Source organism: Malus sylvestris, chromosome 17 (genome assembly GCF_916048215.2).
Source record: "Malus sylvestris chromosome 17, drMalSylv7.2, whole genome shotgun sequence".
Taxonomy (NCBI): Eukaryota; Viridiplantae; Streptophyta; class Magnoliopsida; order Rosales; family Rosaceae; genus Malus; species Malus sylvestris.
The window spans coordinates 32,180,035-32,465,960 of NC_062276.1; the positions used below are offsets into that span (position 1 = coordinate 32,180,035).

General features: G+C 37.9%; 24 protein-coding genes, 3 long non-coding RNA genes and 3 pseudogenes across 45 annotated transcripts; 20 read left to right on the top strand and 10 right to left on the bottom strand.

Annotated features, from left to right (window-relative positions):
• Positions 1–11,737: 11,737 nt before the first annotated feature.
• Positions 11,738–24,128, top strand: LOC126612225 (serine/threonine-protein kinase EDR1-like). Of its 7 annotated transcripts, none has more exons than XM_050280588.1 (18): positions 11,738–12,286; positions 12,388–12,621; positions 14,447–14,839; positions 15,405–15,608; positions 16,110–16,298; positions 16,492–16,751; positions 16,881–17,000; positions 17,184–17,273; positions 18,430–18,525; positions 19,217–19,309; positions 19,928–20,015; positions 21,234–21,462; positions 22,011–22,134; positions 22,256–22,275; positions 22,405–22,561; positions 23,216–23,504; positions 23,624–23,696; positions 23,796–24,128. In XM_050280588.1, exons 3-18 carry the CDS (start codon positions 14,591–14,593, stop codon positions 23,876–23,878), a joined length of 2,364 nt encoding a protein of 787 aa, XP_050136545.1. In that variant the 5' UTR covers positions 11,738–12,286; positions 12,388–12,621; positions 14,447–14,590; the 3' UTR covers positions 23,879–24,128. The 7 variants fall into 7 exon arrangements, with proteins under 7 accessions (XP_050136545.1, XP_050136546.1, XP_050136548.1 ...); XM_050280589.1 differs by having other exon boundaries at positions 12,425–12,621; XM_050280591.1 differs by having other exon boundaries at positions 11,738–12,283; positions 12,425–12,621.
• A 47-nt stretch (positions 24,129–24,175) lies between these two features.
• LOC126612228 (F-box/LRR-repeat MAX2 homolog A-like) lies at positions 24,176–26,759 on the bottom strand. The gene has a single exon (XM_050280596.1). The coding sequence runs from the start codon at positions 26,474–26,476 to the stop codon at positions 24,311–24,313; it is 2,166 nt and encodes a 721-aa protein (XP_050136553.1). The 5' UTR covers positions 26,477–26,759; the 3' UTR covers positions 24,176–24,310.
• Positions 26,760–33,100: 6,341 nt separating this feature from the next.
• LOC126612232 (uncharacterized) lies at positions 33,101–36,320 on the top strand. The gene is made up of 7 exons (XM_050280612.1): positions 33,101–33,314; positions 34,696–34,795; positions 34,933–34,995; positions 35,097–35,144; positions 35,246–35,299; positions 35,946–36,003; positions 36,136–36,320. Exons 2-7 carry the CDS (start codon positions 34,736–34,738, stop codon positions 36,177–36,179), a joined length of 327 nt encoding a protein of 108 aa, XP_050136569.1. The 5' UTR covers positions 33,101–33,314; positions 34,696–34,735; the 3' UTR covers positions 36,180–36,320.
• A 3,719-nt stretch (positions 36,321–40,039) lies between these two features.
• On the bottom strand, positions 40,040–41,937 carry LOC126612229 (probable fructokinase-5). The gene is made up of 5 exons (XM_050280597.1): positions 41,668–41,937; positions 41,146–41,556; positions 40,696–40,830; positions 40,437–40,553; positions 40,040–40,321 (listed from the first exon to the last, which is right to left on the bottom strand). The coding sequence occupies exons 1-5, from the start codon at positions 41,848–41,850 to the stop codon at positions 40,184–40,186; spliced, it is 984 nt and encodes a 327-aa protein (XP_050136554.1). The 5' UTR covers positions 41,851–41,937; the 3' UTR covers positions 40,040–40,183.
• A 1,232-nt stretch (positions 41,938–43,169) lies between these two features.
• LOC126611272 (nicastrin) lies at positions 43,170–53,657 on the bottom strand. The gene is made up of 16 exons (XM_050279481.1): positions 53,455–53,657; positions 51,795–51,908; positions 51,568–51,682; positions 50,430–50,512; positions 50,126–50,223; positions 49,698–49,775; positions 48,180–48,251; positions 47,984–48,057; positions 47,181–47,313; positions 47,033–47,104; positions 46,477–46,596; positions 45,991–46,062; positions 45,276–45,416; positions 44,676–44,760; positions 44,128–44,569; positions 43,170–43,767 (listed from the first exon to the last, which is right to left on the bottom strand). The coding sequence occupies exons 1-16, from the start codon at positions 53,516–53,518 to the stop codon at positions 43,500–43,502; spliced, it is 2,031 nt and encodes a 676-aa protein (XP_050135438.1). The 5' UTR covers positions 53,519–53,657; the 3' UTR covers positions 43,170–43,499.
• A 496-nt stretch (positions 53,658–54,153) lies between these two features.
• LOC126610833 (NADH dehydrogenase [ubiquinone] iron-sulfur protein 1, mitochondrial-like) lies at positions 54,154–59,399 on the top strand. Its single transcript, XM_050278975.1, has 5 exons — positions 54,154–54,686; positions 55,144–55,390; positions 56,630–56,924; positions 57,740–58,114; positions 58,287–59,399. Exons 1-5 carry the CDS (start codon positions 54,254–54,256, stop codon positions 59,184–59,186), a joined length of 2,250 nt encoding a protein of 749 aa, XP_050134932.1. The 5' UTR covers positions 54,154–54,253; the 3' UTR covers positions 59,187–59,399.
• A 1,215-nt stretch (positions 59,400–60,614) lies between these two features.
• LOC126610662 (uncharacterized) lies at positions 60,615–80,927 on the bottom strand. 3 transcript variants are annotated; one of them, XM_050278767.1, is made up of 3 exons: positions 80,677–80,927; positions 61,672–61,920; positions 60,615–60,951 (listed from the first exon to the last, which is right to left on the bottom strand). In XM_050278767.1, exons 1-3 carry the CDS (start codon positions 80,790–80,792, stop codon positions 60,873–60,875), a joined length of 444 nt encoding a protein of 147 aa, XP_050134724.1. In that variant the 5' UTR covers positions 80,793–80,927; the 3' UTR covers positions 60,615–60,872. The 3 variants fall into 3 exon arrangements, with proteins under 3 accessions (XP_050134724.1, XP_050134726.1, XP_050134723.1); XM_050278769.1 differs by lacking the exons at positions 60,615–60,951; positions 61,672–61,920 and adding exons at positions 61,287–61,610; positions 79,770–80,079 and having other exon boundaries at positions 80,677–80,880; XM_050278766.1 differs by lacking the exons at positions 60,615–60,951; positions 61,672–61,920 and adding exons at positions 78,599–78,953; positions 79,831–80,079 and having other exon boundaries at positions 80,677–80,875.
• On the bottom strand, positions 64,573–64,941 carry LOC126610664 (uncharacterized). Its single transcript, XM_050278771.1, has one exon. The coding sequence runs from the start codon at positions 64,939–64,941 to the stop codon at positions 64,573–64,575; it is 369 nt and encodes a 122-aa protein (XP_050134728.1).
• Positions 65,142–72,181, top strand: LOC126610665 (uncharacterized). Of its 3 annotated transcripts, none has more exons than XR_007618602.1 (5): positions 65,142–65,334; positions 65,418–65,581; positions 65,683–65,751; positions 65,853–66,166; positions 71,958–72,181. It is a non-coding gene; the product is annotated as an uncharacterized LOC126610665 (long non-coding RNA). The 3 variants fall into 3 exon arrangements; XR_007618601.1 differs by lacking the exon at positions 71,958–72,181 and having other exon boundaries at positions 65,146–65,334; positions 65,853–65,966; positions 66,100–66,676; XR_007618600.1 differs by lacking the exon at positions 71,958–72,181 and having other exon boundaries at positions 65,148–65,334; positions 65,853–66,676.
• LOC126610661 (uncharacterized) lies at positions 72,425–78,339 on the top strand. Its single transcript, XM_050278765.1, has 2 exons — positions 72,425–73,799; positions 77,950–78,339. Exon 1 carries the CDS (start codon positions 72,425–72,427, stop codon positions 73,499–73,501), a length of 1,077 nt encoding a protein of 358 aa, XP_050134722.1. The 3' UTR covers positions 73,502–73,799; positions 77,950–78,339.
• Positions 80,928–82,923: 1,996 nt separating the features above from the next.
• On the bottom strand, positions 82,924–83,642 carry LOC126610663 (uncharacterized). The gene has a single exon (XM_050278770.1). The coding sequence runs from the start codon at positions 83,640–83,642 to the stop codon at positions 83,274–83,276; it is 369 nt and encodes a 122-aa protein (XP_050134727.1). The 3' UTR covers positions 82,924–83,273.
• A 444-nt stretch (positions 83,643–84,086) lies between these two features.
• On the top strand, positions 84,087–89,295 carry LOC126610659 (serine hydroxymethyltransferase 3, chloroplastic-like). Of its 2 annotated transcripts, none has more exons than XM_050278763.1 (12): positions 84,087–84,250; positions 85,537–85,797; positions 86,271–86,466; positions 86,562–86,736; positions 86,810–86,927; positions 87,038–87,150; positions 87,280–87,402; positions 87,580–87,684; positions 87,817–87,903; positions 87,980–88,087; positions 88,341–88,413; positions 88,819–89,295. In XM_050278763.1, the coding sequence occupies exons 2-12, from the start codon at positions 85,578–85,580 to the stop codon at positions 89,091–89,093; spliced, it is 1,593 nt and encodes a 530-aa protein (XP_050134720.1). In that variant the 5' UTR covers positions 84,087–84,250; positions 85,537–85,577; the 3' UTR covers positions 89,094–89,295. The 2 variants fall into 2 exon arrangements, with proteins under 2 accessions (XP_050134720.1, XP_050134721.1); XM_050278764.1 differs by having other exon boundaries at positions 85,537–85,794.
• Positions 89,296–96,085: 6,790 nt separating this feature from the next.
• On the top strand, positions 96,086–100,387 carry LOC126609962 (putative disease resistance protein At1g50180; annotated as a pseudogene).
• Positions 100,388–104,451: 4,064 nt separating this feature from the next.
• LOC126611487 (aspartic proteinase PCS1-like) lies at positions 104,452–106,319 on the top strand. Its single transcript, XM_050279782.1, has one exon. The coding sequence runs from the start codon at positions 104,569–104,571 to the stop codon at positions 105,982–105,984; it is 1,416 nt and encodes a 471-aa protein (XP_050135739.1). The 5' UTR covers positions 104,452–104,568; the 3' UTR covers positions 105,985–106,319.
• Positions 106,320–112,883: 6,564 nt separating this feature from the next.
• On the top strand, positions 112,884–115,858 carry LOC126611271 (uncharacterized). Its single transcript, XR_007618757.1, has 2 exons — positions 112,884–114,206; positions 115,232–115,858. It is a non-coding gene; the product is annotated as an uncharacterized LOC126611271 (long non-coding RNA).
• Positions 115,859–116,918: 1,060 nt separating this feature from the next.
• On the top strand, positions 116,919–118,979 carry LOC126611269 (uncharacterized). Its single transcript, XM_050279480.1, has 3 exons — positions 116,919–117,200; positions 118,348–118,452; positions 118,560–118,979. The coding sequence occupies exons 1-3, from the start codon at positions 117,156–117,158 to the stop codon at positions 118,671–118,673; spliced, it is 264 nt and encodes an 87-aa protein (XP_050135437.1). The 5' UTR covers positions 116,919–117,155; the 3' UTR covers positions 118,674–118,979.
• Positions 118,980–119,304: 325 nt separating this feature from the next.
• On the bottom strand, positions 119,305–120,559 carry LOC126611268 (increased DNA methylation 3-like). Its single transcript, XM_050279479.1, has 3 exons — positions 120,369–120,559; positions 119,945–120,121; positions 119,305–119,786 (listed from the first exon to the last, which is right to left on the bottom strand). The coding sequence occupies exons 2-3, from the start codon at positions 120,111–120,113 to the stop codon at positions 119,536–119,538; spliced, it is 420 nt and encodes a 139-aa protein (XP_050135436.1). The 5' UTR covers positions 120,114–120,121; positions 120,369–120,559; the 3' UTR covers positions 119,305–119,535.
• An 8,238-nt stretch (positions 120,560–128,797) lies between these two features.
• LOC126610797 (putative pentatricopeptide repeat-containing protein At1g09680) lies at positions 128,798–131,226 on the bottom strand. Its single transcript, XM_050278927.1, has one exon. It carries the CDS (start codon positions 131,224–131,226, stop codon positions 129,403–129,405), a length of 1,824 nt encoding a protein of 607 aa, XP_050134884.1. The 3' UTR covers positions 128,798–129,402.
• On the top strand, positions 131,217–140,708 carry LOC126610798 (uncharacterized). 6 transcript variants are annotated; one of them, XM_050278930.1, is made up of 19 exons: positions 131,217–131,565; positions 131,659–131,757; positions 132,526–132,710; positions 132,817–132,921; positions 133,138–133,238; positions 134,421–134,499; positions 134,808–134,819; positions 134,909–134,974; positions 135,425–135,493; positions 135,577–135,633; positions 136,105–136,182; positions 136,382–136,479; positions 136,559–136,604; positions 137,360–137,487; positions 138,557–138,650; positions 138,913–138,975; positions 139,060–139,128; positions 139,912–140,155; positions 140,307–140,708. In XM_050278930.1, the coding sequence occupies exons 1-18, from the start codon at positions 131,457–131,459 to the stop codon at positions 140,110–140,112; spliced, it is 1,659 nt and encodes a 552-aa protein (XP_050134887.1). In that variant the 5' UTR covers positions 131,217–131,456; the 3' UTR covers positions 140,113–140,155; positions 140,307–140,708. The 6 variants fall into 6 exon arrangements, with proteins under 6 accessions (XP_050134887.1, XP_050134886.1, XP_050134885.1 ...); XM_050278929.1 differs by having other exon boundaries at positions 140,356–140,708; XM_050278928.1 differs by having other exon boundaries at positions 140,388–140,708.
• A 2,006-nt stretch (positions 140,709–142,714) lies between these two features.
• Positions 142,715–143,619, top strand: LOC126610342 (uncharacterized). The gene has a single exon (XM_050278391.1). It carries the CDS (start codon positions 142,798–142,800, stop codon positions 143,422–143,424), a length of 627 nt encoding a protein of 208 aa, XP_050134348.1. The 5' UTR covers positions 142,715–142,797; the 3' UTR covers positions 143,425–143,619.
• Positions 143,620–144,430: 811 nt separating this feature from the next.
• On the bottom strand, positions 144,431–147,781 carry LOC126610341 (glutamine synthetase cytosolic isozyme). Its single transcript, XM_050278390.1, has 9 exons — positions 147,606–147,781; positions 146,798–146,837; positions 146,345–146,448; positions 146,184–146,232; positions 145,859–146,053; positions 145,527–145,655; positions 145,350–145,424; positions 145,174–145,265; positions 144,431–145,064 (listed from the first exon to the last, which is right to left on the bottom strand). Exons 1-9 carry the CDS (start codon positions 147,677–147,679, stop codon positions 144,752–144,754), a joined length of 1,071 nt encoding a protein of 356 aa, XP_050134347.1. The 5' UTR covers positions 147,680–147,781; the 3' UTR covers positions 144,431–144,751.
• A 41,930-nt stretch (positions 147,782–189,711) lies between these two features.
• On the top strand, positions 189,712–196,746 carry LOC126612443 (uncharacterized). 2 transcript variants are annotated; one of them, XM_050280848.1, is made up of 12 exons: positions 189,712–190,190; positions 190,612–190,815; positions 191,206–191,351; positions 191,684–191,952; positions 193,255–193,352; positions 193,597–193,744; positions 193,822–194,261; positions 194,575–195,089; positions 195,201–195,261; positions 195,353–195,616; positions 195,752–196,013; positions 196,218–196,746. In XM_050280848.1, the coding sequence occupies exons 1-12, from the start codon at positions 189,816–189,818 to the stop codon at positions 196,538–196,540; spliced, it is 3,105 nt and encodes a 1,034-aa protein (XP_050136805.1). In that variant the 5' UTR covers positions 189,712–189,815; the 3' UTR covers positions 196,541–196,746. The 2 variants fall into 2 exon arrangements, with proteins under 2 accessions (XP_050136805.1, XP_050136806.1); XM_050280849.1 differs by having other exon boundaries at positions 193,264–193,352.
• A 21,360-nt stretch (positions 196,747–218,106) lies between these two features.
• On the top strand, positions 218,107–219,723 carry LOC126612491 (nudix hydrolase 18, mitochondrial-like). Its single transcript, XM_050280917.1, has 5 exons — positions 218,107–218,319; positions 218,532–218,646; positions 218,741–218,824; positions 219,091–219,219; positions 219,320–219,723. The coding sequence occupies exons 1-5, from the start codon at positions 218,219–218,221 to the stop codon at positions 219,467–219,469; spliced, it is 579 nt and encodes a 192-aa protein (XP_050136874.1). The 5' UTR covers positions 218,107–218,218; the 3' UTR covers positions 219,470–219,723.
• An 87-nt stretch (positions 219,724–219,810) lies between these two features.
• On the bottom strand, positions 219,811–220,224 carry LOC126612492 (uncharacterized). The gene is made up of 2 exons (XR_007619135.1): positions 220,065–220,224; positions 219,811–219,984 (listed from the first exon to the last, which is right to left on the bottom strand). It is a non-coding gene; the product is annotated as an uncharacterized LOC126612492 (long non-coding RNA).
• A 4,705-nt stretch (positions 220,225–224,929) lies between these two features.
• LOC126612493 (plasmodesmata-located protein 7) lies at positions 224,930–227,180 on the top strand. The gene is made up of 3 exons (XM_050280918.1): positions 224,930–225,786; positions 226,450–226,563; positions 226,741–227,180. Exons 1-3 carry the CDS (start codon positions 225,054–225,056, stop codon positions 226,746–226,748), a joined length of 855 nt encoding a protein of 284 aa, XP_050136875.1. The 5' UTR covers positions 224,930–225,053; the 3' UTR covers positions 226,749–227,180.
• Positions 227,181–236,735: 9,555 nt separating this feature from the next.
• On the top strand, positions 236,736–237,711 carry LOC126612494 (15.7 kDa heat shock protein, peroxisomal-like). The gene is made up of 2 exons (XM_050280919.1): positions 236,736–236,841; positions 237,425–237,711. Exons 1-2 carry the CDS (start codon positions 236,790–236,792, stop codon positions 237,709–237,711), a joined length of 339 nt encoding a protein of 112 aa, XP_050136876.1. The 5' UTR covers positions 236,736–236,789.
• Positions 237,712–240,090: 2,379 nt separating this feature from the next.
• On the top strand, positions 240,091–243,672 carry LOC126612495 (probable inactive receptor kinase At1g48480; annotated as a pseudogene).
• Positions 243,673–244,993: 1,321 nt separating this feature from the next.
• On the top strand, positions 244,994–249,697 carry LOC126612497 (ADP-ribosylation factor-like protein 8c). 2 transcript variants are annotated; one of them, XM_050280922.1, is made up of 7 exons: positions 244,996–245,107; positions 245,189–245,238; positions 248,084–248,165; positions 248,252–248,284; positions 248,419–248,540; positions 249,022–249,183; positions 249,277–249,697. In XM_050280922.1, the coding sequence occupies exons 2-7, from the start codon at positions 245,201–245,203 to the stop codon at positions 249,392–249,394; spliced, it is 555 nt and encodes a 184-aa protein (XP_050136879.1). In that variant the 5' UTR covers positions 244,996–245,107; positions 245,189–245,200; the 3' UTR covers positions 249,395–249,697. The 2 variants fall into 2 exon arrangements, with proteins under 2 accessions (XP_050136878.1, XP_050136879.1); XM_050280921.1 differs by having other exon boundaries at positions 244,994–245,238; positions 249,277–249,621.
• Positions 249,698–273,230: 23,533 nt separating this feature from the next.
• On the top strand, positions 273,231–274,494 carry LOC126611978 (uncharacterized; annotated as a pseudogene).
• Positions 274,495–278,087: 3,593 nt separating this feature from the next.
• Positions 278,088–280,755, top strand: LOC126612496 (transcription factor MYB20-like). The gene is made up of 3 exons (XM_050280920.1): positions 278,088–278,451; positions 278,943–279,072; positions 280,069–280,755. The coding sequence occupies exons 1-3, from the start codon at positions 278,319–278,321 to the stop codon at positions 280,631–280,633; spliced, it is 828 nt and encodes a 275-aa protein (XP_050136877.1). The 5' UTR covers positions 278,088–278,318; the 3' UTR covers positions 280,634–280,755.
• The last annotated feature ends 5,171 nt before the right edge of the window (positions 280,756–285,926 follow it).

Sequence of the window (285,926 nt, forward strand, 5' to 3'; positions counted from 1 at the left end):
AAAGTGAGACCAAAATGATGAGTTTGGTTAATTTCAGGGATCATTGGTGATAAAAACCCATGATATTTTTGTCCTAGTTTTATAATGTTGTTCCATAATCTAAAAAATCTCTATTTAAGGATCATCCTAAATGGCTAGTGACATTGTAACTATTACTGCGATCTAATGATATTACATAAAAGAGAGTAGTTTGATATTCCACTTTAATAAATAACGAGGTAAATACTATATTATTATACCATATATATTGTATGGATTAACTTTAATTGACAATAAATTCCTAATTTATGTATAAAATCAATGTGAAGAAAATTAAAATCAAATTATTTCTTTTTGTAGAAATTAAAATATATTCAACTCGTACGAATATCGAGTCAAATAATCCATAGTTTTGGAGTTATAAAGTTTAAGATAATAGCTTTTCTCTTTCGCCAATTAATTCAGAGGTTCACATTATCCTTTTAGTCTTAAAGTTAACTTTCGAAAAGGTAGTAGGTGTTCATCGTGCGTAGGGACCTAGTGTCTAGGCATCTAGGTAGGGGTTTAGGCTGTTTTTTTAATTTTAATTAAATTATTACATAAAATATAAATAAATGTCTAATTATACTTTTAAAAAAATTACATAATTTTGTATTGGAATATGTAAATTACAAAATAAAATGACATATAAATTATAATGTATTAGAGTATATTGAAAACATAAGAAACAAGCATATAATAAGTTTTCAGGTAATGATTTAACAAATCTCTTACAATTTATTTGAAAAAAAATAAATGCAAATGAAAGTTATTAATTTTATGTCTAAGTGAAAGTAGGCAACCTAGGCGGGTCTAGGCATGCGCCTATGTCTAAGCAGGTTTAAGCGTTATTTTTTAATTTTCAAATGCTTAAGGATTAATCAGAACAGTTGTTAGCCGCCTAGTGCCTAAGTGGGGCCTAGACAGCATTAGACGGAGACTTCTAGAACAGTAACTATGATAAAATGACCATCAATTATTTTCTATTAAGCTTGATAATCAAATGAAAATATGTTCATGCAACCGACGACTTAAATTTAATTCTACGTTTCCTTAAATGTTGTATTATACATATTACTCATCACACCAGATGGAGCATACACTTTAGAAAGACTTTTGATCTGACCATAAAATAGTTCATAAGAAACTAACAAGTGTTAATTTAAACTTGTAAATTAATAAAAGTGAACAAAAGATTGTAGTCTACTTTTTATTTGTTGGATTTGTTTATGGGTCACTTGGCCTTGGATCGTGTGACGACAACCAATATATTAAATAAAATAAAGACAGTAAAGTCATCTTTCCATGACGACCTACTAAAAAAAAACTCTCACAAACAAGAGCAACTTGTAAGAAATAAGTTCACCTTAACATAACATTCCGATCTAACAACAACGTTATATAAAAAATTGACGCTTAGAGTGGGAATTATACCCTATGAGAACTAATCTCTTGTCATTCTTCAGTCGATCAGTGATAAAGAGGTAAGTTGTTAACTGATTGGTTATAGGTTCGAATCTACTTGAAGATTAATCCATTTTGATAAAAAATTCGGTATGAAAGAGTTCGCTTTGCCCTCTAAAAGTAGATAATTTGTTCATTATGTCTTTGTTTCTATTAGATTCTATCTCATCGTATCCCATTATGTTTTGGTATTATTGAAAACAAATGTACAATAACGAGGAGTACATTTCAAATAAGTTACTCTCTAAGAGCAAGTCCACGAGAGGTGGAATAGCCCAGCACAAAGTACAAAAATCAGGCTGGGAGCCAGTTAATCCACTCCAGCCCACCCTTTTGCCTGGGACGCAGCCCAAGCTGGTCTCCAGGCCAGCCCAAATTTGACTGAGCAAGGAACCGGACAATTGGGCTGGCGCGTGCCTTTCACGCGGCCTTTATGGCGAGTAGCCGACAAACGTTCAAAGGTTGGGCCCGCCTAGCAGGCGCACTCACACCCCACCCCTGGGTGGGCGACGTGGCGAAATGTATGCCGTTGGATTTCCAACGGCTAGTTTTTATAGACTGTTGGATTTCCAACGGTAAAAAAAAATTAAATTTGACTTTTAAAATGGACCGTCCGATCACAGATCAATGGTTCACATTTTTTTCCCCAAAAAATTAAGAATTTCACTTTTTAAAAATACAGAAATTTTTTAATAAATTTAGATATTATTATTATTATTATTATTATTATTTTATGTTTTATAAATTCAGAAATTAAAAATAAATTATTATTTTATAATAAAAAATAATAATATTTTAATAAAATGGACTAGGCTATTTTTTGTTAGGGATGGAGATGTTTTGATCTATTATTGTTTACTGGGATCTAATACTATTCACTTAAATAAATAAATGCGCTGAATGCTGGTATAAAGTTCTTAAGGATAGATTTGCTCTAAAAGATATTTTACTCGTTCAATTATTTATGATGTTGATGGGATTGAGAATGCGTGAACAACTGAGAAAAAGTTGAACGGAGGTCCCGAGGTCATCCTCTTCCCTATTTTATTGATTTAAATTATTTTCTCTTTTGAATCTTTATGTGGTCCTTTGCCTTTATCAATTATTGATGGTATGATACTATGACATGTGAAAATAATAATATTTCTTTTTGTTGGAATATAGAATATGAAATATCTACTTTGCAACTAGCTTTGTCATCCAAACGTATGATTCTGTGCCATTGTCATATATGGGAGGATTTGTGTTTTGGCCCGTCTTGATGCTCAAAATTTGCAGGTTAATAAATCAGAATAATTAATTATGGTGCGCTTGGAATTGAAATCAAAATAAAATGAACTCAGAATTTAAGTGGCTCACTCTTTCAAACTTGGTTACATTCATAGTTCAATGTGTAGATTATATTGATTTCAAAAGTTACAAATAGCACTCAACTAAAGACTAAAATTATATCTCCCTTTAGTCATCTAAACCCATTATAAGAGGTTCCCACCCCTTCCCATAAACCTTTCATGAACCCAGAAAGCTTTGGACTCACATAATCTTACTTTTCTAGCATTTAATGCATCACTTACATCGACTAGCGTATTGACAACTTTTTGAATCATCACTTGATATTCTGCTGCGAAGTGACATTTGCTCATTGGGATTGCACACCCTTCTAGATCGGTATGTGCCGAGCAACATACTCACCCTTGATGAGTCAACGACGCCACTTCGAGTAGCATCCGACCACTTTTACGTCATGTCCTAAACTTCTGCTTTTGATTGATGATTGATACGTGACATGATTGATGCCTAAGTATGTTTGCTACAAGCCTTGTGTCATAAAGTTGTCAATCTTTGCACGTGTCTTTGGTGGTCAAAAAGTACTTTATGTTGAACCAGGCTGGTGAGCGATCATCTCTAGCACTCGGAAGTGCACCCTTTTAATTCCATTGGGCATTAGGCTTCTTATTCTTCTTTGGGCTTTAACTTTTATTGGGCATTTCGTAGTTTTTTTTTTCTTCCAGGCGGCCCTATTTTGAGGGTCGAAAGGGACCCTGCATCAACATCAACAAAATTGACAATATTTCCATCTAAATATCCGAAAAATCAAGAATTGATATGGAAAGCGGATGTGAAATGCAAACTTCAACCCATATTGGCAAGTATTGAAAAATTCATGAATATCAACGATATTTACCGATTTACTATGGAAATTTTGCCAAAACACATTGCAAATTTCGAACTTTTGAGTTTTTTTTTTTTTTATGGACATTTTTCTATAATTTTGACTAAATATAAATGCGTTGATATACCCACCCTAAATTAGAGCTTTCCATCTTCAATTGGCAATTGAGCTCTCCATTTTCAAGTACGTAAGCAAGTATCCTTTGTCCTTACCCTCCATCTTAGAAGGTATCTGTATTAGCGGAGCGACCCATAATTTCAAATTAGCGACCCATATAATTTCAAATATTTTAATACTTTTATTTATTTATTTAATATCTTAACTGTTATCTTCTATTATATTAGGATTATGTTAAATAATCACCTAATTAAATGTGTGGATTGGATTTTTGATTGTTCTCGCCTGATTTAAGTTATGTATTTGAAGATCATTTGAATTGTAGATTAATGGTATAAGATTCAATAAAAGAAAAAAGATTAGTGGGATATCGACGCTGCAGAGTCTCTTATCTACGTAAACGGATGACATGTTATATAGTGTTTAATAAAGGGAGTCTTAACGAAACATTTATGGTAATATTCACTTTTAACGTTAAAAACATTTATACTCTAAAAAGTCACTCATAGTACTATTCACTTACAACCCGTTTTGTCATTTTGGTTAAAACTCAAAGTTTTCAAGTCATTTTTCATTAGTTTTTATTTTAATTAAATTGGGCCTTATTTTCTCATAAAAAAAGAAAGAAAGAAAGAAATAAAGTGTTATTTCCTTACTTTGAGAAACCCTAAGTACGTGGTCTCAAGCAAAGGATTTGGTGTCAAGGCATTAAACTTTCTTCTTCTTCTTTTTTCTTGTGCAATTGCAGATTTCTAGTGCTCTCTCTCTCCTTGTCAGATTGCATCGAATTGAAGAATCGTCGTGCTTCTGATGAGACCGCTTAGACCGCCAACTATCAACACCTAGACCGCCTAGACAACGTCTAACGGCCGACTAACTTCCTACCTAATTTTAATGAATGATTTGGCCTAAATTCCTTAGCACTCTACCGCCTGGGCTAATTTTCAGAAGGGTAAAAGACTGTTTACTACCCTCATGTTTCATGGTTTTCAACATTTAGTACATCAAGTTTTTTTTGTCTCAGAGTCATACCTAAAGTGTAAATTTTGGGACAGTCTCATACATCCGTTAGTCAAACTGTTAAATGTGCCGTTAATTGTGACGTGGCACCCATGTAGACAATGACTGGGCGCCACGTGTCAGCCACATTTTTTTTCCTTCTTCTTCTTCTTCTTCTTCTCTGCAACTTTTTTTTTTCTTCCTCCTTCTCCTTCTTCCTTTTCCCTTCTCCTTCTTCTTCTTCCTCCGAATTTGGGGAAGTTTTTTTTTTCTTTTTTTTTTCTTCTTCCTCCTCCTTCCTCCTTCTTCCTTCTTCCTTCTTCCTTCTTCCTTCTCCTTCCTCCTTCTTCCTTCCTCTTCTTCTTCTTCCCCCGAATTTGCCCAGATTCGGTTTTTTTTTTTTTCTTCCTTCTTCTTATCCTTCTTCCTTCCTCCTTCCTCCTTCCTTCTTCCTTCTTCCTTCCCCTTCTTCTCCTTCTTCCTTCTTCTTCCTCCGAATCTGGGGAAGATGAAGGTTTTTTTTTTTTTTTTTTTTTTTTTGAGGAAGATGAAGAAGAAGGAAGAAGGAAGAAGGAAGAAGGAAGAAGGAGAAGAAGGAGAAGAAGGTGAAGGAAGAAGGAGAAGAAGAAGGAGGAAGAAGAAGAAAAAAAAAAAGAAGAAGAAGAAAAAAAGAAAAAAGAAAAAAGAAAAAAAAATTCTTCTTCTTCTTCTTCTTCTCTGCAACTTTTTCCTTCTTCTTCCTTCTCCTTTTTCCTTCTTCTTCCTTCTCCCTTCTCCTTCTCCTTCTTCTTCTTCCGAATTTGGGGAAGTTTTGTTTTTTTTCTATTTTTTTTTCCTTCTTCCTCCTCCTTCCTCCTTCCTCCTTCTTCCTTCTTCCTTCTTCCTTCTCCTTCCTCCTTCTTCCTTCCTCTTCTTCTTCTTCTTCTTCTTCCCCCGAATCTACCCAGATTCAGTTTTTTTTTTCCTTCCTTCTTCTTATCCTTCTTCCTTCCTCCTTCCTTCTTCCTTCTTCCTTCCCCTTCTTCTCCTTCTTCCTTTTTCTTCCTCCGAATCTGGGGAAGATGAAGGTTTTTTTTTTTTTTTTTTTTTTGAGGAAGATGAAGAAGAAGAAGAAGGTGAAGGAAGAAGAAGAAGGTGAAGGAAGAAGGAAGAAGAAGAAGAAGGTGAAGGAAGAAGGAGAAGAAGAAGGAAGAAGAAGAAAAAAAAAGTTGCAGTCGGAGTAAGAAGAAGAAGAAGAAAAAAAAAAGAAAAAAAAAAAGCCGAATCTGGGCAGATTCGGAGGAAGAAGAAGAAGAAGAAGAAGATGAAGAGGAGGGAAGAAGAGGGAAGGAGAAAGAAGGAGGAAGAAGGAGGAAAAAAAAAACCGAATCTGGGCAGATTCGAAGGAAGGAAGAAGGAGAAGGAGGAAGAAAAAAAAAATTGCAGAGAAGAAGAAGAAGAAGAAGAAGAAGGAAGGAAGGAAGAAGAAGAATGAGGAAGAAAAAAAGAAATTGCAGAGAAGAAGAAGAAGAAGAAGAAAGAAAAAAGAAGAAGAAACAAAAAAAAACGTGGTTGACACGTGGCGCCCAGTCATTGTCCACATGGGCACCACGTCACAATTAACGGCACATTTAACAGTTTGACTAACGGATGTATGAGACTGTCCCAAAATTTACACTTTAGGTATGACTCTTAGACGAAAAAAACTTGATGTACTAAATGTTGAAAACCATGAAACATGAAGGTAGTAAACAGTCTTTTACCCTTTTCAGAATTGTATATTTATGCCCTTAAGTGCATAAGTGTAACATCTCACATCACTTAGAGAAGTGATCCTTAAATGTATATTCACATCTCTATCTAGCATGAGGCATTTTGGGAGCTCAATGGCTTCGGAGTTCATCGGAACTCGGAAGCTAAGCGAGTAGTACGCGAGAGCAATCCCAAGATGGGTGACCCACTGGGAAGTTCTTGTCTGAGTTCCCAGAAACAAAACCGTAAGGGCGTGGTCGAGTCCCAAAGCGGACAATATCGTGCTACGGTGGTGGAGCGAGCCCGGGACGTGGTGGACCCCGGGCTGGGATGTGACAATTTGGTATCATAGCCTAACCCTGGCCGTGGTGTGCCGACAAAGACGTCGGGCCCCTAAGAGGGGTGGATTGTAACATCATACATCGCCTAGGGGAGTGATCCTTAAATGTATATTCTCATGTCTACCTAGCACGAGGCTTTTTGGGAGCTCACTGTCTTCAGAGTTCATCGGAACTCGGTAGTTAAGCGAGCAGCGCGCGAGAGCAATCCCATGATTGGTGACTCACTGTGAATTTCTCGTGTGAGTTTTCAGAAACAAAACCATGAGGGCGTGGTCGGGGCCAAAAGCGGACAATATCGTGCTACGATGGTGGAGCGAGCCCGAGACGTGGTGGACCCCGGGCTGGGATGTGACAATAAGAGATTGATTTTGCCTGAAAGAGACTAAATGACACCAGTCTTTGAAGAGCCAAAATTTTAGTTATGTCAAGCCAAAATCTTATCATGTGTAACATATTCACTCACTTGACACGTCTTAGAGGTGGTTTGAGAGTGAGGTGCTTAAAAAAAAGCACCCATGAAAAAAAGCTGTGAGGGTTTTAGGTATTTGGTAAACTAAAAAAAAGGGCTTATTTTGGAAGCTGCTGTGATAATAAGCTGAAATCAAAGGAAAAAGCTGAAGCTGCTATTTGCAGCTTTGGAAAAATGGTTTTTTTTCAAAGCACATGGAGCTACAATGCTCCTTTAATGAAAAGACCCACTATCAGACTGCTTTTTTTTTTCCAAAAGCACTTTTACAAAAAAGTTTACCAAACACTCTGCTGATTTATTTCACAGCTGCTTATTTTCACAGCACATCCGCTTATTCTCACAACAGCTTTTTTTCAAAGCACATCAATACAAAACCAGCCCTTAATAATATTGAAAACCCTATTTATCAAATTTGAGTTGCCACATAATAACCGACTAAACTACAAATGATGTATATACGCTAGACTATGTTTGGTATGCGGGAAATGGGGCTTGAAAAAAATTGTAATTAGTGGTGGGAAATGAGGGCATTTCCTGTACTTTATTGCGCACTTACAACATTAATTACATTTTTTAAGACAAAATTATCCTCGTTACATATTGAAAAACCAATTATGCTAACAATAACTCTTCGTACTCAAATTTAGTTTTTTCATATTTTTTGCTAATAATAATCCTAGTAAGAAATAAAAATACAATTTTATCCCTAAATTTCATATATTACTTTCCTATCTTTATAATACGAAAAGGAAAATTTCATTTAAACTCATTTAACCTCTTTCTACACCTAACTTAAATTTTAAATGTTAATTGTCTATTTTATCCTATTGCATAATTAGTATTAAGTACAAAATGAAATTAATAATAAAAATGAAATTTATCAATAGACCCACATACTATAATTAAACTCTATCATCACTCTTTGTTTATCTTACGTTCATTCGGACTAAAACAATAATAGCTCTGATAGAGAAAAACAAGCTTTTCTATTTGATGGATGGTGATTTTGAAGTTTTTAATCCTCCAACTAAGGTATAACTCGATTTATAGATATTTTGTTTGTTTGCTTCTTCTTTGGATTAAATTTCATACTTTTTATATTATATTGTATTTGTTTTTCTCTGCAATCTGTATGCGCCCCAAAACACCATTGCAAGGACTTTTGATTAGTACTGCAAAGACTTAAAACTTGATTCTTGGTGCAAATAAAGATCGCTCAACCTTAACCACGAACTAGCTGGTGGAATGTCTTGCACCTTTTTTATTCGAAATAGCTCCAATTTGTTTATTTGTTTATTAACATAGCAGCAAAACACCCAGTCCTATCCTATGTCACCTCAAAGTTTCTTAAAAAGTACATGAAAATGCTCGATTTAAAAAAGATTGAACTGGAGCTTGTATAATATACTCTTGGCAAATTCAAGTCTATGGAATGATCTCTTGGATCCCAAGTCCATGGAAGGGTTGTGGTAGCAGAAAGAAAAAAAGCAGCCATGGAAATGCTAGTCCTATACGGCATATGCAATTATAGAGGGGTCAAGGACGCCTCTTTGAAAGAAAAAACATTCAATTAGAGATGTTATTTTATAAAGGGAATTAGTGTAAAGATAATTTTACATTTTGAATTGGGTTTGAGAGGGTAGTTTAGGTAATAAATTTGAGTTTAAAGAGATATTAATTCTTTAATAAAAATAGTATGGGTGAATAAAGTAAGTTGGGTGTAGAAAGAGGTTAGATGAGTTCAAATAAAATTTCTCATAGAAAAATGTGTTTCCTGTCCCTAAAAAAAGACATGAAAAATTATTTCACATTCCATTCCGCATACCAAACACACCCTAAATGAGTGAGGAATAAATTATTTAACCCTAAGAAACTACTAAACCAATCTTTAAACCTTATTTAATATAGCAATAGATATTCAATCAATATGAAAAGAATGCAATAAAACCAAAAATGATCATCACATCCACCCCATAATTACTAAAACTTGACTAATTCATGTACGAAATTCTCAATCTACAGTTAAGAGCTCCACTATAGATTATTTTCTTACAAGCTTTTATGACTTATGAGTCCCATTATTGATTCTCTTTGTATATACATTTACGGTTAATAGTCACTCACACGACATCATACATAAAAAATGAGCACGCAATGCACGCATGAATGCATATCAGCAATTAGTAACGTCTTGACCGAGGCAAGACTCATGACATATGCCTTGGTTAACTCAAAATATACCTAGTCAATGAAATATTTTTTAGTGTGTACCCAGAATACAAGCATATACGTCATATTTCATTATACAAGCGGATAGTCACTTAAAAAAAAAATTCCTCCACTTATATTATAACGTACCGTTTTGTATTTCAAACACATTAGAAAAATCTCTCCTGGTCAATAGAATTGTTAAACGAGTGAAGGGCTAGATTTGGGGATACAAATTGTAAGACAAGGAGCCTAATATAGTTGAATAATAGCATATCAACAACTTGACACCTAATTGAAAAAGGGCACGTGCTGAATACGTAGAGGTTGCAGGTTTGAAATCACTTGCTCCGCTAAAGCATTGACTGATTTGGTCCACCAAAACTGTACCCGTTGGGACGCTAAATTACAGGTGGTGGTAGAAGACAGGTAGTCTTTGGTTGTGGTTGGTTGTTGTTTGGCCAACTTACATCTTCTATTACTTTTCACCCTTCTAACTTTTTAGACCATCTCCAACCCTTGGGCTAAAACCTAAATTTTTTAGCTCGGAGAATTTGGCTTTTAGCCCAAAAACATCTTTTCTACTCTAACCCTTCTGCCCTAAAATTTTAGCCCATAATTATTAAAGAATGAACTTAGGCTAATTTTTTTCTTAAATCAATTTAAAAAAAATAAATAAATATGTAGATTATTGTAAATTAATTTTATGAACATTTTAATCTAAAAAAATTTAAATTCCGATAAACATTTGGCATTTAGCCCGGGGGGAAAGCTGGGGGGAATTTGGCCCAGAAATAACATTTGGCATTTAGCCTAAAATTTTAGCATGGGTTGGAGAGTGTTTAGGGGGTAATTTGGCTTTTAGCCTAGGTTTGGAGATGGTCTTATAGTGTCATGTACACACTTCTTTTTAGTTTTAAGATACATTTATTTTTATTTTTTACACATTTTTCTTAATTTCTGATCGTCGAACTGAATATATTGAAGAATATCAAATGACATAAATTAATAAATGTGTGTAGAAAATAAAAATAACGTGTAGGGAACATCGTCCTATTCATCAAGTATCATAATACAGATGGTTAATTTTTTTTTCTTCAAATATTCTACTATTTGTATTATGACAGTTAAGGTACTTGACTATATTTTCGACAGAATAAAAAATCTCTCATGAAAGAAGACTTCATCTTTTTTTTTTTAATTGAACGATAGATTTGTTATAGTAAATATTAAATTAAAAAGCTGACGTAATTCAAACTTACACCCTAATATAAAGTTTAAACTCCTTTTTTATTATTGTGATAGAGCGCAGACGTCTTTTTCTCTTTGAGTCGATAATGCCATATTGGTCTTGTTGGCCGTTATTAATATTGAGTAATGTAATATGAAAAGAAAGGTTTGTAAAGAAAAGGTGTTTCACGGTGATGATGGTGCGAACGTTGGTGAGCCCACCCTCGCTCTGCACGTGACTTACCCCCTCGCTCTCCCTCCTCTCTCCCTCCAAAACCCCCATCGCTTTCCTCTCTCTCCTTCGTTTCGTCCTCGTTTGCAGCGAGGTTTCTCCTCAATTGGGATCGTTTGGGTTTCCCAGTTCTACTTTTCTGGAGAATGGATTCGGAATACTAACCCCTCCCTCACAACCCAGAACCAAACGTAAATTAAATCGAATTACAAACCACATATGAATCTAATTTGGACAAGGAATTCAGAAACTGATATATATATATATATATATATGTAACACATGGTAGTTTACCCCAAAAGAAAAATGATGTAACGCATAGTATTTAAAAAAAGAAAAATTAATGAAAAGAGATAAAAAATTTTGAACGTTAGCAATAAGAATAAAATAAAGGTAAAATGAATAGTATCATGATCTTTTAAGATAAAAATATGATTTTTTGTTAAAATAAACAATACTGAGAGTTTTTCATTAAAATTACCTTTAAAATATTGGTATAAATATGTAAATTTGTGAATATCAACTGATATACTGAGATCATATCGACTACTTTAGATAAAAATGACAGTAAAATGAAATTTGAAAAGATATTTAACATCTAATTTAAATGAAATATAATTTTTTTTTTTAATATTTAATCGGTAGAGCGAGAATATTCACTAAATCTATTGACGTCAGCCGAAAATAATTATTTTTAGCTGAAATTTAAGAGTTTCGGTTCATAAAACAAAACTCTAAACCCATTCCAATCACTATCCATTGAGATTTCACCTTTGGATCTGTAAAAAAAAGAAAAGAAAAAAAAGACCCAAATATCTGAACCCCTTCGAACCGGAACCCAGTTGGTATTACCTCCGGAATTTGAATTCCTTTGCTTTCTCGATCGGGTCGATTGAAACTGCGACCGGCTTTTCATCGACGAGAGTCTTCTGTTCACAAGGAAGAGGATCCTTGAACAGATCGGGCCAATGAGATCGTTTAGTCCCAGCCGCACGATCTAATTTAAAGAGATCGGAGGGCTCCCCGCATCATCCCCATCTTTTGCTAACATGGGGATCCCTCATCTCCCCATCCCACCTCTTCGAGAGCCTATATATATCCAGAGAGGTTTCTCTTGAATCCTTGATTTCGCTCACATCACTCTCTACGTATTCGTCGTCTACACAGGTACACAAATTTGGTTTCTGCTTCTGGAATCTGTGAGGGTTTGACGTCGGGGACGATACGAGATGAGGAGGAATTGAGATTCAAATGCTACTGCATCAAAGAGGGGATTGGGATTCAAATGCTCGGATCTGCTGGTGGTAAATTCTTGCTTTCTTTTCAATTTTGTTTTGTTGCGATTCGTCTTGGTTTCTTGATCCTGCATTGTTTCTGTGAAAATTGTGAAATGGTTGAATTTCAGTGTTACTGAGATGTCGAATCGTGTGTTGGTGGATTAGTGGGAGCTAGATTTGGATTTTGTGTGGAAAAAATGCGGGCTTTGAGTGTAGCCGAATTTGCGATTTGGAGTGACTGAGGAGGAGCATTGTGTAATTAGGTCTCTTTGAAGTAATTGGAATTTGAAGTACATGTTTGAGATTGTGGACATGGTGGTTATCAGAGACCTCTTCACCTAATGGAGATTGGTCTGGTCCAGGTGAGAAAATCCAACTGTTTGTGTGCTGAGGGTTTGTTTGTGAGTTTGAATGCAAGACGAAAACTGATTTTGAGTAGGAAATATAGGTTATGACACGGTTTCTCTTGAAATGGTGTTTTTGGAGCGGTACTTCCGCCCCCAATAGGCACTTGTTTGGTGCCAATGCGTGCGACCTGAGGGATAGGATACTGAGAAACAAAGCATCGCCGTGCTATAGATGTCTAAAATTGAGGGGTTTAACCTTTTTTAATTGATGCATCATTGAGAGTGTATTACTTGTGCGACTTGGTAAAGTATTTAGTGTTATTGCTAATTGCGTTCAATTTCATTTGAGGCATAACCCTAGAAGGTATATTTGGACGCACAGCAGATGGCTGGCTATATATGTTGGTTGCTTTCACTCGTGTATACATTGCTGTTGGTGTGGCTTGGGAAAGTGTTTAGGTTTCCTGATTGCTTCCAATATTTCTCTTCATCTTCTACGCATGTTAAAGTTTGAGGTGATAAATAGTTAGTTGATTAGGAAGTTGATTGATCTAGATGTTGAGTTGGACAAAAATGGGCAGAAATTGTAGCAGAAGATGCAGGCTTTTTGGATGATTTTTGAAGTGTGTGAAGGATGATTTTGAAGTGTTATGCTGATTTTTAGTTGTATGTTATACTAGTTTAGTAGCGATTATGGAGTAATAGTATTATTTACCACAAAAAATTTACTAAAGAGCTTGAAGAAAATTGCAAGTGTATGTTAGTTTATTCTGAAATTTTAACTAGCTTATGTAGTATCATGACTATGGAATTTTAATAATTGTAATATGAGTTCAATAAATAGTGTAAAGATGAGTTCCTCAAATGGCTGGTTGTCGAAGTATTTGAATGTTCATAAATATTGTAAAGAAGTATTGAAACTTAAAAAACAAAACCCAGATACTCTGCCTATTTATAGCAAATTTGTCAACTTTGTGAATCCATCTAGCTTGTCAGCATTCTACTACCTTCCCATGTTATCCCACTCCATTAGCTCTCCCCACCTATCAACACTTCTCTGATGTAAACAACTACCTTCATTTCTTATTATGGCAATCTTTTGTTATTTTTTCTTTTTGGGTTGATGTGTATAAGGTGTGTGAGCAGCAAGTACATGTAAAGTAGAGCTCATATTATGTCCCAGTCAAAGACGACACATGAAGCTTGAAAAAAGAAAACAGGATTGCGAAATATATCAAATTTAAGATGAATGTTTTACTTACTAACATAGAACTTAGGTTGGGGGCACATGTAAAGTCTTGTGCCCGACACCAGATATCCTTACTCCACTAAATAGTGACTTGTGATCTTTTCGCTATGCTAAAACTAACATCAAATACTTTACATTTTATTTTATTTTAATTGTACAAATTTTTGTAATTAATTTGAAAAAAAAAATCCATTATTTCTTTGGATTGGTGGTCAGAAAATATAAATATCAAGAAACATAATTTAAGAAAGTTGAACTAGTTGTTTACTTTCTCAATTTTCTTTCAACAAGTGAGATCAGTAACTAGAGATGTTTAATATCTGTTTTGGTTCACATACTATAGTGATGTAACAGGGTGAGACTGAGCGGTGGACTTGAAAAGTACATATCCGTGCTTTTTTTACTTTTGCAATTTTACATGGTTTTGACAAACTCTTACTTGAACGAGATTTCATTTTTCTTGTATATTCTGCTAGACTTTTGATGTTTCCTTCTGAAGAGTGTCATGCCTTTCTATAGTGATCTCTGATATTTTACTTTTAAATTGCCTTTTCTCTGATGGCAAATTTTGTCCCTTCATGTATTTTGCAGGTCTTATGACCTCCAGCTTGAAGAAGTCATTCCAATTGAATTTTGGAACTCGTTCTTTTGTAAGGAATGCTGTTAGGTTAAAGACATCTTTTATGGGGTAGGAAGTGGGGGCGAAATGGTTTTAAACTTCAGATATTTAAAGACATGGAGGAGACACGAGATGATAGAGGGCTAGCAGAGCAAGGGCCTCCAAATGCATCATGGTGGCCTTCAGATTTCGTGGACAAATTTGGATCTGTTTCTTTGGGATCCCAAGAAGAATCACTGAGTAATACTGAATCACCTAGAAGTTCGGACCAATATGTGTTGTCATCTCAGAAGGCATCACAAGTATTATGGCAAACTGGAATGCTCTTAGAACCGATTCCCAATGGTTTCTATTCTGTCATTCCGGTGAGAATTAATTGTTGGTTATACTTAATTGTTATTTTATTTTTGTTGAATTATTGATAAAAAAATTGCCGTTCTTATTCTTGCTTCCCCGTTACATCTTGTCTGATTGATGTTGGAACCGGGATTGATGTGACTGTAAACAAAATGCCATGTCCTTTTTATTTTTTTTATATTGTACTTTAAATATCTCTACAATCGGATTTTTTTTGGGCTTAAGGGTAGGTTCGCTTTGACAGAATAAAAATTTGGAAGTTTTAGGTGCAGTGGTACATGTGTTGTCTGTTCATGTGCACACTTTTAAACTACTTCAAAGAAACATTCTGATTAATTTTTCCTTCCCTTCAAAATGACAAGAAATCTTAAATACGTCACTCGCTTATTCAAAGAGTAGATGTACAAATGCAGATAAGTAAAACATTATCAACGTACTGCTAATTTAGTGTTGTTGAGATGGTGTAGTATTCACTTGTAATTTTCATTGGCTTTGTTTATTTTGATTCGTTTTCACTTGTCCACTGTAGTTGAGATTTGATCGTTTCAATTGACCCAATCTGACAATATACAGGAGAAAAGGCTCAAGGAGATCTTTGGTGATATTCCTACTCTTGATGAGCTTCATGCTCTTGAAGCAGAGGGTTTGAGAGCCGATGTCATTCTTGTAGATACTACAAAAGACAAAAAGGTGTCCATGCTGAAGCAACTGATTGTGACTCTGGTGAAAGGATTGAACACAAATCCAGCTCGAATGATAAAAAAGATTGCTGGATTGGTGAGTAATTTATTTGTTTTCCTGGATCTATATTGAAGTTGCCTTGAGTACACACTCTCTCTCCATTTTGATCTTATTTTGTCTGTTAGATTATTTCTTGTATGCCTTACATCCAATGTTTTCAACTGTCAAAGACTGCCACTTACATGTTTTACTATTACTATTCATATCCTTATGATCATAATATGAATAACAATGCCATGTAGATATGCTACCTGGTTCTAGACTTATGCTACGATTTCTTTGCCTATTCCACACAACTTCTTCAGTTACACATAAAGTAAACATCCATGAGATATGAATCATAGAACCTGTGTTATCTAAACCTGATGTTAGATTAACTATTCTGCTGCTATACTGATATATTCCATATGCTGCTTATCAGGCACTTACTGGGTCAAGTTTTTCATAAGCACTGCTTGTGATTTCTTTGATTGATAACTTAGGACATGTTAACATCATTAGGATGATGCTTTAACTTCGTCTGCCATGCCTACACAGGTTTCAGATTTTTATAAGCGGCCAAATGCAGAAAGTCCAGCAAAAGCTGCACTTGAAGAAACCTCCCACATGTTTGAGAATCGAGGAGTCCAACTTTTGGGGCAAATAAAACATGGTTCATGCCGTCCTAGAGCAATCTTATTCAAAGTTCTAGCAGACACTATAGGTCTTGAAAGTAGGCTAATGGTGGTAAGCTTATCATTTATTTGATGGTGTTTAACTGTTCTAGTTGATTGATATTTTCCCATGGATATTATACGGTTCCATCCAAATGATAAAAAAATTGTCAAATATATGATATAAGTTCTTACTATTCTCAATCATGATTAGCGCTGAAATCTGAAATGCTGCCTTTTGCTCCTTGTGTTTCTTTTTGTATCAGGGTTTGCCTATTGATGGAGCCGTTGAGTGTGTAGATTCATACAAGCATATGTCTGTGGTAGTTGTGTTGAACTCTGTTGAACTACTGGTCGACCTGATGCGGTTTCCTGGGCAGCTGTTACCCCGATCAACCAAAGCAATATTTATGACCCATATTTCTGCTGCTGGGGAGAGTGATAGTGCAGAGAACGACTCGTGTGATTCACCACTAGAACCAAACAGTCCTCTATATGGATTTTCAGAGAGAATGGATCCTGACAGGTTAGCTGATGCGGTTTGTAAAATCCTAAATTTTAGAATTAGAAATTTGGAACCTGTAATGATTGATGATTTTGTAGCAAGCATGCGCTACAAAGAAAACTTAGATGTTTCATATTTTTTCCGTTGCAGTGCTGAAAAAGATGATAGTCCTCAGTTCCGAGGTAGATTTGATGTGCCCTCAAATGCACAAGGTCCCTCATTACAAAATATAATGTTGCGACCTATTACCTCCGTTGAAAGAAAACTGAGGTGATTTACGTTTCCTGTCTTGACAAGTAAAACTCTAGTCTCAAATGAATTTTTGCTATGACCATCCCATTGCATGCTTTTTTTTCTCTTCTCATTAAGTTTATCCTTTTGCTTGATTATTAAACTCTCAAATGCATGGGACTATGAGTTGTTTGTTATTGAGTTACTTTTTTAATCCCTCAGTTTTTCACATAGTGAACCCAACATTGCAACTACATTTTGGCGGCGTAGTCGGAGGAAGGCCATTGCTGAACAGCGGACTGCTAGTTCAAGGTTTTCTTCATCCTAACGTGTTTTTTTCAAGATTTCAAGTTTAATTTTGTTAGTTTTAAAGATTCAAAACTCCCATAGTTCATGATGATAAATCATGTTGGTAAGGATCTAGGATCATAGCAGCTCCATTTTTTATTTTTATTTTTGCATTGTGTGATGATTTCACCAGTAGGAACTTGACTCTACTGAGTTGTCTTATGCAAGGGACGAGAGAAAAATGACACTATACAAGCTACTTTTGACAATAAACTCACACTGGTTCCCCAGTAATTCTTCTGTAGAATTTATGTACTGATAAGTAAACTGATAAACTTTTGTTCCGGATGCCAAAACTTGATTTTTTTTTTTTTTTTCAGAAGATACCATTGTGATACCTCTCTCTCTCATAAAGTTGTCCTATCTTTAGCATAATATAGTCTGCTCCACTTGTGGTTTTAGTTGTATTTCAATGCATCTTAGTCTGTCCTCTTGTTTACAGATGGCTTATTGTAAGACCTTGGCATACTGTACATAAAATGCTTCTTAACAATGTTGAAGTTAGAGAGACCTGGAGCTAGAGATGGAATTTTCATGTTACTTGTGTCAGATGGTTTTTGTGATGTGTGTATCTGTGTTGCATATGTGCGGCACTCTTCTGGGTGCTTTTCTCTGGAAAGATGGCAACAATACTAACATCATGTATACCATTATCTCTATGGCTATCTTGACCCAAACCACAATATTTTGAGACAAAAAGAATAAGAAAAAGTTGACCGTGAATTTCCCTTTCATTCGAGTAGTTTTGATAGTTTAATCTCCCAATAATGCCAATAAGGTACCGACTTCTTGATGGACTACATGGTCTATATCAATGGTGACAGTTTCCATTTTTCCAGTTATATTTAGGATGGATAATGTTCTTGTGAATCAAGATTTAGCTTTTCGGTACCATTGCAATATTAATAGAATGCTCATAGAAATGCTTGCACAACATCAATTTTCAGGTCAGATACTTTTTTGGTTCTCTTTAGCCAGTCTTATGATTTTCCATGATATTGTGTTTTATTTACTAGCCCATGTCTAAAGTTGGTCTAGACTCACCTTTTACTCTTTAAGCAATATCATTGCATATAGTTGTCGTTGTAGTTATTCCTTTTGTTTCTTTCTGGTTTTTCAGTCCAGAGCATCCTTCGTTCCGAGCACGTGGGCGGTCCATGCTCAGTGGTGATGGGAAATCTTTTAGAGATTATGCTGATGACATGCCTACCTCAAGGTTTTATTTATATGTGTTGATCCCATTTTACCCCTTTGTATAAACTAAATCTTTTGATGGATGGTTTAGTGAATAATCCACAAGTTTATTATGCGCTGAGGCAGTGGATATTAATTGAGGTCTTATTTATAACAAACGAACAGTATTGATTGCCTTATTATTTTCATGTTTACAAGATTGGGTGGGGAATGGTTGGAATGGAATTGTATCCTACAAATGACAATGCGGTGGGTGCAATTTATTGGGTCAAACTAGGCTTCTGACCTTTGGCCATATATTTCTTATAGACATTACATAATCACTAAACCCAAACCAAGCTTGGGGCCAAAAAGCTATCCCTGTTTATTCGGTTAGGCCAGAAAAAGTTAGTATACAAAATTGATCCCTCCTTGAAGTTAATGCTTCCATTCCCATAATGTCATTAATCATTTTTGTTAAATTGTCCGTTATATTCCACTCATCGTCTCTTCTGCTCTATACTATCGGACTTTAATCTTCACCAACTGTACTTGGTCATTTGGAGATAACTTATTGATGTTACATTGTCTGCTGAAATTAGTATTGGTTAATTTTGTGTGTGATTATTTTTAGTTTTAGCTTGTATACGATGTTTCTTTCACAGCTCAATCTTCACATCTTAAAAGAAATATATATGTGTGCTCTTAAACTTGTCTTCAATTCTTGATTGTAGGTACAGGTCAGACGGTGCATCAACATCAGAAGCTCGCAGATTAAGAAGAAGAAGCATGAGTATTACTCCAGAGATTGGCGATGATATCGTAAGGTTGATGTTTATTTCATTGTTTTCAAAAGAGGTCTTTGCTTCCTATAGTTTGTCAATTTCACAGAACTACTCACCTTGTGGGTAAACTGATATTTTTCCCTTTGTAGAAATATTTTGGCAGAAGGCCAAGTGAACATGTAATTTTTTTAGTTCCAGCATCACAGAAATGATGACTAACATTGTACAGTACCTGGAGCTGATACAGTAGTCCATCATGCCTTATACATGATTTCTCACTTTCTTCATTATTCTCATTTCCTATCAATAAAAAAAGTTCACTGTGCAGGTTATTTAGAAAATCTTTAAGTGATGTGATAGAAAATTTTTGCTTGAATGATCAAATAAAATTAGTACACATAGTTCTGCTTTAACTAATATGGAGAAGTCTGTGGCCAGTTTTTGTTCTTAAGCCAAGTTCCTTGTAAATATTATCTCTGGCCAGGTTATGAAAATTTGTTTGATGTGAATATTTGGCATCTAGTATATTGTTTATGTGGAGGCACTCATAGTTCTAACTTGAGAATTATGTCCAAATCAGATGGACCATAAAGAGAATGTTATTTTATCTGATTTTGGATGTTTATAATTAATAAACTATGAATCTAATGAACTATTTAGGGCTGTACGAGCAATGAATGAAACATTGAAGCAGAATCGTCTTTTGAGAGAGCAAGGTGATGATCATAGATCCGGTCTTCAGAAAAATGTACGTTTCTTCATTGCAGTAACGGAAAATATGTTTTCTATTTGGAAATCAATTGTTTAATGGTTGTGTTCTGAAGGTAGGATGGTCAACTGGATGACCGCACTTTTTGTTTGTTTTTTGATTTTGAGTGTTTACTTAGTTTCATTATTTTGGGGCTTTGAGTCTGATCACCTGGCCGGTGGATGTATATAAGCTTGTTATTTTGGTGTAACATCTTTGTCAGTAGTTTAAAATTCTGGAGATATGGTAAATTCTGAAACCCTGCAATATGGATTGTATAGATCTAATATATTTATGTGTGACTCTGTGTGCTTATATATACATATTAGAATGAAGTCTTGTTTCCCAGTAATCAGGTGCATGAAATTTTGGACTGACTTTGTTCTTACATCTAACAATCCAGTTGCATTGTGATCTCCTCTACCCATTTATAACCTCCTCGTGAACTCTTTGCATTGCTTCCACATCCAATGTACAGCTACTCCTGTATCTTTATTCCATAATGTTGTAAATAACCCCTTTTCTGATTAGTGCTCTAGTCTTGCTGATCGCCTTACATTGAATCTGCCTGTTACTTCATATAGTAATATAATGACTAATGAGCATAGCGTAAACGCTATAAAGCCTAAAGATAACAAAATTTATACATTCCTAATCAATCTTACGAGGGAAAGTGATTTTTAGTTTACAACTGGTGTAACCTTAATGTCAATGTAATGTTGGTGATGGGATTAAAATAAATAATAATAATGAATATAATCCATAAAAGAATATGAAGTGGACTGTAACTCTAAATAAGAAATATCTACAAACAACTTTTCTTGACTACTCTCCCACTCCTAGGTGAATGAAAGAGATGTATTCGATAGGCAACACAAGTTAATTAAATTCCGGTTTCATAAGAAATTCTAATTTTGACTCTAAAATTTCCATTATCATTGGTCTTGTTTCTCATGTGTACGTTGCATATTGGGTAGATGTGGATGATTTCCAAGCGTCAAATACTAACAACTTTAGTGCTCATATTTTAATTATCATTATACTCTGTAAGATTTAAGAATATTGCTAGTTTTGGGCTTTAAAGTTTTCAAGAATTTATTATGAAGCAATTAATGTTGTTTTGGGCTTTAAATTTTTGTTACATCAGGTTTTAAAGTTTTCTTTAGATGATTGTCGTGAATTTTCTGATTGAAGATTGCTTTACGTTTGCTTCACCAGGACCAAATCAGTTCTCAAAAAGCAATTTCATTACCTTCATCTCCACATCAGTATAGGAGTCAAACATCTGATAGAATTGGACCGTCAGAGTTTGCAACAAATGATGAATTGGTTTTAACATGGAACAGAATTCTTGAATCCGCCACATTTGATAATAAGCCTCTATTGCCTTACCAGGAATGGAATATTGATTTCACAGAATTGACTGTTGGAACTCGTGTTGGAATAGGTAAGTATCGCTTGTGTAACATACAGTACTTCACTATGCTGTTGGCTTGATAAGTGTGAACCCATCTCCCATCTCCCATCTATTTCCTGAGGTGAAAGAAATATGAGTTTTTTTTTTTTGAACAAACAATATTATCTATACTAAGGGGTAGGGGAGTGGGCTAAAGCCTCACAATGGGCTAGCAAAGAAATATGAGTTTGTTGTTAAAGAAATTAGTGTTTGTCAGCAATCTTGTTTCTATTTTATTTTTTAATGTCAAAGAATACTTTTTACTTTTTACACAAATCATCAAGTCATCATTAGATAAAAATGATATAATAGGGGGATGAAATATCCATTTTCCCTGATTGTTTTCCAAAACATAATTGGATTTTGGTCCTTCTGTGGAAAAGTATGTTCCTTAATACCAAAGTAAGTCCCTGAGAAAGCTTCTGAATTTCAGGCTGTGAAGCTCCTCTTTCCTTGGAAAAGCATCTAAGTTTTCCATTCTGAAAAATTAAAAATACAGTTCTAATTGATTGAGCTTTTTCGGTTGCTTCTACATTTAGGGTTCTTTGGAGAAGTCTTTCGAGGTGTTTGGAATGGAACAGATGTTGCAATAAAGGTTTTCTTAGAGCAAGACCTAACTGCTGAAAACATGGAAGACTTCTGCAATGAGATATCAATTCTTAGGTATTTCTCACAGATACCTTGATTATTGTTTTGTTTTTATTGTCTTTCTGCTGCAGGTTTTACTTTTTTATCCTATATTTTTCTAATGTGTTCTACATTTCTTTTGCACGTGGGTATCCAGTCGTCTTCGGCATCCTAATGGTACTTTCTGTTCTGATTATACTTTCCATTTTTCCTTTGTCTATGGTTTTATACGTTGGAGATATAGTAGATAGTACACATTTTCTTTATTTTATACTGCTGTGGAATTTACCGTGATGTTTTCTGCAGTTATTCTATTTTTGGGTGCATGCACGAAGCCTCCACGCTTATCAATGGTTACAGAATACATGGAGATGGGATCTTTGTATTATTTGATTCATTTGAGTGGCCAGAAGAAGAAGCTTAGCTGGCGAAGGAGACTAAGGATGTTGCGTGACATATGCAGGTCTGTTCACTCCATCCATGATCTATGAAATATTTTTCACTCCACACGTTTTTCAGTAGGGCATAAATTTGTTGGTTCATGTTCTTTATATTTATTTGAACCCTAAAGAGAACTGACATGTGTTTCCACCATCTATGGCTTTTGGTTCGTAAATTTAGAATTACTAGCTGCTAATAGATGAACTCCTTTAGCTCTGAAACTGACAGTATTGTAGACAGTCTGACAAGACTATCAACATGTTATCGTTCTGTTTAAGGCGGTTAGGTCCTATATGTTGGCAAATGCTTGAAATGTTTCTGTCCTTTGTTTTTTGGAGGTTTGAAATTCCTTATGTCTGTCTCCAAACTTTTGACACTGCAATACAAAACCAATTTGATCTTATGTCATCTCAGTTTGCATGACTTCTTAGTATATGTGTAAGATAGAAGATTCTGTAAGCTAGGTATAATTCAAGGTCGTAATAGGATGAACTCGGAATTTGGCATTTCGTGAGAGTTCCGTGTAATGTAACTTAATCTGCATATAGGATCATTATCATTATCCAGACACCTCAGCACCGCCTGTACATTCAAGTGAAAGAATTTGATAAATTTGCTGAATTTTATGTTTTAGTATTGATAAGTAGTGACTGGAATCTTTTGTTTGCAATTGAAGGGGGTTGATGTGCATGCACCGGATGAAGATAGTTCATCGTGATCTAAAAAGTGCAAATTGTCTAGTGAATAAGCACTGGACTGTCAAGCTTTGTGACTTTGGACTCTCAAGAATAATGTCTGAGACAAACATGAAGGACTCATCGTCTGCAGGAACTCCGGAATGGATGGCACCTGAGCTTATTCGAAATGAACCCTTCACCGAAAAATGTGATATTTTCAGCCTTGGGGTGTTAATGTGGGAGCTCTGCACTCTAAATAGACCGTGGGAAGGTGTTCCACCAGAGAGGGTCAGTAAGATATACTATTTTCGTTCTTGTTCCAAACATGTAGCTAGTACAATCCAACCATCTAGTATTTTGAGAAAGCTAGAAACTTTTGAGGTGAACTTTAGCTTTCTTCTATTCAGGTAGTTTACGCTGTTGCAAATGAAGGTTCCCGATTGGAGATCCCTGATGGTCCGCTAGGCAGGCTTATTTCGGGTAATCAATTGCCTAACCTTAATGAAAAAAATGTCCAGAGCTTTATACATTTTTCGTGCGTAATCGGGCTTCCGAGCTGACACTTGCATTTTTGTACAGATTGTTGGACGGAACCACAGGATCGACCGAGCTGCGAGGACATACTCTCCCGCTTGTTAGACTGCGAATACTCACTTTGCTGATACAATCTTGTTTCTTGTGTATAGAAAACATGGTAGAGGTTTTCACTTTGTATTCTCGGCTTTAAGGTGTATGCTGTTGTCAATTTCTCATCTTTTGCTTTTAGTTTTGCATCCTCCGATGTTTTGCTGCGACTCAGCCTTTTTATTGGACTTCCCACTTCCGAAAATACTTTCGACTACTTACATGTAAGGGGTCATTCCTTCTTGCGGACGACGGATTAGTAAGCAGTTGTTCCTTGTTACAGACTAATTACATTATGACACGTGTGCAAAAACTTTGTTCATGTTAGTAAACAGTTTGGCAAAAGGATGACAGGATATTATTCGATGGGGAATTGAAAACGACAAAAGTGAGGCATGAACAAGGAAGTTCAGAACTCCTTACATTCTTCCTCTCCGATTTCATAAACTATGTCGCGTTAGTTTTATTTTTCAATCGAGGATCGGGCGCCTGTTAAGTGCATCTTCGAATCGACAACACGAATCCACTCTCATCTCCGTACTCATTTCGTTTTCGGGTGCCGGATAGTAGTCCTCTCTCAGCTGCACATCCCTCAAGTTGAGATTGTTATTTCTCACAAGGAACATCATGAAATGCTCGTGAGCCGTGCCGTGGATGAAGAGCTTCCGCAATGTGTCACATTCCGCCAGCAACCCGGCAGCCGGAAGCGAGAGACTCCTCTGGTTTACATCTCGGTCTTGCGGGGGCCAGTAGTCGAGTTCACTGAGGGACAAACTTCCAATCCCATTCAGGAAGAACCTCTCCCAGACGTTAAGGTCCATCTGTCCCGCCGGGGCAGTCAGTGCATAACCCACTGTATCACCACAATCCAACTTCATCTTGGACAGGCGAAGATAGCCTGCGAGGCAGCTCAACCCGAATTCTCGCTGTGTGGGTCTGTGGTTAAACCTGCAATCCCCTTCAACCCGAATGTGAATCTCCTCCAGATTGGGACAATCATTGAGACCCACCGACGGCAATGGAGTCAGCAGCTCACCGACCCCAACCCAAAGCGAAAGATAATGCAGCCTCTCCCATGTCTCATCATACCAAAACCCGTTTCCACTTCCATTGCCGTCACCATAGCCATGGCCATTGCTTGGTGGCATATAGGAACACTCCCCATCCATCCCCAACTTGCATTTCTTGCTACTTCTGATTTCGTACTCAGCCGCCCAATTCAAGTCCATGTAATCACCGTCATCATCACCATTCCGATTCAACGCAATAACGCCATGGGCATTCACCTGACCAAGATCATCAAAGCCATGAGAATCGTCCTTTTCCCATACGCAATCAATGTGCAGGCGCTGAATCCGATCACGAATGGGCTCCAGCGCCCGCAGCGAGGCCGCGGCATCCAAGTTCTTGCAACAAGAGATCCCGACATCCACTAAAGTCTTCCTCAACAAACAAGCCATCGTCCTCAACCCTTTAACCGTAATTCTCTTGCATCCAATGACCTCAAACTTGGCCAATCTACAACACCCTCTCGCAATCTCAATCAGCCCCATGTCCGTCAAATCGGCCGAGTTCTTAATCGACAGCGACTCCAGCCCTGCACACAACGCAATGCCGTCGAGCTCGGACCCAATAGCCGAGCAAATCCCATGGAACTGGCCCAGCTTGAGCAATCTCAGCCTGGGGCACTTGGACCCGAGCACTTCCAGCGCCAACCCACTGTCTCTCACGTTGTTACACACATCCAGCACCAACTCTTCCAGCAGCGGAAGCCCCGAGAAGAAGTCGACTAACGCCGCGCGCCCGACTCGCGCGTCTTCCGCGGTGAACCCATTGTCGTTTGGGTCGCCGCGGGCGTTGGCCAGCGACGTTGTATCGACCAAATGAACGACTCTGAGCTCCGGACAGTTGGCGGAGATCGATAAGAGAGCCTCCTCGCTGACGAAGCCTATGTATCTCGGATCGAACATACACGCCACTAGGAGATGTTGCAGTTTCGGACACGCCGCCGTGATGGATTTGATCTCGTTGGCCTTGAACCCCTCGGTAAACGACTTCGTCAAGAGATTGAGCTTGGTGAGAGATCGAGCCACGCCGGGATGGGCTTCCAGAGCCGGCGGGAGGTCCTCCGTCCAGTAGTAGAATTCAGACAAGTCGAGCTCCAAGAGGGATTGACACTCCCTGAACAGAGGATCGAAGTCGGCGCCGAGGGGCGAGTGGGGCCGTTGATGCCAGCGGACGAGCTTGAACCGGCGCAATCCCGGCCACAGACGGGAGACGATCTGGACAGTGGAGGGAGATCGGGAGTAGACAGTGAGTGAGGTGACGGATGGGAAGGCGTCACGGAGGCGCTGGGCGAGGAGAGGGTCGGTGTTGGCAGCGGAGGGGGAGAGCAGTGAGTGGCCCCACGGGGATAAGAGTGATAGGTCGAGCTGGTCCACCGCTGTGAAGCAAATCGGGATCCGGTGGAGGTCGCGCGCGTTGCCCCGGAGCTTGAGAGAAGCGCGCGTGGCCCTCTCCATGCTCCGGAACTTCTTGCACACGAGGGAGAGCGAGTTCCGGGTCCGGGTGTCGGAAACTAAGGTGATGATGGCGGATAGTATAACCTCCGGCAGGTCGTTGATGGTGGTGGCCATGGCGGTAGGTTTTCCCCAACGCGCTTGCCGGTGGCCCGCTCTTGCTTCGGAGGGAGGGAAAGAGAGAAGGATGGGAGGGAGGAGTTATTGCTATGTGGCGGGGTTAAGACAGTAGGAGAGTAGAGCACGCGCTGTGCGAGCGCGTGGATAAAGAAGGAGTGTTTGTCGTAGTCATATGGTGGTGGTTTTGGATATGGATGGATTATGGATACGGAACATCTGTGTGATTGTGTACTCCGCTTTTGCAGCTATCTGATTCCGCCTTTTTCGTCCATGATATGAGCCTTCACGTAGCATTCCAAGCAAATATTTTTGCTCCTCATCACTAAACTGACGGTGATGCGCATTATATTTTTGCTCGTAATCAAATGTGATAGTGATGCTTATCATTCTATTTATTATCGTTAGTAAATAAATTTCCTACTCGGTAAAATAGAATACGAGTCGTCATAATCTTTCTCTATTTCAAGAACCTTTTAATTTCTCCTTAATTTATGTGATTTTTTTTTCAAAATTATGTTCCATAGGGCTTGACTTTCAGTTGTTTGTTGCCGAGATCATCTAAACTACGTATTAACGCAAGTCTGTTTGTCAACTAAAAGAATGCGAAAAAATAATTTAATTTTCTATCATAAAAATACAATAATGGACCTTAATTTAATTTAGCACCGATCAATTTTTATATTTTATAAAGCTTCATCTACGTGTGATCCTAGTTCTGATATTCCCCACTTTCATGCTCTCTCTCTCTCTCCCTCTCTCCTTCCCATTCTGAAAACTTAAAAAAATGTTAGTGTGTGGTGTGGGCATTAATCTTTATGCCCAAATGAATGGTCGTGGTTGCTCATTTTTTCCAATTGAAAATTGATACCCAATTATATACATGCAGACCTAAACCCTTAACTGCGTTGTCGGGAGCTATTTTGTGGATGTGGTGGTGCCGCGATGGTTGGCGACAGAGGCAAGGCGCTAGATGTTAGTTCGACGTGGTTTTGTGGGCGTTGGTACATTGAGATGGGGTTTTGGGGGTGGTGGTGCGGTTGGGCTGAGTATTTGGGGCGGTTGGTGGATGCTTGGCTGGGGTTTATGGGGCTAGTGCGACTGTTCTGGGAATTTTGAGGGGATGAGACTGATGGTGATATTTGGGAGCTGCAGGTTAATTTTGTTAAAGCAAGGAAAAATTGAAGAAGAAATATGTAGGGCTATTTTAAGTATAATGGTGGGTGGGAAAGACTTTTTGTTGAACTTTTTTATGGAGGGTAGGTATATAAGACTATTTTAAGTATAATGGTGGGTGGGAACGACTTTTATTTTACTTTTTATGAAGGTAAGGAATATAATGTAGTTCTAGGGTCAATGTATTGAAAACATAGTCTGGTTCACCAAATGTCATAATACAATTGGTTAAAAAAAATTCTTCAAATGTCCAACCAATTGTATTATGAAAACTTTAACGAAAAGCTCCTGATATTGTTCACTTTAACGAAAAACCATATTTTTACACCAAAAAGTCAATCATGGTACCATTCAATTTACTCTTTATTTTGTCCTTATCGTTAAAACTCAAAGCTTTCAAGCCATTTTAATTAGTTTTTCTTTGTATTATTACTTTTGGTATATCGGACCGTATTCCCATCACACTGAAAAATATCTCGTTGGAGTGGGCATTACACTACTCTTGATAGATTGAGCACTAAAAGTTCCATGGTAATTCACACAATTCTATTTTGAAAAATTTTATTTGAACTCATATAATCTCATCCACACTCAACTTAAGTTTTAAATATGAATTGTCTCCTTTATCCTATTATACAATTACTGTTAGGACAAGATGCAATTAAAACTAAAATTAAAATTTAGGGTAAATCTCAGTTTACTACTCTCAAGTTTCATGGTTTTCAACATTTGGTACATGAAGTTTTTTTCGTCATAGAGTCATACCTAAAGTGTTAATTTTAGGACAATCTCATACATCTGTTAGTTTGGCTATTAAGTATTCTATTAACTGATGATGTGGCGCATATGTGGACAATGACTGGGCGCCATGTGTCATTAAGGGGTCCACTTGGAAATTAAAAATTCGAAAGAAAAAAAACACACCTGTCTTCTAACTCCCCCCAACCCTTCCCTCCCATTCTTTCTTCTGGAACCCCTATCCTCTGCACACCCCATATCGCTCCTCTCCACTATCTTCTCCACTAGAAACACCACCGATATCGCCTTCAGCACGAACTTCACCGGATCTCTAGAACCTCAGAGCCTCCAATTCCTTCATCATCACTCTTACGAACCTCCAGAATCCATCATCAATCACAACGACTTGAGATTCATCAGCAATCCCTCGTTGTCGTCTACCTCTCCGTACTTGTCATTGTTGTGGGCTCTCTTCAACATCTTGAGTGCTGCCTCCTTGCTCTTCTCGATCTTGCCAATCGCGACTTCGAAGATGTTCTTGATCGAGACCTTGTGCTACTCGAGCGAGGCCTTGGTCTCATGCTCCAGGGTCTGGATTTTGAGCTTGATGGCCTCAAATTTCTTCAGGAAGTTCTGCCGTTAGAACTCGCCCAAGCTCGGTGAAGTCGTCGCTCGAACTCGTCAAAATTTTGCGGAGTCTACTCAGTCAACTTGCCAGGATCAGAGATCGACCCCATGATCGTCGTACGCTGCAGTTAGCGGCCAAAGCGGAATAAGATATGGCAGAGAGAGAAAGGAGAAACCCTAGAATTCGAAGGTAGATGATGGTTAGATAGAGAAAGTAGATATTAATGGCTTTAAGGGTTTGGGAGAGGGAATTGAGGGTGGGTGTGCGAAGAGGGTGTGCATAAGGGGGGAGGGGTTGGGGGGAGGTAGAAGACGGATGTGTGTGTGTGTGTGTGTTTTTTTTTTTTTTTGAATTTTTAATTTCCAAATGGACCCCTTAATGACACGTGGCGCACAATCATTGTCCACATAGACGTCACGTCATCAGTTAACAGAAGATTTAACAGCCAGACTAACAGATGTATGAGATTGTCCCAAAATTAACACTTTAGGTATAACTCTGGGATGAAAAAAAATTCATGTACCAAATGTTGAAAACTACGAAACTTGATGGTAGTAAATTGAGATTTACCCTAAAATTTATCTATAAACCCATATCTACGAACCAATAATCAAATTCTCAAAATCACGCAACTTTTTCTCCTACATTCTATTACGACTAAGCTCGTTTGACTATGCTTTTAAAATGATTGAAAGTGGCTTTTAGAGAAAATGTTTTTAAGTTCAAAAAACATTTTAAGTGCTTTCTACAAGAAGCATTAGTTATGTGTTTATTCCATGAAGTACTTTAAATGCTTTTTCAAGATTTATTAACATTTTTACTAAGGATTGTTTCCTAAAATATTTACACCAAAAGTGATTTCAATCATTTTAAAAACATATCCAAACAAGCTCTAAAATCCTTACTCAGTGTACCCCCTCATATAATAATCAAACTCTAATACGCTTTATAGAAAGAAAAAAACATGCCTGCGTTGTTTGACCATTTTTGCCTAACTTTGACAACAGGACATCCACCAGATTCCAGTTCGTGGCTTCCAGTCAAAGAAGTGTACTCTCATCATCTTTTCCATTTTTCTCCTTTATTCCCTTTGTGCAGATAAGTTTCGTCGTATCATGCAAGGAAATATCAAGGGATATACTATTGCACCAGTTGTAAACTTTGTTAAACCACAATGGGCTTGAATCATTTTAAAGAGATTGAAATATCTGCTCCTCAACCTAGTCTAGGTGCTTCTTAGAAGAATGTTATTTCACTCTAAATTTATCATAATTTCCTTGTAATTTTCCCAATATTTCTAATGAATAATTTTTTAATGAGGATTTCGCGGCATTTGTGATATGGGAACATCATGTTTAACTTCATTTCATTTGTGTTTCTCTCTTTTCAAGTTGAAAGGCTTGCAGTGTCACATCCCAGTCCGAGCCCCCACCACATTTCGGGCTCGACTCCACCGTAACACGATATTGTCCATTTTGGGCTCCGACCACACCCTCACGGTTTTATTTTTAGGAACTCACACGAGAACTTCCTAGTGGGTCACCCATCCCGGGATTGCTCTCATGCGAACTCACTTAACTTCGGAGTTCCGATGGAACCCGAAGCCAGTGAGCTCCCAAAAAGCATCGTGCTAGGTAGAGATGAGAATATACATATAAGGCTTACATGATCCTCATCCATGGACGATGTGGGATATTACATGCAATATCTTAATTTAAATCTAATAGTGCAAAAGTTCATACATCTTTAGCCAAAAAAAATAAAATGAAAGAATGTCTCTTAACAAGTCCAAATTTTATAATTAAACATTGTATGTTGCGCTTAGCACATTGTAACTATAACAATGTCTTTATGCGTGAGCGAATGTAAAAAGAAAAAATGATTCTAGATGTTGCACGTGGCGGCACGTCATGATGTAAAAAAGGCTAATGATAAAAGATTACATTTGAGACTGGTCACGTGACGACCTTTGAGTGGATTGTAATGCCACTCAACGAAATCTAATGGCAAGCCAAGCCCCTCATAAATTTTTCCCCACTCTCACATTATATTTCCCCGTCTTTTTCTCCTTTTAAAAACAAAAAGAAAAATGTTCACACAACCCTTAACTGAGTTGTCAAGAACTGTTTTTTGAACGTGGCGGTGCTGCGATGGTTGGCGACCGAGGTGGGGCGCTGGATAGTGGTGCGACGTGGTTTTGAGGGTGTTGATGCGGTTGAGATGGGGCTTTTGGTACGGGTGGGCTAAGGATTTGGGTGTCGGTGGTGGGTTGGCTGGGGTTTATGGGGCTAGTGACTGTTCCGGGATTTTGAGGGGAGGAGTTGATAGTGACATTGGGAGTTGCGGGGTAATTTTGTTAAAGCCTGGAAAAATTGAAGAAGAATTTTTACTTTTTTTTTGTTTCTACGTTTTATGAAGGGTTGGAGGGTAGGAGTATAAGATGGTTGGAGTGGGCGTAACATCACTCTTGATAAATTGAAATGTACATATACATCCTTTATATACCATGAAGTTTGTGTGTTATCTAATTGAATCCCATCAAATCCTAGCGCAAACGAGGTTTTACAATTTTATTATTGGTCGCAAATAAATGCAAGTTTGTTGCCTATTTTGAAACTAGGAAATAATAGGTGTTTTTATTTTTTTATTTTTAAAGGAAAGAATTTTATTAGATTCGAATTGAAATGTTTACGTTAGAAGTCAAAGTGTTAAATAACCACTTTGTCTCGAAATAGTCCTCCTATCCATAAGAGCCTCTCTCATATAAGGCAAAAGCTGCTAAGGGTGGGTTGAAAAAACCAAAAACCGAAAAAATCCGAACCGAAAAAAAAAAACGAACTGAAGTACGAAAACTAACCAAACCGAAAGGTATTGGTTCGATTTCGATTTCAGTGATTAAAAAACCAAACCAAATTGAACTGAACCGAATTAAATATAATTAAGTTTATTTATTTATTTAATATTTGAGTGTTTATATTCCAAGCCCAATTTAAGTTTAGACCCAAGTTTTAAGCTTTTGTTTTAGACCAACCATTAACCCATAATCCAAGTCATTTTTCTTCTCCCCACCCAACCCTCTTCTTTCTTCCATTTTTTCTCCCCATTCGACCCTCTGCTTTCTTCCTGGTTTTTTCTCCCCACCCAACCCTCCATTCATCTTCTTTCTCTTTCTCTCTTTTTTATTCCTTTACTTTCTTTGAAATGGAAAAACTGTAAGCAAAGTTGTAGAGCATAGACCAATTTTCAAATTAAAAAAAAAAAGGTTTTACAAAAAACTGAACCAAACTGAAACCGAGCCAAAAAAATTGAACCGAATAAAAACCGAAAAAACCAACTGAATAATAAAAAAAATTGAACCAAACCGAAGTTTTGGTTTGGTTTCGGTTTTGACAAAAAACTGAACCGATTGAAACCGAACCGAAATTTTAGTTTGGTTTCGGCTTTGACAAAAAACTGAACCGATTGAAACCGAACCCACCCCTATGTGTTGCCATATTACAAATACGAGGAGCAAAAATGACATCCACTAACCCCAACCGCTACTTCACATATTGAATATCAAGAAGGAGTGCTTCAATTGCAACATTTGGTTGAATCTTGCCGTTAATCATATCCACAAGTCCTATAGAATCTCATTCAATCTGAACCACATCAAACCCATATCAATACAAGCCAACAAAGCCGCCCATACCAATTCCGCCTTTGCCATTAGACTAGATTCGCATGGGAAATTTCCCACTCCCCCGCCCCTGAAAAATACTTGCGAAATTCCGTACCACCCATCCATACCCTTTTCGTCCGGATTCCTTTAACCACGTAAAAAATAAGTGTACCATCCACACATTTAAAAAAAATAAATTTATACATACATTTTGTTTATTTTTATCTTTTAATCATCTTCAACTCATTTAATTCGATTGTCGAAAATTAAAAAAATATACGAAAGATAAAAAAGTAATATGTAGATAAGCACTGTCCAAAGAATAAGTTAAAGAAATTATAACAAGTTTGCTGGTTGTTTGGGAGAGAAATGAAGGAAAAGAAAACGCGTTAAGTTGAGTGAGTAACCAGAAAATGACAGTGACTAAAACAATGGATGGGGAGATAACAATCAGATTCATCGCTACCACCCAATGCAGAAACAGCCCTCGCACCACGTGACGACATTTCCTCCTTCCCTCTTCCCCCCACCACCCCTCTTACCATTTTAAACCCTAAACTCCTCCTCCCTCCCTCTCTCTCTAAGATTCGCCTTCTTCTCTCTCTAGATTTTTCATCCATCTAGATCGCTTTCAGGTACGAATTCTTGAGTTTTTTTTTTTTTTGAATTCTTTTTCTTAGAATTTGAATTGCATTACTGACTTGCTGCTTGTAATTCTCAAAAGTTTTGATGATGGATATAACCAAATTACAACTACATTTGATCTGGATATGATAACAAATGTGAAATTAAATAAAATTAGGTTAAAATTTTTTAATTTTCAACATCGTTTGTTTATTTTTTTGTGGAAGAATTTTCACCTAATCTCGTTTATTTGATTGTTCAATGTTTTATCAGCTTGGACGAAATTTCTGTAGTATATCATATTCTGCGGTCGAAATTCAGAAAATTAATAGTTTTTTTTTAAGGTTTATTTTTAGCTACGCTCTGGAATTCGATTTTATTAATTGAAAAGTCGACCACTTTATTCCTTGAAACTTAAAATTTGTTCCAGTTTAACTTGTAAACTCTCTCTCTTCCTGAAACTCAAAAGTAGCCTCTGACATGTGCCAATGAATTTGATTATAAATCTTCACTAACATTCAACAATAAAAAATATATTAAGTTTAAAAGAAGAAATTAAGAATTGGATTTTTTTTTTTTTGGGATGCGGTGCTTGAGTTGCTGAAATGGAAAAAAAATAAAAATAAATTGATTAGCCTAGTGCATTCAAATCAAACTCACGTAATGGAATTCACAAAATTAAGGCGATGTGGAGAAAATTTTGAGTTTTATAGAGTAAAATGACGATTTTTGAGTTTTAGAGGGCAAAATAGCATCAAAATCGAGTTCTAGGGGCAAAGTGGAGTGGATTTTGAGTTTCAGGGAGGGGAAGTAAAGTAGTGGGTTTTGAGTTACAAGGCAAAGTGAGATTAAAATCGAGTTCCAAGCGGTGTAGCTAAAGTAAAGCCTTTTTAATATAGTTTGACTATTATTATCAACACTTCTGTTTAACTTTTTGAGGAAATTGAGGTGAATATTAAATGATATGTATACGGCATACCCAATAATTGTAATAGCTAGTTTTAGCTTATTGAGCTGTCTTACAAAGAACTATGGACCTATTTGAGAACTGAATTGAATATATCACCATGTAAATGTTAAGACGATTGCTACGAATGAGTTTGGGAGATCATAGCATACTTGTTTGTGCCAACAATATAGTCTACAACCTTTCCGGTTCACCGTTCTTTTACCTAAATAATTGATTGTCACTGTATTTATGGGAGTATTAATGCTAGGATGTATTTGTTTTTGTTCTGAAAGACTGAAACGCTGTCTCAGATTAAACTGAGTCTATTTCTCTTGTTTGATTCGGTTGCAATGTGCAGATATATAGTAGATGCATTGTGATTTGTGAGTTAGTTTCATTGCGTATTGGTTGATGACTTGAAAATAACTAGTATGCTGCTGCAGCTTGTATTTGCAGGGTGGTGTGAAAGACGTTATTTTGGGGATGGAGGACGGGAAAGAGCAACGGGTGGATGATGGGTCTGAAAAATCTTCCCCAGAGGAGGTTGTGATTATACTTTGGTTTCCCAAGATGCTTAATACTTGTTATTGTAAAGAACCTTATGGAGAAATACGTACAAAATTGTTTGTATCAAAATCTTTGTGCTGCTATAGAGGATTGACCCAAGTTTGTTTTTCTAGGAGGAAGTTATAAAGAAAAAGTATGGTGGAATCATTCCAAAAAAACCACCACTAATTTCAAAGGTGATATTTGAATTTGATAATGCTCAGATCTTACGTCCTGTTGTTCGAATTATATGCTAGCTGTACTATTTTTAGTCTAAGACTTTTTCTATTGATCTCAGGACCATGAACGCGCTTATTTTGATTCTGCTGACTGGGCACTAGGAAAGGTAGCCTTCCCAACACTAACAATACCCGCCAGTTGCAACAGTAGGAAACAATTATTTTGTTAATGATTTCATATCATTTGATGATTTTTGGATGATAACAGCAAGGTGTTGAAAAGCCAAAAGGACCACTTGAAGCCCTTCGGCCAAAATTACAGGTATTTCCCATTTTCTGTCTTGGTTGTGTCCACCTTATCATTCGGATTTGGCTTTCGAGAGTTTTTGGACCTGTTGAACCATGTTTTGTGGTATGTTAAAAACTCTGTATTTAATAATCTACATGCTGTGATGTCAACTAGTTGACGGCTATTTACTGATTTTGGCACGAGAAGCAGATGAAGTTACTTTAGTATTATTGGTAGTTAGGTAGCTTTGGTTGAATACAATGTTGTTCGGAAGTCTTGATTAGGCCACAGTATCAGGCTTTTAGATGAGATGGCAAACTTGTATGCGCTCACCACAAGACAACGATGTTCTAAAATTCATGATATATTGTTTGGAGTGTGATGTAGCAGAAGAATACCATTCTCTTTGATAAGTATTGCATATAAATGGCACCATGCCAAGTAGTTGCATCTTAAGTATAATCTTGCTGGAGCATGATGCTAGAGTTGAAACAAATCCTTTATGTTTTCGGATTAGATACATCAATATTCATATTTTTCTATTCGTGTCAATCTGCTCTCCTCCTCACCTCCTACCCTCTTATGCATTAGCGGTTTCAAGGACATAATTTAGACATTCCATGGTTCTCCTTAGTTATTTAATTGCTGCTTTAATACTCTTTTTTGTTTCGTGCTTCAGCCCACACAGCAGCAAACACGATACAGAAAGTCTCCTTGTGCTCCAGCAGATGGTGAAGGTATGCTAAACATTAGAATTCCATAAAGCCATTTCCGTTAATGAATTGTTCTTTCCAAATTGTTTCTCCGAATATTTAAAAAGGAAAGAAAGAAAAGAAAAGCCATTTACGTTGTTATACTACTTTACGTAGATGGAGGAAGTCCGGCTTCTGAGGATACAGCTGCCAACGAATGAAGGAGCTTTTGGTGTTTTGATCTTGTAAGAACCTCAGACTGTTATTGTGATACCTAATATTGTGCTGGGTAATATTCTGTTCCTGACAACAAACTTGGTGAAGATGATGTGATCATATCTATAAAACATGCATTGCTCCAACGTTACTGCCTTTGAAACTAAACTGTAACTTCTGGCGTTCCAAGTTTTGATGCGGGACGTTATTGCTTTTCTTATTAACAATGATAGAGCTACTTACAAAATTAAAAAAACCTAAATGGTTATTCACTCTTTTCAGCATCTTATTTCTGGTTTACATACGATTCTTGAGTGTCACCAGTTTCGTACAACCATCTCTCTCTCTCTCTCTCTCTCTCTCTCTCTCGTCATATGATTGTATACAACTGGTGATTTAAGGCAGGTTATATTTCCATATATGCATTTTTGTTGTGAAGTGATTTTTACACCACTTTTACCCTCTAGCACTCCCTTTCTTCTAGCTTGAGTATTGAGTTGACCGAAGCAGAATTAACGGACATAACTAAACAGAAGAGTGCAAGAGGACAAAAGGGAAGCGAAGGTCACTTCCGATTTATTGTTTTTGTTTTTGTTTTTCACTAACTTGGTAGTTTCATAGGTCTCAACAAATCAACTCCTGTATAATTTTCATAGCTCTAAGCATGTGGACAAGGGGTTAGGCAAATATGGATAGGGGCAAATTCCTCTTTTCCCAATTGAAATTGGCTGCTGGGTGAATATAAAACATACCTCTTATTAAAAAAAATTAGGATTTTTATCACAAATGATATTTGAAATTAACCCTTACAAGATGGTCCAAGAAATTAAAAATCAATTAATATAGTTCTTGAAAATAGGTGTTGCAAATCAATGTAGTCTTTCCATCACAATTTTAAAAATTCCGATAAGTGTTGATGTGACACATAAATGTGGTCTATCTGTCACAATTCTATAAAAAAATTTGTTATGTGTTGATGTGGGTTCAATAATTAATAAAAAAGGTTGTCTAAATACCTTTTTGCACAATGGATTTTATTTTTATTTTTTATAGTAGGGCCTATTTCGAAAAGATATCACTTCCATAAATTCTCCAAAGGCACAAGACTTAACCAAAGCCTAAGAGAGGGTGTGGAAATAGTTTTCAACCAACAATAGATGCACCTCGTTTATAACCTCATTATCTCAAGGCAGACCTTGCCATTCTTTGCATCACCAGACCACCAAGGAAGCACCGAACAAGTTCTCCAAGATTAAGGTTGTGAGGATGTTGATTGCCTAAATATTAATTGTGATATCTCAGAAGTCGTTGCCAATCGGCCAAGCCGTCACTAAAGGTGATCTCGATCCAGGTTTAATTCGGTGAAGGTGTCGAAGTGTGTAAAGATGGGTGTATTGAGAATTTTTTAGAGAATAGAAAGCGAAGGAGGTAGAAAAATGTGGACTGAGATCAGCGTTGATTGCAAGATTGGGTTTTTGGGTTGACATTTTTCTTATTAACTATTAAATTATTAAGCATATTTGTAATTTTTTTAAAATTTAATTAGACTTCTGTGACGTGACTCATTTATGTGTCACATTAGCACAGAACATAATTTTTGACAGAATTATGACGAAATGACTACATTGATTTGAGATACTTTTGCGAGACTACATTGATCCATTTTTAATTTCAATGACTATTTTGAATTCATGGGTTAATTTCGGGGACTATTTTGATGTCACGAGTCAATTTTAAGGACCATTTGTAAGAAAAAAAATATATGGGGCCCATTTATGTGCTACATCAACACTTAACAGAATTTTTAACAAAATTGTGACGGAAGTACCACATCGATTTGCGACACCTATTTTCAAGGACTACATTGATTGATTTTTAATTTTAGAGACCATCTTGATGGTGATGATTAATTTCAATGATCATTTGTGATAAAAACCAAAAAAATTATTTATGACTTGTCCGACCATACATTTAAACTTTTTAATCAAACAAAAAAAGAAAGAAAAAAAAATGATTCAAGTAGGTAATAGGTCTCTACATATTGAGAGATTTGCCAGCGTGCAGAGCACGGTTTGGTACATTGAGTATACAATTGGCTGGAATTTGAAAAAAAAAAGGTTTATAACCAACTGTATTATACTATTGTGACACTTGGCGTAATAACACTTTGCATATCACGTTGTGTTTCTAGCATATTAAAAATTTATTCTATGTATTGGCCCCACTACAAAGGACTTGAATTGTCTGCCCTCCCCATTCCATACCTTTCTCATCCCTTTCTATTTCTGTGATCATGATTAAGCTACGTCAACATTTTATATTGATTTTTTTTATAGAAATAATAAGATAAAAAATAATAGGAATATAAAAGGTTGACGTGGCTTAACCATAACCACAGAAATAAAAGGGCATGAGAAGGGTATGAAATGTGGGAGGGCAGACAATCAAGGTTCCAAACAAATTCATAGTCATACCAGGCTATCATGTCCAACATCACACCCATCTACATCATATCTTAATTATCCTTTGGGATTTTCAGATTTTAAGTTATATGGCCAGTCGGGTCCATTGTCGGGAGGATGAATGTCTTGTCAAAAGAAAGGGCAGGATGAATACGAATGCTTTCTAATTTCTTGACTTTCCTGCCATTTTCTCTTTGATGAAATTTGAAATTTCAGAGCTCCATCGTTGATGAATGCCCAATAAAATGCAGTAAGTATGTAAAGAAGATTACGAGGAGTAATTTTTGTAATTAAGTCAACCGGAAAATTGAGCAAAACGTCAAGAAATTAGCTGTCCTTGAGAAATTCAGAATAGAACTCTCTCTCTTTCTATTCTCATCATCTTTTCTTCCCCTCTCTCACCATGTATATTACTTTTTGTCTTATTGTCTCTATAAAAAGAGATCAATATAAGATGTTGATGTCGTTTAACCATAACCATTCAAATAAAAGGAGAGAAAAATGAAGAAAGATTAGGAGATGAGAGAATCCGTTGAAGAATTCTAGGGTGCAAAAGAATAAAAAGTACGAAAGGTAAAGTATAACAAAAGAAGTAGGGATGGAAGGAAGGGGTCCGGGATCCCTTCCTCTTATTCCATCAAATTAGAGAATCTGTGCCATTGAAATTTGATCTAACGGTTACAAACAAGGGTCCGCTTTAAAAGTTATAATAACGTCAGCCGTTGGATCGAATTTCAATGGCACAGATTCCCTGATTTGGTGGATTAGGAGGAAGTGATCCGGAGAGGATCCCCTTTCGGGATGGCAAGCAAAATATAAAAAATGAAAATTGGGTAAACTGTTCTAATTTAGAAAGTGCATGTTTTAGAGTTCGTTTAGAAATGTTTTTAAAATGACTGAAAGCGCTTCTAGCAAATTTTTTATTGGAATTAATCCTTAATAAAAATGCAAGTGAATCTTGTAAAAGTAATTAAAGAGCTTCCTTCAAGAATCACTAGTTATGTGATTCTTACATAAAACATTTGCTTTTAGAACCTAAAAACTTGTTTTCAGTCATTTTAAAAGCGTTTTCAGTCACTTTCAAACGAGCTATTGGTCAGTGTGGTTATGACAAAACCTATTTTGGTCGAAGTACTACTACAATTATCACATTCTTTTATCACATTTGTACTACCTCTCTAATAGGTAGAGTCCATTAATACATATGGTTTCATCCCTATTAGAGAAGTGATACAAGTGTGATATGGAAAATATGTTTAAAAAAAAGTAAAGTTTTTGTCCTTGTAGTGGTATTTTCAAATTAAAGAATTGGAATAACGTGTTCTACAATAATAAAATAAAAAGTGCACAACAGATTAACAGAATATGAATAGCTAGAGCGAGAGGAGAGGCTTAGCATAAAATATAGAGAAATTAACAAATTTGAAATATTATTACTCATTATCCTCAAAAACTAGGCTAACCAGAAAATAAACAATTAATTAAAAAGGGTTTGGATGTGGTGCTAAACAAATTAAAGATGGAAATCAAAACATGGATAGATGGATCTATTTGGCTTTGGACTTGGAAATGAGCTCACGGGCATCAGACTGGGTTGGAAGAGCTGGAATTGCACCCTTTTGAGTTGTACAGATAGCTCCACAAGCATTTGCAAAACTCAGAGCCTCCTTCAATTTTGCTTCGTCCTATATATATATATATATATATGTGCACGAATAATTAAGTTAATTAAAAGTTTAAAACCCAGAAAATAGAAACCAAAAAGTAAGAAGTGTCTAGATTGGGACTGAATGTAATCACCTCAAAGATGGACATATCATTGGCCATGGAAAGCAAAAATGAACCAACAAAAGAATCACCGGCGCCGGTTGTGTCCACGGCTTTAACTGAGAAGCCGGCCACCTTTCCTTTGAATTTCTGCACATATAGTATCATGACATGATCATTAATTTACATTTTCTGTCATATATACATTTATATTGTATAATCGTTATCTGCAAGTGTGTGTATACATGTTGTGAAAGATATGAGAAGAAGTAGGTTTAGGGTACGAACGTACCTTAGTGTAATATCTGCAGCCCTTCTCACCATCAGTGACCACGAGCAGTTTGAGGTTGTCATGCCACAGGGACAGAACCACATCTTCTTTATCAGAATCTCCTTGCGTCAAGAAGTTCACCTCATCGTCGCTCACCTATATACATATCCATATAGGAATATACTAATTAATCATCAAAAACGCAAACAACTACGTATATTCATACGTATCTAGCTACCAATATATTTAGTTTTAGAAGAACATAGATCGGATCAGATACATACATACATACATACATATATATATCATCATCATAGTGTATTAATCTTATACAGAAAGAAATCGATATGAGTATATATAACATAGATCGGATCAGATACATACATACATATATAAATATATATCATCATAGTGTATTAATCTTATACAGAAAGAAATCGATATGAGTATCTATGTGTTAAGTGTTGGTACCTTGATGAAATCAGCCTGATTCCATATGCTCTTGATCTCCTGCCTAGCAGCATCAGCAGAGGGCCAGAGGGGCAACCTGACGTTGGGATCGTAGGAAAGCAAAACGCCAGCTTCCTTAGCGGCTTTCATGGCTGCCATATGAGCCGATCTGCATGGCTCGGCTATGAGGCTTATGGATCCGTAGTGGAATATCTTAGCCTGCTTGATAAGACCCATGTTTAGCTCCGAATCCTTGAGCAACATATCAGCACTTGGGTTCCGGTAAAACATGAACTCCCTTTCACCGTCGTTCTTCAAGGTCACGAACGCCAAAGCTGTTCTGGCATGCTTATCCACGCACACTCCCTCTGCGTTCACCCCGTTCTTCTTCAATATGTTGATCAGCATGTGTCCGAACTCGTCATCTCCAACCTAGATGAATTATGAATCAAGAAATTAAAACAAAACTAATTAATTGATTGATTTCTAAATCATAAAATTAAATAAAATATCAGATGGACGGGTCGGTCTAGTTTCTATTACCTTGCCAACGAAAGCCGATTTACCACCAAGCTTGGTGATGGCACAAGCCACATTGGCAGGTGCACCGCCGGCGGCCTTGAGGAACCCCGTGGACTCGGCCAACGAAACTCCGGCCGTGTCTGGCACAAAGTCGATGAGCATCTCCCCGAACGCTACAATTAGTGGACTCACTGAATTCGCCATCTTCAACTCACTTTCTCTTACTCTTGCAATGGAGATCACTTTATCGATCTATAAAACGCTGCTTCTGTGAAACAGATCAAATTAATTATTAAATGGTCAATGTCCAACCCTTTATATAGAGTTCAATTAGCGTCTGTCAACCATCCATATTCCGATATAACTCTAACTGACATCAGTTTGTTGGGTATCCGAAACCGAAACAAAGTTGGCAAACTAATTTATGCATATGTTAGTACGTATAAATTCTAGCTAATATCAAACGGCTAATATTAATGAAAGGTTGCCATACTCACTACTGTCCGTCCGATTGCCAAAACAGATATATATTATCGGATGCTAAAGCATTGATAAGTTGATTTGAATTTTGAAAGACTAATCTAATTGAGATGTGATGTATTGTTCTTTCAGGACAAGATAAGTTGATCTTATCGTCTGTAGTTTATCCAATTATTCCCTACTTCACAATTTTCTTTTTTTTAAATTTATTATTACTTAGGGAAGGGAAGGGTTCGAATACAATAATTTAAGAGATGAGGGCTTTTCAAACTTAGGACACATGAGTAAAAACTCAATATCTTATCCACTAGAGTATTGGACAAACACCCTAAACCCTTAACTAGTTGAATAGATATTATATTTTGACCTAGAAGGAGTGGATAACCGTGACTTACCACCAGTTGTACCCATTTTTTTATTAAAAAAAAAGAAGAAAAGATGTTTTATGTTTGACTAGGGAACCACTAAAGACAATCTCCGTGAGGTATTGGATTGTACCATCTGTAATCAATTTCCTATGGCCTTTGAGTAACTGTGAAATCCTATCAGTACCCGCACTAGGGAATTGAACTAGAAGGAGATTAGAGAATCATACGAGATTGAGTATTAATCCAATTCATTTTCCCCTTATTAAGAGAAACAATCAGAAGAGGCCTGGTTCTCTCCCGCACATCTCAATCGTTTTTTATTGTCTTTTGATGCGTACAAGAGCGAAGCTCCTCCAAAGAGATCCCCAATACTTTTTACTTGTATTAGTTAGTTTTATTTTTATTTGACATATAGTGTCACGTTCCTAATTTGGGCTTGTTGGAAAATACCCCTGCGTCCGAACAGTAATTGTTGCCACGTCCCGAATTAATGGTAATACCGAAATGGTTTCGAAGTTGTGTTATTATACTTAAAAGATAAGCCATGCTTAGTTGAAACGAGAAAGGGGTTGCGGTTGCAGGAGAAGGGAAGTTTGATGCCCTATGCCACCTTTATGAGTTCGCAGGGTGTGGCGATAAAATGTGTGTCAAGTGCTTTATGAATGACTAAAAACGTTTTTGATGAAAATATTTTTAAAATTAATTTATAGTAAAACTGTAAGTGAATACTAGAAAAACACTTGGAAGTGTTTTCTACAAGAAATACATGACTGATGCTTCTTCTAAAATACACTTCAAGGGCTCTTAGAATCCACAATACTTTCAGCAAAAGTACCATCAGCCGTCTTAAAAGCACTTTTAATGAGCACAGACTTTTTCAAAAGCGAAGATATCAAGATCTTAAGAGACATTGAACAGTATTACAGCAACGGCAATGCTCTAGTATTTCCATGTATGCAACTGTAACAACAAAACAAAACACTGATCTACACAATTTCAACTTTATCAATCGCGTTTTAAAGCCTTCGTCACGCAGCCCTTGAAAATCACTATTGCAAAGTAAGCCAAGACTGTAACGGCAATGCTCCCGAGTAAGACGAGACGATCGAAAGAAGAATTTTGGACAGTGTAGACCCGAAGCCCGATCACATCCCAGTTGCTCTCTGTCCAAACAGCGTCCAACAGCCCCATGGGGTCAGAGTTATTCGGAGGCAACACAGTCCACGTTCCACCAGATTCAAATTTCAACCGTGTTGAGTATGCCGGAACATATCTGCATGATCAAAGCACAAGCATTAAAAAAATTATACAGATTGGCAACTTTTATTTGACTTTAAACCCTACTACACCTCGCTAGACAGTTGCAAAGGCCCGAAAACATGCACATGCTAGTTAGGCTGGCAGAGTAGGAAATAAAAACATTGGCCTCGACCTACAGTCGACAAATATAAGGTTGGCCTGAACAAAAGCAGGATTTTGGGATGGAAGTTTCAACCAATATGACCTGGCAAGCAGGTCAGACCCCTCAACCAGGATGATGAGGTGCGGTTTATTCCATTGAAAACGTCATACTCTAAACACAATTTGATTAAGCATGCTTGTTATAATGGGTCTGCAATTTCTAGTTACGTACCTGGTTGTGGAGACAACACAGACACCCTTTCCCTCTGTTTCTGCTCTAATACATACTTCACCATCATTACTGCAGTCTTGAGTACAAACAGAGCTCGCATTTTCCTTCGGAATAGAAGTTCTTTCGGCCAGGAAGTTCCAAACGAACCTTGAAATGTCACCAACGTATTCCAGATCAGGTGTGGAGGAAGGTTCATCAAGGATAACGCCAACATAATGGCTCGGGCAGGTATTGGCTGGTGATATATAGCTTTTCACCAGATCACAAGAAAGACCTGGTTCACAGTCCACCAGGCAACCCACTAGTTCTTCAACTAGTGAAGCATTCACGTTGATAGACGTCAGAGCAGAACTGCTTAGATTTTTGGTGTCACTCGCAAGAATGTAAAGGGCACGTGCTACAAGGGAAGCAGCTGCCGCAATGGATGATGAGTTGATATTTGCTGCAGTGAAGGTTCAAAGTATGAATGAAACAAATGAGATTTTGGATCACCATGTAGCATCAAGATGATTAATCAAGAAAGAACAAAAGAATACATATAAACTTACATAAATCATCAAGGTGACTGTGGTAGAACTTGTTGGTGAAGACATTATCAAAATCTTCTAACACAACCCCAGAGGTTAGAGAGTTCTGTTAAGAGTAAAAGAGCTGTTGAGAGTTCCATGAAATCAACAATGAAAAACAATTTCTATATTCTTGAGCATTCAATATCTACAAACAGAACAAAAAGCTAAATAAAGGAAAAAAAATGCATAAATATACGGCCCAGGAACAACATAAGCTACCAAAAAAAAAAAAAAAAATTTAATCCTTCCTGAGTTCAAGGTTGTGTGGATTCAATAAAATAAAACTTCCACATGGAATGAGACATCCAATATCTCCGGATGATGAATGCTCTAGGGATAAATTCAAGGGGACATTGAACAAGAGTAGTTTATGTTGCTATCAAACCAAAGTTCTCTTTTAAATCACAAATTCATCATTTTTTTAATGAATTATGCACTTACTTTTTACGGGAGAGGTGTGGCTATCAAACCCTAGGCCAGCTACAACATTACATGCTCTTTGTTGATGTAATCATGTAGATGAAGGGAGTCAGAATTAAAAATTAACTGAAAAGAGTAAGGGACTGTACTGTGACATACCTTTCTCAGAAAAGTCATCAAGGAGGATGGAGGTATCCCAGGATTTGAAGCATTTGCAGACGAGATCGTAATGTTTTCAGACTTGACTGAATCTTGGGCACGCCTCACAGCATCCAATGTCTCATTTGTGGAAGATGAAACCTACAAATAACACCTTGAGAAATATGACCATACTGAATGGAGGGGCACTTTATTATAATAAAGATGAGAGTCTCAATGTGATCTTCCTAACAGTTTCTTCTACTGTAGGTTTCACAGAAGGTAAATTTGGAATAAATGTAACCACACCAAATGTGAAGGCACTTAATGATAATAAAGAAGAGAGATCTTTCTGTTATCTTCCCAAGAGCTTCTTCTAATGTAGGTTTCATAGAGGGAAAATTCAGAATTTGCATATTATTGCACGCATCAATTATCTAGTCAATCGTGAATGATTGGAGATCAGACGTGGAAAGGGTAAACCATCATCGACCAATGACGAGAACAAAAAGTTCATGTATTTCTATTATGATATAGAGAATGAATTTTAGACATGCACAGGGAAAACCGTATGGAATCTTATCACCCAACTTCTTCCACAAGCATACATAACTTATATTTCACTTGTGCCAGATATGAAAGCAGTTATATTATGCAAGATACAATTCCAAGGCAGAGTTGCAGAAGTTACTAGTATGTGCGTAAAATTTGAATTGCAGGGAACAAGTTTTCTCACCCCAGTTGTATGAATGAAAAAGTTCTTGGCTCCTTGATTGAGGCCCTTTCCGACAGATCCAATTTCCACAACCTACAGACAAGCATCCAATTACCATTTAGTGGGCTCCTCAAAAGGAATACTGATGTATTATGCAGAAGATCCAACTAAATTACAAGAAAATCAACCACATAACCCAACATAATACTCAAATTTACACAACACGAAGCACAGTATGTTTCAGTACAATGTGAGAGAAAAAGGGGAGGGATCTTTAACATGACACAAAAAAGAATTCTCCCTGAACAGAAAGGGAGGAATGGAAATTTATATCTCCCTATAACTGATGCATTTGAAGATTCTGGTCAGGAGGATCACGTAAGTTGTAAATTTGCAATGCTTAGGCGACTGGCTGGGTATAGCATTTAACTGATTGAGTATATTTACAATAACAGACCTTTGAGATTATAATAGTTTACTTCCATAACATCTTGAGCAGAAGTGTACCTTCTCAATCAATGAGTAATTAAGACCACTAACAGCATTAGACTGCAGATCAAGTTCAAGCAAAAATCTCCTGCTACCAAGATAGCCCCAGGCCTCTCCAGTGAAAACAGCGAAAACAAGCTGCATTGAAAATTTAAAAATTAGGATCGTCAAATAATACATATCTACATGCACCGAAGTCAGAAGCAGTACATTGTCATTGATCACCAAAATTTAAGAACATTTTTTTAGGATGAATAAAGTGAACCCACAAAAAATACATCTCAAGAACTTAAAATGCAATGCATAAAAAACATGATATGAAAAGGAGGGGACAGGCCAAGTATAGAGGTAGTATACAAGGGAAGACCACCAAGACAACATGCTTCTACATATAAACATATACATATAGCTTGGTACAGAGATGCAAGACGATCAGGCATGCTAGAATGGTCTCAAAACTCAATCTGAGAGAAAATTCATAAATAAAAAGCCCATCTAACAAACCAACATGGTTTTCAATATGAGCAAACTGACAACATTGTATTACACATAGATTATCCATCTTATAGCCCACCTGTTTATTGAAGCCATCCAGATCATCCGCACGAGAAAGTGCATCAACTGCGGCCAGCAATGAAATCAGCCCCTAAAAATGTTGCAAGTATGATTGAGTATTTCATACAAGGCAGCATAAACAATAGAAAGAAATAAAACGAACTCACAGATATAGGAGAGTCGGCACCGAGTGCTTTATCACGGAAAAAAGAAGCTGAATCCATTGACGCCAGTACAAGTATAATGGGCTTGGAGTGTTCTGGTGATGAAATGTTGATTGGGGGAAGTGATGACCAAACACTGCCCTTCATAATCAAGATGCAAAAATTACAATTCACACAAAATTAAGAAAAGAAAAGAAAATCGAATTTGCTTTTACCAGGTAAACGTGACTACATATAGTTTCAGGGCCCTCAGGACTATATATAGTCATCTAATAGAAGACACACACAAGATCCAAATCTATTTGCCTTGCTGTGATTTATGCCTTATTGTAAGAATTTTGGTAAAAGTCATAATTTATAAATTGACATGCACCAATTCCCTTGTTTGGATTCATAAACATAGAAATTTAGAATTTCCGCGTGGAAAAAAAACTTGGAATTTGGGACCTCCAATTCCCAAGTTCAAATTCCATGTAAATAGGTGTCATTTCCCAATTTCTATGATTGAGAGTTTAAAAATAACAAATTCCGTATTCAATTCCATTGTTCTTTTAGGTTAACCAAACAAGAAAATTTACAAATTCTAGAAAATAAAATCTTGTCATTTCAATTTCCGTCATTTTAAAATTCCTTAGTAATCTTAAATTTCTTCATCCAAACATAGTGTTAGATCAAAGGTTAAGTTGGTTGAATACCAACACTTGACCAGTTTCCAAACCAAAATACCCCAGCATCACATCTATATAAATTGCAAACGAACAGGATCATAACTTGAGTTTATTCATTATGAGAATAGGAAAACTCACCTGTATCCACCTAAGGGAAGGCAAGTGTTTTCCTTTAGACAAGATTCGGAATCATGAGTCCCAGATTTCATTGTCTGATCCAAGCTAAACGTGTTATAAAAGGCCATTTAATGATATTAAGTTAAGCAAACACTCACACGATAAAATCATCGAAATGTGGCAGGAAAAAAAACTATGCTGAAATAACAGATTATACCTGCATTACCAGATCAAACTCAGCCACATCATCAGTATAAGATTTCTTGCTCTTCTGATTCTTTATGGCAGCCTAGTCATAAGTGACAACACAACTAACTATATCAATCAGAAATTTAATGACCCTACATAATCAAAATGTCAAGTGCACACAGCATTGAGAACACTAAAGTCATGGCAATAGCTTGGATGTAGGGAAATATTAGTATGGGTGACAATCAAATGGAAAAAGAAAAAAAAAAGTTAAAACCTGGAAATTGTGGAATTGTAATACTTGAATCATTTTACTTACTGAAGTAAACCTAATTTAATTAAATAACACTCATTAACACCTGATATAGATCGTTTTATATTTAGTTAAAAAACACTACATAGCACGTGGTATAACAACTTTCACATTAGTAAATTTAAATCAAATTAATTGAACTTACCTTACATTAGATACACTTACAGCCCAAATTTTACCAACATAGCCACTTCACTTATTGCACAGAGAGTTTTAGAAAAAAGAAAAAAAAAATTACAAATTCATTACATTTTGATTAAATGGTAAAACTTTTTGCAATTGCACTCTGACTGCAGCAGCAACAATAGGCAGCTGCAGAAAGTTGCATTGGCAGCTTGTTTCACATTTGTGTTGTGCCGGATATTGCAAAAAACTGGGGAAAAAAACCTTCAGACCTTACTAACTTCCCATAGTTTCTATAGGGTGGAAGTGTACACCCTGGTTTCAGCCGACATCTCTTCCATTTGTGGCTCAGAGTTACAAACATAAAATAAAAATAAAGGCTTAACTATCAAAATGCCCCCTGAACTATCAGGGAATTATCACTTTGCAATTACTTTCCAACCTGGACTTTCACTCCTGTTAAATTTTGCTTATCGACATGATATCTGGATGACATATTGATGAAATATCGAGTATCTGACAATTGAAAGTTAACGAGTCAATGGACAAAGTTGACGAACAGGGGTAATGTGAGGCACAACAAAGTAAAACTCCTAGGAGAAAGTGATTCAACTGCAAAAGCAGGGGGTAAAGTGAAATCTAGGGTATTGTTCAGGAGGCATTTTTGATTAATAACATAACTAACCAGATGTCATCCTTTTAATTCATAAAGGATGCAAGAAGCACCCCTTTTATTGGGTAAATAATATCCAAGAGGCATTTAGCAAATTGGGACAATATCTACTATGGCATTCTAATTATATTTTTCACACCATTATATCTTTTAATGAGAAGATGAAGCACTCCTTCAGATTAGAGATGTAAAAGGCCATGAGGTCAAACAGTAATTCCTCTTATGATTTAACAGGGATTAAAAGATTATCTAGGTCAAACAATAGTACAACTTGTGATATTATGAAAAGTAACAAAGTAACGATAACAACCATAAGCAATTATGTCTATTGGACTCAACATTTTAGCCTGTTAAGCCATCTCACATATCAAAGTAAATAGTATGACATTTAGCCAGGGCCACATATGGTACTGTAAACTTTTAAGAACTTGCATTACCTCCTGCATGGTCAATGTGCTAGTCTGCGAGAGTAAGAATACAGGAAAGTTATATGGGTTCCACATTATACCAGAGCCCTGCAAATTTGAAACATTGGTGCCTCAATTTATCAGGGGAAAAAAAACAAGTCAAAATTTACATCCTCTGATTATAATTTTATCAACTCTAATCTCGAGACTCTAGTCGACACATAAAGTAAATCTTTAAATGCTAAGTTAGTACGTGGTCTCCTTAAATGGTATATTTTATCTTTGGAATTGATCATCAACTAGCATCTTGCATTTTAAAGAAAATCAAGCACTTGCTTGGGTACAATATATTATCCGTTGTCAAATTATTGATCCATTAAGACATGTTTTTAGCAGCAAGCATTCAATTATTAGCAGCGTATATAAAGGTAAATAATAAAGACTATAAAAGAACTTACAGTTGGGTTCCATTCATAGTTGATGCTAGTGTAAGGAGCAAATTCAGATTGTGGGAACTTTTGAGCTGGAGAGAATCCTACACGCAAGACCAGAAGCACTGTCAACAATGCCATAAAGAATGCCTATGGTTAACACTTAACCTATTAGCTTTCTTGAAAGAGAAAAAAAACAGACAATGACAAGTAGATGATTGCACCTTTACATTTTTTAACATTTCGGTACTCAAGTCCTGATTCAATGAAAATTCTAGGAACGCTACTATGAAAATAAAAAAGAATGACTAGCAGATAAATGCATCTTTACCTTTCAACTGATTTTGCAACTCAGGTCTGGATTCAACCAAGACACCGGCAACATTTTTAGCAAAATTTGAATCATTCAACATTCTGCAACGTAGATAACTTACAAGTAAGCAATTCTTCATGGTCAAAGAATTAAATTAGAAACAAAAAATAGATTACTACAAGCATCATCCTCAAATTAACCATCAAATCCTAGGCTGTTACGCAATCCAAACATTTGGTTATATATTACACATTGAAAACCTTCTACTTATATAATCCACCAAGTCCAAAACATAGTAATACATGTTGAACCATGGACATCATCAGAAAAGCACTAAATCCTAGTATTATTACCAAATGAAACACTAATTCAGCAATAGACCTAGCAGAAAAAAAATTACTAATTTCTATCACAAATTCACAATTGAAACTGAAACAGATTACTATAGTTCGGATAAAATTAACTTACTTCAATCTGTTAGAACACCAGACAATATTAGATTTGGAATTATAGAAATGACTTTTTGAAATTGATGTGAGCCTATTTGGTAGCCCTTTGATATGGGCCTGTTTGTTAACCATTTTGACATGGGCCTGTTTTTTATAATTAAGGAAAGAGAGGATAGAGAAAGAAGTGAAGATAGATGAAAGACTTGATGGCAAAAAGGGAAATATTTCATAAATCTCAGTTGAAAATATGAACTAAAAACAATTTTACATAGTTTTTAATTTTTTTAGTTTTGTACAGTAGCTACAGCTTGGATAGAAAAGAACTATAACCTTTGGAAGCAACAGAAATCATTGGACCAACTCTAAAACTAAAGGCTTTTGCGTCTAGAGGGAAATGACCAAATGACCATGGTGTGTGAACTTTGCTTATTTCTTTTGTTTGAGGATCGACGAATCAAATGACTTTTTTTTTCCCAATTTTTGTCTCTTCTTCTCCCGCTGAATCAAACTTTTTCTTGATGTTGCCATCTTGTTTCTTAAAATAATATATTTTTCTTCAATAATCATCACTAGTTATTAGATACACTACCGCGTAACATTGTTCAAAGCATACAATATCAGAGCCCTAACAAAGCGCAGAATATACAAATAACACACAAAAAAAGTTAGATGAATGCATATATGAAATTGAAAGCTTATAGGCATACCTGGCAAGAAAACTTTGAATTTCATCCACTGACAACAGAACTGCAGATAACTGAGACAACTCAGTAGCATTGGTCAATCTTATAATCGGAGCGACAACCTTCTCTCTTCCAGGATCTTGGAGTGCAATAAAAAGAGAAGAGAATTCACCGACAGTTAATTATAAGGATGGTCGGTTACATATAAAATCATACAGATAAGCTATACAAAAGACTACTGTAGCACTTACTTGAACAACCAATCTCCCCAGAGAGATTGAGTAGCCGTACACAAGGATATCCATCAAGTGTCATATACATTGAACTCTGAAGATCAGGAACTGACTCCATCTTGCTTGTATGTCCTAAAATTTCAAAAGATAATAAAGTTATAACTCAAGCCAACCAAATTAGCAATATAAAGTTGCACAGCAAAAAAAGAAATCAAAATAAAATAGATTATAAAGGTATCCCAAGAAAGGAAAAGGTAAGACAGAATTTGCAAACAAAGTATTATTCACATGAGAAGGTTTCCATAATGATGACTCGGAGAATCAGCATTTCTAAATGCTAAACAAGGCCTTAATATCATTTACACTTATGTCTACTATTTTAGCGAAGGAAGATGTTTGAAATGCTGTTTTACAACTACTTGCCATGCACAATGTAAAAGACATTTATGTAATACATATTTTCTAGCCCAAAAACTTTGGTAGTATCCTTGCCCCTAGTAAAATCATTTTTCCAAATTATGGCACGCAAAAGAAATGCAGATTGTTGACAAAGAAGAGAGAGAGAGACTCTCACAATAAATTAAAAACAATTCAGTACGTGGAAGTGGAACCGGTTAAAAACAAGACAGCATATGAGCACTCAGATTCTTGAATGCAACGATGTCAAAAACTCCATTCAAATAGTTATATTCAATCAGTAAATGGTCAGAGACAGATAAGTTTCGTGTTTTCTTCAAGTAGAAGGGTAGAGGGGGTGTTATCCATGTCCAGCAGCACAGCCAACTACCCTATCCTTTTGTATACACAAAAATGAAGGGTAAGATTCATAATTAGCAATCCTTGCAGCTATAAAACATATCCACTCTGGTCAAAACCTTCCCATCCACCTTTCTCGAATTATGTGTCTATTCTCATGGGGAGTGTTTAAACATCCTGAAGAGCACTAGTTTTCTTCCTTGTCCTCTCTATTTCCAATCCCAAAACAAGGCTTTCTCTAGCCAATAAGACTTCAAAACCCTAATTTCAAGTCTTAAAGTCCCCACATACATAAATCCTATAGCGTAGCTTGTCAATACAGAAACCCATCATTGAACTCTGTCAGTGAATTTGGAGTGTTTCAGGTAACTGACAGACCGACAGTGTATATTCAACAATAACTGTAGCACACTTTCAAATAGCATTCTTAGCTTTTAATCCATTACGAGAATTCATCCATTACTAATGATAGTTATTGCATTATGAGCGCATTGAATTCAGTAATAACTATAACTACATTATGCAAATTTCGAAAGTAGAATATACCGATAATACGACCATTTCTATTGTTTGAGAATTGAGAGACATCCAAATTTTCATATCACTCAATCTCATTCTCCTTCTAATTCTTAAACTGAAAATAAGAACCACCTCATGACATGCCTGTAATTGTACTCGTACGATGCTATCACTATCCTCAAGGATAACACAATGAATCAGATCAGAAACTCAATGACTCGAAAACCGCAGTGGCAATCCAGATGAGAATTAAGTTAAAAGTTACCATTTTTACTCCTTGTGATTCTAAGCAACCAAACATAGTGTAACTAAAATCGTAGACATCGAAAAGCTAGCGTAAATTTGAAAGAGATTGAAGTAGTTGCACAGAGAGAGAAAGGGAATTGGAAGAAAGAACGCTCACCAGAGAACGAGAGACGAAGCTGAAAGCTGAGCAAGAAAAGCAGCTGAGGGAATTTCATGGCCATGGTGCTTCCGCAGCTAGCTGAGCTACTGCTCTTGCTCACCGAAACCCTAGACCATCGTCGACTGCAAGCAACCAAATTTGGGGACTGACCTAAAGATTGCCTCCAAATTTGGGACTCTTTCTTTGGGAATGTCTATAATTTTGAATTTTCATAGGACAAATAACAATTTCACACCATTACAACAATTAATTTCAAAATCAGCCACGATGTTTCCATTTTCTCAAAATACACCCCAAAATTTTGAAATATATTCAATTCGCACCTTTCGTTGAATTGACTATCTGAAGTCTGACCGTCAGGTGTTCTATCCACCTTCATCGCACGTGCCTGTGCTTCTTCTCCTCAAAACCGGAAAAAAAAAAAAAATTAATAAAAAGATCTTGAAAATTTTGAGCATTAACGATAAGTACAAAATAAATAGTAAAATGAATAATATCAAGATTAACTTTTTAGTATAAAAATGTAGTTTTTTGTTAAAATGAACAATACCGATAATTTTTCGTTAAAGTTCCGAAAAAAAAAAATGATGTGTCACCGTGCTGGGCCCACCCCAAACTTGAGTCTCCCTTGGGCTATAGAATACAAATGGGCCTTAAATGGGCCTCTTCTTTCTTCCATTTTTTTGGGAAGAGCTATCACTTGCAAGGTCACAACGCAACCTTCTCTCTCACTCTTCGTGGCTCACAGAGCTTCTGAAAACAACAAAATCGAAAGCGAGAGGTATCATCGACAACAATGGGGTTGGGATCGCTTGCTTCGAGGGCCATGAGGCCCACAGCGTCAAGGCTCCTCAGCTCCCAGAACCCTAGACCCTTCTTCTCCTTCCACAGAGTGGTCTCAACCACGCCGGAGCTCCAGAACGCCGATCAATCAGCGTCGGCGCCCCAGCCGGACCCCCCCGCAGATCTCTCTCCTCGGACCCCTGTGGGCGGGGCCCGTGTCCACTTCCCGAATCCCGAAGATGCCATCGAAGTCTTCGTCGATGGATACCCCGTCAAAATCCCCAAGGGATTTACTGTATTGCAGGCCTGTGAGGTCGCCGGCGTTGATATCCCTAGATTCTGCTACCACAGCCGGTTGTCGATCGCCGGTAATTGCCGTATGTGCCTTGTTGAGGTTGAGAAGTCGCCGAAGCCCGTAGCCTCCTGCGCCATGCCTGCCATGCCTGGTTAGGTTCCCCTCTATCCTCCATTTTCGGCTTCTATTAGCTGTTTGTAGCTTCAAAGTTCCGACTTTGGGACTCTTCTTTTTGGGTTTTGGCTCTACTATTTGGGCATGTTTCGAATATCTTGGGGTATGATTAAGGCCCATAATTTGTAGCTTATGATTTGTCTAACCTTAATTTTGAATATTGGGACGATGCATATGTATAATAGTTTTTTGTTGGACGTAGATTCCGTTCCGTTTTCCTTTGGTAAAAGTATGAATTATGATGCTTTCCTTCTTTTTCAGCCCAGGATTTTTTGTAATGCTCAATAACATTTTGATTTTGATATGATATTTTGTTAATTGAGCAATGCATTGTTTGTCTATGACATGTTTTGGTTTTGGTTACAGTGGAATTTAATTTTGTTTTATCTTTTTGTGCAAAAAGTTGTGATCTTTTGACAAAAGCTTCTTCTTAGGCATGAAAATTAAGACTGATACTCCAATAGCAAAGAAGGCTCGAGAAGGGGTGATGGAGTTTTTGCTGATGAATCATCCCTTGGATTGTCCAATTTGCGATCAGGGAGGAGAATGTGATCTGCAGGATCAGTCTATGGCATTTGGATCTGACCGCGGCCGTTTCACTGAGGTTAAGAGATCTGTAGTTGATAAGAATCTTGGACCTTTGGTGAAGACTGTAATGACTCGGTGTATTCAATGTACAAGGTTAGAATCCAGCATTACCTCTTCTTATACACCACATATTCACTACAGTTCTAGTGAATTGTATAATGTTTTGGTAAAACTTTCTTCTAGTATAATCATTTTATGGTAAAAAAATCACTTATATTATTCTTTCATGCCTTGGTTAAAAGCATGAGTTATTGAATGATTGATTTTGTTGTTGTTGTCAGTGTTAGTGGAATTTAGTGATGCAAAGTATTGTTGCATTTTAACCTCTAAAGTGCACAACCTCTAGGAGTTGTTAGTCCATCCCTAGTGTTTTGTGTAGTCCATGATGTGTCCTCTAGGTGTGGTAGAGTAAGTTTTCAAATTAACAACCATACATCACATATTTGATACGCTTTAAGTTTAGTCACCTGATTATAAATATTTACTTGGTTTGGCTGTTGTGAAACAGGTGAAAATGAATTCCCTCAATTGAATTATCTATAGTTTACTAATTGAAAATAATTTTATATTTGATAAAGTGTGTGAGTGAGATACTTGTAGCCCTCTGCATCTCAATCACCACATGTTTAAATTGATAACTTTCTTTGTTTGAGAAAATTTATCCAACATAGTTTTTTCCTTAACTAAAAGATGTGGAGTCCTCCCCATTTTCTTCACATCAACTGTTCTAGAAACCATGAGGACATAATTGGTCTCAAGCATATTCGAGTTCTCTTTTTTGTATTCTATATGCTAGTTAGCATTTGAAACAGAAAACTGGGGCTTTGTCGATTTCTGCTTCTTCTTTTTTCCTGGTAAGAAAAATAATTTTGAAATGTGGCTTTGTCTTATCAGAATATTTATTTAGTTCATTTGGAGATATTTTTTTTTTTTTTACTTGTGTTTTTCATGGTGCTGCTTTTTAGAAAGCCCGTTGAGCCAAGTTTGGACCATATCCATGATCATGTGTTATCAAGTTAACAACCTAATAATACAATTTCTTAGCACCTTACTTCTATTATCATGCATGGAGTACTAAGTTACCTTTCTAAGTCTGATGGGAGTGGTTCGGGTTGTATGTTTTTACTTCTTTGTTATCATGTGGTTACTGCTTCAAGTACACTTTTCTCTAGTAATAATACTAGGGTTTTGATATTTGACAATTGAAAATGTAGGCATTGAGTTTTTGATGTATCAGAAAACAGTTACATCATTCACCTTGGCTTGGATGGCACTCATCTTTTTAATTGTAGTTACAAGCTTCTGATGTATAGAGCTCTTTTGATTGAACAGGTGTGTCAGATTTGCAACAGAGGTTGCTGGGGTTCAGGACCTTGGCATGTTAGGTCGTGGCAGCGGAGAGGAAATTGGGACTTATGTTGAAAAACTTATGACAAGTGAGCTTTCTGGAAATGTGATAGATATCTGTCCTGTGGGAGCCCTAACCTCAAAACCGTTTGCATTTAAAGCCCGAAATTGGGAATTAAAGGGAACAGAGACCATTGATGTTACTGATGCCGTTGGATCCAACATTCGAATTGATAGCCGAGGTCCAGAGGTCTTGCGCATTGTCCCACGATTAAATGAGGTAGTTTTTGTTAGACTACTGCTGATGATTGTTATCCCTGAGACTAGCTTTCTTTTCCGCAATACTAATATATGCCAAAGATGCTTTAACATAACTTCGAAACTTACATACACTAACATTTTTAGCATACAATGCAAGGGCTGATAGTACTCATTTTTAATTTCTCCAATACGTGTTTCTTCAAATAAAAAATGTATAATAAGTAAAGTTGTCCCAAGTGTTTCTGTTAAAACAAAAGTTTTTTGAGGGACTTTTTATGGTTATTCAGGATACAAATTGTTTGATACAACTAAATTGCTACAAGTTACTTGATGGACCGTGCATACCTAAATTGTTCAACCATAAATGCAAGAACACTATCCATAACATTTTAATTGCAACCTAATCTTAAGTCCTGATAATTCAATAGAGCTACCTTTGGACTACCCAAAACATTTTAATTGCAACCCAACCTTAAGTCCGAGTGAAGAAATTTATCCTAGTTTGGTCTTAGTGTTAACCTTGAATGCCTGCACCTGTCATGTTTCAATCTGGTCTCGGTTATTTAAATCTATCTCCACTATCTTGAGTCCATATATTTTGTTTTAATTTTGCCTTCTGCTAATAAATCTGCAAGTCGCCCATATTTTTAAATTCTTCTTTAACACCAATTGAGGTATCAAATTACATGCACGTCATAAAATTTGCCAATCTACTTGAGTGCACTAGCACCTCTTATGAATAGACACTGAAGTTTAAAATGTGTGGGTGTTGTCCTCCACCCTTTTATAGTAATCCTTCCTTTGTATACTATATTTGCTTACCACCACTTGCAGGACATAAATGAAGAATGGATATCAGACAAGACTCGATTCTGTTATGATGGTTTGAAGAGGCAGAGGTTAAATGACCCTATGATTCGTGGTGCTGATGGGCGCTTTAAGCCTGTGAGCTGGCGTGATGCCCTTGCTGTAGTTGCCGAGATGGCTCATCAAGTTAAACCAGAGGAGATCGTTGGGGTTGCTGGTCAGCTATCTGATGCTGAGTCTATGATGGCACTGAAAGACTTCTTAAATAAAATGGGGTCAAACAATGTCTGGTGTGAAGCAAATGGTTCGAACCATGATGCTGATCTTCGATCCGGATATATTCTGAATAGTACCATTGCTGGTCTTGAGAAAGCAGATGCTTTTCTGTTGGTTGGTACCCAGGTATGTTTCTAGCCATCTAATCTTAGTTTCTGCAGTCCTGTGCAAGTGATTTGCACCTGTCTCTTACATGTTTGTATGACATGCTAAAGATTTGTGGATGCGTGAGTGGATTAATTGTGTTTTTAAGTATATTCGCGTAGAGCAATTCATACTTTCATTTTATGTTTACCAGCCAAGGGTAGAAGCTGCTATTGTAAATGCTAGAATCCGGAAGACGGTGCAAGCTAACCACGCCAAGGTTGGGTACGTTGGCCCTCCAGCTGATTTCAACTACGATCACGAGCATCTAGGCACAGGCCCTCAGACACTTCTAGAAATTGCTGAACGTCGTCACCCATTTTCCTCAGTCCTCGCAAATGCTAAAAACCCTGCCATCATTGTTGGTGCTGGGGTCTTTGAGAGAAAAGACAAGGATGCAATTTTTTCTGCTGTTGAAGCCATTGGAAAATACGCTAATGTTGTAAGGCCTGATTGGAATGGATTCAATGTACTGCTTCTCAAAGCCGCCCAGGCTGCAGCACTTGACCTTGGGCTTGTGCCAGAATCTGAAAACAGCATCGAGTCTGCAAAGTTTGTTTACCTGATGGGCGCTGATGATACCAACTTGGAGAAGGTTCCAAGTGATGCATTTGTGGTTTATCAAGGGCATCATGGGGACCGAGGTGTGTATCGTGCTAACGTCATCCTTCCTGCTGCAGCATTCAGTGAAAAGGAAGGAACATACGTAAACACTGAAGGGTGCTCACAGCAAACAGTACCTGCAGTTCCGACTGTCGGTGATGCCAGGGATGACTGGAAGATAATTCGGGCTCTATCTGAGGTGGCAGGCGTGCGGCTGCCATATGATACGCTTGGGGCAATCCGATCCCGGATCAGGACAGTGGCACCAAACATTTTGCAAGTAGACGAGAGAGAGCCAGCTACCTTTTCATTATCGATTAAGCCCGAATCCACTCAAAAAGTGGATACCACTCCATTTGGGACTGCAGTTGAGAATTTCTACATGACCGATTCGATCACCAGGGCTTCGAAGATAATGGCACAATGCAGTTCATTGCTCCTGAAGAAGTGATGAGTGGATTTTTGTTATTTGAATAAAGTCGCAGATTCACATATTTTTCTCCTAATATGTTTATTGGGTGGTTGTAAGGCCCTGTTTAGCCAGAGTTGGAAGTACTTCCAATAAACTACTTTTAGGCTTTTGTTTCATTGTAATTCAAATGAGATGTAATAGCATTTTCTCTGTACAACTGTTTGCATATATAATTTGGGATTTTTCATTCCATTTTTGTTTCATGTTTATTGAATATACGCAACTGAAATTCCTCACCACCTTCACCGGCTCAAAGTTGAAGAATAAACAAAAACTATGCCAGCTAAACTCAAAAGTTTTTGATGCGGCTAAGTTGGCTAAAACAGTGTGCTCCGTAGAGAGTTTCAGCTATTGCTATGGAGGCTGTCGAAGAGATAGAACAAATGATCTCTTGCAGTTCTATCTATATAGGTGAAGATCAGTTTGGTCACCAAAATCACACCTTTCCGAAACCAATTTTTGATGCAATTGAAAAGGAAGTTCTCAATTGAAAGAAAGAAAAATTGATTTCCCCCTTACAATGATTAAAACAATGAATGAATCTGAATAGGTTGAAACAGGATTGCACACTTGTCGTGGGATTGTAACTCAAATGACTAATATCACGTACGTAACTCCGTGACAATGCGTACGCACATGATTGCTCGATTGTCGATGACATGGACCTAGGAACTCACCCCTTAGGTTCATAGATTAGTAGTTATGTAAAACCGCCTAGGTTAAGAAAAAAAGAGTAATGCTAGGTAGGCCAACTTTTAAGATCAAATTTGTAAACCATGTGATATATCACCAAATTCCCATTTATTCTTTCCCGACCGCTTAGGGTTATAGAGTTTGGCACCAATTGTGCTTGGATCAAATCGTATACGAGACTACTGACAGATCCGCATAGGAGCCAATATATGCAATTGCCCCCCTCACCACTTGTTTCTGGTTCTGGCCTGCTGGCCATGCCTTGATTTGGTCTTGTATGTTAGTGATTGTCTCTCTTAATAAATTTAATAAATTTGGTCATTCATAAGGACACCACAGAAGAGACCAATTGGGCTTGATGGTCGTGAATTTTTAGATTGGCCATGTTACAAACTATTGACAAGATCATGTTATAAACTATTCTTGCTTATTAGAGAGGCCGACTCGAACTCAACTGCAAATAGTAAACAGTGGAAATATTCTTCTGACTAAACGCTCGTTTGAAAGTGTTTATTAAATAATGTGAAACACTCTTGGTGAAATTGTCTTTGGCCTCCAAAAGCGTTATGTAGGAATCACTTTAATTATTTTTCCAATATCTACTTGCTTTTTTTAGTAAAGATCAATTCCAAAAACACTTTCTTCAAAAGTGATTTCGATCATTTTAAAAATACTTCCAAACGAGTCATAACTGACATAAAATTAACCTGATGATTAACCATATGAAAATCATGTAACTCATATATCTTAAACAATTACATACATAAAACATCAAAAGTAGGCCTACAAATCGCAACAGACACACTCCGTCCCTCCTATCTCTTGCACTTTATTACTTATTCAAAAGTCAACACTATAAACAAAGGGAAAACTGCAATACCTGTTAGCAGCGCATATGAAACAGCAATAGTAAGCAAGCAAGCCCTCCCCCCGCATAAGAGTATGAGATGAGAGTTTCGTTCAGCTTTTTCTTTATCCTCGAAGAAGAAGACTGACCCCAAACGAAATTGTGCACCCTATAAGCCCGAATATAGCCAAGAACCCGTATTTCCTATCATTTTACAATAACAATGTGTAAATTAAGTGTGATATGTTATGGTGCTGGTCACATAATAAAAATTTGTATTTTTGATAAATGAAATCTTATTGATCTGAATATATTATCGGTCAATATTTACAATCTAATAACATAAAATATCATGCGAGATAGATATTATCAAAAGAATATGGCTTAAAATTGCGCATATATATATATATATATATATATATATATGCTAAACAAACCCTAAGGCCTCATTTAGTGAGAGGATGTACATTGTAGGATTATTCACACTAAAATGACAAACTTTTCTTTACAAGTAACTTTAAATTTGGACAAAACGAAAAAAATTGTCATCTACTTCTTCATTCAAAATACATTCAATATAGTAAATCATTCCAAAATAAATCCCTTTTTAACAGACGAGGACTAATAGTTCATCTACACTCCCATCTCAAATTTCTCGATACCTCCATTTCTCTATTATGAAAATGAGGTGAGTGCATAATGAGTACCAATTAAAATCCATTTAGTTTGATTTCACCTTACAACATTATTATCACTACGAATCGCACCCCTTTATCATGATGCTTTTATATTAAATGGTTTTTTTTTTTTCTATTTTGTTGAGTTCCAAATTAAACGGATCTTTACCGATATCCAATAGCAACCTAATAAATTGATTTACCACATCTACATACGACTATTCTAAAATACGAATGACAAATATACCCGATGGCGAGGCGGTTTATGGGGTCACCGGTGGCGTAGCCCTTGAAGTAGAAATAGCGAGTGAAAGTGAAGAGGAAACCAAGCGCGGCGGAGATGCAAGGATGCTTAAGACCTCCCAACACCAGAAGCACAAACAACATAGGCATCATTTCGAGAGAGTTCTGATGGCCTCTCTGCACACAGTTGAACACTTTTGCATCTTTGTTCTCCGATTCCGACGCATACATGGTCGGATACGGCACCTTGTACCTGCGGCGGTGGTGACCATTTCCAATTAATTGACGATAAACGATAATCAATTTGACAAACGATAATGGTAATTATGCTGACGAGAGAGAGATTCGAACGTAGCTACAAAGGCTACAAAGGTGAATCACTCCTCTAACCAACTCGATTAACTCGATTCCAAACAAATAAAGATGGAATAATTACGCTAAATTCATTTACACTGTAGGAGAGATATTCAAACATAGCTACACAGGTAGATCACACAACTTTAGCCAACTCAACTAACTCAATTTCAAAAAACTAACAATAGATGATAATAAATTTGACTAAATAGGATAATTATGCTAAATTTAAGTACACTCCGAGAGAGAGAGAAAGATTCGAACTCAGCTACAAATGCAGATCACACGGTTTTAACCAACTCACTAACTCAATTCCAAATAGTTAACAATAAATTTGACAAACGATATAATAACTACGCTAAATTCATCTGAAATACGACAAAAGAGTTTCAAATTAAACACAAAACTCAAACTAAAATCGTGCTAATTTAGTCAACTCGACTAAATTGAGGAAAGGAAGAAAAGATTTATGCATTCCTTTTTCTGGCCCTGCCAACTTTGGCGGCCATGCAGAAATTGAGAAAAGTGTAGAGAACGACGGCGAGGACTACATAGCCGTATTCTTTGGGCAGCAATTCGACTGCAGAAGCCATTTTTTCTTCTTCTCTTCTTCACATGGGTTTAATTTGGACATTGGGGTATCCACCTTTACCAGTCTTATACTTGTTTGCCGACTTTTTCTCCAAGACAACTCTAGAGTTTAATATTTCTACAGTCTAATACAGAGGGCTACTTTGCTCACTGCTGATGCTCACTTTCATTGATGTTGTTAGATTCGTTTGATATAATTGTTTTAACAAAATTGTTATTTTTCCTTAAAAAAATATCATCATTTATTATTATTTTTTCATGAGACCGTATATGTTGGTGAGTTCTACTTTTATTAGAGAGATGATACACATAATAGTACAAATAGAAGTGTAGCACTACTCTTAATTTAATACACAAAACTTAAGATCTAAACTAGAGATTTAACGGTGGTGCATTTTTGCTCATCACCTTAAAGAATGGTAGTGCTCATCACCTATTTAGATGAATATAAATTTTGACTTCTGTTTATTTACTGTACAAATATCAAAATTTAAATTTATCTAACGATAATAAATATGGTGCTGAACATCACCATCACTTGAATTAGTGAGCAAAAATATTCCCATAAGGGTTGAGGAAAAATGCACTCACCAAGTGGGTTGACCCAAAACAACAAAATAAAAAGATAAAAATACATGCTTGTGTAACAAGTACATTAATTTTTTAGAGTAGGAGTGGTTGGTTTTCGTGATCGACTTTTCCTCCATGCCATCCCTTTATCTTTGACATTTTTTTTTTCAATCTTTATCTTTGACATTAACTCCAATCAATTTTCCAAAGAGTAATATTTTATGCAACTCTAAAACGGCCACACACGTGCCTTTCACGTGCTAATTCCATTGAAAAAGTAGCAGAACTACATTATTGATTGTCTTCAAATTCTAACAATTTCTAAATTACATGATTTAATGACTCATTTGAAGTATTTTTAAAATAATTGAAAATATTATAAAGACATGATTTTTAAGTTCCAAAAGTTAAAATGCATCATGTAAGAAACATCGGTTATGTGTTTATTTCACAAAACAATTTAAGTATTTTTCTAGAACTTACATACATTTTTATTAAAGATTGATTATAAAAAGATTTTCACAAATCCAAATGGGCTCTAAATTGCAACAATTGTAACTACAAGGACGAAAGTAGACGTTTTCTACAAGTTCCAAAATCATACATTTGGCCAAAACAAAAGGAACAAGAGAACAAAACAAAAGGGGAGACGAAAACAACACAAGAAAGTAGCCATTACATACAAAGATACAAGCCATAACATTCCACATAAACATTGTAAAATCCCTAGAGGCAGAGGGCCTAAGAGCAACTCTACCGTTGCAAAGGCCCTCTAGGGCAAGTCACTATTGAATAGCCTATAATGAACAGTAACTGTCTTAATGAACAGTAACTGTCTTTTGCATCTCCACCCCTTCACTGAATAGCCCTGACAATAGGCAATAAAATATTAGTATTTTTTTATTTTATAAAATAATACAAAATAATTTTATTTGTAATTTCGGGTATGATTTTTAATAGGTCTCGTTGTACCACGTGTCATTAAATAAAAAATTACAACCCAAAGTATTTAAGAAAATATAAAATTACGGTGTAAGTTGGAAGATAATGATAACATACTTATAGAAAATTAAATCAATTTTTTTTTTTGGATTTTTTTAATTAAAATTTTACTTTTTTTTTATTAATTTTTTATATTGTGGCTGACATCACCATGACATTAGCCTTGCATCACATGGCCTTTGGGCTGGCAACTCGTGTCGGGCCTCTCCCTCTAGCCTGCTCGCCAGCACATGCTAGATCAAGTTGCTCGGGCTTTCTGGTCCTGTTTGAGAGCCAGTCCATCGGGCTATTGCCCACGGTGAAACTGCTCTAAACGTACGATGACGACTTAGCCTATGTTTTGCAGAGTTTGCACTTCTGACTGCGACGCAATTCCTGATTGATTGTGTTAGACTTCCCAATTTTTCCCGTCGAAATACTTAATCTCAACGCAAGTGAGTGTTCCAGGATCAACACACCTAAACGTGATTGTGACCCCATCAGGGTTCTCGCGTTGATAATAGAATGAAGTTATCCCACAAACTTTACAGAACATGTGCTTTGCAGTATGAGTACCGAAGGTGTTGGTTGTAAGAAACTGCTCAGAATCACCACAAAGTTTAAATCTTTCAACAGGGACAACGAAAGCGATGGTACCCCTTATAGAGCAATTCGAGCAGTTGCAACTCGTAGCCACAACACTGCTAGGTGCCTTCACTCGCCATCTTACATTCTTGCAGTGGCACCCGCCTTCATGTACTACCATTGTAGAGTCCATGTGTGACAGCCCGTCCCTTATTATCATTTTCGAAAGTGTGAAATTACTAAATACCCTTAAACGTTTTAAAGAATTAGAACTTTAGGGTTTGTTTAATTACCCTAGTTTTTAAGCGTGGATAATTTTTGTACGTTTTGTTTGCTCGTGTTTGAAAGATTGTGGCTTGTGGACCACATACACTCATGGGATACACAGAAACCATCCCTTTTTCTTCTTCTTTCCCGTGATTCCCTCAAACACTCACTCTCACTCTCTCTCTCCCTTCGAACACTCTCTCTCTCTCTCTCTTCATACGGACCATCATCAAAGTTCATCAAAACTTCACAGATCGAAGAAACAAAGATCACCATCGTCTTCGTCTCATCGATACGAGTTCATCCATACCCATTTCAGGTAAGAACTTCAACGTTTTCACGTCCAACCACTCACCTCCGAGTTTGACACTATTCATCAACTTTGTATTGGTTGATTTTTAGGAGTTTTCAAGCTTGTAGGAAGCTTCTGGAGGTCCTTAGGAGGCTCGGCGTAGTTCGTTGGAGGTTTTTGGACGTAAGAATATCGAGATCGAAAAGTTCAAGTTTGACCCGTGCCTTTCGAGTCGTTTTCCGGCCAAACCACGGAGAGTTAGACGTCGTGCGAGGTACCATTATCTTCGTCTCTTCGAGAAATACAACTTTCGTTTTTGTTTCACCCAATTTCGTTGAGTATTAAAGAAGTTATACTCATTTAAATCTTACCCAGTTTCCGGCGAGTCCGACGGCTTTCGAGGCTTTTTCCGGTGAATTACCGGCTAGTTAAGGGTCGAGAAGGGTATATATATGTTCGTCTCGTCAATATATTCAGTTTGATATAAAGTACGTTGAAAATGGTGAAGAAATGACAAAGTTATGGCAATTTGAAAAACTGCCCAGAAACCGGCGAAACCAGTCCGGCGAGCCGAGGAAGAAGACGCGCGTGGGCGCGCGTGGACCGCCACTTTGGGCGGCGCGTGGGGGCGCGTCCGGCATCCGACCGGCGCGTGGTTGGTACGTACGCGTTCGTGTCGTCGAGTAGATCGATTTCATATATTTATACCCTAGGTTTGAGCAAATTATGAGCATTTTATTTAGGTTTCCGTTATGTGCTTTAATTAATGTTATTTAGTTATTTCACATATAGGGGAAACTTATTCCGAGGATTTTCGAGGCCAAGCTAGGCTCGGGGGCTACGACCCAACGACGTACTTGTGAGTGGGTAGTTGTTTATACCTATATATATTTATAGTTTCCATAAATGCGTATTTACTTCATTTTTACGCCTATATTGCCTAGTATCATTATTGTGATATAAATTGTGATAAATGCTGCTATATGGTTGTGATATTACTGTCATGGCATTCATACATACTTGTGTACATGCTCATCTTGCTGCACCCGGTGTTAGTACTCGCCCCAGGGCCAGAGTCAGTCCTTCACGTGTATGTTCACATCCGCACCGTTCGCTCACCTTGGATCCAAGTTTAGGTGCCAGTCTTGTCGGGTAGATTGCATTAGGCGATCTGACTTGTATGTGATGTGCTTTTGCACCAGTTTTCACGTGATCGTAGTACTAGAGCATATTGATTACACCCAGTCCTGTTCGTGTCAGAAACCATCTGTCCGAACTTGTGTGTCAGCTTAGATGGATGAGCACTTAGTTGTATTGATTATCACTTGATTATTATTGTGGCATATGATACATCATTGACTTGGCATAATTCTGGTTATATGGTTTATATATATTGGATTTCATACTTACGTAGTATGTTTTGAGGAAACTATACTTATTTTACGGCGAGGGGTTAGTATATTCAAAGATAAAGGTTTTCTTATAAGCATTGTTTTACTGACCCACTCAATTTTGTTTTGCGCCCCTCCATGTATAAGATAACAGAGCTTTGGTGGCCACGAGGAATCTAACGATGTTCTGACAGAATTCATAAAAGTAGGACTCACCCTCGGGTGTTTCATCTTAGTAATTGTATTCTTTAAAGTTTTTGAAATGTGTAAATGGTTACGTCACTCTCACGTGACGACCAGCATGCCCTCCTTCGGGATGGGGTGTGCCACCATGCCTCACGATTTTAAGTCTTCAACAGCGCTAATGAACATGATTATTTCTTCGAATTTCTAAATGCACACTGACACACCCCGATCTTAAAATCAAGGCGTGATGGCCGTAACGTGAGCGTGACGTAGCCAAAAGTGCGACACGGAAGCAAGAGATAATAGAAATATGAAGGAATTTAAACCAACCACTAGCAGTAATAACCTACTAGCATAAAAGAGTGAGTTCTAAAGTAAAACACACGAATTCAGGGCGTAGGTATCAAGTGCAGTCTCGTAGGACTATAATTAAAAGTACAACACCTGCAGGTGAGTCCTACATGCAGAACGTCTGTCAGAACGCCGAAAAAGACCTCGTGAGCAACCAACTGCTAACTAGAACCTGGAAGGGCCCAAAACAAAGATGAGTGGGTCAGTAAAATCAAAGATTTTCCAAAACATTTCCTTTAAAACATTTCTAACCCCTCACCGTAAAACCTATATACTTTTCCAGAAATTTATTATAAAACATATATACATATATCATCAAACTCAGCTCACAATCTTTCAACGCTTTTCAGAAAGAATATGCCATGCCATGCCATGCCAAAATATAATATGAATGCATCGATATAAATCAGGTGAAATAATAAATCAACCGGAGACTCTACAATGGTCCTGTACGGCTGATTCTATAGCTCAATATCCCACTCAACCGGAGTCACCACAATGACCTATACGGCCCTACTCTGCACGTCACTCGGAACTACGTAAGGTAGTCTGTACGATGAAAGGTGTAAGAATACGCTCTAGTGCTTCTCTCATCAATCATCGGCGCGCATAACTAAGGTCACCCACTAGTCGGAATCACATCTAGTGATTTATATGACTAGCATGTCGAAACCCTCACATGGTCTGTACGACATTCACCTACTTGGATTCAAGGCGAGTGTGCGGTGTGGTGAATAATATAAGCACTAACACCTAGGGTGCATGTTATGAGCTTTCAATGCAATTCACATAAATAAATCGTATGAATAATGTAAAAACTCACATGTGCGTCCACAGCGTCAATTCATATATATATGCATCAATTATCAATTCAAATATCTCATCAATTGCATGCATGGCATTTTAAAACATATTTTCATATAAATGCATTTTCTGGGAAAAACAGTAGTATATAGGTAATACGAAAACAAAACCGCCCACTCACTGGTAAGTCGATGGGTCGTAACCCCCATGACGTCCCTGGATGCGCTCGTCCTCGGGATAGGTGTCACCTATATGCGAAACAATTATAAAAACGTTAATTAAAACACATAACCAATAATTTGAAATAACTTTTCATACGGTGCTCAATTTGGGTATGTGAATATACCACAACAACCTACTCGACGTCACGGACGTCGAGGAATTTTTAGAAAATTTTTTGGAAGCCCCACGCGCCGGCCAAGGCACGGCCAGACGCGCAGGCCACGCGTCGCGCGTGTTGTCTCCTACCCTGGGCTCGCCGGACTGGTTTTTCCGGTGGCCGGATTCCGACGAATTTTGTAATTGCTTGTTCTCCTTCGTTTCTCAACCGTTTTCTTCGAATTTTATATCAATTTGAAGCCCTCAACATGTAGAATCACGATGGACTAGTTTCAAGGTCTAAAATTCACTAGATTTTACCTGGGGAAGCACGATAATTCAAAAATTTTGAGAAACTTCGTTCTCGGTCCTTCGACGTCTAAATGTTACCAATGAAGTACCCCGAAGCTCGTGAGGATGTCCTTAAGCTCACTGTGAGCTTGAAATTCCCTGAAATGTAAGATTTCACGTGTGCATGAACAGTGCACATTTTCGGGGTTAGGGTTCCATGACGATTCCGAGGGTTTCACTTCCTAAAACTAGTACCATTCAACTCAGAATATCAAAAGGATGAAGAATCATACCTTATTTGCTTCGATCCGCGAAGTTTTGAAGGGTTTTGGTCTTGTCCGTACTATTTCGAGAGGGAGAGAGTGAGAGAGAGTCGTGAGGGAAGAGAGAGAGAAGGCATAGGGGAAGGGAAAGAGAGCAGAGAGTGCGTGTGTGTGTTTGTGTGGTCCAACGCAAATCCACATCATTAATTTCTCATCCTAGCTCCCTAACCACACACAAAAAAATATCCCACATAAGCAAAGTCCAAGGTTAAGAATTTAAGTCTAAATAATGCCACACACACATACCTTAATACCCGTCAAGGGTAATTCTGTCATTTCACGTCCTCGATATAAAAATCCCGGGACTGGCTGTGACAATCTCCCCTCTTTATAGAATTTCGTCCCCGAAATTCCCACAACCAAATAAACCACTTAATACCCATAGAATAACCTTGGGTACATCTCTCTCATTCGATCTTCTGTCTCCCAGGTAGCTTCTTCTACAGAATGGTTCCTCCACAACACCTTCACCAAGCTCATCGTCTTATTCCTTAGAACCTTATCTTTCCAATCCAAGATAGTCAATGGTTCCTCATCATATGTCAAATCCGGATTAATCTCTAGCGGTTGAGGAGGGATCACATGTGAAGGATCAGAAATATAATGTCGAAGCATAGAGACATGAAACACATTATGAACCTTAGATAACTCCGGAGGCAACTCCAACCTGTAAGCAACTTCACCAATCCTCTCAGTGATCTCGTAAGGTCCTATATATCTCAGAATTAGCTTGCCTCTCTTTCCAAACCGTACCACACCTCTCCAAGGTGACAATTTCAAAAATACCTAATCACCCACATCATACACTCGATCAGTAACATGTATATCCACTAAGCTCTTCTGTCGATCCTGGGCTGCTTTCAGGTTAGACTTAATCACCTGAATATTTTGAGTAGTCTCATCCACAATCTCTGGGCCTTCTAACACTCTTTCACCAACCTCAGACCAACACAATGGCGTACGACACGCCCTACCATAAAGTGCCTCAAATGGTGACATACCAATGCTCGAATGAAAACTATTATTGTAGGCAAATTCCATCAAGTCCAGTCGATCATGCCAGGAATCACCAAATTGTAACACTGAAGATCTCAACATATCCTCCAACGTCTGAATAGTCCTATCTGATTGCCCATCAGTTTGAGGATGATAAGCAGTGTTGTAAAGCAATTTCGTACCAAGAGCTTCCTGAAAAGCTACCCAAAATTTAGAAGTAAATCTTGGGTCTCGATCAGAAATAATATTCACTGGAACTCCATGATACTTCACAATCTTCGTGATGAACAACTTAGCCAATTTATTCAGATGATACTTTTCCCTCACTGGAATGAAGTGCGCTGACTTGGTAAGTCGATCTACAATCACCCAAACACCATCGAATCCATTTCGTGTACGAGGAAGCTTATACACGAAATCCATAGTTATATTTTCCCATTTCCACCGGGGAACGGGAAGTGGCTGCATTCGCCCAAAAGGCTTCTTTCTTTCTGCTTTGACTTGCTGGCAAATAATACATCTACTTACATAATCTGCAATTTCCCTTTTCATACCTGGCCACTAATAAAATGGTCGAATGGTATGATACATCTTAGTTCCTCCTGGGTGCATCGCATAAGCTGAACAATGCGCTTCATCCAAAATTTCCTTCTTTAATTCCTCATTATTCGGTACATACATTTTGTTCTCCTGCATAAGCATGCCATCTGATTCTCGAATCCTGAGGTCTTTCTTTTTCCCTTCATTTCTTAATTGAACCATTTCTTGAATTTCCTCATCCACCATCTGAGCTTCGAGTATAAGATCCACCAAAACTGGCCTGACTTGAAAACTAGCGAGAAAAGCTTCGCTTCGATCTTCCAACTCCAACTTTACTCCAGTAGCTCTCAGTTCGGCAAGAAGAGGAACACGACAAGCATATAAAGCATTGAGTCGACCTTGAGGTTTCCTACTCAGTGCATCAACTACCACATTAGCACGACCCGGATGATACTCAATAGTGCAGTCATAATCACTTAGCAATTCCATCCACCTTCGCTGACGAAGATTAAGATCATGTTGAGTAAATAGATACTGGAGACTCTTGTGATCAGTGAAGATCTTACACTTCTCACCATATAGATAATGCCTCCAAATATTCAAAGCAAAAACAATGGCTGCCAATTCAAGATCGTGAGTAGGATAATTCCTTTCATGAATCTTCAACTGATAATAACCAGATCTCAAATCAATCTTAGAGAATACACACGCACCTTTCAGCTGATCAAACAAATCATCGATGCGAGGCAATGAATAACGGTTTTTAATCGTTACCCGGTTCAATTGCCTATAATCAATGCATAATCTTAGAGTTCCATCTTTCTTTCTTACAAACAATACTGGAGCTCCCCAAGGTGACGAACTAGGTTGAATAAAACCTTTATCAAGTAATTCTTGTAACTGAATTTTCAATTCTCTCAACTCAGTTGGAGCCATTCTATAAGGAGTTAGAGATATAGGATAAGTACCTGGAAGGAAATCGATAGAGAATTCCACATCTCTGTCTGGCGGCAATCCCGGCAAATCATCAGGAAATACATCAGGATAATGTCTGACCACACCAACTTTTTCTACACTGCTAGGAAAAACATCATTTAACACCACATGTGCTAAATATCCTTGGCAACCCTTCGATAATAACTTCCTTGCTCTTATGGCAGAAATAACACCATGTCTCACCCCACTTCTTTCGCCCATAAAAGTAACCTCGGGTAGTCCAGGGCGATAAAAAGTAACTGATTTCCCATAACAATCAATATGGGCACGATTATAATGCAACCAATCAGCCCCTAGAATCACATCAAAATCCACAATATCTAACGGAATAAGATCAGCTAGCATAACTACGCCTTCTACCATCACTGGACACCCAAGATACACACTATCAACATAACATTTATCTCCTCTTTGATTTTACTGACCCACTCATCTTTGTTTTGCGCCCCTCCAGGTTCTAGTTAGCAGTTGGTGGCTCACGAGGTCTTTTTCGGCGTTCTGACAGACGTTCTGCATGTAGGACTCACCTGCGGGTGTTGTACTTTTAATTATAGTCCTACTAGACTGCACTTGATACCTACGCTTTGAATTCGTGTGTTTTACTTTAGAACTCACTCTTTTATGCTAGTAGGTTATTACTGCTAGTGGTTGGTTTAAATTCCTTCATATTTCTATTATCTCTTGCTTCCGTGTCGATCTTTTGGCTACGTCACGCTCACGTGACGGCCAACACGCCTTGATTCTAGGATCGGGGTGTGTCAGTTTGGTATGAAAGCCTAGGTTGCAGTCCTGTATAATTGTTAATGCTCTAATGATCTTTTGATGTTTTCTGTCAGAATTATGCCGCCTCGTAGGGAACGTAGGGAATCCCGTCGTACTTCTGAACCTAATTTCCCTAATATCACTCAGTTAGGGGAAGCAATGGCCCAGGCTTTTCAGAATGCAATTGGTCCTCCTCCCCCTCCTCAGATGACACCCCTGGAGACTATGTACAATTTGAAATTGGATCGTTTTATGGGTAATGAGGGTCACGAAGGGGCAGAGAAATGGCTAGACCATATTGAGAAGACGTTTCAGGTGATGCAAAGTCAGGGGAACTTTCCTGCTGATAGGTGGGTTGAGACCACTACCTGGTTTTTGGGTCGAGAGCCGGCAGGTTGGTGGAGGAATCAAACTCAGTTTATGTCCCCAGAAATGGCAGTTGATTGGGAAGTATTTAAAGAGAATTTCAAGAAAAGATTTGTCCCTCCAGAGTACATCGATCGCAAGAAACAGGAGTTTACTCGTTTGAAGCAAAGGAATATGTCAGCGCACGAGTACTACAGAAAGTTTACTGATTTGTCTCGTTATGACCCTGATACAGCTGGTAATCAGGTAGAGATGCTTCGACGTTTCAAGTTGGGAACTAAGAGAAAATGGCGGACTTTTGCCAGTGCACTTCCCTGCGCTGATTATCATGAGTTTTTCGAAATTTTGGTTCGGATGGAGGACTCCGACAATCTTTCTAGTGACAGTGAGGATGACGAGGACAAGAATGATGGTCAGAAGAAGGATGATAAAGGTAAGGGTATCTCCATTCCGGGACCTCGTAAGACGCAGAATTTTAAGAAGAGTGAAGCGAGTTCGAGTTCTTCTAGTGAAGGATATAGTATTACTGGCCCGAGGAGAGGTGGTGGAAGATTTTCTGGTGGACCCAGATTTCAGAAGCAGAGGGATTCCGGTGGTGCTGGTGGTTCTGGTGCTCCGTGGTGCCGCCGTTGTAATTTTCGTCATCATGGTGAGTGCAAGAAAGGTGGTGGTGCTTGTTATACTTGTGGACAAATGGGACATCGGGCTTCTCAGTGTCCCCAGGGTCAACAGAGACCTCAGCAGACCACTATGCCACCTCCAGCGTCGATTCAGCAGAGCTTTGGACCAGGCAGTTATGGCCAGTCGAGTCGTGGTGGTGCTTACCACTACCAGGGTGATGCTGCTCCTTATGCTTCCGGACCGTATTAGTATCCCCAGGATCCTTATTCTCAGACTGGGTATTCCCAAGACCTTGGGGGTTATTCTTCTTATTCTTCCATGCCAGCTGGTGGATCTCAGTGGCATCAGGGATGTCAGCCCCGTTAGGGGGAAGTTGCTGCTAGTGGTGTAGGATCATCTAGGTAGTCTAGTCAGTCAGGCCAGGGACGTACTTCTCAAGGGCGAGGTAATCAAGGCAACAGAGGTCGTGGTGGACGACAGCAAGCTCAGGGACGTGTTAATCACATCTCACTGCAAGATGCTCAGAACCATCCAGATTTGATCATGGGTACGTTAAATGTTCTTGGTCATTTTGCTAGAGTTTTGATTGATTGTGGTGCTACGCATTCTGTGATTTCTCATACGTTTGCTCAAATGACTCAACCTCACCCTTCACCTCTAGGATTTGATTTAGAGTTTGCCATGCCTAAAGGAGATAAATGTTATGTTGATAGTGTGTATCTTGGGTGTCCAGTGATGGTAGAGGGCGTAGTGGTCTGCTGAGGTCTCTGCTGACCCTGGGGACACTGAGAAGCCCGATGTCCCATTTGTCCACAAGTATAACAAGCACTACCACCTCTCCTGCACTCACCATGATGACGAAAATTACAACGGCGGCACCACAGAGCACCAAAACCACCAGCACCACCGGAATCCCTCTGCCTCTGAAATCTGGGTCCACCAGAAAATCTTCCACCACCTCTCCTCGAGCCAGTAATACTATATCCTCCACTAGAAGAACTCGAACTCGCTCAATTCTTCTTAAAATTCTGCGTCTTACGAGGTCCCGGAATGGAGATACCCTTACCTTTATCATCCTTCTTCTGACCATCATTCTTGTCCTCGTCATCCTCACTGTCACTAGGAAGATTGTCGGAGTCCTCCATCCGAACCAAAATTTCAAAAAACTCATGATAATCGGCGCAGGGAAGTGCACTGGCAAAAGTCCGCCATTTTCTCTTAGTTCCCAACTTGAAACGTCGAAGCATCTCTACCTGATTACCAGCTGTATCAGGGTCATAACGAGACAAATCAGTAAACTTTCTGTAGTACTCGTGCGCTGACATATTCCTTTGCTTCAAACGAGTAAACTCCTGTTTCTTGCGATCGATGTACTCTGGAGGGACAAATCTTTTCTTGAAATTCTCTTTAAATACTTCCCAATCAGCTGCCATTTCTGGGGACATAAACTGAGTTTGATTCATCCACCAACCTGCCGGCTCTCGACCCAAAAACCAGGTAGTGGTCTCAACCCACCTATCAGCAGGAAAGTTCCCCTGACTTTGCATCACCTGAAACGTCTTCTCAATATGGTCTAGCCATTTCTCTGCCCCTTTGTGACCCTCATTACCCATAAAACGATCCAATTTCAAATTGTACATAGTCTCCAGGGGTGTCATCTGAGGAGGGGGAGGAGGACGAATTGCATTCTGAAAAGCCTGGGCCATTGCTTCCCCTAACTGAGTGATATCAGGGAAATTAGGTTCAGAAGTACGGCGGGATTCCCTACGTTCCCTACGAGACGGCATAATTCTGACAGAAAACATCAAAAGATCATTAGAGCATTAACAATTATACAGGATTGCAACCTAGGCTCTGATACCAAACTGACACACCCCGATCCTAGAATCAAGGTGTGTTGGCCGTCACGTGAGCGTGACGTAGCCAAAAGTGCGACACGGAAGCAAGAGATAATAGAAATATGAAGGAATTTAAACCAACCACTAGCAGTAATAACCTACTGGCATAAAAGAGTGAGTTCTAAAGTAAAACACACGAATTCAGGGCGTAGGTATCAAGTGCAGTCTAGTAGGACTATAATTAAAAGTACAACACCCGCAGGTGAGTCCTACATGCAGAACGTCTTTCAGAACGCCGAAAAAGACCTTGTGAGCCACCAACTGCTAACTAGAACCTGGAGGGGCGCAAAACAAAGATGAGTGGGTCAGTAAAATCAAAGATTTTCCAAAACATTTCCTTTAAAACATTTCTAACCCCTCACCGTAAAACCTGTATACTTTCCCAGAAATTTATTATAAAACATATATACATATATCATCAAACTCAGCTCACAATCTTTCAACGCTTTTCAGAAAGAATATACCATGCCATGCCATGCCAAAATATAATATGAATGCATCGATATAAATCAGGTGAAATAATAAATCAACCGGAGACCCTACAATGGTCATGACGGCTGATTTTATAGCTCAATATCCCACTCAGCCGGAGTCACCACAGTGACCTATACGGCCATACTCTGCACGTCACTCGGAACTACGTAAGGTAGTCTGTACGATGAAAGGTGTAAGAATACGCTCTAGTGCTTCTCTCATCAATCATCGGCGCGCATAACTAAGGTCACCCACTAATCGGAATCACATCTAGTGATCTATACGACTAGCATGTCGAAACCCTCACATGGTCTGTACGACATTCACCTACTTGGATCCAAGGCGAGCGTGCGGTGTGGTGAATAATATAAGCACTAACACCTAGGGTGCAGGTTATGAGCTTTCAATGCAATTCACATAAATAAATCGTATGAATAATGTAAAAACTCACTTGTGCGTCCACAGCGTCAATTCATATATATATGCATCAATTATCAATTCAAATATCTCATCAATTGCATGCATGGCATTTTAAAACATATTTTCATATAAATGCATTTTCTGGGAAAAACAGTAGTATATAGGTAATACGAAAACAAAGCTGCCCACTCACTGGTAAGTCGATGGGTCGTAACCCCCGTGACGTCCCTAGATGCGCTCGTCTTCGGGATAGGTGTCACCTATATGCGAAACAATTATAAAAACGTTAATTAAAACAAATAACCAATAATTCAAAATAACTTTTCATACGGTGCTCAATTTGGGTATGTGAATATACCACAACAACCTACTCGACGTCACGGACGTCGAGGAATTTTTAGAAAATTTTTTGGAAGCCCCACGCGCCGTCATGCGCCGGCCAAGGCACGGCCAGACGCGCGGTTACGCGCAGGCCACGTGTCGCGCGTGTTGTCTCCTACCCTGGGCTCGCCGGACTGGTTTTTCCGGTGGCTAGATTCCGGCGAATTTTGTAATTGCTTGTTCTCATTCGTTTCTCAACCATTTTCTTCGAATTTTATATCAATTTGAAGCCCTCAACATGTAGAATCACGATGGACTAGTTTCAAGGTCTAAAATTCACTAGATTTTACCTGGGGAAGCACGATAATTCGAAAATTTTGAGAAACTCCGTTCTCGGTCCTCCGACGTCCAAATGTTACCAACGAAGTACCCCGAAGCTCGTGAGGATGTCCTTAAGCTCACTGTGAGCTTGAAATTCCCTGAAATGTAAGATTTCACGTGTGCATGAACAGTGCACATTTTCGGGGTTAGGGTTCCACGACGATTCCGAGGGTTTCACTTCCTAAAACTAGTACCATTCAACTCAGAATATCAAAAGGATGAAGAATCATACCTTATTTGCTTCGATCCGCGAAGTTTTGAAGGGTTTTGGTCTTGTCCGTACTATTTCGAGAGGGAGAGAGTGAGAGAGAGTCGTGAGGGAAGAGAGAGAGAAGGCACGGGGGAAGGGAGAGAGAGCAGGGAGTGCGTGTGTGTGTTTGTGTGGTCCAACGCAAATCCACATCATCAATTTCTCATCCTAGCTCCCTAACCACACACAAAAAAATATCCCACATAAGCAAAGTCCAAGGTTAAGAATTTAAGTCTAAATAATGCCACACACACATACCTTAATACCCGTCAAGGGTAATTCCGTCATTTCACGTCCCCGATATAAAAATCCCGGGACGGGCTGTGACACACACGCTCTGACCTGTCAATAAACAGCACATCATAACAATTTGTTGTAGTAAATGAAACCCAAATATACAATTGCAATTCCAGTTCGTTCAAGTCGATCCTATTCTAGTTTAATGGTAAGTCAGTGCGGAACCGAGATTTAGATTACAACCTCACCAAAATACAAACCTACACTTAAGCAGAATAAAATACAAGAAATAAAGACACCGAGAAATTTACGAGATTCGACAAAATTATGCTTACGACCTTAGAGAGATACTGCTCTTCACTATTAGGATAACGAGTACAAGATACACTTGAGTTAAATCGACTTAACCCATTAGGTTCACAAATGATTAGTTATGTAAAATCGCCTTGGTTAAGAAAAAGAATAATGCTTAGACCAACTTTTAAGACTAAATTTACAAATCATGTGACATGTCACCAAATTCCCATTTATTCTTTCACGACCGCTTAGGGTTATAGAGTTTGGCACCAATTTTGCTTGGATCAAATTGTATACGAGCCTACTGATGGATCCACATAGGAGCCAATATATGCAATTGCCCCCCTCACCACTTTTCCTACACATGAAATTGACAAAAATTCATTTGTTATTCTTCTTGAACCCAAATACCATTCAAGCATGATGCCTGACAAAATATCTCAAATGACTCAAAGAGGCTGAAGCATGGTTGGTAGCAAGGGGCAACTTGCCAAAGTGGTGTGCGGGTTTCATCTCGGCCTCGGAAGAAAGAGAATCTTCCATTCCCCACTAATTTGTAATTATTGTGTTCCTTTAACTTCTACCAAATTCTTTCTATGCTCGTCTCTTTTAATTCTTGTTTCTGGTTCTGGCCTGCTGGCCATTGCCTTGCTTTGGTCTTGTATGTTAATGTTTGTCTCTCTTAACAAATTTGGTCTTTCATAAAGATACCAGAAAGAAACCAATTGGACTTGATGGTCGTGAATTTTTGGATTGGCCATGTTACAAACTATTGACAATATCATGTTATAAACTATTCTTGCTTGTTAGAGAGGCCGACTCGAACTCAACTGCAAACAGTAAACAATGAATATATTCTTCTGACTAAGCGCTCGTTTGAAAGTGTTTTTAAAATAACTTGAAACACTCTTGGTGAAATTGTTTTTGGCCTCCAAAAGCATTATGTAGGAAGCACATGTGTTTTTCTAAGATTCACTTGCATTTTTAGTAAGGATTAGTTCCATAAAAAAACTTTCATCAAAATGATTTCGGTTATTTTAAAAGTACACTTTCCAAACGAGTCCTAACTGGCATAAAATTAACCTGATGTTTAACCATATGAAAATCATGTATCTTAAACAATTATATGCATAAAACATCAAAAGTAGGCCTACAAAGCGCAACAGACACACTCCGTCCTTCCTATATCTTGCACTTTCTTTCTTATTCAAAAGCCAACACTACAAACAAAAGGAAAACTGCAGGACCTTTGCAGCAGCGCATATGAGACAGCAATAGTAAGCAAGCAAGCAAGCCCTCCCCCGCCATAAGAGTCTGAGATGAGAGCTTCGTTCAGCTTTTTCTTTATCCTAGAAGAAGAAGACTGACCCCAAACGAAATTGTGCACCCTATAAGCCCGATTATAGCCAAGAACCCGTATTTCCTGTCATTTTACAATAACGAAGTGTAAATTAAGTCTGACATGTTATGGTGCTTGTCACATAAAAATTTGTATCATTGATAAGTGAAATCTTATTGATCTGAATATATTATCGGTCAATATTTACAGTCTTATAACATAAGAATATGGCTTAAAATTGCATATAAGAATATGGTGTTGGTCGCATAACATATCATGCGAGATAGATATTAACAAAAGAATATGGCTTAAAATTGCATATATAGAAAAGAGATCCTATTCGGATCTCTTCCTCCAAAACCACCAAATCAAGTGATCTGGGCCCTTGAAATTTAATTCAATGGCTAAAAACAGAGAAGTTAGTAAAAACTTTTAAAAGTTGTAATAATTTTTAACCGTTAGATCAAATTTCAAAGGTCCGGATTACTTGATTTGATGGCTTTAGAGGAAAAAGATCCGGATCTCTTTCCGCATATATATATAAACAAAACCCTAATGCCTCGTTTATTGAGAGCATGTACTTTGTAGGATTATTCACACTAAAAAAGACAACTTTTAAACTTAGACAAAAGAAAAAAAATTGTCATCCATTTCTTCATTCAAAATGACTTCAATATGGTAAATAATTCCAAATAAATCCCTTCTAACAGACGAGGACTAATAGTTCATCTACACTCCCATCTCAAATTTCTTGATATCTCCATTTCTCTATTATGAAAATGAGGCGAATGCATAATGGGTATCAATTAAAATTCATTTAGTTTAATTTCATCTTACAATATTATTATCACTACTAATTGCACCCTTATATCATGATCTTTACCGATATCCAATAGCAACCTAATAAATTGATTTACCACATCTACATATGACTATTCTAAAATTCGAATGACAAATATACCCGATGGCAAGGCGGTTCATGGGGTCACCGGTGGCGTAGCCTTTGAAGTAGAAATAGCGAGTGAAAGTGAAGAGGAAACCAAGGGTGGCGGAGATGCAAGGATGCTTAAGACCTCCCAATACCAGAAGCACAAAGAACATTGGCATCATTTCGAGAGAGTTCTGATGCCCTCTCTGCACACAGTTGAACACTTTTGCATCTTTGTTCTCCGATTCCGACGCATACATGGTCGGATATGGCACCTTGTACCTGCGGCGGTGGTGACCATTTCCAATTAATTGACGATAAACGATAATCAATTTGACAAACGATAACGGTAATTGTGCTGAAACTACGAGAGAGAGAGAGAGAGATTCAAACTTAGCTACAAAGGTTACAAAGGTGAATCATACAACTATAACCAACTCGACTAACTCAATTCCAAACAAACAAAGATCATATAATTACACTAAATTCATTTACAATGTAGGAAAGAGATTTGAACATAGCTACAGAGGTAGATCACACAGCTCTAGCCAACTCAACTAACTCAATTTCAAACAATTAACAATAGATGACAATAAATTTGACGATCGATATGATAATTGCGCTAAATTTATGTACACTACGAGAGAGAGATTCGAACTTAGCTACAGATGCAAATCACATGACTCTGGCCAACTCACTAACTCAATTCCAAATAATTAACAATAAATTTGACAAACGATATATATGATAACTATGCTAAATTCATCTGAAATATGACGAAGGAGTTTCAAATTAAACACAAAACTCAAACTAAACTCGCGCTGATTTAGTCAACTCGACTAAACTCAGATAGGAAAGGAAGAAAAGATTTATGCATACCTTTTTCTGGCCCTGCCAACTTGGGCGGCCATCCAGAAATTGAGAAAAGTGTAGAGAACGACGGTGAGGACTACATAGCCGTATTCTTTGGGCAGCAATTCGACTGCAGAAGTCATTTTCTCTTCTTCTCTTCTTTACGTGGGTTTAATCTGGGCATTGGGGTATCGACCTTTACTAGTCTTATACTTGTTTCCCGACTTTTTCTCCAAGACAACTCTAGAGTTTAATATTTCAACTGTCATGTACAGACGGCCAATTTGCTCACTGCTGATGCTCACCTTCATTGATTACTGTTTTTTTTTATTTTTTTATTTTTTTTATTTTATTATTTTTTTAACAAACGATATTATTTATATTAAGAAATAGAAATGAACTTAGTCTCATAATAAATTAAACAATAATGTAGTTCAAGCTCGTCCTTGGCAAGAATCGAATCTAAGACCTCTTACTTACAAGTGAAGAGGAATACATTCGTTTGATATAATTGTTTTAACAAAATTGTTATTTTTATGAGTAATGTTAAGGATGCTAAATTTTTTAAACCAAATTTGCAAACTAAATGATGTGGTTGTAGATGATTTGATTATTAATTAAGTATCAATTAACGTGTTTGTTTCTTATTGATGACACATAATTTGATTTGCAATTTGGTTTAAAAAATTTAATTTCTCTAACATTACCCTATTTTTATTATCTATTTATATCATCATTTATTATTATTTTCTCACGAGACCGTATGTGTTGGTGGGTCCTATTTGTATTAGAGAGATGATACACATGATATTACAAATAGATGATAAGTGCAGAACTACTATTTTTTTTTTTTTTTGAAACGCACTACTCTTGATTTAATACATTAACGGTGGTGCATTTTTGCTCATTAACTAAAGGGTGATAGTGCTCACCACCTATTTAGATGAGTATATATTTTAAAATTTGTGTCTATCCACTACACAAATATCTAAATTTAAATTTATATAATGATAATAAATAAGATGATTAGCATCATCATCACTTGAGTTGATGAGCAAAAATATTTTACATAGGGGTTAAGGAAAAATGCACTCATCAATACGTTGACCCAAAACAACAAAATAAAAAGATAAAAATACATGTTTGCGTAACAAGTACATTAATTTTTTAGAGTAGGAGTGGTTGGTTTTCGTGATCGACTTTTACTCCATGCAATGCATCCCTTTATCTTTGACATTTTTTTTTTCAATCTTTATCTTTGACATTAACTCCAATCAATTTTCCAAAGATAATATTTTGGGAAATTTTATTCAAATCCATTTATCTTATTTTTACACCTAATTTTAATTTTTAATCTTAAAATTTCGAATCTGCCTAACAATATTATTTCTACACATCATAATTAAAAAGAACAAAAAAATAAAATATAAAATTCCAACACTAGAAAACCCGGGCCATGCTATCACTCCAAACCCTAACCACCCCCAATTTATACCCCTCCCCAACCCCCAACCGCTATCTTTTTATCACCCACAATGAAATCCCCAAAGATCTCAGTCATCAATGTCCCTTTCCCGACCTTTCGCCGGCCACACAATAACTCTCTCTTCCATACAGTTCTTCTAACATGTCCGAATTATGCCGAAATTGTCGACGTGTCAAATCTAATTGTGTTTGGACCATATGTTAATAATACCATTAATTTTTCCAAAATAAAAAATAAAAAAAATATTGACATGTTTCTTTTGGGTTTTTTAATCGTGGGTTGTTGGAAATAATGTTCTAATTTCCAAATTGTTGTGGGTAGTAAGAGAGGTGGCAGTGGGGAGTTGGGGAGGTCAAAAATTGGGTGGTTGAGGTTTGAAGAGATAAGATGGTTGCCTATTGCTAAATTATTATTATTTTCTTTTTGTGCATGTTGGGTGTAGAAAGAGAATTATTTGGCACGTTTGAAATTTCAAAATAAAAAATAATAAATTGAATATAGAAAGAGGATAAATGAGTCTAAATAAAATGTCCCTAATATTTTATGCAACTCTAAAACGGCCACACACGTGCCTTTCACATGCTAATTCCATTGAAAAAGTAGCAGAACTACATTATTGATTGTCCTCAAACTCCAACAATTCTTAAACTACATGAGTTAATGGCTCATTCGGAGTATTTTAAAATAACCGAAATATTATAAAGACATGCTTTTGAGTTTCAAAAGCAATTGAAATGTTTCAGGTAAGAAGCATGGTTATGTGTTTATTTCACGAAGCAATTTCAGTGTTTTCCCAAAACTTACATACATTTTTACTAAAGATTAATTAGAAAACGATTTTCACACATCCAAACGGACTCTAAATTGCAACAATTGTAACTACAAGGACAAAAGTGGACGTTTTCTACAAGTACCAAAATCATACATTTGGCCAAAACAAAAGGAACACGAGAACAAAACATAAGGGGAGACGAAAACAACACAAGAAAGTAGCCATTACATACAATGATACAAGCCATAACATTCCACATAAACATTTTAAAATCCCCAGAGGACCTAAACGCACGACGACGACGACTTAGCCTATATTTTGCAGAGTTTGCACTTCTGACTGCGACACAATGCCTGATTGACTGTGTCAAACTTCCCAATTTTTCCCGTCGAAATACTTAATCTCAACGCAGGTGAGTGTTCCAGGATCAACACACCTAAACGTGATTGCGACCCCATCAGGGTTCTCGCGTTGATAGTAGAAGGAAGTTATCCCACAAACTTTACAGAACGTGTGCTTTGCCGTATGAGTACCGAAGGTGTAAGTTGTAATAAACTGCTCAGAATCACCCAAAAGTTCAAATCTTTCGGCAGGGACAACGAAAGCGGTGGTACCCCTCATAGAGCAATTCGAGCAGTTGCAACTCGTAGCCACGACACTGCTAGGCGCCTTCACTCGCCATCTTACCTTCTTGCAGTGGCACCCGCCTTCATGGACTACCATCTCAGAGTCCATGCCTCACGATTCTAAGTCTTCAACAGTACCGCTAATGAACAGGATTTTTTCCTTCAAGTCGATCTAGTGCGGAATCAAGATTTAGATTAACACCCACTTACAGAATTTCCCGAGCGCTCATTCTACCCCCAAGAGTTTCTCACTCTGACTTCTATTTTCTCTCCTCTGTATTCTCCTTCAAATGCACTTACAGTTCATGAATATTGTCTTCCCTTATAACCATACACTAGCAACTATGCCAACAACCACGACCAGAAAGTCTCAAGTTCACATATTCGACACCTAGCCTATCCAGTCGACAACTTGCAATATTTTCCTCCACCAAGCCGAAAGCATTGAAGAAGGATTTGGAGAACATAATACTAAATAGGCAGCTGCTGGCGGCGGCGGCTTCGGTGGGGGGGGGCTCTTTAAGGGACGGGCCAGCCCACGGCTGAAGTAGCAGGCCCCCATTCGCAGGCCACTTATAGCCCATACTTCATTTTAGGGTCAAATAAAAAAAAAGAAAAAGAAACTTTACTGAATCAGCCAAAACAGTCCCGACATCCCTACCTTCGCAGCAGTCCAGCCTCCACCTTCTCCTCCTCCTCCTCCTCTGCTCTCACTCTGTAAGTCCTTCTTCTTATTGTTCCTTAAAATTAGGGGCTGAGTTAATTTCCTAATTATGTTTTAGGGAGCCGATTAACTTAGGAGCTAATGAATTGTTTCAGTTAATACTCTGTGTATGTATAGTTTCATATTTCAGGAGCTTCCAGTTTCAGTGGCCTAACAGGATAGATAAAATGACTTGTTTAATTTTCATAATTTTTTGTTTGACTGACTGACATGGTTGTTGTGATTTGTTGCTTTAGTAAACTACAACTTAAACTAGTTTTATATTATTTTTCAATTACATGGATGTTTGTTGTTGATGTTTTTTTGTTTTTCTTTTAAGTTTTTGCTAATAGGCCCGTTTAAAGTATCTACGAGATTGTCGATACTTTAGTCGAAATATTCGAAAAATCAAGAATGAATATTGAAATTGGGTGAAATGTAAACTCCACTGTATTTCGGCAAGATATAGGAAAATCAATGAATATCAAGGATGCTTTCACCACATAAATTTTGCCGGAGCTCATTGCAGATTTCGAACTTTTGATTTTTTTTTTTTGAGAATTTTTTCTTTAATTTTGACTAAATCTGAATGAGTTGATATACCCACCCATTGCAAATTTCCATAATTTCCGTTGAAGGCAACCAATATCAATATATCCATCGATATTTCAATAAATTTGCATATTGATATTTTAAGCACTGTATAAGTATGCATTTTGAGGTGTAAGGCTCATTACACTCCCTAGAGGAGGCGTATCTTTCTTAAATTTATTGTTTCCTGCTTGTCAATGAAATTCACTCGTGCGTGTTATAATACCGTTGGATTTCTATCGGGGAAATGATTAACGAAATAGTCTTGTTCATGTCCCATGTGGCAAGTAAATTATTATGAATATGATGGACAATGATCAATGAGACGATCTTATTTGTTGCCCTTGTGGAAGCTTTAAAAGTAACAATTATCAACGAGTTATGAGTGTTTCATCAGCATCGGGAAACACTTCCCTTTTGAATTGGCAGTAGCCATCATGTGTGAAAATAAGTTTTGAGTAGTGAAGTACTGTATGTTGGGTGATTTATCCATTACGTTTACTACTTTACGAAAACAATTTATAACTTTCTCTAATGACAAATTTGGAACTCTTGTATATGCTTTTTCTTCATAAGAATATAGTGGTCTTTACTATGTGGATATGCATGTATATAATATATATATATATATATATATGTGTGTGTGTGTGTGTGCGCATTCATATCATTTGTATGTTAAACTTGTGCTGACTGCCAAGAGTTTCTGTAGAATCTGTAGGAAGCTTTTAAGGTATAGATTTGGAAGTAAAGATGCAGGCTTGTGGTGGAGCTGCAGTGATGGGTTCTCTTCAACAACCCGCTTGGACCAAAGGAACAATTTTTTCAAACAAGGGGCTTACTGGCAGTGGATTTTCCCATCAACTAAAGCTCAAATGTGTGAAGCCCGTTAGATCCTCTTCTTACATAGAAGGAAGCTTGGTTACTGGAAGGCCATCCTCTTCTGTCACTGTACCTTTGCCTGAAATTGGTGGTAATTCTACTCCAACCTGTGAACTGATATCGATAATTTCTATTTACTTTTGGTTCTATTTGTAAATTTTATTAAAATGCATGTCAAATTTTTGTTCTGAGATTTCTACAGCAGGAATAGTTCTGGTTTTTCAAATTTTATGGTGTTATAATATAATTTTGATTTCAGTTTCTCTTAAGAAATACAAAAATCGAAACAACCATCAATTTGCTCAGCATCTGCCAGAATGGTATTCTATTATATTGCTTGGATTTGATGCTCTGTGTATTTATTTTCTTAATATCTACTTAGCATAACTACAGAATTTCATTACTCAATTCTATGACGAAACCATCCTTATGAATAAACATCTTTAATAGAACCATATGTTCTGGCTGTATTTTCCCAACTTCTGATGTAGTATGAAAGGAATCATTGGTTAATAGCAGGAGTTATGTCTGACTTGTTCATGAATTGTATAATTTGGTTTACAGGTAATGGAAGCAGTTTTGTAGACAACGGATTAAGTGAGGCTGACCCTGAGGTGCGTGCTATTATTGATATGGAGAAGCAGCGACAGTTCAAGAGTCTTGAGCTTATTGCCTCAGAAAATTTTACTTATAGAGCAGTGATGGAGGCAGTTGGCTCATGTCTAACGAACAAGTATTCAGAAGGTTTACCAGGTAAAAGGTACAGATACAGACTCGGAGTAATGTGAGTTCAATATGGACCTTCCATTAAAATTATTTTTCTTGTTTAGCACATCATTTGATTGTACATTTCAGGTACTATGGTGGCAATGAGCATATTGATGAGCTTGAAACACTTTGCCAAAAGAGGGCTCTCGATGCGTTTCACTTAGATGGAAAGAAGTGGGGTGTTAATGTTCAACCATTATCTGGTTCTCCTGCTAATTTCGAGGTTTATACCGCAATTCTTAAACCTCATGATCGTCTCATGGTAAGTTTTCCTCCTGGATTTGGTTTACTCTTTATTGGTGGCTACTAGCTACTAACATGTGCATGCAACTCAGGGTTTGGACTTGTCTCACGGAGGACATTTGTCTCATGGTTTCATGACTCCTAAAAGACGGGTGTCAGGCACGTCCATTTATTTTGAGTCCATGTCATATCGACTCAATGAATCCACAGGTGCTGCATTTGTTTCCGGATAAGACTATGCTGCCTTTCAGATTTATTAAGGGTGTAATTGTTATTCTTTGGAATGATGTTGGTTATTTCGTAACAAAAACAAAATGCAGGTCTGGTTGATTACGACAAGCTTGAGGAAATGGCTGACCGATTTAAACCAAAACTCATTATTGCCGGGGCTAGTGCTTATCCTCGAGATTTTGACTATCCTCGCATGAGGAAGGTTAGTATTTATGTATTCATTCCATATAAATAAATTTAATTCGCGTAATGGATATGGAATTCATTATCATTTATAAACAGTGTGTTTTTCCTTGGCAACTAATGAATTACATCTAATTTGTATTGGAAGATTGCGGATTCGGTCGGTGCTTTTCTTATGATGGATATGGCTCACATAAGTGGGCTTGTTGCTGCTTCTGTGCTTGCAAATCCCTTTGACTACTGCGACATTGTGACAACAACAACACACAAGGTATTGTTCAAACTCATATATTTATATTTTACTAAATTTTTCCAAATTAAAACATTTCACTTGAATGGACTCTAAGACATGCTAAAACGCAAATACTTCATCAGTAGCCTCATCACGTGCTTCCTTGTTGTAATCCACATTTGGATGATCTCACAAATTTAAGACACTTCTTTTCAGTCTTTAAGAGGTCCAAGAGGTGGGATGATCTTCTTCAAGAAAGAGACGGTTCTCGGGGTTGATTTAGAAACTGCCATCAACAATGCTGTTTTCCCAGGTTTACAGGTTAGTTGTACTTGTTTCATGATAACAAATCTCATCGATGCAATGCCTAATTATTTATTTATTCTTCTATAAATTAAACATTTATTTTGAATTTTGATGTACAAAGGATAAAGGCTTGAGTTCTTTATGCAGGGTGGTCCTCATAACCACACTATTGGGGGCCTTGCAGTTTGCTTGAAGTATGCACAGTCCCCAGAATTTAAGGCTTACCAGAACCAGGTACTGCAATATTTTGTCCTCATGTAAAAATGGTCAAAGACATGCCCTAAGTTAGTGTGGATACTCTACCTTGTAGGTGGTGTCTAATTGCAGGGCTCTTGCTAGCCGATTAACTGAACTTGGATACAAACTAGTTTCTGGTGGAAGTGATAACCATCTGGTTCTTGTGGATCTCCGGCCTTTAGTAAGTTCCTAGTCCTAGATTGTTAATTAATTTACTTGTTTGGATTGATACTAATTTCTAATTGCTGCTTATATGAGAACTTGTCCTGAGATGTGGACGTTTAAATGGCTATTTTTTTTTTTTGCGTTTTCTCATTTGTGAATGAAATTATAGGATATTAGTTAGGGATTAAAGTTATTATTTGGTCCTGTGCATTAGGTTATATACCCAAATCTAATTTTCCAATGTTATTGGTCATTTCCTTTATCGACAGGGTATCGATGGAGCTCGAGTGGAGAAAATTCTTGACATGGCTTCTATCACCCTTAACAAGAACTCAGTACCTGGTGAGTGTACAGGTCAATTTAGTTGAAAAATTTGAAGAGAACTTTTGGATTTCAGAATAAGGCTAATTTAGTTCTTGAATGCTATGAAGTTTTACATGATCCGTATTTGAAATAGTTATATGCAAGTAATCATACGAAATAGACGTGTTTTCTTTAGTTCAAATGTAGGAAGATATGTATATCCTGATAGTTTAATCAAGCCGTTCACATAATTTCACCCGATAAGCTAAGGGTTCCAGATCTTTACTTCTGGTTTCAGCGCTATTTGGCCCTACTGGGTACTTGCCTAGTTTTGAAGGTCTTTATCTTTGAGCTATTTTGTTTGTGTAGTTCTGGTTTTTATTTGTCTCTGAGCTATATTTTGTTTTCCTCTTGATCTTACACCTGCGATGTTTGATGAAATAGGTGATAAAAGTGCTGTAGTGCCCGGTGGCATTCGCATTGGATCACCTGCCATGACGACAAGAGGATTCACCGAGAAAGAATTTGTAGCTGTTGCAGACTACATTCATGAGGGTGTGCAGATAACGATTGATGCTAAACGCGCAGCCTCAGGATCAAAGCTCCAAGATTTTATGAAGTTTGTAGCTTCCCCTGAATTCTCCCTAAAGGACCGAGTGTCAGATCTGCAGAGAAGAGTTGAGGCCCTTACCACCCAGTTCCCATTGCCTGGAGTATAACTCAGTGGTTAATGTTAATCATAAGGAAATACAAGGTTATTACTTCTGTTGTAACTTAAGTTAGCATGCTCTTTTCGGTGGATACTAGATATTCATGTTCGGTTTTGTTCCTGTGCGAAGGTGAGGAAACGAGAGCTAAATGATTTGCGTACGTGAACCGTTTGAACTTACTATATCAATGGCAAGTGATAGGTTACTCAGAGTTGATGCTCGTTTGGTAAATATAGAGTAAAGCCTACGGTTGCAAATTCTGCAGAACATGAAATGGCCAAGAGAGAAAGCCGTGTATATCAACCAATGTATTAAAAGCGTGAGGCGTGAGTGGGGCGTATAAGGGATAGCCTAGCCTAGGCGGCACGGATCTAAATTTTTTAATATATACATTGAGCGTACACATATATTATATTAAAAAATGGAATATTAATCAATTGGAGTGTGCTATCCACACATTCTATTTTACTTCTCACACACCCCTTAATAATTTCTGTCCATTGATATTCTTCAATTCATCCGATCCGACAGTCGAAAATTAAAAAGGTGTGTGAGAAGTAAAATAGGGTATGTGGATATCACACCCCTAATTAATTATCACCATGAGCACACACATACATTATGAATATATATATATATATATATACACACATACACACATATATATATATATATATACATATATTATATTATATTATATAATATATGTATATATATATGTGTATGTGTGTATATATATATATATAATAGATGATGAAAAGCACAATGAGCACACATATAACAATGCACGCAGATAGCAAATACATCCATTATATCAAATAAAAAAAATCAGAAAAAAGGCAGAGAAACGATAGTGCAAGGAAGAGGTATGAGGAGTTAAAACCCTACCCAAATTTTGGGTTTGGGAGTATAAAAATAAAAAAATAAAAAAAAGAATCCCCAAAAGGTGCGCCTAGGCGGCTCTAGCGGCGTCTTCCGCCGCCTTCCGCCCACTCCCTCAAAAAGAGGCGGCAACCTTCAAACCCAGCCTCACAGGCGTTTATGCAAGCCTTTTAAAACATTGTTATCAACACACGCACTCGTGGTGGCAGAGGCGGCAGAGAAACCAACGCTAACCAGCTCTGGCTGGCGGCAGCACATTCCTCAGATCGACTATGTATGAAAGACTACAATCTCCGGCGTTGTGGACCGGATTTTTAACACAAGTTAGCAAAACGCATAAGTTTTGGGTGGTGGGAGTTGTAGCTTACCCATGCATTTGCTACAGATCCTTTTTTATACTGCTTTTCAATGTGACATTGGCTACTGAGGCAATGGAATTGGCATTGATCCCTACATGATTAAGGCCCCGTTTGGAATTGAGGTGATTTTAAAAAAAGCCACTGTGAAAAAAAGCTGAGGGTCATTTTTGTGTTTGGTAAACTGAAAAAAAATGGCTTATTTTGGAAGCTGCTGTGAGAATAAGCTGAAAATCAAAGGAAAAGCTGAAGCTGCTATTTGCTGCTTTGAAAAAAAGCCAGTTTTTTCAAAGCACACGGAGTTACAGTGCTCCTTTAATGAAAAGACATACTATCATCCTGATTTTTTTTCCAAAAGCACTTTCACAAAAAAGTTTACCAAACACTCTACTGGCTTTATTTCACAGCCGCTTATTCTCACAGCACAGCCGCTTATTCTCACAGCAGCTTTTTTTCAAAGCACAGCAATACCAAACCAGCCCTAAGACTCGGATCCCACATGTTTTTATAACTGTCGAACTCGACGGTGAGGAACTTGTTTCCAGAGGGTGTGAAAAGCCGAATCAGAGCTAAATAAACGAAAGTACCCGGGGATGTTTGACGACGGAGGATATGCCATCACTGGCTTACGCATCATTCAGGGCTTTCACGACGACGGAGAAATGGGTTGTAAAGTCGGTGAGCCTCTCCATGCCGGCATCCCAAAGGCTCTGCCAACACTTCTAGGAGGGGGAGGACCATCAACTTGATTCGTAGTCCCCCAGAAGGGAGTGCATCACCTTGGAAGGTCATTTTCTTTCAACAGTTCTGAGTCTAATGTTAAATCACACAATAACATGTTAACAAGCTTGATCAAGTTAATATACTCAGAAAATATGATTTCTCACTGCGTTGATGTTATCGAAAGCTAAAGGTAGCTGTCTTCTTTTCATTTGGATAGTGAATTTCGAACATTGATTTTCTCGCCTTTCACATTTTTGCTATAGTAAAACCTCTATACGGTGATAATCTTAGGACAAAATGAATTTTATTACTATAGGAAGGTTATTTTTTAACTTGGTTATTCTTAAGAAAAGTTGTATGGACACAAAAAAACTACATTAGTAGAAGTATCACTATAGAGAGATTGTACTGTAATTTATATCATCTCACAGTAGTTGTCTTTCTTTTCATTTGCGGGATCATTCGATTAATGGGTCCCCTATTGGGCCTATTATGAAGATGCGAAAGTTTTTATGTCGAAGATCACTGCAATTATTTCAGCCTATGTTCGTCGTCAAACAAACGAGATGAGCAAACTGTTCATTTTCCCAGGCCTTTGTAAATACATTTGCCAACTGGAAACGAGTAGGAGTATGCAATGGACTAATTATTCCAGCTTGCAGTTTTTCGCAAACTATGGGACTGTCAATTTTAATGTGTTTTGTATGTTCGTGAAAAACAAGATTCGTTGCAATGTACAAAACAACTTGATTATCACAATACAATGGTGTGGGAGCTGTTGAATGAAATTTTTTGTGATGTTTCATCTGCTAGGTTTGGAAGGCTAGGTAATCAGGCATCGATGCTCCAAAACCACTTCTAATTAGTAATTTCCGACAATGAAATGTAAAATGCCAGCCAACATCTGTATTTTTTGTTAGTAATTTCCGACAATGAAAAACACTTCTAATTAGGTTTGGAAGAAAATGGTTTGAGGCGATCACGGGTCATATAGCCCTTGTTAGGCGCTTCTTAAAAAAGTACTTCGATTTTTAATGAAAATTTTGGGCTCGTTAGAAGTGATGTTAAAATGTGTTTATACCATATTTAGGGCCTCGTATTTAGACCTCGTATAAATACTCGGGGGACTTAAATGTAATTATGTGATAAATGAATGGGCAAATATGTAATAAGTGATGAGTCATTATTCTATAAAAGGACCCCTCACCCTCACAATTAGGGGAGGCCAATTCCTAAGGCTCCTCACCCTCTCAACGCTCTCACTCTCAGAGCTCTCTCTCTCTCTCTCTCCCTCACTTCTCAGAGAAATACAATACAATTAGTGTGGACGTAGCCCAAACCTTGGGGTGAACCACGATACATCTTGTGTTATTTACATTTCATGCAGATTCACGGTCGGATTTACGTTGTTCCAAGACCTCCGGTTTTGTGCATCAACATTTGGTGCCATCTGTGGGAAACGACACAAAAAGCTATGTCGGTTCTCTTTCATTTTTTCATCTCACCACCGTGAGATCTCACAACTGTCCACTGTAAATCTGCAAAACCCGTTTCAAATCTCCAAACACCACTCAACACAACTCAAGAAAACCTCAACTCATCGTGGTTTATTTCACAATGAGCTTCTCTGCTACTTCAATCTCTGTTGTCCATCGCGACATCATCACGGTAATAAACACCAAAACCCAACTTGTGGAGCTCAAAAAACCGTCATTTACCATTTTCTAGCAAATGGGTTATTTTCTGTAGCAAATGAGTGAGAAACACAATAATATTACGGAGGACATGAAGCAAGGTATTCTCCTCATCACGATCAGCCTCTCAATAACGGCAATCACCTCAACCCCTCAGCGACGCCACTTCCGTCACAACCGAGAGAATGTTTGGAAGCGTTCCAAGTCTGATCCTCCTCTGAAAACAACAATGAAAACAATGGAGAAAATCGTGGCTGGCGTTTTCAGCGGGCCCCACGACTTTGTGTCATTTCCGAGGTTGTTGTACAACACGATCATGCTGAGCGGGTTACTGGATTTAAGGATCAGCGGATCGAGAGACGACATCGTCTCGTTTACCAGGTGGGTGTCGTTGGCGTACTTGAAAGCTCCAGCAGTCGTACTGGTAGAGCAACGCGGCGCTCATGGAGGCACATGCGTTTTAGATCAGCCCTTGCTGCCCAACCGAATCTTTGAATGTAACCTATACTGCCACAATCCCGAAGTGCTTGCTGAAAATATGAGAAATATGGGATCGCGATGGAAGTCGCCCAAACAGGGCAGCTAGGGATGGATATTGGAAGGCGACTGGAGCTGACAAGGAAGTGAAGTCATCTAATTGAGCTGTTGTTAGATGGAGAAAGGCTCTGGTTTTCTATAAGGGCAAACCCCCAAAGGGTGACAAGACAGCTCAGCCCTAGAGTTATTCTTGTCTTTATTTCAAGAAAAGTTCACAAGCAATGGCTCAACCCGATACAGTGTTTACCCACAACCCTAGAGCTATCATTATTTTAATCTGGTGAGTCTGAAGGCTTTAATCAACTACCCACATAGAAGAGCTAGCTATGGATGTGTTTGCTATAAAGCAAGCATGCAAAATCTGCAAAGGAGCATGCTTTGAAAAAATGTACCAGAAGATGCTTGGTGAGACTTTCATCATCACAACCTCAACCTGATAATAATGGAGAAATGGCTTTTTTATAAAAGCCACAAGAAAAGCCGCGGGAAGCCAAGGGTGTCGACCACCAAAGCAGAAGATGCCATCAACTTTTGAAAAAGAAAACTTTCATCATGCATGTTCCCATTTTTCTGAAGAAGCCACTGGAATGCGCACATGGAAAAAAATCTGCAACAACCCGGTACACACCAACGATCTGCAACTGTCGAAACATTTGTTTTTTAATGATGTAATTTATTATTCGTATCTTTCGGAGATATCTGTATAAACCCCATCAGAGGGTAATAATAGTACACAAAAAAAAGCCCAAAATAATGGGCTGACATGTTGTGGAGAGCAAAGGCCCATAAGCCCAAAATAGCACCAACAAAGTCATCAAAAGTACGCCCAGTACTCCACAATTATTCGGCAACCCGCCGCTATTACCACCAACCAGGTGACCAAAAGTACGCCCAGTACTCCAAAATTATTCGGCAACCCGCCGCTATTACCACCAACCAGGTGATAAAATGCACAACCCGTACTCTAATATCATTTGGCAACTAGCCATTCATGCCACCAACCAGGTGATCAAAAGTACGCCCAGTACTTCATATTATACATAAGCATTACTCATATCAATCATACATAAACATTCATGAGCATCACTCATGTCAACATTCATGAGCATCACTCATGTTAACATCCATGAGCATTACTCATGTTAATCAAACATTCATGAGCATCACTCATGTCAATCAAACGTTTATGAGCATCACTCATGTCAATCAGCTTCAAAAGCTTCATTTACAAAAGCTCTAGCTTCAAAAGCTTCATTTATAGAGCTACAGCTTCAAAAGCTTCATTTACAAAAGCTCTAGCTTTAAAAGCTTCATTTACAGAGCTCCAGCTTCAAAGCTTCACTTACAAAGCTTTAGTGCAGGGTATACAAATACCGCCTCCGAACAACCGTCATTTCGGCCCATACATGGATTCAAATTGAAGTCTCCAGCCAACAGACTCTATTGACCGAAGACTTAGGGGACTACATTATACATCATATAGTGGACCTCAACTTGGCCTCATGAAAAATACTTGAGGTACTCTAGCCCATTATTTATGTATTGAGGAGCGAGCCCTTATTCTATAAAAGGGACTCCCTCACCACCATTAGAGAGCATCAACTCTAGCCCATATTTATGTATTGAGGAGCGAGCCCTTATTCTATAAAAGGGACTCCCTCACCACCATTAGAGAGCATCGCCGCCTACTGAGCAACCGCTTTGCCGCCAGCATCAACTCTAGCCCATCATTTATGTATTGAGGAACGAGCCTTTATTCTATAAAATGGACTTCCTCACCATCATTAGATAGCATCAACTCTAGCCCATCATTCATGTATTGAGGAGCGAGCCCTTATTCTATAAAAGGGACTCCCTCACTTTCAAACGCCGCAAGCCGAGCCAACCAAGGCAACATAAGCCACGAGCCGAGCAACCTTGCAGCGTGTGCTACTTCTAGTTGAGCGTTATTTCAGATTGAGCACTGCCTCATATCGAGCATCAGTTCAAGACAGTATCTAGTTACTTCGGCCCACATATGGACTGAATTTCAAGTCTCCAGCCAAAAGACTCTCTTGACTGAAGACTTGGGAGACAACTGTTTATACCATATTTAGGGCCTCATATTTAGACCTCGTATAAATACTCAGGGGACTTAAATGTAATTATGTGATAAAGGAATGGGCAAATATGTAATAAGTGAGAAGTCCTTATTCTATAAAAGGACCCCTCACCCTCACAATTAGGGGAGGCCAATTCCTAAGGCTCCTCACCTTCTCAACGCTCTCACTCTCAGAGCTCTCTCTCTCTCTCTCTCTCTCTCACTTCTCAGAGAAATACAATACAATTAGTGTGGACGTAGCCCAAACCTTGGGGTGAACTACGATACATCTTGTGTTATTTACATTTCATGCAGATTCACGGTCGGATTTACGTTGTTCCAAGACCTTCGGTTTTGTGCATCAACAAAATGATTGAAAGCACTTTTGGTAAAATTGTTTTTGGGTTTTCAAAGTAGTTGAACTATTTTATTTAAGAAGCACCAGTTTTGTGTTTCTTGTAGAAAACACTTCAAGTGATTTTCTAGGATTTACACTTGAAGTGTTTCGGTCATTTTGAATAAATTTCCAAATAAGCCCTTTGGCATGTTTATTTTAAACATAACTCACTCACTCTTTCCAATTTTGAAATAAAATTCCCAAGTTGGGTACCCATCTAATTGATAAAAAATGACTGGATAATAAAACTATATATGCAACCAAGGTCGTTTGAAATCGTGTCTGCAATTATTTATATTGGGATTGTTTCCTGTGCAAGTTATTGAAATATCAAACAACTAATTAATTAAAGTGATCAGACAATGGCAATTTGTTTATTTTTTTTGTGTGGATGATCTCCATTGATAAGGTTGAACCAACATACAAAAAAGAAAAGAGAGGAGCTGGTTTATATTAGTTGTTTTCCTTTTGGCCAGAGACATCACCAATATGGCTGAGGCTGTTGTTTCGTTTGTGGCTGTAAGGCTCGGATACTTCATTCAAGAAGCCAAATTCTTGTATGGAGTCGGGGATATCGTTGACCGTGCACAAACCGAGCTACAGTTTATGAGGAGCTTTCTGAAAAATGCAGATAAAAGACAAGAGCATGATGAAACACTACGTATCTGGATTGCTAAAATTGTAGATGCTGCTTATGATCTCGAGGATGTCGTTGAAGCTTATACGTTGAAAGCGGTTTTAAAGAGGAGAGGGGGTATTACGACTACTCTGAAAAGGTTTTCTTGCATCTTGAAAGAAGGAGTTGACCTTCACAAGATTGGTACAGAAATTGAGAACATTACCACCAGAATTTCAAATTTGCGGTCGAGTTTGGAAACTTTCAACCTAAGAGAAATAAGGGAGGACGGAGGTGCCGCTTCCTTGCAATTGTACGAGAGGCAACAACTACTGAGGCGAAGTTACTCTCATGTTATTGAACCCGATATCGTTGGGTTGGAGGACAGTGCGAAGGAAGTGATTATGCAATTGATGAAAGAAGACAAATGCCTTGTTGTTTCGATTTGGGGCATGGCCGGCTTGGGAAAGACCACTCTTGCGAAACATGTCTATCATCATAGTGAAGTTCGGCACCACTTTGTTGGTTTCGCTTGGGTGTGCATATCTCAAAGATGTCAAGTTAGAAATGTTTGGGAAGCAATTTTATTTAAACTCATGTCTCCTACCACTGAGGAAAGAGAAGCAATTGCAAAATGGAGGGATGATGAAATAGCCCAAAAGATTTGTCTTACGCTTCAAGATTCGAGATGTTTGGTGGTCCTTGATGACATTTGGAGCATCGAGGCGTGGGAGTCTTTAAAAGCTGCATTTCCACGCGGGGGAACAAAGAGCAGGATATTACTCACCACGCGCAAAAAAGCAGTGGCTTTGTGTGCTGATAGAAATGGTTTCCTCTACCAACCCCGACCACTAAATGAGAACGAAAGTTGGGAACTGCTCAGTAAGATAGCAATTGCTGGAAAGGATGATACAAGTATTTCCTCACCAAACTCTTCTATGACTTTTTATTATTATCATTTTAGTTATCGCAAGAACTAATTTCAGAAAATATTAGCTTCTTTAGCGAGAATTCGAACTCAAAACTTCGCGTGTGAGGATTGATCATAGCTCAGGAAATGAAAATTGAACTTTAGAAAACAAGATGCATTTGACATTCAGTTTTGTTAAAGATATCAATTGATACCGATTTTATTCTATTTAACTACTGTTAGATTGATTGTTTGATTGTTTATAATTAGACTAATTGCTTGCAGTAAGCTATTATTTAATTTATTCCTAGTTTTTCACATTTACTTGTACAAATTTCTCCAAGAAAATGCTATAAGAACTCTCCTGATTCTAACTTTTTCTTGTCTCCTCTTTTGTGACCTGCTTCCTCGATCTGTATAACTTATAATAAGATCCAGAAAACAAAGTTCATAATGTATTGTCATTTGTCAAAATATTGATAATTGTTTACACTTTTTGTTTTTGTTTTTCTACAATTAATTACCGATTTTCTAAGTGTTGTTAATTCAGTTTTTTATTTTTTCAGACTCTAGAAGCTATGCTAAGAAGAAAGAATTAGGAAAGAAGATGCTTCATCACTGTGGAGGTCTCCCATTAGCCATCACTGTGCTTGCAGGACTACTAGTTAGAAAAGACACGGAGAATGAATGGGATATGATGTTAAAAAATGCTGAAGAATACATAAGAAGAGGTGAAGGTCACGAAGAGGAATACGCTGGTTCACTGTGGATCTTGAAATTGAGTTATGATGATTTACCGTATTACTTGAAACTATGCTTTCTATATTTGGCTCATTTTCCTGAGGATTCATCCATACCAGTGAAAAGACTAACTCAGTTATGGATGGCAGAAGGTCTTGTACCTTTCACACAGCTAAGACCTGCAGGTTCATTGGAAACAATGGAGATGTATCATACAGCTGCTTCAATGAATTGGTGGAAAGGTGTATGGTTCAAGTTGGAGATCAAGGTTCGATTAGAAAGATCAAAACTTGCCACCTTCATGATCTTTTGCGAGACTTGTGCTTGTTAAAGGCAGGTGAGGAAAACTTTCTCCAGATTGTGAATTTTTCGCACAGAAATGAGGCAATGTATCTTTTTTCTTCTTCCACGGTAACCAAAGTAGCATCAACGGGTAAAGTTAGAAGACTTGCAATCTATTTGGAGGGGAGTGCTGATAAACTGGTTCCATCAAGAGATGAAAGTAATGTTCACATCAGGTCTTTGTCATACTTTACCCCGGTTGACTGGACACCAAGAAATATAAAGTTACTACGGCCAATTTTCAAGGACTTCAAACTGCTTAGAGTTTTAAAATTGGAAAACATGAAAAGAGTAGTAGAGCTATCGAGGGATATTGGGAGCCTAATCCACTTAAGGTTTTTAAGTTTATTCAACAGTGATATAAGACGGTTGCCATCATCCATAGGTAATCTGTTATGTTTGCAAACTCTAGATTTACGCTTATATGGCTCAACAGTTATCCCAAATGTTATATGGAAGATGGACCAACTGAGACACTTATATTTACCCTTAAACTACAGTATAAGTGATAATGATAAACTAAGATTGGCTCCTCTCCGCAATTTGCAGACGTTACAATATGTTTCAACTCGCTATTCTGATTTGAATGAACTTGCTGATTTGATAAGTCTGAGGAAACTGTTTATAGATGTGTACGAATGTGATTTGAGAAATCTGGAGAAAATCTTCAAGTCCACAAGCCTCAAATTCAACCTTCTTCAGTCCTTATCTGTGCGTAACTTGCGTGTGCAGGACTCGAGAGTTATATCAATGATAGTGTCAAGTTGTCGTCAGATATGCAAGTTGTGTCTGCAAGGGCTAACCACAGAGCTACCAAATGACCTCCAGTACTATCCAAACCTCATCAAGTTATCATTAATTAGTACTGATCTCAAGGAAGACCAGATTACAATTCTGGAGAGGCTGAAAAACTTAAGAGTTCTACACCTTAGCTGGAGTGCTTTTGAGAAGAACTCAAAGACATTGAAATTCTCTGCTGGAGGCTTTCCTCGTCTTGAATTTCTTTCACTTTCCTGCATGGACGAAATAGAGGAGTGGATGGTGGATGAAGGAGCCATGCCTTGTCTTCGCCAATTGTATATTGAGCACTGTGGAGGCATGAAGACACTTCCCGATTGGCTGAGGTACATTACAACCCTCAGGGAATTAGCCATCACTGGGATGTCAAAAGCATTCTACAGTAGACTTGAGAAAGGAGGAGCAGACTTCTACAAAATCCAACATGTGCCTTCCCTTGATTTTGGGCCAGCCATTGAGGAGTTTCTCTCATCACGTACGTGGAATGTATCATAACCAAGCCAACTTCTTCAATTAATTCATTTTTGTTCTTTATGTTTCAACATGACAGTACACTAGTTGATTTCTTTTGTCGTACAAATATATAGATCACTAATCTCAATGTACAGATAAAAAAATTCCGGTGAAGGGAAGCATGAATTTCAATTGTTGACACACGCCATGATGATAAGGTAATTAGAAGCCCAAGCAAATTTTTCATGTTCCACTCACGTCAACGTTGTTTGCTGATTCTATTGCGAATGGAAGAGTAAAGTTGATGCACTAGTACTTGTGATGTATGCTTTTTTTTCCTAAACATTTAGTTGGCCAAACCAATATGTCCACTTCGATTAATTTTTTCCATGGTTTGTGCTTTAGCTTATTGAGTTTACTGGATAGTTTTGTTACTGTCTTGCAGGAAAAATTGAACGAGGAAAAGCTCTGACCAAACCGCTTAGTGCTGAAAGCCTGAAGCTCTCAGAACCTGCATTGCTTGCTGCTCAAATCTGGTTAAAATTGTTGAAGGCTTGAACCTTGAAGTATGTTTTATATTTTACTTATCAAGTAAAAGTACTTCAGTTAAAGACATCATCTTCACGTTGAGTAATTTCTTCTGCATTAATTGACTCTGCATTTATAGCTTCTCAATTGGATAGCAAAAAACATTTATTTTTTAAGACTCTTTTGTTAAAAAGTATTTAGGTTTTGAACAAGAACATTCATGAAATGGACTGTTATTATACTCGACATGCGGTTACTCTCTCAAAGTGGGACTCTATACGAACTCTTCGTCATCTCATGTTTTATGCACAATGTTTTATAATGTTGGCATGAAAGTTGTGCCAAAGACATAAAGTTGTGGAGAGTCCATGGATATATAGTCCTACTCTTGAGACTTTTTTTTAATTCCTATAGTTTGTCAAATATTTGATTCTTGGAATGGAGTGTTTCTCAGTAACTTTAGTAACCAGGAGACTAGCTACGCTATAAATTTAACTTCGTTAAGCAGCATATGTACGTTCCTGTTTAACTAGCTACAGTTTGTCATATGTACGTTCCTGTTTAACCTTATCTAGTATAAATAATATCTGAATGAAAAACTTATCCAAATTTAAATGAACGTTATATTGTGATGTGATTTAGGGAACAAAATTTGATACGTAAGTTTGACGAGTGTAGTAATGTTGTGTGAAGAAATTTAAAAGTAACGGATAATTGAGTATCACCTTTGTTGCAGGTATGTTGTAAACTTGTAAACGATGGATGTTATTGTGAACCCACCATGAAGCTAATAAAGAGTTACCATCGGAAGTCTTTGAATAACTAGTTCTTGAGTACACCAGAATTTTAAAGATATCCCAAAAGTTGTATTTGATTAAGGGTAATGTTAGAGAGACCAAGTTTTTAAACAAAATTATGTAAGCCAAATGATATATTTGTTGATGATTGAATTATTACTGAAGTGTTGATTAACGTGTTTATTTCTTTTGATGATTCATCATATGAGATTTGCAAATTTGGTTTAAAAATTAGTGTGCCTAGCATTATCCTTTGATTAATTCTTGAGTGATGATTACGATGAAACAACCAATGATTTAAATAAACAGATTACAACTTCCTAGAACAACTCAAAGGACTATGGTAATTAAAACGACATTAATGAAAATTCATCCAACGAAATTTGAAAGATTTAATTATTACTATATAAATTAAACTGCATTTTGGAGGCTAAAATGACCTCATATGGCTAAAAATCATCTTATGTCACAACAAAGTAGTAAGTTTGAATCGTGGCGTTATTCCCTATTCGAAAAGGTATCAACAACCTAAATCTGAGCTCGGACGCGAAATCTGTAAATTCCCACTGCTTCTTTTTGTCTTTCTACGGTCCATTTTCTCTTCAATCTATTCAACCATTTGTTTTACATCATATTGGTGAACTATACTACATCAGCCCTAAGTATCAAATTGATGCAAAGAGCACAATTTTAATGATGATAGAGCAAATAGTTTATTAGGTATTGGTATGATGCCTAATCATGCACAATACTAACCAAATTGTTAAGGCGTTGCATTCGCCGTTCTATCATCTATTTGTTTATTCTTAATCAGTGCTTTGGCTTGCCGGTTGCCCCATATGTATACATTTTCTTTTCTCCAACATTATTGTTGATTGCATCATAGAACTACTATATATTAACATATGGTATTAATATGGCACTATTGCGTTTAACAAGATAAGGCACATTGCTTAAACAAATATAGCCTCTAATATTCGATTTGACTTGACAATTGACACAGGTTAAGTAGACGCAAGGTTTTTCTATAATATACACCAGCAGTGGCGGCTTCAAAATTCAAACATTTGGGGTCTTAATGTTAAAGGTCTAAATTTTTTAATAGAAACAGAGTGCGAAGTGTATAAAAAAATTTCAATTTATTCACTGAGACATTTTGTCGAACACTTAATCTACTTTTTATTGTTAGTCAAATTATGTTGCGCACATATCAACAAATATTGACATTTGCCGAAGCAATTTTATGAGTACTATCGAGAGAATTTGTCGAGTGCTATCAACGCAATCTGTCAAGTGTTGTCGAGATATGATTATTAGGCATTACATCAAACGCTTAGTGGGTACAAAAGGGACTCATACCAAACATTGGAAAATTCTTGAAAAATCTTCACATGTAGATCTCCCAAATTCTGGGAGTTCATGGAAACACTTTGGTCCCACTGTACATCTGCTTCAATGCACTAGCATGTGGGATGCACAAGTGCTTGAGCTGGTTGATTATAATTGTCAAAATTCAACTATGTAAATTTAACCGTCCAATGCACCAATGCATCTCATACACCGATGCATTGTAGAATTTTGCATTTTTAGAGGCAGTAGATGAAATCTTATTCTATTTTTTAGGGTAGCTAGATGCAACATTATTATTAGCTCTCAGGTAAGCATATTTCTGTCTCTTAATTTCTTAAACCAATCTAATCCTACACGCATAACCCCTGAGTCATGTAGTAATCTTGTTCCAGGAGTTAGATATGTTGAGATCCGACACCTACCATGCAACATTTTATTTTCTAATGGTTCAATAGTAGGTTGATTAGTCATATGACAACGCCACGGCACCAGGTATTCTCATTCCCCTAGTAAACACAAATTAAATAATCGTCCTTCTGAGCTAGTTCAGTGTCCATCTATGATACATGGACACAATGGTATCTTCTCGTATTTTCATGTCGTGTCGTATTTTCTTATGGTCATATAATAATTCTTTTTGTTAATTTAATGTTATTCGTGTTGTGTTGTTTTTCGTGTCCGTGTTGTATCCCCTTGTGATCATATTTAAACCAATAATGATCTTAATATTATGTTTTAGAAGATAAACCCTTTTTTTAGAAGATAAACCCAATTAAGAGACATATTTAACCCAATAATGTTCTTAATACTCTGTTTTAGAAGACAAAACGATATGAGTAATGATTTGTTCTTTCATTCAAATTCCTGACCTCTTAACTGCTTGAGACAAACACTTTGTCCTTCAAAAGTTACAAAAAATTAAAATTAAAAAAAAAATTGTTGGGTTCACAGTTGCATCTTTAATTTTTTCGAGATCTTAAGGAAAACAGAAAAATATATTGAGGTGACTAGTTGATCTCATGTACTTACCTCGTTATGACTAAACAAGTGATAAGATTGAACCTATGTGAGCCACCCGGACAATCCAAGGGTATTTAACCATATACCTATAAGAAAGTTTTACTTGGTCCAAAGCATATGTTTCCATGGACACACACTTTTTTTAAATAAAAAACGGTGTTGCTAGTTCTCACTCATCGTCATATTGTCTAAAATGATAATGTTAGAGAGATCATATTTAGATAATGAGGTTAATATCGGCTCAGAAGTTGATTGGTGATGGCTTAATTTTCATTCCCAAAACTCCACGTATCTTCTGCCTCTGATCACATCTCTCCACACATTAGCAAATACATGGGAGTGGTGCAAATAAAGGGAGAAAAAAAAAAAGACCTACTGTCACCACGTTATCATCCAAATTACTCCCCAAAGTAGTTAGAAAAAACGTTAACTAGTCATCCAAATAATAGGATGTCCAGTAAAACCAAACGGTCACAAGTGGTAAATGCTTTGGTAATTAGGAGAAATTTTTTAGTGTGATGGGAATACGGTTTGATACATCAAGTGTCATACTACAAGTGGTTGAATATTTGAAATCCAATAACTTGTATTCTGACACTTGATGTACCAGGCCGTGTTTCCAACACACTAAAAATCTCTCGGTAATTAGGGTTTTCTTCGTGGTTTTCTAGATTCATACATTTCACTCTCCATATAATGTAAATTATTGTAGAATATCGATTGTAATCCAGTAAAACCAACCCTCCCTCTGTCTCTTTCTCTAGTGTCACCAACGCGTGGTGCACCGGCCATTTGCATTGGTGGATGCATTGGTCATCCGGCAAACGTTGTCATCCAATATATCTAATATATATAAACAAGACAAAAAGCCCATATTTATGTACTGTAATTTCTGTGCAATACGTAAATGTGTGGACATCTGGACACTTCCATCGATCGTTCCCCACTCACCATCACCCATGCCCCATTCAATTTTATACATCAAACAGTGGAATATGATCCCTACTCTTAACTACTCTATTGACAAAAACGCGTTATCTTCTACGCTTTTGGCTTCTCCTATCTTTTGCTTGTTCCTTTACTTTTTTCCTTGCGTTTTTTTTCACTTTCCACCCTATAATTCCGATGGTATAAATACTACCCCACCTCCACAACCTCACTGTACCTAGAAACCCACCCACCCATCCTCATTTCTCTCTTCTTTCTGTGTGTGCTTTTGTAAATCAATCACTAAGTAGCCTAGCTTGCTAGCTTGTAATAATGTATCTCTCTCCCAAAACCATGTTCTTAAATCTTCTCATCTTCTTCTTTCTCGTCTCTCCTTCTCTTTCGGTTTCGATTCCGAAAGATCAGAACAAGCTCCAAAACAAGTTGAAGAACGACACTAGTGCCTTTTCTCTCTCTTTCCCTCTTACTACTTCTCCACTTTCTCTCTCTGCAAATCCAAACACGTCCAAAACTTTCTCTGTCGTTTCAAACTACAAGCAAAACCCTAGATCAAGACCTACTACTACTGCTGCTACTGCTGGTGGTGCTACAACAAAAACACCATCGTACAACTACAAGCTTTCGTTCAAGTATTCGATGGCTCTCATCGTTTCTCTCCCCATCGGAACTCCTCCGCAGATCCAACAGATGGTTTTGGACACCGGAAGCCAACTCTCATGGATACAGTGCCACAGCCCCAAACCACGCCCACCACCTCCTCCCATGGCATCGTTTGACCCTTCTCTCTCTTCCACCTTCTCTGTTTTGCCTTGCACTCACCCTATTTGCAAACCCCGGGTTCCCGATTTCACCCTCCCGACCTCTTGTGACCAAAACAGCCTCTGCCACTACTCCTACTTCTATGCCGACGGTACTCTCGCTGAGGGCAATCTCGTCCGAGAAAAATTTACCTTTTCTCGTTCCATTAGTACCCCTCCCTTGACTCTTGGTTGCGCTAAGGACACCAGTGACACCAAGGGTATTTTGGGTATGAATCTTGGAAGGCTATCATTTGCTTCCCAAGCTAAAATTACCAAGTTCTCCTATTGCGTACCTAATCGACCGGCTCAAACCGGGTCCAATATGCCGACCGGCAGTTTTTACTTAGGCCATAACCCGAGCTCCGCGGGATTCCAATATGTTGACCTTTTGACTTTTAGTCAAAGTCAGCGCATGCCGAATCTGGACCCCCTTGCCTATACAGTTGTAATGGTAGGGATAAGAGTTGGAGGGAAAATGTTGAAAATTCAACCCTCTGTGTTCCGACCCGATGCGAGCGGGGCGGGTCAGACCATGATTGATTCAGGGTCCGAGTTCACTTATTTTGTGGACGAGGCGTATAGTAAGGTGAGGGAAGAGATTGTGAGATTGGCGGGACCAAAGTTAAAGAAGGGCTACATGTACGCAGGTGTGTCCGACATGTGTTTTGATGGCGATGGTGTGGAGATCGGACGATTGATAGGGGACATGGCGTTTGTGTTTGATAAAGGTGTGGAGATTGTGACGCCGAAAGAACAAATTCTTGCCGATGTAGGCGGCGGAGTCCGGTGCGTGGCAATCGGACAGTCCAACATGCTTGGTGCCGCGAGCAATATAATCGGGAATTTTCATCAGAGGAATCAATGGGTTGAGTTTGATCTGGCAAATCGTAGAGTTGGGTTCGGTAGGGCTGATTGTAGTAGATCATGAGTCTGGATATATAGCGACGATATATATGATATGGTGGCTGCTGAGCAAGTTACTGCAAGGGTGTTTTAACACGTTAGAGGACAAAGAGGTCATTTACATGACGATGACCTAATACCAGAATCTAAACGAGTGAAGAGATGAACTAGTTGCAACTTGCCATGCAGTGGTCAGTGGTATCAATGTCTGGAGGGTTCGCAGTCTCTTGTATGTATATTATTGCATGTACTATATATAAATATAGGATACTGGTAGAGAAACTATCAGTTTAAATTTATATTTTGTAAATTATATGATGCGGTTGTTGATGATTGAATTATTACTTAAGTATTTATTAACATGCTTATTTCTTATTAGTTACACATCACATAATTTACAAATGTGGTCTACCAAATTGATTTACCTAAAATTACTCAAATATGTATATGGTGAGACCAACGTATACACGGGATGTGAAATAAATAATCCAGGCGCATCGCACTTCGGCTCTAGTCAAGGTTGCCACTCGGACCTAAGACGGATCAAAGAAGAGTGGGCAACCTCTCTCACTCTGGTAAAATGATCATCATCTCGCTTTGTTTTCCGGTTGGGATTAAACTCTGGACCTAACCTAATCCTAATTATTTTACTCCGCTTTTGTTCGTCACCTAAGCTAACAAGTGTTTGATGATAACTTTGCTCGGCTCACACTCTCTCTCTAATAATATTGTGTCCAAATCTAATGAAACAGTACTATAATCTTGAAAGGAAAACATGGAAATGTGTCCCCCATCCCCATCAACAATAATGGAGTTGTTATAAGATATGAAGATTAGTTAAATGAATTCGAACTTTGAAGAATCTGGTTTGTTTTTTTTCCTTCTAAAATTAATCAATTACATTGAACATGGACATGCACCCTTTTAATCTAATAATTAATCCAACAAAGGAAGGAAGGGTCGAACCTCGGGTGTGTAAACTCCGAATCTCACTCATTACATAGTAATAGCCTTCTTTTTCATCATTTTGGGTGAGAGAAATTCGAACTCAAAATCTTTTTAAATACATAAAAGAGAAATTTAAACTCAAAATCTTTCTAAATATGTAAAAGATAAATATGTACCACCGAACCAGTATGCTTCATTTCATTTTTTACGTTTGGTTGATCATTTTTTGTAATACAAACGATATTACTACTTTAATTTGTACTAAAGGAGGGGGTTGAACTCAAGACGATGCAGTGAGTTAAAAAGAATTAACCTGGCGAATCCACCTCTTGTTTGTATTTGATCATTAAAAAGAAGGAAAAAGAAGAAGATGCTCCATTCCATTCATGCCACTCAAACATTATCAACGTTTGAAATTTTTTTAATACGGTCAATGTTTTAAACACTAGACATCATGAACCTGAATTAGAAAAATGGTGAATGGCATTGCATTACCACATAGGTCTAAAAGAAAGAAAGAAAAACAAATCTATCTACACGTAAAGCTTTTTGTGTATATCGATTCTTTGTTGACAAGATATCAGGTGTAACCAGTGTGAGCCTGTGAACATCTTTTCTTTATATCTTTCGGTTTGTGTTTGTGTAAACATCCAAAAAAAAAAAAAAAAAACACAAGCCATGGGATTAAAACCGGCAAATCACCGTGCCTAGGATTTAAGGCGGAAAATGTGGGCTCTACCGAAGTTGGAAGCGTGCAGTGAAGTGGAGACACCTACTTGGGACTCTTCTGCCGACTCAATACTCCTCCTTCCACAAATATTCCCGACAGCCATTGACATTTCCTTTTCTTTTCTTTTGTTTGTTTGTTTAAAAGTTAAAGGAGGGGGAGGGAGGCTACCTCATCTCAGGTCAAGGCCAATAGGATTTTATCTCGGTTTTTTTTGTGAGGATCTCAAAAATTCATAAATTATGTTCGTTTATCGTAAATCGTACGGTCAGTTTTTGTCAACTACTGTTTATGTTTAATTTTAAATAAAAAAATTAAAAATGATTTTTGACCACACAATATACGATAAATGGACACAATTTACAGATCCCCAAAATTCTCACAAAGAGGATCAGGAAAGAATTCGGATTCAGGTCAGGTCATATCACAAGTTTTTATGAGAACGTATATAGATGGTTTTAGCATTTTATGAGTTTTTTACTAATCGTTCACCAAGTGGAATTGTCGACAACGAAATTCGAATCTAGACTTTGATCTAACAAAGAGAATCCTTGCTCACTTAACCAACGACTTTTTTTTCTTTTCCTTTGGCTCTAATTATAGTGTAATGTTATTTTTAATGGAAACCTAATAAAAAGAGTTTGAAAATTTTGAGTTTTAACGATAAGGACAAAGTAAAGGGTAAAATGAATAGTACCATGATTGACTTTTTAATGTAAAAATATAATTTTTCGTTAAAATTTCCTATTTTTAAAAATAATTGATTTAAGATTTTATTGAAAAAACATATCTTGTGATGTCTTTCTTCTTCTTATCCTTTTTACCTTGTCACGTGGAACTTGTAAAAATGTTCCATCATTTCAATTGTGCATATATTGACAAAAACATTGATGATATATGTCCACGTGGCGACAGGTCAGCCAAAACTATTCCTTTACGTATGTATATCAAATCATAGATAAAGTTGCATGCATAGCCATGAATGAGATTAATTTAAAGAAAAACTAATGAAATGTGTTTGAAAACTTTAAGTTTTAACGTTAAAGATAAAATGAAAGGTAAAATGAATCGTACTAGGATTAACTTTTTAGTGTAAAAATATGATTTTTTTGTTAAAATGAACAGTACAGAGAGCTTTTCGTTAAAGTTCTCATAATTTAATTAGGGTAATACTAAAAAGACCAACTATAAGAAATTAAATAAATCATGCGAGGTAATCTTTGATGATTGAATTATTATTTAAATATAATTAAAGTGTTTATTTTTTATTGATGACACATCATATGTTTACAAATTTTGTCTAAAAAATTAGTCCACATACTCATTTAATTAACTTTCAAAAGTTTAGACCACTTGTCATCCTATGCTTAATCTGATCTAAAAAATGCATACATCATCTCGAATATAATGTGAAGCATTTGATTAAGAAACGTGATGGTTCACGAAAAAGCAGACCTAATTACACCCTAGCTAAATCTAGAGAAAATGACCATAAGAGGCATGACCAATGCTCTCTCGTGAATTTGGTGAGTTATGATCGTGAATTTGGAAACTAAGTTCATGATAACATCGACATAAAGCAATCCAATCTTTTTGTCCCAATCATAGTTAAAAAAAAATATGCAACGGATATAATACGTAAAAATTACGTATGTATATTATTTGACAATTTTGCAAAAAAATCAAAAAATCAAAAAATGTGGCCATATTTTTAAATTTTATTTATTTATTTATTCTTATTTCTTCTTTAAAGTATTTGCTATATTAAAAAGTATATCAAAGTAACATGTATTAACTCTAAAAAATATGTATGTACGTGTATCATACTTTGGAGTTATAAAAATGTCCAAATTAACAAATCAATCAAACGTGTACAAATCTAGCGTTTTCTCTTGTTTTTTCATCCTTTTACTTTGGTTTTTAGTCGTAATTTTGCACCCTCACAACAAAATCAAACACAACGATATGAAGGGATGTGCTATCCACACACCCCTTTTTACTTCTCCCACATCTCTTGTTAATTTCTGTTATTTGATTTTCTTTAAATCATCCGATCCGACGGTCAAAAATTAAAAAGGTGTGAGAGAAGTAAAAAAATGTATGTGGATATCACACCTCTAAAAACAATTATAACTATGTATCGAACTCATCACAAATTAATTAATATAGCATCTTATTCACTATTTTCTCGTCAAATTAATTTAGACTCACATCAGTCAAACATGATAGCTCATCCAACCAAGTGTAGACAGCAACCCCTAGAACATTGGCTAATTTTTCTTTTCCTTTTATTTTTTTGCCTATTTTATTCTTTATTCTTTTCCTTTTTTTTCATAATTAAGATGTATTTTATTCTTTATTCTTTTCCTTTTTTTTTATTCATAATTAAGATGTATTTTATTCTTTATTCTTTTCAATTTTTATATTCATAATTAAGATGAAATTCAGTTTTAAGATTTATAAAAATGGTTAGGAGGGTACGTATGGTGAGCAAATTTTGAGGTGTGAACAGATTATCCCTAATGTTTTGCGTATGGATGTGTGCAATGAATAACTTAAGGCATTTTAGCTAAAATGGTCCGTGAAATTAGCATAACATCTCATTTTGGTTATTGAGATTTGAAATCGATAGAAGTGACATCTGAGTTTGTCCACAGTCAATCATTTTTATCATTATGTGGAAAATCTTTATTAAATAAAAACCAAAATGACAAAAGTACCTCAATATAATAAATAATGGTTCAAAATGATTTAACAAAAATTGAGAGTATTTTTGTTATTTTGGTCCTTATTTAACAAATATTTTTCATGGCAGTACCAAAATGAGTTCTATCGATTTTAAATCTTAGGGATCAAAATGAAAAGTTATGCTAATTTCAAAGACCATTTTGACTAAAATCCTAAACTTAATCACTCGTTCAATGAATACTGATCCTACATATATGATAACTTATTGTTATTTTGTGAACTTTTGATCCATACCTCTCCTTTTAAGACAAACAGAATAGAAAAAGAAAAAAAAAGGTTTATAGCAAAGTTGCAAAGGTGGCTCAAAGTGGGGGAATGTAATGCACAGTTTTTCAAATATTTGATAGGAAAAATCCAAAGCGAGTTTCAATAATTTCAACCTCATGTGTTCAACATTGGATGACCGGAGTGGCTTCCGAGGAAAAAGGTGTACCATCTCGATCACCAAAAGATTCAAAGTTTATATTGAATGGCATTGCAATTTGCAAAGCAAAAGCTAGTTTGATCATTTAGGAGAAGACAGCAAATAGCTGGCCGAAACAGTAAAAGGCAACTTGTATAGTTGTATGCATGCTAGTTATTTTAGGGTGGGCTGCTTTCACTTTCAGCCGATCCTCGAGGACCGGAGCCTAAGCTGGATATGACGATGACCACTCTCGCTTTCTGCATGATGAAACGTACGAGGAACCCTAGTTTTTTTCCATGGCTAGTGAGATTTACAACCCTTGTTTTTAGCCTCTCGCTTACTCAGGTGAGCGCAGAAAAAATATAAGCTCTTGATTTAATTAGACTGCAGATGATTAAAAATGGAGTGTGAAGAGCGTTATCCTTTTTCATTTCTCCCTTTCTTTTCTTTTGCCATTTTACAGAAGTACTCAAATCAAAAGTACTGATTAAGTTATTTGATTTGTAACGTGATGTTTCTGTTTGTCTTTATGCGTGAAAACGCCACATCCTTATTCTAAAAGGCTTAACTTAGTGAATAGGTATTGAGTTTTTAATCATTCATCCCAAGTTCGAAACATTCTTTTTTTCCCTAAATTATTGTAATAGTTTCAAACTCCTCATCTAACAATAGTAAAATTTAAAAAACAAAAAATGGCTTAACCTGACTTTTCCAAAGAAGATATATAGTTAGTTTCAGAAAGCTTGACAGAGGCTAGAGTAGAGATACACGGGATTGAAAAGGTAGGAGATGAAGTTGCGGAAGCCATGGTAAAAAAAAAGGATCAGAGGCTCAATACCATGTAAAGTTGGGTGCGTTTTTGCTTAGCACTGTAGGTGTATGTTCACCTTACACTTAAATGTTAATTTTTTCAGTTTAAAAAAAAAAAATTAACCAAGATTAAGTGAAATGACACGTAACAAATGATTAGGTATATGGTGAGTATACACCACAGTTTATCATGGTGAGCAAATATGCTCCTTGTATTTTTTTTTTATTCTTATTAATTGTATACTTACAATGTTAATATACAACTAGGGATCAAGAGTCCTAATCATAAAGATAAAGATTACATTAGAATTCGTCCATTTCAATTATCATGAGTTGCTAAGTGAATTGATGGATTCATTTTGACTCTTATTATATATCTTATGAATCGCGTTTACCATCTATTCAAAATACAACAAATAATAAAGAGAGTAATGACTGACTAACAACCTTTTCAACACTATAGACTACATAGTATAGTGGCTGCCTACTAATTAACAAAGATGTTTTGTCATGGTTTTATATTTAATGGTCCCCTCTCAGGCTCTTCCTATTCTTTTTCCCACGCGTTAATTTGTTTCAATTTCAAAGTTTTAAATTATTAACGAAAGCAAATAATGACAGCTTGCTCTTTGCTCTTCAGGGACTTGGTGGTATATATCATATAGGAACGACATATACTCCAAATTTCTGTGGTTTGAAGCCGACGAATTGTGAGATTCAGATTTTTCACGAAAAAGAGAGAGATTCGGTCCGTTTAAGTTTTTTATTTTTTGTGAAGTGAGTAGGATTGACTAATAGAAGTTGTATGATTGAAACTGAATGATCCAAACCTCTCAATCGAACAGCTCCAAACACATAGATTCGTAGTAGATCTTAATCCTGTCATATATGGTTGGTAAATGAAAGTGGAAGTCGGTGAGAAATCAAAGACAGTCCCTCTACACAAAAATTAATATTAAATCGAGTCGGGCCATGATTATTATTTGTATAATTAAGCAGTTTTATTCTCTTTTCTTTGGGCCAACTTATCTTTTGTGTGTGTCTATTATACTGATGTGATCGGTTAAAGGAAAGTAGAAGTCAACATGTAACCAAGAATTAATAGATCGCTTAATTTATGCAAGCTCAAATCTAGTTGGAATTAACATCCATCAATTTGGAGTAGAAAGATGGAATTGGACCTTGATTTAGATTTCTTATATATATGGATTTCAAATTTTAATACAAATAATATTATTACTTCAATTTACATTAGAGGAAGGGGAGAGACCTAGGAAGAATTAAAAAGAGATTTTAAGAAAAAAAGATGAAGTACTTGGAACTAACGGAAAATTCGGCGCAAAATACAAATAAATTGAGATTTCCTTGAAATCCAGTGATCTTAATTTATCTTGCAAGCCAAAGGTATCCCATCTTAACTTGAAAATGCAAGTAAAAATGTGAATTTACATCCCCTTTACAACTTTAGGAGGTGAGCCGCTGCTGCTGCGTCATAACCACATATTAAACAAGGCCGAGCAACTCCACCACGAAATACAGCCCAACCCAACTCCCTATTGGACCCAAATAACTTTTAAGGCCCATCAACCAGCAAGCAGCCTTCTTTTTCTCTGCATTTTCTGCGGAGGAGGAGGACGACCTGAGAGTATGAGACACGCAGCAGCAGCAGCAGCTATCTCTGCTTCTCAAATTTTGGGTTTTCCAATTGTCCTCCTGATTCAAAACCCATTTCCTCAATTTCCCCGAATTTCGAATGGTAATTGATATGTATTAAATTAGCGAAAAAAGAAATAAAATAGAAAAAGAAGAGAAATTAACGAAAAAATAACACAGACGAACAGAAAAAAAAGGAGGGAAAAGGAAACAATTGCACCCGGTTTCGAACTCGGAATGTGGAGGATATGGGAATCAACAGAGCAGAGACCGCGCGTGATGCATGTGGTTGGTGACTGTAAATAAATACCTTCGTTCAGCCTCAGCCCTTCATTTCAGAAACCCTAGCGCCGACGCACAAACCCTCTTAGCGTTCATTTCCTCATGCACAGAGCATTTCTGCCTTCATCCCTATCCTCCTCATCTCAGATCCGAGACCGATGCGTCCTTCAGTCTTCTTTCAGCTCGCGAATCACAGATTCCATCAAGTTTATCCAACTCCGAGTTCTGCATGTCACATCGCCGTGCATGTTTGTGTTCTGTGAACTAAATGGGGTGATGGGAAACCTCAAATCCGATGAACTAAAGTATGGCGGAGCTTTCGAAGATATCATATCCAAGAAGGGAAAAGGTAAAGTTTCGCATCCCTTTAGTGTTTTGGTCCTGAAATTACTTGATCAGTGAGTCCTGAATCTCTGTGCATGTTTCTATGGATCTGTGAATAATATCTAGATGTTGCAACCATGTGTTCGTGCATCCATTGGTTGAGTTTGCTTCCTGTATGCTTAGAATTTTTTTTTGTTCTGCGTTGTCTTGCATGTATCATGGATGAATGTGATCCCCTCTGCTGCGTTGACTTCCCCCCAAGCCTGTATGCAATTTAATCTCCTAATGAAATGTGAGAGTGAGTGAAAGGGGTTCCAAGCAGTTCGGAGGACGTCTTAGCAACCCCACTGTGAGTATCTCTGAACTCATCCCCTTTAGTTTCTGCACTCCATTATTTCCTCTGCACTTTCTGTTGATGTTGAATGCAAACCTGTGATGTATGGTGAGGAATGAGGTGAATGAACGAATGCTCCTTAATGTATGATTCAGTCGAATGTATGCACTTCTGGATATTTAGAGGCGAGTTGAATCCGAATGCAAACCTGAAAAAATAAAAATTCACATCACACCAAGTTAACACGGATTAGAGAAAGTGTGGTAAAATAAGTTGAACAAAAAGTGCTATGTTTTGTGTCGCGTAAAATAAGAATACAAATTGCAAAGGCCTATGCCAATTTCTCGTTCAATGTCGCGTAGATAACCCTAATGCCCGGTTGAAGCTTATGTACAAGCTTTTATTCTTAATCCTACCTAAATAAGATCTTTTAAAAACTAGGAAACAAAATAATAAAAGGATCACTTAAAATCACAATCCTAAATCTAGCTTGGCAATCTGCCCAGTCAGTAACTCCTCACGTTTCTAGACCATTCCAGCTCCAAATCAGGTTCAAAAGGTCGTGTTTTAAAGATTAGGACGTCCTCTTCAACTTTGTAGAATCGCCCAAATCCTGAAAACATCATCTTCATGCCCAGAAGTCACAATTAAGCATGAAATTGGCGTTTTCTGGAGTTGAGTTCATCTACAATGTTTTAGAGGACGGCCTAAGCTTTAAATCAAGTCCTTTTGGACCTGATTTGGGGTTGAATTGGTCTTGAAACGTATACTGTCTTTAATTAATATGGCAGATTTTTCATGTTTGATTAGGAGTTTATTTCTTAAGTTATCTAATTTATTTGGTTTCCTAGTTTTATTCCAAGACCTTTTCTAGGAAGATTTTATTGTTTTAGAATAAATAGCTCCGGTCGGGCCTTAGGGGTTTTTTCTACAAAACTTTGAGAGAGAACTTGGCCAGAGCTTTTGCAATTTGTAGACTTTGATACAAGGTGTTTTCAATAATTTTCCTTTCAATAATATTTATTTTTTATTTTAATTAGGGGTATGCATAACTAATTCCTTTTATTAGGGTGAGGACGAGTCTTGATATGAATTGTCGAGTTTGCCTCACGGTTGGCCACTGGGGCTGCGACTTCCTTTACCACCGTCGTGTCCCAAATGGTGTAACTGAGGTTGGCAAGGGGTATGTAATAGCTTATTTGCGTTGTCCTGCGGTGCATAACAAGTGCAAGCATAAAATCCAGCGCGCTTTCGCGTGAAATGTTATATTTGTAAAGTGTTTGATCACCACGTCACTGTTGACTGCCCGGAGATGAAAACACTAATGAAAGAGAACTCAGAGAAAGAGGGGTTGACCTTGTATGTCTAATGATATCATCCTGCTGAAGCTGAGGATTGGGAATGTATCATGTATGAATGCTGCAACAGTTGTATTGTCTAGGACGTCATTGCATGGCAGTTGCATAATTTTCTCTATATTTTCTTTAGCTTGAGCACTCTGTATATGCCATGTTTGTTTTGGAATAAGCTAGCTTCATCGTCATTCACGGCTGGCGATTCCAGATATATACCATGTTCCTTGTACTGGTCTCAGCAATTGCTGTAGCTAGCTGCGGCAGTTTGGATATGTACTTCATTGTGTTCTCAGTTTAATTTGGCTCTTTGCTTGCACTGCTTGTCTTGGATATATACTTTGTTGCTTGCAGTCTTTGTCTTGAAATACCAAACCAAAATGCGTGGTTCCCTGTTTTGTATATTGTTCTAGTGACTTGAGTTTACCAAGGATTGGCTTCTAGGATTTATCACGGATTTGCAGTAGACATGATAGCAGACTAGCAGCAGAACTCCACTCGGAGTGCTTACCGTTGCTAAACCCGTCTTTTGAGGGCATGTGGTACAAGATCATTCTGTATGTTATGTTGCACGGACACGGATATAGCAAGACATGACACAGTAAATCTCAAAAAACAAGGACACAGATACTGCACATATTACATGTATTAAAAACAATACTTTTGAGTTCATAATATAACAAAGTACTTGTTGTAGATGTTAGACGCTGCGCATTCCCAATTTCATTTGTATATGGAAAGACAAACCTAAGAATCAAATTCGAACTTCGACAACTTGGAATGGATGCCGTATCTCATCTCTGCATCTTAGGTTTGATAAAACTAACGACCTACGAGTGTGTTTGTTTTGATGCCTAAAATATATTTTATACGTAATTTATATATTGTGGAAATATAAATAACGTTTTTTAAATCTCATGAACATGTAATTTTCGTTGCTGAATATCCTTGATAAACAAAGAGTGTGCCAGATTTCTTTGAAATCCAGTGATCTTTATTTATCTTGCAAGCCAAGGCATCCCATCTTAACTAGAAAATGCAAATAAAAATGTGAATTTGCATCCTTTTACATCTTTGGAGGTGAGCCGCATTAATTAAACAGAAAAACTAAATAAAATACCAAATTTACATCTCTTACATTAGAGAAAAATTAAATAAAATACCACATTTACATCTCTTACATTGGAGTAAAAATGACGTAATCGGTAATCCTGACGCATTTAAGCGTCGGGAACAGCTCGTCATAACCACATATTAAACTAGGCCATGCAACTCTACCACGAAATACAACCCAACCCAACTCACAATTGGACCCAAATAGCTTTTAAGGCCCATCAACCAAAAACAATTGGACCCAAATAGCTTTTAAGGCCCATCAACCAAAAAGCTGCCTTCTTCTTCTCTCTCGTCTCTTCGAAGGAGGAGCAGAACCTGAGACACGCAGCAGCAACAGCAGCTATCTCTGCTACTTATTTTTGGGGTTTCCTTCTCTTATGACAATCGTCTTCCAGATTCAAAACCCATTTCCTCAATTCCCCAAATTTCGTGTCGATATCGGAAAATTTTAGTTTCCACCGGTTGCTGTGGACTTTGATTCAGTCGGGAGTCAAAGATGCATCCTCCATTAACGTTACACAAGCACCCCATGTGTGCTCAAGTGAGTTCTCCTTCCCCTTTGCTTTCTTCTTCTTTTATTCTTGTATTTCTTATATATATGATAAAAAAATTGCACATCACTTCAATGGAACTTCGAGTTTGGAATAATTCTTTTTTTGTTTGTCAAATGGTAACTGATGTTTGTTAAATTAATCGAATGCGAATCGATACGTTGACATCTTCAGCTAGGATATTGATTTCGGAAATGGATCATGTCTATTTGTGTGTACTGTTTCAAAGTCTCACAGATTATGAGCTCTTGGAAGTTCTTTTAAACGACTGAAATCACTTTTGATGAAAGTACACATAGTGCTTACAAGTTTAGAACCCAAAAAATATTTCATTAAAAACGCTTTCAGTCATTTGAAAATAATTTCTAAGCGAGCCTATATTGGACTAAATGGGAAACTTACCCTGTACTAGTTGTCTGTGCCAATAGTGTCGATAGAAAAAAAAAAGCAGGAAAGTCGATAAACATAGATTTCGGCTCAAATGCTAGTCGAACTCATTGGAGGCTTGCCAGAGTGTAACTGTTTAACCCATCTAATGTGTAGTTTTGAATGGGGAAAAGTGAAGTTATAGACACGAGTTGTGTGACCAAAATCATTCATCATACAAACTCATATGGAGTTACATACAAAACCAAATAGACGAGTTATGTATCAGGATTTTTGCAGTAATAGCTGGATACAGTTTGAAGTTCTAACTTATATGAGGTTGAAGGAAGATGATTTTGATCAAACAACCGCTCTCGTAAATCTGCAGCAGAGAAGTCATAAAAGTTGTCATCTTGGCATGTTGCTCTGCCATGAAGAATACTCTTAAGACTCTTGTTTTGCGAAAAATCTACAATAGTCTAGAGCATTGAATAATCCGCCACTTAGAGCCCTTAGATCTAGTCCAAGGGCTGTCAAAGAAAATTGGATCTCGTTAGATTGGATTGAAGGCCTCTAAGTGGCAGAGTGTTCAATACTCCTGAGTATTGTAGCCATGCCCCTTCTTTTGTTGTTTTGATGTTTTAGATGGTTTCTGGTGTTGGAAGTTTCAGTTGTGGCGATTCAAATTGTGAAATTAAGCAAGTTCATATATACGTATGTATATCTCTGTGTGTGTGTGTGTGATTTTATTTCTGTATCTTCGGGTTGCAGATCATCGAGGAGTTTCAGAAGTGTCATGTAGATCATCCTATTGCAAAATTCTTCGGTGAATGTACAGATCTCAAAATACAGCTTGACCGTTGTTTCCGACAGGAAGTAAGTCTTAGTTATCCAAGTCTTTATTTCAAAAGTTAAAAATAATAGTAATTATTGTAGAATCTTGTTAATTATTTTGGGGTAATAGTTTGGAACTACTGCAACAGAAAGCTGTGAAGAGGAAGGCAAACTTTGAACAGAGTAAAAAACTCCGGGAAAGGCTACAAACTTTGAGGAAGGAAACTGCCGAGATAAGCACTGAGAGTTCTGTGCAAGCTTAATGGCAAACCGAGGCATTCTTTTAGTGATGAAAAAGGGACTAGTCTCTGAAGTATTTCATATAGATAGATATACTGCAGTGTGTTGCTACCACAGGTTAGTGGCGTGATGTGATACACCTTGATGTTGAGTTGCTGCTGATGCTGTCCTTTATTTTCTTTCATTTTGTCAAACTTGTGTTCGAACGGTCTCCTTTGTTTGGGAGAAACAGATATGTAAAAGGATGTTCCAAATCAGTTTACAAGTTTGAGGAAATATTATTTGTCAACGAGGATGTTCCGAAATAATTTCAAAGAGCAGCTTCTGTAGATTTCATTTTCCTCCTATTGAGATGTGGATGCTAAAACTATAACTAGAAGTAATCTACGTACCTGAAAACTTTGGCAAATGGCATCACCATGAAAGACTGCCTCGTCTTTGCTTGAATTTCAATCCACGACCGCTACTAGAGTCGTTTCACTGGTTTAGCAACGACATTTAAAGGGGCAATTCGCTCGTATCACCAATGCAGAACCTTGGTCGTCTTCAAATGAAGGTGCCGAACTTCAACATTTGGTTAAGGACATAAGGACGAGCAGGGTACAGGCAGGTTAACGCAAGCAAAAGCAACGAAAATTAAAATTAAAACGAGAATACCAATAATCAGGAATCACTCCAGTGGCTTCACATTAAGATAATCCTTTTGCCGGAAAACATTCTCAAAACGTTAATCCATCAACTTCTCTTAACTATTTAGTTACTTACATAGGAAATGAAAGGCTAAAACACCATCGGACATAGTGTGCATCACTCCTGTCTCCGTCGCCACATCTCCATCATCATCACCCAACTCAATCAACCCGGCTTTGGATGTGCCTTGATTTTTCAATTTTTGCTTAATTTGCTGGATTTGAGAACGACGATCTCAAGGATTCCATCATGCTGGAAATGAGGAGAAAACAGACGGGGGTCAACAGGTCCAGGAAGCCTGAAAGAAAGGGTAAATGGTCCAGGAGAGGATAGTTGCTGGGCTCTCATATGGTACACAGTTGATGAGTTTTTCAAGAGCTCAACACCGTTCATGACTCCTTGTATATGAACCTTTCCGTCACGTTGGATAACACATTTTACGTTACCTGCACTAAAGATGAACCACAATTCCTATCAACTACCTCCTACTTCCTACTCGATCATTGAAATTTGCAGTCTTGGACTACATCAGGCTACAAACCAACAACAACGGAATCGCGAATCGAGAATTGAGAGTTGAAAATGAACACGCATTTGACATTACCTCGATTCGTTTGAAGGCCAGCAAGTGCAACTCGAACAAGGTAGGCATCTTTGCTCTCGCCAATGTCAACAAGACCGCCATTACCTTCCTTTGCATTTGCTGTTCCAGTCAAAACGACACCCGAATCCTCCGAATGTGGACGACGATTCCCAACATTTTCTGCTCCCATCTTAACCACTGACACACACTCACACCAGATTTCATTCAAATATTGAATTTAGCTTCACATGAAATTATCCGATATTTAGGGTTTAGGGTTCAATGCACAGTTGAAAACAAAACCAAACAATCATAATTGTACCAAGTGTAATCTGACATGAACGCATATCAAGATTGGGTGCTCAAAATCCGCGAGGGAAAAGTTGGGTGTGCAAACCCGATTCATAAAAAACACAACGACAGATGATGATAGCGAATTTCTTACCTGCGCCGTCGCTGAAATGGATGGGTTTCTGGACAATGTAACACCGCAGAAATCAAACAAGAGGAAGAGAGGAATCCAACCAACAAACGCTGTGTCGATTGGTGGTCAGAAGTGGGAGATACGGTCGGGTTCGTCGTGGCGCGCCAAATGAATCCGGATCCTAGGGTTTTAGACCCAGACTTTGCAAAATGATACGAGTTTGAATACAGGCCGGGTCTTGATTTGGTTAAAATGGGCTTAAGACACAATTCTATGGGGGTGTGGGTGCATGTCATGCATGCTACTAAATTGAATTAATTTGTTTGTTTGAAGTTAAAATATATTTATTTTTAATATTTGATATTTTCTTAGTAGAACAATCGCGTTTTTAGTGAACTAAATAGTTAGTTGTTAGGAAGAACTCAAAGAGGAAATGAGACCGAACCCGCACTATGGTGCATAAGCATGATTGTTTCATGCATCTGTGGTAAAACGCCACTTGCGCATGGTTCCTGTTTTTAAAGGTTAAGGAAGAGGAATTTTTAGGACTTTTTTTTTTGGTTGATCTTAGTTGACAAGAAAAATTATCTGTATTGACACATTTTATTTATAGCTTGAAGAAAAATTTATTTCGAGTTATTAACAAGCCTAAGCTAATTTAAGTGTCATACAAACATTATATTTTCTTTTCGGTTTTTTTCCAGGCTTTTTTTTAGTGTGCTTTCTACTAAATTCAATGGTAAATTACGAATTACGAGGTTTTCTTAAAACTAAAAAATGAATGTTTCGGGTTCAAAACTCGCTGCTGATGTGGAAGCCAAACTTGTGGCCAAAAGGAGGTTGAAATGCCTCTGTGATTCTTCCCGGCTCCCGAAAGGGGTAGATAACCGTGACTGCCACCAGTTGTCCTCCTTTTTAAAAGAAAAAAATAAATAAACTAACAAAAAAACCAAGGACATGAGACTCCCAAATACCAATCCAAGTGAAAGGGAATGCGGCCCATGTACGAACCTCCAATTCTGGTAAAAGATTCAAAGGGGCAATCTGGTTTTCCAATTTCCTTTTCCTTTTCCCTTCATATGTAGAGATAAAATTATTTCCTGTATACAAAATAACAAAACCAACTTTTCCAAAACCTCATTTCCTTTTCCAAATCATCTGTTCAAAATCCTCACATCCTTATGCTACAGCAAAGCCATGTCAAGTAAATATCCATACCGTCAATCGTATGTCAGCTAACTAGTAACAAGGGATTCATAACAAAAAGTACTGGGAACTAAAGATATAGTAAATCCGAACATGAAATATTTTACCCACGTCTCGGGCAACCTTACTAGACCTACCATACAAAGGATGCAGAATATGGATCGTTGTGAAGGTGCCAATGCACTGTGACAAATGCAGAAGAAAGGCCATGAAGATTGCAGCTCGTGCACAGGGTATGTGCCTTTTGATATTGTCATGATTCAAATTTTCTTTTAAGTCGCCCATATTTTTAAATTCTTCTTTAACACCAATTGAGGTATCAAATTACATGCACGTCAATAGAGAAAATCTGCCGCAGTGAAAGGTAAGTAAGGATGAGCTACAGACATTTATCCAGGGATTTCAAAGTTGAGCAAAAGGTTTTCATCTTAGAGGTAGAAGATAAGTCTTTCGGTGAAAGGATTCGAATAACTGAGAGAACTAGAATCAGAGGATACCAGATTTCTTTTGATTTGGGTTGTGCTGCTTGGCTAGTTGATCAGGTAAAGGAGGCAATAGTTAAGGGCGGGCAGAAGTTCTTCAGAAAATATAGTGGACATAACTACCAGTTTTGGGTCGAAAGATTTCATAACAAAAACGGGGATTTCCTTGTTATCTCCAAATCAGAAAAGGAAGGCTTTGTCAGAAATATTCTCGTCCCTGAAGGTTTTAACTTTTTCGGATGGAGAAGTTTAGAGGTCTTATTGTCTGAAATCCTCCGTGGGGGAAAGAGAGTGGGGGCTACTCAGAGGAAAGTGAAAAGAGTCGGAAAAGAGTTCGTGAACAGCCAGACGGGTGCAGGCCATCAGGTTTCGTATAGGGATGCTGTCCTCGGAGGCAAGAAGGCGACAATTGTGGCACCCATTCGAAATGCCAAAGAGGAAATATGGATGAAGAAAATCTGGAATAAGAGAGACATTTCCAAGGAAGCCTACAGCTGGGGGAGCGTAGTTGTTTGTGAGAGACAGGTGGTACATCAACCTTGGAGAGAGGTGGAGGCCTCACTTCGAAATCTTCTGGGAATGGAAATAAGACTCTCGCCTTTCCAATGCAACAAGGCGTTGTTCGTTTGTCAGAACGAAGAGGAAGCAACCAAACTTGCTCAACTTGGAACTCTAGCCATGAAAAAGCTACCAGACGTGGTGATGTCTGGATGGTGGGACAGTATCAATTCAAATCACAGAAAGGTGGTTAGTTATGGCGGTTGGGTGGCTCTGGAAGGATTACCGCCACACCTTTGGACCAATAATTTTTTCCTGAAGATTGGAGAGGCCTGCGGAGGTCTGGTAGAAATCGACCGAAGAACCGCTAACTTTGATTTTCTGCTCGAAGCAAAATTAAAATTGAAACCCAACGACACAGGCTTTATTCCAGAGTTCGTTGATGTGGCAGATGGAGAATCAGTTTTCAGGGTTAAAATTCGTCAACTTTCGCCAGCAAAGAGACCTAATCTTTCGGCTGAAGACGGTGGAGCAACTAAATCACCAAATGGATCTTTGAAGAAGGACCTGAAAATACAGAGGCTCACCGGAGCTACCCTTCCGGCGAAGGCGGATATGCAACAATCATTTCCTTTTCCGGGGACACGTGTCTCTTTCCGGATTGGTGAGTTTGAATGCCCTGTCACTGTTGGAGCTGACAGAAAGTATGGTCTGAACAGGCTTTTGACAGAGGATGCACGGCATGAGGTGTCTGCAACCCATGACTTTACTTTCTCTATTAGCAAGCACGGGAGGCCACTTAAGAAAGAATGTCTGACAGATTCGGCGAGCTTTATAGAAGAACAAGAAAATGCAGATGCAAAGGATAATTTCAAGAATTCAAAAAGGAAAGAAAGTCTCAGACAAAGGTGCTTTTTGGAAAATGGCAAAGGCATGGAAGTAAGTGGGAGAGCAGGTGGCGGTGGTGGTATGTCCACCGAAGAAGCACAAAGCTCTACAAGTGGGTATTATTTTAATAGATCAAACAAGGAGGTTAGTCTAAAAAGTAAAGAAAAAGCTTTGATGGTGCGTGGGCCCCTGGTTCACAAGGATTTTGTTCTAAGTGACTTTGTAAGGCTCGTGGGTCTTGTTCCACAAAATAATTATGTTGGGTCATGTCTAGGCCCACTTATTCTAAACTATGATGGGCTGAGATATCATTTTCAGTTAGGAAGGGAACTATCAAACAAGATCTTTTGGCACTCAGCCATGTCGGCAGAACCAAAGTTGTCGTTTCGGGTGAGCAACATGCCAAATTTTACTACAGAGATTTTATTTCAGCGACAACAGGCTAAGGAAGCTCATTTCGACGGTGTCCCAAAAAAAGCCCCCACTTGTTTCAATTTGAAGTTTCTTGGGAGATTTGGTGAAATAGACAAACTTGGAAAAAGGCTGAAGCTTCTTCTCCCACACGAATTCGGATCTAACCAGACTGCTGTCGTAAGGCCTGAAATGATGGAAATCCATTCCCCCAATCTTTCCATCTTAGATTCTGTTTGTGAATTAGAGGAAGAAAAGGAGAGTGATGTTGATGAAAATCCTGTTCGGCGATCGGGCTGGTCGACAGAGGAGGAACCATTTGATCAAAGGATGAGATGGACAGAGGCTCTTGGATTGGATTCGTCTTTTTTATCAGATAGTGCTGAAGAAGAATACATGTCACAATCATCAGATTCAGATGAGGAGAATGGTGACTCTTCACAAGACGAAAAAGAACCATCTGATGTTTTTGATCGGTTCAACGGGGAGCTTCACAACCTCTTCATAGATACAAATTTGGAAACAGAGGCGACAGCGGAAGAGGAACCAAGTCAAACGCATCATGTAGTAGCATTAGAAGATGTGGAGCAGTCCGATTTCAAGGATATTGGAAAAAACAAGAAAATGTTAAAGTACAGTAGAAGGAAAAGATCGGCTTGCGTATCAGTCAAACGCGAGGCACAAGATCAATCTTCCAAATTTTTGTCAAAGATGAAAGTTTCCTTGTTTCCTCTGAAAAGGTCTTTATTCCATGAAATGAAGACTGGGAAAGTTAAAGTCAGCAAGAGTGAGGGTGGAAGCAAGGGAGACAAGAAATTTCAAAGGGGTATTATCAGACTTAATGAAGATAATTAGCTGGAATGTTAGAGGATTGGGAAGTAAACAGAAGAGACTGACATTGAAACAGCAGTTCCGACGTTTACAGCCTGATATCATTATATTACAAGAAACTAAGAAAACATCAATCGATAGGAGACTTGTGGCCAGCGTGTGGGGAAGCAGATTTAAAGAGTGGATTTATGCCCCTGCTCAAGGAAGTTCTGGGGGCATAGCAGTAATTTGGAACACCAAAAACATCTCAGTTACTGAATCTCTGATTGGAGTTTTCTCTGTCTCCATAAAAATTAAGGCCTTCAACGGGTTGGAATGGTGGTTATCAGGGGTCTATGGCCCTTGCAAAAGTAGAGAGCGGAGGGAGTTCTGGGAAGAAATGGCTGGCCTTTACGGACTGTGCGGACCAAAATGGTGTGCAGGAGGGGATTTTAACGTGGTGAGATTTGTAAACGAGAAATCAAATGGGGGAAGGCTGACTACAAGCATGAGGAATTTTAATGATTTCATTCGAGAAACAGAACTCAAAGATTTGGAATTGCTTAATGCTCAATTTACATGGTCAAATTTCAGAGAAGAACCTGTGTGTCGGAGGCTAGACAGATTTCTGGTCTCTGCAGGTTGTGAAGAGATTTTTCCAGAGGTAAGACAAATGGCTTTGGCAAGGGTAATTTCTGATCATTGCCCTATCCAGCTAGAATCCAACAAGGTGAAATGGGGGCCAAGTCCTTTTAGATTCGAAAACATGTGGCTACAACATCCAGAGTTCAGGAACAAGTTCAATCTATGGTGGCAATCTGAGCAGGTGGAGGGATGGGAGGGTTACAAGTTTATGATCAAGTTAAAAGCCATAAAAAAAAAGGTGCAAAGATGGAGTAAGGAGAGTTTCGGGGAAGTCGAGAAAGACTTTAAAGAAGCTGAGGCTAGCTTAGAGGAGTTAGATAGGAGAGAGGGGATGGAAGGGCTAGATGTTGATGCTAGAAGAAAGAGGGAAGAACTACTCTTCCGTATGGGAGATTTGGCTTACAAGGAAGAAGTGAAATGGAGGCAAAGAAGTAAAGTGGAATGGGCAAAGGAAGGGGACGGTAATACTAAATTTTTCCATCGAGTTGCAAGCGGGAGAAGGAAGAGAAACTATATAGAAAGGTTGGAATCGGAGGTTGGGGGAGTGATAGAGGATGCGAACGAGATAGAAGATCATATAGTCAAGTTCTTCAAGTCCTTGTTTAGTAGCAACGAAGAGGCATGTTGGGGCTTGGAAGGTATCAATTGGGCTCCAATAAGCGAACTTGAGGCGAATTGGATTGAGAGGCCTTTTGAGGAAGCCGAAGTTCAAAGAGCAGTTTTTGATTGTGGAAAGGATAAATCGCCAGGACCGGATGGCTATTCTTTGCAAATGATTCAACAATGTTGGGATATCTTGAAGGCGAACATTATGAAGATTATGGAGGAGTTCTACGAGACAGGGATAATAAATGCGGTGACAAATGAAACTTTTATTTGTCTAATTCCGAAGAAGTCAGATTCTATGAAAGTGACGGATTTCAGGCCCATAAGTCTTGTGACTGGGTTATATAAAATTATGGCGAAAACCTTGGCCTCAAGATTAAAGGAGGTCTTGGGCAGCACAATTTCTCAAAATCAAGGAGCGTTTGTTAAGGATCGACAAATATTGGATGCTGTCCTTATCGCAAATGAAGTGGTAGAAGAGGTCAGGCAGAAGAAAGAGGAGGGATTGGTGCTCAAAATAGATTTTGAAAAAGCGTATGATCATGTAGAGTGGAGATTTTTGGACGAAGTCTTACAAAGAAAAAGCTTTGGCAACAGATGGAGGAAATGGATGCAGGGATGCTTAAGTTCCGCAAATTTTTCTGTTTTGATTAATGGGAGGCCTAGGGGAAAATTTCAAGCTTCAAGAGGTTTGAGACAAGGTGATCCACTGTCACCTTTTCTTTTTACCTTAGTAGTCGATGTTTTGAGTAGGTTAATGGAGAAGGCTCAAGAAAATCATCTCATCAAAGGGTTATGTATTGGGCAAGAAAAGGTGGAGATTTCTCATCTTCAATTTGCAGATGATACCATTTTTTTCTTGGCGGAAGATGAGGGAGGTTGGAACAATCTATTAGAGCTGCTCAAATTATTCTGTTCTGTTTCAGGGTTGAAAATCAACAAAGCTAAGTGTTATTTGGCTGGAATAAATTCAGATTGTGAGAAATTAAATAGGTTGGCGGATTCTTGGGGTTGTGAGGTAGGTAGCTGGCCTATAAAGTATTTGGGACTCCCTCTTGGGGGTAGGCCAAGAGCACTCAAGTTTTGGGATCCAGTGGTAGATAAGATGGAAAAAAGACTTCAAAGTTGGAAGAAGGCCTTCTTATCCAGAGGAGGTAGATTAACTCTGATTCAATCTGTTTTGGGAAGCTTGCCGACCTACTACATGTCTCTGTTCAAAATGCCTTGCGGGGTGATTGGACGCCTAGAAAAACTAATGAAAGGATTTTTGTGGGAAGGTGTGGAGGAAGGAAAGAAAAACAACCTGGTAAAATGGGAGATAGTTATTAAAAGTAAAGAGGAAGGAGGTTTAGGGGTGGGGAATTTGAGGAATCGGAATGAAGCATTACTTGCTAAGTGGTTGTGGAGATTCCCAATGGAACCTCATTCTCTCTGGCACAAAGTGATAAGAAGCAAATATGGGCTACAGGATAACGGATGGAACGCATTTCCTCCGATAAGGGGTTCAAGCCGTAGCCCATGGAAAGATATATCGATTGGTTCCCAATTGTTTCTTCACTGCTGTAAGTTCGAGGTGGGCAACGGGGAGAGGGTGAGGTTTTGGGAGGATGGGTGGTTAGATGGAGGACCATTGAAAGAGCAATTTCCTAGATTATTCTTGCTATCGAGGAAGCACAATCAGAACATTTCAAGCTTTGTAGATCTTTCTACCAATTCTTTAAGTTGGAATTTTGATTTCAGGAGAAATTTGAATGAGGCGGAGATAGAAGAGGCGGCTAGATTATTACAGAAAGTGGAAGAGGTCCGATTGTCTCAATCAAGAATGGATAACAGAAGGTGGAAAATGGAAGCATCAGGATTGTTCACATGCAAATCCTATTGTTCCTTCTTGAGTAACAATGGGATGATGCAATACTTCCAACCCCATTCACAGATTTGGAAATCCAAAGTTCCTCCGAAGGTTAAGATTCTTGTATGGCTGGCGGCCAAAGGGAAGCTCAACACTTGTGACCAAATTCAAAGGAGAAGCCCTTTTATTTGCTTATCCCCACAATGGTGCAGTTTGTGCAAAGCAAAGGAGGAGAGTGTAAACCACATTTTTCTCCATTGCTCCTACACGATTCAGCTGTGGTGGAAACTGTTTCAGGAGGTTAGAGCTAGTTGGGTCATTCCAAAGGGTTGTTTCGAGCTTCTAAGCACCAAGTTTCAGGCCCTAGGAAGTGGGAGGAAAGCTAAAGCTTTGTGGGGTTGTCTGGTCTCGGCAGTTTTTTGGAACATTTGGCTGGAGCGTAACAAAAGAATTTTTGAGGATTATACAGGTGTGGGGGTAGAAGTACTTTGGGGAAGAGTAAAATATTGGGCAGCCCTTTGGGCTTCAGTCTCAAATGTTTTTAATAACTACTCTATTTCTCAATTACTGTGGGATTTGTTAGCAGCAGTAAAGTGAGTTAGGTCTAGCTAATGTTGCTGTAGCCAAATCCTAGTGAGAGTTTTTTCTTGTTTCTTGTTAATGGTGGATTTCTTATCCACTCCAGTGTATTTCTCTTTTCTTCTATAAAATGTTTTGTTTCTTCTCAAAAAAAAAAAAAAATGCAGAATATGACCCAGTATGATAAACTGTAAGTTGGTACAGAGAAGCCAGATGATCACAAGTACTAGAATGGTCTTATAACTAAATCTAAGAGAAATATTCACAAACAAAAAGCCCTCATACCATACCAAGCTTCAATAGGAGGAAACTGACAGAACATTGCATTATTCATGCATTGACCATCTGATAGCACACCTACTGAAGCCTTCTAGACCATCCACATGAGAGAATGCATTAACTGCTGCCACCAATGATATCAGCCTCGAAAAGAATTCCAAATATAATTGAGTGTGTTCATTGAGGGCAGCACAACATTATAAAGAAAGAAAGCGAACTCACATATATAGGAGAGTCAGCATCAAGGCATTTATGACAGAATGAAGCTGAATCTCAAGAGTCATTGTGGAGTACAGTGTACTAGACGTATTGCTATTTTTCCATAAAAAAGAAAACCAAAACAGGCATATGCAATATGAAGGCCATGAGCATTAACTATGCTATAGTAACATGGGATAAGTAAGTCAAGAAGAGATTTGATTCCTTGTATGGATGAAATACTGATAATCTTTTCATTCTTTGGCAGATTTGGTCTTTCCGTAAAATGCCAAAACATCTCCTTCCATACTGTAGCGTTTTATGGATTTCCTTTTCTCTCCGAACAACCTTTGGTTTTCTAGACATTTGAATAGAAAAGGATTTCTCCAAATGCTAGTATTTCCAATGGGCCTGGACTTTTTCCCGCAGTTTACTTCTGTCAGAAAAATCTTTGCCATTGTAATGTGTATAGGGAATTTTCTCGAGTCATCTGTACCTTACAGTCAATATGAGTCACTTGAAATCATTATCAAGTTAGGAACTAATTACTAAACCAACCAGACTTGATAAACTGAGAGCACCAATTTCCAGCAACTTGCTCCAATCATCTCTTTCGACGATCCTTGGAAGACTTACTGAATTCGCTAACTAGCGAAGTATATGATGCATAATCAAGAGCAAGCCCTTTCTCACTCCGTAGCTTTTCAAAGTCCTCTGGGTTTCCATGCTTGCAATGCCCTTCCAATAGAATGTTGTATGTAATGTCATCTGGAGCCACCCCCAAATTAATCATAGCATGTAAGAGCATATTAGCATTTTTCATCTGTCCTAGCTTGCATAGCCCATTCATAAGAGCGTTATAGGTTACAACACTTGGCACATAGTCATCACTTTGCATCTCCTTGAGCAACTTAAAACCCATTTTAACATTGCCCTTCTTGCAAAACCCATCAATGACCATTGTATACGTGGCATCATCAGGTTTCATGCCAGAATCTAACATCTCCGTCAACATTTTTTCAGCGTCAAGGGTTCTTCCCTCTCTACACAATCCTGAAATAAGGGCTGTGAAAGCCACATTGTCAAGCTTAATCCCTTGTATAATCATTCCCTGCCTTATTTCTAGCGCCGAATGTAAATCTCCTTCTTTGCAGCATCCATCAATAAGTGTAGTATAAGTGATCGTGTCAGGCTTCACCCCAGTCATATTCATCTCCTCAACAAGCTTCCTAGCTTCCCTCAAATCACCATCCTTGCAAAGGCCATTTATGAGTGTATTATACGTAATCACATCTGGTTTGATACCTCTCCCCAACATTTTCTGATAAATTTCCATTGCCAAATCAATCCTCCCATTCTTACACTGCCCGTCAATCAAAGTCGTAAATGTGACAAAATTTGGAACCAACCCCCTCTCACACATTTCATCAAACAAGTAGTTTGCATCATCCAGCCTACACTCCTTACACAACCCATTAATCAAAACACTGTAAGTATATACATCAGGCCATGTTCTGCTCTCCTCCATATCTCTCTTCAACCTAAAACCCTCCTCCAGATTCCCGGATTTGCAATACCCATTAATCAGAGTATTGAAACTAACCACACTCGGGCGCAAACCCCGCTTCCCAATTTCATCAAACACCATCTGAGCCTGTTCAATTTTAGCCTCTTTACACATTTTGTGCATCAAAACATTGAAAGCATACACTTTTGGTGGAAACCCAGCATCCAATATCTCCATAAAATACTCCCAGGCCACCACAGGCGAGTTCAACTTCAACATTTTATCAAGCAAACAGCCACAAACATGAAATGGGATTCGAAAATTATTCTTCCTTATCAATCTAAAGCACTGAAACGCATCGGAAACAAACCCAGAATCCAAATACGCATTCATCAAAGCATCAAACACATAATTGGACTGATGGGTACCTCTAGTTTCGAGAATCGAAGCGAACACGGAAGACGCAGAGTCCTTTCCCCTGCGAGAAACGACAAGTCGTAGGAGGGAGAGGGCTTGGGGGTACATTTGGTGAGCGCAAAGGAAGTGGGCCATGGTGCAGTAGGATTGGACGGTGTGGCGAAATGTGGGGTGAGAACAGAGCCAGTCGAAGAAGGAGAGGAGAGAGAGAGGGGAGAGAGAGTGGGGGTTGAGGTTGATGAGGTTGATAACATCGCGGGCTGTGAGGGAAGGGAGGAGCTTTCTGAGCGAGGAGGAGGAGTCGAGAGACTGAGAGTGGTTTTTGATGGCGTGGGAGATAGCCGAGAGTTTTGGGTCTTCATTTTGAGAAGTTGGCGGGAGCGAGTACCAATTGGTTGCGGCTGCGGTGGTGGTGGCGGAGGAGAAGCGTAAGCAGTAGCGGCAGTTGTAGGTGTGCGGAGAAGAGAGAAGCAGATAGCTTCTTGGGATTTTGAAGAGAGCCATTTAGCTGGAAAACGCTCAAAACCCGTCTCCAATGTAATATGAAGCAATTAAAACTTTGTGGTTAATTTTGAAAATCATCCCAAAATCAGAGGGTGTAAATATAATTAGTCAAAACATGAAGGACAGGAATTTGCAAAAAAATAAAAAACAAAAGGTTTAAGAATTAAGAGCAGCACAAGTAAAAGTTTTACTGTAAAACCCACAGAAGAGCCCCATTGAGGAAGAAGAAGATGTCTCTGCGGCAAGCAGCAGCTAACATGATCAAGCGGCGTTTCCGTTTGGCCTCTCAAACTTTCTCTTCAACTTGCGGCGGAGTAGTCACTGTTATTCCACTCGCCAGTAAGCAAATTTTCCATCTTGTGATGTTAATCGCCATAGAAAATGGATTGATTTGTAATTAAAGAAAGTGAATTTTTGTTGTTGTTTTTGCAGGCCGTGCCAAATTTGATCACGGTTCTAAGGATTGTAGTTGGAGGATGAATTATAGCCACAGGGACCCTCGTCTGTGGCTTTTTGTATCCGGCAATGCAGGTATATGATATCTCTTGCAACCCGTTTAATCTGGCTGTTAATGGATGAATGATCAATGAGATATGTTATGATCTTCGAGTGGGTTGTTTATTCGAGTGATAACTAATTTAATTTGAACTAAACTATGGGGAGGGAGATTCGAACTCGCTGAGGTGCGCGATTTTGGAGTTGGGATGAGTCTATATGCATGGTTATTTTGCAAAATCCGCTAGAAGAAATCCTCTTTTATCAACCAAGTTAAAAAGAGTGGATTTTTCATGGAAAATGGTTTCTAGTTTTCTTTTCCGGAGGACTTCTTATATCCAAGATTATCATGTCCCTTTTTAATGCTTTATCTGGCTTAGCCTGCTCGTAATCTGATTAACAAAATGATTATTTATCTGATCTATAATCCAAATTTCTCTGGATTTGGTTTCTTGTAAACGTAATATTGTGTAGATGGCCACAACCAATAGGCATTGAGGTGTTATTGAGTTGGTTTGTTTGTACATTGTCACATAATCCTGGGGTCCTAGCTGTTTTATCACGAATCTGATGTTGTCGGATCATGTCAAGAAATTTGATTTCTAAGGGCTTAAAGTAAGGGTCTTTTTTGTTTCAGGACATCTGTGATTATACCCTTAGCTACTTTATAGACACAGTCAGACATATAATATTTGCAAGAAATCTAAGGTCATGTGGTGAAGTATCTCGGTGTATTTCAGGGTTTGTTTAGAAAGACATACCATGTAACATATGTTATTTATAACTAATCTGATATTTTTGCAGCAATTTTTCTTGCGATACATTCCAACACTGTCTTAGCAAAAGATGAATCAGTTGATCCTGATAATGGCACAGAAGGAGCTGAAGTTGTGGGATTGCGCAAGATTGAGGACGGTTCTGTGATATCAAATATACATACTTCTAAGTGGAGAATTTTTACTGATAAAGGGAGGGATTTTTTCCTTCAGGCAAGGATTATATGCTATGTGCCTTCACTTGTTTGCTATGTTTTATTTATTCGATAGTTCTTTGGTCTTACCAATTTTATTTTATTTTGCTGTTTCCATTTGCTAGGGAAAATTGGAGGAAGCAGAAAAGCTTTTCCTCTCAGCTTTACAAGAAGCGAAAGAAGGCTTTGGGGAAAGGGAACCACATGTTGCATCTGCATGCAACAATCTAGTATGTACACAAGCCTTAGATAATCTATTTTTTCTTAAGTCATCCAAAAGCTTAGTTGTTAATTATAGAGTAATTTAAATTCTGGTTGTCACTTCTACCATCACAGAAACTGTGGAGTAAGATGGTTGCATCTTTCATGGACGTTTTGCATAGTGTTATGGTTTTCTCTTTGGGACTTGAATGAGTAATTGCAGTTTTCTATTGTTATTGTTTCAGGCAGAGCTCTATAGGGTTAATAAGGCATATAATAAAGCAGAGCCCTTGTACTTGGAAGCTATCAGCATACTGGAGGAATCATTTGGTCCTGAAGATATAAGGTATATTATGGTTATTATGCAGACTATAGCAGCAAATGTTGACACATTCATTAACATGTAAAACTCAATTTGAATGGAATATAAAGTTACATTTCTATAGCTTAACAGCATATGATGTTTGTGTTTAATTAATTTTCATTTGTGATTATGTCTTCTTTTATGGGATTTTCGGTGCTCTGAGTGGGAACGAGGGACTTCCATTGCATATTGTTGTTGTATGTATAAATGCAGTGAGAAATCAGTGGAACATCTATTCCTCCATTGTTTAGTTGCAAGGACCTATGGTACACCTTTCAATCACTTGGGACAATTAATTTTTGCCTAAGGCAGTCTTAGATTTTCTTTGTTCACGAGTGGCTGGTTTAGCAAACACTGAAATTGGGAATTTGGGAGACCATTTCCCTTATGCCTCTGTTGTATTTGGAAAAACAAGATGCCAGGATTTTCAAAGATAGAAAAGCTTCCTATCAAAAAATGATAACAAAAGCTTAGGTCAGAAGCTTTGTTCTTGATGATTGGGTGGTCTCAATGAATTGTTCTCTTCATTTTTTTAAGGGTCTGTTTTTCTGTTTATTAGATTTTCTGGTTTCTCATGTATATTTTCTGCATATTAGAGAAGCCTTTATGCACTATTCAACAAACTTATTGCTCATCATAAAATAGAAAAAGAGTAACGTATGTGTATTGTAGGGTGCTATATTGCATATTTTGACGGAATTTGGAACTGACATAAGCATCTTTCATGCTTGAGTGTGTAGAATAGAGTTTGTTTTCTCTTTCTTTTTAATTGCTTCTTAATTATGCGAGTTTGTCAACATTAACAATTTCAGTAAACTTCGAAAAACAGAGGTTTCTTGTTTTATTAGCCAAAATAACTAGTAGCCTATTTAGTATTTAGTTACATTTTTGTTTTTGGTTTTCAACTCTTACCATCTAATTTTAAAATAAGTATAGGGAAAGAAATGAGGGAAGGATATGAGAGGAAGAAAGAGAAATATTACATCCCATATATATTTTCTTCACCCGCTCTCACTTGTATGATTTATCATCCCTTTTCTCACTATGCTTTCATTTTTCCTTTTATGTCCTCAAATGAAAATACAAAACCAAAACAAAAATGAAAATACAATCATGATCTCTGTGTTGAGTCACTAATTGCTCATGCAAGATTCCTGTCCACAGAGTTGGGGTTGCCTTTCACAACCTTGGCCAGTTCTACATTGCACAACGGAAGCTTGAAGAAGCTCGCACTTGCTATGAGGTGAGAAGTTTTATTTTTAGTCCATGTTTTGTTGTTATGACTAGGTTCAACAACAGTGCCTATGTGGTCTTTGCTATCCTTTTATTTTCAGTTTGTTTTTTATGGTATTTTGAGTCTTTATTTTAAAGTTCATTAAATAAATGTTTCTGTATTAAATCCCCTGCATCTCCTTCCAGTATACCATCAGCATCCTTTTTTAAGCAAGGCATGGATAATGTTTGTATTAATTTGGTGAACTTGTCCCTTAAAATTTGCTGACCCTTGCTGTTTTTTCACCTTGCTCCCTGATTAATGATACATTTGGACAGCGTGCTTTGAAGGTATTACACAAGGCTGCTTTTACTTTTTACGTGCATGTAGTAATGTAACTATTTATGCTGCTAACTCCAACGTTATGATCACCTTGCAGATTAAGGGCCGTGTTTTGGGTCTTAACCATTCAGATTATGCAGATACTATGTATCATCTTGGAACGGTAGTTTTTTAAATCCCTGTATGATAATATTGATTTGTACTGCATTCTTGGTTCTTTTCTGTGTCTAGAATGGAAAATAAACTCAAATTAAGATGTTCTCTTGTATAAACAGATTAAAGAGAATTGAGAGAAGCAAAGAACAGGTAGAAAGAGACGGAAAATGATAGAAGAAAGAGAGTAGAGAGAGTCAGAGACAGGATAAAATGAGAGCCAAATTAGGGTAAACTTAAAATCTGTATTCTCAATCAATATGTTAGAAGTATGAAACCCCGTTTTTCTAATTTGCGTCGTATGTTAAAAGTAAGAACTCCGTTATGAATTGGATAGTGAAGCTGCATAAATGTTTCCAATTTGTGAATGGGCATTTTTTTCATTGGAGATGTATTGAAAAATGTTTCCAACATATTCCCTTGCAGTAAATTATTTAATTAGATTTCCGTTGGACTGCAGGTGCTACACCTCCAAGGAAAAGAAAAGGATTCTGAGGCCCTTATTCAGGATTCGATCAGAATACTTGAGGTCAACAGCTTGTACAGTATTTTGTTCACTGTTTGAATTTGACATTTACTATTCTAACACTCATTTGTTATTTGACTATATAGGATGGTGGCCTAGGGGAGTCAATGGTGTGTGTCAAGAGAATGCGATCTCTTGCTCAGGTTGTCCCTTCTTCCAGGTTTCCACTGTGACTCTTGTTTCACAAGACATAATTATATATGATGATTGGGTATGCATACCAAATGACAATTTGAATTGTGAGAGGAAGTCTTAACTCTCTTAGAAAGTTGATGAAGTTTATGTGTAAGGGCTTAACAATTACACCTTGTATGTTACAGAACCCTCCTCTTCAACTAATGCTCAAGATAAACCTCAAATTGCACCCCTCATCATAGCTTGCTGCTTTGGGCCTTGACTCTAAATTTGTTTTATAACCAGTTCGTCCATCCACACACTGTATTGGAAATTCTTGGATATAAGAACCAGACCGTTCTTTATATATTATATTCTAGAACTGTTGGATAGCGTAAAAAAACTTACAGCTGCTCTTATGTACCACTCGGATACATTTTGGTTATTGGACGTCTTCATCTTTCCCTTAAGTCTAATTAATTTCTTGCTTCTCTCTCTAGATATATACAAAATCCAATCGTTTTGCAGAGGCTGAGAACGTACAAAGAAAGATTCTACATATAATGGAATTAACGAAGGTTTAACATTTAACTGTTTTTATCTGTATCTTTTCATACTATATGCTAAAGTTAGTTTAGTTCATAAAGTTTCTTATAGATGTTTGGTGCGTGCTTAAATGAATTACTTTCTCCTGACTTGTTTTCTGTATACCTTCATGTTTGGCTATGTGGATGAGAGATTCTATTTACAAACATTTGTTACTGTCTGGCAATGCAGGGATGGAATTCAATGGAAACAGTTGTAACAGCTGAGGGGCTCGCACTGATCCTACAATCCGCCGGGAGCTTAAAGGATGCTGAAGAGCTTCTTGAAAGGTAAGAGCATTGTAATTGAAGATCAGATGACATGATTTTCCATTACTTAAGAGAATTTTGTTTACTACTTTCCTTGCAGATGTCTTGATGCTCGGACAACCTTACTTCCTGAAGATCATATCCAGGTTTTCTTTTGCACATTCAGCTCATGTAAATATCCCCAATAATGTGACATATATTCTGATTGCTTATGATTTTGGTTAGCATTCACTACACTTCGTCATATTTCATTATGAATACATGGCAATACTATTTATGCATTCACTGCACTTCGTCTTATTTCATTATGAATACATGGAAATGCTGTTTTGACTGGTTCTGATTCTTGAGAGCATTCACCTATACTTCGTCTGATTTCATTATAACAAGAAATTTATTGGCAAAAATCAATAATTCTGTACAACATAGACATGTGCAACAATTAACTTTAAATAATTAATTGTGTGAAAAGACAAAAGAGGATATAATATTGAAACTTAAAATAATATTTCTATCTACACCCCTCAAACCCTAATATTTTCTCAACACAAATTCATCTTCCCAATCGTTCATCTGCTTTCCCCACAACCCCTAACATTTCATCAGCTGAAAGCTTACCAACTGATCAACATAATGTACAGTGTTTCGTCCTCTTCATCAACTAACATGTTCGATATTGTGCAATACAAAAAGGCGCTGCCTAAATGAAGAAATAAGAATTACTTAATGCTCATGGGAACAAATTAACAGTATTTTGGGTAGGAAGTTGTATGAAATTTGAATTTTCATTTCAAGTGAAAAAGAAAAGTATGGCTGCAATAATTCACTTAAAGGAAAAGTTAGTGTGCACTTTGGATTAGGCCTGATTTTATTTTATTTTTTATTTTTTGTCAATGGGCAGATTGGTGCAAATATGCTTCACATTGCTAGAGTGGCAATGCTCAATTCCAACCAACTAAAGAAGATGGACACTTCTAAAGCAATTTCTGAGCTTGACAAGGCCAGAGATAATTTAAATGAGTCCATAAGGTTTGTTTCATTTAGTCATAAATTTTACGCAACAGAATTTGTAACCATACAAATGAAAGTGATGATGCGTTGATCAATTACGATTTCATCAACCTATTTATTACCTTAAAGGACTAACTTGTTTATTTTGGTTTGTTTTGATTATGTGATTTTCACATCCTCTTCGTTATATTACAGGGTATTTAGTACTATTTGTCCAGTAGTGATTTTTGCAAAAGTTGATATACATAATGGTTGAGTCTTTTTATTTTGTTATGCTTCTTATTTCGAAGATTCGATGACATGTTGGTGTAACTAAAATTGAACTGTTGCTTCAATATATTTTGCTAGATCCTGTCATATTAGGCTCTATTCATAATATGCTTGGGAAGAGGTCAATTTGAATAGGATAGATCCCTTTTTTTCAAAGCACGGGTGTGCGGAGAAATTTTATTAAATTTTGTTTCCCATTGGTTGACATAGTTGATCATTTATGGTAGGAATGGCCCCTTTAGAGCTACAATTTTAGGTTTTTAATAGCCCAAGATCTAAGTGGTGAACCAATCAAAGAGTGAAAATAAAAAATCTTACGTAAATTTTGGTTCTACACCCTAAGCAATCAACCATGTCAACAAATGGGATCATAGTGAAAGAAAATATAGAATAAATGAGATTTTCTCAATGTGAAAGAAAGAAGAACTCATATTAGGTATCTCTATGGTTATGGCTTTGGCCAAGGAGAGAGAATGTTTCCTTGTGAGATGTACGGAGACATTGATTCGTACTTATAATTTCTATACTTTTTAAGTTGTGTGTTTCACTTTTTGATTCAGTTAAATAACGTAGGATAGAAAGCCCCTGGGGTTAGTCCAAGTGGGGAGGGAGGGTGCAGTAATGGGTTAGGATTAGGATTGGTGCAAGGTGTAATTCCCTTTATTGTAACCAAAAACTAAGAATGCATCATAAACTAGTTATTATTTATGAGAAAAATTGCTTTCTTTACAAAAACCAAGAATGTATCATGAATGGTTAGGATTGGGATTAGAATTCATCTGTGTAACTTTTTACAACTTTCTTTTTTCTGTAATAGGATAGCACGGTGTTCTTTGGATAAATCAATCAAGAAGAATAGAAAGATACAAAGTGATATTGGAAGGAGTTGTCGTGTGCCTTTGGTCATAATGGTCAGTTTTCTTCTGTGCAACAAATATTTACCTCTGCTGTATAATTCTCATCCTGTCTCTCTCTTCTCACACATGCGGGTCTTCTTATATGCGAGGATTTGGGACTGCAAATATCTAGTTCTGTACTATAAAATAAAGCCACACGCAGTTCTTGTTTAAAATTGTCCCTTTTTAGCAATATTTTTCTTGCTGGTACTAGCATGCATAATACATGTATATACACATTTTCCACTTTGAGTTTGATGGATGTATGTACTTACAGTTGCAAGCATTTGACGCTCTTAGCCTTGTGGCGATCGCTAAGCAAGAATTACAGGAATCAAAGGTTTAGTAATTTTTTCTGGTTGACCTACTACTATATACTGTCAATTCAAACTGGCTGACCTGTTACTATTCTTGTAAACTGTAGCAGGATGAGTGTTCACCTAACATCGAAGCTGAGGATGCACTATTTAGATGCATCTCTGCTTACAAAGAGGTACCTTTTTGTGTTCATAACTTAATTGCTCTCGCTCATTTTTATGGTTTTCTCCCCCTTCTAGGTGGTTATTTTAAATAAATGGTTGCGAATGCACTTAGGAGTAATTCTTTTTGTATGTTTTTTATTTTATTTAAATATTGGAGAGCAATGAAGCTAATTGATTTTTCGTCAGACTTTACATCTGCTAACTTGTATACTGTATATGCTGTGTTGCTTAAGTTGTCGTAGGGCCCGAAGAAATGTCCATAGCTTACATTACGTGAAAATATTGCTAAAGTATTTGATATTCTTGTTCCGGTTCACTACCTATAGGCAGACATTGTCTCTGAGCTTAGTTCTACTACAGAAATCAGTCCAATTATTTAACTTTTCAGGAGTTACCTTTAAGTGACAGTGTTCATACTTCATTTTATTCTTAGCTAGGTATATTTTATTAAGGGCGATTTTGGGAGGGCCAGAATCACTTTTGGGGAGACACCTCCTATGTGCTTCTCCATAAAATCATTAAAAGTGATTACCACACTCCCAGACAGGCCCTTGGTAAAACAAGAAAATCTAACTCTCAAATAATAGGGTACCTACTTATCAAATATACTTGGGGAAGTCCGTGGTAAACTTTCACCTTTTGAAAATTGTGCTCAATCTGTTCACATGTTCAATAGACGACCAGTGTGATTATTGTTTCACAATTAACATCTGAGCCTTCTATTTTTGGACGTTCGATGCGCCTTCTTATAGTTGTGTTTGCATGTTGATTTGTTTCTCCTTATCGATTTGTAGTTTGTAACTGAGAAATCGGTTGCTGAGTTTCCTGAAGTGAAGGCAGAGTATCTTAAATGTTTGAAGCATCTTATAAGCTTAAATAGTGGTACCAGTACCCAAAGGTCACAGCAATCTACCAGGGTCAATCTGCAAGATCTGAGAGATGAAATCAAGCATCTTGAACTCGAACTCTCCCCGTCTAGGAAACGTAAAATCTAAGGCTGCTGTCAATGGTCGATTGTTGTTGCAGAAGCAGTTACAGGTAAAAATAAATATTTATTCTTGTCATTTCTTCTATCTACCGATGAATCTGATTTAGGACATTGCTTTCAAAAAACGCTCATAGCAAACGTTGACGGATCACTTCCACAAACTGACCCGCCAACATTTGTTATGATAATGACCATCAACAGATTGTAACTTTTGATTACATTAATTACATCAACGATAATGTTTTCGAAGTTGGAAGCTCAACGTCAGGTGTTATTGTCCAGGCACCCTTGTAATTAGCAGCACTAAATCACGGTGGATTCTCAGAAATGGTGGGGTGCGAGAAAAAGCATTGCTTCCCAATTCATGGTGGATTCTCAGTATTGTCGTCAGTTCTCATGGCAATAAGGGCGATTCGAGAGTCGAAAGGTGGTTGAACCGTCTATTTTTTAAGTTGCAGTTCATAGATCATTTTCACAAAATATTAGCCAACTCAAAAATGTTTGAGACATTTAATTAACTTCAAAGAAATTAACGAACACTATGTTCTATGAAGCTTAAAATTGCATTCTGACAATTAAATTGACAAATAGTTTCGGATTGAACAGTTAGGGCCTTTAGACTTGCATTAGTTTCGGATTGTATAAGCTCTGTTGCTTAAGTCTCCTTTAATTTCACTATGTTGAAGTTTAGGCCATTGTTAAACTTTTCAGTGGACCCAAACGCCCATTTCCATTGAATGTTCTTATTCAATTCTGACAATGCTAGCTGCAGCAAGACCAAATTGCACCCAAAGATGCAAGGAGTAGGATTATCTCCTCTCTTTTTTTCCCTTCCTTTCCCTCCCCTTCTATTTGAACGGTCACGGTTAAGTTATGTCAACATCTTATATTAATTTTTTATAACAAGGGAAAGACAAAATAAGAGAATATGAGAGGAGGGGATGGAAAGGGGAAGGAAGAGAATCCTAGTCCAAGATGCAAACACTCCCATGAGAGGATAATATATGACACCGATGTCTTGTACCAATGAAATAAAAACACGTCTATATTTGTTATTCTCATGTTCATGTTTTATTAGACAAGACAACACGTGGCGATGTATTGTCCCATATAAGTTGTTCTTCCACGAGAAATTTGATACCATTTATTTTAAGGAAAATTAACCAAAAGGGCTTCAAAATTTTGAATTTTAACCAAAATTCATATACAAACTTTATTTAATGATAAAGATAAAAAATAAAAAATAAAAAAAATAAAAAACAATCCAACCCAATCGCGTGTAAGCATGCACCAACCAATTCAATAATCAAATCAAGCATCTGATGTGACTGTGAGCAGATAGAACTGATAAGAAGACTAACGTGCAGTGCAAAATAAGTAGTGGGAGTAGTACAATGAATGATGAGATGGAATGGATGGATGAAATAAATTATTTTTAAAACATTTCATTGGGAAGGAAAATGTGAGAGTGAAACTTCAATGGCTTTTTTTTTCTTTTAGAGAGAGAGAGAAATCTGTTTACATACAGAAAGAAAGAAAAGAAAAGTAGTAATTTTTAACAGAAAATCAACGGTGCAAAAGCAACACCCAAATTACTTTTTAAATATTTCATCTAGAAGGAAAAGGTTCAAAGAGAGAGAGAGAGTGTGTGTATAAGGAAGAGATTGTGGGGTAGAGCCAACCAAATCCTTTCAAACTGATATCAACAAACTCCAAAAAAATTTAAAAAGAGAGAGAAATTTGAGATAAAAAAAAATATTGCTAACATCAATACATGACAGTAATTTGTAAGGAAATAGTTTAAAAATAATGATAGTGCTAGGGTTCGATTTTAAGAAATAGTCAGTGTTTAGTTTACGAAATAGTTAGTTTTTTGTTTAAGAAATATTCAGTGCTTAGTTTACGAAATAGTGATATTACTAGTTTACGAAATAGTGATAATACTAGTGTTTGGTTTGAAAAATAGTCAGTGCTTAGTTTACAAAATAGTGATAGTACTATTACTTGGTTTAATATACAGTCTATTGTGTTCGGTTTAAGAAATAGTCAGTGTTTAGTTTACGAAATAGTAATAATACTAGTGTTCAGTTTAAGAAATAGTCAGTGTTCAGTTTACGAAATAGTCAGTGTTCAGTTTACGAAATAGTCAGTGTTTAGTTCAAAAAGTAATGATAGTATTAGTGTTCCGTTTAAGATATAGTTAGTGTTTAGTTTAAGAAATATTGTTCAGTTTAAGAAGTAGTCAATGTTCAGTTTGAAAAATAGTGTTCGGTTTAAGAAGTAGTCAATGTTCAATTTAAGAAATAGTGTTCAGTTTAATAAGTAGTCAATGTTTTGTTTAAGAAATAGTCACAGTATCAATGTTCATAAAACTAAATAATGAAATTTTTCTTTATTTTTGATTTTGTAATATTATTACTTAATTTGTTCTAAAACAATTGAAAGAATAGTCAAATAAATAAATAATAAAATAAAAATAAAATGTTTATGGAGTGAGGTGAAAGGAGAGAGAAGAGTGGGGAGAGGTGAAAAAAAAAAAAAGTTGAAGTGGATGGGTGAGGTGAAATGATGGAGACAAGTTCCAAAACCCATTAATTTTCTATGCTATTAGCTTATTTGAACATCCTTATCTTCCCCAACTATTTTAATCAACTCCATAAAGTTATAAGAACTCAGTATTATAAATTCGATCATGCAGAGAAGAAAGCCGAGGGGAAGCTTTAACGACATCGATGAATCGGCAGTAGTAAAGGCAGCTGCATGGGCATGGTTCGAGCACGTTTCGGTTTCCGACGGCGAGTCGATCATGCCGGAATTCGATTTAAGAAGGGCTTGTCACGCTGCTTATAAACCGTCCAGGTACAAGCTAGAAGCTATGGAAAATATAGCCAACATTAGCAGTAAAGAAAGTGTTACTGCATCTAATAAATCACTCCTTGATACATATGAAATTGAAAGTATATCTCGGAAATTGGATCAACTTATAGAATTTAGTGGGGACAGAAGCAAACTTCATAAGGGTTTTCTAGTTGGACACGTTCTTGGTATAAAGAACATGAAAGAGGGCGGGAGAGGTTCGGACTCTGATCTTGAATACAGAGATAAACGCTCTTTACCACTGAAGCTACAAGTCCCCGAAGAAGTTCGTCAACAAGAATGTGTGCCGCTCATGGATGGTAACACGAACGGGAGGAAGAAAAGGAACCAGAACGTTAGAGGAGGATTTTGGCATAGGCATGTGGCGATATGTGGCAGAAGTGAAGATGTTGTAAACACACAAGCTTTCGTGGTTCGTCATCGGCGGCCGGAAAAGGGATAAACTGTTCAGATATATAAACCTCCAGGGCGAAGAAGAAATTGCGCTCTTTTTAAGTTTTGAGAAAATAAATGAACGTAAGTGTAAAGTTCCATCACCGCTTTAGTTTGTAAGAAGTTTGGGAAAAATATGTGTATGAAGTTTCCATTTAACGTACAAGATTGACATTTAAGGGTGGCAATTTGTGAGGGTGAATAATGTTTGTGACTTTATCTTTGTGTTTGTGTCAAGATAGCTATTCCAAAATTCTAGTGAGACATGTCAAATGACACTAACTAAACATCCTTGAAACATTACTCGATAGATTAATTTCGCGATGGAAATAGCATACAAGATTAAACAAGGAAAGTGCAGTTACCATTTCCCTTTTCCAAAATACCCTTACTCTATTAGGGCACCAAGCCGCATAGTGTTTTTTTTTTTTTTTGTCAAACGATAGATTTTGTTATATTAGATGTTAAATTAGTCATTAACGGGATTTGAACCCACGCCATTATGTAAGGGCTCAACACCTTTCCGCCAAGTCGCATAGTTGAATACTTGATTTCTCTTCACAGCACTCGGTTGTGTTTTCTTCGGAAGGTGTGTAGAGTTTTTACTCAGGTGTACACACCACCACCTTCTGTTTGCCTGCCTTTATTGGCACTGTTGTCGGTGGATTTTCCACCGGCTTCTTTCTTTGACTGGTTGTGAATTTGGCTGCTTGCTACCGGTTCGGGGCATTGGTTTGTGCTGGCGTGGATGCTCTGCGGTGTTGGAGCACTGGTTTTCTTCACGCCTGGGGTTTTGGTTGGTCGACGTGCTGGACGGCTTGCGTTGGTGGTTTTCGACATTGCCGGTATCGGAGGGGCCAAAATTTGTTTTGGGCTCTTTTGTATGTACTGTTCAGGTCCAATGTTTTGTTTTGTACTTAAGTAGTTTGTGGACCTCTTTGTATGTTTGTTTGGCCTTGCGCCCTGGAATATAATGACCAGTTTTCCAAAAAAAAAATAATAATAATACAAGAACAGAATAAAAGATGAGGCTTGCATTTGTCAAGAATTACATGTAAAATGACATTAAAACCAACCAGCCCTTTGAAAAATACGGTTCATAGATGACACTTATTCAACACAATGGGCAGAATGATGAGGAATTGGAGCAATTAACCACATCTTGGCACTTTTAATAGGGAAAATAGCAACGCAATACAATTTAAAGGACAAAGCTAATTCTAGTTTGTAGCTAAGGACACACAAGGATCTTTTAAACGGACCTGGCAAAACACATTTCCAGCGTCAATGAAAGACGGGACTTGGAACTGCACGGGTGTAGGTGCAGCGGTGTGTGCTCATGGCTTCAACAGAATGGTGGTTTCTGCAATCATAGAAGTGACAACATATGGATCCATGTTCGACGCAGGCCTCCTGTCCTCGAAATAGCCCTTGCCAGCTTGTTCTGTCTCTCTACCAACACGGATAGAAGCACCGCGGTTGGCAACACCCCATTTAAATGTGTTGATATCGGCAGTTTCATGCCTTCCTGTCAAACGGCGTTCATTGCCTTCTCCATAGGCAGCAATGTGCTCCTTGTGCCTGAGTCCCAACTTGTCAATTGCCTTCTTGATAACTTCATAGCCTCCATCTTCTCTCATGGACTTAGTGCTGGAACCATACCACATTACAAACGTCATCGAATAGGAAAACAATGCTAACCGTGACATAGTTTGATCAACAGACACAAATCCTTTACAACTAATCAGTGGCATTATACCTGTAGTTTGTGTGAGCACCAGCCCCGTTCCAATCACCCTGGATTGGCTTGGGATCAAAAGACAGAACCACCCCAGCAATCTCAGTGATCCTCTGTCAGCATTGAAACAAAACTTCATTGACCAACACCGTAGAGTAATACCAGCAATTTATTATACAACAAGTATGCTAAGTTACCTCCAAAATATAACGAGCAGCCCACAGTTCATCTCCAGCTGATATGCCGACAGAAGGGCCAACTTGAAACTCCCACTGCATTATATGATTATATTCAGAAATACTTTTAACATTTGGGCAGAAGAAGAAAAAGGACATAGAAGAAAGGTCAAGAAAATATATGTTTGATTCTTTTACCTGGCCAGGCATCACTTCACCGTTTATTCCACTAATGTTAATGCCTGCATAGAGACAGGCCTTGTAGTGCGAGTCAACAATGTCTCGTCCGAAGGCCTTGTCTGCTCCAGCAGCACAATAGTATGGGCCCTGTTAAGCAATACACAACATAATCAGGTTATGTTTGTGTAAACAAAGTAGAACTACCATCACATAAGTATATATGTCCGGAGAATCCTTAAAAGTTAGCGATGACAAAGTCAGGCAACATGTAAGCATTACGTAAACTCATATGAGCATAAAATATGACAGAATGAATCTAAATCATCAGAAAATATAGCGCGTTCAATAACCTGAGGGCCTGGATAGCCACCAACGGGCCACCCAAGGGGCCATTGGACATCTTTCTGCAACAAGGTGTACTCCTGTTCAATTCCATACCAGGGTACTTCAGCAACAACATCAGGATGGCTGAAAATCTTTGCAGCAGCAGCCCTCTTGTTGGTTGGAATCGGTTCTCCACCAGGTGTGTAGGTATCGCATATCACCTAAGTCGAACATCATTGAGTAACATTGTTACTTTTTAAGGAAAGGCAATAATTAATAGCTCACAGCATGCCATATCTCAACAGAAATGAAAGGGGAAAAAACTAAGATACGAGATCATCGATAACTCACCAAAATGTTGTTGCCTCTCCTGAATGGATCCTTGAAAATGGCTTGAGGGCTGTTTCATTTCATTAAAAAGAACACATATCAAAACTGATAACCGTGATTAAACAATAAAACATAAAACCGTTAAAGAGAAAAATGGTAAGAAAATTATAAAAAGAGCTTACTATAAGATAACTTCACTATCTTCTCCAGGAGCTTGACCTGTGCTGGAACCATCATAATTCCACTTGGGGAGCTTTGATGGATCACTCACTGGTCCTGGCAGAGTCTTCATTCACACAAAAACATATATTATTATTATCATTATTATTTCAACAAATTAATTATTAACAAACCAAGATAACAATTAACCAATCAAGGACTCGTTTGGGACTGCTTTTAAAATAACTGAAAGCGCTTTACAGAAAACGGTTTTGGGTTCCAAAAGTAAGTGTCTGGGTTCCAAAAGTACTTGGAGTACCTGGGTTCCAAAAGTACTTGGAGTACCTGGTGCTCAATTGCGTTTTTACTAAAGATTGGTTACAAATATATTTTCACCTCGCTTTCAGTCATTTTAAAAGTACTTCCCAAACGAGTATCAAGATAACAAGATCAAAGAGAAGGAGAAAATTAATTACCCTTGCTTTGCTTCTGATATCCATTCCAGATCCACCAATCCTGTTCCAGTAGATCAGAGTTATAACATTGGAATTAGATTTTAAAATATCATTAAAAACCATTAAGCAAAGTAATCAAAGTAGATAAATCCCAACTAGTAACATGATTAAGTTGTGATTAACAGAAAAGAAAATACCAATCATCAAGCAAAGATCCATCACCAAAATAGAAGGACAGTGATACCGACAGAAAAGATATACCTGATCTACGAATCTTAAGACAACAAAATAACGGCTCGGCTCGTTAAAACACAACTAATCCCCATTTTTTTGGAATTACCTTAAGGGATTGTAGATGTATATATACACATATATATACATATATATGAACTAACAGTCGGTCAATTTTAGCAAAAGTATAAACCTTGGAATTTCGGCAACCGAATTAAACAAGACCAAAGCAAACAAGAAAAAAAAAACAATTTATCCCAAGTAGAAAACAAGAAATTTAAAAGAAAAAGCAAAGTAAACGAACCCCATCGGATTTCAAAGAATCCATTACTGGAAATGGTCAACAGCACAAAATTAAAGAACACACAAAAAAAAGGAAAGACAAATACTTTTATAAACATTTGACCAGCCCCAAGCGGTCGATCACAAGATCAAAACACAAAAGCAAAGCCAACCCATTAACCTAATCACCAAAACAAGAAAACCCATTTGCGTACGTATCAAAATACGTACAAATACGCACAGATACGTATACCATCACCATGTTCCAGGTCTGGAAAACCAGAGGATTAGGAAAGTAAGAGGATGAGGGGCTGACCATATGTACTCTGCGATGATCTTCTTAGTAGAGCCTGAGAGATCAAGGTTGATGAGATCTGTGAGCAGCGACATAGTTCCGGAGAAACACAGAGACTTGGAAACGAAGACTTTCTCTCACCCCTCTCTCTTTATCCTCTCAGTGAATGACTGTATACAGAGAGACGTAAACGGGAGGGGGTGGGTGTGCTTCTTTTATAGTACAGTCTCCTGGTGCTGTGAACGTATAAGAAATCTTAAATTATCAAAAATTAAAATTAAAATTTAAAATTATAAAAAGCGGAAAAATAATAATAATTTTGCTATTTTGCCGTTTCAGAGGAAATTATGATTCTGATAAAGTTGGTGAGTGAGGATAATCAAATCAGAGGGGCCCACGTCGTTCGAGATATATGGACAAATGGTTCACCTGGTAACTCTTCTTTCGGTCTTATTGGAGGGGAAAATGATTTGCCTGATCCTTTTGGAAAACCTAATTTGTTTGTATTTGTAATACAATACCTATTTTTTATTTTATTTTTCCTTGTGAGAATATAAAGGAGAGAAAAATATTTGTTTTGGAAAAAACGTATTACGAAAAACCAATTGATTCCTTTCACTCGTAGTGTAATGGATAGTTGTATCATAATAATTGAGAAAAAAGTTGAATAAAAAAATTTGAGGCTGTCATAACCGAAAAATAAACTCTAACCGTGGATGTAGATGACAAAATTTAAGATTAATAAGAAATTCTAAAATGATGAAATATGTTTTTCTATAATTTGTGAATTTTCTTCTTTGTTTTTAGCTAATTTAAAGTACAATCAAATCTAAATACATAATTCAATGTGTATCTCAAATAATATATAAAAAAATGTGTATGTGTATCTAGAGTTATTAATATATACTAGAAGATGAGCACACACTTTGTGTGTGAACAATTTCATTTTCTTTTTTGTTTTTATTAAGGAGTGTGATTAGTTTTTAATTTTTTTTTAAAAAGTATGAGACAATGATGATGAGATCTCTTAATAAGGGCATATTTTTCTTAATATTACATAATTATCATTTTGCTCTCTTTATGTAAATATTGTGTATCAAAAGTGATGGTAGAATAGGAAAAAAAATGAGGATATGATTGTCATTTTCTCAAAAGATATAAAATTACTATTTTGCCCTCCTTATGTGTATCAAAAGTGAGGGCAAATTTGAAAAAAAAAGTGGAAAAAATTTGAGAAGGAGGGTGCTCTTAATAGAATAGAAGAATAGATAATGAGATATTGAATTAGCAAATGTGCTAGTAGTGGCAGTAGAGGTAGTGGTGACGGTGGGTGGTGGCGGCCTTATGTCAATGAGAGTGGTTGTGATGGCCATGGGAATGTGGTAGTAATAGAGTTTATAGTAGTGACACAGTGGCGGACGTGGAGGTGATGGTGGAAGAGGAATGATAATAGCAAATTGATGTGGTCATGGTCAAACGAAGATCATGGTAATGACAACGACAATGGTGGTGGCCGGTTCATGGCAACAGCTACAATGGTGGAGTTGGGATGATGTGCATGGAAATGTGATGGTTAAGGAAGTGATGGTGATGGTAGTGGCGGCGATCATGGTGGAGCAAATCAATTTTAACACTAAAAACAAGTAAATAAAGTTTCAAAGAATGGTAGTCTCTCCCGTGCAAAAGAAGAAGATAAATGGAAGATAAAGCCAATAATTAGGCAAGAAAGCAAAATTTGTGGTGGTGGCCACTCATATTGAACTATAAAAGAAATGGCACCTCTTTCTCGATTGATTAGCCGATAGAAAAGCCTAAGTAGTAGCGGTTGTGTCTAAAACTCTAAAAGTGATAGAATTGCGTATTATTTTGTTTCATGGAAACTTTAGTGAAAAGCTTCTGGTACTGTTTATTTTAACGAAAAATCATATTTTTACACTAAAAAGTTAATTATGGTACTATTCATTTTACCCTTTATTTTGTCCTTATCGTTAAAACTCAAAGTTTTTGAACAATTTTCATTAGTTTTCCTTTATTTTATGGGAACTTTAACGAAAAGTCAATATTTGTACTATTCACTTTACTCTTTATTTTGTCTTTATCATTAAAACTCAAAGTTTTCAAGTCCTTTTCATTAATTTTTCTTTATTTTATTCCTTGGTAAAATATGACATGTGAAGAATAAATATCAACAACTTTGTACTATTCACTTTAAAACTAATGAAAAATTCAAAAAAAAAATTTTTTTTACGAAAATTTATTTTTAAAGGTATAATGAATTGTGCCAGTTAAAGGTAAAAATGTGATTTTTTTATTAAAAATGAACAGTACCGGAAATGTTTTGTTATAACTTTTTTATGTAAATTGATTTTTGTACGGCAAAGGACGAGAGAGCAGCAATGCCACCGACACGTGTCGTTGATATTGCAAGTGGCTCATGACGCAAATTGGGTTCACAGTCAGGGCCTGGGGCCCACGTCCACATTGGAGCTCCCAATCAGATCCTTATGCTTAATGACTTTGTGATTCATGATAAGATTTTCTTAATTAATTCACGCGCCTGCTTGGCTTTTTCTGGAAGAAACTTTATTTCCTTCCTTTCTTTTTTTCTTTAAATTCTTAATTAAATATGTGTAATGCTAGTGATAAAATTTATAAACTAAATGATATGTCGTCAATAGAAATGAGCATGTTTATTAACGTTAAATAATAAACCAATCATCGATTTCCATGTTATTTAGCTTCCATTTTTATTTTTTTTAAACAAACGGATATTATTTATACTTAGGAAGAGGGAATAAGCTTACCCGCACATTGGGCTAGCAATAATGTGGTTCAAATTCACCTATGGTTAAAATCGAACCTAAGATCTCTCACTTACAAGTGAAGAGAAATATCACTAGACCATAATACTAAGTGGTTTAGTTTCTAAATTTAGCCTACAAATTTTATCTACCCAACATTTCCCATTAAATATAGATAAACAAGTTTATTTTATTTGATTAAAATATCTATTAGAAAGGATGAAGGAAGGTTTTGAGTGGTCGTAGAACTGGCAAACAGGTTGTATTTTGTTGTGTTTGTGTGTCGTGTCATAATTATTATAGCAATGGGTCGTGTCGTGTCAAACTTATTGTCTTAATGGGTTTTAGTAGGTGACTTGATTCGTTAATGGGGCCTATCGGTTCGTGTCGAGTTAACTGATCATGCAAGAAATTGTCATGCTTAATGTTTAGACCTGACAAAGAGGTCTTATTTGTGTCGTTTTCATGGAATACCCGTTATTATCAGGTTATTAACGAGTGACCTGATAACGACTCAACTCGGTAATGGGTTACCTGAAACTTGTTATTTTTGTGTTACTTCAAGACAGGCTAACATGTCGTGCAAAAAAATTGCTAGGCCTAAGTAGCCGATAGCTTAGTAAGTTAGATAATCAAGTGTTAAAAGAAAAGAAAATCGGTATAAATCAAACGTGCACCAAGGTGAAAACAATTGTAAAAAATAAAATACAATAAAATAAAATTTGGATGCACATATGTTTTTTATTTTTATTATACTATATGTTTTTGTAACCTGACTTCGTCTTGCTGAGGGAGCCCAAAATACATATAATAAGGTATATTATTGTCAATGTCTAATTTGTTAATTGATTACATACTAAGGTAGTAGGTAGCATTCGACACACCTAACACATAAGTGCGCACTTCTCAATTATAAGAAAACCACACAGCTAAAGGTATTTTACAAAGCAATGGATATGTAGTCTTGTTGATTAGAGCATCTCCAACAGCCTTGTTAAATGAGGCTATGTGGTCATGTTAACAAAAAATTCACAAAGTCTGAATTCTAGCAAGTTAGCTATATGGCTTGCTACTTCAACATTGTGAACATTCGCTCGCTAGATTTGGCAAGGAGGAGAGAGAAATTTGTAGTCTAACTAAATATAACTATTATCATGACGCTGTTCTCTGCCTAAATTGTGGAGTGGTAGATAGGATAAAACAGAGAGATGGAAAGGTGAATCTAAAAAAGTCTTGGTTAATTAGGGCTTTTTATGTTTCAACTCATAAGGTCACAGGTTCAACATCTTCCTTACCCCTTTGCCCCACACGTTCACAAAATCACCTTTTTCATCGCATAAGGTCATATAGGTTTAAACTCCTTTCCCTTGCCCCACCACACTTTCTTTAAATTCTTAATTAAAGATAGAAAAAACAAGTTTCTTTTCTTTGATTAAAACATCTTATAGAAAGGGTGAAGGAAAGTAGTTAGTGATCGTAGAACTGGCATATGGATCACGTTTGTCTTGTTCATGTTATTTTTGTGTCATGTTCGTTATCGTAACAGATCGTATCGTGTCAAACTCATTATCTTAATTAGTTCTTAGCAAATGACTCGATAACGATGCGATTTGTTAATGGGCATTGTCATTTAGTGTCTTATTAGGTTCTTAAGGGACGACCCGATAACGATCTGACTCGTTAATGAATTGAGTTGGAACTTGTTATTTTTGTAGTATTTCATGACGGACTAACGGATTGTGTAAGAAATTTGCTAGACCTTAGTAGCCAATAGCGTTAGTAGATTAGATAATCAATTGTTAAAAGAAAAAGACATTAGTATAAATCGAACTTGCACAAAATAAAATAAAAATTGTAAAAAAAAATGAAATTTCATCGCCCAAAAGAAAAACGTTCTCTACCAAAAGAAAAACCCTAGTCGTCAACCCCATAGTCGTGAGTCTCTGGCTATGGCTGGGGGCCGGTGGCAGCCTCTCCCCTTCCTTTCCTAGCTTTTCCTCCCTCTCTATCCCCTTTCTTCCCCATCACAGCCATCCTTTACCCCAGCCATACTCGAGTTTCTTCCCAACCCCGACCCTTCCTCCCCGGCCTTTACCAACCTCCCCTCCCTTGCTTCTCTCCCATCATTTTCCTCCATGGATCTATGCCCCATATCTTGACCCGGGCCATGCCCTTTCAAGATTTTCTTTTATTTGGCGCTTGTATTCTTGGTGTGGGTTTTAGATCTATGTTGTAGGTGGGTTGGATCCTGTTCGCCAACTCGGTTCCATGGTGGTGTCACCTTCCCCGATGGCTTCGGTGGATGCACTAACTGTGCTCCTGGCAGCTGTTCTTGTGGTATTTAGTGTGTGGAAGCCAGCATTCCCACTGGATGGATGTGCCGGATTGTGGTTTCCTTCTCGATTCTTTCCTTTTGTTTGCTTCGGACGAGTTTTATTTAATTTAGTTTATTTTAATTTTCTTAGTTTAGTCCTAGTCTTCCAGGAAAACTGCTCTCTAGGGTTCCTAGGTCTTCTTAGATTTCATTAGGAGTGAGTCTGCACAATGTTCATATACGGCGATTTGCATCGAGTTACCTTGATCTTGTGTTAGTAGTTCTACGGGCATAGGTAAGTGGTTGTTTCGTCCAACTAATCCATTTTGTTGGAGACATTTTCAGCTGATGGTTCAGGCTGGTTTCGCAGCATGTGGAAGTCATGGTCACATGCTTTGCCGCACGATTGACGCTCACTGCATAGCAATGGTTGAATGCTAACAAGTTTGTGGGCAGAAGATCCCCCTGATTTGCTTAGGGATATTTTGTAATTTGCTTATGTATTGACATTTGAGGATAGGTTTTTTTGTCGTGCGGGACACTCTTTTTCCTTCAACCGAGTTGAAAGCTCCAACAAGATTTTATTGAGGCCCACTGTGCACACTATCCTCAGTTTGTTCTCAAATTATACTTGTTTTGTGTTGTTTGAAATGAATATCGAATATCGTATTTCTCTAAAAAAAAATGTAAAAAAAGTAAAATAAAAAACACAAAAAAGAAATAATTTATAAACTATGTGCATCTAAATTTTATTATGTATTTTATTTATGCTATGTATTTTTGTATCTGACTTTCTCTGGCTGAGAAAGTCCAAAATACATATAATAAACTTGTTCAAAAAAAAAATACATATAATAAAGTATCATTATTGTCAATGTCTAATTTGTTAATTGATTCTATGCTAAGGTAGTAGGTAGTATTCTACACACCTAACACATACGTGCGCACTGTTGGATAATAGTTTCATTAATCGGACGCTCCTCAATTATAAGAAACTACACAGCTAATGGGATTTTACGAAGTGTTGGATATATAGCCTCGTTGATTAGAGCATCTCCAACAGCCTTGTTAAAGGAGGTTATGTGGCCATATAAACGGAAAATTCACGTAATTTCAATTCTATAAAGCTAGCTAGATGGCTCGGTACTTAACATAGTAAACATTCGCTCGCTAGATTTAGCAAGGAGAGAGAAATTTGTATACTGGCTAAATATAAGCTATTATTGTTTCACAGTTCTTTTCCTGGATTGTGGAGTGATAGATACGATGAGACAGAAAAACGGAGCGAGAAATGAATCTAAAAGAGCTTGAAAACTAATAAAGTCACGGGTTTATAAGATAACTAATGAAAATGACTTGAAAACTTTGAGTTTTAATCAAAATGATAAAAAGATGTTGTAAGTGAATAGTATCCGGAATGACTTTTTAGAGTAAAAATATCCTTAAGTTAAAAATGAACAGTACCAAAAATATTTCGTTAAGACTCCCTTTAAATATTCCTTCCCCTTGCCCCACACTTTCACAAATCACACAAACACTGCCTTACTTTATGGTCAATCCAACGCAACTCGTAGAAATGTGACACTCTCTTATTGATTGGCTCTACAAATCCAACAACATGATGGATTCACGTTGTAATGCTTCTCTTTTTTTTTTTCTTTTTTCTGAGTACAATGAATTGTTCTACACTAAAGTGTGGAGGAGGTTTAACTGAGTTACACAATAATTAACTTAATTTAATATTGATATATTTATATTTTTAATAAGAAAAACTTACATGACATAAGCATAAAATCACATAGCGTCTCATGCAATTAAAAAAGATACATTTGAATAAAAATTTACACATCCCTTTACTTTACTGACATAAAACATCATCATGACAACATGCGTGTACCCCATGTAAGTCATTCTGTTTTTTAATACTACGAGAGGTCCCAAAATCAAATCTCTCATCGTAAATACTACGAAAAAGTCGGGTCAACCCTCCCAAAAAATAATTTCACCCATGCCGCCCCCATCATATGCCCGTCCACCCATTAATGAATTTGAAATTGATTTTTGAAACTCATTTTTGCACTTCTTTTCATCTTATTTTTGTTTTCTTTCAGCTTTACGACTGAATAAATCAATAAAAAATCGGTGTACAAAATAAAATCACTACACTTTAAGTACGATATGTCATTAAGTACTACAATATAGTGATCTACTTTTTCACTTGTAAGTCAAAACTCTTAAATTCAAATCTCTTGAATAGCGAGTTCGCTGTCAATATATTTCCCCAACGCTTAATTTAAATACTTTGTTTAAAAAATATTAAAGTACGCCATGAGAAACTTTCTTAAAATGAAAGTCATTTCGTTTTTATTTTTGCAGTTAATGTTGAAAAATACATTTCAAATATTGCATTTTCTTCTTTCTTCTAGTGATATTGTATTAATTGGAAGGAAAAATAAATACGGCTAAATAGGTTAAAAAGCTTTTTCATGATATGGGTTGAGGGAGTAGGTTTGCCAAATCCTCTTGAACATCCAACCTGTAAAAGTCTAGGTTCAAAGTCTAGGTCTTTGTGGTTTGTCTTTGTTGTATGATTTAATTGACATTTTTGGCTTCAGAAGAAGAGGCTCAAGTTCAAGACTTTGAAAAATTGCAGAAATTTGCCATCCCATTACTTTCGTTTGGTCAGTGGTCAATGGTGGAAATTGGAATTCTCAGTTAAAGTTAAAATTGAATAGAATAAAATGGCATATTTGTCAAAGTAGATCGTCCCCGTACATCAATCGACATATTTTTGAATGTGTTAAGAACACAGTTCGATACAACAAATATAATATACAATTAATTAGACACTTAAAAAAAATTAAACTAATTATATTTTAGCACTTAGTATACTAGACCGTATTAGCACATCTCTCATCAGTTTATGAACTTGTCATCTACGTTGGTCTGGTTGTTGGTCACGTGTCCCTATCTAACTTGTAGCCGTGTAGGTGATAACGTTGACCCAATTGGTTGTTTTGTTTGTGCTTGCAGTTCAACAAATAAATAATACCAAATTATTATAATTTAGTTTATCTATAAAAAAAATGATTATAATTTTTTATTATTTATCAATTGTATTATGTTACAGTGGTACATAATAAATGGGAGTTTTTAAGTTTAAAATTTATAAGTAGCGAGTTTGATAATAATTTACTTAGTATTAACTATTATTTAGTGTAACTATATTACTGATTAAATACATTATTTTATTAAATAACTATACTAACAATCTTTGAGTGATGTTGCTAAGCACTGAAAAAACGTGAAATGTAGTGTTTTCATTTTATGTATTGAACAACCAAGTCGGTATGTCAAATTTATAAAATAATACTAACTAATGAAAAAAATAACACACGTATTATTATGTGAGTGTAATAATTATACTACTATGTGGCATTGTTTTGAGTACGCCATACTGAAAAATTACTCATTAACATTAGCTTTGAAAAGAAAAATCACTCATTACCACTTGCAAAGGCTTGTTTTAGCGTTACTATTACACCTCAAAAAAGATATATAAAGTTTATATACTAGCTTAACATATGACATGTGTTTTTTTTTTTTTTTAAACAGCAGTAATTCAATCATTGAAAAAGGGACATCATAAATACATGTTATGGATAACTCGGCCCCCAAAGAGTTCCTGCAAAATAGATCTAAAAACATTACAATAAAGTATTATTGATCGTTAAGCAATGAGTAGAGATCAAACTCTCATTAAGAACTGTAAAATTATACAAATCTATAAAACCGCTAGATTTCGTGTCAAGGATCATGACATGCATTAAAACTCAAGGATTGTCAACGTAATCGTTTACCTAATATTGTGCAAGCCATGATGAATCTTGTTATATAAATATAAATTTATGTAAGAAAATAAAGTAAGCGTACAATGTTGTGACTAATTCTCACTATAAAAAACTTAGAAAAAACTTTTTATTACGGATTCATTTAATGTCATGCTATTCGCGGTAGTTTTCATGACCACTCTTATTTTTACAAAAAGTATTTTCGAACGTTTTTTCTTTTTAACTTTTTATACGCTTTTGTTGAATTTTGATTTTATTTGATTTATTTTAATTTGATAATTTTTTATTTTAAGATTGGTGATTTATCTACCTTGTGAGATGTAATGTTAGTTAGAAGCTATTTTTCTTCAAATAATTAATAGGTCAGAAGGTAGTTGGTTATACTATATGTTCTTTATTAAATTTCAACTCAGTAGAGTTTTAACAAATCTTAATAAACTGACTACTCCTCTCAGATTCCTTATGGAACTTCATTCACATACAAATGATTTTCATGGAAAAAAGATTTGACTTTTTAAGATTGAAGAGGAGATTTTCCTTGAGATACTTTGTAATTCATTAAGGGAACTTCGTTCTTATAGTCAAAACCATTCATATTGTAAATCATTCTATAAAGATCATCTCTGTAAAAAAAATCAATTAAAACTAAGGTTGTTAGTCAACCAATTGTGGCAAATAAATAGACGGTTCTTAATATTTTTACAGCATCCATCTATTTATTTTATATAGTTCGATGATTAACTATCTCATATTTTATTTATTTTTTACTGAGATAATCTTTACAAAGTGCTTATAATATGAATGGTTATCATGAATCACAAAATTCCGTAAATTGGCCACGAAATGAATTGAGGAGGAACTCCTACGCATCAAGTGAGGAGCCAGGTTAATTCCAGTTTCATGAAGCCTCATTCTCTTAGTTACCATATGATTAAAGAATGCATGGTTACCTCACCATTAAATTTGATATCAACGATTGAGATTCAAATACTAAAATCACATTCATTGATTCTTTTTTTTTATATCAAATTATTCAAATCCATGAGTGAGTGACCACACGTTCCTTGACTAAGAAAACATTTCGATTCTTCCTAGTATATATAGAAATGGCCTTTCAAGAATAATAATTGACAGAATTTAAGCGTGCAATGTCTAATTTTAGCATCCCTTTCTCTGTATTTGGTTAGTCAACATCTGATACACGTAAATTATAAAAATTTATGAGTTTAACTCACATTATTTGAGTTAGTTCATAGGCGTTCGTTGACAATCTCTTTTAAACACATGTTAATTGGTTAGTATTTGATGAGACATTTCTCATGTTCTAAACTATTAATTAGGTGATCATTATGATGATTATTTTGTTCAAAAGCTAGCGACAAGATTTTTAAGGATTTTCTTTAATCTAATAAATGTCTTAATCATATATAGTAATAAAGATCAATAAGAGATCGAAGAGGTGTTCTTAAGTTATCATGAAAGGACAGATAATTGACAAGTTCCTACTCGGTTTTTGAGATTCAAAATTACGTTTTAGTGTCCCTTACCTGTATCACACTTGATGATTTCGTAAATGGTGTTGTACAACTTCCACTCTCGTTTCTTTCGTCACATTGAAGGAAATCGAACTTTGACGTATACTAATTTTGACTCATTGTCACGCTCTTCCTTTATCTCTTTACTTGGACTAACCCTATTGCTTAAGATTTTCATTCTCCATTATTGTTAATCTACTTGTGTTTCAAATTGTGAGAGGTTAACCTTACCCTTGTCGCCCTTTAAATTTGTAAGGCAACATATGGTTAACTATAATATATCATAAGATTACAACCATACTATATCAACGTTCCACTTGCATCTATACATAAATTTTTTCAATGTTCCACTTTATTGCTGTTGCAGGTACAATAATGACGTTAAGCATATAACTAGCATTCCGTTCATTATCAGACAAGATCACCTCTATCAAGCAAGAAATTCTTCGGTGAATTCGTTCACGCGACTACTATAAGTTTGTAATAACGACGATATAGTATTTTGGTAGTTTAATTTCAATGTTCCACTTATATATATACATACACACACATACATTTTTTCAATGTTCCTACTCACTTTTAAGGGTAAAAAACCAACACATTTGAGTGTTCCCTAGCTGTGTCACACTTGATAATTTCATAAATGTGCGGAACCTAAGACTTCTATTCCTCTTCTCATCTGCTATATCAAGGGAAATCGAACTTTGAACTTATACTAATCTTAACTCAATATTATGCTCTTTTTCCGCCTCTCCACTTGAACTTACCCTAATTGCTTAAGACTTCCATTCTCCTTTTTGTTAATCTTTATATTCCGGCTAGAGTTAATTGCATATTAGGGTTTATGGTTGCAAACATATATCGAAAACCCTCTCTGCCACTCGTTTTATTAGAGGTATACCTTACCCTTATCACCCTTTAAATTTGTAAGGCAACCATATAGTCAACTATAACTTATCAAATTTTGTCTAGATTACAAGCACGACCCCCTTACTGCGTCAAATTTATGTGAGGACAAATCAGTCCATATGATGTGAGATGTATGATAGTATGATAGTATGATGTGAGATGTAATGTTAATTTGTTAGAAAGTTTTTTTTTCTTAATATAAATAATTAGTAATTCAGAAGGTGAAGTTGGTTATACTATATGTTCTTTATTAAATTTTCAACCCATTGGATAGTATAAGTAATATGGTAGAAGTTGTTTGGTGCTCATATGTAATGTACTAATTAAACACCATATAAATTAAACCGGTCCCGCCATTTTAATACCCCTCAAACTTGCTAAGCTATACTCCCCAAAACCTTCGTATAATTTAGTCGGGTCAAAAATTCAACCTCTTTGTTCGCATCGCAAAACTTCATCCAAGTATTCCTTCTCTTTGTCTCCCTTCTCACTTCCAATCAACATCATACAAACAGAAAATCAGATGTGGCAAATTAAATTCAAGCTATGTCGTCCCTATTCAGACATCCATGGTGGCATATCGAACTAGAAACGGAGAGCTGCGCCGCTCCATAGCCGTCTTCAGCACCTGAATCAACTCATTCTAAGAAGCTGCATCGTCGCTGCCCATGACCTACTACTTCTTTATAACTGCTCGCACCATCATCTTGCATGCGATGCCACTGCTATTGTATCTTGAAACGAGATCCCATGGTTGCGAACTGTTGCCGCCTTAAACCACTGCATGAACCCAAACCCATAAAGCACAAAATCCATTGCGCCGCCCCCACATCATACCATACTCGATTGCTTTGAACCATTGCAGACCACTGAGGATGAATGCTGCCAAAGAAAAATCCTTAATTTACCCTTCTTTTTTTTCAAATTAGGTTTTGCTCTAATTTGGGGGCTTTTCATTTGCTTCCTATAAGAAAGAATTTGCTTCCTGTCAAATTTTTTTTTTAATTCAGTTCAGTGCCAAACAAAGTATAAATAATACGGTTATTAGTCTGATATTGCACCAAACGCCCGACTAATTTAATCAGTATTATCTAGTGGCTATTATCCTATCTGATTGAAATAGTCAATATAGTCTGAGCTACCAAACGAGGCATAGTTTTAACATATCTTATTAAACAGACTAGTCCTGTCAGATTCCTTGTGGAATTTCATTCACAAACATATTATTTCATTGAGAAAGGCTTGGCTCCTTAAGATTGAGGAGGATTTCCTCTTTAAGATACTTTGTGACTGATTAATGGAACTAACACATGCTTGTTTAATTTGTGTACAAGTTTTTGGATCAGCCAAAGAAATAATAGGAAAAGGCAGAATAACATTCCAATAGCTCAGATCTGAAACAAAAAGGGTAAAAAATCCGTTGTTGATACATGTACAACGACTGCAGACATAACCCAAGAAAGATGCAGAGGTCCAACAATCGCGGTACTCGTCCCCAAACGTTTGATCTTAACTAATCTACAAGAAAGATGTTTGTACCATACTTGACCAATCCTGAAACTACTGAGCATCGGTCAACGTTATACTGTCAAGGACCTAGAAGAGTTTCCCTCCAACCATAAGGCCAATCATAGTGCGACACGTGTCGACATCAGAAGCCAATCATAGCGCGACACGTGTCAACATCAGAAGCCAATTATAGCACGACACGTGTTAACATCAGAAGCCAATCACAACACGACAAGTGTAAATGTCAGAATGAAACTAGAAACTCTCTTCTATAAATAGAGATCATTTTCTCACAATATTTCCAAATGTCATTTGTACTAAATCATTCACTTATACTCACTAAAGGAGAGCTTGAACCTATGTACTTGTGTAAACCTTTCACAATTAATGAGAACTCATCTACTCCGTGTACGTAGCCAATCTGGGTGAACCACGTACATCTTGTGTTTGCTTCTGTCTCTATCCATTTGCATACTTATCCACACCGGTGACCAGAGCAATCTAGTGAAGGTCACAAACTTAACATTTTCTGTTGTACCAAAGTTCTCACTGATTTTGTGCATCAACATTCGGCGCTGTCTGTGGGAACGACACTTATTCCCACTCTCTTCAGCTTTGTCAAGCTGGTTTCCACCATTCGTACACTCTCTTTTGACCAGGCATCCCTCTTCAACATGGGGAGCGAAGGAAGCCACAGCACACAGACACCCCTCTTGCACCTAGTGCGAAGCAACAAAAGAAGGAAAGAAAAAGGGTTGCTCTTCAAGCTAAAGTCGATGAGCTAGAAGCTCAAAACAATAAGATAGCAATAAAGAATGAGGTCCTACAGAAGCAGTATGATAAGCTCTTTGAGACGCTACATGAAACTATGCGTACTCAAACACGCGAGCTTGTTGCCCATATGGACATCAACGATCATCTGGGTACCCCCCAACACGGAGGGTCACCTTCCTTTGATATGAGTATCCCTGATGAGGAGCGAGCTAATCATCAAAACATTGATCAACATGAGACTTCTCTCAACCCAGCTGCTTCGACCCAAAGCAAGAGAAGTGGAGGAAGACACCTCATTGCAGAAAGGTTGGAAGGATCGAAAGTCGTTTATCATGACTGCCAAGACTTCCTAAAGTAACGTCGAGAGAATCCCCTCCACATAAGCTCGAAGATCAATGACCCAAGGATTCCTGAAAGACTCGGTCCCCTCTCTCATCCTAAGCTGGCTACCAATTTGGGGAAGGGGCAACAAATCCTAAAGAAACACGAAGGTATAGGGGACTCAGAGATGTTTCGACAGACATACCTTGAAAGTTAGTATGGCGAGTCCAGGAAAAAATCACATGCTCTTAATCAAACTTTCCTACTTCCAAGAGGAGATGGAGATTTACGAAAGAAAGCTCAAGTGGTACATGACTCAAGACCCTCTTGTCCTACAGCTTCTTAAGGAAGTAAACAAGTTGAAGGTCGAACAACAAGCTGAGATACCTGATTGGAACCAACCTAGGCCTGACCTTTTTACAAGGAGGATCCTCGACACCCCGTCCAAGTAAAGACAAAGCAGAAGCTTGGCTTGCAACTCTATACAGGAAATGAGGACCCAATTGAACACCTTAACCTCTTTGAGTCCACCATGGCATACCAAATGCACACCGATGAAGAGCGATGTCTTCTCTTCCCCTCCACCCTCTCTGGCGGAGCTCTAAACTGGTATTGTCGTCTTTCACCTAAGACGATAGACTCATTTGAGGAATTAAGGAAACTGTTTGTTTCTCAACATATTTTCCAGACCAATCGTTTGCATTCTGCAGATGACTTGTACACTATTCGCCAGAAGCCGGATGAGTCACTACGAGAGTATGCCGGTCGTTTCAGCCATGAGTATTCTCGCTACGCTGAGGCAGATGACAAGACCGCCCTCAAGGCCTTCACGGTAGGCCTACGTGATTGTTTCTTCAAGTACATGATCAATGCCAACACTTGGAAGACTTACTCTAAGGTGATGGCACATGCTTACAACCATGCCTCCACCGAGGCAAGGACATATCAAGGGAAACCCCCCACAGCCACCCCTTATCAACAAGTAGGGAATAGAAGCCAGATCCAACCAAATGAGAAGACCTCGACCTTCCAAACGGCAACGGTGCCTCCCTCTGCCTTACTTAATACTTTGCCAAGTCAACAGACATATCAATCTCAGGGCAAAAGGAAAGATTTCCATCCTTACCAGTCTCATTTTAGTAAAAGAAGTAAGGGACACTACCGCGATAACCAAAGGTATCACCACGATAATCCCCGACCCCAGGCAGTCAACACAGTGGGTCAAACACGTGTCAGGACAGCCCCTACCCCAAGGTATGAGGCATACATACCTTTGAACGCCACATGCGTGGCCATTTACCCCAACATAGCACACCTGATACCGAAGCCAAATCCGATGCACCTGGATTACAAGTCTACGAAGAACACGGGCACGTTTTGCTGCTACCACGAGTATAACGGCCATGACGGCGAAAAGTGTATCACCATTCGTGATCATATTGAAGCTTTGGCACGTGAAGGAAAAATTGATCAATTCCTCCTTCACCCTCCAAGGGGTAACCGTAACCAACGTCAGGTGAATGTGATATATTCCATAAGTGATGGTACACCCATATCTAAATCTTCCAACAAGGCTATGAAAAATAGTGAACGAGCTTTAATGTCTGGCCACCAAGTGTTTCACGTGGAAGACATCATGGGAGGTAAGCATCAAAAGCCTAACTCGGATTTAATATGTTTCTACCCTGAGGAAGAAAGAGGTATCATCTACCCTCACAACGACCCACTGATCGTGGAAGCTCACATAGCAAACTTTGAAGTACGACGAATCCTGGTAGACATGGGGGTTTCGATCAATATCATGTTTGCCGAAGCTTTCAGTGCACTTAATGTAGCTGAACACTTGCTCGATCGCTCGATTTCCTCTATGATAAGCTTCTCCAGTGATATCGTGCAACCTTTGGGGAGCATACACTTACTTTTCACCATTGGTACAGGCCATTACACAGCTACCATTACCACTAACTTCCTGGTTGTTGATTGCCCAACGACATATAATGTCATCTTGGGATGCACAAGCATCAATGATCTCAAGGCCATGGTATCCACACATATGTTGTTGATGAAATTTCCAACCCCTTATGGCAATGGTTACATCAGAGGAGATCAACTTAGTGCATGATCATGTTACAACACTTCAGTCAAGCAACATCACCTGCCTGTGCCCAAGGAAACCCTTTCTATACATGACCAAGTCATAAAGAACAGCCCAGACGAAGCCAACTTGGATCTTCACGGTGGTAACAGTTAACCCGACGATCCTTGAGATGACTTTTTCACCCAGCAAGCACAACCCGCTGAAGAGTTGGAAAATGTCTCTATCTCAAAAGATTATCCGGATCGTATGGTGAAGATTGGCACAACCTTGTCACCACCCATTCGGTTGGCATTGATCTCTTTTTTACAAGAGAACATTGAGGTTTTTGCCTGGTCATACGAGGACATGTCAAGCATCTCTCCTGATATCATCTGTCATCGCTTAAGTATTGACCCCAAGACTAAGCCAGTGAGACAGAAGTGAAGATCTTATGACGCTGAACGGTACGAGGTAATGAAGGCAGATGTTGAAAAACTCAAAGGCATAGACTTCGTCCGTGAAGTCAATTATCCAATGTGGGTAACAAATGTTGTCCTTGTTAAGAAGAATCCGACCAAGGAAAGTCTCCTGCTCCAAAAAGTCTTGTGGAGAATGTGTGTCGATTACACCGACCTAAACAAAGGATGCCCGAATGACAGCTTTCCTCTTCATCTCATAGACAAACTTATAGACTCTACAGCAGGGTGTGAACTCCTGAGCTTCATGGATGCTTACTCAGGATACAACCAAATCCTCATGAACTATCCGGACCAAGAACACACAACCTTCACTACTAATAGGGGACTATATTGCTATAAGTCATGCCTTTCAACCTAAAGAATGCAGGAACGACTTATCAGAGACTAGTCAATTCAATGTTCGCCGAACATATTGGGAAGAGCATGGAAGTTTACGTTGATGATATGCTAGTCAAGAGCAAACATGCTGACCAACACATCACCAACTTATCTGAAACTTTCACCATTCTGAAGAGGTATCGAATGAGGTTGAACCCCAACAAATGTGCATTCGGCGTAGGCTCTGGCAAGTTCTTAGGCTTCATGATAAGCCAACGAGGCATTGAGGCTAATCCCGAGAAGATCAAAGCAATCCTCGACATGAAGGAACCGGTAACTTCAAAAGACATCCAAAGCCTTACTGGCAAGATTACTCTGCGACAGAGTCCCGAGTGAAGGAACACTTAGTCCAAACTGGAATGGACCGTTTGAAGTTGTTGGCATCAGTCGCCCTGGCTCTTACAAGCTTAGAAGCTCCGATGGCAAGACCCTTGGCCATCCATGGAACGCTGATCACTTGAAGTACTATTACAAGTAAACTCACATTGTACAAGTGTTAAGCTTCAGCCGTTCGGCATCCTATGTAACGAAGACTATTTGGCATGAACTCAATAAAGAGGTGATTTAGACAACTCGATCACAATCCTCTTACATTCCTAGCAATGAAACACTTGGGTTCAAAGCTTCAACATGAATGCTTCCAACATGAAACAAAATCTAAGTATATGTCAACAAGACTATACAAATAAACGAACAGTTTCACAGTATATTCGTTCAATCATACATTCCAACACATTTATACATAAGCCAACTGTGCTTTGAAAGGGTTCAACATACTTTGTGTCATTCGACACTTGCTACAATGTGTCTAGACACCTTGCCTTTATTCTCACCAACCAGGTAATGAAATGTGAAGAATGAACTCATCTTCGTGCCACTAACCAGGTGATGAAATGTACAACCCGTACTCTCCTTCATGCCACCAACCAAGTGATGAAATGTACAACCCGTACTCTAATATCATTTGGCAACTTGCCACCCATGCCACCAACCAGGTGATAAAATGTACAACCCGTACTCTCATTCATGCCACCAACTAGGTGATGAAATGTACAACCCGTAATCTTCTTCATGCCACCAACCAGGTGATGAAATGTACAACCTGTACTCTAATATCATTTGGCAACTTGCCATTCATGCCACCAACCAGGTGATGAAATGTACAACCCATACTCTAATATCATTTGGCAACTTGCCACTCATACCACCAACCAGGTGAAGAAGGAACTCATCTTCATGCCACCAACCAGGTGATGAAATGTACAACCCGTACTCTAATATTATTTGGCAACTTGTCATTCATGCCACTAACCAGGTGATGAAATGTACAACCCGTACTCTAATATCATTTGGCAACTTGCCATTCATGTCACCAACCAGGTGATGAAATGTACAACCTGTACTCTAATATCATTTGGCAACTTGCCACTCATGCCACCAACCAGGTGAAGAAGGAACTCATCTTCATGCCACCAACCAGGTGATGAAATGTACAACCCGTACTCTTCTTCATGCCACCAACCATGTGATGAAATGTACAACCCGTACTCTAATATCATTTGGCAACTTGCCAGTCATGCCACCAACTAGGGGGAAAAGGAACTCATCCTCGTGCTGCCAACCAGGTGATGAAATGTGATGAAAGGTGATGAAGGAACTCACCTTCGTACTACCAACCAAGTGATAAAAGCAACTCACCATTCATTCCATCTACAAGAAAACAAGTGGTATAACTTGTACATATGAACTCCTAGCATTCACAAATAATAAAAAACCCTCAAGCTTGACAACTCAACTAGGGGAGCACTTATGCCCAACAAGAGTTATAGTCACCAACGAAGTCTTATTGCAAGCCAACAACAACTTCAGTGCATGGCATACGAAGATCAAGCTATTCAGCCCTCTTACATCTGCTTCAAATATTTCCCCTCTATAATAATGCAAACACCACAACTCGTAGAAAGTTTCACAAACTCTTAATCAAGATAGTGTGAAGCAAAACCAATTTATGGTGCCAACAAGAGCTTCATCAATGGAGGGCAACCACAATCTCAAAAGCTTCACACACTCTTAATCAAGACAGTGTGAAGCAAAACTAATTTATGGTGCAAATAAGAGCTTCACCAAAAGAGTTCAACCCCAATTCTCAAAAGCTTCACACACTCTTGATCAAGACAGTGTGAAGCAAAATCAATTTATGGTGCTAACAAGAGATTCATCAATGGAGGGCAACCATAATTCTCAAAAGTTTCACACACTCTTGATCAAGACAGTGTGAAGCAAAACCAATTTATGGTGGTAACAAGAGCTTCATCAAAGGAGTTCAACCACAATTCTCAAAAGCTTCACACACTCTTAATCAAGACAGTGTGAAGCAAAACCAATTTATGGTGCCAACAAGAGCTTCATCAATGGAGGGCAACCCCAATTCTCAAAAGCTTCACACACTCTTGATCAAGACAGTGTGAAGCAAAACCAATTTATGGTGCCAACAAAAGCTTCACCAAAGGAGTTCAACCATAATTCTCAAAAGCTTCACACACTCTTGATCATGATAGTGTGAAGCAAAACCAATTTATGGTGCCAACAAAAGCTTCATCAATGGAGGGCAACTACAATTCTCAGACCTTCAAAGCAAATTCAATTTATTTGGTTCATCCAAACCTTCGACTACTACAAGGTGTGGCTTGCATCACAATCTCTTGCTCAACAGTGTGGAAGCAAAATTTGTATATGTTGTCTCTCCCACACTTTCAAATTTCTAGTTTCCCCAAAAAAAAAAAGGGAAATTCAACAAAGCTTCATTAATGGAGGACAACTACAAATTCTCAAAAGCTTCCCACTATCTTGATCAAGATAGTGTGAAGCAAAATCAATTCATGGTACCCAACAAAAGCTTCAACTCCAAAGCTTCACCTACAAAGCTTCAACTCCAAAGCTTCACCTACAAAACTTCAATTCCAAAACTTCACCAACAAAAGCTTCATCAATGGAGGATAACTACAAATTCTTAAAAGCTTCACACTATCTTCATCAAGAGGGAGCATTCACAAAGGTTGCTTAGGAGAAGTCTCAGCAGTCGGCAGAGCCCCAGAAAGAGGAGGCACCAGAGGGCGATTATTCAGAGCCTCAGTACTAGGCAGAACCCTAGAAGGAGGAGGCACCGAAGGTTGATCATTTGGAGCTTCATTACGCGGTACAACCCCAGAAGATGAAGGCAATAAATGCCTTTGGAACAAACCCACAAACCTCTGATGATTAAGTAAAATCTGACCATCAAATTCTTGCAGCTGGTCGAGCTTCTTCTTCATGTTTGTAGCATAGTCATGTGCGAGCCTGTGCAACTGTTTATTCTCATGCTTAAGCCTTCTGATCTCCTGTTTGAGACTTATCACTTCAGCCGCCAATGATTCAACTTGGCGGGTTTGAGCAAATAGGCGTTGGGCCATATTAGACACAAAACCTGCACACTGAACACTGCGAGCCAGAGAATCCTTAACAGCCAACTCATCAGACCGTTTGGAAAGTAGTCTGTTATCTTTGGGAGTGAGAAGGTTCCTGGCCACCACCGCAGTGGTCATATCATTCTTCATCACAGAGTCCCCAATGGTAAGAGGACCAGTAAGGGATAAGAAGGATGGGGGCCATATGTTGTCTTGAGAAGGCATGGTTGCCTCTTCACCAAAGTTCAAGTCAAAACGACGGTCGGATGGGCCAGACATTCTTAAAAATGATGAAGGAGAAATGAGGTGCAATAAATCTCTGAAGTAAAGGGAAAATTCCTACAAGCAATAACTCTTTGAATGTACTCTTTACACACAATTGATGCTATTATAAAAGAAAGGGCAACATGGCTGTTGGTTCAAAAATCGAAGAGGCACCACTCTTCGGATTTCGAAGAGACACTACTTTCCACACGCAACATCAGCTCCTCGGGTACCACAAATAACTTTGCCAAAGATCTCTGCCAAAATTTAGACACATAAATTTTAAAGGTCCAACTCCCATACTATTACCCACAAGGGTAAAGGAACAACATCATTGCTTGATAACTAGAAAGTCTCAATGTGTGTCAACCTCCATGCTCCGTGGCAAGGCAGACTGGCAAAAATGCCCAACCTTTACTCACATTCGAGAAAACACTCCCAACAAGATTGCTTACTCAAAAATCGAAGAGGAACCATTCTCCAAATCTCAAGAGTCAGACTCCCAACATGATTACTTTCTCAAAAATTGAAAAGGCACCGTTCTCTGAATCTCGAGAGCCAGATCCCCGACAGGATTGTTTGTTCGAAAACCGACCGAAGAGGCACCGCTCTCCGAACTTCGAGAGCTAGATTTCCTTGGATAAAGCTTATCTGCAATCTTCACACGCAACATCAGCTTTCCAAATACCACAGACCACTTTTTCAAAGCACTATGACAAAGTTAAAACATGTGAAGCTTGCAGCTCCCACTACATTGCTATGACCAAGAAGGGTAAAGGAATAGCATTATTACTTACTCAAAAATTGAAGAGGCACCGCCCTCCGAATCTCGAGAGCCAGACTCCTAACAGGATTACTTTCTCAAACATCGAAAAGGCACCGCTCTCCGAATCTCAAGAGCCAGACTCCCAACAGGATTGCTTTCTCAAAAATCGATAAGACACCGCTCTCCGAATCTCGAGAGCCAGATCCCCGACAGGATTGCTTGTTCAAAAACCAAAGAGGCATCGCTCTCCAAACTTCGAAAGCCAGATTTCCTTGGATAAAGCTTGTCTGCAATCTTCACACGCAACATCAGTTTTCCAAATACCACATACTACTTTTTCAAAGTGCTCTGACAAAGTTAAAACACGTGAAGCTTGCAGCTCCCACTACATTGTTACAACCAAGAAGGGTAAAGAAATAGCATTACTACTTGTTGTTAGGGAGACTCCTATATATGTCGACCTTCATCCTACACGGACAGGCAGACTTGCAAAAATACTCAACCTTTCCTCACATCTAAGAGGGCACTCCCAACGAAGCCTCTTGAAATACTCAGTTTTCTTCCCCCTCAATAATACTCATGTAAACCAGCCACACCAGAGCAAGAGTATCTCATATCATCAGGGTTAAAAACAAGAGTATCCCATATCATGTTTTTTCCCTATCTTTTCCTTTGGCCTTGTTCTTACCTGCAAGACAAGGAGAAAGAGAGCAATCAGTCAGCACTTGGAATCAAGCTTCCAGTCAGGAACTGACTGCCTGGAACCCCTTGCTTGATTACTTACCTGTCATTGCTCTCGAGTACTCATCTTCAACATCTTATGCTTCCAGAGAAGATACCACATCTACCTGAGGAACATATAGGGCAAGTGAGAAGGATACAAGGAAGCATGTGGAGACTAGCGTAACAGAACACGTGCCGATACATCTACTACTTTGTCAAAAGCAAAAGTATCCCATATCATCAGGGTCGAACGTACTCTAGATTTGATGAACTTGTTTTGACCCTCAAATTCTTGAGTCGGCCTTATACTCTGGAAGAAACCAGAAAACCCTCCAGCCCAGTTCAAGAATAAGTCTGTGGAAAGTTACTTCTTCAAAAGCAAAAGTATCTCATATCATCTATTCTCCATTTGCTTCTCCTTATCCTTGTTGCTGTTTACGACACAAGGAGAATGAGAACAATCAACTGGAAGTCGAAGTCGAACCTCCGATCCAGGTTGCTTGCTTGGAAGTCTGATTACTTACGTTGTATGTTACCTCTTTCGGTAAATCTCCTAGCTCGGCGACTTGGGGGACTCCTACTATAGGGTTTTGTATCGCACTTGACCAAGCCCGAAACTACAAGTAAGCTTCAAGTGAAATTGATACATTACCTTGTGCATCTTCATCGGTTAAGGATACCACCTCTGGATGAAGGAAACGTACTTCCAGAGAAGATACCACATTTACATATGAGACAGACAAGGCAAGTGAAAATGATACCACACTTCGGTACTTAGAAGTTTCGTGATTACTCAATGGCTTGGATCTTGCAAGTCCCCAACCGAGGAGCTTCCCTCACTCGGGAACTTAGGGGATTACTGTTTGTACCATATTTGACCAATCTCGAAACTACTAAGCACGGTCAACATTATACCGTCAAGGACCGAGAAGAGTTTCCCTCCAACTAGGAGGCCAATCATAGCGCGACACGTGTCAACATCAGAAGCCAATCACAACACGACACGTGTCAATGTCAGAATGAAACTAGAAACTCTCTTCTATAAATAGAGATCATTCTCTCACAATATTTCCGAATGTCATTTGTACCAAATCATTCACTTGTACTCACTAAATGAGAGCTTGAACCTAGTTCTTGTGTAAACCCTTCACAATTAATGAGAACTCTTCTACTCCGTGGACGTAGTCAATCTGGGTGAACCACGTACATCTTGTGTTTGCTTTCCTGTCTCTATCCATTTGCATACTTATCCACACCAGTGACCGGAGTAATCTAGTGAAGGTCACAAACTTAACACTTTTTGTTGTACCAAAGTCCTCACTGATTTTGTGCATCAACCAAAGGTAATAATCTTTTTTTGTTTCCCTTCATTGATGTGAGCTCGGCATGCATTAAATATGTCAATATATAAATGTGAACTCCTTGTTTCTGGTTGTGAGCAGAACAATGGCTGATCTGGCGTCCGCAAGGGAAATGGCAAAGAATGGCTTGGTTAAATCACAGTTCCAAGCAAACAAAAGGTAAGAAAACTTGCTTGTACATGCTGTAGGTTTGATCTTAAAAAATATGGCTATGTATCACGACATGTCTCATATTTCTACATTGTCTGTGTAGGACTCGGACCTAGGGTATATCTGAGGAAAGGAAATGTTGAAGTTGCATATCCAAAGGCAAACAAATTATCAACTGACACGTCTTCGGATCTGAAAGGTATACACTCATATGTGCTGAGATTTTGCTAGTTCTGCAACGTGTGTGAATGGATATGGAATGTATGTATCATTTGAAGATACATGTGGACCATTTGGAACTTGACCTGCTCTGAGAACAAAAGAAAATCCACCTCCAAACTGAATAAATAACATCTTTTTGTTTTTTTTTCTTTTTTCGAATGCATTTGATAGATCCGTCGAAAACAGTCGCGTTTCCTCAATAACTCATGGAGTTGTTTACTTGTGGTAAGAAACTTTTTATTTTATTATTATTAATAGTTTGTGGTGTCACTTATGGGCGACAATATAGTTGTTATTTTATTTATCGAATTGTTAGGTGGTGTCGGTTAGGGCCGACAATATAGTTGTTTATTTTATTTATTAAATAGTTAGGTGGTGTCAGTTAGGACCGACACTACTATCCTTTTTTAATGTCATCTATATCCGACGTGAGTTTCAATGTCACTTTTATACGACACTACTATCATTTTTCTTATTCTATATTGCTTTCCTTCTTCGTGATGGATTAAGGGGACTAACCGACATCAAAAGCCTTTTCGTGATGCTAGCAATGGTCTCGGTTCTTTTATCCGACATTGCATGAGTTTATGTCGCATTTTTACCTATTATCCGACATAAATTATGTTTTCTTGTCAGTTTTTGGACCGTCATTTATAGGTAATGTTGTAGTAGTGTGTCGGAGGACTAAATGGTCACATATTTAATTGATTTTTGCAAGATGAGCTTTACAAAGTAATTTATATATGAATGGTTTTTATCACATGAATACGAAACGTAGTGAATTCAAAGGAACTTCTTCTCATTCAATGGGAACCAAGTTAATTCTATTTTCATTAGTCACCAAGTGATTAAGGAATTGCGTGGTTACTCATGTGAATTGAGGAGAAACTCCTCCTTATCTAGTGGGGAGCCAAGTCAATTCCATTTTCATGAATCTCGTTCTCTTAAGTTATAAGGTGATTAAGGATGTGTGATTACTAACTTTGAATTTAATATCAACGATTGAGATTCAAATACTAAAATCACATTCATTATATCAAATATATTTGAGTAAGTGATCATGACTGAAAAAACATTTATTTTTCTAGTATATATAGAAATGAACTTTCACGAATAGTAATTGACCGAATCTATGTGTGCAATGTCTAATACACATAAACTATAAAAAATTATGTGTTTAACTCACATTATTTGGTTTAGTTTATTGCTAATTTAATAGGCGATCGTTGACAATCTCTATAAAATACAAGTTGATTGGTTAGTAATGAGGCATTTCTCATGTTCTAAACTATTAATTTGGTGATAATTATGATAATTATTTTGTTCAAAAACTAGCGACAAGATTTTTAAGGTTTTTCTTTAGAAAAATGCTAAGGAGGCTCTCTCAAAAGTGGGACTCTCCATGAACTTTCTGTCACCTCAATTTTTTTGCACAATATTTTATAATATTAACACAAAAATTAATGTTAGACAGTGAGGTCACTGAGAGTTTATAAAAAGTTCCAATTTGAGATCTCTTTTCTTGAATCTAATACATATCTTAACCATATATAGTAATGGAGATCAATAAAAGGGCGAAGATGTGTTCTTAAGTTACCATGAAAGGGCAGATAATTGATATGTTCCTACTTAATTTTTAAGAGTAAAAAATACGTTTGATTCTCCCCTTAGTTGCATCACATAAATAAGTGTGTCACCTAGCACTCTCGTTTTGTTTGTCACGTTGGATGAAATCGACCTTTGAACTTATACTAATTTTAACTCATTGTCACGCTCTTCTTCTGTCTCTTTACTTGGACTAACCCTAAGACTTCCATTCTCCATTTTTTTAATCTACTTATATTTCGAATTTATGCTCACCAAATGCTACACCCCTCTCGTTTTAGACAAACCTATAGGCCGGACCCAGTGCAATAGAAAGTTAACCACATATTCTATGGTACTTCAAAGTATAAGATGTTCCGATTTTTTACACCGTTTAAATTGTTTTTATAATTTTAATCAAAGATCTAACGATTAAAAGATATAGAGTAACTGATACTCCAGAATACCATAAAAAATTTCATAGCGGACCACAAAATACGAAATAGCACTTGCCGACTAGAGTTAATTACATATGTTGAGTTTTATGGTTGCAACTTGCAAATATAAATTGAAGACCCCTCTCTGCTGAAATAAATCAGATCTCGACTGATGGCTGTGGTTAAACTGGGAATCACACAGGAAGATAGGTTCTCTCTTAGACTCTCTCGAGCAAATGAATTGGAATTGGAATGAATATGAAATAGGTTTGACTTTAATAGACAACCAAAGGGTACCATTCAATAGGTGAACCGTGTAACTCTTGTTGAATGATTGTAACCCTTATAAGAGGTGTAACCCTTTATTGAAGGGTCATTGTATCCGGTTCAGATATTGAAGTGACATATCTCTTCATTGTTCCACTTAACTGCAGTTGTAGGAATCGTTCAAGCAACAACTATAGCTATAACTTTGTAATAGCTAGTATTCCGTTAGTTATCAGACAAGATCACTCCTACAAAGCAAACGATTCTTGGCCAGATTCGTTCAAGCAACAACTATAACTTTGTAATAGCGACGATATCACATTTTGGCAGTTTAATTTCAATGTTCCACTTATATGTATATTTTTTAAACCAAATTTGCAAACTAAATGATGTGGTTGTAGATGATTGAATTATTAATTAAGTGTCGATTAATGTGTTTATTTCTTATTCATAACACATTATTTAGTTTGCAAATTTAATTTCACTAGCATTATCCAAAATAAAATAGTACTTGCCTTGCCGGCTAGAGTTAATTACATATTAGAGGTTTTATCGTTGCAAACGTATACAGAAGACCACTCTCTGCCACTCGTTTTATTAGAGGTTAATCTTACCCTTATCACCCTTTAAATTTGTAAGGCAATCATATAGTCAACTATAACTTATCAAATTTTGGCTAAGATTACAAGTACGACCCCCTTAATGCCTCAAATGTATGCGAGGAAAAATCCGTCCATATGATTTGATATTATAACTTGTCTCAATCATTTCTTGATGTATACTATTAACACAGTAGATATTAACAATCCGTTAAGGGATGACAGTTTAATTTCTTAGATACACACGCATAATTTTTTTTCAATAATATGACATATCAGCTGCATGTCTCTATTTTCTTTAAATACGGGACCTTAACTGTGAAATCTACATATACACACACATATATATGCCATTTCAGGTATCGCTTTCATGCAAATCTTTTTATATTTCACCAAAATATAAAGGAATCACATTGTGCCCTTAGTTGAAAAGGATTTTATCGTGCTTTTTGGCCTGGTTGATGGGTGACAAAGCTCACCAAAATATAAAGGAATCACATTGTGCCCTAGGTGTAGGCCTCGTTGTACACTAGCAGTGGCAATGGCAAGTAGCCACACAAAGTTTTTGGCAGATGGCCAAATTGCTGAGGGACAATGTCACTTGGAGACTGCACTATTTTACATACATGGCATCATCTTCTGTCCTCCCTAGTTGTTTTGTTTCTCTTTATCGGCCTACGGGAATTGGCATCTGGTGCGAAATTTGGCAGGCTTTATTTTGTATATAGATATGCTTTCTTTATCTTATATAATACTTCCTAATATTGGTGGGTTGTTGATATTTACAAGAAGGCCCACATTGGGTGGTTACCATTTCCAAAACAAGTTGTCGATCGATCAATCAATCTGCAGTAATATTCTATGCATGCATGGGAACATATTCCAAGTCAAATAATGTCATGTACGTGCTACTATCCATTCAATCTATATACCAAAAATTCCTTTCTGAAGATAAACATCTTAGAAACAAAGGTACAACTTACTAGGATGATCCTAATCTTCAAGATATGTATGTTTGGGTAATTGGGTTCCCACCTTGTGCCATTGTATGTTTTACCCAACAAAGTGGGGACAATACCTTATTAGTGATGATAGCTCGTTTTTCTCTATATTCTTTGATCACAAGATGAGTTTATTACTTATGTAGGAGTGCTAGTAACAGTCACTAGCCCCATCACTTGTCCGGTAATTCGTTCATTTGAATGATAGTGTTATGCATTTTAGATTACAATCACATAAAACTCAAATTTTGTTTCAAACCTTGTATAATATTAAATTGAGTTTATGGTTTACTCAAAACCTTACAACTGTTTAAATATCAACATTATACAATTTCCGCTCTAATTGCAAAAAAGGAACGGTTTTGGTATTAAAGTTTGTCGTGATACTCCCGTCACTTCTATAACAACCCGTCCTGAAGTTTACGGAACGTTGAAGGCAATTTTGTAATTTCACTTTTTGACCCGCATCCCACTCAACCTCTCACCCTTTTTGCCCTGTGTCTTCCCCCTCCCCCCCCCAAAAAAAATCTCTCGGATCTCTCTTCTCTCTTCACTTTCTCTCCTCTATTTCTCTATCTCTCTCTCCCTCTCGTCTCTACTCTTTATGCTCTCTCCTCTTTGGTGACCAACACCCACACACACACATACACACCTGCAACAATAACAACGACCACACCCTTTTCACCACCATTTGGCTACGACGACGGAGTAAGGTGTGTGGACCCCTTCCAAAATGCATGATTTTATTATTAGAAATGCATACATGAAAAAATGATTTTATGACTACGTTTATAAGTAAATTGGATTTACGCTTTATGAAATATCATGCTTTATCGGATTTATGTTCATTGAAATATTTGTGATATGATGTTTGAGCTATTGAGCTCCGATGAAATATATTTTGAAAATATTATGTTTATGATTTTTTTTGTGCTTCTATATGCCTACGGATGGAAGATACTTATATATGGCTTCGATCGAGCATTTGTAGATGGTTTCGGCCAGAAGATTCTTATATATGGCTTTGGCCGGAAGATATTTATATATGGCTTCAGTCGGGTGATGAAGGGCCTATGGGCGAATGATACTTATATATGGCTTCGGTCGGTTAATGAAGGGCCTACGGGCGAATGATACTTATATATGACTTCGGTCGGGTGATGAAGGGCCTTCGGGCAAATGAAGATTTATATATGTCTACGGGCGGGTGATGAAATGCCTTCGAGCGAATGAAGATTTATATATATATGGGACACTTTGGATGCGGTCCCTAGCTATCAATATTCTTTGATTGAAACCTTGTTAGTTTTTAGTTTTTTATTGAGGTCCCTGACATTAATATAATAATGTAAGTTACTATATTTTTAAATTAAAAATTAAAAATTGAAATTTGTAATTGTTTATATTAATGACATTTTAAATAAAACCCATAATTTATGGGATTAAAAATAATAAAATATAAATTATACTCTCTATTACATTGTGTGTGTGTGTGTGTGTACATATATGTATGGGTACATTAACCAAAATTAACAAAAAAAAAGTATTGTACCAAAATATGAATACATTCTCAAATCAACGAAAAAGAATGTACCCATATAAGTTTAAACATGGATTAAAAATTTTGAATGGATTTTATATTAAAAAAAGGGTACATTTTACATATAACAAATTGATATATTTGAGAATGGGTACATTTAAGCTTTAAAAAATTGAAAAATTATATGAATGGGTACATTTAAGATTAAAAAATTGAGAATCTTTATATATATATAAACTAATAGGTACAAACTTAATTTAATTTAATTTTTTTTTATTTTGGAAATGTTTGAATTGAAAAATAATTAGAAGTTTAATAGAGGTGTGAGTATTAAACCCTAAATTAATTACTAATTTTTATATTAAAAATTATATAATAAACATGTAAATTCATTATCAAATTAATGATAGGGACTTGAATCAAAATTTGAGAACTAATAAGGTCTTAGTTAATGAACAGTAAGAACTAGGGACCGGATACTAATTTTTCCTATATATATATATATGCCTTAATGATGCTACTAAGCATATTATATATGATATATGTTTTATGAAATGTTTTATGGCATGCTAGGGTTTTCGGAAAGCCTATTACTACTTATGCTATATGAGTTTTCTAAACTGGGGGTTAGTACATTGAACAATAACGGTTTTAGTACTACTTATATATATAAACTTGGTACACTCATGTTTTGTTTTACGCCCCCTCAAGACTTAGAATTGAGGCGTATAACCCCGGTGTCAAGACATTCCCGCATCGGTAGCTTTGAGTCCTCTCGGTGTAGGATCCATTCTTTTGCTCGTACATTTGTATATTATTCCTTCTTCAATGTTTTTGTTTAGCTGTATGCTTTGAACACGTTCCATAATTGTATATTCATTATAGTTAAATTTATGAATTTTATTTATGCTCGTTCTTTCTTCATAGTTCTCATGCATGTTAGTATGGCTTCGTCACATTTGGGTGTCGGCCAGCACATGCTTACCTCGGTGTTTAGAGGATATCAAGGTCGGGTGTGTCAAATTGGTATCAGAGCATGGTTTTTTTAGAGCATACTTAAGATCTTCTATTACTGTAGTAGTGTGTCGGTCTTGACATTGGATTTGGTGCCATTCGGCGTAGTTGTGCTAACTTTTTTTTGGTATGAATTGTCATATTCTATTTGAAATACAAAAATTCGTGTTGGAATTGTGCCTCATTGGTGACGAAATGGAATGATGGACGACTTTCAACAACAAACTGATACTCTGCAACATGCGTCCCCTAAGAATGGCGAGTAAAGTCGGATCTACATTGGAGTGTTGTGAAATAGAAAATTCTTAGTGGGTTAAAGTTTGGACCAGACCAGCTGGAGTGTTCTAAAATGGTGATGTTACTATGCGACATGAGTTCCCTAGGAATGGCAAGCAGAGTCATATCTATATGGAGATTGCTCGAAACATCTGAAGTGTGTATTGGAGAAAGCGAGTAAGCGCTAGTTGTATGCAAAGTTTAGTAAGTGCTAGTTTAATGGGATCAAATCAATGTTCTTGAACTTGTTGTTGTCGCTGAAGGAATTCGTGTGGACCCTCAGAATGATTTCTTGGTGATTGTCCTATAACCTTCTTGCTTACTCCAACAACGAGGTCAGGTTCACTAAATGTCCAAAGTCAACTTTATGCCAAATTCTTCGAATGTTGTCTTTGTTTAGATTAGATACTTTTCTTGGGAGACTCTATTATAGCAGGTGATATTCTCATCAATTTCCAAAAGGGTTGCAACCGTTGGAAATTGAAAATCCTCATAAGGTGTCGTGAAATGAGAAATATCCTTGGTCTCATCACTTTCTTTCAGCAGTTCTTAACAATTCTTTGGGCATAGCCCTATTTCCTTTTTGGCTAAGAAACCAATTGATTTTGTTGCGATACTGATGGTGAACGAAGTTTCTGACAACTAAGTATTATCTTACTTGATCATTGTTCTTACATATTTCGATGACATCGACAAATTTCAAATTCTACGGTGATGTGTTATTGAATATTTGACTGCACGCCGATGCAGCATGACCGAGTAAAGCGTGTGCCTCTTGACAGTTTGAACCGTATGAGGTGAACCATCTTATCTATGACCTTGAGCCAATAGTTACAGTCTTACTTGAAAACCTAATGACACCCTTTCTTGGTAGAAATTTATGTGGGACGAAGGTTGGGAACGTAACTTTTTGGAGTTTGGAACATTGTCTTACTCATGCCTCCGTCCTTGTTTTGCTTAACGTTGGTGATGAGTTTTAGGTCTCTTGTTTTGCATCCTTGTCACATTTGGGGTTGTTTTCGGATATATCATGGGAAGGTCATTGCCTATGCTTCCAAACATCTCAAACCTCACGGAAAGAATTATCATATTCATGACCTAGAGCTGGTAACAATCTCCCTTGATGTAAAATCTGGTGACGTTTTCTCTATAACAAGAAGTGTTGCATCCTTTTTTTACTAAAGAAGTTGTAGTATGTTTTCGCATAGAAAGAGTTGAGTTTGAGACAGATGAGGTAGATGGAACTCATCGGTGATTTTGATTACACTTTTGAGTACTAGCTTGTTTAGGCAATTGTCGTAGCTGATGCTCCCAGTCAAAAATCTTATGGACAACTTACCTCTATCTGAGCTATCCATGTCCCATAATCGTTTCTCTTCGAGGAATTGGCTTTACTTTGGCATCCGATCCGCGGTGAGAATCTCGGCTCACTTTTAAGGCAAACCCGTATCGATAGATTTTGGGTAAGAAGCCCAAGAGTTTGATCAGTAATTTGCGAGTTTGAAGGAGCTAGTGTAAGATGACATGAGACAAGATGTGAAAGTTCGAGCAGTTGGAACTCTATTGATAAGAAACAAATTGTTCTTGCCTAAGGGTAAGGAAGAAGGAAAATTCTTGACAAGGCTTACATATCAGCATATTCCATGCATGTTGGCAATACTAAATTGTATCACTATTTTTGTCCACTTTATTACTGGTATTGTATGAATGGGATATCGCTGAAGATGTGAGGGAATGTTTGATTTACTGGTAAATGGAAGTGATGAGATGGTAGTCATCAGGCTTATCTCAATTTCTTTTTATTCCTGTTTAAGTGGGAGGAATTTCCATGGGTATCTTTTTTAGGTTGTTGAGGACCCACTTAGGATTCAAATGGAAATGAATGAATGTCACCATAGATTTCCTGTACAAATCACCTTGTACATGTGGAGACTATGATGACGTTTTGGTATTTGTTTTTCAACTCACTCAGCATATTATCTACCAGTATTTGAGGACTATACTTTTGATCTTTTGGCAGAATTCTTCATTATAGACTTCGTTAGACTGGCGTCTTAATTAGCATCGGTTTCAACCATAATCCCATATTCACCTTATGGTACTGGAAGACATTCTAGTCAACTTTGGGTTCGTGTTTACCATTTAACACTTCGTATTGTTTCTAAGGCAGACAGAATGTTCAGAAAAACCACTCCGGTTCAAAAGTTTTAGCTGAGACCATCAGTCATTCAATCACCCATTATCACTCTATCGAGCAAATCATTACCACTAGAGATTGAATACCTATGAGGTTATCATTGTAACAAGTTGTTGTGATTATTAGAATGGGAAAAAGTCCGAGTTTCCACCCATCAGATTACTTTTGATTACCAATCGAGTCGAGCTTGCACTCAACCATCTCGACTTACCACCGAATCAATTTTTGTACTCGCACGTGTTCTCGCATCAAAGTTAAGCATTCACTCCAGTTATCTCGTACTTTAGATTTGATGGACTTGTTTTGACCCTTAAAGTCTTGAGTGTTCTTTTAGCCTTCTCGGCTTAGCGTTTTGCTGAATCTAAGAGAAATTTTCTCAACGAATCAGCTTACATAGGCTTTGTGAATCGCATTGTTTGGTTTTAGGGTATGCCGTCATTTTTGTACCTCATTGTGATGCGCGTTTCACTTATAAGTCTGGTGAAGTTTTTCTTGAAGGCCTTGGGTACTAAGTTGTTGTTCGGTACTGCATTTCATTCTTAGAATGTTGGATAGTCTGAACGAGTTATCTAGACCTTGGAGGACATGTTGTGTTCATTCGTTTTGTGATTTTAGCATCATTAGAATCTACACTGATCTCTATAGGAATTGTTTACGATGACAGTTTTATATTTTCGATTTAGGTGTGGCACTATTTGAGACATGGTATGAAAGATTATGCAGGCAACACTAGTTAGACAAAATAGTATTGTGAACTGGTATTCGGAGGATCTAATTTACGTTATAGGAAACTGTATGCTTCGAATGATGTTGCCTTGGAGTTGGAGAAAATGGAAATTTTTGCACCCTTGGGAAATCACTACTTGTTTATCGAGACAACAATGTGTTGTCGATATTGCGGGCTGTAGATTATAATATTGATGGCTCATTCGTTGGGTTCGTTAAGCAAGTGGGCAGGTAGACCCATCTATTGTAGTTGTTACTGATTAGTTATTTTGGAGGCTCGACCCAAAGACACACACCTATTCTCGGAGTACGTGACATTATGAATGCTTAGGCGAGACCTATTTTTCATTTTCGATTTTAATTTTCAGTGCAAGTATTTTAACTTACTTTATTAAAGTTATATAGCTGTATGTTTGATGTTACAAACGTTTGGGTAAGTCTTTTCCACTTTCAGTTTTAAGTTCAATACGAGTTTTCGGTTTCTTTGTTTATACATATTTATTTTGACGTTATCTTGTTGTGCTTACATATTTTTGACCTTCTGTTATTATATATTTTTGACTTTATATCTTTATAAAGTATGATTCTACTTTTATACTGATGGGGGAAGAAGGTATGAGCTTGGAGGCATGAAAGAGGAATCATTGCAACCCGATCGTGACGGTGTGGCATATTCTCTTTTATGCAACCGCTTTGACTTGATTTCTTCTTTATATATATTTTCTTCCTATCTTCGATTATTTATGTATAATGAGTTATTTCAAATTTTAGGGACGAAATTTTCTTAACTAGGGTAGATTGTAACGACCCGTCTGGGAGTTTACGGAACGTCGAGGGCAATTTTGTAATTTCACTTTGATTGGGGGATATTTTGTCATGTTTGCTCTTGGGATTGATAACTGTGCCATGTGGTACTTGCATCCCACTCAAACTCTCACCCTTTTTGCCCCGTGTCTTCCTCTTCCCCCCAAATCTCTCGGATCTCTCTCTTCTCTCTTCACTTTCTTTCCTCTGTTTCTCTATCTCTCTCTCCCTCTCGTCTCTACTCTATGTGTTTTCTCCTCTTCGGCGACCAACACCCATACACACCTGAAACAATAACAACGACCACACCTTTTTCACCACCATTTGGCTACGACGACGGAGTAAAGTGAATGGATCCCTTCCAAAATGCCTGATTTTATTATTAGAAATGCATACATGAAAGCATGATTTTATGACTACATTTTATGAAATATTTATGAGTAAATTGGATTTACACTTTATGAAATATTATACTTTATCAGATTTACATTCTTTGAAATATTTATGATATGATGTTTGAGCTATTGAGCTTCAATGAGATATATTTTGGAAATATTATGTTTATGATTTTTTTTTGTGCTTCTATATTTCTACGGGCGGAAGATACTTATATATGGCTTCGGCCGGGCATTTGTAGATGGCTTTGGTCGGAAGATACTTATGTATGGCTTTGGCCGGAATATATTTATATATGGCTTCGGTCGGGTGATGAAGGGTCTAGGTGCGAATGATACTTATACATGGCTTCGGTTGGATGATGAAGGGCCTTCGGACGAATGAAGATTTATATATGCCTACGGGCAGGTGATGAAGAGCCTTCGGGCGAATGAAGATTTATATATATATGCCTTTATGATGCTACTAAGCACATTATATATGATATATGTTTTATGAAAGGTTTTATGACAGCTAGTGTTTTTGGCAAACCTATTACTACTTATGCTATATGAGTTTTCTAAACTGGGGGTTAGTACGTTGAAGAATAGCTTGAAGAATAACGGTTTTAGTACTACTTATATATATAAACTTGGTCCACTCATGTTTTGTTTTGCACCCTTTTAGGACTTAGAATCGAGGTGTATAACCACGGCGTCAAGGCACTCTCGCATCGGTAGCTTCGAGTCCTTTGGGTGTATGACCCATTCCTTTTTTTGTACATTTGTATATTATTCCTTCTTTAATGTTCTGATTTAGCTGTATGCTCTGAACACGTTTCACAATTGCATATTCATTATAGTTAAATTCATGATTTTTATGTCTGTTCGTTCTTTCTTCACAGTTCTCATGAATGTTAGTATATCTTTGTCACTTTCGAGTGTCGGCCAGCACGTGCCTACCCTGATGTTTGGAGGATATCGAGGTCGGGCGTGTCAATTTCACATTTATTTTTTTGTTGATGATAGCATGTTTTACTCTGTTGCGTCTAAGGCAGCATGTGAGGAAATCCAATCCACTCTTAGGGCATATGAACGAGCATTGGGGCAAATGGTCAACCTATCAAAAAGTTCTGTCTATTTTCAACAAGAATCTAAACCCAAACTCTCAGTTGGACTTGGCCCGTGAGTTAGGTGTCTCTTGGACTGATAAACATGATAGATACTTGGGGCTTCATACGATTGTGGGCCGCAACAAGAATGCTTGCTTCAACAATATCAAGGAACACATTTGGAAACGGTTGCATGGTTGGAAATATAATATTCTCAGTGCCGCTGGTAGAGAGATCCATGTCAAGGTAATGGCTTAATCCCTTTCCCTCTACCGGATGAACTGCTACTTTCTCCCTAAATCCTTTTGTGATGATTTAAATTGGCTAGTGGCAAAGTTCTGGTGGGGTGGTGTCAATGATGCTCGAAAAATTCATTGGTTGGGTTGGGATAAACTAATAAACTATGTCTTCCAATGAGTGATGGTGGTTTGGGATTCAAGAACCTATATGATTTTAACCTGGTCCTCCTGGCCAATCAGGGTTGGAAGCTTCTCTCTAAGCTTTCATCTTTGGTTTTGCGCACACTGAAAGCCAAATATTTTCCTCACTGCTCATTCCTTGAGGTTGTGATCAAGCCAAATGCTTCTTATGGCTGGAAAAGTATCTGCACTACAAGGAGTGTCATCAATTTGGGCTCGAGATGGAAAATCGGTAGGGAAGATTCAGTTCACATTTGGAATGATTGATGGCTCCCTTTACCTTCGAGTCTTAAAATTTTCTCCCCAAAACTTTTATCGGGCGAGGTGTCTTATGTCATGGATCTCATCGATTATACTAGGTGTTGGAAGGTCCTACTTGTTAAGAGTCTCTTTATTGATATTGAATTAGATGCGATTTTGTCTCTTCCACTTATCATTTGTTGCCCAGATGACCGGTTGATCTGGCATTATGACAAAAAAATGATCCTTTACGGTTAAGAGTGCATACCATGTTGCACGAGGTTCTCTGCAACGGCGAAGGGAGGCTCCCTCGATGTCCTCTAATGCGAATTCCTCGGCTTTGCTCTGGAAGAAACTCTGGGCAACCATGGTGCCTGCCAAGGTTGTATGCTTGGAAAATTGCCAGATATATTATCCCCACCAAGATGAACTTGAGAAAAAAGGTCAATTCTGATCTTCTTTGCTCTCTATGTGGCGCCTCTAAAGAATCTACCTTGCATGTGATGTAGGATTGTGCTTTTGCCAAATGCATGTGGTTAGCCTTTCCTGTTAGCCATCCCCATGATTCTCTCCCTTCGGATATATTGAGTTGTATGGTACTTTGGGCTGAGCATTTTTCAGTCACTAATTTCGATGTTTGCCTTATGATGATGTGGGTTATCTGGGGTGTAAGGAATGAGAAGCTCTGGAATGATAAGGTCGAAAATCTTTATATTGTCATATCTCATTGGTGGCAGGAGTATAATCGCTCCTTGCTTAGTCACCCTTCCCTTCCTCTCTTCTTGTTACTTCTCATTGGTCATGCCCTCCCTCTTCCATACTTAAAATCAACACTGATGATGTGTGGAATGAGTGATCCAAACGGCAAGGTATCGGCGTGGTAATCCGGGATGATCAGGGTGTTTTGTGACGAGTTTGACAAAAACTTTTGATCACATTGGCTATCCTTTGATTAGTGAGGCGTTGGCTGCTAAAGGGGGTGTTTTGCTGGCGACTCAAAGGGGTTTTCAAAATTTCATGTTAGAAAGCGACTCTCTCCAGATTATGGCAGCGTTTAATGATCTTTCCATTAATTTGTCTATTATTGGACATATTATTGAGGATTCAAAAGCCTTCCTTGCCTCAGTCACTAAAGCTATTTCTACCCATGTTCGTTGTCAAGCAAATGGTTGTGCCACCGGCTAGCGCGCTATGCTCTTTTTTCAAATTCCAATTGTACTTGGAATTGGATCCCCCCAAATCTGATTCTAGATCCCCTTTTGAAAGATGTTTTGTTGTAATGATCCTTTGATTCGAATGAAATGATATCGCCTATTCTCAAAAAAAAAAAAAAAAACAAAGGAAAAACAAAGCATGGCACATCTAAAGGAGAATATAGCTTAGAAAATATCATTTCCATTCATGTTAAATTGACATGGCTAGATCATAAATCCAATCCAAAACACACATCCACCCATTTTTTGGTCATCAAGGTTCACCAGCATGACACTAGTCATGTCGATTCTGAGTCCATATCTAAATCCATGGCGCTAAAGTCAATGAGGCCTTTTAATTTTTTTGCATTAGGCGTGTGCACTACGGGTGCGTTTGGTACGCAGACGGGACGGGACGGGACGGAACGAAGGTGTAATTTTTGAAAAAGACATGGGGTATATTTGTCTTAAAATGGTAAAACATTGTGTTCCATAGACGTGGAACAAACCCGTTCCAGGGGGAGGAGGTGGGACGCAAAAACACCCAAAATCTGTCCCGTGGAACAGCCCGTTCCACCCATTTTTGACGCACCAAACGCGGGACGGAACGTCTCGTCCCGTTCCGTTCCGTCCCGTCCCACGTACCAAACGCACCCGTACATGCACTGAGCTAGAAGAGTGGGGTGACATATTTTGTAGCCTAGGGCCCACCAAAAAGGCTGCTTCCAATGTACTTGACACTTGGCCAAATCTAAGATGTCAATTTCAAATTATCATTTTAATCCAACAGTTTTTTTATTTTCTATGATAATAACTTTTTAAAATTAAAAAAATATTCAGAAAAAATCAAATAAAAAATTTCCAATGGTTACGTGTATTTATGAGGTTATCTTATTATATTTTTTTAAGATATACCACAATTCATTTATGAAAGTCTAAACAAGATTTTTTTATAGATATGGACACGTGGCATTATTTTTGTAAAATACACATGGCACTATATTGATAGATTTGTGGGTCCTATATGTATGCCACACCAACACACTAATAGAATTATTGACTGAATTCTAAAGAAAGAACATATTGGTCTGCGCTATTAAAAGTAAGGGACCAAATTGATCAATTTTGAAACTCAAGAACCAAAACGAAGAATTCGGTCAATCTCAGGGACCATTTGTGATAAAAATACTATAGTAAAAGTGGTTAAGAACATTCATTTCTAGGGCTGTAAACAAGTCAAGCCGAATCAAATATCATTGTGGTCAAGTTTGCCTTGTGTATTTTTTTTAAGCTCTAACTAGGCTTGGCTTGCTTCCTATATGAGCCGAGCTCGAGCAAGCTTAAAAAGTTTGAACTTGATACTGAGTTCGAGCTAAATTTTTTTTGTAAAAGTTGGTTCAATTGCGTAAAAAAATTTACCACTTGAAAATGCATGTCAATAAAAGAATATATAAAATATAAACAATGCAACACAAAATTTTTAAACACTCTACTTGAAGATAAAAGGCCATAAACTTTATTTTTTCATGGCTAAAACGCAAAAGGAGGTCAGGCCACCACGCATGTAGTTTCTTTAGAGCAAATGAAAATGGGAGGATACAATGCTTGGAAAGCAAAATCTACACATTATCTTCGTTACAAGGAAACATCTTGCATGAGATCTTCATCAACATGTAGAAGAAAACTATACAGCAACCTCTAAATTTTTTTGATAGTAGATACTAGCATTTGGAACAATATGAACTATTCAACACTAAGGGGGGTGTATTCAATTGAGAATGTGAGAGATTTTAATGGATTTATAAATCCATGGATTTTTATGGAGTTTAATTGATTTGTAGAGATTCCAAATAAAATTTTGATTCAATTCCCTTGAAATCTCATGGGAAGAGGTGAGATTTGTAGATGCTTAAAATACACTACGAAATCTCTCAAATTCCCTCTAATTCCTCAACTTTCTCAAATTCTTTAAAATCAATTTCTAATTTAATACACCTGGAATGTTATAAACTTCTTTAAAATTCTAATTGAATACACCCAGATTTCTAAGGATTTTAATAAACTATCTTAAAATTCTAATTGAATACACCTAAAATTTCAGAAAATCACTTGAAATCATAATTGAATACCCCTAGATTCATTAAAAGAATTAAAATCCCTTAAAATCCCAATTGAATACACCCCCTAAGACTTTGGGGCTTTTAAAATTCCCCATGCTTTAGGGTTCTTTCAGCCGTAACTTGAAGTCTTATGTGTCAATTTCCACCAAATCCCACAAAAAATAAGAAGTCCAATTAAACTATCCTTCTAGGTTTTTTGTTTTGTTTTGTTTTATTAATTGAATTAGTTGGAGAATACGTATTAGATGAGAAAAGCCATTGCTGCTGCACCGTGGTCATATCTGCTGGAACCACCGAGCCCAGAATCTTGAACTTGTTGTCGACCCTACTGTTGAAAAGCCATTGCTTGCTTGGCTGCTAAAATTGTTTAGTTCCAGTCTAGTCTAGTCCAATCCAATCTAGTCTAGTCTAATCAAAACCAGTCCAACCCAATCCAATCCAGTCTAGTCATGTTCTCTAGAATTGCTTGTTTGCTTGAATTGCTCGCTTGAATCGCGTGCTCCCTTGAATTGTCTTGCCTTGTCCATAGAGCTTGCATCCGCATTTACTTGTTGACAACCTCATGTTGTATATTGTCTTGAGTTTGATGGAGGTGTTTGAAAATTAGTTATTTATTGTATTATTTAGGTTTGGGCTAGCCCATCTGAATTAGAGTTTCTTATTTCTTAATTTTTTTTTATTAGTAAAATATTCTTCGTAGTTTGTTTGTATGTTGGTTAGCATCCTCTGGTATTCAACTATATGATTTTGTTCTTGTTTATTGCAACATCATCGGCTTACACGCCATACCAGTACTTATGCATGTTCAATTCTAGTCAACCGATGTTTGCCAAAACGCCGAGACGAAGAAATGATACGGCTCAAAACCATCTCGTTTTAGTTCACCATCCAAGGGCTGTGGCCGATCAATGAATCAATGTATGCAGTCCTTGACTGCACATGGGATGGCCTTGATGTAAATAAGTAAAAGAACTAGAAATTTGTATGTACGTAATTACCTCATTTGCATCAAAGATCATCCCCTGCGCAGTCGAGGGCTACATACATTGATTCATTGGACGCCCACATTCCATGTGTAGTGAACTAAAGGGAGGCATTTCAAGTTGTAGCATTTCTTCATCTCGGCTTTTTGGAAAACAATGCTTAAAAGGAGTATATTAAGCATGGAAATTGCTATGATGATGTGTTTTTAAAGGCCATGTACTTTAAGAAGGTCCGGGAGATGTATGGTACATACCTTCTTGGTGTACATGGTCTTTGGAACACATCATCAGAGCATTCTCCGTGCATAATATACTCCCTTTAGTCATTGTTTTCCAAAAAGTTGAGATGAAGAAATGCTACAACTCGAAACCACCTATCTTTGGTTCACTATACATGGAATGTGGCCGACCAATGAATCTAGGTGTGTAGCCCTTAACTGTACAAAGGATGATCCTTGATGTAAATGAGGTAATTACTAATTACGTACGTACAAATTACTAGTTCCTTTACCTTTTTTACATCAAGGTCATCCCCTATGCAGTCCAGGGCTGCAGTCTTTGTATCATTGGCCGGTCGCATCCCATGTATAGTGAACCGACGGAAGGCGGTTTTGAGTTGTAGCATTTCTTCATCTCAGCATTCTGGCAAATAGCGGCTGGCCAGAATTGAACGTGCATCAAGAACTGGTAGCGTGTAAGCCGATGAAGTTGTGATAAACAAGAACACAAACATAACTAGAACTGACTTTAATTCCATTTCTACTTGAGCTCGCTAAATAATAATTAAGCTGATTCTAATTACTTAATAGCTATTACTTGTATGGGCTTCTAGTCTAGCCGCATGTACTTATAGTACCTGTGGGGTGGAGGTTGAGGGGTTAAATTGCAGGCGAAACAGGCACGAAATCGACATACGATGTGAAAACTTGAATTAAGTAACTTTCCTACTCCTACTCAAAATTTCAAAAAAGAAAAGCAACCATTCTTATATATCAACATATGTCTGCATGCGGTGAATTGCTTTGGTGGTTAGAGTATTTTTCTTCAACCCACTGCGTTTTGCATTAAAACCCTCCCTCTCCCCTTCCTATAAATTAATATAAAGTATCGTTTTTATTTCCCACATACCCTTGTTAATCTCTATTCTTTGATATTTTTCGATTCGACAACCGAAAATTGAGAACGTAAAAAAATTTGAAAAATGAGGCACCCATATCAAAAGGAAAGGTAAAAATATTAGAACAGCTAACTCTCCTTGGCGTTGGCCCGTTGGGCTTCAACAGCTTATAACTTGGGCTTGGAATTCCAATGACATTTCCTTTCTCTTAAAAAAAAAAAAAAAAAAACAGAAACTCCCGCTCGAATTCAAAAATGGCAATCATTCCAAACCCTTGATTGACCTGCCAAATAATCGTCAGATCCATTTCCTCAGTGGTTGAGACCGACCGACTCACAGTCACAGAGAGCGATGGCGGGATTTACGGCAGAAGAAGAGAACCCCTTGATGCTCAAAATCGCTCAAATCCTCGACGACGCTCGGACTTCCAACGCCAGCCACAACCGCAAGCTCAAGGAGCTCAACGCCCTCCGCTCCAAAACGTCGTCCTCCTCCCTCTTCTTCTCTGCATTATGTAAAACTCTACTTCCCCTCTTCGCCTTCCAGAGGCGCACCGCCTCCGCCGAACGCATCGTCCGGTTCGTCTCCGCCTTCGCAACTGCCCGAGACTCCGGCAATGCCTCCCAATCCGACGCTTTCTTGGAGGACTTTCTCAGGTTCCTTTTGCCGGCGTCATCAGCCGCTAAAAAGACTCCGAGGTCACGAGCCTGCCAGATTGTTTCTGAGGTAGGGTTTTTAGTTTGGTTACTGAATTTGGGAAATTGAGAGGCAATTGGGATTTAGGGTATTAAGGCTTTGTAACTTTTGGGGTTTGGATGTGTATGGTTTTGAAGATGGGTATAATTTCGAAGGTCATGAGATTTGAGGAGAGGGTACTATTTTCTTTAATGTTTTACTTTTGAGATACTACCATCTTAAAATTGAGTTCTGTAACATTTGTTTTATCCACTCTAGGATATTGCAATAAACTTATAAGGTGATAATTCATTAGCTTCACTCATTCTTGGCTGGAGCTTCATTGTAATACTGTTACCCTTGCCCCCGATTTTTCATGAAGTTCTATTTTTTGTTCATAGGTTGCACAAGTTTCATACTTTGCAACATTTTTCTCTTCCCCCTGGTTTGACATAATTTATTGTTCCTGCAGATCATCGTGCAATTACCTGATGATGCAGAAGTGAGCAGTGATCTCTGGGATGAAGTAATAGATTGTATGAAGTTGCGTGCGGGGGACAAGGTCCCTGTAATCCGTACATGTGCAGTTAGAGCTCTTTCACGTTTTGCAAGTGATTGTGAGAACAGTGATATCCTTGATTTATTTCTTGAGATGCTTCCTGCAGAGCAAACTGTGGTGAGTGCCTCTCTTTTGTTATATGCACACAATTCGAAACACTAATCTCTATGTCAAACAAGTATAGTACCAACAGAGGCATACAAACCCATGTTCTCTTCTTGTACAGCTCTCTTATCAGCATCATTTCCATGTTATAATGTGACACTTGTGTCTTTTTCAGAAGCATTTCAGTATATTTTAGGTATACCCAAATTTGGGTTGCAGTTATCGCACACAAAAGTTTATATACTCTTTTCTAATGGATAGCTTGTAATACTATTATTACCAAAGGAAATATTATGTTGAAAAGTTTGCGGTAATTTGTTTGTATTTTACTCTCAATCTTATAGTACTTAATAATTATGTGGAAAGTTGCTTCTTGGATATCCAACTTTGGCATTTTTGCAGGAGGTTCGGAAGGCAATAGTGCTATCTTTGCCTCCTTCAAATGCAACCGCACAAGCAATCATTGATTGTACATTAGATGTCAGTGAATCAGTGCGCAAAGCAGCATACCGTGTTCTAGCTAGTAAATTTCCTCTTCAAAGTCTAAGGTAAGTTTATGGTGCAATTCCAATTCTATCCCCTTTAACCTTCTGAAACAGTATTACAAGATCTGATGGAAAACCAAGGAGCAGTACAAAAATTTGTTCATATACAATTAAACAGATTGAATTTTAAAATCAAACGAAGTGGGAGAATCTTTTGACAACATTATTATTTGATGATTGCATTTGAGTCCTTTGTTCAATTAACTGTGGTGTTTACCAGTGTCAAATCATATGTGAGCTACAAGTTTTCTATGTAGTAACCCTCCTCAACTGTTAATTGTTGGAGTGTTGTCCTTTGCTTTTGGTTTCTCACTTTCATTTTCTTGATTTTGTAGTATCAAGCATAGAACATTAATTCTTCAGAGGGGACTTGCCGATCGTTCTGTTGCTGTTTCAAATGAGTGTCTAAAGTTAATGAAAGATGAATGGTTAAATAAATGCTGCAAAGGAGACCCTTTAGAACTACTCAAGTATCTCGATGTTGAAACCTATGAATTGGTTGGGGAGTCAGTGGCTTGTGCGTTGTTAAAAGATGGTTTAATTAAAATACATGATGGTGAAAGTATTCAGCACTACATATCATCTGCGGATGAGAGAACTGAAGGTGTGATAGTATTCTAAACCTCTTTTTTTAATTACTTGCATGTATGTATTGCATTTTATTTTCTTTTCCAGAAAATCTTTTCCAAATCCAACATGTTGGAATAAACTTGACCATATATTTGGGATGGTCACTCAAGGTCTGGAAGTTGACAATGAATAGAAAGCGTGCACAGATGGCTATGCCTTTTGATTTATTGTCTTCTAGAGTAGGAGGCTGAATACATCTCCCGTACTAGGGAAAACTGTATATTTTGGTATACTTCTTCTAAAGTACATCTGAATAAAACAAGTTAAAGAACTTAACGTCTTTTGAACTTGTCTTGATGACTAGGTTCAGTTCTTCATGAACACGTAATCATGGCTTTGATTGAACGGGTGATATATTAAGCTAAATATTATAGTAAATTAATCTTCTTTTCTTTTGTTTTAAAACTCCGGTTTCCAATAATTTTGGGGATGTTAATAAATAGCTTTGGAAACTCATCTAGTTCCGACCATTTTCTGAAAATGTTGCATTCTTTTGTTGTCAAATCATTCATGCTACCAAACTTAATACAATTGCGTATAGGTAAAAAGGTTAGAGATGTTGTATCCATAGATTCCGTACCACATTAGGCTTTGCTAAATCTTTTGGTTCTTTGAACTAACGAATTTTGGGTCCCAGCTAAGGGGTAGCTAAAATGATTAGATATCTTACGTGATTCATCTTGGTGGTTTTTCATAGCATTGCAAAAGATTATGCAATGGATGTACCTTTTTTAAAAACAATAGACAATATTGGCATAGTACCACTTGTACTATGGTCTCAATTCAAACCGTCCCTTTTTATGTTCCAATTTAAAAACCTCCCTGCGAAAATTGGCCAAATAAAAGACTGCACCCTTTTGTTCAGTCTTCTTCATTTTACTGTTTATCGGAAACATCGTGTGTGTCTATTTGTTTGGTCATAATAAGACGTCTACAATTTCTTGTGTGACTACGTTTTGAAAGGTTGATCCTTGGATATGGACCTGAAATGGACGGTTCAATTCACTGAAATACATTGTTGTGTGGTTTTAACAATGCTGTCTGCTCTTTTCTTAAGAAGTGAGTATATATTACTATATATTACCATGGTAAAATTCTCATGAGGATCATACATTTAGATATGATTCCACTTGTTTGATATTCCTGATTCATGGTTTGGCAACACAAAATGTTACTCTCTGTCTCTGATAAGAAAAACTGCTCTTTATATGTGTGCATGTGTATAAAGTATGAATGTTAGCCTCTTCCATTGGTCATGCTTCCAATTTGTTGTTAGGCGGTTCAGAACGTTGCACGCCAAGCATTCAACTAATGGAAGCGGAGGTAGCCCTTTATTGGAGGATGATATGTAGGCACCTGCAGATGGAAGCACAAGTACGTTTATAGTGATTTACTCTGTAATTGTCCTGTGTTTTTTGGTTTAAAGAATATAGAATAGGGTGGAAATATAATTGAGAAGTTTAGGGCCTATATGAAATTTGAGGATAGTGATCAGTAGGTGTGGAAAAAGGCATATACAACCATGTCTGGAATGGTATATTAGGGCATATATTCCAATGTTATATTGTTGAGCAAACTTGCCCCTCTTTGTTTAAGCTCAGAAATTGTGCTTGAACAGGCTAAAGGCTCTGACGCTGCTTCAACGATGGGCACTGAAGCAGCAGTATATGCGGCGGAAGCTTCAGACACCAGTGACCTTCTTGAGCAAATTCTACCAGCAACAATTTCTGATTATATAGATTTAGTCAAAGCTCACATTGATGCTGGTGAGTGCAAGTTCCATTTGGTTGAGAACATTGATTTATATCCAACTATATATACTAACTTGATATTACTTAATCAGGACCAAATTATCGCTTTGCATGTCGGCAGCTACTATTGCTTGGTGCAATGCTTGATTTTTCAGATGTTACAACCCGGAAGGTTGCTAGTACATTTGTGCTGGAGCTTCTGCGTAAGCCTTTTGATCATGAAGTTGATGAGTGTGGGAACATGGTTGTTATAGGAGATGGAATAAATCTTGGTGGTGATAGAGATTGGGCTGAAGCAGTGTTTGGGTTAGCAAGCAAGGTGCATGCTGCTAGTGGTGAATTTGAAGAAGTTGTTCTTGGGGTTGTAGAGGAACTTGCTCGCCCTTGCAGGGAAAGAACAGCGGATTTTCTGCAATGGATGCACTGCCTTGCTGTTTTCGGCCTTTGCTTGGAGAAGGCAAGGTCATATCATTGGATTCAAGGGAAAGCTATTGAACCTACTGAACTACTGCAATCGTTGTTGCTTCCAGCGGTAATAACTTTTTTCACGTACTTAGTTTAAATTTAAAAACGTTGGGAACAAGTGTGTAGTTTTTATAGTGCTTGCCTACACTCCAACGTAGGAGATAGCAGAGGGGCTAATTATTAAGGTGTAATGTATTTCATCTCTTTACTGTATAACAACTTTAAGGTAAATGAAAGGCATTTAGGCATGCTTGACATCGTTTTATGTATGATAAGGTTACTTTATACATTTCTACTTGTCCACACAACATAGTAAAACACCTCTCCTTGTTATATTTTATTTCGAGGGGTTTACAACCTTTCTTGATTGTGATTTGCAGGCAAAACATTCTCACTTGGAAGTCCAAAGGATTGCAGTCAGGTGTCTTGGGCTTTTTGGATTGTTAGAGAAAAAGCCAAGCCAGGAACTAGTAAAGCAGTTAAAGCTTTCATTTATTAAGGGACCAGCTCCAATTAGCATAGTTGCTTGCAAGGCATTATTTGATCTCGGGATGTGGCATAATCCTCAGGAAGTTGATAGGGTGATGGGCGTGGACATTTCACCACAATGTCAAGATTATGATATAACTTCTAGTCCTTTAAACCTTTCTGATACAGATGGGATATCGAGCATTAAATTGCTAGATCTTTTGTATGCTGGAATCATGAAAGATGATTGGGACAGTTCTTTAGCAAGTGATGAAAATGAGTCCATTCACAGTGCTCTTGGTGAGGGGTTTGCAAAAATTCTTCTTCTAAGTGAGAATTACCAAGGCATGCCTGCTTCTTTACATCCATTACTTTTATCCAAGCTCATTACCTTGTACTTCAGCAACGAATCTAAAGACTTGCAGAGGTAGCGTTTGTGCCTTATTTGTTTCTGTATCTTTTTTTCCAAGTATAATCATCCCAATTTAATTTTGGAGAAAACCAACTTGTTCTAATTTAGTACTCAACTTTTCATCAGGTTGAAACAGTGCTTATCTGTGTTCTTTGAGAATTACCCTTCCCTCGCAGTTAATCACAAGGCAAGTAGTGCTTATTTGTCTAACATGAGGTGCCTCTAGCATATCAATAGATGATGCCAATAGCCTGAAATCCTGTGTTTATTTGATGCAGAAGTGTATATCCAAGGCTTTCCTTCCAGTCATGCATTCTCTGTGGCCGGGTATTAATGGCACTGCTGGAGGTTCTGCTACCGTGGTTTCTAATATGCGTAAGCGTGCGGTCCAAGTATCACGTTTTATGCTGCACATCATGCAGGCTCCCTTATATAAAAATGGGACAGAGAAAGGAAATGATACCGGGGAACTACCAGAAGTGATAGAAGAACCTCCACTTGAGTGTGGTGAGGAGGGGCTTGCCATACGCATAGCCGCAGAGGTAACTATAGTATTCTTTATTTCTTAAGTTGGCCCGCAGCTATAAGTTAATATTTCAACTTCCAAAACTTTGGTCTTTATGCCATTCTCTGAAACTGTGATTATGATTTTAGTTACTGATATCTTCTTAATTTAGGTTGCTACTTTCGGTACAAAGAAGACACCTGCAGAGAAGGCATACGTGTCAGCATTATGCAGAGTACTTGTCATGCTCCATTTCCGGTTATCAGAGCAAGAGGCAATTCAGTTAATGAGGAGGCTTTTAATTCTTGTGGTTGAATCTGTATCAGCAGAGAAGGATCTTGTCAAAGAGTTAAGGCGGATGGCTGACCATCTCAAGGCACAAGATAGGCATCCAGATCAGGAAATGTCGCAAGATCAAGCTAATCTTATATTTGGTAAAATCCTTAACATGCTATTAGGAACACCATGGAAAGGATTATTCATTCATTAAGATGATCTGCCTTACTAGGGTTGTTTCATTGACAAATGAGATATTGGAGTGCAATCATTTTAAGCAGTTTTTGTGTATGTTTGCTGTGAGTATGTGAGCTCGTTTATGATTACAGTCTCTAATTCTTCTGCTTATGTATATTTTGCAGGTAAGTTAGAACTAGACTTCAACTTGGATTTCAATGTTTCTGTTGAAATGCCGCAAACCCCAGCTCCTCGCTCAACCAAACCAGCCCGTTCCAGAAGACGAGTGGCGCTTGAAGAGGCATCTTCAGACGATGAAGATAGTTCTCCCACCTCGGTGGTTCCTAATAATCTTGTCACAATAAGCGCTCGCTCACAGAGAGCAAGCAAGACCGCAGCACTATGGAAGATGACCGCTAATAAAGCCTTGAGGATCGATGAAGATGATGAAGAGGAGGAAGAAGGCTCGGAGGTTACATCTGATGAAGACTCCGATGGATCTGATTAGTTCCTTCATTCGGGGGGTTGAACAATGTATTTTGTTGTATGGTTGTTTCTCTAACGAATTGGGTTGCTGTTTTTGTATGGTTGTGCGTATGGGAGTCCTAAGATTTGCATTACTCAGGTCGTTTAACAACACTCAACGGTTTACAATGTAATATATAGGCTGGTGAAATGTATTAGGCTTTTTAGCCAAATGATCTTTGAGATTGATATTACTCTTCCTGTAATTCCTATGTTTGGGCCCAAAATAACAGTTTGGGCCGAGGGAGGTATCACTTTCGGCCCGGGAAGACGTACGGCGAGAAAGTCATGGGGGCTTCAGCTCATGGGCTTCTAGGCCTAGATCGGTTAAATCCGAGTGCAAGTCGAGTCCTAATACAATAGGGACCCTCGACGAGATCAGTAAAACTAGAAGGCGAATCCGGCTCAGTTAAGGACTAGATTCGTAGTCCTAGCAGAGATAGGACTGATTGAGGTAACGTTAATCCGGAGAAGGAAACCTAGTTCGAATAGGATTAGAACTCGGGCTCGGTGTTCTGCTACTATAAATACAAGACATTCAGCAATGGAAAAGCCCCACAAAAATCAATACAAAATTGCCCTGCGCAAACTCTCACAACTTGAGATCTTTTTCTTTTCCTTTTTCGCTGACACATCTTCCGTTGGCATCAACAGCACTGTGGAAGCAACAGGTGATATCTTAAGTCGGCATAGATAGCTCTGTCACCGTAGAGTCGGTCGGTCTCGCAGTATCTTCCGTTGGCATCAACAGCACTGCGGCGAGAACGGTCGACTGCCTATCCAAGTCTCGGTCGAGAAGGGTTTTCGAATCCTTGTTGGTCGAGGTCATCTCATTAGCCTTCTCGGCGAGGTGAGGTGTTACAGTTATTACATTCGGCACATTGTAAGCCGAATTCGGTTCGTGAACTTTGTAAGAAATAGCAGCCTTGTCTTCAGGCTCGAGAACCCAAGAGGCCGAGACGCGTTCCTTTCTCGGCCGCAATCGCAAGACGCAGAAGTCAGTAGCGCGACCCAACGCAGCATCATCAAATTTACTCCTCGGCCGAGCCTCGGCCGACGAGTTGGCACGCCCCGTAATCACCGAAGGACGTAGTTAGCTTAGAATATACTCGGCCTGCGCGCCACGTAGGCTTTGTAATTTCTAGGGTCAACATTTTGGCACGCCCAGTGGGACCCAGTGCTAAACTACGAAGTTCATGCCAATTGAAACACGATCGGTAAAAAAAAAAACAGCTATGGGAAAGTCGACAGCCGATTTACCGAGTCAGAGCATAGGACAGAGTGTGCCACAGGCGCAGAATCCCCTTAGCGTTGGTACACCTGAGTCCACGAGCGCGACTCGCCGAGAGAGAGAACTTAATCTCGGCGGTCAACTCCGTGGTTTAGAGATCCCAAACAGAAACACATGCGTTCTCAATGAAGGGATAATAGAGGAATGTGATGAGGATGGTGGTGAAGGAACAGACCCACCAACGAGGTCGTTCCTCCGAAAGCGACTGGACGAGCAGTCTCGGTCAGTCGAGCAGACGTTCAGTCGAGGCATTGACAAGCTGCAGGACGCGATACTCAGTGCCAATGATCGGCAAACCAAACTGCTCGAAATGCTGGTTAGCCAAGTTGGTGGCAGCAGGCCTTTCGATCTTCGCCAAACTTGCTTACCAGAAAACAACCCGGCACCGATTGTACCGGCCGGGCCTATTCTTGCCCCGCTCAAAACAATTAACTTGGAGAAGGGAGGAGGGTCGAACAGTAGGTCAGACGGGACCGACCAAAGGGTCGAAGCAGCATCTGTTGATATGACCGAAGTTCAGCGGATGATCGACTCGGCTATGAAGAAAGGGCCGAAGTTTCCCAAGTTTATTCATCCATACCCAGCTTACGTGGAGACGTTTGGATACCCGAAGGGCTTCAAGATCCCAGATTTTAGTCTTTTTGCTGGTGAATCGTCCCTGTCTTCGTTGGAGCACGTGGCTCGTTTCACCGCGCAATGTGGAGATGTGAATAGTGATTTCCACAAGTTACGGCTGTTCAATTTTTCATTGACCGGCTCGGCATTTGCCTGGTACATCAATCTCCCGCCTAATTCCGTCCAAAACTGGGAGGAGTTGGTCGAGAAGTTCCACGAGCAATTTTATCGGCCGGGGATGGAGATGTCAGTTTCTTCATTAGCACGGATGGCTCAAGCGTCTGATGAGTCACCAATGGATTATCTTACTAGGTTTAAATCGGCTAGGAATTGGTGCCGAGTGCCCTTACCCGAAGTCGAATTTGTCAGGCTTGCTTTGAATGGTCTTGACGTCGAATACAAAAAGAAATTCTTGGGGGCAAATTTTCGGGATATGTACGAATTGGCCCAGCATGTCGAGCAGTACGATTATTTGCTCCGCGAGGAAAAGACTTCGAAGACTCCAACTCGGGGAACGATTTACAAGAACCCTACTGTCAATTATGCATCAACCGAGGATGAATGTGTTAGTGTGGATGCGGCTGAGATAGTAATAGATAAACCATACATTTGCAAGGCATTAACTCAGGTTGATTCTAGAGAAGCCAAAAGTCGCTCGGCCACTGAAGGAACATCGAAACCGTCAAAGGTTTATACTTTTGATATTACCAAGGCTGACGCAATTTTTGACCAACTGTTATCAGCAAGAATCATTAAGCTTCGGCCTGGTCATAACATTCCTAAGGCCGAGGAGCTTAAAGGAAAGGTGTATTGCAAATACCACAATTCGAGCAAACACACGACAAACAATTGCGTCGTATTTCGTGATAACGTCCAAAGCTGGATTGATAATGGCAAACTGAAGTTCCCCGAGAAGAGGATGAGTGTTGATACTGATCCGTTCCCCACGGCAACAGTAAATATGGTCGACGCGTACCTACCCAAGGACAAAGGGAAAGGCAAGGCTGAAGTGGTTGAGACACAACGCCCGCGGAATCAGAATGTTCGGCCACGGTTCATGGCCGATTCGCGTTCAAATAAACCATCTGCGGCCTTAACGGGGCCCGCTATTGTCAAATCTTTGACGGAGTATAGCGCCGATGAAGATAGTGGGACAGCGGTTCTGTGCAGGAAATGTAAAGCGAAGGTCGACAGTGAACCAGAAGAGAAACCTTCTTCGCAACCCGTGGCCGTAACTCGGCAAAAGATAGCCAATGAAGACCAACATCATGGGGTTTTTGGGAGGCTCGGTCCTAAAGTACGGATGGAAGAGACACCCCCGGTCAGGCGGCGCCTCGATTTTGATGCTTCATTTTATGACGATGATTACTATAAGCGTAATTCTAGCAGTTCAGGATCATCACGGAGTCAAAAGACCTTCAAGCCTCATGAGCCTAGAGATCAACGTTGGTATACGTACCATTCTTCGAAGGGCGTCTATACCGCGTTGTCCAAATCTCAGAAACGCCGGCATCAACGGATGGATTGCATGGCTCGCCGACAAGCAGCCCAAGAAACTTCGGCCCCTAAGTGGCGACCGAAGGATACAGTTGCCACTAATGAAAAGCGACCACCTCCACCAATTATGACAGAGTTGGCTCAGGGGAAACGGCTGGTCGATCAAGACGTCGAGACCATGTTTGAAGAAGCTGATAAGCGGATCAAACTTCTCATTCGACCAGGGGAAATGAAGGCACGTGTTGAACATTTCAGGCAAAAGGCCGAAAGCAAACTATCCCCGATAGCTATACAAGAGCCTTTGGTCAAAATTCGACGGAATTTGCACCCCCCGTTCCTTGGGGAGTCTTTGGAATATATGCGAGAATTTCATAAGGAACATTCGGCCAACGATTTGTATGGTTTGCCGAAGGCATGTCAGGACACCATTGATCTTGTCTTGGCTTGTCCGGATGCTGAGCGGATCATCCAGAAGACCTCAGATCCAGGATTGAAAGCAAGGTTCCAGCACATACGAGAAGCTCGTGTCTTTGGATTTGAAGTTGACCCGTATACCGATATCGATGTCGCTGACCTTCCTTTCTCGCTAGAGGACCTTCAGTATTTACGGTATCACTTTGAAGTATTTTCGGCAGTTTCTCTCTTCGGCCTTACGACCGATGAAATCGCCCGTATTGCCCGTCTTGATGCTTATCTCGACACTAGGGATGCTCGGCTACACTACCAGGAGCAGGTTCAGGACTTGACCCCAAGCTCATTGTCAATCTCGACCTTACCTGAGGCGGTCACGCGGAGCCAACAAGTGGCCGAAGCAGCTCCGCCGGGTGACATTGTTGAAGGGACGGAAGAATCTCGTTGTCCGACTCTGACGACAACCAAGTCCGTAGTCGCTAACCAACCGAACGAGGAGGGTCTCGACCAGATGGGCCCGTCCGTCCTGGATAATATGGAAATTAGTATGGTTCATGTATTACCTGCCGATTTTCAATCAAGCACGGCTCAACCAAATTTCCTCGATGGAGATGTGGTTGTCGAGGAACCTGGCCATGTTGATTTTATATCGATTGCTGAAGGCGAGTCAACAGCAAGAGATGATAGCCTAAAGGCCGCTTTGGCCGAATTGTTCCCTCGTTTATCATCGGCCAAGCTTCACCATTTAAAGCCATTGTATGTAACGGCACACATCGAGGGATATCCGGTTTCTAAGGTTTTTGTCGATTGTGGAGCTACTGTCAATATCATGCCCCTGAACATCATGAAGGCCTTACGCCGTTCCAATGACGAACTTATTCCGTCAGGGATCACAATGAGCAGTTTTGTCGGCGACAAGTCCCACACCAAAGGTGTGCTTCCGTTAACTGTGAATATTGCCGGTCGCACCCATATGACCGCCTTTTTTGTGGTTGATTCCAAAACCGAGTATAATGCACTGCTCGGCCGAGATTGGATTCATCAAACCAGCTGTATTCCTTCCTCATTGTACCAAGTGCTTGTCTTTTGGGACGGCAAATCGGTCACTGTTCATCCGGCCGATAGCCAGCCCTTCGAAGCCAACATGATTCAAGCACGGTATTATGACGATCACGTCGGCTATATTACGTTGCAAGGCTTCAATGAAGAAGGACGGCCGACTCGGATTTCCGTTCAGAAAGCTATCGAGGTTGGCGCCGAGACTGTCCAGCAGGATTCGGCGAGACTCGGATTAGCTAACTTTCTCCCCGAAACCGATGTTTGACGCCGATCGGGAAGCACGTAGGGCCGCGGTTTCATCTACTATGGAACGACTGCTGGCCCATTGGTATACGATATCCAAACAACCAAATTCGGGTGTCAACCTCGTCGAGTTCCTTGCTGAGGGAGATAATGGGCCTGTATTATCTTTTGATAAAATTCGAGCCGCTTGTTAAGGACCCTTTGGAAGAGATTAATGTTGGGACGGCCGATGACCCACGACTTTTGTTTATTAGTGCGTTACTTCCTCAACAAATGAAGGACGAGTTGCGGGCCTTGCTTACGGAATTCAAAGATTGTTTTGCTTGGAGTTATCATGAAATGCCCGGCTTAGATCGTGCTTTGGTCGAGCATGAATTACGTATTAAGCCCGGATTCAAGCCTTTCCGTCAGCCACCTCGTCGATTCTCGACCGAAGTACAACTCAGTGTTAAGGACGAATTAGTTCGGCTTTTGAAAGCCGGGTTCATTCGGACAGCTCGATATGTCGAATGGTTGGCGAATATTGTTCCTGTATTAAAGAAAAGTGGTGCACTGCGCATCTGTACCGATTTTCGCAATCTGAATCTGGCAACGCCCAAAGATGAGTATACAATGCCGATTTCAGATCTGTTAATCGATGCCGCGGCGAATCATGCGATCTTATCTTTTCTGGATGGACATGCCGGATATAACCAAATATTTATTGCCGAAGCCGATGTGCACAAAACTGCTTTCCGGTGCCCGAGGGCACTCGGCACTTACGAATGGGTTGTCATGCCATTCGGCCTCAAGAATGCCGGCGCCACGTACCAACGGGCGATGAACACCATCTTCCATGATTTAATTGGCACCATCGTCGAAGTTTATATCGACGATGTTGTCGTTAAATCTAAACGCCGACAGACACATCTGGACGATCTCCGACAGGCTTTTCTCCGTATGCGTCAGCACAACCTCAAGATGAATCCTGCCAAGTGTGCCTTCGGTGTATCGGCCGGGAATTTTCTTGGTTTCCTCGTACATCATCGTGGGATTGAAGTCGATGAGAACAAGGCACGCGCAATCATCACCGCCCCATCCCCAACAACGAAGAAACAATTACAGTCCTTACTCGGCCAGATCAATTTTTTACGCCGATTTATTGCTAATTCGGCAGGTAAAATGAAAGCCTTTTCCACACTTTTGAAGCTCAAGGACTCCGATAAGTTCATGTGGAATGAGGAGCACCAGGCGGCGTTCACACAGATCAAGGTTTCCCTTACAAACCCACCTGTCCTGGTCCCTCCTCAGCGCGGTAAGCCTCTCAAGCTGTACATTTCGGCGGCCGCCGAGTCCATCGGTTGCCTCCTCGCGCAAGACAATGATGCCGGCCGGGAACAGGCTATCTTCTACCTCAGCCGTAATCTGAGTCCTCCGGAGATCAATTATTCCGCCGTTGAGAAGCTCTGTCTCGCCGTGTTCTTCGCTGCATCCAAGCTTCGGCATTACATGCTCCCGTCGGTCACCCAAGTCATTGCCCAGACCGACGTTATCCGGTACATGCTTACCCGGCCAATTGTGAAGGGCCGAATTGGGAAATGGACGATGGCGTTGTCCGAGTTTAGTTTGCAATACGTGCCGCAAAAAGCTGTGAAGGGACAGGCGTTGGCCGATTTCCTTGCCCAGCACCTTTCGCCTTATGATTTCGGGGGTGCTGATGTTGAGATTGGCATGGTGGTGACCCGCGACAACTATTGGACGATGTATTTCGATGGTTCCAGTACTTCGTCCTCGGCCGGTGCAGGCATCGTCATTCAGTCTCCTCACAACGATCGTTGGTATTTTTCGCTCAAATTGGATTTTGACTGTACCAATAATCAGGCCGAGTACGAGGCTCTGGTCATTGGTCTAGGCCTCCTTCTTGACCTACATGCCACTCGTGTCCTCGTCCTCGGGGATTCTGAACTAGTAATTAACCAAATTAATGGGTCTTTTCGCTGCATGAGTTGTACTCTGGCGCCTTACCACATGATCGCCAGCTATTTGGCCGAGTCCTTTGACGGCATTACATTCGAGCATATTTCTCGGGTTCATAATACCGACGCAGACGAGTTGGCTCAAATCGCCTCCGGTGCACAACTCCTGGGGGGCAAGCTAGGCCGGGAGATACCAATATTACAACAATTATACCCGGCCTTGGTTGATCAGCAAATCCTTCGTCGAGACAATGTGATACGCACCAGGGTCATGTCCTTGCCTTCGTTGTTGGATCGGCAGGACCAGGACTCTATAGAAATTTGCGCGGCCGAGGCAGTACCAGATGATTGGAGAAAGCCCATTATGCAGTACCTTGACAATCCTAACGGAAAACACAGTCGCAGGACACGGGCTCACGCCACGAACTATGTCACGTACCAGAGCGAGTTGTACCGAAAGGGCGAAGATGGTTTGTTATTGCTATGCCTCGGCCCTCAAGAGAGTGCTCGAGCGATCGCAGAGGTTCATGAAGGGGTATGCGGAGCTCACCAGTCTGGACGAAAAATGCGATGGCTACTCCGACGACACGGTTATTTTTGGCCGAGAATACTGAAAGATTGTATCGAGTTTGCACGAGGATGCGTGCAGTGCCAAATCCATGGGCCTATACAAAGGGTCCCGGCCGAATCGCTACATTCGGTCATTAAGCCGTGGCCGTTTAGAGGATGGGCCATGGACGTAATCGGCAAAATCACGCCGACTTCTGGAGCTGCTAAGCATGCATGGATAATAGTCGCAACTGATTACTTTACTAAGTGGGTCGAAGCAAAATCATATGCCGAATTAACGTCTAAAGAAGTTTGCGATTTCGTGGAGGAACACATTGTGACCCGGTTCGGTGTGCCAGAAACGATCATAACCGACAATGGAACAATCTTCACAGCCGAAAGGTTTAAGGAATACACGGCCAATTTGAAAATTCGGCTGGAACAGTCCACACCGTATTATCCACAGGCGAATGGGCAGGCCGAGGCAAGTAATAAAGTGTTGATTGGCATCCTCGAAAAAATAATAAAAGAGAGGCCTGGCATGTGGCATTTGAAGTTGAACGAGGCATTATGGGCATACCGAACGTCGTCCCGATCGGCGACTGCAACAACCCCGTACGCATTGACTTACGGACACGATGCGGTGCTACCAGTCGAGTTGAGCATAAATTCGTTGCGATTAATTGAACAAAGTAGTTTGTTTAGCGCCGAATATAATCAGTCCATGAGACAGGAACTAGAAGATTTGGAAGAAGCGCGACTTGACGCTTATAACTTACTGGTGGCACAGAAACAGATTGCCGAGCGAGCCTATAACCAAAAGGTACGACAGAAAACGTTCGGCGAGGGTGAATTGGTGTGGCAAACAGTGTTGCCCGTAGGAATAAAAGATCCTAGGTTCGGCAAGTGGTCGCCGAATTGGGAAGGGCCGTTCATTGTGCATAAGGTATACGGTAAAGGGGCGTATCATCTTAAAGACCGGACTGGAGTAGTTCACAAATTACCAATTAATGGGAAGTTCTTGAAGAAATACTATCCGGTCACATGGGAAATGCGTGAATAAAAAGTTTGTTGTAGGAAAAGTCATTCCATTAAAATTGACAGGTATTACAAAAATGAGTAGGTCTAATACATTCAAGGAGACGAGGGAAGAAGAGTGCTGAGCAGAGCTTTCAATTCCAACCACCGCACGTCGGCCATGATGACTTCGGCTTGCCGATTCTTTTTGTCTAGCCTCAGGCGCTCGACCCGTTTTTTGGCCGCCGCATACTCAGTTAGGCGATCCTTCCCGCCTGACTCGAAGTCCCTCGCAAGTTCAGAAGCAATGACCGACCGGCGTTTTGTTAGTTCGGCCATCTGACGGTCGAGCTCGGCTAACGCTTCTCCTTTTGCCCGTAGATCGTCAATCTTCGGACGGAGGGTGTCTTGAACGGCCGTGGCGGCTTGTAGGTCCTGTTCGGCCTTCAGAGCAGTCCGGAAGATGCCAAATGTCTCCCGAACGCGCTCCAAAGCAGACAATGCCCGAACAATGGCATCTCCGCTTAGGCGACCGTCGGCCCCAAGGTCGTTCAGACACACGCCGAGCAGATCAAGACCGTTGCGCTCAAGTACTTGCGATGAAGAGAGCGACAGGACTTCTCGCAACTGGGTTAGGGCGCTTGGATCGGCAGCCTCAGTTGGAGCGGCCGAAGGGCCGGACTCTGCAGTCGTACTGGAGAGGAGAGCTTTGAATTCAACCTCCCATGAAGCCTGCACGAATAAACAAGGTTAAGCTTAAAGGAAGTCATGACAAGAATAGCAAGAAGGTGTCGTTTTTTAACCTGCTGAGAGGAGACCTCGGCCATGTCCCCAGGGTCGTTGCTCGAACCTAAAGAACTCAATGGCCGAGCCCAGTGTCTCAGATTGCTTCTCACTTCACGAGGCCGATGGAGGTTATCTACGTTTGATGGCCACTGAGGCGGCCAGGAAATATAGATAACGCCCTTCAGCGCATAGAATTGACGGTGAAAAGAATGTACAGGCACCTGACATTTAGTTTTTCCTTGTTTAGAATTCTAAAGCAGAAAAGTAATCAGGAGGAAAATTGAAGGTACTTACAAAAGCCGAGGTAACCTCTTGTGGAGGGATGTGGAAGCCTTGGTCTTGAGGATGGATCGGCGATTCCGCCGTGGCCTCGGGTTCCTCGAGCAGGCGTTTGCCACGGTCGGCTGCCGATGGGCCGACTGGCGCAACTGCTTCAGTGGAGGCAGGGACGTCCTGGTCTTGAGAAGGAACGAGAGGTTCGGCCGCCGGGGTCGGTTCCTCGACCGTGCGCTTGCCACGATTAGCCGAGGAGGGGCCGGGTTGAACCGCCATCTCGGATACTGGAGGAGTTCGTTGACGAGTAGGAGGACGACGCGCCAGCGGGACCTCGTCGCTCCCCTCACTCTCTTCCAGCACGAAGACCGTGGGCTTTGGATTCTTGGGAGAGGTTTCCTCGGTCGTAGGAACCGCCTGGTGTGAGACAGGTGCCTTCTCGACAGAGGGAGGTACGACTGATTCGCCGGCCACAGAAGCAGGCCGCGCTGGGACCGTCTCTATGGCCGAAGCCGGCTGTTTCTTGACCCCAGAATGGCCGGCGGCGGGAGAAGGGGAAGCACTGGGAGTCGTCGTGTGGCTGGAAATAACGTGGATCTCCCGTGCACCTTTCTTCGCCAGTTGCTTGACCCGCTTGGCAGGCGGGGAAGGCTCGATAGCCGGCCCGGCCTCTTGGCGAGGCCGTTTGGTCAGCCCGGCCCTACCAGCAGGTTTGTCCTTTTTGGCCACGACCGATTTTTTCCCGGCCATAGCAGCGGCAACTACCTCTGTCTTTCTCAAAGGCCGACTACCTAAAAGGATAAAGACAATTCAGTAAGGCGTACAATAGGCAAGGTTGAAGAAAAAGGGGGAATTGAACAACTACCTTGAGAATGGGGGGCCGGGGCTTTCTTAGGTCGGTTACCGAAGAGCCTGCTTAGTACATCCTCGACCGGCGCACCGAAGAACTCTTGAGTGTAATTTTCCCACCACTCACCGAAGGTGTCAGTGCAATGGGTTTCTGGGGTGGCCGGTCGTAGGCGAAATCTTTGGCAGTACTCTTGAAACTCCTTCGCGGCAGTCCTGCACTCGTTCTCTGAAGAGCGAGGCTCGCGTCCGCGGCTCAATACTGTGCGGGAAGAGAGAAGGGGGACGGGACAGCCCTGAAGATAGCCGAGCTGACGGGCAAGGAAGTTCGGATGGTACACTTCCCACCCCGACCGTTTCCCGTCGCAGCCGAGAGGAAGGTCGCGAGCAAGCACGAACGACCCCCAGGTTCGGCGAAGAGCGGCGTCCTCCTCTGCCGCCCACGTAGAGGTAGGCAGTCTGATGGAGGGGGGGTAATCGCGACGACGACAAATCAGGAATTCGTCGCTTGAGAGATCGTCAAGGGCAAAGAGGTACCTAAATACCTCTTCGGCCTGATGAGGAGGCGTTGGTCGGGAGGCTAGCTGAGGACCAAGAGCCTCTGTTGCTGAGAAATCAGCTATAGCCGGCCGAAGGGAGGCGAAGTACACCTGCAACCAGAGCTGGAAGACCCAGAGAGGGCCATTCTGGTGGGGGTCCACCGTGTGGAGAGTCGCCTCGGCCAGGCAACGGAAGAGGTGGGCAAGAATATTAGAACTCAGCGCCAGGACGCGACCACTGGCCAGGGCTTCGGCCACTGGCATATTCTCGACCAAACATTTGTTTGATTTGGTACAACAAATGTATTTGTTGTACCAGTAGAAGAGGAAGGCTTCATGCTCTCCCTCTCGCAGGTCCTCTTCCCCTCGACCGGCGAAGTGAAGGTAGAGGGTGTTGTAGTTGAGAAAGTTCTTGTGGAGCTTCTGTATTTCATCCCTCGACGGGATGTGACCGTCACTATTCAGGGTCTCGAAGGCTCGACGGTCGAAGAGCGTCTTCAGATCGATATTCGACGGGTGCCCGGAGAGGGTCGCGTCGATAGGGATCCCGGTGGCCGAGGTCCCCAAAATGGCGGTGATGTCCAGGATGGTGGGACCAATGGGACCAAGGGGAAGGACCATTGTGTTGGTGGCTGAGCACCAGAAGCATAGAGCGGCTAGGAGCAGCTCCTTGTCAGGGACAATGTCCATCGACGAAAGGAGGATGGCGTCGTAGATGCCCAGGATTTTCCATTTTTCGCCGAAGAGCCGTTCCATTCGGACAACCCAGGTCGCCCAGGTGGTGGTCGTCGAGGGCCAGGAGCCTTGGGGCTTTGCCGCCTCCCATCTCGACCATTCAAACCCTTGGAGCAAGGGTGTAAGGCAGTGTTCCTGGAGAAGACCAGTGATGGTCGGCGGGATTGTTGCCTTGAAGAGAGGACCCAGGATTTGGTGGACGGTGCTCATGTCGTTCTCGAACCGTATATTCTTGATCGAGCTCCGATCAAGGATCTTCTGATGCTGGTCGCATTCCCGGGAAAGCTTGGAGATGAAGGAGGCCATTGTAAAAGCACAGCGTAAGGAGGTTTTCTGGGTTGGGGATTTGAGGACGAAAACTTGGAATGGAGGAATGCACTTGAGAGCAAGAGTAGGGGATTTCAGGAAGTTTGAGAACGTAAAGTACAAATGAGGAAATTTCGGTATTTATAGAGTAATGGGAGGAAGAGCAATCGTTCGAAATTCAAAACAAAGGGCAAAATCGACCGGAGGAATCGTTGATCATGATGAGCATTTGGGGAATGCGGTTGAGAAGACCGACGGTTTTAGGTTTTGGGGGCGCACGATCGCGTGTGACGGCGAAGTTAATGACGAAAGACGGTTCGACGCCTGCACGATGACAGGAGGGCTCACGGACTGATGAAATGGCTCGCGGATTGAGATAGTGGTCATAATGGCGAGACGGTTCAGGCAGGCGCACGCTTCAGACGTCATTATCGGGGATTGGCCATGTTAGGGGATGCCACGTGGCGAGTGGTTTAGCAGGATCAAGATCGTGCGATCATGTTCAATAAATGCGCCTTGGAACTCGGGTATTGGGATCCTGAGTGGTAGATTCGTTTCTTCAAGGCCGAAACTCGGCCGAAGGTTTCAGGCCGAGGACCTCAAAAGCGAGGGGGCAATGTTTGGGCCCAAAATAACAGTTTGGGCCGAGGGAGGTATCACTTTCGGCCCGGGAAGACGTACGGCGAGAAAGTCATGGGGGCTTCAGCTCATGGGCTTCTAGGCCTAGATCGGTTAAATCCGAGTGCAAGTCGAGTCCTAATACAATAGGGACCCTCGACGAGATCAGTAAAACTAGAAGGCGAATCCGGCTCAGTTAAGGACTAGATTCGTAGTCCTAGCAGAGATAGGACTGATTGAGGTAACGTTAATCCGGAGAAGGAAACCTAGTTCGAATAGGATTAGAACTCGGGCTCGGTGTTCTGCTACTATAAATACAAGACATTCAGCAATGGAAAAGCCCCACAAAAATCAATACAAAATTGCCCTGCGCAAACTCTCACAACTTGAGATCTTTTTCTTTTCCTTTTTCGCTGACACATCTTCCGTTGGCATCAACAGCACTGTGGAAGCAACCGGTGATATCTTAAGTCGGCATAGATAGCTCTGTCACCGTAGAGTCGGTCGGTCTCGCAGTATCTTCCGTTGGCATCAACAGCACTGCGGCGAGAACGGTCGACTGCCTATCCAAGTCTCGGTCGAGAAGGGTTTTCGAATCCTTGTTGGTCGAGGTCATCTCATTAGCCTTCTCGGCGAGGTGAGGTGTTACAGTTATTACATTCGGCACATTGTAAGCCGAATTCGGTTCGTGAACTTTGTAAGAAATAGCAGCCTTGTCTTCAGGCTCGAGAACCCAAGAGGCCGAGACGCGTTCCTTTCTCGGCCGCAATCGCAAGACGCAGAAGTCAGTAGCGCGACCCAACGCAGCATCATCAAATTTACTCCTCGGCCGAGCCTCGGCCGACGAGTTGGCACGCCCCGTAATCACCGAAGGACGTAGTTAGCTTAGAATATACTCGGCCTGCGCGCCACGTAGGCTTTGTAATTTCTAGGGTCAACATCCTAATAATGAAAATCGATAAAAATAGTTTTTGAGTTTGTCTATCGTAAATTATTTTGGTTCTTTTGTGAAAAAGACTGTTAATTGAATTTGTCAGGGACCAAAGTGATAGAAGAGATCCTTGAGGATATTAACAGATTTTTCAAGGAATTACCAAAATAATTTACAGTAAACAAATTCAGGAATCACTTCTATTAGTTTTCATTATTAGGGATCAAAATGAGGAGATATACTAATTTAGATGATGATTTTGGCTGCAAGACCATCGTATTATGATTTGATAATGATACTAAGACTTTTGCTTCAGTTTTTGAAATGATAGGTTTGTTGGGGATTTGGAATTTACTTGGAAGTCATTTTCCAGAAGAGTTTGTTTTGTTTAGGTAATCATGCAACCCAAAACTCACGGTGGAAACCACATGTGCCAACTCACATAGATGTTGAAATATTTCTCCTAGTGATGTGCCTATTGGAGAAATCCCATCGTTACGTAACGTGGAGAGATTCAACAAGAAAAGAAAATGTCCATATTGAGAGAATTCTACATTAAATACTTCATATAGATTTATAAATAATTTGGATTACTTCTCATAATGTCAGATTTTTATGATGAAACCTTAATTTTCCGACGATCTATATAAATACTCTGTCTACCATGAAACCCTATGCATGGGGAGAGGATCCTCTTCAGACCCCCGAATTCTCCTTCTTTCTTCTATGAAGTTTTGCTTCTGCTTCGTCGTCTTCTTCTTCTTCTTCAATAATCATTCTTCAATTTTGCGTCTTCTTCTTCACTTTTTTTTGTTTGTTAATCGAGAAACTTCTACACGCTCTGTTTTTCAAAACCACAAGCTAGAGTACGTCGTCGACAATTATTACGACATTGCCAATAATCAGCTTCGAGAAGACCCATGACGCTGACTCGGCCTTTAAAAAAGAAGAATCCGAAAGGAATCGGATCCGGAGAGGATCCTCGCATGGATGGTACCATGAGGCAGTAACGAAGTACATACATAAATAAAAATAAAAAACAAAAAACAACTGCGTTATAAAATTCAACCCTAGCCGACATATCTCGCCGACTTATTGGTGAATCGTGTATCACGAACAAGAGTTGATTTATTTGGCTGGCTTAATGTATTTCCACCACTAAAATGCTTAAAGTACAGAAATGGTAACATGCATAGGGAATGGATTTATGAATCATACTATTCACGTTTTAACATGTTGGCCCTGGAATCACTACTCCACTATTGGAACCCTAGCATGCACGCACAACTACAATGCATTAACGAAAGAAATTTCGAGGGTGATTGTTTGACCGATTTAGGATTGAATTAGAATATTTATCATCAGTCTTAACATAAACTAAATATGGAGTGAACTAACAAAACTGGAATCATATATATCCTCTCTACAGAAGTTTGTTTTGTACCATAATCTTATGTATCAAATACGCACTTCAAGCTTTGAAAAACATATGTTCTACATACTTAAACAAAGAGTGCTGCTAGATCCACCCATTTGTCTTATTTTTCCACCCACTACTATTCCTAAAATAACCCTTAATATATATATATATATATATATATATATATATATAGGGATAAAAAGTCACAGAGCTATGCTTCAATTATATGATGTCGACAAATCAAGATGACCCACATAAAATTATCTTTTATCTTTTCAATGGAAACATAATCATCTACTTCTTCCATAAAAACATCATCTTCTAAGTTCATTCTTTTTGCTTTCTCTGAATGAAAGAAGATGGGAATGATGAGTTAGGGTTTAAGGGAGATAAATCGTCTAAACATAGAGCGAGAGTTATCACGCCCAAACTTTTCTTTTTTCTTTTTTATTAAAAAAAAAGTAATGCGAAAGGGGGTAACCAAGGTCCTTATTAGCCATTTTACAAATTGACAAATTTGTAATTAAAAATTTCATAAAAGGTGGGTGGGAAGATAAGACATTGAGGTGAAAATAACAGCTCTCTAAATAAAAGGAAAAGCATTTTTTTTTCCTATAGAGAAAAAGGATATTACATAGACTTGTATTTTTCTTGACATGTGGGCGTGACGAGGATGCATTTACACTAGAGAGACGTAACTCTTGCCATTTCAACACAAAGGACAAATGCATTTTTTGTGGTAGCTAGTTTTCAATTGGAACATTGGAAGGTTAGGCAGAGATTTCGGCCAGAGGTTTTGAAAGCTTCAAATCGTCCATAAAACTTCTCTTGGATAAGGTTTCTTCTAGTCGGAGTAACTTGGGTGCGTTCACACGCTGTCACAAGTAGTTCTCTGGCTTATATCAATGGGAAAAAGGTTAATAAAAAGGGAGAAAGAAACAAAGATGGAAAAATCCAACCGAAAAAAGGCCAATCACAACTTGTAAAAAGCAGATGGGATTAAGAAACACAAAGCAAAAAACGATGTCGACGGGGAGCAGTTACTTTGTCTAATTTGATTATGTGTTCCTCTCACATTCGAGTGTGAATCTGTCCAATTTGATTATGTGCAGTTTAATTTGAATTAACGTAAAAATAATAGGGAATTGTTATTAGCACTTCAAAGATTTTATTTGGCATTCCAAACTTTTTATAATTAGAAAGAAAAATACACTTGTGAGGAATGTTCAAAATCCAATGATAAATCGAAACAAACTAGTAATTATTTTAAAAGAAAAAATTATAATAATTTAGAATTGAGGGTACACATGGATAATAACTAACACTCTTTTCACTATAATATTGCAGCGCGACTTTTGAATCTTATGCATCCTTTAGACCATCTCTAACCCTTTGGCTAAAAGCCAAATTTTTTAGCCCGGAAAATTTAGCTTTTAACCCAGAAACATCTTTTCTGCTCCAACCCTTCTACCCTAAAATTTTAGCCCGGAATTATTAAAGAATGAAATTAGCCTAAATTTTTTTCTTAAATTAATTTAAAAAAAAAAATAAATATGTAGATTATTGTAAATTAATTTTATGAACATTTTAATCTAACATTTCGCATTTAGCCTGGGGGGAAAGCTGGGGGGTATTTGGCCCAGAAATAGCATTTGGCATTTAGCCTAAAATTTTAGCATGGGTTTGAGAGTGTTTAGGGGGGTAATTTGGGGGGTAATTTGGCTTTTAGCCCAGGGTTGGAGATGGTCTTATGTGGAAGAATTGTTTTTTCCTCATCATTATCTATTATCGTTAAATAAGTTTAAATTTTAAAATTTATACAATGTATAAATGTAAATTTTAAAATTAAAAAATATCTAGCAGTGAAATGAGAGGATGAGGAATAAAACTATGTGTACAGTGTATAAACACAAATTTTGAAAAGGAAGAGGGAGAGAGACTGGGGAATGGGGACCAAGTGATTGTTTTGTTTTAACTTTTTAATGTTACCTAACAAATGGAGAGGCACGCATGCGAGTACGTGTCGATGACTCACAACGGGTCCCTTTTGCTTCATTTCATTGTCAACTTTATATGGTCGACTCCTTTTAACAATTATTTCACTTTGGCATCTAACTATTTTAAATCCTTTTTATGATGAAAAAAGATGAATCTACTCGAGAAAACCTAACACCACGAAAATTCCAATATACACAAGTCCAAATTAACAAAAGATTTAACTCAAGATGCCCCAAAAACTGACACAAATTGTTAAAGAAAAATGAACAAAGTGAGGAGCATTCTAAGACTCATTCTATTTGACAACCATATTTTATTTTATGGTTAGTTTTCATTTTAAAATATAAGAAAAAATATAAACAGAAATGTATGGCCGATAAACGAAGGATAATGTATAAAATAAGAACGTCGAAAGAAAAGTAGTTTGTTTAGATCTTAATTTATAGTTTTAGTAATGTATAATATTTTACCCTACTCTCTCATTCCAATCCTTCCTTCTTTTCTCTTTTCTTATTTTTACTATACATTTTGCTTTAATCTTTAACTAAAGAAATAAATAAATAAGATAAGATATTAGTTTCTTAAGAGAAATGGTGACTTGTGAGCCTTAACCTCTTCAATATTCTAGAAAGTGGACTTTATTATTGATTTTAAAAGTTTATAAGTGGACACAATTGATGATAGCGACTTTGAGAGTCTCCTTCATTATATTTAAGATTTTATTTTGGCTACATAGCATGACTTAGCCAATTGATGGTTCCTCAAAGTCTCCCTCAATATAATTTAGATTCGTATAAATAGAATAATACTATTTAGTCTAAAAACTTATTTGAAAGTGTTTTTGAAATGATTGAAAATACTTTTGGTGAAAGTGTTTTAAAATTAATCATTACTAAAAATGCAAGCAAATTGTAATAAAAGCACTTGAAGTGCTTTTAAAACTAAAATATAATTTTACCAAAACAGTTTTCAGCCATTTTAAAAGTATTTCCAAACAAAGTCTAAAACAATTATAATTATAAGTTCTCATTCAATAAATCTTGAGACTCCTCCCATATTTTCTGGTGGGTTTCAAAATTTATACTGCTTGATTTCAAGGCTCAGACTAACGACGATTGTTAATCAACCACTTGATGTCCGAACTTGCATAATTTCACATGTTGAAAACTTGAAAAATAAGTTATAATATTTATCATTAATGATATCGAGACTTCTATAATAAAACTCGCACGCATAACGTGAAGTGTATGTAATAATATGCAATTTGAAGGACAATATCATAGCGGTTATTAAGGGCATGCTAGCTTATCTCTATGAAATCTTGACAACATGTGTGGAGTTTATTTAGGTTCCACCAAAAATATCAGCATAATCCGACAAGTAGGCTGAAATATCGACATATTATTACAAAATTCTTACAGTTCCACTATTTCGACAACTCCTAAAGTATTGTCAACAATCTAGGAAGTGGTGGATTACCCTAATGATTAGAGCCTTCATCTTCAACTCCCCATGTCCCGAGTTCAAACTTTTCCTCATTCCAAGAGTGAGAGTTAAATATGTTGAGATGAACCCTTCTAATGAAAATTTGAAATTACCCCTTAAAACCGCTATCCTAATATAATGGGGCGTAAATTAATCCACGTTTCATGTGCATTTAACATTGTTTACGATTTTTCATATACACTAAATCTGATATTTAGCTGCATTGAATCATTTTTGAATTTCTATGTGGTTAATGTAACAATTAAACTTTAATTGCTTGTAACAAAAATATACCTATTAACCTTAGTTTTTTTTTCAACAATTAAGGATATAAATCATGCTACTAAGGTAAACACTATTAAAATTTCTTATTTAGTTTTTTGCACTTAAAGAAAATATATTTTTATCATTTGCAAAAAGTTTAATGAAGAGTGGCAATAAGCTAACTAGATAAAGCTACCCTTCACATGTAGGAAAGCAAGCATCTCCAGTCTTGGTCTAAAAGGCTCCTTTTTTATGGCGTAGGAGGAAGTCCACTCCTCAATGCAATAATTTCCCGGACAACTGGACAATAGGCAATTATTGTTTTAGTAAATAATAACAATTCGAGTGTATTTTTACATAGTAATTGAATTGCTTGGGCAATTGTTGTTATTATTATTATTTTTAAATTAATAAAAGGATGATATTAAGTTTAATTTCAGATAAGATTTTCAACTGATCTCGTCACGTCACGTGTCATCATTTGAAATTATAATTTTTGTGGATAGATTTTATATAAGATTTTTAACTAATATGTAGCGTCAAGTGTTATGATCCGGTATGAATTTTGAAAATATTGAGATGTAGTGTAGAATGGTTGGGTAATTCTAGGAAATTGTTTTTTTTTTTCATTTTTGTGTATTTTTAATTTTTTAAAATTTTATCTAACTGAATTAATATGGACCGTTAGATTAAAACCTTTTTGCAATTTAACAACCCAGATTGTGGACCCCAACGACTATATCCCACTTTTTCATATTTTTTTTAATTCTTAACCCTAAAAATGTCACATATTTTTTATTTAAATCTACACTAAAATGATGGGAAACCCTAAAAATATCTGCTTGATTTGGACTGAGTGTGCTGCTCTGCGGGACCCACCACACTTTCTTGTCCTCCCATTTTGTTTTTCTTACCATTGAAAGCCACGGTCCAGATTTTTTACCTTTGAAAATCCAACGACTATAAAAGGGCCACGCCGCATACCTGTCAGTTGCACTAAGTGTGCTGCACTGCGGGACCCACCATACTTTTTTGTCCTTTAACGTGCCTCTCACATGCGGTGTAATCCACGCACCTAACGCACAAAAAAGAAAAAAGAAAAAAATCACATGACCAAATCTCTTTTATTTTTTCAGAACATTATCAAATTAGAGATGTGCTATTCACACACCTCATTTTACTTCTCACACATCTCTTGTTAATTTTCGTCCGTTGATATTTTTTAATTCATCCGATCCGACAGTTGAAAACTAAAAAGCTGTGGGAGAAGTAAAAAGGGATGTGTGGACATCACACCCCTCAAATTATTGTTGGAGACGAAAAAAAAAGAGCTTGAATTATATGTAAAAATTATTTTGGAGGGTTAAAAATAAGGTTTATTTGGAAGTACTTTTAAAATGAAAGTGCGTTTAAAGAAAATATTTTTGGATCCAAAAACACTTGAAGTATAAGATTGTAACTAATAAATTGTTTGCTAGTATGATATGTTATTTAATTGATACTTGCTAAGTTCTAGTTGTATTTGGACTTGATAATGTTGTGAAATGTTTAATCTTTTGGTCGAATTAACGTGTAAGATGTGTGGATGTTTAGAAAATTAAAACTCTTGAAATGTGGGGATTTTTTTAGAGAGTTGTTAATCCCCCCCCCCCAAAATCCTATTTCCCTACCCTTTTATTAATTTATTTTTAATGACATGTTTACCCCTATGTCAAATGATGTAAATACCTAAATAATATAGAACCTTCTCTCTCCCTCCCTCTTTTAGACCTCTTTCGGCTCCACTCTCTAGAACTCGCATCCCACGAATCTTCTTATTCATAATTCTAACCAGTTTGACGGCAGCCATCCTCCACCGGCTTGACACTTCAACCTAATATTTTCCTTCATCTCAATCGAACTCACAAATAATAAAACTCAACTTCAACCATGGATGTTGTCGTGGATGTCGCTCATCCTCCTCCTAGTCAAAATGGGCCACGTCAAGGCCTTCCCCTCCAAATTTCCAGAGAGAAAAAAATTGTTTCTGGTGGGAAGGAGGTTGTTGTCGAATTGAGTCGGATGATGTTAATTGTATTTAGGATATTTCTGGAATAAAAGTGGGTGGAGAAAGAGTATTAAGCATTTTTAACTTTTTAAGGGGAGTGAAATTATAAGGTGGATTGGAAAATAGGATAATGGGGTAGGTCTAGTTACACTTTTTTTTTATTATCTGGAAGTGAGAGGTCTTAGATTCGAATCTCATGGATGACGAATTCGATACCAAATTAGGTTGTCCATTGTGTTACTCAGCCGAACTCCCCCTCTCCTTAATATAAAAATAACGATGTACTACAAAAAATAATACTCTTAAACCGATTGAACCAAAGCGATTAACAATAATTTGATATGGTAATATTTCAATGATGGCATTCGTCAACACCAAATCAAATTGAACAGCTAAATGTTTGTTAATTCGATTGTATTTTTTATATTAAACAAACTCAAACTGAACCGCGCTCATCCGAATTAAATGGGATGGCACGAGTAGGTCAGCTGTCCTTTATTTGGATAACAGAACACATGGAAGTCAGGATCCGCCATCAATATGTCTAATTATTAATTTCCTTTATTTATATATTACTAGTGGTCAGCAATAAATATAAAACAAAATATAATATATTTTTCTGGTTTCAATATGATACATCTTTCTGATTTTCCAAAGATTCCGTTCCTCTTATTTTGTTTTTTTGTGTGTGGAAGCTTTCCTCTTATTTTTGTTTATAAATGAAGGCTGGGTTTGGTTTGGTTTCTAACTTGCAAGAATCTATCTGAAACAAAAAAATGGTAGCTTTGATACCCCAAGAAAACATGGTTGCTGCTTTGGTATCTCGCACTGGAAGGCATATGCAGCGTTACAGCAAAGGTCATCGCCAAGTTGTAGGGTTAGTCTCTCTCTCTCTCTCTCAACTTGTATATCTGCCGCATTACTTATTAGTGGAGGGGCTTCTTCTTCTTCAACCCTCTGTGTCCCATGTTTAAGCCCTCCTTCTTTCGCTTAGTATAACTTATAATAGTAGTATCGCTTGTATTAACGAAGAAAAATTGATGTTTTTGGTTACTGATGGAGGTATTGCCTTTTGTACTGTTTGTGCAGATGTATTCCGTATAGATATAAAGCTTCCAAGCAAACTCCCTTTAAGAATGATGCAAAAGAACTTGAAGTTCTTGTCATTAGCTCGCAGAAGGGAAAGGGGATGCTCTTTCCAAAGGTACCCTAATCTTCTTTTCTATCAAATTAATGGTGATTTGTTGCAGTAATTAGTTTAGTTTAAATCATACAAAATTTTCCATTAATCCTAACAGGGAGGATGGGAACTAGACGAATCCAAGGAAGGGGCAGCGGCACGAGAGACGCTAGAGGAAGCAGGAGTACGGGGACTCATTGAGGTTAGCGATGATCTTCTCTGTTACTTATTATTTAGTTCAGAGTAATGCTAGTTGTACCGTATTTACTCACTCACTACCTTGCTAATCACCTCTTCTATGATAGAGGCGGATCCTATTAGTGTATGTGGGATCCGCACATATTCGAGAGGTGATCAGCAATGTGGTCAGTAAATGTGGTCCAAGTAGCAATGCTCGTCGTCAGTCTAGCTTGTTACAACTGATTTAGGAAATACCATAATTTTGATGTTCTTGTTATTTTTTTGCAGCGTGAATTGGGTGAATGGAGTTTCAATAGCAAAAGCCATGATTCTTACAAAGAAGGCTACATGTTCCCTTTACTTGTTCAGGAGCAGTTGGATTTCTGGCCGGAGAAGAACCTCAGGCAAAGAATTTGGGTATGTTTTATTTTATGTGCATGTTTAATTTGACCAATTATTTTATCCAATTAATGTAATATAATTGCTGACTTAATTTGGAAATAATTGCGAAAAATAGATGAGTGTTGAAGATGCAAGAGAAGTTTGTCAGCATTGGTGGATGAAAGAAGCCTTGGACAGATTAGTAAATCGACTAACAACTCAGCAACAAAAGGATCAAGGCCCTCTTCTTAAATCTAGGAAGGAAAATCTGATCGCATGTTTATAGACAAGTGCTTTCGGAGAAGTGCTTACGGAGATATCAGTATTGCTTTTTCCTCTTCGACAAAAAGCATTTAGGTACAGTACTCTCCTATGGGATTCAAACAAGCAAGAAAAAAGCCACAACTGAAAAGCATTTGCTTCTTGTTTTTGTTTTGCTGGAATTCTAATTCCAGAAAATTTTGTATCAATCATGTTGGTTGAAGCTAAAGAATGTGAGCAAGATTGTTTCAAATAATAAAGACGTTTCGTTTTTCGCAACTTCGTTTGCTGTTCGGCTAATCTATGGACTTTCGAGCTTGAATTATGTAAAGGGAATGCAAAAGGAAATGGAAAAAATGGGTACTCTTTCATCAAATGAATCGCCTGTAATTTGCTCGCAATTTCACTTTCGTCTTTGTACTAAGTTGAAATCAAAACAGAGCTGCAAGAACAAAACTGTTTAAGAAACTACATAGTCGAAGAACATTCAAGTTAATATAATCAGTTGTTTCTTTCGCTTTCTCTGTTGACCTCTCAAACCTGAAAGGAATGCCAATATCAATACACACAGAGTCCTAACAGAACACACAAAGGATCGAAAAAGGAACGAGAATGTTTACGTGTTTTCTCCTCTTTTCTTTTCCTCCTCGAAGCCACGTTTCTTCGTTTTGGGGTCATCTCTTTCCCGTTTATGTGTACCTGAGAGAGAAGGGAGAGTGTAATATTGGAAATAGAAGAAAGGGACATAAAAATTAGGTTTCTTAGCCAAAATGGTCTATGAGATTTGCATAACACATCACTTTAGTCATTGAGATTGAAAATCAATAGAAATAGTCCCTGAGATTGTCCACCATCCATTGTTTTGATCCTTCCGTTAAAATCTCCATTAAGTGTCTCATAACTCTTGGCCGGAACTTTGAGCAATTTTCAAAGCTTCGTAACTCAATCGTTTTTTAACCAAATTCGACTCATAATATATCAAAATGAAGATAGGAAAATGCACAACAAGATTATATCTATTTGGAAGCCCAATGGTTGTGGAGATGGATGGACAATAGCTTGAAAGGTAACTGGTCCGTGGGAAAACTGGAAAACTGGAAAACTCGCCTGAAACTGGGTAAACTTTAAACGTTCATAACTTCTTCAATAATCAACGAAATCCAGTGATCCAGAAACAAAAATCATACTTCTCGACGAGAAGAAGAGAATGGTACCTTTCTCGATAGCTAATTCGCCGTGGTTTGGCCGGAAACAGCTCGAAAGTGGCTAACTCAAGATCAAGCCAGCCAAGTTCGAGCCGTTTTCCGGCCAAACCACGGTGAATTAGCCATTTAAAAAGATACCATTCTCTTTGTCTCATCGAGAAGTATTATTTTCATTTTTGAATCACTCGATTTCATTGAGTATTGAAGAAGTTATAAACGTTTAAATTTTAATCAGTTTCAGGCAAGTTTTCTAGTTTTACCACAGACCAGTCACCTTTCAATCTTAGGGACCAAACTTCCGGCCAAGAGCTCTGGGACACTTAACAGAATGACCAAAATAATGGATGGTATGACCAAAATAATGGATGGTGGACAATATCAGGACTATTTATATTGATTTTCAATCTCAAGGACCAAAGTGATATGTTATGCAAATTTCAGGGATCATTTTGGCTAAAAAGCCTAAAAATTAACACTGAAACAAAGTTTTTAAATGAAAGATCATTTGAAACTTTTAAGGGCTTTGAGTAAACAGAAGTTGTAATCATTCAAATTTTGAGAAACAAACTCATTAAAGAGTAAGGTCGCTCGGTAAATTTTGGGACTGTTTGAACGGCCCATTCAACCATTTGGACTAAGGAATAGACCCGGGCCTGACTTTTTCTCATCTGGGTTGGGAAGCTCAGCCTGAACAGAGAGTTGAATCTTACAGAACTTAGGCTGGGAGAGGTCTACCCGTCTATACCTCAGGCCTGATCAGACTGGTCCTGCCCATTTTGCACTGAAAAAATATAGGTAGATATAAATTCCTGAGAATACTTCTGCAGAATTTTGTCTATTTGACGAACATTAAATTCGATAACGGGATATGATTTCTGCACACCACTTTTTTCTACTGCATACCACTAGTTTTTTGTTGTAGTGTTTGTAAAAAAAAAATGGGGCAGTGTGAGTTCAATGCTTCGAGATTGTTGCTCCCATTCCACTGTGCACAGTAAACACTTGTGGTATCGGCCGCTTTCTCTCTGCCATAGTACATATTTGTTTTCTTGTTTTGTTAAGTAACTCTCTGTAGTAAATTATATATGAAATAGTGGAGGAGAGGTGGGCAGGCTAGCTGCATGTGTATGCAAGGTTCTAAAAGACGTTAGGCGTTGATTGGACGTCGGGTTAGGGCCTAGCACTTAGGCGCCTAGGCGGACCATAAGCGGGCGCTTAGGCAGACTAGGCGAATTTAAGTAAATCTATTATATTTCATGTAAATAAGTACATGTATATACTTAAAATATATATAATTTCATCATAAATTACAAAATATAATGTCATATATATTATGAAGTATTGGAACATAATGAAAACATAGGGAACAATCATATAATTTGTGTTCATTTAGTATTCAAGAAGTCTCTTACAATTTATTGAAAAGAATAAAATGCAAAATGAAAGTTATATATTTTCTGTCTAATGAGTTGCAACCTAGGCGGGTGCCGAGGTGCGTCTAGTCGAGCTAGGCAGATGGTTAGGCGGGCTAGGAGGGTTAGGGGGTCCAATGCGAGCGCCTCAGTAGATACAATTTCTTAATTTTCAAACATCTAGACATTAATCGGGACGGTGGCCAATTTGTGTGTATGTTACTTTGTTTTTCCCTCATAACACATAATGATGAGTGTTCAATTCAGTAATGTCTTATTAAATTTATGGTATTTTGTCTTGGTCTCTTCGTGCCGTGCACCACAAGGCTCTACGTACTTCACACTTGTGGTACGTATAAAATCCCACCATGCCTTTGTCATTGCCATTTTGCTCTCTTAGGTTAGATCTAATCAATATTCACGAGAGTGTATAACAAGAGTATATACATACACGTTATGTTTCAACAATCCAATTCTTTATTTTTTATGTATTTCCTCAAAGATCATGTCTAACAAAAGTCACTCAAATCTGAAACATGACCGTTGGATTAAATTTTGTTTATTTGTAGAACTGTATTCGTTTATTTTCTTTAATATAAATGAATTTTTCAGTGGTTTTGGATTTGAATACTTTTTTTTGCAACGATGATCTATGAATGATGTAATAAAATATAGAAGATTCGGATCATTAAAATGCATTACGAAGTAGACCCTACACAATGTATGTCAAAATGTGTATTCCCAAATCCTAACTCATATATGTGTGTGTATGTTATAGAAACGATATTCAAATAGAAGAGATTCAAACTCAAGACCTTGGTGCAACAGAGAATAATTTTAACCAGTGAGCTACAATAGTAAATATATCAATAATAAAACCATATTCTATACACGGTTTCACCAAATCCACAAGAACTATCCAAAGCCATATGGTGCATTCAAGGACTGCAAAAGAAATACTAAAAGCTCCAATACATGAGTATAAGATTAATGTCATTTGGATCTAACTTTCAATATGACTTTTTAATTCCTGAATTAGTCCCAAATTTACAGTGATAAGCCACTTAAGATTGACACATCTAAATATCAACACATTATTAACACTCAGTTATGAGTTCAATTGCATGATAGACGCCTACGCCTATGAGTTGTTCATTTTTTGCTTTTACTTACTAGTAACAACGTTTTAAAAAAAGGAAAACTAATGAAAAGAGCTTGAAAACTTTGAGTTTTAATGATAAGGACAAAATAAAGGGTAAAGTGAATAGTACCAGGATTGACTTTTTAGTGTAAAAATGTGGTTTTTCGTTAAAATTAACAATACCGAATGCTTTTCGTTAAATTTCCCTTTAAAAAAACTAGTACTGAGACTAGCCTAGGTGGGTTGTTTGAATCGGGCTTTCAAAAAAATGCCTCTGTCCAACAGGAGTGGACTATAGACTAGCATAGGCGCCTGAAGCGGTAGCCTAAGTGTTGTTGAGGCATTACCTGAGCATTTGAATTTATTTATTTATTATTTCTAAAAACAGTCTAAGCCCAACACGATGTCGTTTTGAGCATAATGTTTATCTAAATCATGCTAATTTTTATGTTCCTAACTTAGTTTAGGTTATTATGACTTTATGATGTCAATTAGAGAAATAATAAAAATAGTCAAATATTTGATTTATTGACATGCTTGATTGATTGTTTTACAAGGTATTATATTATATAATTAAGCATTATAATAATTTTAAGGTAATTGTGCTAATTTTTTGCTAAATAATGCACAGAAACAAAGGTTTCTTTCTCTTGACGGTTATTACCTCACGTCTCAAGGCTATTGCCTAGACGAAGCTATTCATGAAACGACTTAGTTTCATCTTCGTCTTTTAAAACATTGGTTAGGATACAAAACTTTCATGTTAGCTAATTGTGCTAACAGAAACAAAGGTTTCTTTCTCTTGAAGTAATTAAGCTGTCCTATGCCTGTAAAGTAAGGCGAGAGTGCAACTAATACTATTGTGGGATGGGCACCGTTGTGTTTGTGTCTTCACTCGCAAAAGGTCTATCTATAATTCATGGTAAAGCGCCTACCTATGATTCGATGAATATAAAGTCCCACTAGAAATTATAGAAAAAGAAAAGAAGTGCAAGCCTTTCTGCGTCTTGAGGTTCTTTTCGTTGTACACTGAATATACCATAAATCAGAAGGTAACAATTTATATGTTCTATAAGTCATGATGTGAATAATATCCCACGTTGGAAAGTTAAGAAACCGATAGTTTATAAGGAGTTTAGTCAGTCCATGACTTGTCAATTGGTTTTGTGACTATAACTTCAAAATAAGACATCAACAACATAATAAATACAAACGATGATAGGGTAGAGGTTCATGGGTCACGACATTAACAGAGTCAGAAATTTGTCGATGTGGGACCTAAATATACAATCTATTTATATGTAGATGATGCTTTACAACAATGACGGAAAACAATCATGTCTATGCACTTTAGTCATCCCCACCAATTTCTCTTCCCCCTAACAACTAATTAACTAACCTACTAACACTATTGTTCTACTCAAAATATTAAAATTTATATCATTTCGCTTCATTAAAGATGAATGAAACAAGATCAAACACCTCGAATATGTGCATGTAGTTTGAAGATGATTCCGCATATTCAAAATACATCATACAATCACCATCTGTTATGATTGCAGCTAGAGTAATGAATAAGGATAACATATATGTTTGATACGTCGGCAATACTGTCACATTATGTATTATAATATACCGAAAAAGATAAAGCTGTATCCATTTTTTGTAATGGAAAAGGTGCAGCTTTTGTAGTATATGTTATTAACCTTTCGTTTTGGTTCTTTTTAAGAAAAACTCCTAAAAAAGATAGCAGCAAGTTGATTATTACTTGTTAGTCCTTTATTAAGTGATTTAAGATCCGGTGTTAAGTAAGCTAAACACTGGTAGAGAAGTGCAATCTCTCTCTCGCTAATGGCAAGTTGTACTATTCTCTCCCTCTTCACATTCCTTGTTTCTGTGTCATATCTGTACCTTCCATCATCATGTTCCTCCTCCACAGACTCCTTTGTCTTCGGAGGCTGCACGCAGGAAAAGTACGCACCCAACTCACCCTACGAGTCCAATCTCAACTCACTCCTCACCTCCTTGGTCAACTCAGCTACCTATTCCTCCTACAACAACTACACCATCATGGGCTCAAGCACACAAGACGTAATCTACGGGCTGTACCAATGCCGCGGCGACCTTGCCATGCCCGACTGCGCCACCTGCGTTGCGCGTGCAGTGAGCCAGGTTGGACACCTCTGCGCCTACACTTCCGGTGGCGCTCTTCAGCTACAAGGATGCTACATCAAGTATGACAACACTACTTTCTTGGGTCTGGAGGATAAGACTGTAGTGTTGAAGAAATGTGGACCGTCGATTGGGTATGATGCTGATGGAATGAGCCGTAGAGATTCAGTGTTGGCTGCCTTAGTGGGGTCTAGCGGACCATACCGGGTGGGTGGTTCAGGGGACGTACAAGGTTTGGCTCAATGCGTCGGCGATTTAAGCTTGGCCGAGTGTGAGGATTGCATATCGGAGGCAATCGGACGGGTGAAAAGTGAGTGTGGTGGCGCAGTTTATGGTGATATGTTCTTGGCCAAGTGCTATGCTAGGTACTCAACTGGTGGATCAGATGTTTACACCAAGGTCCATCATCATGGTAAGTTAGACAGGAACCTTTACGGTCACGTTATTTTGCGAATAATAGTCGTATAATCAATTTAGGTATCTGGTCTAATATCTTAGTCGATAAGATGCTAAGTTTCTACTTATGCATCTTGAGTACGATATTCTCTTCTCTCTCAAATTATTGTATAGTTTCTAACTCTCCACCTCCTTTTAATAATAATTCAAAAAAAAAAAAAAAAAGCTATGCAGACCTAGCTCGATATGAGTAGAAGAGAGAGGGGAATTTGATGACCCTAAGCATTTTTTATTCTTTAATGAACATATTTACTTATAGGGAATAAGAATTTGAATAAATTGTTTATTCTTGATTTTGTTCATGATTTATGTGCATTTACTAAAATATGGAATGAGAATGATTTCATTCTCAACTTTTTCAATTGTTTACAAACACACGTGGAATCGCAAAGTGTGAGTTTTTTCTTAAAATTCATAGTCAAATATCTGAAATCCAGGGATCAGATCGACGGGTCCCATTTTTGTTTCTTAGTTCTTTTATTTCTAAGTTCTCTGGGGTCAATCATTCATTCTCCTATTTCTATTAAGTAAGCATGTTTTTTGACTATGTTAATTTCTATAGAATTTTATTATTTTGTGGATTTACTCTTTCTTTTTTATTTTCAACCATGAATGGCAGATAAGTCCATCAATGATGGTGAGAAGACATTTGCTGTGATAATTGGATTATTGGCTGGAGTTGCCCTACTTATTGTCTTTCTTACTTTCATCAGAAGGATTTTTGGGGGCAATGGTACGTAGAATTTTCCCTTGATTGTCTTTCTTTTTACCTTCATTTCACTTTTTTTTTTAAAATCATTTCATGGTTCATATTTTATTATTAATCGTCTTTAACTTTAGAACCAGAAAGTAGATACCATATATGCAGAAATATCTTAACAAAATTTTCTGGCCGTTACTTTCTGTGCAGGTAAATAAATAAAGAACATGCAAAGTTATTGGCTTCCCGAGTGACCTTGCTTTTGGTTATGTTTTCTCTTCGTCATGTCTACTTCCGTTCCTCCCTGTCTTTATGCTTTAATTTCTTTGATTTAATTACTTTATGTCTCTCTCCAAAAGTACAGAGTTCATAGAAAAGATGATGGAAATATGGACGATGGGGGCACTTACCCAAAATCAAAGTTGAAAGGAGGGTGAGAAAAAGAAAGGCTAAAGATTCCAATCTCCTCTCCACTTAAACAAAAGTGTGTTGAAAAAAATAAAATAAAATAAAAAGATGCATATTCATTTTGTAAAAGGGCAGATGATATTTTCTTTCTGTGACTGTTTGGTACTTTCTAAAATGTCACCTTATAATTCAATTTGTATGGTTAATTTCTTCGTCATGAAGTTTTGCCATTATTTAAACAACTTTGTTATCATGTCAAAGTTTAACGAGGAAACAAGGAAAATTTTCACCCCTCACTCCTTCGTTGAAGTACAAAACTTAAAGCTAAAGGTAAACATTAAATACGTGCAATCACATTCAAACTATTCGTCGAGTAAACTCATATATATGTGCGCTCATGAATATTTGAACTTAGGCATAAGCTTACCTTCATCCTTTTTAACCACTCAAAGATTATGAATAAGATTTCACGGTTTGATTGAATTGAACATCATACACAGAAGAACAATGTTGGACGTTACATCCAATATGCATTGCTACTAAACTGTGGAAACCCCTTCTTAGATTTAGGGGGTGTATTCAATTGAGAATGTGAAAGATTTTAATGGATTTATAAATCCGTGGATTTTTATGGAGTTTGATTGATTTGTTAGATTTCATATAAAATTTTGATTCAATTCCCTCGAAATCATGCGAATATGTGAGATTTGTGGATGCTTAAAATACACTACGAAATCTCTCAAATTCCCTCTAATTCCTCAACTTTCTCAAATTCTTTAAAATTAATTTCTAATTGAATACACCTAGAATGTTATAAACTTCTTTAAAATCTTAATTGAATACCCCTGGATTTCTAAGGATTTTAATAAATTATCTTAAAATTCTAGTTGAATACATCTAGAATTTCACAGAATCACTTAAAATCCTAATTGAATACCCCTAGATTCATTAAAAGAATTAAAATCCCTTAAAATCTCAATTGAATACACCTCTCTTACAATGAAGGGAAAGCTGTGTGCATGCCACGGTCTAGATTATGAAGCGCTTTTAAAACTTTGAAACTCATCAAGAAATTTTTAACGCATTAACAACATTGAAATTGTTCAGAAGCAAATCCAACGTTTGAACCTAACCTTGTCCACACAGTTTCGCGACGTGTTCTTGCACTGCAGTACCAAACCCGCTTCAAAATTAACTTGATGGTACCAATCTGCTTTCACTTGACGGCAGATCAGATATTCATCATACATAATACACACTACAGTTTTGATTGGAGTTAAATTGTATAATGTATTCCTTCTTATTAGATGTCTGTACAACTATTTCCTTGTAAATGCAATGCGATAGAAAGAAAATTTCTTACTTTTATTAGTTCATGCAAAACCCCAAGGTACGAAGGTGAGATTATGTGCAAAAACATGCTATAAGATTTCTTTTCGCGGAAGGCCACATGGAGGAACAAAATTGCCCTCGTGATAGGGGAAACCATAGTTGTAACTCTTGAAATCGTAGAGGCTATTACATGTTGGTAATTGTTTCCCTTTTGCATCCTTCAAGACCAAAATGCATAAAAAGTTACCTTATCAACCTTGTAAATGTGCCTTATTGCTATCTGTCTATTCTCCCATTTTTTGCATTTCAGATCTTTAGAAAGGTTATGTTTTTGTTTTTATTTTCCGTTGTCTTTTGCATGATTTCATGTTTTTTCTTCTGCAATGTTTAAGATGTCGCTCAACTGTGAACAATTTGACTACCAAGCAACAAATAAAGAAGCCTTAATCAAACATATACAAGTAGCCACTTTTAGGTGCTATCTCTAATAAACTTTTGATCTCAAGAGCGGAATAATAACTCACGCGTAAGACGTCCACAAAGAGTTGTTATAACTTATACCATACAAAACAAGAGAAGCAGAGCAGCAAACTGTGCTACTACTTGTCTTGTTTTGTATGGTACAAGTGATAACAACTCGTACAAAAAAGATTGCCTTCATATCCTTTATTGTGGGTGCTTTATCCGTGCGATATTATTCCTCCTTTGAGATCAAAAATTTTTATTAGCACCTGTAATTGTCACCTTATGCATTCTTTAGTTCTTTATATTTTGACGAGTCTTCTTCATTGATGGCTTCGTTTGCATTTGTCGCAATCCATCGTCATATGCGAAGATTGAGGGTTCGTTTGGATATGTTTTTAAAATGACTAAAAGCATTTTTGGAGAAAATATTTTTGGTTCCAAATGCACTTAAAGTGCTTTCTACAAGAAGCACCAGTTATGTGCTTCTTCCAAAAAGTACTTTAAGTGCTTTTTCAGGATTTATTAGCATTTTTAGTAAGGATTGTGTTGATGCACAAAATCAGCGAGGACTTTGGTACAACAGAAAGTGTCAGGTTTGTGACTTTCGCTTGGTTGCTTCGATCACTAGTGAAGATAAGTACGTAAATGAATAAGGACAGGGAAGCAAACACAAGATGTACGTGGTTCACCCAGATCGGCTACGTCCACGGAGTAGAGGAGTTCTCATTAATTGTGAAGGGTTTACACAAATACATAGGTTCAAGCTCTCATTTTGTGAGTTCTAGTGAATAGTTTAGTACAAAATGACATTAGAGATTATTGTGGGAGAATGATCCCTATTTATAGAGGAGAGTTTCTAGTTTTGTTCTAACATTGACACGTGTCGTGTTGTGATTGGCTTCTGATGTTGACACGTGTCGAGCTGTGATTGGCTTCTGATGTCGATACGTGTCGCATTATGATTGGCCTCCTAGTTGAAGGGAAGCTTTTCTGGGTCCTTGATGGTATAACGTTGACCGGTGCTCAGTAGTTTCAGGATTGGTCGAGTATGGTACAAACAGATTGTTTCAAAAAATATTTTTACCAAAAGCACGTTTAGTTATTTAAAAGCACATCCAAATGGGCTCTAAGTAAGAAAAAAGATAAAGAAGAAGAAACAAGCCAAAAACCATGGGAGGTACATGTATATTCTCGCTCTCATGGTAATACTAAAAACCATGGACTTTATATAAATGTTTCATTCGAGTAATGCTAGGTAGATCAGATTTTTAAACTTAATTGCAAACTATCTGATGTATCACTAATAAGAAATAAGCACGTTAATCATCACTTAAGTAATAATCAAATCATCAACAATCACATCATTTGATTTGTAAAATTTGGTTTAAAGATTTGGTCCACCTAACATTACCCTTTTCATTTTTACTAGTGAGGTACTGATTGTTGGGTTTTTGGCTCAAAATTAGGATGATGCAATAAATTAGGTTTGTGTTACCTATTTGGTTTTGGTGTCCTATTTGGGTTTGGTTTTGACTTTTTAGTTAGTTTCCTTGGTGGAGAGATTTTGTCAATTACCTATTTGATTAGGATTTAGATTTATTTCCTATTAGGATTCATATTGCAACCTAAGTCCTATGCACTATAAATAGGATCTTAGGGTTAATGTATTTTGTGTGCCTCATCATGGTTTAGAGAGCTTTTCTCTATTTTGGTTTTGGGTGGAGGTCACCGTTTGGAGTCATGAGTGTGTGGCAAATTTGTGGCTCATTCGTTTGGCAAATTTGGTGAGAGTCAATTTGTGAGTTTGTGAGTTAGAGAGCAATTTGGGAGAATCTTCTCCGTTTGTTTGAGTTCTCTACTCATTTGGTTTAGGGTTTGTAATTTGTGGGATTTGGGTTGTGAGAGTTTAAACACTCTTTTGTAATCTCCGTTTGTTTAGTGAAATTCCTCGCCGTGCTTCGTCCGTGGAGTAGGCTTTACGCCGAACCACGTAAATCTCTTGTGTCAGTTTGAGATTGTTTGTTTTAGCTTTCACCTACGACGTTGATATTTGGTACTTTGTTATAATTCGCTTCCGTTTGCGCATAAAAGTATAACAAGTGGTATCAGAGCCCAGGTTTCGGCTTGGGTTTTGCTTGGCAGTCATTATGAAGCCTTCTGTGTCATCAGTGAAAGTTGATATTGAAAAGTTCGACGGCAATGACTTCGGTATTTGGCAATTGAAGATGCGTGCTTTGTTAGTTCAACAAGGACTTTTGAAAATGCTAAAGGGTGTGAAGGCTTTGCCGGATTCGTGGACTGATGAAGAAAAAGTAGACGTTATGGAACGGGCACTTGGAGCAATCCTGCTAACTTTATCAAATGAAGTCTTGCGTGAAGTTGGTAGCATCAAATCTGCACCGGAGTTGTGGATAAAATTGGAAAGCTTGTATATGACCAAATCCCTTGCTAAACGGTTGTATTTGAAGAAAAGTTTGCATACTCTTCGTATGGATAAAGGTACGTCAATTCATAAGCATGTTGATGAATTCAATAAACTTATGATGGATTTGAAAAGTGTGGACAACCAAATTAGTGATGAGGATTATGCGACAACTTTGTTGTGTTCTTTATCTCCTTCGTATGAACACTTTGTCGATACCATGCTATTTGTAGAGAAAGTCTTAGTTTGGAAGATGTTAAAGTCGTTTTGAATTCTAAAGAGCTGAAGAATAAAGTGTCTGACACACAAGATAGAGCTTTAGTAGTTCAAGGAAGGAATAAGGAAAAGGAGCAAACTTGGAAAGAACACTTGTAGCTATTGTTATAAGGAAGGTCATTGGAAAGTAGATTGCCCTAAACTCAAGGGAAAAAAGAAGTTGTTTGATAAGTTTTTTGCAAGTGTTGATGCAAACATTGCAGAAGATCGTTGTTCTGAACTCCTCTAAAGGTTATGTGAAGAGGTGGAGCTTGGTACTCAAGCTCTTTGGGTGGAGTGCAATTTGCACTTTTTGTTCGTATGTTCAAGCTTTTGCTTGGATTTTGTTTCGTATTTGTTAGTTTCCATAATGGAATTTGTTGGAGAAGGCGTTGGAGGAAATTTCAAGTTTGAAGACCTTTGGATTTTTTGAGTCTAGGTGGAGATCAGTTTCGAAAGAATTTGGTGCACGTTTGCATTTGTATTTTGGTATCCCAAATTTGGAAGTTTGCTAATTTCTCGCCGAGGTGGAAATTGTTGGGTTTTTGGCTCAAAATTAGGATGATGCAATAAATTAGGTTTGTGTTACCTATTTGGTTTTGGTGTCCTATTTGGGTTTGGTTTTGACTTTTTAGTTAGTTTCCTTGGTGGAGAGATTTTGTTAATTACCTATTTGATTAGGATTTAGATTTATTTCCTATTAGGATTCATATTGTAACCTAAGTCCTATGCACTATAAATAGTACCTTAGGGTTAGTGTATTTTGTGTGCCTCATCATGGTTTAGAGAGCTTTTCTCTATTTTGGTTTTGGGTGGAGGTCACCGTTTGAAGTCATGAGTGTGTGGCAAATTTGTGGCTCATTCGTTTGGCAAATTTGGTGAGAGTCAATTTGTGAGTTTGTGAGTTAGAGATCAATCTGGGAGAATCTTCTCCGTTTGTTTGAGTTCTCTACTCATTTGGTTTAGGGTTTGTAATTTGTGGGATTTGGGTTGTGAGAGTTTAAACACTCTTTTGTAATCTCCGTTTGTTTAGTGAAATTCCTCGTCGTGCTTCGCCTGTGGAGTAGGCTTTACGCCGAACCACGTAAATCTCTTGTGTCAGTTTGAGATTGTTTGTTTTAGCTTTCACCTACGACGTTGATATTTGGTACTTTGTTATAATTCGCTTCCGTTTGCGCATAAAAGTACAACACTAATCACTTTCTGATTTGGTCCTATTAAAAAATGTCACGTGTTAATTATTTTTTAAAGTACAATCATGCTGTGGAAAAGTATGATTGTGTATTTATATGAAATATTCAAAAAAATTCTTCTATTTTTCTGTATTTTTCAATTTTTAACATTATTTTCTATACAAATTAATATGGACCGTTGGATGCAATTTTTTTTTTTTGCAATCCAACAGCCCATGTTGTGCCACGTGGGCAAAACGGCTAGTAGGATTTTTTTATTTTTTTTTATTATTTTTAAATTATCTTTGAAAATGACAGCTTAATATGGACTATGGGATTATAGGACAGTTAGAAATTCAATGGTCCGCATCTCGCCACGTGTACTAGTCATTGGATTAGAAATCAAAATTTTATATTACCATTGAAAATCTTACAGACGTATACAGGCAATGTCATCATACAGAATTTACGCTGAGTGCACTGCAAGTTGGTCGCATCGGCTTTTTTTGTTTGCCAAAGTGCCACCCACGCGGTCGTATTATGCACTCGCCTCACGCAAAAAATTTAAAACGTGGCTGACATCACACAACACTTAGGTGTAGAGTTCGGTAGAAATTGCCTGACTAGCCCATCGAGCTAATTTGGGTCCACCATTTGCCTGACTTTTTGGGCTAAGATGGAGATGATATTTTGGATTTTGAGACAATAATTGCCCAATTGCCAAGGCAATCGGGTATGATGGACTTGCTCTAAATGAAATTATTAAGGATGATGTTAGGGAAACCAAACTTTTAAATCAAATTTGAAAACTAAATAACGTGTCACCAATACAAAATAAGCACGTTAATCAACACTTAAGTAATAATCCAATCATAAACATCCACATCCATATTATTTAGTTTATAAAATTTGATTTAGAAATTTAGTCTCCTTACTATTATCCATTTATTAATAACAAATTAACTTGTCAATTTGCAAGGGTATAACATGTTTTAATACTCATGGCCCAATTCAATAGCCCAATACCCAAACCAAGGAAATATATATGGCACCCATGACACCCGTGGTATTCACTTTTCAAACACCTTAGGTACCGTTTGATACGTGGAATGGGACACACTCATCCCATGTTTGGTGCACCAATTTGCCTGGAACGTGTTGTCCCATGGAACAGATTTTAGTCAATTTTTTGTGCCACCCTCCTCCTTGGAACGATTTGTTTCAGCCCATGGAACACAAAATTATAACTTTTTGGACAACAATACCCCTCATATTTTTCATTAATTTCACTATCTACCATCTCTATCTCGTAGCCTCCCTTTCTTCTACCCTCCCTCTCTCCTGTAGCCTCCTTCTCCTCCACCACAAACCCAGCAACCCAAGCTAACCCAATCCCAATAAACCCATTTGAACCCAACCCCACCTTTCTCTCGCCGCCTCCCTCCTCCCTACTAGTCCCACAACGAGACCGTCGCCCCCATCGCGAAAACCTCAAGACCACCCACTCGCAAGACATTGCTGACGCCGTCACTCGAGGGATGGGACCACGAAGATTAGGCGGAAGATGTGAAGGATAATGTTGAACTCATCGGCGGTGGCTCAAGTAAGGTTGAACTTGTCGGAGTGGATGTGTGAAATCTCATTCCTGGATTTCATTATTATAATCCAAGTATTAATATTATTGAGTTTTTATATTATTTTTTGGGAAATTAATTATTTAAAATCCGTAGACCATTCGAGGTCACAATTTATATTGTTGATTAGATTTCGAGATCATGAACGCATAGGCGAAAGCCGTTTGCGAGTTCGGGTTATAACAGTATAGTTACGGACGTTTGAAGTTGTGATACTATAGATTTTAGGAATTATTTAGACTCCTACTTTGTGGGAAAGAGGACTAATTGGGAGGAAGGAGAGACAACCTATCAGGAAAAGAAGAAAAAAATAAAATAAAAGAAAAACTGCCTGACGACAGCGGAAAAAGGAAGAAAAAAAAAAAGAAGAGAAAGATTAGACGTTGCCAGAGACCAGCAAGAAGAGGGGAAAAAAAGAAAGAAAAAATAAAAAGGGGGGATTACGGGAGAGAAAGAAAGGAGGAAAAAAAAGGGGGAGGAATCAGAGGGCAAATCAGGGAGAAATTGTCAAATCCCAGCCCAGGATGGACCACTTCCTGGGCCATCTCCACCACCGTAGCACGATATTGTCCGTTTTGGGCTTACCATTCCCTCACGGTTTTATTTTTGGGAACTCACGAGCAACTTCCCATTGGGTCACCCATCCTGGAAGTGCTCTAGCCTTTTTCTCGCTTAACTTCAGAGTTCCTACGGAACCCGAAGCCAGTGGGCTCCCAAAAGGCCTCATACTAGGTAGAGATGAGAATATACATTTAAGGATCACTCCCCTGGGCGATGTGGGATGTTATAGGATGGGTACGATTGTTGTTTATGTTGGAACCCTCTATTTGTCCCGCATCGGCTAGGGGAAGGAAAACAAAGCAATTTAAATAGAATTACCCCACTCTAACTAATATCGAGGTCTTTTGTGATAAAACCGCTCACCTGAGGATTGTGCAGGTGGTTAAGTGGGGACAATATCGGTGTTGTTGGAGTGAGCCCTTGACCTATCGACCTAAAAAATTTCACATGGTATCAGAGCCAGGAGGCGGGCCCGTACAACCACGTGATTGGGTGGGTCCCCATTTGGCCCCGCATGGGTGAGCCCCGACATGGCTTCACGTAAGCCAAAGATGCCACGTGATTGGATGGGTCCCTATTGACCCCGCGTGATGGGTGAGTCCCGACATGGCTCCACGTAGGCCAAAGATGCCACGTGATTAGGTGGGTCCCCATTGGCCCCGTGTGATGGGAGAGTCCTGACATGGCTCTGCGTGGTTGCCGATGTGGATTTTCACGTGTGACCCATAAATGGGGTGTCACGTGCGCTGGGAGGGGTGTTGGAACCCCTTATTTGTCCCATATCGGCTAGAGGAAGGAAAGCAAAGCAATTTAAATAAAATTACCCCACTCTAACAAATATCGAGGCCTTTTGTGATAAAATCCCACACCTAAGGATTGTGCATATGGTTAAGTGGGGACAATATCTGTGTTCTTGGAGTGGGCCCTCGGCCCGTCGACTTGAAAAATTCCACAGTTTAATCCTTCGTTCCATTACAGCCTGAGCGTACACCAAACGTAGCATGGAACCTTTGTTTTGTTCCGTCCCGTCTGCGTACCAAACGCAATGGCGTAGCCACCCACAAGGCTAAGGTGGGTTGTAGCCCAGGGAGGTTTTCTGTAAGAGTAGTATTATTTATGCACTCATTTTTACTTCTCATATACCTTTCTTAATTTTCGGTTGTTCAAATTGAATAAGTTGGAGATGATCATTGACAAATAATTAATAAGGCTGTGTTGGAAGTAAAAATGGGTTTGCGAATATAACTATTCTTTTGTAAAATTATGTTTATAGCTTACCCAATTTCAATAGAGGTTATTATTTAATGTATATTTTATAGAGGATAGGTAATAAATAATACATTTTATGCTAAAAATTATAAATTAGTTCTATCTCCAGCCCCTCTTTATCATATTCTTTAAAGAAAAAGACCATTTACCCTATGTAATTTAATTTGTGCTTATTACTCAAGAAAAGAAAAATAATTTCTTTAAATCCATAATTAAATCCTTATCTCCGCAATTCCTTAATTTCCGTTGCGATTTTCCAATAAATGTCACCTTTGGTACTTTCTTAATCTCTATATTTACTTATTCTTGATGTAATTAGTAGGTTAATTATTTATATGGTCCATGAATTTATCGGTTAGGGTTATGATTTTGAGAATAGTTTATATTATATTGTTGTTCTTTTATATTGATTATTATATAAGTTTATATAAGCAAAAAATAAACCTATGATTTTATAGTACTATTTTCAATTAGCCCATCCAAAGAAAAAATCCTGGCTCCGCCCTTGACCAAACGGTACGTAATACCAGTAAAAGGATCCCCGATCGAATAAGAAATTGTAGAGTTAGGGAGACTTCCTCGCTTAATGATCAAATTGATCCACGTCAAGCTTTTTAGTTGCTTCATCAAAATTGTTCCAAGCAAACGCAAAAGGCAGCTGATAGCATATTTGGTTAGCCATTCAGGCGCCTCCTCTAGAGCCCTCCGATTTTCTGAGAATGGTCCGGATCAACGGCCCTCATGGACTGGTTTGAATCCCCTAATTCCGCCATATTCAAGGTCAATGTTCCAGGTACTATCACTAATTCTCTCTTTATTTCCCTAATCAAATAATAATAGGGTTTATAAGTTATTCATCTCTGCCCCTGAATTTTTTATTATTTGGAATTAAAACTTGTGTCTAAGATATGGATTCTTTGCTCCCATTATACTGTAATTTTAATTTGGGTTCTTAGTGAAAACTACACTTAATATGCCACCTTGACATCTTGTATCAATAATGTCATGTAGAAAAGTTGAAATATATGACATCGCTTTTGGTCAAATGTCACGGTGACCTTCTAGAGTTAAAGAATGAATAACACTTAGAAAAGTTGAAATACATGTCATCACTTTGTTGGTTAGATGAAGTTTTGTTCCTTGAATTAAAAATTGCGACTAGTAATCTCTGAATTTGTCACTATATAGAACAAAACAACGGTCTTTTTAAACAACATCATAATACTCGTTGATTTTTCTTTCAAAGACAAAAGCTCTAATTTCACTAAAATTTAGGACCAATTCTCCAAAATCTTTTCGGAGTGAACCATTTATTTTCACTAGGAAAAGTGGGTTCAACAATTCACGGTTGTGACAGAGATTTTGTGGCAAAATAGGTTTTAGAAAAGAGGACATAAAAGGGCAGATAGAAGAAGGGAATATTTTGCAGATGAAAGGGGAAGGCGGGAAAGAAAGAGAGGAGGCTCATGCAGCAAAAGACACTGTTTGGAACGTCGCGGAGAGGGGGACGGGAAAAGGAGACTTTTCCCGGCAAATTGCATTGCCGGAAAATGTGAAAGTCGATCAGATAAAAGCTCAGGTTGAGAATGGTGTTCTCACCATTGTTGTCCCAAAAGATACGACTCCCCAAACCATCCAAAGTGCGAAACATCAATATCACTAGCAAGCTCTAAGCATATGCATATGTAGGTGTTGTCATATGGTTAAAAAATAATCGTTTGAATGTGTAATGGATTGTGCTACAACCTATAACGAAAAGTATAATATATGTACTGTAGTTAGTAATAAATCCGTGTTTTATTATATACAGGCGATATTTGAGATGGGGGAATAAATAGCTCGTGTGAATCAAGTTCAAACACAAAGCAACCAAGTGAAGCAAATTCTAAGTGCCAAGCCATGCATTTCCCAAGCTAAGAGTGAGAAATATTTAGAAACTTTGATTAGGTCAACAAATAATTTCACATTTCAGCAGAGCTGGTTGGTGGTATTTTATTTTCTAGCATTGGTTAGCCGGAATTATTGTACTCTTCAACTATTTCCAATAAAAACATGTCTCCTCTCCAACTAAGAACAATAAAAGAGCTCTTTTTTGAATTCTTCTCCAACCATATATGTCTAAATATTGTCATGTATGAGAGATATTTTCACATGCTTAAAATACAAGTCGGTACGTTACCTATCATAATGTTTTTCAATGTCATGTCACTTGTATTAGTCCTTGGTGTATCATATTGCATTCTAAATCGCTGAAGAATCTATCGTCATAAGATTTTAATTTCATGAAGTGCTTATTCGAATTAGATATGGCCTTGAAAAAATAAACATGGACTTGAATTAAATATGTTCAATTTCATGAAAAGTAAAAAAATAATTATTTTTGTTCACTACAGTAAAACATCATCTAAAATTATATTTTTTAAATTCTTAAAGTTACATAAATCTAACAACGGTGTATTTATTCGACGAGATAAAATATATTTACATTAGGTGATGAGATAATAAATTAGTCTCGAACTCATAATAGTGAGATTTAAACTATTTTCTTTTTTATGATATTCTATGGTAATCTCCACTAAAGAGAGTGTAAGCACTTGAACTTGAAAAACACTAAGTTAAAGAGAAAAACCATAATTCAAATTATTTTGTTTGTTTGAGAGAGCACTTCCACCATAATACATGTAAAAGAGGTTGTTCTATAATCAAATCATGTCGAGCATAAACACAAAAAGATGTAGTATCATATGAATTATTCCCAAACAAAAAATACATTATATAAAAGTATGAACTGGTTCTAATAGGCATGTGACGTGTGACTTGGTTGGTTGGCCTTTTTGGGGTTTTATTTGTTTAATTTTTTGGGTTATTTTTTTTATTTTTTATATATTGACCAAAACGATTAGGGTATTAATAATTAAAAAAAAAGTCTCTCATAATTTCAGATTTGATTTGGCTCAAACATTCCAAAAATCCCATTACCTATACCGTATATTTCCAATAAATGACCGTTATATACAAAGTAAAAGCAAAATCTTTTTACAAACAAAAACGATTTCAAATTATCAAAAAATCCAATCAATTTGAGAATTTCAAGGTGTTATGTAATCAATTATTCCTTACACAATTTCTTTTTTAGCTAAATGATTTTTTTAAGGTATTAATTTAAAGACATCCTTTCTCTCTGTAGCCCATAATTATATAGACCGTTAAATTAAATGAATAAAAAGAAAATCAATCGATATAAACAAATTAGATACATAAATAGAGAAAAAAAAATTGGTAAAAATCAATTTCCTTTCCTTGTCTATGACAAATAGTTTGACGTACCTTAATACACTTCCTAATTGGCCGTATCCATTTTCTTATTGACAAAGGTAAGTCCATCCAAGTCATGGCATGATATGCTCCCAAATTTCAACCCAGCATTTAATGCACACTCAAAAATTATAAGTTTTTTTATAGTCAAAATGGTATTTGAGACTAGAATAACTTGTCATTTTGATCTATGAGATCTAAAATCAAGAGAAGTTGTTAATGAAATTGTGCACCGTCAATCATTTTGGTCATTTTGTAAAAAATCTCAATTAAATTGATAGTATTTTGTCAAATCAACCCCTTCATTTAAACTAGTGGTTTCTTTACGGAGATTTTTCATAGAAGAACCAAATTAATCGACGGTGGACAATTTCAGGTATTGTTTTTATATCTCAGGTATCAATTTTAAATCTTAGGAACCTGACAATCTGATAGACCATTTGACTAAAAAATCAAAACTATATAATAAGAGGTGTGTGAGATACATATATTTTATTAATTTCTATTATTTGATATTTTTTAATTCATTCGATCTGATGATCGTAAATTGAGTGAGTATGTGAGAAGGGAAAAAAAAAAATGTATATAGCACATCTGTATGATAAATTCACATATACATTTTGAAGACTTGAAGACCGTCCTAATGTTTAATGGGTCCCATTCCGAAGCTTCCTTTGTGTTGATGATTGGCTCTTAACCTTCCCCAAAACCCCAAAATTTTCAACCATTCCCACACGTACTTTAATGTTTCAGAAGAAAAAAGTCAGTGGCTGCATTATAACTATTTACACCTGCACGTACAGAATCGGTCGCGTTTTAAACGCCATTTCTGAATTTCCGGTGCGCTTAATTCAAACGCAACAACCTCAGTGTCCTCTCAAGTTCTCAACCTTCCCCCTCCTTCCTTCAATTTTCTCTCGTTTTCTCTCACTTTCTCGCCAGCCAAACAGACACTACAGAACCAAATTCGAGTTCAACTCACAAGACGGATGAAACCCATTTCGTAACGCACCCCGAAGAACAAAACCCACCTCTGTTTTTCGCCATTGGAGTTGAACAAATGAAGCCCCCGAAGCTGATTTCGTTACTGGTATGTTGGCTTGGTGTTTTCCTGACTGCGAATTCTGATCTGGAGTCCGACAGAGAGGCCTTGCTGGCGCTCAGGACCGCTGTGAGAAGCCGTGCAATGGGGTGGAACGTGACGGAGACCAACCCCTGTTCGTGGCTCGGCGTCAAATGCGAGTCGGACCGGGTCACCGAGTTGAGGCTTCCGGGTCGGGCACTCGTCGGGCAGCTCCCTCTGGGCCTCGGGAACTTGACAAAGCTCTTGAGCCTCTCTCTGCGCGTAAATGCGCTCTCCGGTCCACTCCCGAACGACCTTGTCAACCTAGTCAACCTTCAGAATCTCTACTTGCAAGGTAACTCGTTTTCCGGTCCAATTCCTGAGTTTTTGTTCAAATTGAAAAACCTTACGAGATTGAACCTTGATAAAAATAAATTCTCCGGTGAAATTTCTCCGGGGTTTAATAATTTGACGAGTTTGGTAAGTCTGCATTTGGAAGAAAATGAGCTTACTGGGTCAATTCCTGAGCTGGGTTTGCCGTCTCTGGGACAATTCAACGTTTCCTTTAACCACTTGAATGGATCGGTCCCAGCGAAGCTTTCAGGTTGGCCCAAAAACGCGTTTGAGGGGACTTTGCTCTGTGGGAAGCCGTTGAAGCCCTGTAATGGGACTGAGAGCGCTGGGAAGAAGAATAAGTTGGCTGGTGGGGTAATTGCAGGGATTGTGATTGGTAGTATTATTGGGTTCTTGGTGATTGTTGCCATTGTGATATTTTTGTGTAAAAGAAAGAAAAATGGCGAAAACGGTACAAACTTTGTCGTGACAGGGAAGCCTCAGGAGGCTGAAACCGCCCGTGGAAGGGCGGTGATGGATAGGAGTTTGAGTACTGGTTCCTCATCTGCACCGAAAGGGACTGTGAAGAGTGGTGATGGGAATAAGAGTTTAGTGTTCTTCGGGGATGCGGTGAGGGTGTTTGATTTGGAGGATTTGTTGAGGGCATCTGCTGAGGTACTTGGAAAGGGGACTTTTGGGACTACGTACAAGGCCGCTTTGGATATGCGGGTGTCAATGGCAGTGAAGAGGTTGAAGGAAGTGGCTGTATCAGAGAAGGAATTCAGGGAGAAGATTGAAGAGATTGGGAGAATGGATCATGTAAATTTGGTCCCACTCAGGGCTTACTACTATAGCAGGGATGAGAAGCTTCTTGTGTATGATTACATGCCTATGGGAAGCTTATCTGCTCTTTTGCACGGTGAGTATTTCTTTCTGGGATTCCATTAGTTACATTATGATTTGTAGCTATTATTTTTGCTGGTATTTTCCCGTTTGTTTTTCTGTAAATGATTTCTGTTGGTATATCATGTTAATTGAGTTTTTCTTGATTGTGTTTCTCCGTTGGATGGATTTTTGGTACATTTCCTATGTCAACTGCATTGTCGTTTTGTTGTCACATCTTTGGAATTGGACTAGTGATATGGAAGCCTTTTGTTTGTCATCGCTTGCTATACATATCAATACATATTGAAAAAGACACGGAATAAATAATAGATCGTACTGAATCTCGTCCGAGAGCAACTAGGATTGTGACCCATCAGAGCTGTTTCTGTTACATGGAAGAAGCAAAATGTGAGTTCCTAAGAAAGTATTAAGCTACATAGGCATAAGAAGGATGTCTTTATTTGATTACTGGTCCCTTGTATTGGATAAGAGATGTGGCATTTAGTCCCATATGCTAGCAGAACTTACATAGACCAGGTGCAAAGACATGCTGGAAGCTTCTGAGCTTTGACGTACTTGAAGCAGTTTCTATCTTTTATTTTTGAATCCATTATTCATTGGCAATAAATCACATTGGATGAGTCAATGATCAATTTTTTATTTATTTCCTGAAAGCAAGAAGCATCTTTCGTAATTCTGTGTGTGTGACTGAATTTGTGCATATGCAATTATACGTTTTGTGCATATGAATTTATTGTCTTTTTGGTAAGAAACAACTGGTATGCCAGTTCAATTCAGTTTTTGGCACCTTTGTTATTGTTTATATTGATGATGTATTGGTGCTCATAGCTCATTTGTTAGCAAATATTGGTCAAATTTTTAATAATGCTAGCAGTCTCACACCAAACGCCAATGTCGTGTTCTTCAGCGGTGCTAAAATTCAAAAACCCACATCGAAAGTTGGAAAACAACAATGTTGCTGGACCTCTTTGTTCTCTTTGTTCACCATCTTTCTGTTAGCATTTCATTTATTTATCTTTTCACTACAGGAGCCAGAGGTTCTGGAAGGACTCCATTGATTTGGGAAACAAGGTCTGGTATTGCTGTCGGAGCTGCTCGTGCAATTACATATCTACATTCTCAGGGTCCCACGACCTCCCATGGAAATATTAAATCTTCAAACATCCTTCTCACTAGATCCTACGAAGCCTGTGTCTCTGATTTTTGCCTTGCTCATCTTGCAAGCCCAACCTCTACTCCGAACCTCATTTCTGGTTATCGTGCCCCAGAACTCACAGATACTAGCAAAGTAACCCAAAAGGCAGATGTTTACAGCTTTGGCGTATTGCTTTTGGAGCTACTTACAGGAAAGCCTCCAACCCAAGCTATCATGAATGACGAAGGAGTTGACCTTCCAAGATGGGTTCGCTCAGTGGTTCAAGAGGAGTGGACAGCCGAGGTGTTTGACTCCGAGCTTCTCAGGTACCAAAATGTCGAGGAGGATATGGTTCAGCTTTTACAGATTGCACTTGAATGTACTGTTACGTACCCTGATAGCCGCCCTTCAATGGGTGAGGTGACTAGCCGAATCCAGGAGCTTTACAGTTCCAGCTTACAGCACGGACATGATCCTAATCCTGATATATCTCATGATGGAGACGATGGACTTTCGTAGCAGTATTTTCAGCTGACAAGCGCATACCACCACCGGAAGGATTGAACAAAGATCTGCATTCTTCCTGCATTGCCCTTCCGGTCAGGCATAATTTGTTTATTCTTGAGTTTTTCGTGAGAGAAAATTTACAGCCGGGATCATGGTTCTTTATCATTTTCACCATATTTGTTTTCTTAATAGTATTCTTCTTTTGCCCCCTGTATATTACCGTTTATGCTGTTTCATGTTTGTGGAGGGGGATATCTGAGTTTGCCTGAGTGAGGTGTTCTCACCTCTTCTGTTTCTTCTTGGCTTTGAGCTCGATGCAAATTTTATTGATTTGAAAATGCTTCAGTTGCTTTCTAAAGTTTTCAGTACTGGCCTTCATTTGTTCTTTAATTTCAGCTAATCAAGCATTATCTCTTTGCTTGGAGAATAATTTTATCAGATAGTTTTGAGCACTTTGGTGATTTGAGGGTTCTCTTATTCTCTGGGATTCCTAATTGGGTTGTGGGATTCTCTGCATGGATAATTTGTACTTGAGTGGGTTGGTCGGGTTAGACTTCAACCTGTTGGCCAACCCAACATGCTCGGGTTGGAATTGTTCTGACTCATTTTCACTCAAGAAAATGGGTAAACCAACCCACCCAAATCATTCTTTGGTGGGTTGGGTTGGGCGGATTCCATGTGCTGGGTTTAATTGGTTTCTTTGTTATTTTTAATGTGAGTAGGAGTGACAAATAACCAATGCTTGTGTCAAATTAGGCCTAAATCTTGTGGATTTGATGATGTTATATCACTACATACTACTAATACATAAATTTAACTATTCAAATCAAGAATTAATGAACAAATACGTTTAAAAGTTACTCAATTATATGTATATATCCACCTAATATACATGTATGTTAAAGAATTATTGTCATTCGAGTGCTTCGGTTTCAATTGGGCTAATAATATTTTAACCCAACCCAACCTACTTATAGAATGAGCCTTTAAGTTCTTAATCATAAATAAATTGTTAATGTTTATAACTCAACCCAACTCAATCCGTATTGTTTGGGTTGATCGATAGACCCACTAAAATAGTGGCCTTATTAAGGGGAATATCATTAAACAGTAAACTCTTGTTTATTTTTAATACGAACGATAATACCATCTTAATTTACACTAGAAGGAGAGGATTCAACTCGAAACGGAATGGGTTAAAATAATAAAATTGTAATTAAAATATATATAATCGGTTCGTTTTGATTTTGGTCAGTTTCAAAAATATCAAAACCAAACCAAATCAACGCTAGTCCCATTTAGCTATGCAACAAGCCAAAAAATGCAGAAAAATGATCCGGCATCCTAGGGATTCCGTGATCGTGACCATTGATCGTATATCGTACGGTAAAAAATCATTTTAAAATTTAAAATTTAAAATTAAATATAAATAATACCTAACGAAAACTGATTGTACGATGTACGATAAATTATAATGATTATGGATCCCTAGGGAAAGTATCATTTTCCAAAAATGCACGCCTAGCGCTTGTTTTTGAAATTGTTTAGCTGTTTTCTTGATCAAAATCAAACAAAACCAACTAAAATGGTTCGGATCAGTCGGTTCGGTCAGTTTGGATCAGTCGGTTCGGTCAGTTTCCAAAAAATAATAATAATAAATTAAAAAAAGTGAGAAAAAAAAAAAAAAAAAAAAACAGGGGAGCAGCGGTCGGTCACCACAAGAGGGAAGCTGAAAAACAGAAGGATTGATAAAACAAAGGAATCATCAGAGTCCGCCCAAGTTTCCAAGTTTCCTTTCTTGTTGGTTTCCTTCCTCTGCTTCTTTTTCCTCCTCCTTCCCGTTTGCTTGCTTTTCTTAACATCAAATTCTCCATTCCTCAGTTGTTTCGAAAAATGGGTTTGCTGGATTCCTTCCTCAATTGGCTCCGCAGGTACCTCTCCGTTTTCTTCTTCTTCTTCTTCTTTTTTTTATGTTAATTTTTTTCACTTTCTTTTGTTTCGTTAATTTGTTTTTTTGAGTTTTTGGATTTGTTTCCGTTGGAATGTGTGTTCTAGTTCTCTGATTTATGTGCTCAACTTTGTATTTTCAAGATTTGAGGTGCTAAAAGTTGCTGTCAATCAATAAATAGTACAATTGAAACCGAAAAGTGATTTGCTTGATGGGATGGGGTTTGTTTTGTTGAATCTGTGTATTACCCTGAGCTTTGTGTTATTCCTTAAACCGAAAACCAAACCAAGCGATAAACGAAATTGCAAACAACACAAAACAATTTAAGAGCTCCTCCGATAGGAGTATCTCTCTACCAAAAGGCGACCCCAAGCCAACAAGGCTCTCTGCTCGCGTTGCTTTGCAAAGAGATTGTGTTCTCGAATGCAAACAGGAGTGCCTCTCTACCAATGGAACCTTTTGTTAATCACCAATCAAATACATGAGAACTCACAAATTCACAATAGCTCTCAAGTACACAATGAATGCCTCACAATCTTCTGTTTAAAACTGCTCCGAAGATCGTCTGTTTAGACTAATAGATGACATAGGTTACAGCCAAAACCTAGTAGGAAACCAAATCCGACAATACATAGGAAACCAAATCCTAGACTAAAACAATATCCTTAACAAAATAGGATATCACGCTTATAGTTAGCTTGCGTCCAGATGAACCCAAAAAACGTACATCTTTTTATCCTATATTGATACTTGTTTTAGATTAGGCACATATGGATTTTATGCCAATGCCAACACACTGTTCAATTTCGGTTGAGAACTCCATGTTTAATATCAATCTCAAATTAGGTTGCTTTTAGGCTTTGTGACTCCAATGGGTTCGAGCACTTAGTAGTTAAATCATGAGAACCAAGACGATTTTCTTACTGTGTAATTAGCTGCTGAAAAGATATGTGGACTGAGAAAATTTAGGAATTTGATCTTTTCGTTCTGTCAACATTGCAACTTTGTGGTTATTCTGATTGAGGTCATCTTCATTGTTAAAACCATAGTAGTGACACTCGCGAAGGTGAAAGAATCCATGCTATTGTTAAGATCTTATTGGTGGGACTTTGGGAGTGATATCATGTTGATACTATTAGGGTTTTAATTTTACTCCTCCCTCCCTACCCTTCCAAGGGATAAAGAACACGTTTGAATAAATATCTGATATAGCTTTATTGTTACTGGAACCTAATTGTAGCTTTATTGTTACCGGAACCTAAAGGTACCCTTCTTTGAGTCTTCCATCTACAGAACTGAAAAACCAATTATACTCTTTGTTGAGATAGGCTAACTGTAGTCTATGCCTGTACGACTTTTGAAGTTTTGGTTGCATTACTGCTTAAATATTGGAAACATTGGACACCACCAAGTGAAGCAATGCATAAGTTGGAATTCGAGTTTCCCTGAGGGGCAGCACATATGTGTTGCTCTAAATCCTTTTAAATAATTACATATAGTTTTCATGGTGTTATTTGATATTGAATTTCCTATACCTAAATGGGGGTACACATTGCACATTTCATGAACATAAAGAAGATGTACAATCCTCTTAAAATCAACTGAGCACTAAGTTGAAGTTCTAATAGTAAAACTCAAAAAAAGAAAAGAAAAGAAGACAAAAACATAACGAGAGAACTACATAAACTTAATGTGCAAGTTCAAAAGTTCATACAAAAACTTTGGAACTTGTTATTCACGTTATCTTAAAAGCTTTTTTAGATCCAGTACCTAGAACACTAAAACAAGAAAGTGTCAGAAGCAAGAATAAGGAAACTTAAACTCTTAAAATTTTCAACTTATCAGAATCCTGACACAAATATAGGACTTCTCATCTGATCCAGATTAGTGTAAAAACTTTCTGTTTGGTTTCATTTGATAAACTATTCTAATGGATTTAAAAGCTAGCTGACAAATCTTAGCTAATATAATCTGGGATTGTTTTGTCAAGAGATGGAGCAATTTGAACTCTTCTTTCTCTCTAATGTTGTTTCTTGATATCGACACTCGATTTTGTATACTTCTCCTGTTCTAGGAAGGGGTAGTAGCTCTTATTGAGCAATGTCTAGTGAAATAAGTTCTTAGGTCCTTGAAACATGAGCAATATAAATGGAAAGTCCCTAGAATCCCTAGATGATTCCGATCAAGGCGATGACTTTGAAGCATAATGGACTATGTTCCGTCTCACTAGCTCAAACCTCTTAACCCATATCATTCCTATGACATGTCTAAATTATTTTATCCCCTGAAGTGTTTGTTCCTTCTAATCCATCCCAACTACTCGTCTGAAGTCGTCTATTATTTCTGTTCAAACAGTCTAGCGACATTGAGACGTATCTCTTTTCTTGGCTGAACATGATGATTTAAAAATACATAATACAAGGATAGAATGGTCTCTACCTTGGAGTCATTAGACTTGTTTTACAACCGAATTTCCTTGCATGAGAAAGTGTTAACTGTAGTAAAACTATTGGACATGATATGGGACAAGTTTGAGGATGCATTTTCATCCTTGTGGATTCTGCATATGATGACTGCGATCCTTTGGTTGAAGCATGTAATTTTTCTGTAATTTTCTTAGAATACAGGCATGATTGAACATTTAAAAGCTGTAACATGTGAGAACTATTGGCTTCTATATACTTTCACGTTTCCTTAAATTGTTTGCAGTGAGTCTTATTGGGGTTCGCCTTTCTGTTATTATGAAAATGTTTCAAATTGAAAGGTTTCTGGGTTTATCTTATCAGTTTGCTAACTTTGTGTCACCCAACCGTGTGCGTACATGTCAGCTTATTTTTTAAACAGGAAATGGAACTTTCACTAGTAGGGCTTCAGAATGCAGGAAAGACATCTCTTTTAAATGCCATTGCTGTGAGTGAACGCAAACGTTGCATGTCCTTTATACCATGTACAATTGCTTTCCCTTCACATTAATCGTTCTATGTTTTCTTTACCAGACAGGGGGCTACAGTGAGGACATGATTCCAACCGTAAGCATATCTCTTGAACAAACTAAGGAATTAAGCAGACATTTTATATGATCAAATAAATAAATAAATAAGCATATAACATGAAAAGTAATACTTCTAGTACTTACGACGAATATTCGTTCTATGAAAACTAGGTTGGATTCAACATGCGAAAAGTAACCAAGGGAAACGTGACAATTAAGGTTTGGGACCTTGGAGGGCAAAGAAGGTTCCGCTCAATGTGGGAGCGTTACTGTCGTGGCGTCTCTGTAATTGTGTAAGTCTTTCAGTCATTTACTATCTCTTAGTTTCTCTCGTTTTAATATCACATATCTTTCTTTTGCCATCAATTGCTTTTCAGATGTTTCTGGCTTTTCAGGAAACCAGCAAATGCCTGCTACTGTGCAGGAACATTATATTTTGTTCCTGAAACTTAATCCTGAATCGAAATTGGGCTCTTTTTTCTTTTTTGATATTTTATTCTTCTAAGAACCATGGCAATTTAACTGGTAATTATATTATTGAAAAACGAAGATTCCTTACTTTTATTCTTACATCCGGTATTATACAAAGTAGGCTATCTGTCATTCATTATCGTTCTCTTTGGCGACATTAATCAGTTTTTTTCAACAATATATGTTTCTCTTGAGATAACAATGTATGGTTTCATCAGACGGCAAATCTATTTCAAGACTTGTCATATTAGTTTATTCTTTTTCGTACACATAATAGTTATTTCATGATGGATGTTGTCACAGCTATGTAGTTGATGCTGCTGACAGAGACAGTGTTCCAATAGCTCGAAGTGAGCTGCACGACCTCTTGATGAAACCTTCTTTAAGCGGGATTCCGTTACTTGTTCTTGGCAACAAAATCGACAAGTCTGAGGCTCTTTCCAAGCAAGCATTGGTTGATCAGCTGTGAGTACAGAATATTCTACAAGTTGATACTTCACCCACCATTTTCGTTTTGTTGCTGATTTCTACTTGATGTTTTTCATTGGGTGTTTTCAGAGGCCTTGATTCAATCACGGACAAAGAAGTGTGCTGCTATATGATTTCATGCAAGGACTCCGTAAACATAGACGTCGTCATTGATTGGCTTATCAAACACTCCAAAACAGCAAAATGATCCGCGAATGGCCCTTGCATTTCGAGGCGACAATCAGGCGCTGAAAGAAATGTCGATGAAAACAACCGTTTCGAGACTCTGTAGCTATAGTAGGTAGCTATTCTCCGAATAGAGATCTGTACAGGATTTGTATAGTTGCGAAGTGTGTGATGCTTTGGTTATATTTTCCCTTGTTCCTTCCTTGGTAACCATTTCAATTTCAAATGAAGGATCCCAAATTAGAAGCACCTTATTGTTAATTAAATATTTCTATGTTATCACTCAAGAATGAGGATCCTCTCAGGGATCCTGGAAATCTTTTAATTGTGTCCATTTATTGTATATCGTACGGTCAGTTTCGTTAGTTATTGTTTGTGTCTAATTTTAAATAAAAAATAATTAAAATAGTTTCTGATCGCACGATGTACGATAAACAGACACGATTAAAAGATTTCCTGATCTTCTTTAGGATCCTCTCATTCATCGCTCATGTTCTTACAGGCTTTGAACCAGCCACATTGGTTGTACTTGCTCTAAAACTTTGGCTATTTGTATTACGATGATGAGGACTTGGATAGATGCGAGTAAAAATATAATAAAAGATAATTTCATGTTTATTTTTAACTAAATCCGTCACTCCGGGTGTGGTTACTTGAAATTACAATTTTAGTGGATAAATTTTCGATAAATTTTTTAACCAATCTCGTAATGCCATGTTTCATGATCGAGTAAGAATTTTGTAGATAGATTTTTAACCAATCATGTCGCACCACATGATGCTATCTATTCAGAATCTTTGTGGATAATTTTTGATAAGATTTTCAACCAATTACAGCGCATCACGTGACATACATTTAAACTTTCATCCATAGATAAATAAATTAGATTTCTTCTATTGCTCGAGAAGAAGAAAGTAGCAGCCGTTTTGCTCTTCACAGCCAGCGACCCTCCAATCCACAACAATGGTATCTCTCTCTCTACACATCCACTGTTTGTTTCCTCAGAAATTTGTTTGACGTTTCAGTTTTGTGGGAAAATGTTGTGTTAATATAGGCTTGTAAAACCTAGAACCCCAACTTGTTTAATAGACTAGAGAGTTCCAAAGTTGAGAAATGAAATGCAGACCTGAGTGTTGGGGTTTCTCAATGGTGAAACCTACAACCCCAACTTGTTTGACGTTTCCAGGTACCATTTTCTCCTCTCCTCTCCTTCCTGTTAGCTAGGTCTTTGTGAAAGGTTTAATAATTTTTTCTTCTATCTTTCGTATGGATTGGGTACGACCTTTTTTTTTTGTATGGATTGGGTACGACATTCACCTTTCCCAGACCCTGCGTAAAGCGGGAGCCTTGTGCACTGGGTACGACTTTTTTTTTCCGTATGGATTGGAATTGTCTTTAAATTTCGAATAGTCATTTCGAGGATAATCATGCATTTACTTGTTTTAGTGACCTTGTTCTTGAAGCTGTGAGTTAAGGTTTGGAAAGTTTTTCCCAAAACCAATTTTTTGCTTGTACACCAACAATAAGAATAAATAAATATAATTAAACCAACCAAGGTACATGAGATTTAATTTCCTACATAAATGAATAAATAAATATGAATTAATTTAGGAGGTTTGAACTTGTTCTCTTATAGAGCCCTAATCCTGTTGCTTGGGGCCCTGAAAATTCTGACCTTCCTTAAATAAATCTTTAATCTCTATTTTCTTGATATGGCATTTGCTACTGTTGTCCAGCTTGCACATGGTAAGCAGGAGAGAAAAGCTTGTAAATCTGTTTGGCTAATCTCTACGTGTTAATGTTCAAAACCTGTTTTAATTTCTTTCCCGCTTTTATCTTTAGGATTAAAAATATAGTGCAAAGGAAATGGAATGGACATTGCACATACTAGAGACGAAGAAACAAACCACAATGAACTCTAAGATACGGAGCAAATGTTTATTTACGGCCATAATGTGTTGGGAAATGTCATGTAGGCTTATATGTTATTGCATGTAATTTGTGCAAATGTTATTCCTTACTGGTACAAGTTCAAAGAGGGCGCATCCGCATTTGATGCGTTAATTCGATTAGGCGACGACAAAGAAAAAAAGGTTACATTTGTGACATATCCTGAAACACAAGCCTAGAGCATTGTCACAAACACCTCGGGCTTAAATCACGACGCAATCCTCAGGGTTTGGTTTGCAAAATATTGCAATACAAGAAACATGTGGCTTGTGTGCTACGATCGTTTCGACTACTATCTGAGGCCTTTGTTAAACCGGAAAAATAATGCTACTAAAATAGTGCCACTAGAACAGAGTAGTGATGATCTCAATCCATGGTTGTGCAATTTTATACAGTAAGTGTTCCATATTCGTGACCTCATTTATTCTATTTAGTTTTGAAAATAGTGTTGCATGTTAAGTCAAAATGTGATTTATCTTTTCGTTTGTTATTTGTTGTACATGTGATGTGAATATAGGATGGTTTTAGAGGCTGCCCACTAAATGCACAATTATGAAAGTTATCATGGAGATTTGAGTTGCATTGGTAGTTTCGTGATGGTGGGGAAAAGGGTGAAGCTACTTAACATCGAGAAGGGGTTTCACAGCATACATGGTCCACGAGCGTTGTTGCAGAAGCTTTGAGACTTTAAGGCATTTCGAGATTTGTAAAATGATCAGTTGAAAGAAGAGGTCTCGATCCTCGTACTCAATTTCAGGCTTCAACTCATCCCTTAACAAATCTCGAAACACCCTTAGGTTTTGAAAGCTTGTGCGACAACGCTCGCAGGCCATGCATGCTGTGAAACTCCTTTTCGATGTTAACTAGCTTGACCTTTTTCCCCACGATCACGAAACTACCAATGCAACTCAAATCTCCATGATAACTTCCATGACTGTGTATGAAGTGGGTAGCCTCTAAAACCATCCTATATTCACATCACATGTATAACAAAGAACAAACAAAAAGATAAATCACATTTTGACTTAACATGCAACACCATTTTCAAAACTAAATATAATAAATGAGGTCACGATTATGGAACACTTACTGAATAAAATTGCATCACCATGAATTGAGATCATCACTACTATGTTCTAATGGCACTACTTTAGTAGCATTATTTTTCCGGTTTAACCAAGGTCTCATATAGCAATCGAAACGATCGTAGCACACGAGCCACATGTTTCTTGTATTGCAATATTTTGCAAACCAAACCCTGAGGATTGCGTCGTGATTTAAGCCCGATGTGTTTGTGACAATGCTCTTGGCTTGTGTTTCAGGATATGTCACAAATGTAACCTTCTTTTCTTTGTCATCGCCTAATTGAATTAACCCATCAAATGCGGATGCGTCCTCTTTGAACTTATACCGGTAAGGAATAACACTTGCACAAAATACTTGTAATAACATATAAGCCAACATGGCATTTCCCAACACATTATGGCCATAAATAAACATTTGCTTGCCATAAATAAACATTTGCTTGCCATATCTTAGAGTTCATTGTGGTTTGTTTCTTTGTCTCTAGTATGTGCAACGTCCATTCCATTTCCTTTGCACTATATTTTTAATCCTAAAGATAAAAGCGGGAAAGAAATTAAAATAGGTTTTGAAAACATTAACACGTAGGGATTAGACAAACAGATTTACAAGCTTTTCTCTCCCTCTTAGCATGTGCAAGCTGGACAACAGTAGCAAATGCCATATCAAGAAAATAGAGATTAAAGATTTACTTAAGGAAGCTCAGAATTTTCAGGGCCCCAAACAACAGGATTAGGGCTCTATAAGCAAATACCATGTGCAAGCTGGACAACAATAGCAAATGTCTTGTAGGCTTATATGTTATTGCAAGTAATTTGTGCAAGTGTTATTCCTTACTAGTACAAGTTCAAAGAGGGCGCATCCGCATTTGATGCGTTAATTCGATTAGGTGACGACAAATTAAAGAAGGTGACATATCTTGAAACACAAGCCAAGAGCATTGTTGCAAACACCTCAAGCTTAAATCACGACACAATCCTCAGGATTTGGTTTGCAACATATTGCAATACAAGAAACATGTGGCTCATGTGCTACGATCGTTTCGACTGCTATCTGAGACCTTCGTTAAACCGGAAAAATAATGCTACTAAAGTAGTGCCACTAGAACAGAGTAGTGATGATCTCAATCCATGGTGGTGCAATTTTATACAGTAAGTGTTCCATATTCGTGACCTCATTAATTCTATTTAGTTTTGAAAATAGTGTTGCATGTTAAGTCAAAATGTGATTTATCTTTTCGTTTGTTATTTGTTGTACATGTAATGTGAATATAGATGGTTTTAGAGGCTGCCCACTACATGCACAGTTATGAAAGTTATCATGGAGATTTGAGTTGCATTGGTAGTTTCATGATGGTGGGGAAAAAAGTCAAGCTAGTTAACATCGAGTAGGGGTTTCACGGCATACATGGTCCACGGGCGTTGTTGCACAAGCTTTGAGCCTTAAGGCATTTCGAGATTTGTAAAATGATCAGTTGAAAGAAGAGGTCTTGATCCTCGCACTCAATTTCGGGCTTCAACTCATCCCTTAACAAATCTTGAAACACCTTTAGGTTTTGAAAGTTTGTGCGACAATGCTCGTAGGCCATGCATGCCGTGAAACCCCTTTTCGATGTTAACTAGCTTGACATTTTTCCCCACCATAACGAAACCACCAATGCAACTCAAATCTCCATGATAACTTCCATGATTGTGCATGTAGTGGGCAGCCTTTAAAACCATTCTATATTCACATCACATGTACAACAAAGAACAAACGAAAAGATAAATCACATTTTGACTTAACATGCAACACCATTTTCAAAACTAAATATAATAAATGAGGTCACGAATATGGAACACTTACTGTATAAAATTGCACCACCATGGATTGAGATCATCGCTATTATGTTCTAGTGGCACTACTTTAGTAGCATTATTTTTCCGGTTTAACCAAGGTCTCAGATAGCAATCGAAACGATCGTAGCACACGAGCCACATATTTCTTGTATTGCAATATGTTGCAAACCAAACCATAAGGATTGCATCGTGATTTAAGTCCAAGGTGTTTGCGACAATGCTCTTGGCTTGTGTTTAAGGATATATCACAAATGTCACCTTCTTTTCTTTGCCGTTGCCTAATTGAATTAACCTATCAAATGTGGATGCGCCCTCTTTGAACTTATACCAGTAAGGAATAACACTTGCACAAAATACCTAATAACATATAAGCCAACATGACATTTCCCAACACACAACACATTATGGCCATAATTAAACATTTGCTTACCTTTTCTGGAAGATTATTGCAGTTCCTTCTTGCTGGACTTCCTCTACTATGTGCATTGCCCACTCCTTGAGCTATAGTTTTCTATGCCAAAGATGGAAGGGGGAAGTAAATTAAACAAGGTTTCAAAATCATTTGGGAAACATGTAATAATGAACCGGGCTGTCTAAGTAATTGATAGTTTTGTGAAAGGTTTCATATAACTTGCTTACTTGTTAAAGTGAGGAGACAACCCGCTGTTGAACTTAATACTAACCGAAATCTCTACTAAACAAAGTATAGAGTTAAATAATTTCCGTTCTAATTTTGATTTCATTATGGGTTTGAAGGAGCTGAATTTGTAGAGTATAGTTTTCAATCCCCACAAGGGGCAAAAGTAACAAGGTTTCGACCTTAATAATTTGGGCAAAAAAGCTTAGGGTTTGTCCATCACCCTATCGTCAAAGCAGGGGATGCAAATTATTTCTAAGAAAATCAAGAAAGTAAAAGCCAAATTCAGAAACGCAAAGAGCATAATGAACCTGAAAGGAACTAGATGAGAGGTCACTGGAAGCAGGTGAGACAGGCTGAAGTCGAGAACAAATACTAGAGAGGTTGTGCGTCAGAGATGAGAGAACAAGTCGAGCGGTGGTGTAAGGAGACTAGGATTTATGCCTCTCACAAATGCAGGTAGGAGTAGGAATCCAAAAGTGGTGCCACAGCTGCCAAGGGAACCGCTTGTGTTTTGACGCAATCCTTAGGGTTTGGTTTGCAACACAAGGAAACATGTGGCTCGTGCTACGATCGTTTCGATTGCTATCTGAGACCTTGGTTAAACCGGAAAAATAATACTACTAAAGTAGTGCCACTAGAACGGAGTAGTGATGTTCTCAATCCATGGTGGTGCAATTTTATACAGTAAGTGTTCCATATTGTGACCTCATTTATTCTATTTAGTTTTGAAAATGGTGTTGCATGTTAAGTCCAATTTTGTTTTCTCTCGTTTGTTCTTTGTTGTACATGTGATGTGAATATAGGATGTTTTTAGAGGTTGGCCACTACATGCACGGTCATGGAAGTTATCATGAAGATTTGAGTTGCATTGATAGTGGGGAAAAAGGTCAAGCTAGTTAACATCAAGAATGAGTTTCACGGCATGCATGGCCCTCTAGCGTTGTCACACAAGCTTTCAGACCTAAAGGCGTTTCGAGATTTGTTAAGGGATGAGTTGAAGCCCAAAATTGATTGCGAGGATCGAGACCTCTTTTTGGGGTATTTTGATAAGTACTTTACACTAATAGTGAATCAAGGGTAAGATCTTTAATCTACGGTTGTGTTTATTTGTGTTATGGTACATGTTAATTTTGTCAAAAATAGTTAATTGTTTGTTTTTCTCCTTATGGTTTGTCCAGTTACGATTATTTCGTGTGGAGGCCAATCACACATCCGTACCTTTTGAGCCCTAAAGAACAACTTGGATACTTCTTTTCAAAGTGCAATGGGACATGGTACATAGGACCATATTGCTTCCTTCAACGGTGCAACACATTTTGGATGACAACTTTGCATGTGTTGATGGTTTTGGTCAATTCACAGATTGGGTGGCAAAGATTGGAAACAATTCAGTATTAGTCCATACCAGAGACTATAAAAAGGATGCTTATGATGGTCAAAGGATTAAGCACCTTATTATAGTCTCTGATATGAACCAATACCGAATTGCTTCCAATCTTTGCCACCCAATATGTGAATTGACCAAAGCCATCAACACATACAAAGTTGTCATCCAAAATGAGTTGCACCGTTGAAGGAAGCAATATGGTCCTATGTACAATGGCCCATTGCACTTTGAAAAAGTACCCAAGTCGTTCTTCGGGGCTCAAAAGGTACGGATGTGTGATTAGCCTCCACACGAAATAATCGTAATTGAACAAACCATAAGGAGAAAAACAAACAATCAACTATTTTTGACAAAATTAACATGTACCATAACACGAATGAACACAACCGTAGATTAAAGATCTTACCCTTGATTCACTATTAGTGTAAAATACTTATCAAAATACCCAAAAAGAGGCCTCAATCCTCGTAATCAATTTCGGGCTTCAACTCATCCCTTAATAAATCTCGAAATGCCTTTAGATTTGAAAGCTTGTGTGACAACGCTCGTGGGCCATGCATGTCATGAAACGCATTCTCGATGTTAACTAGCTTGACCTTTCTCCCCACCATCACGAAACTATCAATGCAACTCAAATCTCCATGATAACTTCCATGACTGTGCATGTAGTGGGCTACCTCTAAAATCATCCTATATTCACATCATATGTACAACAAAGAACAAATGAAAAGAGAAATCACATTTTGACTTAAAATGCAACACCATTTTCAAAACTAAAAATAATAAATTAGGTCACGAATATAGAACACTTACGGTATAAAATTGCACCACCGATGATTGGGAACATCACTACTCTGTTCTAGTGGCACTACTTTAGTAGCATTATTTTTCCAGTTTAACCAAGGTCTCAGATAGCAATCAAAACGATCGTAGCACACGAGCCACATGTTTCTTGTATTGCAATATGTTGCAAACCAAACCTTAAGGATTGCGTGGTGATTTAAGCCCGAGGTGTTTGCGACAATGCTATAGGCCTGTGTTTAAGGATATGTCACCTTTTTTTCTTTGCTGTGGCCTAATCGCATTAACCCATCAAATGCGGATGCGCCCTCTTTGAACTTGTACCAGTAAGGAATAACACTTGCACAAAATACCTGTAATAACATACAAGGGTACATGACATTAATCAACAATAGCCACAACACATTATGGTTATAAGTAAACATTTGCTTACCTTTTCAGGAAGATTATTGCGGTTCCTTTCTTGCTGGACTTCCTCTACTATGTGCATTGCCCACTCCATTGAGCTATAGTTTTCTATGCCAAAGATGAAAGGGGGGAAGTAAATTAAACTAGGTTTCGAAATCATTTGGGAAACATGTAATAACGAACCGGGCGGTTTGAGTAGTTGATAATATTGGTTGATAGCTTTGTGAAATATTCTTGTGAAATGTTTCATTAACTTCATATAACTTGTTTACTTGTTAGAGTGAGGAAACAACCCGCTGTTGAACTTAATACTAACCGAAATCTCTACTAAACAAAATATAGAGTGAAATCTTTTCCATTCTAATTTTTGATTTCATTCTGTATTTGAAGGAGCTGAATTTGTAGGGTATAGTTTTCAATCCCCACAAGGGGCAAAAGAAACAAGGTTTCGACCTTAATAATTTGGGCAAAAAAACTTAGGGTTTGTCCATCACCCAATCGTCTCTAAGTAGGGGATGCAAATTATTTCCAAGAAAGTCAAGAAAGTAAAAGCCAAATTCAGAAACCCAAAGAGCATAATGAACCTGAAAGCTGAAAGGAACTGGATGAGAGGTCACTGGAAGCAGGTGAGACAGGCCGAAGTCGCGAACAAATAGTGGAGCATCTAGAGAGACTGAGAGGCCGTGCGTCAGAGATGAGAGAACAAGTCTGAGCTGCGGTGGTGTAGGCGGTGCTAGGAGACTAGGATTTATGCCTCTCACAAATGCAGGTAGGAGTAGGAATCCAAATGTGGTGCCACAGCCGCCAAGCTTCGAAGGGAACCGCTCGCGTTTTGACGGAGTCGGACAAACTCATACATTTGATTTTGCAGCGAATATATCTAATTTTTATAACCTAGGTCAAATTTTATAACCTAAAAGATCTAATTTTTTGTGATTTTTTATTTTGAAATAGTTCTAATTTATTAATACCTTTGCAAGCCCAATTGTCTTAATCCACGTGTTATCGAACTTTACGAACTCAAACAGTAAGTTATGAAAAGTGCAAAGGATGCAGAAACAAGAAGTTTTATCAGAGAAGTTGCAGTCCTAAGAAAGTACTAATAAGAAGGATGAACACTATTGATTTTATCCTGAATAGTCCCTAAAGTTTGACTTACTCTTCATTTTGACCCCTCATGTTTCAAATTAATCAAATTCGCCCATGACCTTTGCCTCCGCTCATCACTAGTACCTGCTGTCCAATTCTTTCGTTCTATATATGCGAATTATTTTTTGGAAAAATTAGAGTTAATTGCTATCTTTATAATATATAAGAGAAAATAAATACTGGGTTTCATGCAATTAAATTCTGAATCAATTGCAAAAAATATTAAGCACACTCATTAGTAAATGCACATGAATATGGATTAGAAATTTAGAAATACGAAAGACTTTTTAATAAACGATATTATCTACATTGATGGGTAAGAGAGTGTGCTAAGTCTCACAATGAGCTAGCAATAATATGGTCCAAATTCGTCTTTGCGAGAATCAAACCTAAAGCATCTCACTTACAAATGAAGAAAAATACTACTAGAGAGTGGTAACACTTGAGATCGAGTCTAGTCTTGTCATTTACTTTCATGGCAAGTAAACATACCTTAAATTTCATTTTCCTACATCCAAGAGTTTGAATTTAATAAATAAAGCCTTTTTATATACAATATAATTAGGGACTATCTAGGTGTGTGTTTTGGAACAAAAGACTGAGCTTATCTGTTTGAAGAATCTATAAATGCCACTAGACAAAAAAACCTTGACAAATACCATAGAGCCTAAATACCAAATAGACAAAAAGGGAGACTCATTGCTTAACAAAAAGGGAGCCTGAATATATAAAAGAAAACTAGGCAAATACCATTTGCCTCCTTTTTCATGCATGCCTGTTATGCACACATAAACCCAAAGTTCCCTCTTTATGGTAATATGGCACCAATGCTATGTTTCGGTAAGGGATTTTCAAATTCCAAGGAAATGAGGTCAAGTTAGTGGGGAATGAACTATACACTATTACCATAAAAGGAAAATTAATAAAAAATATTTGAAAATTGAGATTTAATGATAATGATAAAATAAAGGATAAAGTGAATAATATCATGATTGATTTTTTAGTGTAAAAATATGGTTTTTCATTAAAGTGAATAGTACTCGGAGCTATTCGTTAAAGTTCCCTTACATAAAACGATTAGAAATGCTCTTGATGATCGTTGCAAAAGCATGTATGAATAACGTGTAAATAATTTTTTCCACATAGGGATTTTATAATCCCTCTCACATGTCTTTGTACTACTCTTTACGAGCATTTATCATCCCATATATCTCAGTAGTTATAGCCCATTCCTTAATAACTAAACCTTATGCCTTTGAGACTAATGATTGAGAGAGAGATTAGAATGGCATCGTATGCCTTAAAATTAGACTTACAAACGGGTTTTGTTTGTCGTGTTTCATATCATATTCGTTATCTTAATGGATGGTCTCATGTCAAACTCGTTATCTTAACATGTTCTTGCCATTTAGTTTTACGGTCTAGTAGTATTCCTCTTTACTTGTAAGTGAGAGGTCGTAGGTTCGATTCTCGTCAAAGGCGAATTTGAACCACATTATTGTTAGCCCATTGTGAGACCAAGCCTATCTCCCTCCCCTTAATAGATATTATATCGTTTGTTAAAAAAAATATTATTAACACGTGATTTGCTAACAACCCAATTCGTTAAAGAATTAAACCAAAATCTGTTATTTTTGTGTTGTGTCGAGTTAACGGGTTGTGCAATAAAATATTCAAAAAATCCATAACTTGAAGTGGAGCCTATAAAAAGCTGAAGTAATCATCCTCCTTCACCTCCTCCTCCTCTCATGTACATATATTCCCATCTTACATAGCCAAAAACTAACCCTAGCTCCAAGGGTGGGCATTAGGTAGGTCGCCTCCAGTAGAACCCCAAACGGCTAGCCAAGCCGACCTTATATGCTCGGTTTGTCATTGTTGTAATCCATTACCACCGATCCAATTGGTCAAGTTCTATGGGTTCAGCCTAGTTTACTTTTTTTCTTTCTTATTTGTGACATGAGTGTGAGTGATCAAGATCCAAAGCCCACGGCATTTCATGGGTTCGGCCTTAACAAAACTACCCTTGTTCCTCTGTAACCATTTCAATTTCAAATCAAGTGAAGGTTGAAACACACCATTTATCTGTTAAAGCCAACTTGTATTTGAAATCTGCGTGGATCGATAAAGGACATGACTAAATTGACTTGCATATTGTTTGGGACTGAGAAAAATAAAATAAAAGACGTGCATGTGCATTGCAAAATAAAATACTTGGGTCTTTCTGTTTTGTTTCAAGCCCAAATTGATTGGTTGTTGTAGAATTCTCAGAGAGACAGGTCTTTGGCTCACTTCTAACAACACTGATATTGTCTCTAACTTGATAATTACTACCTGCACAATCCGTCAGGTGAGGGGTTTTATCACAAAAGGCATCGGTGTTAGTTGGAGTGGATTTTTTCATTGATACGGTCGATGTGGGACATTTCAACACGCCTGCTCACGTGGGACCTAATTAGTGGGTCACGCGTGGGAGATCCACACATCGTGGGGCCAAGGAGACTCACCCTACATGTAGGGCCAATGGACCCACCATCATTGCGCGGGGCCAAGGGGATCCATCCATCACATGGCAGTACAATACAAGCTCGCTCCCTGGCTCTGATACCATGTTGAATTATCAAGGGACAGGCCCTTGGCCCACTTCCAACAACACCGATACTGTCACCAACTTGGTAATTACCACTTGTACAATCCTTCAGGTGTGGAGTATTATCTCAAAAGGCCTCAGTGTTAGTTGAAGTTGGGTTAGGATATTTAAACACCCATAATGTATCATGTGACTAGCTAGGATTAGTGGGAAGTACAAATAAAAGGCATTTGTTGAAAACAATTGGTGAGTGTTGTTGGAGTAATATTAGAAAATATGATAAATAATAATATAATTCCAATGATTATAATCTAAAGAAAATCACAACATCAATTATGTTTGAGATTAATATAAACAACAAGAGAGAAAGTTAGAAAAACTGACAAACTTGGAGATTGAGGCTTGCAAAAATGTAATGTACTAAAGACAGAATTTCGTCCTTACTCTTGTGCTTATAGTTTGGTAGGCGTCCGTCTCCCAGGATTCAACAATCTATAATCCGAAGTCGAAGCACTTCAATCTTCGGACTCTGGCGAATTTATATATTCCGTACTTTCAAGACATGACTCAGAATTTGACAAACGAAAAATGAGATAAATAAAGTGGAGAAACCTTATTTCTCAAGAGTAAAAATGAACTCTAATTTTTTCTTCTTAACACATATGGTTGCATGAGTTTACATAGAACTCAAGTACTTCTTGTTAAAGAGATGTAATTTTTCATCTATAAGTATATATCATTTAGCAAGAGAATGCAAAACAACATAATTTTTTTTTTTATGAAATATGGTTAACACTATTTTTCATTCAATTATTAAAATTATATATAACAATATTTCATATTATAATATATAATTTCCAACAATCCCCCACATGAATAAAAAATTAGAAGAATTTGAAAGTACATGCGAACAAGAGATGCATAAGGAGATGTGTCTTTTGGACTTAAACCTACCTTAGTGAATACTTATCGGATTTACTTGGGGACGCAGTGGATATTGAATCTTGAACTGTTCACCGCAGTAGTAAACTAAGACAATAAGCAACGCACATCACTAATCCTAATATATTACGGTTCATACGGTTGTGTTCATTTTGGTCCCGAACAAATCCCGAATTCATGAGAGCTTTAGAGAATTTAATCATCTCATTCTCATAGAAACGACCCACTTATACTCTCATATAGGTGACCACTGATTAAGAATAGTTTGCTATATTCCTTTTATTGTTAATATATCATTGTCATTAAGTATAAATACACAACCTATAACTTCTGCAGATAACACACTTCTTCCATCATAGGAATGAGGTATATAGTGTGTTAACTCTTTGAATCATGCCCAACCAGTTTGCCTATTGAATTTAGACCATAGATCGCCAATCAACTAAGTTAGGTTTCCGCCCTGTTGATTCATTAGCTATGTTGGCTACGAGAGTAGTTGTTTCCAATGTCAAGTCCTTAAAAGTATATATATGTTGGGTCTTTTGTAAGTAATTTGCTAACACTTGAATCTATTCCCCCACATTTAAGGTATTCATAGGAAGGTCTTTAACCTCTCCATACCTTAAAATATTCATTATAAGATGCAAATAACTCTTTCGCACTTAGACATTGTGTTTTGCTCAATTCGACAAACCATCACAATATTTACATAGGATTATCCTCTAAAATCTTTTGAAGCCAGTGCGCTTCCTCTTCGAACTGTGCAATGCACTTTTATTTGAGATTTGACTTGCATGTATATTTTTTACTTCATATTATCAAAAATCAATTATCAAACATCATCAAACCATTTAGTACAGTGGACGATATACTTTGCAGATCGTAATTATAGTCCATGATAATGTACCTTTAGTACCTTAAAACCATGAATAACACATCAAAATAGCCAAACTTGATTTTGCTTACTACATAAGCCATATCTGATCTAGTGCACTTGTGCAAGAAACCCCCACATTTTCAATGTCTTATTTAAGGAGTTTGTCAATCATTCTAGGCTCTACCAATGTTCCATGTGTTTGCAACTAAAATATGCACAAATTTACTTATTTGATTTTAAAGCCAAAATATGACATTTTGGGGGGATTGGTGTGCAAATATACCAAAAGTTTCATGTGGGAATGTTTATCCACATGGTTTGAAGCAGTGGCTTTATTGTGAGTAAGGATGTTGGCAGACTTGGGAGATGGACATGTGGAGGAAATAAGCCAACTTTCTTCTAGTGTTCGTCTACCCTTGTCGTGCCTTTTGGGCTGAGTTATTGCGTTTGTTAGAAAACTTTGATCCGTTAGTGTTCGTCTGCCCTTGTCGTGCCTTTTATTGTCGCGCATCTGAATTGAGTGGAATAGTGCGTCATAAGGATGATTGCGTGCGTTTGAAGGTAAAACTTAAGCTTTCGGGTTGCAACAACTATCTCCAAAGTTAGCTTTTGAATTTTTGGTAGCATCAAGGAGAGCTTTTGAACTGTGAAATATAGGTAGTCAGGCCCCCAGCTCTTCTCGTATGATGGTAGAGCTTATTGCTGCTTCAGATGTGGCTGCTTGTCCATTCAAACCTTGAATCTCATTCAGAGTAGTAGGGGACTTCATATTCAAGATTGCTTGGATTTGCCTTGAATTTGCATCGGCGAACCTCGTCCCAAAGTGCTTGCTTCTTTGCCAAAGCGAAAGAGTCTGCCAGAGTTAGATCTTCTTTCATGATCAATTCTCTGAACAACGGGTGGTCTGTTAGGAGTCCTTTTTGGAAGGTTACTCTAGCTATCGAGTTGTTGCATCCGACTATCTTTGCCTTCTCTGCTTTGAACCTCTTCACATAGTCGCGAGACGACTCTTTTGGGTTCTTCTTGACATCGAACAAGTGGTAGGACTTTTTCTTTATCAAGTGATATGATGAATATTCTTTGGTAAAAATCAAAGAAAATTCATCGAAACTCCGGATGGATTGTGGCGGCAGGGTGTAGAACCAATCTTGCGCCTCACCTTGTAGAGTGGTGGTGAATATCTTGCACATGAGATCGTCGTTGTTTCAATAGAGGATCATGGTGCTTCGATAGTGTTTTAGGTGTCTCTCCAGGTCTTTATCCCCTTTGAATGATGTGAAATGTGGTTTACTGAACTTACATGGAGGCTCTGCCTGCTCGATCTCATTTGTGAAGGGTGACCTGCTTATGTTGGTCATGTCTCGTCGTAGTGCCTCATCAACGACCTCGTTACGTTGGAAATCGCACAATCGCTTGGTCAGGAGCCTTTCTACTTCTTCCTGAATTTGCCTTTGTTAGGGTAGCGGAACTTTCGACTGCCCTCAGTCATGACCTGCTGGTCTAGGCTGTTCTTCCATTTGTTTGGCTAGTCTATGCTGCGGTTGCAGCGCATGTGATGCGTTCTTAGCAGACGGGCGAGTTCTTCACAGGCTACTGGTTGAACTTGAGCCGGATTGAGTAACTGCTTCTCTCCGTCCGTCATGCTGCCAACTCCGATGTAAGGTGAAGGATGCTCCTTGCGGGCCTAGCCGTGAATAAACATTTCGCCTGGAAGGTTGCTTATGTTGATTATCGAAGGTTGACCTCAACCGTGAGTATATACTCGTCTGTGGGCTTGACTGAGAGTACACGCTCATCTGCGAGCTAAGACGGGAGTATACGCTATCTTGGGGCCTCAATCAGAAGTGTACACTGCCCGAACGCTCGGTTCGTGGCTAGTCGAGTAGCTGCTTGCCAGGACACTGCTGGAGAGGTTTTTTGTTTGCCTTGTCCTACTTCGGGACATCTCGTCTAGGGCACGTTGCATCTCGGTGCGCTGCAAGAACTGATTCACCAAGGTCGTCTGTCGTGCAAGGGCGCTCATCAATTCTATGACTTGTCGAGACAAGTGTTATTCTCCATCTGGATTGGAAGAGCTTGGAAGGAATGCGTCTCCTTGAGCAGTGGAAATGTAGTAGACTTTGGCGCGAGATTTGAGTTGGGAAATATCAAATACGCAGAGAACTATGGTGAAAATACCCCCTGTTTCAACCGTAGGCCCAGAAATTTGAAGTCGGGATGGTTGACCTAATCTTGGACCAATTTGGGCTGCTTGGAAGGCCACGAGAGCAGGCTGGGCCACATGAGTGGGCTGCTCGGTGTGTGATGCACATGGGTGCGAGGCTAAGGCTTGGTTTGGCAACGCATTGGGCTCACGTTGGATTTGGGCAGCACGGGTTGGCTCGGCTGGGGCTTGGGCCCTTGAAGGTTGAAATGGCACGGCTTGGGCCATGGCTTTGGAGATGTGGGTTTTGCCAAGGGTGGCTGCCGTGGTGGCCACTGTGATGGTTGCCATGGTGGTGCCTCGTGGGGGTGCCGCTTCATTCACCGCTATGTAGAGCTTTGTAGATCGTCGCGGTCCTAATCCTTGAACGTTGGAATTTTTGTTTGTCGAGGTTTCCCAATCTCTTACCATTGTACTTTTTTTTTTACGTTTTATCAAAGAATTTTTAGAAATAAAAATTTCAAGAATAAGAACGTACGAAAAATCTACAAATAAGCAAAGAAACAAAAAACCTTAGATGCAAGAGACTTATACGAGTGTGTGACTCAACTCTCAATGAAAACATCAATTTGTGGATGCAAATTTCCGTTTTCTTCTTCTTGGACAAAATTGCACCTACAAAACAAATAACACCTTGGGTCAAGGCCAAGAGCCTCATGCGCCACAATGAATTTTGAGGGAAAAATGTTTAGAGAATTTAGAGAATTTAGCAAGAGTGTAGAACTTAGGGTTTTAGAGAAAATGGGGTAGTATATATAGAGCATGGCCGGCCCTCTTTGGAGAGATGGTAACCAGGCATTTTTGGGGTGTAATTGGTAGTTAATTAGCCAATTAATAGATTAATTAGGTAATAAATCAATTAATTAGCTAATTAATATAATTTGAAATGAATGTTTTGGGGGTTACCTTGTGGAGAAGATTTGATGAGGATGCATGAAATAGGTTTTGAATAAATACCTATTTTGGGCACTTTTGACTTGATAGTGAGATGATTATCCACTACTCGCGCGTACGAATTCCAGTGTTCCTCGAGAGTAATTTTGTTATTTTTACCCTAAAATCCATTGTCGTCTCTTGATTGTTTTGGGCTCCACAACTACGGTGTTACAAAGTTGAGAATTGGAAAGCATAATTAGCGTTAAGGTTACACATTCGTGAACAAGATTAGGTGTTGTGGATTGGGTTTTCTGTAAACATTGAGTAATGGAGGGTTTGCGGAATTTGGCTGGCGAAATCCCAAAATTGAGCTCGACTTCCTTGGACATTCACCGGGGAATGAAGGTCTTGTTGCCACTTTGTTGTCATTGTCATCGTCTTCTTATTCTGATCAGTCTGATCATATACGTGTATTAGGCAGACTTTCCAAACTTTCCAGGTACCATTCTCTCCTCTCATATCCTCTCCTTCCTTTTTGGTCTTTGTGAATTTGTGAAAAGTTTGATTTTTTTTATTTTTTTATTTTTCTGCTATCTGTCGGTTGGATTGGATTGGGTTGGAATTGTGAATTGTTTTAAATTTCGATTTCGAGTAGTCATTAGAGGATGATCATGCATGTACTTGTTTTAGTGACCTTCCCAGAATTGGCTTTGTGTTCTTGAAGCTGTGAGTTAAACTTTGGCAAATTTTTTTCGCAAAACCATTTTTTTCCTTGTACCCCAACCAACAACAATAATAGGAAAATATAACTCAGAAAGACCCTACTACTACTGTACTACATTAATCAAACCAAATTACATGAGATTCCATTCCCTACCTAAATGAATAAATAAATAAAATTAATTTAGGAAATTTGAAATTTTCTAAACTCCCCTAAATAAATCTTTAATCTCTGTCTTCATGTGGCATTTACTACTGTTGTCCAGCTTGCACATGATAAGGCAGGAGAGAAGAGCTTATAAATCTGTGTTTGTATTGGCGGGATCTTGTCAACCCCCATATAAAGGCAAGTTATATGAAGTTGAAATCCATCAAGGATCAGAAGGAACATGAGAAGCCACTCACATTGCTAAACAACCTGTAGCCAGGTTTTTTGATCAAGTGGGTTTGCTGTTCTCGCGTCAAGCTGTCTTGCACGGTGCGAGCACGTGCAGCCCCTCAACTCCCTCCAAGTTATACATGTTGCTAAATAACCTAGCTGTGGAGCAAAAAATATTCACTAGGCGACACGTGGACTTTTGGACAAAAGAGGACAAAAATACCCTTGAGGCATACTAGGATTCCTATGCGCAAGAAGTGGACAATCATCTTTCAACCAAGTCAAAAGTGCCCAAAATAGGTAACAATTTAAAACCTATCTCATCCATCCTCATTTAAGGTAATTCCCAAAACCTAATTTATTCTATATGTTTTATATTCCATTATTTAGCTAATCAATTAGCTAAATATTATTTTCCTTTCATATTTCCTAAAAATTGACTAATTAAGGGATTAGTTATCTAATCAATCCCTTAATTGTCAATTGAAACACCCATTCAAACCTAAAATTACTAGAGGGCCGGCTATCCCCTTTCAAAACCTAATCCATCACTTTTTCTACCTTTTTTCACCATTTCTTCCTTTTTAGTAGCCAATAAATTCCATAACCACCAAACCATTTCCTTTTATGTTTAATTAGCCAATTAATTGGCTAATTAAACCAAAATAAAACCTAAAAACCCTACTAAGTGGCCGGCTACATTTCCTCTCTAAAGTGATCAACCTAGCCCTATAAATAGGCTCCTATTTTCACCAAATATTCATTCCAATTCTCTTACAAAAAAATCCCAAATGCTCTAAACACTCTTTCTATCTAAAATTCTAACTTTGGCATTTGAGGTTCTTCGACCAAAGCCCCCCATTCATCGTGGGCGCGTGAGGCTTTTCGCCTAACCTAAGGTGCTACTTGTTTTGTAGGTACAAAATCGTCTAAGATCGAGGAGGAGAAAATTTGCATCCACACTAGCCATGCCCCTTGGCCCCCCTCATTCCATGACACCCGACTCATTGAAGGGATATGTTTATGACACACAGAGTATGTCATGGGGTACGTTCAGGTCCCCCAAGTCATCTAAGCCAATTGGAACCATGATTGTTGCGTATGGAAAGCTTTATTATCTTGCAAGTCCAGCATGCCTCGTATATGAGATGCCATCTCCACCCCTTGAGCGATATGATCCCGGCGCAGACCGTTAGGAGACTCTCCCAATTCTACCCTCCAAACCTGTGTATTGTGAGGAGATAGTTGGTTATGTCGTATGCTGCGGCTATATTTTGGTTTCATTATATGGTAGCAAAGGATTTAGATTCATGGCATTTCACGTAGCTTGAGAAAAATGGTACCCTGTAAAGTCAGAAGTATTAGTGTTTGATTTCTTGGGTAGATTCAATGGAACAGTAAGTGCACACACACACACACAGAGCAGAGCTTTTTTCAAGGTTTCAATGTATTCAGCTTGTTCTAAAACAAAGAGCTCAAAGAGCATGATTTACCATTGGAGGAGTGAGAAACAAATTCACTCTCTCACAACATTACAAATCTATCACAACCATTCATTTCTAAGCCATTATGTAAGATGCTTACACTTGTCATGAGATATGACTCATTATACTCTAATCTAGATACCATATGGAATGTGATCCAATGGCTTACATTAAAACCTGCACAATGCTTATAATAAACCTAACACAGCAAATACATTTATACACCAATACTCCCTTCTAAATGTTTTGCTGATTTTACTCCAAGTGCATTTCTCAAGTATTCAAACCGATCTTTAGGAAGTGCCTTTGTAAACATGTCTGCCAATTGCTCATCTGTTCTGCAGTAGTGTAATTCAATGGTGCCATCTTGAATAGCATCCCTTATGAAGTGATATTTTCTGTTGATATGCCTTGTTTTCTGATGGAATACTGGATTCTTGGACATGGCTATGGCAAAGGTATTATCACAGAGCAAAGATGTAGCCTCTACTTGTTCTTCTCCAAAATCAGACAACACAAATCTCAGCCACAGTGCTTGTGTTGTGGCTACTGCAGCAGATACATATTCAGCTTCTGCAGTAGATAGTGCCACACTGCATTGTTTAACAGAAGCCCAAGAGAATACCCCTGAACCAAAACTGAATGCATAGCCCGAGGTACTTTTCATATCATCCAAGCTTCCTGCCCAGTCACTATCACAATAGCCTATTAACACAGTAGCTTTACCCTTCACATATTCAATTCCAAAATCCAATGTGCCTTGTACATATCTCAATACCCTTTTAGCTGTTCCCATGTGCTTCATGGTAGGTTTATGCATAAATCTTGCCAACAAGCATGATGCATACATTAAATCTGGTCTAGTAGCTATTAGATATAACAAACTACCAACCATTTTCCTGTATAAACCTTCATCAGCTTCCTCACTTCCATCAACTTTGGATAATCTGTCAATAATAGCAAGTGGAGTTTTCACAGCTTTACAGTCATTCAAACCAAATTTTTCCAGTAAAGACTTGGCGTACTTCTTTTGATGAATGAATATGCCATTATCTGTCTGAATGATGCCTAAGCCAAGGAAATGATGCAACAATCCCAAATCTGACATTTCATACTGTTTCATCATATCATTTTTGAATTCTTGATCCATCTTATCAGAACTCCCTGTGTAGATAATGTCATCTACATACAGAGATACAATAAGCACACCTACATCACTGAATTTAGTATACAAAGTAGCTTCACTTTGACTTCTCTTGAAACCAGACTGATTGAAATATGTATCTATCTCATCATACCAAACTCTGGGAGCTTGTTTCAGACCATATAAGGCCTTTTTCATTCTGTAAACCTTGTCTTCTTTCCATTTGACTTCAAACCCCTGTGGTTGATCAACATATACTTCCTCATGTAGTGTACCATTTAGGAATGACGATTTAACATCCAATTGGAACAATTTCCATTCCTTTTGGGCTGCCAATGCAATCAAGGTTCTAATGGTATCAAGCCTTGCCACTGGTGCAAAGGTCTCATTAAAGTCAACCCCAGGCTTTTGAGAATAGCCCTTTGCCACTAATCTTGCCTTATTTTTCTGCACTGATCCATCAAGATTAAGCTTTGTCTTATAGACCCATTTGACACCAATTATTGGTTTATCAAACGGCCTATTGACTAACTCCCATGTACCATTCTTTTCTATCATTTCAATTTCTGTAGACATAGCTTTTCTCCAAGCTTCATCACCTGATGCTTCTTCAAAACACTCAGGTTCTATCACACAGAAATTACACCTTTCAGATATATCTTTCACACTTCTGAATTTGAGAGGTGTGTGATCAAACTCTTGCGGTTCAGTAAGATTCACTTGTTCCTCTTGACTTAAATGAGAAACAACAGTTTGATCTTGTTGCTCTAGTACAGATTCTGTACACCCCTCATCTCCTTCACTTTCAACATTACTCCCTTCATCACAATGTACTCCATTAGAGACAGAAATAGACAGATTCTTCTCAACATGAGTTTTCCAATTCCAGCAAGAGTTCTCATCAAAGATTACATCTCTTGAGATAATAATCTTCTTGGTTTCAGGATTGAATAACCTGTAACCTTTCTCACAGGATCCATAACCAAGAAAAATGCATTTGACACTTGTTGCATCCAGTTTCTGCCTCATTTGTGATGGAACTTGTGCATAGCATAGAGATCCAAACACTCTTAAATGTTTCACTCCAGGTTTCCTTCCATTGTAAGATTCAAAAGGAGTTTTCTTGTTCAAAGCTTTGGTGGGACATCTATTTAGAATATAGACAGCAGTGTTAATTGCTTCTGCCCAAAATTCAAATGGAATACCCTTCTCCAGCATCATACACTTAGCCATTTCTACAATGGTTCTATTCCTCCTCTCTGCAACACCATTCCGCTGAGGAGAATAGGCCACTGTGAGCTGTCTCTCCAACCCAAAATCTTCACAAAACTGGGAAAATTAAAGTGAAGTATACTCTCCTCCCCTGTCACTTCTTAATTTTTTCAGTTTGAACCCACTTTGTAGTTCAACAGTTGCTTTAAACCTTTTGAACACACCAAATGCCTCAGATTTGTTCCTGAGAAAATACACCCATCCCATTCTGGTACAATCATCAGTGAATGTGATAAAGTACTTATTTCCTGCTTTGGTTGGTGTTTGCATAGGACCACATATATCAGTGTGGATCAATTCCAATGGTAGAGCAGCTCTCCACTTGGTTTCTTTAGGAAATGCATTTCTGGAATGCTTGCCAAGGGCACATCCCTCACATACTGTGGAGTTCATTCTGAGCTCAGGTAAACCAGTCACCATGTCATGCTCTTGGAGTTGCATTAGAGCATTCATATGTAGATGCCCGAGTCTTCTATGCCATATCTTAGCATCTTGTCTAACATTTGCCTTCATAGCAATTTGAATTCCTGGTTGCAACTTCAAAGGAAAACTTCGATTTCCCTTCATGGGAACTTTAACTACCATATTAGAGCATGTAAAATCTTCATAAATTTTGACTTCAATCCCTCCAAATACAAGATAATATCCATGCTCCATCATCTGTCCCACACTCAATAGGTTCTCCTTTAAACCAGGTACCAACATGATCTCCTTGATGTACCTTTTTCCTTGCTTAGTTGCAACCATTAACTCTCATTTTCCAACTACATTAACCAACTCCCCTGTGCCCATCTCAACTTTGGCAGTAACACTTCTATCAATGTTCTTCAGTAAATCTTCTCTTCCTGTCATGTGATTACTGCAGCCACTATCAACATACCAAACATCTTCTCCCTTCTTCACTGCAGCAGCCATACACACATAGAACATGGTTGGATTGTTCTCCACTTGTTTGGCATAATTGGCCTGTTGAGTAACCTTCTTTGACCTGCAATCCTTGACAAAATGTCCTGGCTTATCACAGTTATGACATCTTGGTTTCCCCTTGAACCAACACTCTCCAAAGTGAAGTTTATCACAGTACTTACAAGCATTCTTGACATTATCAGAAGGCCCAATAAATTTTCCTTGGTGCACAGATTTGTTATCCCATTTCTTACTTTTTGTCTGCCAGTTCTTTGTGGGTTTAAAACTTTGATTCCCATTGTAATTGTTCTTCCTGGGAGCTATGCTTAAACTAGCAAAGGCTTTTTCCGTATTATTTTCAGAGTGTCTCTCAATTCTTTGCTCAAACCCTTTTAGAGTAGCAACTACATCTTGCACCTCAACTAACTCCAAATCCCGAGTATTCTCAATCACAGCTACAATACTATCATAAGATCTAGGAAGACTAATCAATAATTTCTGCATTATTCTTTGATTTCCAATACTCTCACCATAACTTTTCATTTGTGTAATGAGATCCAACAGCCGCACAAGATACACAGAAAATGATTCATGTTCACTCATTCGAGTATATTCAAAATCACGCCTTAAGCTTTGAAGTTTTACAGATCTCACCTGTTTATCTCCAATAAACTCTTGCTTCAGTATATCCCAGGCTTCTTTTGCTGTTTCCAGAATGGCGATTCGTGGGAAGATTTCATCGGACACAGCACCTTGAATAATCCCGAGAGCCTTAGCATCCTTGATCATGTTCTCCTTCAGTTGCTTTAGTTCAGCGACAGTGAGTTCTTCGTCTTCTTTCTTCACCGGAGGATTATACCCCGTTTCAACCATATCCCACAGATCGTGAGATCTGAAAATGGTCTTCATCTTTATCTGCCAGAAATCAAAGTTTTCCCCATTGAAAATCGGTGCTCGAAGATCTGCACCACTCGATCCAGCCATATTAGACTTGTTATTGAGTTACCCAGAGATTTTCAGATCGTTCTTCAATCGCAGCAAACTCGATTCTCTGTCGAGTTCCTCAGCTGCGAACCTTGTCACAGATTTACGCCCAGACTTAGATCCAACCTTGCTCTGATACCATATTAGTGTTTGATTTCCTGGGTAGATTCAATGGAACAGTAAGTGCACACACACACACAGAGCAGAGCTTTTTTCAAGGTTTCAATGTATTCAGCTTGTTCTAAAACAAAGAGCTCAAAGAGCATGATTTACCGTTGGAGGAGTGAGAAACAAATTCACTCTCTCACAACATTACAAATCCATCACAACCATTCATTTCTAAGCCATCATGTAAGATGCTTACACTTGTCATGAGATATGACTCATTATACTCTAAATCTAGATACCATATGGAATGTGATCCAATGGCTTACATTAAAACCTGCACAATGCTTATAATAAACCTAACACAGCAAATACATTTATACACCAATAAGAAGTACCTCGTCGTGACCAGTGTGGTTATCCTTTCCGGGGGAGGGCCGTGGTTGTGGGCGATAGCATCTATGCAGATATGGTGACGTTATAGAGTTCAACTTCAATTCTACTACCTACTCGGTGAGCAGGCCATTGACGTTGCCAGGTTTGAAAGGCCACACAGAGTCTGTGCATTGTGACCCTACTAGTTCGCGAACGGAGTATATCGTTCACCTGGGGGGTTCAGACTTTTGCCTTGTCCAGACTGCCATGGAGAGCTGCAGAAGTGATTGTCAACCACTGTGGGTCACCACGTTCCGAATCGTCATTGCAAGTGGAGGAGGAAGCTATATCGAGACCTTGCATTCGACGCCATGTGATGTGGACATCAGCGGGGCTAGTTTCCGTATTAGGTATAGCTTCGCAAAGTAAGTTGCTTTGTTCTTTTTCTTCTTCCCTATTTTTTCAATGCCATTAGTTATACGATTTCTTTTTAATTTTATGACTCAGAGACGAAGAGTGCGATGGTCTTGAACCCGTAGAAGAGGAAAATGGTTCGGCTTCTGATGCAGATGCAGAAGACTACGGTTTTTCACCAGATAAAGACGAATGGAACAGCGAGGTAACACACCATCCTAACTTCTAATCATATTGCTTAGAAATATGCTTTGTCAAACGAAAATAAAAGATTGAATGCGGACCAAGACCTTAATATTTTGGTTTTAGTTACGAGCCAAATTTGTTTGGTAGATTATTCACAACATTCTATATGATTCTATCGAGACAGGAGACAACTGGGGACGATGATGAAGATGATAAAGATTATATGAAATAGGAGAAACAACTCGAGTGGGCTGAAAGTTGTATCCAGGAGAGTTTGCTGTAATTTACTCTTTTATGTGTTACCTTTGCTTCCGTACCAAAGAAGTTGGTCTAAGATTTCCTTAGGGTTTCATAATGATGACAAGTTACGATTATTTTCCCTGCATGTGAATTTGTCATCTTTGCGTTGTGTTTCAATGGTGGGAACTTGGCATAACCAACAAACACACTTGCTAGATTTAGGTGAAAACTTATTAGGCCATCTCCAACCGAAAGGGCTTAACATAGCTCCGTCCAGAATTGTAGCCCTGCAACAAATCATTTTTTAATGAATAGTGTCAGGCCATACTCATATATCATCTCCAACCGAATGAGCTAAACATAGTCCCTCTCAATAATTTATATTTTAAATTTATTGGTAATTTAATGAAACTGTTGTTAAATTTTTTTTAAATGTAGTCATTGAATTTGAATTAATTATTGCAACTGAGAAGTTATGTCCCAAAAAGGGCTAGGAGGGGGGCTACATTTGGTCTGCGTGATAGCCCTTTGGGCCAAATAATAGCTTGGTTGGCTTCACAGAATTATAGCTCAGACATCAGTTGGAGATGAGTTTTTTGGCAAATCAACCCATTGGAGATGGCCTTACATTTTGAGCCGGAGTTATAATCAACAAACGCACACTTAGTAGATTTAGGTGACGACTTGATTTGACTTGATTTTATTTTACGCCAAAATCATTTGTTTTTCTCTCTTGCAATTGGGATGATTGGTTGGGACGAGGAATTATTTTTCTTATTTGAATTTGGGTCTTGAATTAAAATATGTGAACTGAGACGGTCATGTGAATCAAGTCACTAGGCAAGATAATTAAATGACGTCACAGCCCCAACATGTTGTTGCTGAAAGAGATTAACTATGATGGGCGGGCGGGTTGGAGGGGTTCTCCTGCTGCCACTGAAGGGCGCTGGTGTTGAGATGAACAAGTTGTTTTGATGTGTAACTATATCTATATGTGCCAAAATGGAAGACACAACTGGTTCTGATAAAAAAAAAAAAAAAAAACTTGTCATTTGAACTGAAACATAGGCTGGCAACTCGAGTAGGCTGAAAATTGTATCCTGGAGAGTTTGCTGTATTTTACTTTTTTATGTGTTACATTTGCTTCCGTACCAAAGCAGTTGGTCTAAGATTTCGTTAGGGTTTCATAATGCTGACAAGTTATGATTATTTCCCTGCAAGTGAATGTTGGTAGGAATTCAGATCCTTGCCGGATCCTCTTTGTGAGGATCTCGAGAATCCATCAATCGTGTTTATTTATTGTACATTGTACAGTCAGAAATTATTTTAAATATTTTTATTTAAAATTAAACACAAACAATATTTAACAAAAACTGACCGCACGATGTACGATAAACGAATACAATTCACGAATTCCCAAGATCCTCATCAAAATAATCCAGAGAGGAACCTGTTGGTGTTGGTAGTACCAGCACTGTCAGTAATGTCGCTCGTCGGGAATGGGGATGCTATCGTAAAGGTTGTCTTCGCGTCGTGTTTCGATGGTGGAACTTGGCATAACCAACGAACATACTTATTTACTAGATTTAAGTGACAACTTTGTAGATAGATTTAGGTGAAACCTTATTATAATTAGAGCAGGAATTATAATCAATGAACACACACTTGGTAGATTTATGTGATGACTTAATTTTATTTTACGGGAACAAATGAGGAAAATATAGACAACAAGGACACATGTGATCAAGATGTGCTAATCAATTCATACGAACGCAGCAATTGAGAATGTTTCCAACCCAAAACTGAAGAAAGTTAGGGTTTTATCATAAAACCAACTCTTTTATTTTCACATTTTCACACGCCCCTCACGTAAGGCTTGAAAAATCTTCACATCCTTACGCCCTCACATGTGTGACGAGTTTTTAAGCCAAATACGTGGACAACACAAATTGGGTGACATGGAGCACGTGTGGCCATTGGGCTTCACATGTGGGTCAGCCTATTCTGATACCATGAATAAAGTTGGGGTTCCACCATAAAATTAAATGGTAATATGGGGAATAACCTAACTTACTTATAAGCTCTTATATGGTTTCTCTTTTCACCGATGTGAGATTATTTTACTTTTACGTCCTCACAAAAGCTGACACCAATTAAGGAAGTAGAATATTTGATCAAACTTCCTACTAGTCCAAAAGAACTCCATGGATACGCAGATGGAAAATTTTGCTTCAAACCAAAGTGTGTAGGACCATATGTGGCGTGTACAAAATCTAAATAAAAAAAAATGTATAGTGCATTTATAAAGAAGAAGTAATTTCAAATTAAAACAGTATAAGTACATGTAGATGATGATTTAACTTGATAATTAATTAACTAAGGCGACTAAACTGTATTATATTGAAATAAAATAAATTCTCAATCATAACAGCACTTAAATTAATCTTCTCATCTATTGCACAAAACACTTGATGTTGTAAATGACTCATAGATTTCATCTTGTCTGTGATAATAATGATGATCAAAGGGGGAAATTTCATAAACCCAAGTGATGAGGGAGGCGAGGTAAGGTGGTCAAATGAGGATAGGTCCCCATGATTCAGTTCTCATCAAACAAGAATGCTAGCAACATTGTCATTTGAACTTATTCACCTCCGATTTTGGTTGATTTTTTTTTATTTGTTATTTTTGCTTGCTACATACGACTATTAAGGAACTATCATACCTATAGTACTGTTTTTTTAGTGTAAATTTTAAAGTTAGGACGACAAGTACAAGAAGCATATATTATTAAGGTTCCATATTTTCGAGAGAGGATCCTCCCAGATCCTCTTTGTGAGGATCTGAGAATCCTCCAATCATATATTGTGCGGTTAATTTTTTATCAAGTATTGTTTATATTTAATTTTAAATATAAAAATTACAATGATTTCTTATCGCACGATATATGATGAACGAATGTGATTCAAAGATCCCCAAGATTCACAAAGAAGATCCGACGAGGATCCTCCTCGCATATTTTCGTCTTCAAGATTTGTCGCGGTGTCGTTTTATGTTCAATGGTGTGTTAGGGAATGGACTAATAGAGTGTCTCATGCTTCATACCCAAGCAATGGAAGTTGATGAGGTGGAGCTTTCTGATTAAGACCCTCGCAGTGTGTTACGCGTTACCCCCAGCATGCCAACACGTGTATACACAAAGTATGAGGAAAAGCTCTCTTAAGTAGGGAATCAAAATGAATATGAATGGGAGAAAAATTGAAAGAATGAATATTATTTGCCACGTTAAGCCGATAGAATTACCAACACATTCTCTAATATATGCAAGATTCATTTATAATAGTTGAACTCACATGTAATGACGATGCGTTTGTAATGAAGTTATTTGGTGTTTTTAAAATAAAGAGGAAATGGGAGGAATGGTCCCCGAACTATGCTCGAATTGTAGATTTGGTCCCTAAACTAAAAAATCATTAGATTTGGTCCCTAAACTTAACAAAATGTATAGCATTGGTCCCTCTATACTAACACCGTGAGATTTTCCGTTAGTTTGATGACGTGGTCTTTGTGGGCTCCGTTAGTTTGATGACGTGGTCTTTGTGGGCTTCATTACTTCATTGTAAAAATCCGAATTTAATTAATATCCTGAATACATAGTTTTAATGTCAAGATAAACGCTCGTCACTTGTGAATTACAAATGTTGAATAAGAAGAGAGAGAGAGAGAGAGAGAGTAAAACAAATAAAATACACCAACCAGCTAAGCCAAGCAAAAAGTCCATAGAAGGGAAGTCTTCTTAGCCTTGGGGGTACTTTTGAATTATTTTTGTTATATTAATATTTTTATGAGTTGTGTGTGTATATATAGGTGGGTAGTGGTATGAGTCTAACCTTGTTATCTGCGCATCTCTCATATCACAAAACTAGTTGATCGAGCTAGCTATTCATATTATAGCTAATTTGTGGGTGAGTTGATTTTGGTGAGGAATATTCAATGGGAAGGCAACCATGCTGTGACAAAGTTGGGTTGAAGAAGGGACCATGGACAGCTGAAGAGGACAAGAAGCTCATTAAGTTCATCCTCGCCAATGGCCAATGCTGCTGGAGAGCTGTCCCTAAGCTTGCAGGTCTCATATCAGATCATCTATATACTTCATTTTTCTCGCTCCATGGCCATTCTAGAGAGAGAGAGAGAGAGAGAGAGAGAGAGAGAGAGAGCTTCTGCAAATTTGAATGCTCTGTTATTCACTCTCTTTCTTTCCTTCGGGAGGAGAAGGGTGGGAGAACATTTGTTATCTGTTAATCTTTTAAATCTGAAAATTTTAACCAGTTTCTTCTTTGTTTTCACAAATGGGGTTTGTTTTAATTCATTTTTCACCTCTTGATCTTTGTTTTTTATTTTTCATTCCTCTTAAAAAACCGAAAATGGTGGCTTAAAACTCTTTTGCTTTTGGTTTCATTGTTTATGTTTTAATCTGAGGAGGAAGTGAGCTTAATAAACCACCTGCAAACTAAAATTTATGATTGCCCGAATTAATGTGAAATTTAAATGAAAAAAATGAATAAAAAAAATGGTAAACAGTTCATTGACTATATGTGGTGGATGGTTTAATTGCAGGATTATTAAGGTGTGGAAAAAGTTGCAGGCTGAGGTGGACCAACTATTTGAGGCCAGACTTAAAGAGAGGTCTTTTATCAGAATATGAAGAGAAAATGGTCATTGATCTTCATGCTCAACTTGGCAACAGGTTTGTGATTATTCATTTCAGGAAGGTGCTTTTTCCAAAAGCAACTTTCAAGAGTTGTTGAGCTGTCTGTCACTCCTAAAGTTAATAACAGATTATGTTCTTTGTAAATTCTAGTAAAATATTAATAAATATAAAACCATGCAAGTAGAAGACCAGATTTTGCACAATTCCTTGGAAATGAGACTTCCGAGGTTTTTACGGACTAGGATTCTCTTCCCTTCTTTTTTCATTCTCTTTCATCCCCTTTCATCCTCTTATCTTACATTCTTTATTTTGTTTTTCTCTTTCAATACAAAATTAATATAAGATGTTGACGTATCTTAACTTTAAATAGAAGGGGGGAAGGAGAGAGAAAAAAAAAGAGAAGAGATAATCCTACTTCCGTTTTTACACCCACTCCAACATATATTCCCTTTGTTTTTGTTTTTTTTTTAATTTAAACTTTTTATCTTTTGTCTTGAGATAAATAAAATAACTGCATGTTAATAAATAAGAAAAACTAACGAAAAGTTCAAAAAAACTTCTTTTTTAATGAAAAACCCTTTTTAAAGGTATAGTGAATGGTACCAGAAAAAGATATAAATGTGATTTTTCGTTAAAAATGAATAGTATCAAGAGTGTTTTGTTAAAACTCACTAATAAATATCCATTGAATTCAACTGTGCTGAATATGAAGTCGTCCTTCTTTATATTCTCCTATTTTTAATCTTTGAAGGACATTTACTTGGAGCTTTCTTGTGGCCACAAAGTCCATCAACCTTTCATGATGCGAAAAGCACTTGCAAACAATTATTTAATTTTTTTTTTCTGCTTCTTTGTTTTCTTGTGTGCTTAAGTCAAATATTGTTTTTCTTGTTGTATATGTGGGTTAGGCTGTTTAATCAAGTCAGTTTTCCAGCTCATTGCAATTAAGTTCGGCTTCACCAACCTGTTCATTAGAGGTTTCAAACATCGCACCATCGAAATTAAATGATGTTTTACTTTCTATTTTGGCAGATGGTCTAAGATTGCCTCTCATCTCCCTGGAAGAACAGATAATGAGATTAAAAATCACTGGAACACCCACATCAAGAAGAAGTTGAGAAAAATGGGGATTGATCCTCTCACCCACAAACCAATTGCTAATGTCGATGATCAAAGCCAACAATCACAAAGTCAAAAACAAGGAGGAGAAGAAGAACAATCTTGTGCAGCTAATGACAGCTTTGAAATTGGTCAAAACACCCCTACTCAAGCCAAAGAGGAAGATTCCAAAAACATGGGAGGTAATGGATTGGATAAAATGGAGTTCTTGATTGATGGATTCTGCATAGATGAAGTTCCACTAATTGAGCCCCATGAGATTTTAGTTCCTTGTGCTCCATCTTCATCAACGTCTTCATCTTCTTCTTCAAATTCATCATCCATTTTTCTTGAAGACTTGCATCTCCCAGATTTTGAGTGGCCTGACTGTGATTACAGCAACAACAACAACAACAACCAGAACAATGACAGCATGGGCTTGTGGGATGATGACTTCAGCAGCTGGGGTCAAGATTCTTGGGCATATGGGCTTTTGTAAAAAGAAATAAAAAAGAACTAAAATTTATCCGCTTGGATTATATATTGTAATTTGCTTGTTAATTACTTTCCGAATAGTACAAAATAAATAAAGAATAGAGAGAAGATTGTCAAATTATCAAAGAGACAGGCTAAAAAAATACTTTTTATAATATCTATATTGTCTCTAACTTGTTAATTATCATCTGCACAATCCGACATATGTGAAGTTTTGTCACAAAAAACCTCAATTTTAATTAGTATGGATTGAAATATTTAAAGTCCTATTTTTCTCCATCTCTTTCCGAAGTGGGATATTTCAACAAAGAAAACTACATCTATTTAAATGAGATTTGTTTTATGTGACTTTGGGATGGAGTGCGCAAAAGGTAAACCCCAGATTCTAATTCTTGTAAGAAAAAAAAAAGTGTATATCATTTTTTACTCTTTGAGAAAGTGAAATGAAATAAATTAAATTTAATACTTTGTGTGTAATGGAAGCATTTAGATTGTTATTTTAATGTGATGTAGCCTCAGTTTCATCTTTCTAATCATGTTTTCTTATTCTTTGTTTTGAAGTATTCAGTAAACCTTTTGGAGATCCCGATTGGTTACATTTCATTATCATGTTTTATTTTTATTTTAGGTATCATGTTGATTAATTAAGTTCTTTTTTCCTTTTGCTGAGATCATATTATTTAAGTTGCATCGTCTTTTTATTCAAAACTTGTATTGTTTAGTGGTACATTTGAAATTAATCAAGTTGGGTAGCTAGAGTAGTTAGTTCTCTCTCTACTCTCAAGTTTAAATCACTTTCCTTAATTTAGATTAATTAGGATTAAATTGAATATCTTGAATAAAAAGAAATTTTTTAAGACAAAAATATGATAATCTACACTACTTGGGAATTTGAGAGATTTTAATGGATTTATAAATCCATGTATTTTTGTGGAATTTAATTGATTTGTAGAGATTCTATGTAAAATTTTGATTCAATTTCCTTGAAATCTCAAAAGGAGATGTGAGATTTGTGGATGTTTAAAATACACTAAGAAATATCTCCAATTCTTTCAAATTCCTGAACTTTTTTTAATTCTTTAAAATCAATTTCTCATTGAATACACTTGGACTGTTATAAACTTCTTTAAAATTCTAATTGAATACACTCAGATTTCTAAGGATTTTATTAAAGTATCTTTAAATCCTAATTGAATACACTTGAATATTAGAGAATCATTTAAAATCTTGATTGGATACCCCTAAATCCATTAAAAGAATTAAAATTCCTGAAAATCTTTATTGAATACATCCTCCTAAGTTTATCTAAACTACGAGCAGTGGAGAAGATTTGAGAAACCAAACTGGTCCACAAAATCACATCAAACTTCCTTCAAGTTTCCCAATTCCTAGGTTGAAGACTGTGACTAGATACAGAGAAACTATTACTCAGTTCACACTGTTTTTGAAAGGATGTTGTTTCATGTCGAAAACTTGACGAACTTTGCATTTGCTTATTTGAAGTTAAGCTATGTTTCACATATTGCTAAATTATTTTATGGTCGAGATTCAATTTTCTTCATTTTAAACATGGTAAAGAGAAACCCGAATTAAAAGCATCCACCAATAGGCACCTCAGCCAAGAATTTCCTCTTTAATAACAGTAGAAACACTCATTAGTCATTACTATCTAATCAGTAATTTTTTTTTTCTTTTGCACTAGAATTTTTTTTTTTTGGTTGAATATTAGTATGATTTCTGGAACTTGTGTTTCCAACGAATTAGGATGTTTCAATCGAAAGTGAGCGGACAAGTCCTCCTGAAAGGGTCTAAGCATTATCCCTATAGAATTAAATAAGTTGGCTTCAATTAAAACACAAAATCCTTGCTTGATTTCACAATTGAAATCAAAGGGAAAAGTTCTTATGAAAGCCTTACTCCACTAGCTACAAATCCTAAAACAAACTAAGATATTCGAACATCATTTTTGGTCTAGTGGAAATGATGTATGTCGGTATGATTTATTCAACTGAATTCCACCATAAATACGAAATATGGAATTTTTTTACAATTGCATTTACACTATTAGTTTGTCCTTTCAATTTTTCCAACAGATCCGTTGTCTTTAGCAAGCAGTGGACTTGAATTTAATGGCTATCTGTGACGTGAAAAAAAAAGATTGGGTGGTGGTAAGAGTTATATTTTTAGTTGTGGGTTCATTAAATTTTAATTTTATTATTAATTTTATCTTGTATGTGATGGTAATTATACAATACGATAAAAAAAGGTAATTCACATTCAAAGTTTAATTGGGTGAGGTTAATTATATGGGTTCAAATAAAATTTCCATAGTGTTAACTTCTTTGTGGTAAGTTAGGCCATTTCCAATTATGGAGGGCTAAACTAGGACTTGGCTATGTTTTAGCTTCCAAAAATTAATATTTTAAAGACTATTTTAGGGATAATTTTTTCAATCTCCAACCATGCAAGGCTATATACTGTATACATATTGTATTTCTCTTCATATTCTGTTACTTTTTGGCGCCAAACTTAGCATGCCCTGGGGCTATATATCATGTGTCCTAGGGCCAAACTTAACATGATTCTTTTAACCTGATTCCCTTTAGCCCTTTGGTTGGACACTAATTTTGTCAATTTTAGGACTAACTGTGGCCTATAACCCTTGGTTGGAGATGACCTTAGTATTACAATCTAATACTTTTTTTTTTCACTTGTAAGTGAGAAATTCGGTTTATTTATATTATCGATGAAATTTTAAAATTTTCTCTATTTTCATGTGAATTTCAAATTACTGATAAATTTCAGTTTATACTATCGTTTGTCCATCAGTTTATTTGTATATTCCGGTGTGTCAAAAGCAATTGACAATAAATGACATATATCATATTTAAATTTCTCTCTCATGGTTTAGGTTTAAGTTACTAGAATGGTTGCGCAAGTATTTACAAATGGATCGATGCCGTGTCTGAAGATCAGTTACCAGCCAGAAGCTGTCTGGCATGCATGCAATTGAGGACTCATTCAGTTTGTTTTATATATGTGTGGAACTTTCACTGAATGTCAACTCTTTGATAGAGATCACTGAATGTCAACTCTTTGATAGAGGCTGTTGGCAGCTTATTCTTAACAAGATCAAACTGAAAATAATGAATAATTACTGAAATTTGAAATGATAGATAGAGCTCTAAGAACCAGTTGTTTATGAAATCAATTGGTCGTTAATCAAAATCCATGTATTTTACTATGGCTATACGTTGTCATGGCATATTTTTATGTAAATATGTAAAAGAGTTTGACTAAAGAGTGAGTCTGTAAATAAAAAAATTACAAAAAAAAAATGTCAGTAACGTGTTAATGTAGATATTGTGATTTGATTTCCTATGTGTCAATCTTATATTAGTAGTCTTGGGATACAATTAAGATTGATTGAGTCCTTGATTATATGTAATTATTGACACACCCCGACCGAGATAAAGGTGTGCTAGCCATCACGTGAGGGTAACGTAGCCGTGTGTACAGTGCGGAAGCAATAAAGATAAGAAATATACGAATATTTAAAACCGAATCTACTAGAGTGCACTAGAAAACATGAAGTGTTAGGAGTAAGATAAAAAGTAAGTACTCCTAATCAGAGCATAGAAAGTCTAGGTGCAGTCCAGTAGGACAAGTACTAGTTATACAGTACCATAAGATGTCCTACAATTATTTTGATATGTCAGAACTGCCGAAGTCCTCAAGGCCACCAACAACAAGCTTACCTAAAACTTGGAGGGGCATAAAACAAAAAACGTGAGTGGGTAAAAACAAATGTTTTACAAAACCATTTCAATTATCAACATTTCTAACCCCTCGTTGTAAAACATTTATAATTTTTCCCAGATTCAGAAGATAAGCATATACATAAATATATATATATATGTAAATATATTAATTCAAATCATGCTTCACAATATCATATTCATATGTTTGCCATGCCAAGATATAACAGAGTAAGCAATTCAGGTGAGAATAATTTCATATAAATATAACATGTTAGCCGAAACCCCTGTGGCAGTCTGTACGGCTGAATTCATAGCTCAAAAGTCAATCTAGCCGGAGTCACTACAATGACCTATACGACATTATACTGCATAAGAGTCGAAGCCAAATGAAAAGGTCTGTACGACAATAATGGGCGTAATATAATCATGCTCAATACTACTCACACATAATAGCTGGGCGATAAATCGCTAGTCACTTACGAGTTGGAACCACCTAAGATGGTCTATATAACAGGATTGTGCACCTAAATTGGATCCAATATGAGCATATGGTGCGGGAGGTGACATAATAAACAGGCATGTGCCATATCTCTGGCTAAATCACAATCACCCTAGGTGCAGTTTTATGAGCTCAACATTATTCAATCACATATCGCACCATTGATAATTCACATAACCAAACATAACTCACATGAGCTTACCTGAGCGTCCACAACACCACAATTATATATAATGCATCATATACCAATTCATATACGAAATACCAATTCATATGCATGACATTTAAGGCATACTTTCATTTAAACACATATTTCTGGGAAAATATCAAGTATATAAATATATACTGAAAACCAAAAGCCCACTCACTGGTATGTCGAAGGATCGTAGCCCCTGAGTCGCCCTTGAACGCGCTCGTCCTCGAGATAAGTCTCACCTATATGTTAATTAACTATAAAAACGTTATTTAAAGCACATAGGCAGAACTAACTAATAACTTATCATACAATGTTTAAAATGGGGTGTTTGAATATACCAATGTGATCTACACAACTCCACGAACATCCCTATATTTTTAGAATAATTTACTGACCACCCACGCGCCGGCCAAGGCACGGCAATATGCGCGGCCACGTGACAGGCATACTGACGGCATCAGTCAACGCCGTCAGGAATATTTCGTCAAATAGTAACGGAATCTGTTAAAATTAACTGATGCTGTGGAATATTCCATCATTCTTAACCTTGGACCTCCGGCGACCGTCCCCGGCGCCGGAAACTAGGGAAATTTTCTAAACCTTATATCTTCGTCAATTTTCCTCCAAATTACATGAAATTTAAACCATTTTGAAGATCTTATCAATATGAACAAAACCATACCAGTTTTAGGACCTAAATCCTACGAGATTCACCGGAAAGCTCCTTGATAATCCGGCAAAAACTTGCAACTCGCCGTTCTCGCTATTCCGACGTCCAAATTCTTCCAATGAATCACTCCTAGCCTCGTGGGAACCTCCTTAAGCTATCTATAAGCTCCAA

Coding starts and splice junctions, on each gene's coding strand:
- LOC126612225 (XM_050280588.1), top strand. CDS start 14,591: ATGGAGGAGACACGAGATGATAGAGGGCTAGCAGAGCAAGGGCCTCCA. Junction 19,310..19,927: donor ATTGGCGATGATATCGTAAG/GTTGATGTTTAT, acceptor TGAACTATTTAG/GGCTGTACGAGCAATGAATG. Junction 23,505..23,623: donor AAGGTGTTCCACCAGAGAGG/GTCAGTAAGATA, acceptor TCTTCTATTCAG/GTAGTTTACGCTGTTGCAAA.
- LOC126612228 (XM_050280596.1), bottom strand. CDS start 26,476: ATGGCCACCACCATCAACGACCTGCCGGAGGTTATACTATCCGCCATC.
- LOC126612232 (XM_050280612.1), top strand. CDS start 34,736: ATGGAGGACGGGAAAGAGCAACGGGTGGATGATGGGTCTGAAAAATCT. Junction 35,145..35,245: donor CTGACTGGGCACTAGGAAAG/GTAGCCTTCCCA, acceptor GGATGATAACAG/CAAGGTGTTGAAAAGCCAAA. Junction 35,300..35,945: donor CCCTTCGGCCAAAATTACAG/GTATTTCCCATT, acceptor TTCGTGCTTCAG/CCCACACAGCAGCAAACACG.
- LOC126612229 (XM_050280597.1), bottom strand. CDS start 41,850: ATGGCGAATTCAGTGAGTCCACTAATTGTAGCGTTCGGGGAGATGCTC. Junction 40,831..41,145: donor ATCAGGCTGATTTCATCAAG/GTACCAACACTT, acceptor ATATGTATATAG/GTGAGCGACGATGAGGTGAA. Junction 40,554..40,695: donor GCTGCAGATATTACACTAAG/GTACGTTCGTAC, acceptor CTATATGTGCAG/AAATTCAAAGGAAAGGTGGC.
- LOC126611272 (XM_050279481.1), bottom strand. CDS start 53,518: ATGGCCATGAAATTCCCTCAGCTGCTTTTCTTGCTCAGCTTTCAGCTT. Junction 50,513..51,567: donor ATTCAAAGTTTTCTTGCCAG/GTATGCCTATAA, acceptor TCTACGTTGCAG/AATGTTGAATGATTCAAATT. Junction 44,761..45,275: donor TGATGACTTTTCTGAGAAAG/GTATGTCACAGT, acceptor TACTCTTAACAG/AACTCTCTAACCTCTGGGGT.
- LOC126610833 (XM_050278975.1), top strand. CDS start 54,254: ATGGGGTTGGGATCGCTTGCTTCGAGGGCCATGAGGCCCACAGCGTCA. Junction 56,925..57,739: donor TTGTCCCACGATTAAATGAG/GTAGTTTTTGTT, acceptor CACCACTTGCAG/GACATAAATGAAGAATGGAT. Junction 58,115..58,286: donor TTCTGTTGGTTGGTACCCAG/GTATGTTTCTAG, acceptor TATGTTTACCAG/CCAAGGGTAGAAGCTGCTAT.
- LOC126610664 (XM_050278771.1), bottom strand. CDS start 64,941: ATGGACTCTACAATGGTAGTACATGAAGGCGGGTGCCACTGCAAGAAT.
- LOC126610661 (XM_050278765.1), top strand. CDS start 72,425: ATGGCCCAGGCTTTTCAGAATGCAATTGGTCCTCCTCCCCCTCCTCAG.
- LOC126610662 (XM_050278767.1), bottom strand. CDS start 80,792: ATGACTTCTGCAGTCGAATTGCTGCCCAAAGAATACGGCTATGTAGTC. Junction 61,921..80,676: donor GTTGGCAGGGCCAGAAAAAG/GTATGCATAAAT, acceptor CCACCGCCGCAG/GTACAAGGTGCCGTATCCGA. Junction 60,952..61,671: donor ATAAACCGCCTCGCCATCGG/GTATATTTGTCA, acceptor GTAAAATGATAG/GAAATACGGGTTCTTGGCTA.
- LOC126610663 (XM_050278770.1), bottom strand. CDS start 83,642: ATGGACTCTGAGATGGTAGTCCATGAAGGCGGGTGCCACTGCAAGAAG.
- LOC126610659 (XM_050278763.1), top strand. CDS start 85,578: ATGCAGGCTTGTGGTGGAGCTGCAGTGATGGGTTCTCTTCAACAACCC. Junction 87,403..87,579: donor TGACAACAACAACACACAAG/GTATTGTTCAAA, acceptor ACTTCTTTTCAG/TCTTTAAGAGGTCCAAGAGG. Junction 87,904..87,979: donor TTAAGGCTTACCAGAACCAG/GTACTGCAATAT, acceptor TCTACCTTGTAG/GTGGTGTCTAATTGCAGGGC.
- LOC126611487 (XM_050279782.1), top strand. CDS start 104,569: ATGTATCTCTCTCCCAAAACCATGTTCTTAAATCTTCTCATCTTCTTC.
- LOC126611269 (XM_050279480.1), top strand. CDS start 117,156: ATGCATCCTCCATTAACGTTACACAAGCACCCCATGTGTGCTCAA. Junction 117,201..118,347: donor AGCACCCCATGTGTGCTCAA/GTGAGTTCTCCT, acceptor TTCGGGTTGCAG/ATCATCGAGGAGTTTCAGAA. Junction 118,453..118,559: donor ACCGTTGTTTCCGACAGGAA/GTAAGTCTTAGT, acceptor CTACTGCAACAG/AAAGCTGTGAAGAGGAAGGC.
- LOC126611268 (XM_050279479.1), bottom strand. CDS start 120,113: ATGGGAGCAGAAAATGTTGGGAATCGTCGTCCACATTCGGAGGATTCG. Junction 119,787..119,944: donor TGGCCTTCAAACGAATCGAG/GTAATGTCAAAT, acceptor TCTTTAGTGCAG/GTAACGTAAAATGTGTTATC.
- LOC126610797 (XM_050278927.1), bottom strand. CDS start 131,226: ATGGCTCTCTTCAAAATCCCAAGAAGCTATCTGCTTCTCTCTTCTCCG.
- LOC126610798 (XM_050278930.1), top strand. CDS start 131,457: ATGTCTCTGCGGCAAGCAGCAGCTAACATGATCAAGCGGCGTTTCCGT. Junction 131,566..131,658: donor CACTGTTATTCCACTCGCCA/GTAAGCAAATTT, acceptor TTGTTTTTGCAG/GCCGTGCCAAATTTGATCAC. Junction 138,976..139,059: donor AAGAATTACAGGAATCAAAG/GTTTAGTAATTT, acceptor TGTAAACTGTAG/CAGGATGAGTGTTCACCTAA.
- LOC126610342 (XM_050278391.1), top strand. CDS start 142,798: ATGCAGAGAAGAAAGCCGAGGGGAAGCTTTAACGACATCGATGAATCG.
- LOC126610341 (XM_050278390.1), bottom strand. CDS start 147,679: ATGTCGCTGCTCACAGATCTCATCAACCTTGATCTCTCAGGCTCTACT. Junction 146,838..147,605: donor ATCATCGCAGAGTACATATG/GTCAGCCCCTCA, acceptor CTACTGGAACAG/GATTGGTGGATCTGGAATGG. Junction 146,054..146,183: donor GGAGAGGCAACAACATTTTG/GTGAGTTATCGA, acceptor TGTTCGACTTAG/GTGATATGCGATACCTACAC.
- LOC126612443 (XM_050280848.1), top strand. CDS start 189,816: ATGGCGGGATTTACGGCAGAAGAAGAGAACCCCTTGATGCTCAAAATC. Junction 190,816..191,205: donor TTCCTGCAGAGCAAACTGTG/GTGAGTGCCTCT, acceptor GCATTTTTGCAG/GAGGTTCGGAAGGCAATAGT. Junction 195,617..195,751: donor CCATACGCATAGCCGCAGAG/GTAACTATAGTA, acceptor TTCTTAATTTAG/GTTGCTACTTTCGGTACAAA.
- LOC126612491 (XM_050280917.1), top strand. CDS start 218,219: ATGGTAGCTTTGATACCCCAAGAAAACATGGTTGCTGCTTTGGTATCT. Junction 218,320..218,531: donor GGTCATCGCCAAGTTGTAGG/GTTAGTCTCTCT, acceptor CTGTTTGTGCAG/ATGTATTCCGTATAGATATA. Junction 219,220..219,319: donor ACCTCAGGCAAAGAATTTGG/GTATGTTTTATT, acceptor TGCGAAAAATAG/ATGAGTGTTGAAGATGCAAG.
- LOC126612493 (XM_050280918.1), top strand. CDS start 225,054: ATGGCAAGTTGTACTATTCTCTCCCTCTTCACATTCCTTGTTTCTGTG. Junction 225,787..226,449: donor CACCAAGGTCCATCATCATG/GTAAGTTAGACA, acceptor CATGAATGGCAG/ATAAGTCCATCAATGATGGT.
- LOC126612494 (XM_050280919.1), top strand. CDS start 236,790: ATGGACTGGTTTGAATCCCCTAATTCCGCCATATTCAAGGTCAATGTT. Junction 236,842..237,424: donor ATTCAAGGTCAATGTTCCAG/GTACTATCACTA, acceptor GTGGCAAAATAG/GTTTTAGAAAAGAGGACATA.
- LOC126612497 (XM_050280921.1), top strand. CDS start 245,201: ATGGGTTTGCTGGATTCCTTCCTCAATTGGCTCCGCAG. Junction 248,285..248,418: donor GTGAGGACATGATTCCAACC/GTAAGCATATCT, acceptor TATGAAAACTAG/GTTGGATTCAACATGCGAAA. Junction 249,184..249,276: donor CAAGCATTGGTTGATCAGCT/GTGAGTACAGAA, acceptor GGGTGTTTTCAG/AGGCCTTGATTCAATCACGG.
- LOC126612496 (XM_050280920.1), top strand. CDS start 278,319: ATGGGAAGGCAACCATGCTGTGACAAAGTTGGGTTGAAGAAGGGACCA. Junction 278,452..278,942: donor AGCTGTCCCTAAGCTTGCAG/GTCTCATATCAG, acceptor GTTTAATTGCAG/GATTATTAAGGTGTGGAAAA. Junction 279,073..280,068: donor CATGCTCAACTTGGCAACAG/GTTTGTGATTAT, acceptor CTATTTTGGCAG/ATGGTCTAAGATTGCCTCTC.